Source organism: Scyliorhinus torazame, chromosome 3 (assembly GCF_047496885.1).
Source record: "Scyliorhinus torazame isolate Kashiwa2021f chromosome 3, sScyTor2.1, whole genome shotgun sequence".
Classification (NCBI taxonomy): Eukaryota; Metazoa; Chordata; class Chondrichthyes; order Carcharhiniformes; family Scyliorhinidae; genus Scyliorhinus; species Scyliorhinus torazame.
Genome location: NC_092709.1, coordinates 239,043,602 through 239,331,959, shown reverse-complemented (window position 1 = coordinate 239,331,959; position 288,358 = coordinate 239,043,602). Strand labels below are relative to the sequence as shown.

The following is a 288,358-nucleotide window of genomic DNA, read 5'->3' as shown; positions in this document are numbered from 1 at the left end:
ACAATTCATGGGTGTCATTCACAGTACTCTTTTGGGGATTGGATGGCTTTGAATATTGGGGGGGGGGGGGGTTGGGAGGGGTGGGCGGGGTGGACTATATATGTTAATGGTGACCATAGGCGATTCCTGATTCCTTTTTCTTTTTTTTCTTGGGAGGTTTCTTTTATTTGATGCTTATATTGTCATGCGGGCCGTTGTTTGGGGGTTGGTGGGAAGATGGGATCGTTGTTGTTAATAAGAGAATTAACATTGTATTCGTTACCGCTTACTGTTTGTTGGTGGGGTGTAAATTCTGAAGAAAATGTGAAAAAGGAGAATAAAAATATTTTTTTAAAAAAGGATATCACCGGATGCCTGCAGGACATTCTTCTGGAGGAGGGTGAACAGCCAGAGGTTGTGGTTCGCATTGGCAATAATGACTTAGGTAAGAAGGGAGATGTGGTCCTGCGATCAGAATTTAGGAGCTAGGTAGAATATTAGCAACCAGTACCTCAAATGTAGTAATCTCCAATTACTCCCAATGTCATGTACAGGTGAGTACATAAATAGGAGGATAAGGCATTTAGATGTGTGGGTCAAAAGAGGACCCGGAGGCAGTGTCTAGAATGAATAGCTGGAAAGGTGGTGTAGGAGGGAAAACTTTCAATTCCTGGGACACTAGGACTGGCTCTGGGGAGGATGGCACCTACACAAGCCATCTGGACAGAGCTGGGATTGAGTTCCTTGTGGGATGGTTTGCTGTCGGGAGGGCTTTAAACTAACTTGGCAGGGGTTTGTGAACCACGAGGAAATAATAGAGAGGAATACCAGGGTACACAAGATACTGATGTGTTGGGTAGGCTGGGTCGAGGTGAACTGTACTTGATGCAGTGTAGCGAGAGACAGACCTCCAACACTTGATAAAAGCAACACAATTTTATTCAACATCCAAACTATTATACATGTTCAACTGTGGGTCGATACTATGCTGACTTGACTGGAGACCTGACACTAGCCTGACCAGACTAACCTAGCTACCACATGGTGTAGGCACTGGCTAGCTCACGAGCTCGGACTGTCTCAGAGGCTGGGTCCCGAGAGAGAGAGAGTGGGAAAACTGGTGCCCTCTGGCTTTATAGTGGTCGTGTCCTGTCTAGTGATTGGCTGCTCTGTTCTGTGTGCTTACTGGTCATCCTGTGTGTTAATCGCTGCCTGTCTGCACTCCATTGTATACATAGATGTATATTATGACATCTCCCCCCTTTTTTTTATTTTGTGTGTGTTGAGATAATAAATATCAAGGTGCATGTGCGTGTGGATGTGTATATGTGCGTGGCTATGTACAGAATGTGCTAAAATGACCTTATGTACACAGGAAGGTGTCGCTAGTGCAGAGATAGGGCAGATGAAACGGTAACAACGATATTTACAGAGGTCAAAACGATAAGGTAACACAGTTGTTCAAAAGTTCAGTCTATACGTTTAGTCTCTGTGGTGGGCGACAAATTCTGGTTGACCGCCTCAAGGGTGGGTCAGGGGCTATCTGCACTTGGATAGGCGAGACCGCCGCCAATGCGGTGGTCGTAGAGGTTGGCAGGATTGCTGGTAGATCGGTGGCCTCGTGGTAGGGCACGTCCGGAGGAAGCATTGTATGACGCGGGACATCATGGTTAGGTGGCGGGCGTGGAACTCTGCACAGCGCCCGTCTGTTGCGTCGTAGGAAGGAGCCATCAGCCATGCGGACAAGGAACGATCTCGGGGCCACTTGCTTGACCACCACAGCTGTGGCGGACCACCCGAACACGATCAGTTGGGACCAGCTTGGGGAGATCCGTGGCATACTCCAGCTGATCCGGTCCCACCGCCAGTCAACGGTGTACCACGGCCAAAGCATCTGTGTCACCCGCCGCCTGGTGGGGCTATGTCGATTTCTTCTGAGTCTCCCTCTTTGTCAGTGTTTTAACTTCCTCATCTCTGTCTGCTTCTCGTCTTTATCGTTCTCATCGTTCCCTGGGGGGGGCTTCGGACTTTAGTGGGGGGGGGGGGGGGGGGGGGAGTGTAAAACCTGCATGGAACACAGGGGGCTGGCTTGATTGTTTTCCCCGTGTGGCTCGCGGAGGATGACCTCCCCAGCAAACTACGGGGCTGATACCATGTGTTTATCAGGTCAGCCAGATAGGAACCGACCGATGGAGAGAGAGGACCCGGTGTAATCTAACCGGGCCCCATTGTAAATACTACATATTTTAAATAAACATCTTCTTTCTGTTACTTGTCAGACTCCCTTCGCCTTTATTAAAATAGGAAAAAACTGTTCCCGATCATAAATGGATCAAGAACAAGACGGCACAGATTTAAAGTGATTTCTAAAGGAAACAATTGTGAAGTTAGAAAAAAAACTATTTTACACAGCGAGTGGTTCGGGTCTGGAATGCTCTGTCTGGAAGTGTGGTGGGAGCAGGTTCAATCGAGGTATTCAAATAGATGATTATTTGAATAGATGAACGTATAGAGGTAAGGAGGAAAAGTCTGGGGAATGGCACTAAGTCATAATGCTCATTTGGCGAGCTGGTGAAGATACGATGGGCCGAATGGCCTCCTTCTTCACTAACAATTCTGTGTCACACGGGCTGGATGATAATGGCTCAAGTTACTTTCTGTTCAATTTACATTTTCTTCTTTCAATGGGCTTAAATTGTCTTCCGGACAGCTGCAAATTTCAAAGGTTCCAATGTGAAAGATAAGGCACCAGTTGAAGGGAAGTGGGCTTTATTTGTCACTTTGAAAGAAACAACAAACAGCCAAAGCACACTAATCCTAAAACTCACTATTAATTAGGCCTTCTGCTTTTTCGCCGATTTGCATTTACTCCAGATAGATTTTCCTGTTCTCTCTGCTTTCCGGATAGTTACTCACTCTCTTGTTTTCAGGAGTGAAACCTAAAGACAAAATCGTTGTGAGCAACCTGTGCAAAAAGCATCGGGGCAAAGTGTAAGGTTCTCCAGGATTATCGAGAGGGTTGATTATTTAATCTTGAATTTTGTTTAAGATGCCTGAAATTTGTGTTTGCACTGAAAGTTTGAAAAGAGGCGAGGTTAACCATTAAGCCGTGATTTGGTGACATCAAGCTTGAGTTTATAAAGCACTGCAGCCTCACATCAGGGACCAGGTTCAATTCCGGCCTTAGGTGACTGTCTGTGTGGAGTTTGCACTTTCTCCTAATGTCTGCGTGGGTTTCCACCGGGTGCTCCGGTTTCCTCCCACAGTCCAAGGATGTATAGGTTAGGTGGATTGGCCATGATAAATTACCCCTTAGTGTCCAGTGATGAACAGATTAGGTGGGGTGACAGGGTTATGGGTATGGGGAGGGGGAGTGGGATAGATAGGGTGCTCTTTCGGACTCGATGGGCCAAATGGCCTCTTTCTGCATTGTAGGGATTCTATGGATTCTAAAGAGATAACGTAATGCTCAAAACAGTTGTAAGCGAGACCAAGAAAGTAAGGTAGGACAGCAAAACAATGTCTGAAAATCATCACAAGATAGTTCTGGGAGATTTAACACTGTCAATGAGAGATGAATGAAATGAATGAAAATCGCTTATTGTCACAAGTAGGCTTCAATGAAGTTACTGTGAAAAGTCCCTAGTCGCCACATTCCAGCGCCTGTTCGGGGAGGCTGGTACGGGAATTGAACCGTGCTGCTGGCCTGCTTTAAAAGCCAGCGATTTAGCCCAGTGTGCTGAACCAGCCCCAGATAAGAGTGGTGCAGTGTTTCTTGTTGGCAGTGCGCTATCAAAACAACCACTGGAGGAGGTGATAAAATCTAGCATTTCAAACACATATGTGTGGTTTTTGGTTCTCTTGGCTTAAAACTCCCTGTGGTGATGAGCAGTAAAGCATGACTAATTGTGGTGAAGACTTTCCTGAACTATTCACTGCTACAGAGGGTGATTGAAGAGATGTAATTACCAACCAGAGCAAAGCAATCTAAAACAAAAGTTTGTTTCAGAATCTTAATTTCAGTTGGGATCTCTATTTGCCTTCTTTAGTAAGATAAAAGTTCACACTGCTAAGGAATTAAAACAATTTTCCTCTTTGTATGAGAACTTGCTTGGCTATGTTTGATAAAGGTCATTCAGGATCTACTGCACCAAAAACATATCTTAGAATTCTGACCACAAAACAGAAACACTTGGTGCAACCGTCTGACAATTTCCAATTGCAGCAAAAAACCCCAATAAAAATATACGTCATACTGGAATATGTATGACTCGTGAACTGACCATAACCCATCCATGTGGTGGAGCTGATATTCTGTGGGAAACCTTGGTTCAAGTGGAGAGCGTTTGCGAGTGGCTTTTTAGACCCAGTCATGGTGTTACTCTCTCATTTCCAGATTACTTGAGCAATTAATGTGATCGGGCATGATGGCAACCAACATGAGGGGCGGGATTCTCCGACCCTCTGCCGGGTCGGAGAATCGCCGGGGGAGGGTGTGAATCCCACCCCCGCCGGTTGACAAATTCTCCGGCACCAGCTATTCGGTGGAAGCGGTGTTGCTCTTTTTAGCCTTAGTTTTATTACCTCTGATTATGTCACCTTTGCTCACAAGTCGCCAGGTAACGTTCTGATGCCGCCACGTGGTTCAAGCTCGAGTTATGATTAATAAGTCAGCACACCGCTTAGTAAGATTGAAATCAACGGTCATTTATTATATACAACAATTAATGCTTACACAATAATCCTACTATCTATATAGAAACCTATCACTACTAGGACAGCACGGTAGCATTGTGGATAGCACAATTTCTTCACAGCTCCAGGGTCCCAGGTTCGATTCCGGCTTGGGTCACTGTCTGTGCGGAGTCTGCACATCCTCCCCGTGTGTGCGTGGGTTTCCTCCGGGTGCTCCGGTTTCCTCCCACAGGCCAAAGATGTGCAGGTTAGGTGGATTGGCCATGATAAATTGCCCTTAGTGTCCAAAATTGCCCTTAGTGTTGGGTGGGGTTACTGGGTTATGGGGATAGGGTGGAGGTGTTGACCTTGGGTAGGGTGCTCTTTCCAAGAGCCGGTGCAGACTCGATAGGCCGAATGGCCTCCTTATGCACTGTAAATTCTATGATTCTATGACTACTGGCCAATACTTAACTTTAGGAAGGGCCCACCAGGTCAGGGAAACGAATGGCTTATCGAATCGGATCTGGCCCGCGGGATTCAAAAAGGCTGATACGGGTCGATGGCTAGGAGTCTTTATCGGGTAGCGATCGCTGGAGTCAAACTTACTGTTTCTGGTCGATGTTCTTGCGAAGGTCTCGAGCAGGTGAAGAAGGGAGAGAGAGAGAGAGATCTGAACTTGGCCCCTCACTTTATAGGGCCCAGGGGCTTCCTGCCTCTCGGGGCGGCCCTTGACCCTGAGTCCCAAGTGATTGGACTTGTTCCCAATCACTGGGTTCGATATGTCCAATAACGGGGCGATTCCTCGATCGGGGGGTGGTCGTTCACCTGTCTTTGTTTCGGCCACTGCAGGCACCGACAGGTCTGGCCCGGCATTCAATTGCTAATATGTTGCAATTGTTCCCGGGGATAGCCAATTAAACTGCAGATGTCTGGGTTGATGTGCTGCTAATAGTCTTGAGTATCGATCTGGGCCGACTTCCCCAGAGCCGAATACGCTATTCTGTCTGCAGCTGTCCGTTTGTGTCCTGTTGGTTGCTTTTCCCATTAGCCTTTTCGGTTAGCCATTTTAAATCGGGTTTTGGCCAAATTAATAGGGAATCAGCCATTTTAGGTGGCTACAGCGGGAATCGCGCTGCACCGGTCAGCGGGCACCCCCAGGCGATTCTCCAGCCTGCGATGGGCCGAAGTCCCGCTGCTGGAATGACTGTCCCGCCGGCGAGAATCAAACCACCTCTCTTACCGGCGGGACTAGGCGGCGCGGGCGGGCTCCGGGTTCCTGGGGGGCGCGGGGCAATCTGGCCCTGGGGGGTGCACTCTTTTCCCTCTGCCTCAGCCACAGCGTTCACCATGGCCGACGCGGAAGAGACACACCCCCTGCACATGCGCGGGGATGACGTCAGCAGCCGCTGACGCGCCCACACAAGTGCGGACTTCCGCCGGCCGGCGAAGTCCTTTCGGCCCCGGCTGGCGTGGCGCCAAAGGCCTTTCCCGCCGGCCGGCATCGTGCCAACCACTCCGGTGTGGGGCTAGCCCATCAAGGTGAGGGCTTGGCCTCTAAAGGTGTAGAGAAATCCGCACCTTTGGGCGGCCCGAGTGGTTCCCGCCACTCTATCCCGCCGGGACCCCCCGCCCCGCCGGGTAGGGGAGAATCCCGGCCTAGATGTTTTCAACACCAGTATTTAAAGTGATAATCCAAACATGAAATTTGATGGCTTTTGGAGTTGGGAACATTGCAGAAGTGGTTGCCAGAAAGAAATTGAAAGACTATGCCTCGTTTTAGTCATGTCTGGGTCTACAGGAATGATACTCTTCTCTACTGTCAGGAGAAAGAAGGCTGCCAATAAAATAAAGGAGCCCTAGTTGGATGTTGCCCATGAGATCAGCGGTAAGAGTATGGTGCCACACTCATGGATTCAATGCCAAAAGCAATCCAATGATCTAAGCAGGACTGGAAAGGCGAGAACTCAACCATGCCCCTTAATAACCTGAAAGCGGCTGGTTGCGGCGATGCACTGCTAAGCCGCACGTTTCGGCAGCTCCCGTTCTAACAGACTTTTGGGCTCTTTTTGGGAGCCCCAACGGAATTTTTTTTTGACCAAACCCAGTGTGGGGTGACGAAGGAAGGAGTCCCCCCGGGTGTGTATGGAAAGGATCGGTGGTAGTGGCCAGATTGCGAAGGATCCTTTGGAGCAGCGGCAGCGAAGAGAAGGAAGAAGCAAGATGGCGACGGATGGAGCCCAGACGACATGGGGCCCGGACCAGCAGGAATTCCTCTGACGGTGTGTGGAGGAATTAAAGAAGGAGGTGCTGGCGCCGATGTTATTGGCAATCGAAGGGCTAAAAGAAACGCAAAAGGGCCAGGCGATAGAGCTCCGTGGGGTGAAGGCGAAGGCATCGGAGAACGAGGATGAGATTCTGGGCCTAGCGGTAAAAATGGAGACGCACGAGGCGCTACATAAGAGGCGTATCGAAAGGCTCAAAGTCCTGGAGAACAGCTCGAGGAGAAAGAACCTCCTGATTCTGGATCTCCCCGAGGGAGTGGAGGGAGCTGACGCTGGGGCTTATGTGAGCACGATGCTCCATTCGCTGATGGGAGCTGAGGCCCCCTCGGGCCCCCTGGAGGTGGAAGGGGCTCACCGGGTCCTTGCGAGGAGACCAAAAGCTGGAGAACCACCAAGGGCGATAGTGGTGAGATTTCACCGATTCACCGACAGAGAGGCGGTTTTGAGCTGGGCCAAGAAGGTACGGAGTAGCAGGTGGGAGAATGCGGTGATACGAGTGTATCAGGACTGGAGCGCGGAGGTGGCGAGAAGGAGGGTGAGCTTTAATCGGGCCAAGGCGGTGCTTCACAAGAAGAAAATAAAGTTTGGGATGCTGCAGCCGGCACGATTGTGGATCACGCACCAAGACATACATTACTACTTTGAAACGTCGGAGGAGGCATGGACCTTCATCCAAGAAGAGAAATTGGACCAGAACTGAGGGACTGATGCTGTGGGGGAGACGACGATGTTGATGTATAGAAATGTAAATTGGGGAATGGGAGGTTCACAGTATCGGGACGATAGCCGGGTTTTTTTCTCTCTTCTTGACGGGGGGACACTGAGAAATGTGGGCGCCGGTGGAAAAAGGGACTGAGGGGGGGGGATGGGGAATGGTGGAGCTGCGCCATGGGGGGCGAGGCCGATCCAGGAAAGCGTGAGTTTTTTCCCACGCTAGGGAGATGATGGGGGGAGGATAGGCGCAAGGAGGATGAGAGTTCCACACACGGGGGGGTCAAGGAGAGAGCGGGGTAAGCCGGGGTCAGTTGGAGTCAGCTGACCTTCGGAAGCATCATGGGGGGAGTAACCATGCTAGATGGGGATCAAGCGGGGGGCGGGGGGGTCAACTGGGTTGCTGCTGCTGGGAGCGAGAGGGAGCTGGCAAGGGAAGAGGTGGTCGGGACGGGAGTGCGCCACCTGGGGGACGGGTGGGTGCGCGGGACCTGAACGGGGGACTGGCCTTGAATAGAGATGGCTAGTTGGCAGGGAGGGGGGCGGGGACCGGGTGGCCCCCCAATCCGGCTGATCACGTGGAATGTAAGAGGCCTAAATGGGCCGATCAAGAGTGTTCGCGCACTTAAAAGGACTGAAGGCAGGCATGGTCATGCTTCAGGAGACGCATCTGAAGGTGGCGGATCAGGTTAGGTTAAGGAAAGGATGGGTGGGGCAGGTGTTCCACTCAGGGTTGGACGCGAAAAATAGAGGGGTGGCGATATTGGTGGGGAAACGGGTGTCGTTCGAGGCTAGGAATATAGTGGTGGATAATGGTGGTAGATATGTGATGGTGAGTGGTAGATTGCAGGGAAAGGAGGTTGTGCTGGTAAATGTATATGCCCCGAACTGGGACGACGCGGGATTTATTAAGCGGATGCTGGGACGTATCCCGGACCTGGAGGTGGGAAGCCTGGTAATGGGTGGGGATTTCAATACTGTGCTGGATCCAGGGTTAGATCGGTCTAGATCCAGGACCGGAAGAAGGCCAGCAGCGGCCAAGGTCCTCAGGGGGTTTATGGAGCAAATAGGGGGAGTGGATCCGTGGAGATTTGCCAGGCCGTTGGCCAAAGAGTTCTCCTTTTTCTCCCATGTCCATAAGGTATACTCCCGGATAGATTTCTTTGTTTTGAGCAGGGCACTGATTTCGGGGGTGGCAGGAACGGAGTATTCAGCCATAGCCGTTTCAGACCATGCCCCGCACTGGGTGGATCTGGAACTAGGAGAGGAGAGGGAACAGCGCCCACTCTGGCGACTGGATGTGGGACTATTGGCGGATGAGGGAGTCTACGGAAGGGTGCGGGGATGTATCAAAAGGTACCTGGAGGCCAATGATGATGGTGAGGTCTGGGTGGGGGTAGTATGGGAAGCGCTGAAGGCAGTGGTTAGGGGAGAGATGATCTCCATTAGGGCTTACAAGGAGAAAAAAGAGGGCAAAGAAAGGGAGAGATTAGCGGGGGGAGATTTTGAGTGTGGATAAAAGGTATGCGGAGACCTCGGACGAAGGACTATATAGAGAGACGCGAAGACTTCAGACGGAGTTTGACCTGCTGACCACAGGGAAGGCAGAGGCACAGTGGAGGAAGGCACAGGGGATGAGATACGAATAGGGGGAAAAGGCGAGCCGGCTGCTGGCCCACCAGCTTCGTAAGAGGATAGCGGCGAGGGAAATAGGGGGAGTTAGGGATGCCACGGGAACTACGGAGCGGAGAGCAGGGAAGGTAAATGAGGTGTTTAAGACCTTTTATGAGAGGCTATATAGGTCCCAACCCCCGGAGGGAAAAGAGGGAATGCAACAGTTTCTGGACCAACTAAGGTTCCCGAGGGTGGAGGAGCAGGAGGTGGCAGGTCTGGGGGGCGCCAATTGGGGTGGATGAGGTGACTAAAGGGCTGGGGAACATGCAGGCAGGGAAGGCCCCGGGACCAGACGGGTTCCCGGTGGAATTTTACAGGAAATATGTGGACTTGTTGGCCCCGCTGCTGGCGAGAACCTTTAACGAGGCCAGAGAAGGGGGGATTCTACCCCCGACAGAGGCGACGATATCACTAATCCTGAAGCGGGATAAAGATCCGCTGCAATGCGGGTCATGTAGGCCCATCTCGCTCCTGAATGTAGATGCCAAGTTGCTGGCAAAAGTTGCTAGCGACGAGGATCGAGGATTGTGTCACGGGGTGGTGCATGAAGACCAGACAGGGTTTGTAAAGGGGAGACAATTGAATGTCAACGTGCGACGGCTGTTGGGGTGATAATGATGCCCCCAGCGGAGGGGGAGGCAAAGATAGTGGTGGCGATGGATGCAGAGAAGGCATTCGATAGGGTAGAGTGGGAGTATTTATGGGAGGTGTTGAGGAGGATTGGGTTCGGGGAGGGGTTTGTCAGTTGGGTCAAGCTCCTCTATGGGCCACCACACACATATATTCTGGTCGTGTCCAGCATTGGAGGGAAGTGGCAAGTGATTTCAAAGGTGGTGAGGGTCCGGGTCAAGCCAGGCTGGGGGTTAGCTATATTTGGGGTAGCGGAAGAGCCGGGATTGCAGGAGGCGAAAGAGGCCGATATTCTGGCCTTTGCGTCCCTGGTAGCCCGGCGAAGGATCCTACTTATGTGGAAGGAAGCGAAACCCCCCGGCGTGGAGGCCTGGATAAACGATATGGCAGGGTTCATAAAACTGGAACGGTTGAAGTTTGCGTTGAGAGGATCGGTTCAGGGGTTCTCCAGGCGGTGGCCTATCTCGCGGAACGTTAAGGGAAAATAGATCGGCAGCAGCAGCGGCCCAGAGCGGGGAGGGGAGGGGGGGGGGCACAATTTTTTGTTACTTTGCTAGTTCACTATTTTATTTAAATAATGTTACTTATTAGTTATTGTGTTATCTCTTATGTTGGTTTGTAAAGTGGAAAAATTATGTTTGAACATCTTTAATAAAATATATTTAAAAAAATAAATAACCTGAAAGCAAAACCAAAATATTGTGGATGCTGGAAATCTGAAATCAAAATAGAAAACGCTGGAAGAACACAGCAGGCCTGGCCGCATCGGTGGTATGAGAAACATAGTTACCGTTTCAAGTCCATTTGACTTCTTCAGAGCCCCTTGGAGCTTTGTCAGAGCTCTAAAGAAGAGCCATATGGACTCAAAACATTAACTCTGTTTCTCTCTTCACAGATGCTGCTAGACCTGCTGGGTTTTTCCACCATTTTCTGTTTTCATTAATATCCTGAAGTATACAATATCCAACCTCCTCTCTCCCTTCTCAAGCCTATTCCAACCCATCACTTCCCACGCCAATTAACCTTGCAGCTGTACTCATGTCTATGTACTTCCTCATGTCCCTGTCTGTCTATCCACTACTGACACACGCACTCATCTTCATGCAATGTCACACCTCTCCCTCATAAATCACCCTCAACAAATATTCTCGACCCACACTTTCAACACAGATCATTACTCTCACTTTTCTTTTCTCCTTTGCAGAAGAGAGCATGGACCATAAGGGAAAGGCAGAGAACCAGAGGTGGTCCTTCAGACATTGGTCTTGGCATATTTCACTGTTCGAGGTGAGTGTTTCCCAGATACCCGGTGACAGAATGAAATATCAGACAACTGAAAGGCATAGCGTGCTCAGTCTCGGTAGGGTGTTGTCAGCAGTGGATGAAATATTATGACAGTTCTAATTCACGTCTGTGGTGAATGTATTGCTGTAACAATTCACCATGTGCATATCTGTATTACGCTGTTGCCCATGTGGGCTCCACCTATGGACCATTGTAAGATATTACCTATGATGTAGCGTGTTGGGGCCTGCGTGGGTTACGCCCCTGGCTACACCCCTTGAGGGGAGGTATAAAGAGCAGTCGCCCTGTAGGGGCTCCCACTAACAGATCAGTCGCAGGCAGGCACTGTTCTAGTTGATTAAAGCCACAGTTTACTTCTACTCCTGGTTTTGTGTGAATTGATGGTCGCATCAATTTAATCAACTACAACGCCACTATGGAATCGGCTCTCAAACCTGATCGACTGGAACTCGATCCGCAGGCCGCGAAGGCGAAAGAGATTTTTTTGCACTGGCTCCGCTCTTTCAAGGCCTACCTCGCCGCCTTCTCGCCTTCCGTCACCGACGAACAGAAGCTGAGTCTCCTCCACGCCCGGGTGAGCCATCGAATCTCTGTTCAACTCGAGGAACCCTCCACCTACGCAGACCCCCTCGCGATGCTAGACCGCCTCTACGTAAGGCCCGTGAATGAGGTATACGCGCGGCATCTCCTCACCACTCGCCGCCAGCGTCCCGGGGAATCGCTGGAAGAGTACCTACGCAACCTCAAAGTCCTTGCACGAAGCTGCAATTACCAGGCCGTTATGGCCACTCAACATATGGACCTCGCCATCCGGGACACCTACGTGGCTGGAGTCAGGTCCAACTACGTGAGACAGCGCCTACTCGAAAAAGGTGCCCTAGACCTGGAAGAGACGGTAAAATTAGCCTCCTCTCTGGAAGTACATTCCAAAGCCTTAACGCATTCCCGTCCGATCACGCGACCCCCTCGTGAGCCCAGGCCTGTGCCGCGCGGCTGCCCGCCCACCATGGGGGGCTACCCTGGTATTTCTGCGGCCAGCCTCAACACCCCCGGCAGCGCTGCCCTGCCCGGAACGTGAACTGCAGCGACTGCGGAAGAAAAGGACATTTTGCTAAAGATTGCCTGGCCAGGTCCAAAAACTCTAAATCGCAGGCCCGACCCTCAGACTCACTGGCCCGCAGATCCCGCAGTGTGGCAGCGTGTCTGCCGGCTACGCCCCCCCCGGACGCATCATCGGCCTTGTGTTGTCCATGGGGGCAGCCATCTTCCAGCCCGCACAGCATGTGCGACTCACGGGGGCTGCCATCTTGGCCATCCTCACCCACGCAGCCCGCCACGTGCGACCGACAGGGGCCGCCATCTGCAATGCTGCCCGACATGTGCGACCAACGGGGGCAGCCATCTTGGAACTGCCCCAGCACTCCGACCACGCCGGCTACCCGCAACTCAGCGCGGTCACCCTTGACCAGTCGCGACACAAACACATCCGGAGCTCTCTGATGACCGTCCGGGTAAACGGACACAAAACGCCCTGCCTCTTTGACTCTGGGAGCACAGAGAGCTTCATTCATCCAGTCCTGGTAAGACGCTGCTCGCTCCCAATCTTCCCGGCGCATCAAACGATCTCCCTCGCCTCCGGGTCGCACAGGGCGCCGTGTATGCCAGTTTTAAATTATATGTACTCCCCGACCGCTGCGCTCCTCTTCTATTGGGACTGGATTTTCAATGTAACCTCAGGAGCCTAACCCTGAAGTTCGGCGGGCCCCTACCCCCTCTCACTGTATGTAGCCTTGCGACCTTAATGGTTGACCCTCCCCCGCTCTTCGCAAATTTCACCGCCGACTGCAAGCCAGTCGCCACCAGAAGCAGGCGGTACAGCATCCAGGATAGGACTTTTATCAGGTCCGAGGTCCAGCGACTCTTGCGGGAGGGAAACATCGAGGCCAGCAATAGCCCCTGGAGAGCCCAGGTGGTGGTCGTCAGGGCCGGGGAAAAGAACCGGATGGTTGTAGATTACAGCCAAACCATAAACCGGTACACACACCTTGATGCGTACCCCCTTCCCCGGATTGCAGACATGGTAAATCAGATCGCGCACTACCGGGTGTTCTCCACGGTGGATCTGAAGTCTGCGTACCACTAGCTCCCAATCCGCCCGGGGGACCGCCACTACACGGCTTTTGAGGCAGATGGCCGCCTCTTCCACTTCCTCCGGGTCCCCTTCGGCGTCACGAGCGGGGCCTTGGTCTTCCAAAGAACGATGGACCGAATGGTGGACCAGTACGGACTGCGGGCCACATTTCCGTACTTGGACAACGTCACCATCTGCGGCCATGATCAGCAGGACCACGATGCCAACCTCCAGAGATTTCTCCAAACCGCTCGAACTCTTAACCTCATTTACAACAAGGAGAAATGCGTTTTCCGCACAACCAGACTAACCATCCTCTGCTACATCGTGGAAAACGGGGTTCTAGGACCCGACCCTGACCGCATGCGCCCCCTCCTGCAACTCCCCCTTTCCCACTGCCTCAAGGCCCTGAAAAGGTGCCTCGGGTTCTTTTCATATTACGCCCAGTGGGTCCCCAACTTTGCGGACAAAGCCCACCCACTAATCAAGGCCACCATCTTCCCACTGGCGGCTGAGACCTGCCAGGCCTTCAGCTGCATCAAGGCAGATATCACCAAAGCCGTGATGCGTGCAGTGGATGAGTCCGTCCCCTTCCAGGTGGAGAGCGACACATCGGAGGTCGCCCTCGCCGCTACTCTCTAACAGGCAGGCAGACCAGTAGCGTTTTTTTCACGAACCCTCACTACCTCAGAAATGCGACACTCCTCAGTCGAATAGGAAGCCCAAGCCATCGTGGAAGCCGTGCGGCACTGGAGGCACTACCTCGCTGGTAGGAGGTTTACCCTCGTCACCGACCAACGATCGGTAGCCTTCATGCAGCGGGGCAAGATCAAGAATGCTAAGATCTTGAGGTGGAGGATCGAACCTTCCATCTATAATTATGATATAGTATACCGTCCTGGGAAGCTCAACGAACCCCTAGATGCTCTGTCCCGTGTCACATGCGCCAGGTGCTATCCACGATGACCTCGGCCACTCGGGGGGCACCCGGCTTCTCCACTACATCAAGGCCCGCAACCTGCCCTACTCCACCGAGGAGGTCAGAGATATAACCAGAGACTGCCAAATCTGTGCAGAGTGTAAGCCGCACTTCTATCGACTGGATAAGGCCCACCTGGTAAAGGCATCCCGGCCCTTTGAGCGCCTCAGTATCGATTTCAAAGGGCCCCTCCCCTGCAACAACCGCAACACATATTTCCTCAACATCATCGATGAGTTCTCCCGCTTCCCCTTTGCAATCCCTTGCCCCGACATGAGCGCGGACACCGGCATTAAAGCCCAACATAGTGTCTTCACTCTGTTTGGTTTCCCCACGTACGTTCACAGTGACCGGGGCTCATCATTCATGAGCGACGAACTGCATCAGTACCTGGTCAGTAAGGGCATCGCCTCGAGCAGGACTACCAGTTATATTCCCAGGGGAAACGGGCAGGTGGAGAGGGAGAACGTGACGGTCTGGAAGACCGTCCTCCTGACCCTATGGTATAGGAATCTCCCAGTTCCCCACTGGCATGGGGTCCTCCCCGACGCGCTCCACTCTATTAGGTCCCTACTTTGCACGGCCACAAGTGAGACCCCTCATGACCGCCTATTTGTTTTCCTCAGGAAATCCACCTCCAGGGCCTCGCTTCCATCCTGGCTGAAGACACCGGGGCCCGTCCTGCTCCGCAAACATGTCAGGAGCCATAAGTCAGACCCCCTGGTCGAGAGGGTCCAGCACCCTCTTGGTGGTCCGACACTCCAACACCCAGTACGCATACATCGAACACCCTGACGGCCGACAGGATACGGTCTCCCTCCGGTACCTGGCACCCGCAGGTTACACTGTCACTGCCACCCCATCTTACCCCACCCAACCTACGCTGACCACGCCCCGCCCCTACATGGCACCCGCACCCCCTCCCGCCTGCCATTCCCCCTTCACCGACCCACAGGAATGAAGCCCCAGAAGACACACTCCTGGAGTCCACATCTGTGCCCGCACCGGCGGCTTCACTACCGATGCCAGCACGGCTGAGTTCGACGCCCGGGCCAGCTGCGATACCAGAGCTTCGGCGATCACAGCGCACAATCTGTGTGCCGGACAGGCTGAACTTATGAACCCTTCACCCCCGCCGGACTTCATTTTTTTGACAAAGAATGAATGTGGTGAATGTATTGCTGTAACAATTCACCATGTGCTTATCTGTATTACGCTGTTGCCCATGTGGGCTCCACCTATGGACCATTGTAAGGTATTATCTATGATGTAGCATGTTGGGACCTGTGTGGGCTCCGCCCCTGGCTCCACCCCTTGAGGGGAGGTATAAAGAGCAGTCGCCCTGTAGGCGGCTCCCACTAACAGATCAGTCGCAGGCAGGCACTGTTCTAGTTGATTAAAGCCACAGTTTACTTCTACTCCTGGTTTCGTGTGAATTGATGGTCGCATCAATGTCCTTAATCTTCTGTAGTGCCTTCAAGTGTCCCATACACGGTTGTCCAGGAGGATGATGATGATTCCTCAAAGGAGATGGGGCAGCACGCTGGTGCAGTGGTTAGCACTGCTGCCTCATGGCGCTGAGGACCCGGGTTTGATCCCGCCCCGGGTCACTGTCCATGTGGAGTTTGCATATTCTTCCCGTGACTGCGTGGGTCTCACCCCTACAACCCAAAGATGTGCAGGGTGGATTGGGCATGCTACATTGCCCCTTAATTGGCTAAAAAATTAATTGGGTACTCTAAATATTAAAAAAAAATTATAGAAACAGTGAGAAGACTGGAAAATAAATGAGTTTGTAGGTTGTCAGTGAACAGAACAAAGCACTGAAGAAAATCAGGGGCTGGATTCTCGTTCCCGCAGCCAGCCAATGGGGTTTCCTATTATGGATATATTTTTTAAGGGCGGCACGGTGGGACCGTGGTTGGCACTGCTGCCTCAGCTCCAGGGACCCAGGTTCAGTTCCCTCCTCGGGTGATTAAGTCTGTGTGGAGTTTGTACTTTCTCTCCCTGTCTGCATGCTCTGGTTTCCTCCCACAGATCAAAGATGTGCAGGTTAGGTGGATTGGCCATGTTAAATTGCACTTAGTGTCCAAACAGTTTAAGTGGGGTAACTGGGTTACAGGGATAGGGTGGAGATGTGGCGCTTAAGTAGGGTGCTCTTTCCAAGGGCTAGTGCAGACTCGATGGGCTGAATGGCCTCCATCTGCACTGTAAATTCTATGATTCTACGAGATCGCTCTGAGGATGAATTTTCACACAGCTCATACAGAGTGTGGTCCAGATACTTATACTTTGATGGTACCAGTTACAGAGCTCACTTTTCACATAGTGACTTAGATATCATACAGGAGCAGGAAAGATAGGACAGCAGTGAAGCATCTACATTGGAGGCTGTAGCACACTTGAAGGTCTGCTCAGCTGGACTCAAATGCTGAATATTGGGCACCACTGCTGAAGAGGATATTCTGGAGCAGCAGTAAAGAATAGGTATTATGCTGGCACTCAGAATTGTTCAACAAGTACTGCACAATCACAGGTATCATATCCAACTGTAGATGTTTTGTTTTGGGGCTTTCAAGTGAGGGCAGGTTGAGGATAGTCTGTACTTTGCCTATTACGAGCAACCAAAGGAACATACTGTTTTATTTGATCAGCCAATTGCTGAGTTGTTGAGATCCTGATTGTGTTTACAGCTACACCAATAAAGTCAGACTGAACATAACTCATTTACACTTGCTGGAAGCGACCTATATTAATAAGTAGGGACCATTCTCTGCAAACGTATCTTCAAGCCTTGCATTTTTAAAATTACCATGGAGCTTGGTGAACCTATAGTTTCTCATTGCATTCTCCATGGCAACCCATCAGCCAATCAGAGTCGACTCGCCAGCCAATCAGCACTCTTTTCTCCTTTGGTATAAGTTGTTGTGATCATTTAAAATTTTGCATTTTGCATTTGTCCTGATGTGTGCAAGAAAAACTTTGACAATATGTTTCTCTTTTCAGCAATATTCATATTCTGTACAATTCTCTTTTATGCAAATTGCCAGCCCCTTCTAGTACCCTTGCTTCTCATTCCGTTTGCACTTCCCATCTGAACTTGCTATATTCAGCCTGATTCTATATTATATTGCTTATCTGACATCTGTCATAGGCACACCCTTTTGCTGGTTCATCTCATTCTTAATCTCTTGGGATCTCTGGCTTTGTTTGTCCAACCTTTCTCTCACATGGGAAAGTAAGATGACTATATACCGGAACTATTTCCTCTTTAAGGGCTGGTTTAGCACACTGGGCTAAATAGCTGGCTTTTAAAGTAGACCCAGGCAGGCCAATAGCAGGTTCAATTCCCGTACCAGCCTCCCTGAACAGGTGCCAGAATGTGGCGACTAGGGGCTTTTCACAGTAACTTCATTTGAAGCATACTTGTGACAATAAGCGATTTTCATTTCATTAAAGACAGCCTATTGTATGTATTCAGTAGATCAGCACAGCAACGTAGGCCAATATTCAACAGAGAGTTGAGCATCTTGTTCAATAGTTTTGGTTTGTGAAAATGTTCATTTGTGGCTTTAAAAAGTTGAGATCACAAAGCAACTCAGCAAGGCCAAGCTTTTTCATTTACAACCTCTTTGGTCCTGGTCCATGGTCATTTATATAAGTGATTTGGACTTGGTATAAGAGGAATGATATCAACATTTGCTTAAACATAAAATGGAGGAATACTGTACATCATGAAGAAGATTCTGTAAGATTGTAGGACATAAACCAGAGAGTGGAATATGAACTTAGATTGCAGGTGCAGTTGAATGCACAGAAACATGTGGGCGGGATTGTCCAGCCGCTCTCGCCCGACGACCAGAAATTCCCGCCTGAGGTCAATGGACCTTTATATCGTCTGCATCCTGCCCTTGATACCCTTGCGGCGGGCGGGGCGGAAGAATCCAGCTCAGAAAGTAGTACATTTGGGAAAATTAACAGCAAAAGAGAGTAGATGCAAATTATAAGATTCTCAAGAGTTGAGTAACAGAGAGATCCAGGGGTGTGGCTATTTAGATCTTCAAAGGTGAGGATGGAAGTCCAGAAAGGCAATAAAAAGAGACACGATCAAAATGTACACCATTGCCACGATTAATATATGTGATTATTGCACAATCACAAGGTATTGGTGTCTTCTCAAACTTTGCTGGTCTGCCTGCCTGTGATCTCTGTAGTAACCTCCTCGTCATGGGTAAGGAGTTTCATTTCCTGTGTGCAGTCCCCAGTTACATCCATTGAAGATAATTTTCTTCTGCAAGAAGAACAGCCTGATTTGCTTGCAGTCTAAACCTTACAAAAGCACACATATATATATATTGCTATTAAACAGGGCTGCCTTTTCTAGTCAGTTGTAACACTTCTCTCTGCCTTCATCAGTTCAAGCTTACTTGCAACAGGTTACTGGATAAATTCAGATGAACAATTTTCTTCAATGAAACTATTCAGGACAACATAGCTGGCATTTAGAAAATTTGTGAACAGTCTTGCCCATTAATGTCAGAGAATCAGCATTCATTCCCAAATTTGGGAAAAGTTAGATGTTTGACAGTCATAACTATGTATAGCAGTGTGAGGGCATTGACTGTGACCCTTATTGCTTACCGTGGCACATTTTTTCGGGTCAGAAAAGCTCTTCTGTTCCAAACTTTGTGGGCTGATATTTATGGACTGGACCTTCTGTTTTGTCCTTGGATTCTTGAAGGCTGTTTTGCTGCCTGCCTTTACCATCCATTATCAATTGTGTTGTAAGCTGTGAGGTAGTCCCCTTGAGTCTTTACTCCCTGCACCAATATTTCCATTTGTAAACTTCAGTGCCAAATAAATGCCTTTCAGAAAGGTTAACTGGTGATCAGTCGCAGTACCACAGATTGGCTGCTCATTGTGGGCTTATTATAATGGACTCAACCTCCCAAAAAAGCGCTCTGAGTAAACATTTCACAAAATAAGGAGTAACTAAATTAACTCTAATTTGGTGCTCAAACTAAGGAATAAGTGTAAATTGGGATCTGTGGATGTTGGGAGATCTGAATCACATCTGCTTTATGTTATATTTTGACTGGTTTCAATAATCTGCATCAGCAAAAATGTTAAGAATCTGATATAATTAAAATTAATTCTAACCATATTTGAACTTCTGTGGAAAATATGCTGATCACAATCGGTAAGCTGAAATGGCTAGCTCTGTACTTGTATGATTTATATTTTAACAAGTTAAATTTACATGCTTGAAGTTGAAAAATTGGATAAAAATACAATCAGACAGGAGCTGCCTATTTCCTCGAATGTTTTCAAGATGTTGTTGAAATGTGTGTGTTTACTTTTAATCTGTTCTCACTTACTAAATTGCATGTATAATTAACATCAAACACGTGCACATGTTTTGTATGGCAGTGTAGTGGTTATGTTACTGGACATGTAATTCAGAAACCTAGACCAATGTAGAGCATAAGTTCAAAGCCACTATGAGAGAAGGGAAATTGAAATTCAGTATAAAAGATTTGTAACTAAAAAGTTGGTACCAGTAACAATGACCATGAAACTGTCAAATTGTCAAACAAAACCCTTTACCAATTCCCTTTCGAGAAGGAACCTCAGGGTGGGAAATAAATACTGGCCTTGCCTGTTATGTCCACATTCCAGGAATGAATAATAGTTTTTAAAAATAAATTTAGAGTACCCAATTATTTTGTTCCAATTAAGGGGAAATTTAGCGAGGCCAATCCACCTACCATGCACATCTTTTGGATTGTGGGGGCGAAACTCACGCAGACAGGGGAGAATGTGCAAACTCCATTCGGACAGTGACCCAGGGCCTCGTAGAAGGATGAATAATAGTAATAAAAAGATATACCATTTATTTTAATAGGCTAATAGAAATTATATTAACATAGAACATAGAGTGCAGAAAGAGGCCATTTGGCCCATTGAGTCTGCACCGACCCACTTAAGCCCTCACTTCCACCCTATCTCCGTAACCCAATAACCCCATCTAACCTTTTTGGATACTAAGGGCAATTTACCATGGCAAATCTACCAACCTGCACGTGTTTGGAATGTGGGAGGAAACCGGAGCACCCGGAGGAAACCCACGCAGACACAGGGAGAACGTGCAGACTTCAGACAGACAGTGACCCAGCAGAGAATCAAACCTGGGACCCTGGCACTGTGAAGCCACAGTGCTATCCACTTGTGCTACCGTGCTGCCTGGAGTAAATGTTATTGGGGTGATGTTAATTCTACCTGGCCAGTGAGAATCTGATGGGCAGGCAGTTAAAATACCCCATGTGACGTAGCAACTGATTTCCCACCAGTTTTGTGCTGATCTGATTTTAATTAGCATTTCGGAGCTGGTGATGAAAGCCTGAAGTCGATGGGATCCTTCTTCAGCTGCGCAGATTGCAGTTTGAAATTGGATGACAGTACTTTTAACTCTGGCCTGAGCAGGGAAGCCCCTCTGACTCTCCTGCCAGGTGAAAACAGTGAGAAGAAAATCAAGGGCCATTTAAGGTAGGCTTTGAACAAACATGTCTTAATGAGACCAATAGGCCGGGGCCCTCAATGACATGTTAGGTCTGTAATGCTCCAGACTCTCTCCTTAACCCTTCCACAATAGTCTACTGAAATTCGCTCCTCGCACCATTACTCCTCTTGAGAGACAGTCATCCTTTGTTACCGGTTCAGCTCAGTTGGCTGGGCAGCTGGTCCCTGATGCTGAGTAAAGCCAACAGCGTGGGTTCAATTCGTGTACCGGCTGAGGTTATTCATGAAAGCCCGTCTTCTCAACCGTGCCTCTTGTCTGAGTTGTGGTGATCCTCAGGTTAAATCACCACCAGTCAGCTCGGCCCCTCAAAGGGGAAAGCAGCCTATGGTCACCTGGGACTAAATCAACGTTACTTTTACTTCCTGTTACCGGCGTGTGACCTCCTGTTGCCTGAACCTCTGATCCTGCTTACCAGCCACTCCTGCTTTCCACCCATTTTGGGTGGTCAGCTGATTGGTTTGAACTCAAATCACCCAGTCCACTTGCTGATAAGATCTGGCGTGTTTAGCATTCACTAAATCTCCGCATAATTGAGTTTGCTCCCAGTTAAAATTCCCTTTATTTTCATGAAACGATGACAGAATCTTGTATCAATGTTGTCAGTGGAAAACACAATGATAATAATAATCTTTATTAGTGTCACAAGTAGGCTTACATTAACACGGCAATGAAGTTACTGTGAAAAGCCCCTAGTCGCCACACTCCGGAGCCTGTTCGGATACACAGAGGGAGAATTCAGAATGTCCAATTCACCTAACAGCACGTCTTTCAGGACTTGTGGGAGGAAACTGGAGCACCCGGAGGAAACCCATGCCGACATGGGGAGAATGTGCAGATTCTGCACAGACAGTGACCCAAGCCGTCAATCGAACCTGGGACCATGGCGTTGTGAAGCAACAGTGCTAACCACTGTGCTATCGTGCCACCCATGCACTGGTATTTACCAGTCAAACTACAAAAAATCTCAGAGCTACACTCTTGTCTCTCGCTTTTTCTATAATTCTGTTGGTTCAAATGTTAAAAAAAGAAGTGACTTCGAAACTTGCAACTGCAAAGCTGTTGTGCCTTCAGCATCTCAATGGATAAATGTATTACCCAGATTGCTAATGCATTACAGGTCAATGATTTTTCAAGGTTTGATTCCAGAGGATGATCGGAAGTTAGCTTTTACCTGGGGCAGCAGCTGAAAGGTTACACTTGGTTTTCTTAACCTTGAGAGAGAGTATGGGAAAATCGGCAAGTTTTCCATTTCTGACCACAACTGAAACGCGTATGCCTGTGTCGATATCAGATGAAGATAGGTTTGAACTTGGCTGTGATGCTTGAACAACCATCCCCAAAGTCCAGTCTGTCATGATATCCACATCAGTATATCATGGTGCAATCACACACACACTGATGGACAGGCAGTTGGACCAACCAACACACATAACATCGCAGCCAATCACCAGTGAGAGCACACGCACTATAAAACAGGGAACACCACAGTTCCCGCTCAGTCTACCAGGAGATAGCTCAGAGCACAGAGCTCACAGCGTGCCACTCAGACATAGACCATGTGCTGAGTGCCTCACCTAAGATAGTGATAGGGCTGGGTCCACAGGTTAGCTGGTGAAGCACGAACCCAAGCCAGCAGTTAGTTGTTAACGTTGTTTCGGCAATAAAACAGAGTTGTACCATCTACAGCCATGTTGGATCATTTGTGCATCAGAACACCCAACACGACATGATACCAGTAGTGGACGCAAACCAGCGACTGAGACCTACCTGCACCCTTTCAGAAACCCGCCATCCTGCTCCATGGAAAACATCAGCCGCCGCAGCTGCTCCAAATCGCTGGTAATCTTGGCGTAAACTGGAAGCTGTTTAAACAGCGCTTCCAGCTCTTCCTAGAAGCCACAGACAGGGAGAATGCATCGGACACCAGGAAGATCGCCCTCCTCCTCTCCACAGCAGGGCAACACAGCATCCACATCTATAACTCCCTGGCATTCGCGGAAGGCGAGGACAAAACTAAATATAAGACAGTGCTTCAGAAGTTCGAGGAGCACTTCAGCGTGGAAGTCAATGAGAGCTTCGAGAGGTACCTCTTCCAGCAGCGCCTGCAGGGTAAGGATTAACCTTTCCAATCTTACTTGACACACCTCCGTATCCTTGCGCAGTCCTGCGGCTATGAGGCCACCTCCGACTCCATGATACGGGATCAGAAACATAACAAAAAGATCTGAAAGTGGTATGTGCTGTTTTTCAGGTGAGGTGAGTTGCAATTGGCAGCCTGTCCACACCAGTAATAAAAAAAAAAATATATATTTAGAGTACCCAATTAAGGGGCAATTTAGCGCCGCCAATCCACCTAGCCTGCACATCTTTCGGGTTGTGGGAGTGAAACCCACGCAAACACGGGGAGAATGTGCAAACTCCACACGGACAGTGACCCAGAGCCGGGATTGAACCTGGGACCTCGGCGTCGTGAGGCAGCATTGCTAACCATTGTGCCACCGTGCTGCCCTTACATCTGTAATGAAGGAGATAGATGAAGGGCTCCAGAGTTACAGATTTGGTGCAGGAGGTCTTAGCAATAGAGTTGGACAGGGAGGGATGCCATGCTTCCACAGGGTCCAGAAGGTTCTCAAAGGCCATCCTCAGCAGGAATTGGGAACAGGTGGCTAAGGTATAGTGTCTGGATTCGAGGACTGGGTAGCAGTGACAAAGTCCTATGACTTCATATGAGTGACACCACCTACACACCACTTCACCCATCTCTCACTGCTCAGGCCACCACATCACTCACTCAGTAGCACTTCCTGGCACTCAGAATTCACTTCTAACATCAAGAAGGTCCACCTTATCCACTTACCAATGATGCCAGACCCACACCTCACAGCTATTCACCTATGGCATTCACCTATTGCAGGCACATTCGCCTCAAAATAGATTTGAAAAAAAAGAGGGGAATGAAAAAATCTGGGCATTGCTTTGCAGGGACTTAATTCACAAGGCCATGATAATTGTTTGGGTTACCAAACACGATGGGCAAAATGGCCTCCTTCTGCACCATTATGATTCTATGATTCTGTAGATCAGCGATCATGGAGGGTTCTTAATGCTGACTTCTTTGAACAATCCTTTTGTCACTTGTCCTCATGTTCCCTCTCCTGACTTGGTGTCAAATCCTGTGAAGTGTCTTGCGAAGTTTTGCAACATTATAGGAATGATATAAATGTAAGTTATTTTTGTAGTCAGGGGAGTACTCCAGCTTGTTCTGGCATCATGGGAAAGTTTGTCAAAATGATATTTTTAGGGCAGCACGGTGGCACAGTGGGTTAGCCCTGCTGCCTCACGGCGCCGAGGTCCCAGGCTCGATCCCGGCTCTGGGTCACTGTCCGTGTGGAGTTTGCACATTCTCCCCGTGTTTGCATGGATTTCGCCCCCACAACCCAAAGATGTGCAAGCTAGGTGGATTGGCCATGCTAAATTGCCCCTTAATTAGAAAAAATGAATTGGGTACTCTAAATTTATTAAAAAAAAATTTTTTTTTAAACTTACCTTCAGTTCGTGGTAACAGGAGCTGTTGAAAACTCCTGAACAAAGCAGGCCGGATGTCCACCCCACTCATCAGAAACAGAAAATGGGCCCGATGAAATTAGCAGTGAGCTGAGCATCTGTGTAGATTTAGTGCAAGCTGTCACAGCTAAATTCATCAACTTTGCACTTCTTTGTTGGTGCAAAATGAACACAACGGGTGGGATTCTCCGGCTGTTGCTGGTGGCAGGATTCTCTGGTCCTGCCAGTAGCGCACCCCTGCCTGCGTGTTTCCTGGTGGCATGAGGTGGTTTCGATGGGAAATCTGATTGACAAATGGCGGGAGTAGAGAATCCCGCTGCCTACGATTGCTGCACCAAATTCTCCGTCCTCGATAGCAGCAGTCACGGAGCGGACTCACAATGGAGAATTCCAGCTAAAATGTACCAATTTCTAGTCCAAGTTTATTGATCCTGGGAAAGAATGTTCTAGCAGGAGGTGGTGCAATTTGGCTTACAAAGTAATGACATTGTAGAGAGGTTGGAGGGCTGCATGGCTGTGCTTACAATTCAGAAAATTTTGGGCGTGAAAGTTCAGGGGCGTCATTCTCCGACCCCCCGCCGGGTCGGAGAATGGCCGTTGGCCGCCGTGAATCCCGCCCCCGCCCCCGCCGAAGTCTCCGCTCCCGGAGATTGGGCGGGGGCGGGAATCCAGCCGCGCCGGTTGGCGGGACCCCCCGCTGGATTCTCCGGCCCGGATGGGCCGAAGTCCCGCCCAGAAACTGCCTGTCCCGCCGGCGTAAATCAAACCTGGTATTTACCGGCGGGACCAGGCGGCGTGGGCGGGCTCCGGGGTCCTGGGGGGGGGCGCGGGGCGATCTGACCCCGGGGGGTGCCCCCACGGTGGCCTGGCCCGCGATCGGGGCCCACCGATCCGCGGGCGGGCCTGTGCCGTGGGGGCACTCTTTCCCTTCCGCCTCCGCTACGGCCTCCACCATGGCGGAGGCGGAAGAGACTCTCCCCACTGCGCATGCGCGGGAAACTTTCGGCGGCCGCTGACGCTCCCGCGCATGCGCCGCATTTCCGCGCCAGCTGGCGGGGCAACAAACGCCATTTCCGCCAGCTGGCGGGGCGGAAATCCCTCCGGCGTCGGCCTAGCCCCTCAATGTTGGGGCTAGGCCGCCAAAGATGCGGAGACTTCCGCACCTTTTTGCCGGCGCGATGCCCGTCTGATTTGCGCCAGCTTTGGCGCCAGTCGGCGGGCATCCCGCCGTTGGGGGAGAATTTCGCCCCAGATGAGCATTGACTTCAGTCGAGACAATAAGAGTAAAGTTGATTTTGGCCATTGCAAGCTCGAAGTGAGGAAAATAATTGACTATCAGGTAACCAGTTCAATCTGGACTGATTCAATGCTGATGTTTGGTGAAAATTGGTAGCTGAGCCCAGCACTCCCTTCCCTTACTTTGAACTCGACAAACTTCACTGTTCTCAAATTTGGCTGGGGGGTGGGGGGAAATCATGTGATGTAGGCACAGGAACGGTTGCATTTTTGTGAGCTCCGACTCTGTTCATCTTTTAATCCTTTTCATCCTAGTGCAAATTTAGTATTTGTTTTTTCTTGGTCTACATGGTTTGTGCTGTGTCCCGAGAAATGTTTGGCGGATGTCTCTACATGAAAGAGTTGAGATAAAATGCTTAAATCCACTTTTGTTCCTGGCGGCTGGGGTGGGGCACTGCTTTCAGTGGTGCAGTTGCTATTCAACGGGCTCCTGCCTTGGCGGCGCTGTTGCATCGACGGATGATGGCTGCCAGCAAGGATGTTGCTCTGGCTGAAAATCTCAGATCTGAGGTACAGGTCAGCAGGACTCAATTCCAAGAGTTGCAGGGTACATTGTGGAGGCGATGGAAGCGCATGGAGAGTTTCTTGCAATAGAGAAAGCCTTGTCCCTGGTGAAGGCCCGCCTTCGCAATATTGAGATCCTGCCAATGGCCTGAGAGGAATGCTAGGAGAGATACACTGTTCAGCCTGGTCTTCAAAGTGAGGGGTGAAAGATTCCCCGAGTGAGTTTGAGAATTGGCTGCCATGTTTTGGGAATCTTGATTTGGAGGATGGGCGTATCAGATTTGCTGGAGCACAATATATCCTGTCTTCAAGGCCAGGGCCCAGTTTGGCCTGCTGATCACTGGTCCTGTTTTGTCCTGTTCCTGATGCTAGTTGTGAGAAGTTGGAGATGGCCGAACCTGCCGGGTCCTCCCCTCTAGCCGGAGTTAGGCTGCTGACCGCCTGGGTGTTGGTGAAACATCATGGTAGAAATATTGGTGCCTTTTGCTTTGATTGTTGGACTCCTTGGAAGATCCTCAGGAATGCTCGTCGATCCTGTTTTATCCTAGGCCTCTGCTTTCTTTGTGTGTCTGTGAAGAAGTCTTTCTAGAAATCATAGAATCCCTACAGTGCAGAAGGAGGTCATTTGGCCCATCAAGTCTGCCGGACTCTCTGATACAGCATCGTACCCAGGCCCACGCCCCCGCCCTACAATTCCACCTAACCTTTTGGACACTAAAGGGCAATTGTAGCATGACCAATCCACCGGGGATCATCCTGCAACCCGTTATCCTGGACATTGTTCCCTGTTGATGATGTTGTTATTGGCTTGATGTTGTCATTTTCTTTTTCTTCCCCACAGGGAAATGTATAATCTGGGTGTGGTGGCCTGTACCATTGGTCATCCTTATTTAGCAAATTCATGTCATGTTGAGATGAATGTTGAATGCGGGATTTGAGCACAGTTTCAATCCTAAACATTCTGGCCGGGATTCTCCGAATTCCCGGACAAGTGTTGACGCCGGCGTAAACACTGGAGTGGCGTACGCTGGCGTCATCGGGCCTCCTGGCCCAGTTATTCTCCGGATTTCAGGGGGCTAGAATGGCGCGGGAGTGCTGTGCGCTGCTCCGGCACTGAAAGCCGGCCCTGCACAGGACCGCACATGCGCGCGACGGACGGCGCGGGTCCGTGCATGCATGCGGTGGCCGCCTCCGCACCAGCGCATGTGCGTGGTTGCCGTCTCCGCGCTGGCCCCCGTACAACATGACGGAACCCTTCAGGGACCCGACGCGGAGGAACAAAGACCCCCCCCGGAATGAGCGCCCCCGCCGATCGGTAGCCCCCGATCGTGGGCCTGCCCACCGTAGAGGCCCCCCCCCGGGAGTTGGATTCCCCTGCCCCCCCACCGGGACGGCCCCCACAGTCAGAACGGCGAGGTCCCGCCGGCTGGGACCATATGTGAACCATGCCGCCGGGACCGACGGAACTCGGCGAGCATTCAGCCCGTCGAGTGCTTTCAAATGGTCCCCGACTGGTGCCACGGCGACCGCGCGGGCGCTAACCTCTGTGCCGCCCCACTAGACTAGAAAGGTAACTGTGGCCAAACCATGGCTTACAAGGGAAATTAGAGATAGTATTAGGTTCAAAGAGGAGGCATACAAATTAGTTAGAAAAAGCAATAGACCTGAGGATTGGGAACAGTTTAAAATTCAACAAAGGCAGACCAAGCGTTGAGAAGGGGAAAATAAAATTTGAAAGTAAACTAGCAGGAAACATAAAACCGGACTGTAAAAGTTTCTATAGGTACGTAAAAAGAAAAAGATTGATAAAAACTAACGTAGGCACCTTACAGTCAGAAACGGGGGAATTCATAACAGGGAACAAAGAAATGGCTGAGGAACTAAATTCATACTTTGCATCTGTCTTCACAAAGGACGACATGAATAATGTACAGGAAGTTCTGAGAAACACAAGTTTTAGTGAGGAGCTGAAGGAAATTAGTATTCGTAAAGAAATCATTTGGGGGAAATTAAAGGGATTGAAGGCAGACAAATCTCTAGGGCTGATAATCTTCATCCCAGAGCCATTAAGAAGTGGCCCTAAAAATAGTAGATCCATTGGTGGTTATTTTTGAAATTCTTCAGACTCTCGAATGGTTCCTACAGATTGGAGAGTAGCTAATATAACCCCACTATTGAAGAAGGAAGGTGGAGAGAAAGCAGGGAACAGGAACCAGTGAGCTTAATGTCGGTAGTAGGGAAGTTGCCTACTATCAAGGATTTCATAGCACAGCATTTGGGAAGCAGTGATGTAATCAGACAAAGTCAGCATGGATTTACAAAAGAAAAATCATGCTTGACAAATCTACTAGAATTCTTAGAAGATGTAACTAGTAGAATTGACGAGGGAGAACTGGTGGATGCGGTTTATTTAAACTTTCAGAAGGCTATCGACAATGTTTCACCTAACAGATTAATACATCAAGTTAAAGCGTATGGGATTGCGGGTAGTGTCTTGAGATGGATAGAAAGCTGGATAACAGACAGGAAGCAAAAAGTTGGAATAAGTGGATCTTTTTCTGATTGGCAGGCAGTGACTAGTCGGGTACCGCAGGAAACTGTGATAGGACCCCAACAGTACACATTATATATTAATGATTTGCACGAGGGAAATAAATGTATTATCTCCAAGTGTGCAGATGATACAAAGTTGGGTGGGAGGGTGAGTTGTGAGGAGGATCCATAGATGCTTCAGTGGGATTTGGACAGGCTGAGTGAGTGGGCATATGCATGGCAGATGCAGTATAATGTGGATAAATGTGATTATTATTTGAATGGCTGTAAATTGAGAGAGGTGGATACAAGACATTGGTGTCCTTGTGCATCAGTCGCTGAAAGTAGCATGCAGGTACAGCAGGCAGTAAAGAAGGCAAATGGCACGTTGGCCTTCATAGCAAAGGATTTGAGTACAGGAATGGTGATGTTTTTCTGAAATTGTCTTGGGCATTGGTGAGGCCACATCTGGAGTATTTTGTGCAGTTTTGGTGTCCTTATCTGAGGAAGGATGTTCTTGCTATGGAGGGAGTGCAGCGAAGGTTTACCAGGCTGATTCCTGGGACGGCAGAGCAGGTGTATGAGGAGAGAAAAAGTCAGTTAGGATTATATTCATTGGAGTTTTAAAAGAGTGAGAGGGGATCTCATGGAAACTTAATTTAAAAAAAAAAAACATGATTATGCAGGGTAGCTTCAGAGACAATGATGCTGATGGTGGGGGAGTCCAGAACTAGGGGTCATAATTTGAGGTTAAGGGGTAAACCTTTTAGGACTGAGGTGAGAAGAAATTTCTTCAACTAGCGAGTGGTACATTTGTGGAATTAACTGGCACAGAAAGTAGTTGAGGCCAAAATGTTGTGTGATATCAAGAAGGAATTAGATATAGCTCTTGGGGCTAAAGAGATCAAGGGATATGGGGGAAGGCGGAATAAGAGTGCTCAACTTGATGATCAGCCATGATCATAATGAATGGTGTAGGAGGAGGCTCAACGGACCGAATGGCCTCCTACTGCTTCTATTTTCTATGTTTCTATATCTTATGAAAAAAGAATTAGAAGTTTTAACAAGTTCTGCAAAGAAGAACAGAGAACATAGAACATAGAAAATACAGCACAGAACAGGCCCTTCGGCCCACGATGTTGTGCCGAACCTTTGTCCTAGATTAATCATAGATTATCATTGAATTTACAGTGCAGAAGGAGGCCATTCGGCCCTTTGAGTCTGCACCGGCTCTTGGAAAGAGCACCCTACCCAAACTCAACACCTCCACCCAACACCAAGGGCAATTTGGACATTAAGGGCAATTTATCATTGGCCAATTCACCTAACCCGCACATCTTTGGACTGTGGGAGGAAACCGGAGCACCCGGAGGAAACCCACGCAGACACGGGGAGGACGTGCAGACTCCGCACAGACAATGACCCAAGCCGGAATCGAACCTGGGACCATGGAGCTGTGAAGCAATTGTGCTATCCACAATGCTACCGTGCTGCCCTTAAGAACAAATAAATCTACACTATATCATTTTACCGTAATCCATGTACCTATCCAATAGCTGCTTGAAGGTCCCTAATGTTTCCGACTCAACTACTTCCACAGGCAGTGCATTCCATGCCCCCACTACTCTCTGGGTAAAGAGCCTACCTCTGATATCCCTTCTATATCTTCCACCTTTCACCTTAAATTTATGTCCCCTTGTAATGGTGTGTTCCACCCGGGGAAAAAGTCTCTGACTGGCTACTCTATCTATTCCCCTGATCATCTTATAAACCTCTATCAAGTCGCCCCTCATCCTTCTCCGCTCTAATGAGAAAAGGCCTAGCACCCTCAACCTTTCTTCGTAAGACCTACTCTCCATTCCAGGCAACATCCTGGTAAATCTTCTTTGCACCTTTTCCAGAGCTTCCACATCCTTCCTAAAATGAGGCGACCAGAACTGTACACAGTACTCCAAATGTGGCCTTACCAAAGTTTTGTACAGCTGCATCATCACCTCACGGCTCTTAAATTCAATCCCTCTGTTAATGAACGCGAGCACACCATAGGCCTTCTTCACAGCTCTATCCACTTGAGTGGCAACTTTCAAAGATGTATGAACATAGACCCCAAGATCTCTCTGCTCCTCCACATTGCCAAGAACTCTACCGTTAACCCTGTATTCCGCATTCATATTTGTCCTTCCAAAATGGACAACCTCACACTTTTCAGGGTTAAACTCCATCTGCCACTTCTCAGCCCAGCTCTGCATCCTATCTATGTCTCTTTGCAGCCGACAACAGCCCTCCTCACTATCCACAACTCCACCAATCTTCGTATCGTCTGCAAATTTACTGACCCACCCTTCAACTCCCTCATCCAAGTCATTAATGAAAATCACAAACAGCAGAGGACCCAGAACTGATCCCTGCGGCACGCCACTGGTAACTGGGATCCAGGCTGAATATTTGCCATCCACCACCACTCTCTGACTTCTATCGGTTAGCCAGTTTGTTATCCAACTGGCCAAATTTCCCACTATCCCATGCCTCCTTACTTTCTGCATAAGCCTACCATGGGGAACTTTATCAAATGCCTTACTAAAATCCATGTACACTACATCCACTGCTTTACCTTCATCCACATGCTTGGTCACCTCCTCAAAGAATTCAATAAGATTTGTTAGGCAAGACCTACCGCTCACAAATCAGTGCTGACTATCCCTAATCAAGCAGTGTCTTTCCAGATGCTCAGAAATCCTATCCTTCAGTACCCTTTCCATTACTTTGCCTACCACCGAAGTAAGACTGACTGGCCTGTAATTCCCAGGGTTATCCCTAGTTCCTTTTTTGAACAGGGGCACGACATTCGCCACTCTCCAATCCCCTGGTACCACCCCTGTTGACAGTGAGGATGAAAAGATAATTGCCAACGGCTCTGCAATTTCATCTCTTGCTTCCCATAGAATCCTTGGATATATCCCGTCAGGCCCGGGGGACTTGTCTATCCTCAAGTTTTTCAAAATGCCCAACACATCTTCCTTCCTAACAAGTATTTCCTCGAGCTTACCAATCTGTTTCACACTGTCCTCTCCAACAATATCGCCCCTCTCATTTGTAAATACAGAAGAAAAGTACTCATTCAAGACCTCTCCTATCTCTTCAGACTCAATACACAATCTCCCGCTACTGTCCTTGATTGGACCTACCCTCGCTCTAGTCATTCTCATATTTCTCACATATGTGTAAAAGGCCTTGGGGTTTTCCTTGATCCTACCCGCCAAAGATTGTTCATGCCCTCTCTTAGCTCTCCTAATCCCTTTCTTCAGTTCCCTCCTGGCTATCTTGTATCCCTCCAATGCCCTGTCTGAACCTTGTTTCCTCAGCCTTACATAAGTCACCTTTTTCCTCTTAACAAGACATTCAACCTCTCTTGTCAACCATGGTTCCCTCACTCGACCATCTCTTCCCTGCCTGACAGGGACATACATATCAAGGACACGTAGCACCTATTCCTTGAACAAGTTCCACATTTCACTTGTGTCCTTCCCTGCCAGCCTATGTTCCCAACTTATGCACTTCAATTCTTGTCTGACAACATCATATTTACCCTTCCCCCAATTGTAAACCTTACCCTGTTGCACGTACCTATCCCTCTCCATTACTAAAGTGAAAGTCACAGAATTGTGGTCACTATCTCCAAAATGCTCCCCCACTAACAAATCTATCACTTGCCCTGGTTCATTACCAAGTACTAAATCCAATATTGCCCCTCCTCTGGTCGGACAATCTACATACTGTGTTAGAAAAGCTTCCTGGACACACTGCACAAACACCACCCCATCCAAACTATTTGATCTAAAGAGTTTCCACTCAATATTTGGGAAGTTAAAGTCACCCATGACTACTACCCTGTGACTTCTGCACCTTTCCAAAATCTGTTTCCCAATCTGTTCCTCCACATTTCTGCTACTATTGGGGGGCCTATAGAAAACTCCTAACAAGGTGACTGCTCCTTTCCTATTTCTGACTTCAACCCATACTACCTCAATAGGGTGATACTCCTCGAACTGCCTTTCTGCAGCTGTTATACTATCTCTAATTAATAATGCCACCCCCCACCTCTTTTACCACCCTCCCTAATCTTATTGAAACATCTATAACCAGGGACCTCCAACAACCATTTCTGCCCCTCTTCTATCCAAGTTTCCGTGATGGCTACCACATCGTAGTCCCAAGTACCGATCCATGCCTTAAGTTCACCCACCTTATTCCTGATGCTTCTTGCGTTGAAGTATACACACTTCAACCCATCTCCGTGCCTGCAAATACTCTCCTTTGTCAGTGTTCCCTTCCCCACTGCCTCATTACACGCTTTGGCGTCCTGAATATCGGCTACCTTAGTTGCTGGACTACAAATCCGGTTCCCATTCCCCTGCCAAATTAGTTTAAACCCTCCCGAAGAGTACTAGCAAACCTCCCTCCCAGGATATTGGTGCCCCTCTGGTTCAGATGCAACCCGTCCTGCTTGTACAGGTCCCACCTTCCCCAGAATGCGCTCCAATTATCCAAATACCTGAAGCCCTCCCTCCTACACCATTCCTGCAACCACGTGTTCAACTGCACTCTCTCCCTATTCCTAGCCTCGCTATCACGTGGCACCGGCAACAAACCAGAGATGACAACTCTGTCTGTCCTGGCTTTCAACTTCCAGCCTAACTCCCTAAACTTGTTTATTACCTCCACACCCCTTTTCCTACCTATGTCGTTGGTACCAATGTGCACCACGACTTCTGGCTGCTCACCCTCCCCCTTAAGGATCCTGAAGACACGATCCGAGACATCCCTGGCCCTGGCACCCGGGAGGCAACATACCTTCCGGGAGTCTCGCTCGCGACCACAGAATCTCCTATCTATTCCCCTAACCATTGAATCTCCTACAACTATTGCTTTTCTATTCTCCCCCCTTCCCTTCTGAGCCCCAGAGCCAGACTCCGTGCCAGAGACCTGACCGCTAGGGCCTTCCCCCGGTAGGTCATCCCCCCCCAACAGCATCCAAAACGGTATACTTGTTTTGAAGGGGAACGGCCACGAGGGATCCCTGCACTGTCTGCCTGTTTGTTTTTTTCCCCCTGACTGTAACCCAGCTATTCTTGTCCTGTACCTTGGGTGTGGTTACCTCCCTGTAACTCTTCTCAATCACCCCCTCTGCCTCCCGGATGATCCGAAGTTCATCCAGCTTCAGCTCCAGTTCCCTAACACGGTCTTTGAGGAGCTGAAGTTGGGTGCACTTCCCGCAGGTATAGTCAGCGGGGACCCACATCCTACAGGAGGAGCATGCAACTGGCCTAGCCTCCATCCCCTCTTACCTGACAGAATATAGCTGCCCTGTGGACTAACTAGATCTCCGCCCTCTGACTCTGCTCCCAGTCAGCTACACTTTCTGTAAACTCCTGGCTCTCTTCTCACTCTTTGCGGAAATGTCGGAAACAAAATGAAAGGAGCACCTTACTCCCTCCTCACCTAACTCCCTCGGTCACCAAACTCTCACTATCGCACTCAAAAAGCACCAAATTCAGCACTCCCTCGGTCACCAAACTCTCACTATCGCACTCAAAAAGCACCAAATTCAGCACTCCCTCGGTCACCAAACTCTCACTATCGCACTCAAAAAGCACCAAATTCAGCACTCCCTCGGTCACCAAACTCTCACTATCGCACTCAAAAAGCACCAAATTCAGCACTCAGTGCAAACAAAGTCTGCACTGTAGGGGATCACTTTTATCCTGTGAATCTAGCCTCTGAAAAACTGGCCTAATCCAATTAACTAATTAACAAGCTCCAGCTGCAAGTGCCTAGAAGTAGAAGCATGTTTAAAGCTGATTGAAAATTCACCTTCTTCTAAACCAAACAGCAACTTTTAAGTTAATTAACTAAATAAAAGAAAGACTAAACTTTAGATAAAAATGAAGCCTTATACTCCCTCGGTCACCAAACTCTCACTATCGCACTCAAAAAGCACCAAATTCAGCACTCAGTGCAAACAAAGTCTGCACTGTAGGGGATCACTTTTATACTGTGAATCTAGCCTCTGAAAAACTGGCCTAATCCAATTAACTAATTAACAAGCTCCAGCTGCAAGTGCCTAGAAGTAGAAGCCTGTTTAAAGCTGATTGAAAATTCACCTTCTTCTAAACCAAACAGCAACTTTTAAGTTAATTAACTAAATAAAAGAAAGACTAAACTTTAGATAAAAATGAAGCCTTATACTCCCTCGGTCACCAAACTCTCACTATCGCACTCAAAAAGCACCAAATTCAGCACTCAGTGCAAAACTATTATTCTGTCTCAGAATAATAAACTCTTGCCACGATCTAGTAGCCTCCTTAGCCATAGGCAAAAATCTCATAGGGGCGGCACGGTGGTTAGCACTGCTGCCTAACAGCACCAGGGACTCGGGTTCGATTCTGACGTAGGGTAACTGCCTGTGTGGAGTCTGTACGTTCTCCCTGTGTCTGCGTGGGTTTCCTCCAGGTGCTCCGGTTTCCTCCCACAGTTAGTGGATTGGCCATGATCAATTGCCCCTCAGGGTGGAGTTGCAGGACTAGGGTGGGGAATAGGCCCAGGTAGGGTGGTCTTTTGAAGGGTCGGTGTAGACTTGATGGGCCGAATGGCCTCCTTATGTACTGTAGGAATTCAATAACTGCTAAATTCAGTGAGCAGCTAAAAACTGGATTAGCGCTGGCAAGATCTCAGTCTGAGATCCCCCACCACCCCGTTGATGTAATCAGCTTTGTGCCTGATTTTCAAAAATGTTAAATTATCATGTACTTTCTGGGCTTGATGTTGCAGCATCCATCCCCAATGTTTTCTCCATTGGGGTGAGGGGTATAGGCAGGCAGGAGGTTGTGAAGGAGGGGAGCAATGCCAATGATGAGAGCGATGAGGAGCGGGTGGCACCCTGATGCCAGTAGATGGAGGGAATCAGGTTACCCCAATGGTTGGTGTGGGCAGGAATGCCCTGATCTTTGCGGCGTGGAGGGGGTTCCCCTTCTGCACGTGGAGTTTGTGGGGGTTTTTGCCTTGTCCACTGGGGTCCCAATGTTCATGGGAGTGGTAAGCCTTAAATTTCACTTTAAGATCGGGGTACCCTGCTGGCTTTTTTAGGCCCCGCCCCTCCAGCTGTCCGTGTGATCCTTGCCAGCACTCTGAAATTGCACAATGTGCCATTAAATTAGTCTAGAAAAGGCATCTGTGGAGCTAGCGAGTTTCACAATTCTTTTCTCTCCTGATCCAACACTTTGTGCAGTTTGAGGAAAGTTGCATCCTGTGTATATTATTCATAGGTCTCCTGCGTCTGTCTCATTTGTCTGTTTCAGTTTTGATCACTGGAAAAAGACCAAACCTGGAATTTAACACTAAAGTGAAAGAGAACTGACTACCAAGGTATGTCTGCATTGCGATTATTTTCTTGGAGCGGTTTATTTATTTTTTCATTCACGACAGGACAGTTGATTGACCAACATGACTGGCGATGTAGCATTCCTGCACCTTCGATTTCATATTTGTAAGGGGGTTCTATTGTATTTCAATTTTGCTGAGATGTACCTCGGCTGGGCTCCAGCTAAAAAGGAACAATAAACCATATGGACTAGTCCCATACCACTGAGCACCATTTCCTGAACAGCTGACGGAGATTTGCTCTGACAGCAAACTGTAATCCAGTCTGTGCCAGCTCATGTGGCAAACCTAAAGAGGCAACAGTGGGAGCAGCAGCAGAGATCTCCCCAACGAGCTGGCAAAGGAAAGATCATCATGTATATCGAGCATTTGACGCCAAATCACTACAAAGTTGAAGTTCACTGAACAGATTCATGCAATTCCTTTATTTAAAATCATAGAAAAGATAATATTATAACCGGATGTTAAAAGAAGTTACAGTGTCAGATAAACCCCCTTACACAGTCGCGTATTAGGACACATTCCAAACAACAAATGTAAATTAATCTGACTAAATATTTTGAAAGAGAACATGAAGAAGAGCAAAAGTGCATTTGTCTTGTAGACATCGCAAAAAATTGTAAATAATGGTGACCTTTATTTAAGGCTTTTTGGATGCAAAAGCAAAAGGAGAATACTGGTGAGGTAATAATTCTTTAGATTAATTTCCAGCTGGTAAATCGATATGGTGTTTACAATTTATACAAGTTCTGTTTTGTAAGAAATCTCATATATTTGAGTGCCAATTCCATAAGCTTCAATGACCCATATGATTGAAAGCACCCGATGAACCAGGTAAATTACTAGTAAGTCACTGCCCACCATTCAGGCTAGTTTAAAGACAGTTATAATCTATTAGGATTTCAGAAAGGTAAATAAGATTTTTAGATAACATTTTTAAAAATAGACTGTGTGCTGCATTATTTATACAGTTAAGGATTACAAAACATTTAACGTGTTGGTTTTAATAGAGGTTCAACAAATCTAGTTCTGGAATCTTCAGCCATCAGATGCAACATCTTAAGCTAATAATGTTTGGTGATCAATCTGCTGCTATTTATATTTTGCTTTCCATAATTATGCTTTTTACTGCTGCCCATTTTGTGTACACTGGTGAATTTATAGCAATGATACAGAAAGGATTAACTGGCAATTTTCTTTTTTCAAGCAGCATGGATTGTGCAGCAGAGACAGTCCTGTGGATTCCAATTCCATTAATATTCCCAGGTTTGTGCAATGTACAGCCTGTGGGCCGGAAGCGGCCAGCAAAGCCCCAGTATGTAGGGGCAGCACGGTAGCCTTGTGGATAGCACAATTGCTTCACAGCTCCAGGGTCCCAGGTTCGATTCCAGATTGGGTCACTGTCTGTGCGGAGTATGCACATCCTCCCCGTGTGTGCGTGGGTTTCCTCCGGGTGCTCCGGTTTCCTCCCACAGTCCAAAGATGTGCAGGTTAGGTGGATTGGCCATGATAAATTGCCCTGAGTGTCCAAAATTGCCCTTAGTGTTGGGTGGGGTTGCTGGGTTATGGGGATAGGGTGGCGGTGTTGACCTTGGGTGGGGTGCTCTTTCCAAGAGCCAGTGCAGACTCGATGGGCCGAATGGCCTCCTTCTGCACTGTAAATTCTATGATAAAAATTCTATGTGGCCCTGGAGCCAGTTTTGAAAATACAGGTCAAACAGGTAAATTGCATTGGACGATTGTTCAGAAGGAAGCTCCTCAAACCACAAGTTGTTTCTCCCCAGGGTTTGTTCAACAGCCTATCAGCAGCAAATTAGGGAAACAATCAGTGATTGGTGGAGCGCAAACACCAACAGCAGGGTGTTCGGGCCCAGGGAAACAGTGTGCTGGGAGCAAGCCCAGAGGAAACAGTGTGCTGGGAGCAAGTCCTGGGGAAACAGTGTGCCGGGGAGCAAGCCCAGGGAAAACAGTCTGCCAGGGTGCTACCCAGAGGAAACAGTGTGTAGGGGAGCAAGTCCAGGGGAAACAGTGTGCCGGGGATCAAGTCCAGGGGAAACCATGTGCCAGGGAGAAATCCTAGGGGAAACAGTCTGCCAGGGAGCTAGCCCAATGGAAACAGTGTGCCGGGGAGCAAGCCCAGAGGACACAGTGTGCCGGGGATCAAGTCCAGGGGAAACAGTGTGTAGGGGATCAAGTCCAGGGGAAACAGTGTGCCGGGGGGCAAGTCCAGGGGAAACAGTGTGCCGGGGATCAAGTCCAGGGGAAACCATGTGCCAGGGAGAAATCCCAGGGGAAACAGTGTGCCAGGGAACAAGTTCGGGGAAACAGTGTGCCGGAGAGCAAGTCCAGGGGAAACAGTGTGCCGGAGAGCAAGTCCAGGGGAAACAGTGTGCCGGGGGGCAAGTCCAGGGGAAACAGTGTGCCGGGGATCAAGTCCAGGGGAAACCATGTGCCAGGGAGAAATCCCAGGGGAAACAGTGTGCCAGGGAACAAGTCCAGGGGAAACAGTGTGCCGGGGGGCAAGTCCAGGGGAAACAGTGTGCCGGGGATCAAGTCCAGGGGAAACCATGTGCCAGGGAGAAATCCCAGGGGAAACAGTGTGCCAGGGAACAAGTTCAGGGGAAACAGTGTGCCGGAGAGCAAGTCCAGGGGAAACAGTGTGCCGGAGAGCAAGTCCAGGGGAAACAGTGTGCCGGGGGGCAAGTCCAGGGGAAACAGTGTGCCGGGGATCAAGTCCAGGGGAAACCATGTGCCAGGGAGAAATCCCAGGGAAAACAATGTGCCAGGGAACAAGTCCAGGGGAAACAGTGTGCCGGAGAGCAAGTCCAGGGGAAACAGTGTGCCGGAGAGCAAGTCCAGGGGAAACAGTGTGCCGGGGATCAAGTCCAGGGGAAACAGTGTGCCGGGGATCAAGTCCAGGGGAAACAGTGTGCCGGAGAGCAAGTCCAGGGGAAACAGTGTGCCGGGGATCAAGTCCAGGGGAAACAGTGTGCCGGGGAGCAAGTCCAGGGGAAACAGTCTGCCAGGGAACAAGTCCAGGGGAAACAGTGTGCCGGAGAGCAAGTCCAGGGGAAACAGTGAGTAGGGGAGCAAGTCCAGGGGAAACCATGTGCCAGGGAGAAATCCCAGGGGAAACAGTGTGCCGGGGAGCAAGTCCAGGGGACACAGTCTGCCAGGGAACAAGTCCAGGGGAAACAGTGTGCCGGAGAGCAAGTCCAGGGGAACCCATGTGCCAGGGAGAAATCCCAGGGGAAACAGTGTGCCGGGGAGCAAGTCCAGGGGAAACCATGTGCCAGGGAGAATCCCAGGGGAAACAGTATGCCGGGGAGCAAGTCCGGGGGAAACAGTCTGCCAGGGAGCTAGCCCAGTTGAAACAGTGTGCCGGGGAGCAAGCCCAGAGGAAACAGTGTGCCAGGGAGCAAGTCCAGGGGAAACAGTGTGTCAGGGAGTAAGTCCAGGGGAAACAGTCTGCCAGGGAGCAAGCCCAGTCGAAACAGTGTGCCGGGGAGCACGTCCAGGGGAAACCATGTGCCAGGAGAAATCCCAGGTGAAACAGAGTGCCGGGGAGCAAGTCCAGGGGAAACCGTGTGCCAGGGAGCAAGTCCAGGGGAAACAGTGTGCCGGGGAGCAAGTCCTGGGGAAACAGTGTACCGGGGAGCAAGTCCTGGGGAAACATTGTGCCGGGGAGCAAGTCCTGGGGAAACAGTGTGCCGGGGAGCAAGTCCTGGGGAAACAGTGTGCCGGGGAGCAGGTACAGGGGAAATAGTGTGCCGGGGAGCAAGTCCAGGGGAAACAGTGTGCCGGGGATCAAGTCCAGGGGAAACAGTGTGCCGGGGATCAAGTCCAGGGGAAACAGTGTGCCGGGGAGAAAACCCAGGGGAAACAGTGTGCCGGGGAGCAAGTCCAGGGGAAACAGTCTGCCAGGGAACAAGTTCAGGGGAAACAGTGTGCCGGAGAGCAAGTCCAGGGGAAACAGTGTGCCGGGGAGAAAGTCCAGGGGAAACAGTGTTCCGGGGAGCAAGTCCAGGGGAAACAGTGTGTAGGGGAGCAAGTCCAGGGGAAACAGTGAGTAGGGGAGCAAGTCCAGGGGAAACCATGTGCCAGGGAGAAATCCCAGGGGAAACAGTGTGCCGGGGAGCAAGTCCAGGGGACACAGTCTGCCAGGGAACAAGTCCAGGGGAAACAGTGTGCCGGGGAGCAAGTCCAGGGGAAACCATGTGCCAGGGAGAATCCCAGGGGAAACAGTGTGCCGGGGAGCAAGTCCAGGGGAAACAGTCTGCCAGGGAGCTCGCCCAGTCGAAACAGTGTGCCGGGGAGCAAGTCCAGGGGACACAGTCTGCCAGGGAACAAGTCCAGGGGAAACAGTGTGCCGGGGAGCAAGTCCAGGGGAAACCATGTGCCAGGGAGAATCCCATGGAAACAGTGTGCTGGGGAGCAAGTCCAGGGGAAACAGTCTGCCAGGGAGCTAGCCCAGTCGAAACAGTGTGCCGGGGAGGAAGCCCAGAGGAAAGAGTGTGCCAGGGAGCAGGTCCAGGGGAAACAGTGTTTCAGGGAGCAGGTCCAGTGGAAACAGTGTGTCAGGGAGCAAGTCCTGGGGAAACAGTGTGCCGGGGAGTAGGTCCAGGGGAAATAGTGTGCCGGGGAGCAAGCCCAGGGGAAACAGTGTGCCGGGGAGCAGGTCCAGGGGAAATAGTGTGCCGGGGAGCAAGCCCAGAGGAAACAGTGTGCCGGGGAGCAAGTCCTGGGGAAACAGTGTGCCGGGGAGCAAGCCCAGGGGAAACAGTGTGCCAGGGAACAAGTCCAGGGGAAACAGTGCGCCAGGGAGCAAGTCCAGGGGAAACAGTGTGCCGGGGAGCACGTCCAGGGGAAACAGTGTGCCGGGGAGCAAGCCCAGGGGAAATGGTGGACGCGATTCTCCACTCCCACGCCGAAGTGGCCGCGCAGTCGTGAACGCCGTCGAGGTTCATGACAACGCGGAACGGCCCCGGTCCCGACCGATTCAAGCCCCGACAATGGGCCAGGATCGGGGCCGCGTCTTCTACACGCGGGCACCGATCGCGGGCCACCCCACATTTCAGGTAAAGCCCGGTGCAGGATCCCCCCCCCCCCCCCCCCCCCCAGCGTTCACGCACCGCCCACGACTGCAGTGACCAGGGGCGTCATTCTCCGACCCCCCGCCGGGTTGGAACATCGCCGGGGGCTGCCGTTTATCCCGTCCCCGCCGGTATCCGAAGTCTCCGGCACCGGTTATTCGGCGGGGGCGGGAATCGGGCCGCGCCGGTTGGCGGGCCCCCCCGCTCGATTCTCCGGCCCGAATGGGCCGAAGTCCCGCTGATAAATTGCCTGTCCCGCCGGCGTGGATTAAACCACCTTTTGAACGGCGGTACAAGGCGGCGCGGGCGGGCTCCGCGGTCTTGGGGGGGGGCGCGCGGGGCGATCTGGCCCCGGGGGGTGCCCCCACGGTGGCCTGGCCCGCGATCGGGGCCCACCGATCCGCGGGCGGGCCTGTGCCGTGGGGGCACTCTTTCCCTTCCGCCTCCACCACGGTCTCCACCATGGCGGGGGAGACCTCCTCCATTGCGCATGCGCGGGAAACTGTCAGCAGCCGCTGACGCTCCTGCGCATGCGCCGCCCGGAGATGTCATTTCCGCGCCACCTGGCGGGGCAATAAAGGCCGTTTCCACCAGCTGGCGGGGCGGAAATTCCTCCGGCGCCGGCCTAGCCCCTCAATGTTGGGGCTCGGCCCCCAAAGATGCGGAGCATTCCGCACCTTTGGGGTGGCGCGATGCCCGTCTGATTGGCGCCGTTTTGGGCGCCAGTCAGTGGACATCGCGCCGTTTCGGGAGAATTTCACCCCAGGTGTGGACGGTGCCGGGGGAACCTGCCGTTATGGCCTGGCCGCTCGGCCCATCTGGGCCTCAGAATAGCGGAGGTGCCGGAGAATCGCCATTTTCGGTGTCTCCAGCGATTCTCCGGCCTCCTGCCCGTGAAACTCGACCGGCCCGTTCCCGCCACTTGGGAGAATCGCGGGAGGGCGTCGGACCGGTGTCCCCGGAAATTTTGGCGGCCCAGGCGATTCTCGCAACCGGCGTGGGAGTGGAGAATCGCGCCCAGTGTGCCGGGGAGCAAGTCCAGGGGAAACTGGGCCGGGGAGCAAGTCCAGGGGAAATAGTGTGCCGGGGAGAATCCCAGGGGAAACAGTGTGCCGGGGAGCAAGTCCAGGGGAAACAGTCTGCCAGGCAGCTAGCCCAGTCGAAACAGTGTGCCGGGGAGCAAGCCCAGAGGAAAGAGTGTGCCAGGGAGCAGGTCCAGGGGAAACAGTGTGTCAGGGAGTAAGTCCAGGGGAAACAGTCTGCCAGGGAGCTAGCCCAGTCGAAACAGTGTGCCGGGGAGCAAGTCCAGAGGAAACCGTGTGCCAGGGAGCAAGTCCAGGGGAAACAGTGTGCCGGGGAGCAAGTCCTGGGGAAACAGTGTGCCGGGGAGCAAGTCCTGGGGAAACAGTGTGCCGGGGTGCAAGTCCAGGGGAAACAGTGTGCCGGGGAGCAAGTCCTGGGGAAACAGTGTGCCGGGGAGCAAGTCCAGGGGAAACAGTGTGCCGGGGAGCAAGTCCTGGGGAAACAGTGTGCTGGGGAGCAGGTCCAGGGGAAATAATGTGCCGGGGAGCAAGTCCAGGGGAAACAGTGTGCCGGGGATCAAGTCCAGGGGAAACAGTGTGCCGGGGATCAAGTCCAGGGGAAACAGTGTGCCGGGGAGAAAACCCAGGGGAAACAGTGTGCCGGGGAGCAAGTCCAGGGGAAACAGTCTGCCAGGGAACAAGTCCAGGGGAAACAGTGTGCCGGAGAGCAAGTCCAGGGGAAACAGTGTGTAGGGGAGCAAGTCCAGGGGAAACAGTGAGTAGGGGAGCAAGTCCAGGGGAAACAGTGTGCCGGGGAACAAGTTCAGGGGAAACAGTGTGCCGGAGAGCAAGTCCAGGGGAAACAGTGTGCCGGGGAGAAAGTCCAGGGGAAACAGTGTGCCGGGGAGCAAGTCCAGGGGAAACAGTGTGCCAGGGAGAAATCCCAGGGGAAACAGTGTGCCAGGGAGCAAGTCCAGGGGAAACAGTGTGCCGGGGAACAAGTTCAGGGGAAACAGTGTGCCGGAGAGCAAGTCCAGGGGAAACAGTGTGCCGGGGAGAAAGTCCAGGGGAAACAGTGTGCCGGGGAGCAAGTCCAGGGGAAACAGTGTGCCAGGGAGAAATCCCAGGGGAAACAGTGTGCCAGGGAGCACGTCCAGGGGAAACCATGTGCCAGGGAGAAATCCCAGGGGAAACAGTGTGCCAAGGAGCAAGTCCAGGGGAAACCGTGTGCCAGGGAGCAAGTCCAGGGGAAACAGTGTGCCGGGGAGCAAGTCCTGGGGAAACAGTGTGCCGGGGAGCAAGTCCAGGGGAAACAGTGTGCCGGGGAGCAAGTCCTGGGGAAACAGTGTGCCGGGGAGCAGGTCCAGGGGAAATAGTGTGCCGGGGAGCAAGTCCTGGGGAAACAGTGTGCCGGGGAGCAAGCCCAGGGGAAACAGTGTGCCGGGGAGCAGGTGCAGGGGAAATAGTGTGCCGGGGAGCAAGCCCAGGGTAAACAGTGTGCCGCGGAGCAAGTCCTGGGGAAACAGTGTGCCGGGGAGCAAGCCCAGGGGAAACAGTGTGCCAGGGAACAAGTTCAGGGGAAATGGTGGACGCGATTCTCCACCCCACGCCGAATTGGCCGCGCAGTCGTGAACGCCGTCGAGGTTCATACCGGCGCGGAACGGCCCCGGTCCCGACCGATTCAGGCCCTGACAATGGGCCAGGATCGGGGCCGCGTCTTCTACATGCGGGCACCGATCGCGGGCCACCCCACATTTCAGGTAAAGCCCGGTGCAGGATCCCCCCCCCCCCCCCCCCCAGCGTTCACGCACCGCCCACGACTGCAGTGACCAGGGGCGTCATTCTCCAACCCCCCGCCGGGTTGGAACATCACCGGGGGCTGCCGTGAATCCCGTCCCCGCCGGTTGCCGAAGTCTCCGGCACCGGATATTCGGCAGGGGCGGGAATCGGGCCGCGCCGGTTGGCGGGCCCCCCCGCTCGATTCTCCGGCCCGGATGGGCCGAAGTCCCGCTGATAAATTGCCTGTCCCGCCGGCGTGGATTAAACCACCTTTTGAACGCCGGTACAAGGCGGCGCGGGCGGGCTCCGCGGTCTTGGGGGGGGGCGCGGGGCGATCTGGCCCCGGGGTGTGCCCCCACGGTGGCCTGGCCCGCGATCGGGGCCCACCGATCCGCGGGCGGGCCTGTGCCGTGGGGGCACTCTTTCCCTTCCGGCTCCGCCACGGTCTCCGCCATGGCGGAGGAGACCTCCTCCATTGCGCATGCGTGGGAAACTGTCAGCAGCCGCTGACGCTCCTGCGCATGCGCCGCCCGGAGATGTCATTTCCGCGCCAGCTGGCGGGGCAATAAAGGCCGTTTCCACCAGCTGGCGGGGCGGAAATTCCTCCGGCGCCGGCCTAGCCCCTCAATGTTGGGGCTCGGCCCCCAAAGATGCGGAGCATTCCGCACCTTTGGGGTGGCGCGATGCCCGTCTGATTGGCGCCGTTTTGGGCGCCAGTCAGTGGACATCGCGCCGTTTCGGGAGAATTTCACCCCAGGTGTGGACGGTGCCGGGGGAACCTGCCGTTTTGGCCTGGCCGCTCGGCCCATCTGGGCCTCAGAATAGCGGAGGTGCCGGAGAATCGCCATTTTCGGTGTCTCCAGCGATTCTCCGGCCTCCGGCCCGTGAAATTCGACCGGCCCGTTCCCGCCACTTGGGAGAATCGCGGGAGGGCGTCGGACCGGTGTCCCCGGAAATTTTGGCGGCCCAGGCGATTCTCGCAACCGGCGTGGGAGTGGAGAATCGCGCCCAGTGTGCCGGGGAGCAAGTCCAGGGGAAACAGTGGGCCGGGGAGCAAGTCCAGGGGAAATAGTGTGCCGGGGAGAATCCCAGGGGAAACAGTCTGCCAGGGAGCTCGCCCAGTCGAAACAGTGTGCCGGGGAGCAAGTCCAGGGGACACAGTCTGCCAGGGAACAAGTCCAGGGGAAACAGTGTGCCGGGGAGCAAGTCCAGGGGAAACCATGTGCCAGGGAGAATCCCATGGAAACAGTGTGCTGGGGAGCAAGTCCAGGGGAAACAGTCTGCCAGGGAGCTAGCCCAGTCGAAACAGTGTGCCGGGGAGGAAGCCCAGAGGAAAGAGTGTGCCAGGGAGCAGGTCCAGGGGAAACAGTGTTTCAGGGAGCAGGTCCAGTGGAAACAGTGTGTCAGGGAGCAAGTCCTGGGGAAACAGTGTGCCGGGGAGTAGGTCCAGGGGAAATAGTGTGCCGGGGAGCAAGCCCAGGGGAAACAGTGTGCCGGGGAGCAGGTCCAGGGGAAATAGTGTGCCGGGGAGCAAGCCCAGAGGAAACAGTGTGCCGGGGAGCAAGTCCTGGGGAAACAGTGTGCCGGGGAGCAAGCCCAGGGGAAACAGTGTGCCAGGGAACAAGTCCAGGGGAAACAGTGCGCCAGGGAGCAAGTCCAGGGGAAACAGTGTGCCGGGGAGCACGTCCAGGGGAAACAGTGTGCCGGGGAGCAAGCCCAGGGGAAATGGTGGACGCGATTCTCCACTCCCACGCCGAAGTGGCCGCGCAGTCGTGAACGCCGTCGAGGTTCATGACAACGCGGAACGGCCCCGGTCCCGACCGATTCAAGCCCCGACAATGGGCCAGGATCGGGGCCGCGTCTTCTACACGCGGGCACCGATCGCGGGCCACCCCACATTTCAGGTAAAGCCCGGTGCAGGATCCCCCCCCCCCCCCAGCGTTCACGCACCGCCCACGACTGCAGTGACCAGGGGCGTCATTCTCCGACCCCCCGCCGGGTTGGAACATCGCCGGGGGCTGCCGTGAATCCCGTCCCCGCCGGTATCCGAAGTCTCCGGCACCGGTTATTCGGCGGGGGCGGGAATCGGGCCGCGCCGGTTGGCGGGCCCCCCCGCTCGATTCTCCGGCCCGAATGGGCCGAAGTCCCGCTGATAAATTGCCTGTCCCGCCGGCGTGGATTAAACCACCTTTTGAACGGCGGTACAAGGCGGCGCGGGCGGGCTCCGCGGTCTTGGGGGGGGGCGCGCGGGGCGATCTGGCCCCGGGGGGTGCCCCCACGGTGGCCTGGCCCGCGATCGGGGCCCACCGATCCGCGGGCGGGCCTGTGCCGTGGGGGCACTCTTTCCCTTCCGCCTCCACCACGGTCTCCACCATGGCGGGGGAGACCTCCTCCATTGCGCATGCGCGGGAAACTGTCAGCAGCCGCTGACGCTCCTGCGCATGCGCCGCCCGGAGATGTCATTTCCGCGCCACCTGGCGGGGCAATAAAGGCCGTTTCCACCAGCTGGCGGGGCGGAAATTCCTCCGGCGCCGGCCTAGCCCCTCAATGTTGGGGCTCGGCCCCCAAAGATGCGGAGCATTCCGCACCTTTGGGGTGGCGCGATGCCCGTCTGATTGGCGCCGTTTTGGGCGCCAGTCAGTGGACATCGCGCCGTTTCGGGAGAATTTCACCCCAGGTGTGGACGGTGCCGGGGGAACCTGCCGTTATGGCCTGGCCGCTCGGCCCATCTGGGCCTCAGAATAGCGGAGGTGCCGGAGAATCGCCATTTTCGGTGTCTCCAGCGATTCTCCGGCCTCCTGCCCGTGAAACTCGACCGGCCCGTTCCCGCCACTTGGGAGAATCGCGGGAGGGCGTCGGACCGGTGTCCCCGGAAATTTTGGCGGCCCAGGCGATTCTCGCAACCGGCGTGGGAGTGGAGAATCGCGCCCAGTGTGCCGGGGAGCAAGTCCAGGGGAAACTGGGCCGGGGAGCAAGTCCAGGGGAAATAGTGTGCCGGGGAGAATCCCAGGGGAAACAGTGTGCCGGGGAGCAAGTCCAGGGGAAACAGTCTGCCAGGCAGCTAGCCCAGTCGAAACAGTGTGCCGGGGAGCAAGCCCAGAGGAAAGAGTGTGCCAGGGAGCAGGTCCAGGGGAAACAGTGTGTCAGGGAGTAAGTCCAGGGGAAACAGTCTGCCAGGGAGCTAGCCCAGTCGAAACAGTGTGCCGGGGAGCAAGTCCAGAGGAAACCGTGTGCCAGGGAGCAAGTCCAGGGGAAACAGTGTGCCGGGGAGCAAGTCCTGGGGAAACAGTGTGCCGGGGAGCAAGTCCTGGGGAAACAGTGTGCCGGGGTGCAAGTCCAGGGGAAACAGTGTGCCGGGGAGCAAGTCCTGGGGAAACAGTGTGCCGGGGAGCAAGTCCAGGGGAAACAGTGTGCCGGGGAGCAAGTCCTGGGGAAACAGTGTGCTGGGGAGCAGGTCCAGGGGAAATAATGTGCCGGGGAGCAAGTCCAGGGGAAACAGTGTGCCGGGGATCAAGTCCAGGGGAAACAGTGTGCCGGGGATCAAGTCCAGGGGAAACAGTGTGCCGGGGAGAAAACCCAGGGGAAACAGTGTGCCGGGGAGCAAGTCCAGGGGAAACAGTCTGCCAGGGAACAAGTCCAGGGGAAACAGTGTGCCGGAGAGCAAGCCCAGGGGAAACAGTGTGTAGGGGAGCAAGTCCAGGGGAAACAGTGAGTCGGGGAGCAAGTCCAGGGGAAACAGTGTGCCGGGGAACAAGTTCAGGGGAAACAGTGTGCCGGAGAGCAAGTCCAGGGGAAACAGTGTGCCGGGGAGAAAGTCCAGGGGAAACAGTGTGCCGGGGAGCAAGTCCAGGGGAAACAGTGTGCCAGGGAGAAATCCCAGGGGAAACAGTGTGCCAGGGAGCACGTCCAGGGGAAACCATGTGCCAGGGAGAAATCCCAGGGGAAACAGTGTGCCAAGGAGCAAGTCCAGGGGAAACCGTGTGCCAGGGAGCAAGTCCAGGGGAAACAGTGTGCCGGGGAGCAAGTCCTGGGGAAACAGTGTGCCGGGGAGCAAGTCCAGGGGAAACAGTGTGCCGGGGAGCAAGTCCTGGGGAAACAGTGTGCCGGGGAGCAGGTCCAGGGGAAATAGTGTGCCGGGGAGCAAGTCCTGGGGAAACAGTGTGCCGGGGAGCAAGCCCAGGGGAAACAGTGTGCCGGGGAGCAGGTGCAGGGGAAATAGTGTGCCGGGGAGCAAGCCCAGGGTAAACAGTGTGCCGCGGAGCAAGTCCTGGGGAAACAGTGTGCCGGGGAGCAAGTCCAGGGGAAACAGTGTGCCGGGGTGCAAGTCCAGGGGAAACAGTGTGCCGGGGAGCAAGCCCTGGGGAAACAGTGTGCCGGGGAGCAAGCCCAGGGGAAACAGTGTGCCAGGGAACAAGTTCAGGGGAAATGGTGGACGCGATTCTCCACTCCCACGCCAAAGTGGCCGCGCAGTCGTGAACGCCGTCGAGGTTCATGCCGGCGCGGAACGGCCCCGGTCCCGACCGATTCAGGCCCTGACAATGGGCCAGGATCGGGGCCGCGTCTTCTACATGCGGGCACCGATCGCGGGCCACCCCACATTTCAGGTAAAGCCCGGTGCAGGATCCCCCCCCCCCCCCCAGCGTTCACGCACCGCCCACGACTGCAGTGACCAGGGGCGTCATTCTCCGACCCCCCGCCGGGTTGGAACATCACCGGGGGCTGCCGTGAATCCCGTCCCCGCCGGTTGCCGAAGTCTCCGGCACCGGATATTCGGCAGGGGCGGGAATCGGGCCGCGCCGGTTGGCGGGCCCCCCCGCTCGATTCTCCGGCCCGGATGGGCCGAAGTCCTGCTGATAAATTGCCTGTCCCGCCGGCGTGGATTAAACCACCTTTTGAACGCCGGTACAAGGCGGCGCGGGCGGGCTCCGCGGTCTTGGGGGGGGGCGCGGGGCGATCTGGCCCCGGGGTGTGCCCCCACGGTGGCCTGGCCCGCGATCGGGGCCCACCGATCCGCGGGCGGGCCTGTGCCGTGGGGGCACTCTTTCCCTTCCGCCTCCGCCACGGTCTCCGCCATGGCGGAGGAGACCTCCTCCATTGCGCATGCGTGGGAAACTGTCAGCAGCCGCTGACGCTCCTGCGCATGCGCCGCCCGGAGATGTCATTTCCGCGCCAGCTGGCGGGGCAATAAAGGCCGTTTCCACCAGCTGGCGGGGCGGAAATTCCTCCGGCGCCGGCCTAGCCCCTCAATGTTGGGGCTCGGCCCCCAAAGATGCAGAGCATTCCGCACCTTTGGGGTGGCGCGATGCCCGTCTGATTGGCGCCGTTTTGGGCGCCAGTCAGTGGACATCGCGCCGTTTCGGGAGAATTTCACCCCAGGTGTGGACGGTGCCGGGGGAACCTGCCGTTTTGGCCTGGCCGCTCGGCCCATCTGGGCCTCAGAATAGCGGAGGTGCCGGAGAATCGCCATTTTCGGTGTCTCCAGCGATTCTCCGGCCTCCGGCCCGTGAAACTCGACCGGCCCGTTCCCGCCACTTGGGAGAATCGCGGGAGGGCGTCGGACCGGTGTCCCCGGAAATTTTGGCGGCCCAGGCGATTCTCGCAACCGGCGTGGGAGTGGAGAATCGCGCCCAGTGTGCCGGGGAGCAAGTCCAGGGGAAACAGTGGGCCGGGGAGCAAGTCCAGGGGAAATAGTGTGCCGGGGAGAATCCCAGGGGAAACAGTCTGCCAGGGAGCTCGCCCAGTCGAAACAGTGTGCCGGGGAGCAAGTCCAGGGGACACAGTCTGCCAGGGAACAAGTCCAGGGGAAACAGTGTGCCGGGGAGCAAGTCCAGGGGAAACCATGTGCCAGGGAGAATCCCATGGAAACAGTGTGCTGGGGAGCAAGTCCAGGGGAAACAGTCTGCCAGGGAGCTAGCCCAGTCGAAACAGTGTGCCGGGGAGGAAGCCCAGAGGAAAGAGTGTGCCAGGGAGCAGGTCCAGGGGAAACAGTGTTTCAGGGAGCAGGTCCAGTGGAAACAGTGTGTCAGGGAGCAAGTCCTGGGGAAACAGTGTGCCGGGGAGTAGGTCCAGGGGAAATAGTGTGCCGGGGAGCAAGCCCAGGGGAAACAGTGTGCCGGGGAGCAGGTCCAGGGGAAATAGTGTGCCGGGGAGCAAGCCCAGAGGAAACAGTGTGCCGGGGAGCAAGTCCTGGGGAAACAGTGTGCCGGGGAGCAAGCCCAGGGGAAACAGTGTGCCAGGGAACAAGTCCAGGGGAAACAGTGCGCCAGGGAGCAAGTCCAGGGGAAACAGTGTGCCGGGGAGCACGTCCAGGGGAAACAGTGTGCCGGGGAGCAAGCCCAGGGGAAATGGTGGACGCGATTCTCCACTCCCACGCCGAAGTGGCCGCGCAGTCGTGAACGCCGTCGAGGTTCATGACAACGCGGAACGGCCCCGGTCCCGACCGATTCAAGCCCCGACAATGGGCCAGGATCGGGGCCGCGTCTTCTACACGCGGGCACCGATCGCGGGCCACCCCACATTTCAGGTAAAGCCCGGTGCAGGATCCCCCCCCCCCCCCCCCCCCCCAGCCTTCACGCACCGCCCACGACTGCAGTGACCAGGGGCGTCATTCTCCGACCCCCCGCCGGGTTGGAACATCGCCGGGGGCTGCCGTGAATCCCGTCCCCGCGGTATCCGAAGTCTCCGGCACCGGTTATTCGGCGGGGGCGGGAATCGGGCCGCGCCGGTTGGCGGGCCCCCCCGCTCGATTCTCCGGCCCGAATGGGCCGAAGTCCCGCTGATAAATTGCCTGTCCCGCCGGCGTGGATTAAACCACCTTTTGAACGGCGGTACAAGGCGGCGCGGGCGGGCTCCGCGGTCTTGGGGGGGGGCGCGCGGGGCGATCTGGCCCCGGGGGGTGCCCCCACGGTGGCCTGGCCCGCGATCGGGGCCCACCGATCCGCGGGCGGGCCTGTGCCGTGGGGGCACTCTTTCCCTTCCGCCTCCACCACGGTCTCCACCATGGCGGGGGAGACCTCCTCCATTGCGCATGCGCGGGAAACTGTCAGCAGCCGCTGACGCTCCTGCGCATGCGCCGCCCGGAGATGTCATTTCCGCGCCACCTGGCGGGGCAATAAAGGCCGTTTCCACCAGCTGGCGGGGCGGAAATTCCTCCGGCGCCGGCCTAGCCCCTCAATGTTGGGGCTCGGCCCCCAAAGATGCGGAGCATTCCGCACCTTTGGGGTGGCGCGATGCCCGTCTGATTGGCGCCGTTTTGGGCGCCAGTCAGTGGACATCGCGCCGTTTCGGGAGAATTTCACCCCAGGTGTGGACGGTGCCGGGGGAACCTGCCGTTATGGCCTGGCCGCTCGGCCCATCTGGGCCTCAGAATAGCGGAGGTGCCGGAGAATCGCCATTTTCGGTGTCTCCAGCGATTCTCCGGCCTCCTGCCCGTGAAACTCGACCGGCCCGTTCCCGCCACTTGGGAGAATCGCGGGAGGGCGTCGGACCGGTGTCCCCGGAAATTTTGGCGGCCCAGGCGATTCTCGCAACCGGCGTGGGAGTGGAGAATCGCGCCCAGTGTGCCGGGGAGCAAGTCCAGGGGAAACTGGGCCGGGGAGCAAGTCCAGGGGAAATAGTGTGCCGGGGAGAATCCCAGGGGAAACAGTGTGCCGGGGAGCAAGTCCAGGGGAAACAGTCTGCCAGGCAGCTAGCCCAGTCGAAACAGTGTGCCGGGGAGCAAGCCCAGAGGAAAGAGTGTGCCAGGGAGCAAGTCCAGGGGAAACAGTGTGTCAGGGAGTAAGTCCAGGGGAAACAGTCTGCCAGGGAGCTAGCCCAGTCGAAACAGTGCGCCGGGGAGCAAGTCCAGAGGAAACCGTGTGCCAGGGAGCAAGTCCAGGGGAAACAGTGTGCCGGGGAGCAAGTCCTGGGGAAACAGTGTGCCGGGGAGCAAGTCCTGGGGAAACAGTGTGCCGGGGTGCAAGTCCAGGGGAAACAGTGTGCCGGGGAGCAAGTCCTGGGGAAACAGTGTGCCGGGGAGCAAGTCCAGGGGAAACAGTGTGCCGGGGAGCAAGTCCTGGGGAAACAGTGTGCTGGGGAGCAGGTCCAGGGGAAATAATGTGCCGGGGAGCAAGTCCAGGGGAAACAGTGTGCCGGGGATCAAGTCCAGGGGAAACAGTGTGCCGGGGATCAAGTCCAGGGGAAACAGTGTGCCGGGGAGAAAACCCAGGGGAAACAGTGTGCCGGGGAGCAAGTCCAGGGGAAACAGTCTGCCAGCGAACAAGTCCAGGGGAAACAGTGTGCCGGAGAGCAAGTCCAGGGGAAACAGTGTGTAGGGGAGCAAGTCCAGGGGAAACAGTGAGTAGGGGAGCAAGTCCAGGGGAAACAGTGTGCCGGGGAACAAGTTCAGGGGAAACAGTGTGCCGGAGAGCAAGTCCAGGGGAAACAGTGTGCCGGGGAGAAAGTCCAGGGGAAACAGTGTGCCGGGGAGCAAGTCCAGGGGAAACAGTGTGCCAGGGAGAAATCCCAGGGGAAACAGTGTGCCAGGGAGCACGTCCAGGGGAAACCATGTGCCAGGGAGAAATCCCAGGGGAAACAGTGTGCCAAGGAGCAAGTCCAGGGGAAACCGTGTGCCAGGGAGCAAGTCCAGGGGAAACAGTGTGCCGGGGAGCAAGTCCTGGGGAAACAGTGTGCCGGGGAGCAAGTCCAGGGGAAACAGTGTGCCGGGGAGCAAGTCCTGGGGAAACAGTGTGCCGGGGAGCAGGTCCAGGGGAAATAGTGTGCCGGGGAGCAAGTCCTGGGGAAACAGTGTGCCGGGGAGCAAGCCCAGGGGAAACAGTGTGCCGGGGAGCAGGTGCAGGGGAAATAGTGTGCCGGGGAGCAAGCCCAGGGTAAACAGTGTGCCGCGGAGCAAGTCCTGGGGAAACAGTGTGCCGGGGAGCAAGCCCAGGGGAAACAGTGTGCCAGGGAACAAGTTCAGGGGAAATGGTGGACGCGATTCTCCACTCCCACGCCGAAGTGGCCGCGCAGTCGTGAACGCCGTCGAGTTTCATGCCGGCGCGGAACGGCCCCGGTCCCGACCGATTCAGGCCCTGACAATGGGCCAGGATCGGGGCCGCGTCTTCTACATGCGGGCACCGATCGCGGGCCACCCCACATTTCAGGTAAAGCCCGGTGCAGGATCCCCCCCCCCCCCCAGCGTTCACGCACCGCCCACGACTGCAGTGACCAGGGGCGTCATTCTCCGACCCCCCGCCGGGTTGGAACATCACCGGGGGCTGCCGTGAATCCCGTCCCCGCCGGTTGCCGAAGTCTCCGGCACCGGATATTCGGCAGGGGCGGGAATCGGGCCGCGCCGGTTGGCGGGCCCCCCCGCTCGATTCTCCGGCCCGGATGGGCCGAAGTCCCGCTGATAAATTGCCTGTCCCGCCGGCGTGGATTAAACCACCTTTTGAACGCCGGTACAAGGCGGCGCGGGCGGGCTCCGCGGTCTTGGGGGGGGGGCGCGGGGCGATCTGGCCCCGGGGTGTGCCCCCACGGTGGCCTGGCCCGCGATCGGGGCCCACCGATCCGCGGGCGGGCCTGTGCCGTGGGGGCACTCTTTCCCTTCCGCCTCCTCCATTGCGCATGCGTGGGAAACTGTCAGCAGCCGCTGACGCTCCTGCGCATGCGCCGCCCGGAGATGTCATTTCCGCGCCAGCTGGCGGGGCAATAAAGGCCGTTTCCACCAGCTGGCGGGGCGGAAATTCCTCCGGCGCCGGCCTAGCCCCTCAATGTTGGGGCTCGGCCCCCAAAGATGCGGAGCATTCCGCACCTTTGGGGTGGCGCGATGCCCGTCTGATTGGCGCCGTTTTGGGCGCCAGTCAGTGGACATCGCGCCGTTTCGGGAGAATTTCACCCCAGGTGTGGACGGTGCCGGGGGAACCTGCCGTTTTGGCCTGGCCGCTCGGCCCATCTGGGCCTCAGAATAGCGGAGGTGCCGGAGAATCGCCATTTTCGGTGTCTCCAGCGATTCTCCGGCCTCCGGCCCGTGAAACTCGACCGGCCCGTTCCCGCCACTTGGGAGAATCGCGGGAGGGCGTCGGACCGGTGTCCCCGGAAATTTTGGCGGCCCAGGCGATTCTCGCAACCGGCGTGGGAGTGGAGAATCGCGCCCAGTGTGCCGGGGAGCAAGTCCAGGGGAAACAGTGGGCCGGGGAGCAAGTCCAGGGGAAATAGTGTGCCGGGGAGAATCCCAGGGGAAACAGTGTGCCGGGGAGCAAGTCCAGGGGAAACAGTCTGCCAGGCAGCTAGCCCAGTCGAAACAGTGTGCCGGGGAGCAAGCCCAGAGGAAAGAGTGTGCCAGGGAGCAAGTCCAGGGGAAACAGTGTGTCAGGGAGTAAGTCCAGGGGAAACAGTCTGCCAGGGAGCTAGCCCAGTCGAAACAGTGTGCCGGGGAGCACGTCCAGGGGAAACCATGTGCCAGGGAGAAATCCCAGGGGAAACAGAGTGCCGGGGAGCAAGTCCAGAGGAAACCGTGTGCCAGGGAGCAAGTCCAGGGGAAACAGTGTGCCAGGGAGCAAGTCCTGGGGAAACAGTGTGCCGGGGAGCAAGTCCTGGGGAAACAGTGTGCCGGGGTGCAAGTCCAGGGGAAACAGTGTGCCGGGGAGCAAGTCCTGGGGAAACAGTGTGCCGGGGAGCAAGTCCAGGGGAAACAGTGTGCCGGGGAGCAAGTCCTGGGGAAACAGTGTGCTGGGGAGCAGGTCCAGGGGAAATAATGTGCCGGGGAGCAAGTCCAGGGGAAACAGTGTGCCGGGGATCAAGTCCAGGGGAAACAGTGTGCCGGGGATCAAGTCCAGGGGAAACAGTGTGCCGGGGAGAAAACCCAGGGGAAACAGTGTGCCGGGGAGCAAGTCCAGGGGAAACAGTCTGCCAGGGAACAAGTCCAGGGGAAACAGTGTGCCGGAGAGCAAGTCCAGGGGAAACAGTGTGTAGGGGAGCAAGTCCAGGGGAAACAGTGAGTAGGGGAGCAAGTCCAGGGGAAACAGTGTGCCGGGGAACAAGTTCAGGGGAAACAGTGTGCCGGAGAGCAAGTCCAGGGGAAACAGTGTGCCGGGGAGAAAGTCCAGGGGAAACAGTGTGCCGGGGAGCAAGTCCAGGGGAAACAGTGTGCCAGGGAGAAATCCCAGGGGAAACAGTGTGCCAGGGAGCACGTCCAGGGGAAACCATGTGCCAGGGAGAAATCCCAGGGGAAACAGTGTGCCAAGGAGCAAGTCCAGGGGAAACCGTGTGCCAGGGAGCAAGTCCAGGGGAAACAGTGTGCCGGGGAGCAAGTCCTGGGGAAACAGTGTGCCGGGGAGCAAGTCCAGGGGAAACAGTGTGCCGGGGAGCAAGTCCTGGGGAAACAGTGTGCCGGGGAGCAGGTCCAGGGGAAATAGTGTGCCGGGGAGCAAGTCCTGGGGAAACAGTGTGCCGGGGAGCAAGCCCAGGGGAAACAGTGTGCCGGGGAGCAGGTGCAGGGGAAATAGTGTGCCGGGGAGCAAGCCCAGGGTAAACAGTGTGCCGCGGAGCAAGTCCTGGGGAAACAGTGTGCCGGGGAGCAAGCCCAGGGGAAACAGTGTGCCAGGGAACAAGTTCAGGGGAAACAGTGCGCCAGGGAGCAAGTCCAGGGGAAACAGTGAGCCGGGGAGCAAGCCCAGGGGAAATGGTGGACGCGATTCTCCACTCCCACGCCGAAGTGGCCGCGCAGTCGTGAACGCCGTCGAGGTTCATGCCGGCGCGGAACGGCCCCGATCCCGACCGATTCAGGCCCTGACAATGGGCCAGGATCGGGGCCGCGTCTTCTACACGCGGGCACCGATCGCGGGCCACCCCACATTTCAGGTAAAGCCCGGTGCAGGATCCCCCACACCCCCAGCGTTCACGCACCGCCCACGACTGCAGTGACCAGGGGCGTCATTCTCCGACCCCCCGCCGGGTTGGAACATCACCGGGGGCTGCCGTGAATCCCGTCCCCGCCGGTTGCCGAAGTCTCCGGCACCGGATATTCGGCGGGGGCGGGAATCGGGCCGCGCCGGTTGGCGGGCCCCCCCGCTCGATTCTCCGGCCCGGATGGGCCGAAGTCCCGCTGATAAATTGCCTGTCCCGCCGGCGTGGATTAAACCACCTTTTGAACGCCGGTACAAGGCGGCGCGGGCGGGCTCCGCGGTCTTGGGGGAGGGGCGCGGGGCGATCTGGCCCCGGGGTGTGCCCCCACGGTGGCCTGGCCCGCGATCGGGGCCCACCGATCCGCGGGCGGGCCTGTGCCGTGGGGGCACTCTTTCCCTTCCGCCTCCGCCACGGTCTCCGCCATGGCGGAGGAGACCTCCTCCATTGCGCATGCGTGGGAAACTGTCAGCAGCCGCTGACGCTCCTGCGCATGCGCCGCCCGGAGATGTCATTTCCGCGCCAGCTGGCGGGGCAATAAAGGCCGTTTCCACCAGCTGGCGGGGCGGAAATTCCTCCGGCGCCGGCCTAGCCCCTCAATGTTGGGGCTCGGCCCCCAAAGATGCGGAGCATTCCGCACCTTTGGGGTGGCGCGATGCCCGTCTGATTGGCGCCGTTTTGGGCGCCAGTCAGTGGACATCGCGCCGTTTCGGGAGAATTTCACCCCAGGTGTGGACGGTGCCGGGGGAACCTGCCGTTTTGGCCTGGCCGCTCGGCCCATCTGGGCCTCAGAATAGCGGAGGTGCCGGAGAATCGCCATTTTCGGTGTCTCCAGCGATTCTCCGGCCTGCGGCCCGCGAAACTCGACCGGCCCGTTCCCGCCGCTTGGGAGAATCGCGGGAGGGCGTCGGACCGGTGTCCCCGGAAATTTTGGCGGCCCAGGCGATTCTCCCAACCGGCGTGGGAGTGGAGAATCGCGCCCAGTGTTCCGGGGAGCAAGTCCAGGGGAAACAGTGGGCCGGGGAGCAAGTCCAGGGGAAATAGTGTGCCGGGGAGCAAGTCCAGGGGAAACAGTGTGCCGGGGAGCAAGCCCTGGGGAAACAGTGTGCCGGGGAGCAAGTCCAGGGGAAACAGTGTGCCGGGGAGCAAGCCCTGGGGAAACAGTGTGCTGGGGAGTGGGCCCTGTGAGACAATGTGCTGGAGGTGGATCCAGTTTTGACAGCTCAGAATACACTTTCTAGTTGATGAGGATGCATCACCACCCACCCTGCCACCCCTGTGAAATGCTGTAAGTTGCGGGATCTCACAAAATCCCCAGAGTAACTCTCGTACCAACTATTATCGGATAGTTACACCGTGGACGGATTGATCAGATTGTCTGTGAATCCTTCCTCTACTTCATGTTCCCCTTGAGAAGCAGAGTGTGGAGATATGAGAACTTACATAATAACATGATTCTGGTGCCATTGGAGGGTTCTCCAGCTAGGTGGGTTAGTCAGTCTCACACACGTCACTATCATGGCAGTGAAACTACTATGGTCACATTCCTTGGGGACTACCAAAGCAAGGTTGGCGCAGCTATGTGTAGACGTAGGTGCAAAGGTACTTGTAGATGGGCACAAACACTATGGTGTTCCGGAAATCAGTTGGTATTTTTCCTTTGCTCTTTGTATTTCAGCAATACTGATTTTATTGGGACACAGTTGAATGGATGGCAGTTATACTCCAAAACCTCATGGGCGGGATTCTCCATTTCTGAGACTTAGTGTTGACGCCAATGCAGAATTTGTGGACTTTCTCGACAGCAAAACTGGCACTGCACCTGGACCATTCCGCTACTGTTAAGGGGCTAGCACCGGTGCCACGTGGAACACAATTGATTCCAATGGAAAATGGTGCGGGATTCACCAGGTCCGTGATTGACACTCAGGAGGCTGACAAGCTGCAGTCACATATACACATTACAGTCCCACACACACTCATCCCAACCAACAATATGGCACTGGTTTGTGCTGTAGCGCATCCATACAGCTGATTGTGTTGGCTAGGGCCGGAGGGCACCCTGGAGGGTGGGTGGCCTGGGGGAACAGGTAAATGACCTGTGGCCCTAAGTTCACAGTGGGCAGTCAGCAGCACACGCAGCTGCATCGATGGCTTCTGGCACAACTGTCAGCAAACTATGGCGATGTTGGACACTTTCCGTCCCTCCTCTCTCTCCTTCAGCAGCCACCACGCCGTTTTCATGATTTCTAGGCCGGCTAATGATATGCAAACAGTGTCCACTGTGTGTACGTTGTGGTACGCATTGACTCCGCTGTCGAGGTGACGGACCAATCGATTATATAATCCAATTAAAAGCACTGAATGGGTTTCATGATTTTTTTTAACCATCAAGTGTGTAGCAGTAATGCTGTATTGGATTGTTTTATTCCATTTCCACATGGTTCCTGAAGTTTGCCCGCTGTGGAAGGGTGAGTGCCTATGGAGGTGGCATGGGGAATTTGAGAGTGCATAAGCTGGCACGGTGGCATGAGGTGTAGTTTGGCAGGGGTGATAGGGTGAGGGCTAGAAAATCTAGCAGCTTCTAAATTGCTGTGATGATGTTCCACAGAACCAAGGTGGGCCTTCAAACCAGTCTACCAGCATTCGTCCACCCTCAAGGCTACATAAAATCCGCTTCAGGGGTCTGTGGGTCTGACATGATTCTGCCCTTAACTCCCTGGAGTGGAAATTGGGTCTAATGGAGCCCATTAATCCATGGAGGAGTTTCTCAAGTTGGGAATTTTCCTAACTCAAGTTACCTGCTTTGGTAGTGAAAGTTCAGCCCATTCTCTTCCAAGGTCACATTCTATCAAGACCTCATTTGAACTCCTTACTTCCATTATATATTTGGATGTCAAAAACCATGTTTACTGTCTGCTAGCCACTGGTCTGAGTTACTTTGTCTTCCTATCTACTCCTTTTAACTTTGTGGTGCCCTGAAATACAGTCCTTGTTTTGCATCTTATCTGACAGGCCATTAGACTGAAACAAATTGTATACTCAATAAGCACATAAATAGTCAAATGTTAATAACTGAGGGAGTGGAGTCAATTAGGAACCAAAAAAGGATCTACTGATTGAGGCAAAATGCATGGTTCAGGCAATGAGGAATACAAATAGAAAATATTGGAAATACTCAATAGGTCAGGCAGAATTTGTGGAGAGGGAGAAACAGAGTTAATGTTTCAAGGCATGCTGTCCTTAAATTTAAAAATATTTTTTTTTAGAGTACCCAATTATTTTCCTTTTCCAATTAAGGGGCAATTTAACGTGGCCAATCCACCTACCCTGCACATCTTTGGGTTGGGGGGTAAAACCCACACAGACACGGGGAGAATGTGCAAACTCCACACGGACAGTGACCCAGGGCCGGGGTCCGAACCCGGGTCCTCAGCGCCGTAGGCAGCAGTGCTAACCACTGAGCCACGTGCCGCCCTTATGCTGACCTTAAATGAGTAATTTGCACATGTGATTACCAAGGAAGGAGATGCTGTCCAAGTCATAGTGAAAGAGGATGTAGTTGAGCGACATGATGGACTACGAATTGATAAATAGGAGATAGTAGATAGGCTGGCTGTACCTAAAGGATGCTGAGGGAAGTAAGGGTAGAAATTATGGAGATATGGACCATAATCGTCCAATAAGTACAGAAGTGCCAGAGGACTGGAGAATTGGAAAATTACACCCATGTTTGAAAAAGGTAATCGGATAAACCAAACAAATACATGCCAGTCAGTTTAACCTCAGTGCTGAGAAAGCTTGAATAATAATCCAGGGACAAAACTAACAGTCATTAGGCAAAGTATGGACTAATTAAGGAAAGCCAGCACGGATTTGTTAAAGGCAAATGCTTAACTAACTTGATTGAGATTATTTGATGAGGTAAAAGAGAGGGTTGATCATGGTAACATGGTTGATGTGGCTTACCAAAAAGCATTTTATAAAGTGCCACCTTGTCGGAAAAGTTGACAATGGCAGCATGGATGTGAAGTTATCTGAATGACAGGAAACACAGTAGTGGTAAATGGCTGATGTTCGGATTGGAAATCTATACATTAGGGTTCTGCAGATCCAGTGCTTTTGTTGGTTTATGTTAATGACCTAGACCTGGGTGTACTGGGCACAATTTGCAGATGACACAAAACTGTGAAGTATTGTGAACTGTTGGGAGAATAGTGAGAGACTATCACGAGGACAAAGAGAGGCTGCTGGAATGGGCAGACACGTGGCAAATGAAATTCAATACAGCAAAGTGTGAAGTGATCTATTTTGGAAGAATGAGGAAAGGCAATATAAAATAAAGAATACAAATATAAAGGGGAGCAGCACAGGAGCAGCTGGAGGTATAGGTACACATGTCATTGAATGTGGCAGAGTGGTTGGAAAAGTGGTCAGAAAGGCAAATGAGGTCCTCGGCTTCAGTCACATAGATAGATAGGAAAAGCTATGGTTGTTGTCCTTGGAGAAGAGGTTAGGATGCAAAGGTGTTCAAAGTCATGAATGGAGAAAAATTGATAGAGAGAAACTGATCCCAATGGCAGAAGGGCTGAGAGCCAATGAACAGCAATTTAAGGTGGTTAGCAAAAGAACAAATGGCAACATGAGGAAAGATTTATTTTTACGCAGCAAGTGTTTATGTCTGGAATGAGGTGTCCTAGAGCATTAGCCTGGGCCTATAGATTACTAGGTCAGTGACAGTACAACTGTGCCACCATCTTCCCCCATTTACAATTATTCCTCCAACACCACTGGATCAAAATCCTATTATTTCTGACCAAAGATCATTATAATAGCACAACCAGCAGACAAACCACAGTGTTTGTAGGAAGGTCACTGATACCTTCTCACAGCAACCATGGAGAATTCAAACACTCACTTTTTCAGTGCTACCACACCTGGTGACAAATTAAATAAAACCCCATTACGAATGCAAGAAATTCAGTATTGAATAAAATTGAAAAACAAATGAACAAGTAAATCAATTTTCTTCGGCAATGTGAAATGAAGGTTACTCAGTACTCATTAAATCATGTTAAAATATTTTGGCATGCTTTTACCTTATCACATGGGAGGAATGGTCTCATGTAGCATTTGAAATTGAAAGACTCATCAGAAGAGCATTACCAAATAACATTTGACATGGAGATATTCAAGGAGGTAGATTTTAAGGAGCTTCTTTAAGGAGGAAAGGGAGGTATGGAGGTAGAAAGGTTTAGAGAGGGTTTTCCAGAACTTAGGGCCCAGACAGCTGAAAGAACGGCCTCTAATAGTGGATTGATTAAATTTTGGATGCTTCAAAGTCCAGAATTGGGGGATTAGAAAAGGTTCAATCCTCCTTGAAACGTAATTCAGAGTTTTAAAGAGTGGATATATAGAAGTAATCTTTTTATATTAACTCAAAATTACACAGGGTGGCACAACACTGACTAATATCCTCTGGAACCTAGTGAGTCATAGAATCATAGAATTTGCAGTGCAGAAGGAGGCCATTCAGCCCATCGAGTCTGCACCGGCTCCTGGAAAGAGCACCCTACCCAAGGTCAACACCTCCGCCCTATCCCCATAACCCAGCAACCCCACCCAACACTAAGGGCATATAAACAGGTTTATGATTCACTGGCATCATTTTCTTTAGTGCATATATAAGACTTCTCAAGCTCATGTAGTCTCTATTGCGTGACATCATAAAATCCACTCCTAATTTCTGGGGAGTGAAATAGGTGTAAAAATATTGCATATGCCACAGAAGTATTATTTTCCAACAGGGTCATTCACAACCGCTGTACAAGAACAGCACAGATAAAGGCACTTCAAATACTTACATGCAGTGCTATGTTTAATAAAATTAATTCCAGTCCACCATTTTGACTTATTAAAATATGTGTCCATGGGAAAAATGATATTTTTTTCAATCTGTAACTTGAAACAAGTTGAGAAGAGTAACTCCTGTGTTTGCCAACACTCGCAAAAAATGTGTATCTGTAAAGGCAATGCTGTCGCTTTATACATACACTTAATTTCTCCATCAAACTTGATGAAGACAGAAATTATATCCTGATAATTGATAAAAGTAACAAACTCATTCTTTAAATACAGCCTGAAGTAAGTTGCCCTCATATATTATTCATTTCTCACTGTCAAGACTTAAGAATGCCTCTTGCATACTTTTAATCTGAAAGTGAAAAATGTCATGCTGGTGTGAAGTGAATGTTACTTTTGGTTAATGCACATTGATGAATTGGACTAGTGGGAGCTTTGCACTGGATCTAACCTTACCTAGACTTGTACCATGGGGCTGAATTTCATGGGGGCAGGTGCATTGCTTGCCACTTTTTACAAACTTTGGTTGCTTTAAAAAAAGTGCTCTACAATGACATCACACAACAGGCGGCTAAAGATGCAAAGGGTGGGACTTTGCTCCCCCCAGTGGGAGAATGTTCTGGCCTTGAGAGCTACTGGACAATCAGGCCATCCAGGCATTGGATAGTGCTGGTACTGCAAGCAAACTCAAGAAGAAGAGCACTGCATCCCGGACAAAAGTGAGTCTCGGATTTTTAGGAAAGGAAGGGATCAGGCACCCGAGGGAGGAGATGAGAGGTGGGGGGTGGGGGGAGGGGAATGGGATTAGAGCAGGGTAGTTGGGATTAGGAGGCCAGGCGGGGAGATACAAATTGGGGTATCATTTTAGGACTATTGTCCCTGATACGGGTAGGGCATCCCCTGGAGGACAACCCTGCTCTTCCATCTTTGCACCTCAGATAGTTAAGAAACTCACTTGCCCATTAATGAGTTTTTCAAAATGGCGCACAGGCTGCTGATTTTGATGCCTGCTTGCCTACTGTATTATGGGGATCTTGTCAGGGGTGGGCAGGAAGTCAGTGGGCTAGCCACCTGTCATATTGTATTTGCCCCTTCTCCCACTAAAAACATGAATGATGGGGTGCCGTAACGTAGACCTTTGAGTACTTGATAGTGCCACGTAATGACCAAAAGCGAGAAAATATTTCATCTCCATATCCCTCACCTTTAAGCACATTACACAAATTCACTCCTTATAAGAATGAAGGCACCAAACTTTGCTTATATTTCAATGTTGCATAGTTACTACGGATACCACCTTGCATAATTTACAAAATGTAAGCCAACTAATTTTAAATGTTTGGCTGATTCTTCAAAGTCTTTAAAATCAAGTTAACTTAGCCTTAAAATCATTATTCTTTTCATTCTCAGCTAATTATTTACAGGGATCTCAGAAAACTATCAAGTGTAATTAAATTAAACAAATCTAGATTTTGAAAAGGAATCACATATCATTTCATTGCTGACAGATCTACTAAAAAGATATTGAGTCTAACGGCCACGTTTTTGTGGAGTTAGGAAGACTCCATGGACTTTTAAAAATCGTGGGGGATCCAGATGGCGAAGTCTCATACCTATTTCCGACAGCTCCAATTTTTGCTGGGGTGGGACTCACACTTGAGGGGAAACCAAATTCAGCAGGATCATTTGAACCTAGAGCGGTGTTCAAGAGATGCCAATTTGGCTGTGCCAAGAGCTTTCACTCGCAATGTGAGACGCACACGTTTTACGCAAAGCTGCAAATGCACTTGAAGAGTGGATAAGGTCAGTTTAAATGTCATGATCTAAAGTGTTTTTTAAATCCCTGCTCTTTAAACATGATAAAAGAGGCTGAATCTGTCAGTGAGAGTTAATAACAAACCCTCAATGCACTGCTTTGCTTGACAGGTCATTTGGTATAGGTTAGGAAAAAGCATCACCACAACCGACCATACAGTTACAAAAGAGTTCTTTGTTGACATTGCCACGAGGGTTATTATGTCATAATGAATGCTTAGCTGAGTTTCAAAAGTTTAATTATCTCAGCAGGGGGTTCTGAGTTCATAGTTTGATGGGTGGTTTAAAGAGGCTATTAAAGGATTAGCTGTCTTTGATGTGTGATCTGAATCAAAGTTTGTTCTTATAAGACATTAAATCACTTGAGATTTAAAAGAGTTTCATGAATGGGTGTTTTTCTCACTATCAAGTGTGTATGAGTGAGAGCTGTATTAGAGAGCAAAAAAAAATATCTAAATGGTTTTTAGGTCTGCCCACTATGGATCCTAGGGAGTGGCTATGGAGGTGGCATGGGCAGGCTATGAGCCTCCATATGGTTGTGGGTAGGTGGATGAGGCAGCATGAGGAGCAGAGGCTCTAACAGCTTCTAAAACTGGGACGACGTTCCAGAAAATCTATGATCGGCCTTCTAACCCTAACCCTATTGTTGTCCTTGATCTGCTTCAAGGATTGGTGGGCCCGATATGATCCCACCATTCTTCCCAGAGGGAAATTTGCATCTAATGGGGCCCTCTAACCCAAAGCAGCTCTGCCAGGTCAGGAAATCTCCAGACTTAAATTACCCAACATGGCAGCAAAAATCCCCCCCTAAATTAAGAAGCATCTGATTTCAAAGCATCATGGCAACCTGTTTAAAATACGGATTTGAAAAGTCATGGTGTCTACTTGCTTTGTAAAAAATAGTTTTCCGAACTCACTTTAGTAATGAAACTTTCAAAGATGCTGTGTAGTCAGTAATTTTCAGGTTCTGAACATTTGTTGCAGGAATGAACACTGAATTATGATTCTGGAAGCAATTTGTCTCCTGCACTGTCTATCCAGCAGGGTTTCTTTTTGGGTAAATCTCTTGTTTTGTTATACCCAGTACTGATTATGCCTCAAGGTTGGATGGGTTGTGCGACAATGCTGAACCATTTCTGCGTCGATTTGATTCGAATTATAAAGTAGTGTTGAGGTTTCTTTTGAACTGGTGCTGGTTTTGACCATTTGATTATGTCTTTCTATCGTTGAAGGACTAGAAGGGCCACCTGTATTAAGACGGGTGACTGTGACAGCTGGAACAATTGGACTCCTCTCCACTGGCCGAAATGTTGGACTGTTTGTTCCTCCATTATTGGGGCAATTACTAATTAGAGGTTTGTGCTTCGGTTTATTCTTCCGTTTCATCAGGACTACAACAATGATTATGCTGATAAGCAAAAGTGCGAGGAAAGCCAAGGGTAAAATTATCTGAAGAGAGTTAGGATCCTGAATGGGTTGAGCAATTGGCTTTCCATTGAGTGGTTGCATTGTAGTCTGTTGTGCAAAACTTGCCAGTGTCAGATCCGGGACAAAAGCAGAAGTATTGCTTTTCTGATTCCCCCAGTGAGATTTGTTTCGCCACCGTGGCACAATTTTTGTAGGCGTCAGAGTGTACACTTCTGTTTGAGTTCCCAGAGGTAACTGTCCTGAAGTAGTTGACATACGTGAATTAAAAAGTGAAGAATTTTCATTTGATGTGATGTTTTGTACTTTGGAACCATTAAATGGAATAATGCTGTATAGGAAGGTACCTTCAGCTGGTTGCACATTATTTGCCGTCAAAACAAATGTGAAAGAGTCATTCAATAAATCCAATCCAGTCATATTGGCCTCAATCTCAAGCAGCAAAAGACCAAGTTCGATGTCTTTCTGAGTAAATATCTTTGCAACTTCTCTGCGACCTCTGAATGTGTGGCTTGGTATCACAAGACTGCCATAGAATGGAAATCGTTTTACTTCAAACTTGGGAATACTTGACGTCTGGTTGGCCAGCTTACTGGCATCCAATATAGTTGTTCCAAGTTGACAAGTAGTTCCAGTGGGAATCTTGAAGTCTTTTGCCATTTTCAGCAAGGGTCTGACTGTAATGTTAACCACCTGCTCAGAAACATTACTTTCAGAAGTCAGCACTGTGAACTCAAAGCTATCTTGTGATGCAGAGAGGTTGGTCATATGATAAGTCAAATGCCTTTTCACAAGGTCTTCCTGCTGAAAGGAAATCACACTTTTGTTTCCAATCATTAAATGTCCAAATTTCGGAGGGCTAGTAATTTCATAATTTATCACCGTAATCTTTCCATTCGTTTCTGCAGCCAAGTGTTCACTGGTGATGGTAGAAATATTTTGTCCCTGTTGAATCTCCAGTTGACTGTTGTTTATAAGCGTGATTGTAATAGGTATAACCTCCAGATTAAATAATTTGTATAATGGCCGGTGTTCACCATCAGTGACACTAAAGTAAAAAACACCAGATGATGAGCTTCCATCTTGAACAAACCAAATGTTACCATTATTGATGTCAGCCTGTGTGAAATGCTTGATAGACAAATTCAGGTTCTCTGCTGTGGCCACATAGCCATTATTGGGTCCACTGATAATGTTGTATTGGATTTCTTCTGGTCGATTATCTAAATCCACAACACTTATATGGTCCGAATTAAGTGCAGCATTGTAACCCTGCAGTACCCTCAAATTAGGGGCTTTGGTTCTCAGTTCTGGAGGCTGATCATTAACAGGAGTAATGGTAATATTGAACATCTCTTGTACCACTTCAGTGTCATTCAATGGCCTTGATGCAGCTTTGCTTTTTAGGTTTAACCATGCAGCAAAGGTAAAGTTATCCTGAAGACTTTCTGAGTTATCGTGAAAGTAGGTTATTCCATATTTATTCACAATAAACTGAGAAAAATAGGGTTTCTGCTCAGTGATGTTACGCTCACCAACAATTATCACACCATGATTAGGCAAAGCTATTACTTGATACCATACTTCATACAGTGAGTGTTTGGACTCTGGAAGCTTGACCATTAGGTTTGATGCATCCAGCTTAAATTTGTCAATTAGTATCCTTTCACCTTCTGTAGCAACAGCACCTGTTGAGGAAAACAAAAATTGTCTTAAGTAAAACCAACTATGCTAAGTTATGCTGCATTTACATGGTACCTTTCACATTTTAAGAATATTCTAGCATGCTTCATACCATTGATAATATTTTTGAAGTAGAGTCACTCTTGTTTTGTAGCCAAATCTGACAGCCAATTTGCACACAGCAAGGTCCCATAAACAGCAATAGATAAATGATTCCGTTTTAGTGAAGTTAAATATTGATCAGGATACTGGAAGAGCCTCTCTGCTTTTCTTTGAATGGTACCATAGAATCTTTTACATCCAATTGAGGCAGCAGACATGGTTTACTGTCTCATTCGAAAGATTATAATGCAGCAATTCTTCAGTAATGCATAGAGATGTCTGCCTAGATTATGGGCCTTGGTCCTTGAGTGAGTCTTGAGCCACAATCTATTGGCTTGGGGGAGACTATTAACACAAGCTAATGATGAATCTAAATTGAGTCAAACTCATACTTGGGAAGATAAAAATCCCAATTATTGTTTACAGCTTATTGTTTAACGTGGGCGGGCGCGCAGCCGATCGGGAATCATGTGAAATCGCAAGAGAAGGTGTCGGACACGCATCCTGATGTCATCACACACTTGCGTGAGACTCGGGCCGCGCGGGATTCGGAATGCGCCCGCCGACAATCAAGCAGGCAATTTAGCCTATTAAGGGGCCAATTGAATGTCATTTTTACCTGGCCTGTCTGCTTTTACGGTTGGCGGGTGGGCTGATAGGTAAGGTGGCATTTATATTATCGCTGCAACCTCGATCCAGGGCGGGATGAAATGTCTGGCTGAAATAAAATTTTAAAGGTGTCTGGGTACCAAGTGTTTGAGTGTGCTGTCTAGACACGCTTTGGAGCGTTTTTCCATCAGGATTGATTTTGTACAGGTTTGCAAAATCCTGGGACAGCTCCGCTGAGGATGTTCCCTTGAGGGGACCTATTAGAAGCATCACCACGCACTCTCCCTTTACTTGGTACTCTCCCTTTACTTGGTGCCCTCCCTCCTGCTGCCCTCCCCTGACTGGCTCCCTGTTAATTAGCCAACCAGCGTGAAATCGTGTTCCGGAGCCGATTGTGGCCAGCACATTTTCCACTTGCTTCTGGGCCCATCGAGTGCGCACGTTTCAACAGGCACAAAATTCAAGCCAAGGAGTTAGGATTTTAACTGCCCAAGAAGGAGCAGAAGCTATTTCTTTGCTGCTGTGTACAAAAAACATTCAAACAATTGAATCCTGCAGCATAAGAATAGCATTATTAGCACTAGGGGCTTTTCACAGTGACTTCATTGCAGTGTTAATGTAAACCTACTTGTGACAATAAAAGATTTTTTATTTTATTTTATTTTTATTTTAACCATTCATATCCAGGTCCCATATCAATTACAGTTTGCAGTGACCAAGGACTTGATTTTCGATTGTCAGTGGTGGTGAGGTCAGGTTTGGGCTGCTTTTGAAGACAGTACTCCTGGATGTTGTGTCAATCTTTCGACATGCACTGTTATTTTCAAAGAAAGGGTTGAGGGATGGGCAACCCATTTGCCTCCAATTAGCTACCCATTATGCTTACAGAAGAGTTGTTAATGGGCTGGAGAGAGCCAGAAGACAGTTTTATATCACAGATTGGGAGAAGCGAACAATCTGGTGCACATTAGTGCACTGCAGTTGGTACAATGCGGGAAGCAATTCAATGATATTTCTGCTATAGAAATACATTTGGAAAAAAAGGGTTATTTACACAGAGCAGTCTAATCCCTTTTCATTGAACATTTGGTCACGAGTCTGCACTATGAGACTGCTGCCCTCTGACCCTTCTCCCTCCTGCAACGGAATGGCAAACCCAGTAATGGATGCCATCTGCCTTTGAGCATTGCCACCTGGGTTCAGGTCCTGCCTCCTGGCAGCAGATGGTGCCACTAACAAGGTGGCAACCTCACCAGTGTAGAATCAGGGTCTGGTACATACAGCGTGAACGTGGGACTGAACACAGTACTACCGACACAGTGATGTAGAAGAACACATGACCCACATCTGGGGTTCAGTTGAATGTTAGATCGAGTTGTGTGCACAAGCAATCATGGAGACAGCTCCATGCTTAAATCCTTAACTGTATATTTATATGTATATACATTGTTAATAACACATCTAGTTAACCTACTTAAGACTATGAAGACTTCATTAAGACCTACTGAATGATATCCAACACCCTACAATAACCTCGGCCCAATTAAGAGATCCGTTTATTAAAATATTGTCTTGCCAGCAGGTTCCTGACCCCATGTAAAATCAAGTCTAGAGTGAGTGGAATTACAGACATGTAGTCTAAGGATCAGAGAACACATTGTTCCAGACAAATCTCCCAAGAAATTAATTGCTTTTGGGACTTGGGCTGTTCTGCTTCTCTCAGTTGATATAAAAATCAAAATCTCCCATTTTAACCACTGTTTTTTCACAAGAATCTCTGATCTCCACACTTATGCATCCTGCTTTTTGTTACTGTTATCTGGAGGTCGATACACAACTTCTATCAAAGTATTTCACCGTTTCTATTTATCTATTCTGCCTGTTTCTACTACCTACTCAATAATGAACTAAAATTCAATGTAGATTTGTGCTAGGAACAGGGGTTCAGATAAAAAAAATACACATTATCTAAAAAAAGAATGTTTTCAATTAACTGAGAGAAGCCAATGGTGGGGAGACAACATCAATCAGATTGGCGGATTGCATTCCTTGCTACTGGCTGAAATGACACAGAAATCGAGGATGTAAAATTATAAGCGAGTATTGTAGAAATTTGGGGGAAAAAAGTCAGCAGAGTGAGGGGCAGGTGAGAAAGAAACAGGGGCGTCATTCTCCGACCCCCCGCCGGGTCGGAGAATCGCCGGGGGCTGGGGTGAATCCCGCCCCCGCCAGTTGCCGAAGTCTCCGGCACCGGAGATTCGGCGGGGGAGGGAATCGCGCCGCGCCAGTAGGCAGGCCCCCCGCTCGATTCTCCGGCCCAGATGGGCCGAAGTCCCGCCGGCGTGGATTAAACCACCTTTTGAACGGCGGGACAAGGCGGCGTGGGCGTGCTCCGTGGTCCTGGGGGGGGCGCGGGGCGATCTGGCCCCGGGTGGTGCCCCCACGGTGGCCTGGCCCGCGATCGGGGCCCACCGATCCGCGGGCGGGCCTGTGCCGTGGGGGCACTCTTTCCCTTCCGCCTCCGCCACGGTCTCCACCATGGCGGAGGCGGAAGAGACTCCCTCCACTGCGCATGCGTGGGAAACTGTCAGCGGCCGCTGACGCTCCCGCGCATGCGCCGCCCGGGGATGTCATTTCCGCGCCAGCTGGCGGGGCAACAAAGGCCGTTTCCGCCAGCTGGCGGGGCGGAAATTCCTCCGGCGCCGGCCTAGCCCCTCAATGTTGGGGCTCGGCCCCCTAAGATGCGGAGCATTCCGCACCTTTGGGGCGGCGCGATGCCCGTCTGATTGGCGCCGTTTTGGGCGCCAGTCGGCGGACATCGCGCCGTTTCGGGAGAATTTCGCCCCAGATATTCCAATCACAGATGGAAAGTTGTTTAGATAAATGATCTGCAAACTGTTTAACTGAAATATATTGGATGACATAAAAAGTTCTCTCTGTCAGGTAAAAAAGGTAATTTCAATGCTCCGAGATATTTTCTATGATCAATAGCCAAGGAGGGAGGAAGGTTGTACACGGGCATCAAATTGCTGCAAAAATGTTATGTCCCTTTTGATCAATGAACTGTAAAGTTATTTGGGTAAAACCTGAGCTTTTCCATTCAATTTACCCTGGTGTGCAACTGGAGAACTGTTGCTATTGATGGGGAAAATATAGATGACAATCAAAAGCTTTACATTCAGGAGGATGCAACATGGAAACGTAGTCTTAAAATAAATAGCAGGGGGATTTGCGGGCCGCAAATCACTTTATGGCTGTTAGCTCTCGCGAGAGGGTCCTAATGTGATTTGCACCAGGGAGATCTGAGAATGAGATCTCCCTCATCCCTCGCCTGTGACGTAATCAGGTTCACGTCTAAAAGTCTAAAAGTGCTAAAGAGGATCATACAGAAAACATTTGGCAGGCTCCAGTATTATCATACTCTAAAGATGTACTGTGTGTATCTCACCTGTATTTGCAAGTAGACAACTGGATCGTCCCGTGTTGTCATATGAGATGGTGACGTGAAAGTCTTGAGGTTCCAACGAGGCTGGTGGGGAAAACACTATAAACTGAAACGAGTCTTCAGCACTCCAGCTTATGGTGTCAGTGTGCGTGTGCTGATATGCAATCAAACCTTCATTTATCTGCAAGAAACAATGCAAACAAAATGGTACTTCTAAACAAAAACCAGGTTTAATTTTGATAACTGAAAAGGATTGGCATACAAAGTGCAATACTGTAGACATTTTCTATTTGACAGGTTTTCCCTAATTTTCTGTCTCTATTTTAATTTTACCTTTTTTATTAAATAATTTTACCCATTAATCCCCATTTAAAAATGGATCAATACCCAAGATATATTTTGTTATTAAAAGTTCATGAAGATACGTAAACCTAATTAAAGCTTGGCAAATTTACAGACTTTGATGCACCTTTATTAGGACTTTTGGAGGAAGAACCAATCACTTCTACTGTGGGATAGCTAGGTGAGTGAGTATCTGACAAGCAAAGTGTGACATCCCAGGCACCATACATTCTGAATACAGCTTCACTTACATGCATAACTGGTAGCAAAGGCTGTGCAATGCCCATTAGTAACAAAAGCACCAAACGTTTCAATGAACATTGCCTCATGAAGTGAAATCAATACAGAATAGATGTAAAACATCGTTATCATGGATTTTGATATATATCTTTCTGAGCTAATTAATGGCATTAGGTTGAATTAATTTTGATTATCAATTTAATTTTGCTTCTTTGTCAATTCTCTATATCCCCATTTGCTTGAATTTAAATAAAATTAGATGCTTGGACTTAAAATCTCTGCAAGTTTATGTTTTCTGGATACATACATTTATCCTTTTTAAAATGAAAAAATACAGCGGGCGCGATTCTCGGCCCCCGCACCGAAGTGCCCACGCCGTCGAGGTTCACAACGGCGCGAAACGGCCCCGATCCCGACCGATTCAGGGCCCGAAAATGGGCTACGATCGGGGCCGCGAGAAACTCGGGGGGGCGTGTCGCGAAGGCCGCGTCGTCACCGCGCGACGCCCGAATAACGTGGCGTTGCGTCATAAATGGCGTGATCCGCGCACAGAGGACCCGGAGGAGAAGAGAGGAGATGGCTGAGCCCCGAAGAGCCGCACCGAGGTTCCGGGACACGGATCTGGGCACACTGGTGGATGAGGTTGAACAGAGAAGGGACACCCTCTGCCCAAGACGTGGGCATCGCCAGCCATCCAGCGCGGTGAGGCGCGGTTGGCGTGAGGTTGGGTGGGGGGGAGTCAGGGGGTGTTGGGGGGGATTGGGGCATCAGGGGCGGTGGTGGTGGGGGGTTGGGGGGGGTCACGGTGCCCAACTATCTACTCGACCCACATGAGCCCCGGGACCCCCCTGGACAGAAGCCATGGCGTGCTGTCTCCTGAACCAGCAACAATGTAGTCTATATCTGCATGCCCTGATGATACCCGCCTAATAGTGATGCTTTATCCAACCCCCCCCCCCCCAGGACAAGACAGCTCACAACCAGCGTGAGCGCATGAGAACCAGAGGGGGTTCTCCTGTCCTGCACTCCCTAACCGTTCACAAGCAGAGGGCCCTGGACCTCGCTGGGGGATCCGCCACCCGGGAGGTCGCGCCATGCCAGGTCGGAGGTGCAGAAGCAAGTGAGAGAACCCTGCATGTCCTCCCCACCCCCAATCCGTCATCGCCACCCTCACACTCTGGCCACTGCACCCTCGATCCCATCCCCCTCACACTCTGGCCACTGCACCCTCGATCCCATCCCCCCTCACACTCTGGCCACTGCACCCTCGATCCCATCCCCCCTCACACTCTGGCCATTGCATCCCCGATCCCATCCCCCCTCACACTCTGGCCACTGCACCCTCGATCCCATCCCCCCTCACACTCTGGCCATTGCATCCCCGATCCCATCCCCCCTCACACTCTGGCAATTGCACCCCCGATCCCCTCCCCCCTCACACTGTGCACCCACCACCACCATACACCCGGGCCACCGTGTCTAACGAACCCCAAATCTGTATGTTCCCCATGGCCACCCGCCGAACCTTCAGGGACGTCTCGCCCAGGAAACAGTGGAACATCGCCAACCGCAACTGCACCCAGGGACGCACGCCAGAGGTTGGCAGTCGGTCGGACAGGAGGGCAGACCTCTCAGTCTGGGACGCAGGACCGGGACGCTGAGACCACCGAGACAGACATTAGTGAGGGGCACAGCGTGGACAGTCATGTCGAAGCGCACATCACGGCCACACACCCGCTGGATCCACCTGGAGGTCAAGACGACATGGCCCGCATGGAGGGGGACCAGTACACACCAGTACACACCAGACTTCCTGACGAATGATGACCACGAGCTTGCGGCACTGCTGTCTCCCACACCATTCACCATCACATTGAAAACAGCGCGGGAGGAGAGAGAGCCGGGACATTGAAAACAGCGCGAGAGGAGAGAGAGCCGGGACAGTGAAAACAGCGCGGGAGGAGAGAGAGCCGGGACATTGAAAACAGCGCGGGAGGAGAGAGAGCCGGGAAATTTAAAACAGCGCGGGAGCTGCGAGTCGGAGCGGAGATTTAAAAAGCGCGGGAGCTGCGAGTCGGAGCGGAGATTTAAAAAGCACGGGAGCTGCGAGTCGGAGCGGAGATTTATAAAGCGCGGGAGCTGCGAGTCGGAGCGGAGATTTAAAAAGCGCGGGAGCTGCGAGTCGGAGCGGAGATTTAAAAAGCGCGGGAGCTGAGAGTCGGAGCGGAGATTTAAAAAGCGCGGGAGCTGCGAGTCGGAGCGGAGATTTAAAAAGCGCGGGAGCTGCGAGTCTGAGCGGAGATTTAAAAAGCGCGGGAGCTGCGAGTCGGAGCGGAGATTTAAAAAGCGCGGGAGCTGCGAGTCGGAGCGGAGATTTAAAAAGATCGTGGCCTAGTTTCGGGAGCCGTTCGGAGGAGGAGGAGCAGTCTCTGTCAGGGAGAGAACCTGAGAACATCTAAGACCCTCAGAAGGTAAGAAGGTAAGTAAGTGATGTTTACTCATTTTTACTTTTATTACCTTTTCAAATTGTGTGTGGGGGGGGGGGAGAAACTGAAATGACATCACAGAAAAGCTGTGACCTGAGTGGCTGGTTGGGAATCTACACTAAATTAAAAAAATTAAGCATTGGTAACTAATTAAACATAATTACGTAATTATTATTTAGAGGGGTATCTAAGCCAGAGATCGGAGAGTACTATATTTAGCTTTCACATTTATAGTAGAAATCTAGTGCTAGGAAACAGATAGTTAACTAACTTAAATTTTTTTTTTAAAAAAACTTTTAATTTTAATTTACTAATTAATTGATGCAATGTCAGTTAGAGGGGTGCAGTGCTCTGACTGTGAGATGTGGCAGGTCTGGGAGGCTTCCAGCGTCCCGGATGGCTTCATCTGCAGAAAGTGCACCCAACTGGAGCTCCTCACAGACCGCATGGTTCGGTTGGAGCAGCAATTGGATGCACTTAGGAGCATGCAGGTGGCGGAAAGCGTCATAGATCGCAGTTATATAAATGTGGTCACACCCAAGGTGCAGGCAGAGAAATAGGTGACCACCAGAAAGGGCAGGCAGTCAGTGCAGGAATCCCCTGTGGTTGTCCCCCTCTCGAACAGGTATACCCCTTTGGATACTGTCGGGGGGATAGCCTATCAGGGGAAAACAGCAGCAGCCAGAGCAGTGGCATCACGGCTGGCTCTGATGTTCAGAAGGGAGGGTCAAAGCGCAGAAGAGCAATAGTAATAGGGGACTCTATAGTCAGGGGCACAGATAGGCGCTTCTGTGGACGTGAAAGAGACTCCAGGATGGTATCTTGCCTCCTTGGTGCCAGGGTCCAGGATGTCTCCGAACGGGTAGAGGGCATCCTGAAGGGGGAGGGCAAACAGGCAGAGGTCGTTGTACATATTGGTACTAACGATATATGCAGGAAGGGGCATGAGGTCCTGCAGCAGGAGGTCAGGGAGCTAGGCAGAAAATTAAAAGACAGGACCTCTAGGGTTGTAATCTCGGGATTACTCCCTGTGCCACGTGCCAGTGAGGCTAGAAATAGGAAGATAGAGCAGCTAAACACGTGGCTGAACAGCTGGTGTAGGAGGGAGGGTTTCCGTTATCTGGACCACTGGGAGCGATTCCGGGGCAGGTGTGACCTATATGAGAAGGACGGGTTGCATCTAAACTGGAGAGGCATAAATATCCTGGCCGCGAGGTTTGCTAGTGTCACACGGGAGGGTTTGAACTAGTATGGCAGGGGGGTGGGCACGGGAGCAATAGGTCAGAAGGTGAGAGCATTGAGGGAGAACTAGGGAATAGAGACAGTGTGGCTCTGAGGCAGAGCAGACAGGGAGAAGTTGCTGAACACAGCGGGTCTGGTGGCCTGAAGTGCATATGTTTCAATGCAAGAAGTATTACGGGTAAGGCAGATGAACTTAGAGCTTGGATTAGTCCTTGGATGTTGTTGCCATTACAGAGACCTGGTTGAGGGAAGGGCAGGATTGGCAGCTAAACGTTCCAGGATTTAGATGTTTCAGGCGGGATAGAGGGGGATGTAAAAGGGGTGGCGGAGTTGCGCTACTGGTCAGGGAGAATATCACAGCTGTACTACGGGAGGACACCTCAGAGGGCAGTGAGGCTATATGGGTAGAGATCAGGAATAAGAAGGGTGCAGTCACAATGATGGGGGTTTGCTACAGGCCTCCCAACAGCCAGCGGGAGATAGAGGAGCAGATAGGTAGACAGATTTTGGAAAAGAGTAAAAACAACAGGGTTGTGGTGATGGGAGACTTCAATATTGACTGGGACTCACTTAGTGCCAGGGGCTTAGGCGGGGCAGAGTTTGTAAGGAGCATCCAGGAGGGCTTCTTAAAACAATATGTAGACAGTCCAACTAGGGAGGGGGCGGTACTGGACCTGGTATTGGGGAATGAGCCCGGCCAGGTGGTAGAAGTTTCAGTAGGGGAGCATTTCGGGAACAGTGACCACAATTCAGTAAGTTTTAAAGTGCTGGTGGACAAGGATAAGAGTGGTCCTAGGATGAATGTACTAAATTGGGGGAAGGCTAAATATAACAATATTAGGCGGGAACTGAAGAACCTAGATTGGGGGCGGATGTTTGAGGGCAAATCAACATCTGACATGTGGGAGGCTTTCAAGTGTCAGTTGAAAGGAATTCAGAACCGGCATATTCCTGTGAGGAAGAAGGATAAATACGGCAATTTTCGGGAACCTTGGATAACGAGAGATATTGTAGGCCTCGTCAAAAAGAAAAAGGAGGCATTTGTCAGGGCTAAAAGGCTGGGAACAGACGAAGCCTGCGTGGAATATAAGGAAAGTAGGAAGGAACTTAAGCAAGGAGTCAGGAGGGCTAGAAGGGGTCACAAAAAGTCATTGGCAAATAGGGTTAAGGAAAATCCCAAGGCTTTTTACCCGTACATAAAAAGCAAGAGGGTAGCCAGGGAAAGGGTTGGCCCACTGAAGGATAGGCAAGGGAATCTATGTGTGGAGCCAGAGGAAATGGGCGAGGTACTAAATGAATACTTTGCATCAGTATTCACCAAAGAGAAGGAATTGGTAAATGTTGAGTCTGGAGAAGGGTGTGTAGATAGCCTGGGTCACATTGAGATCCAAAAAGACGAGGTGTTGGGTGTCTTAAAAAATATGGGCGTCTTAAAAAATATTAAGGTAGATAAGTCCCCAGGGCCTGATGGGATCTACCCCAGAATACTGAAGGAGGCTGGAGAGGAAATTGCTGAGGCCTTGACAGAAATCTTTGGATCCTCACTGTCTTCAGGTGATGTCCCGGAGGACTGGAGAGTAGCCAATGTTGTTCCTCTGTTTAAGAAGGGTAGCAAGGATAATCCAGGGAACTACAGGCCGGTGAGCCTTACTTCAGTTGTAGGGAAATTACTGGAAAGAATTCTTCGAGACAGGATCTACTCCCATTTGGAAGCAAATGGACATATTAGTGAGAGGCAGCACGGTTTTGTGAAGGGGAGGTCGTGTCTCACTAACTTGATAGAGTTTTTCGAGGGGGTCACAAAGATGATTGATGCAGGTAGGGCAGTGGATGTTGTCTATATGGACTTCAGTAAGGCCTTTGACAAGGTCCCTCATGGTAGACTAGTACAAAAGGTGAAGTCACACGGGATCAGGGGTGAGCTGGCAAGGTGGATACAGAACTGGCTAGGTCAGAGAAGGCAGAGAGTAGCAATGGAAGGATGCTTTTCTAAATGGAGGGCTGTGACCAGTGATGTTCCGCAGGGATCAGTGCTGGGACCTTTGCTGTTTGTAGTATATATAAATGATTTGGAGGAAAATGTAACTGGTCTGATTAGTAAGTTTGCAGACGACACAAAGGTTGGTGGAATTGCGGATAGCGATGAGGACTGTCAGAGGATACAGCAGGATTTAGATCGTTTGGAGACTTGGGCGGAGAGATGGCAGATGGAGTTTAATCCGGACAAATGTGAGCTAATGCATTTTGGAAGGTCTAATACAGGTAGGGAATATACAGTGAATGGTAGAACCCTCAAGAGTATTGACAGTCAGAGAGATCTAGGTGTACAGGGCCACAGGTCACTAAAAGGTGGCAACACAGGTGGAGAAGGTAGTCAAGAAGGCATACGGCATGTTTGCCTTCATTGGCCGGGGCATTGAGTATAAGAATTGGCAAGTCATGTTGCAGCTGTATAGAACCCTAGTTAGGTCACACTTGGAGTATAGTGTTCAATTCTGGTCGCCACACTACCAGAAGGATGTGGAGGCTTTAGAGAGGGTGCAGAAGAGATTTACCAGAATGTTGCCTGGTATGGAGGGCATTAGCTATGAGGAGTGGTTGAATAAACTCGGTTTGTTCTCACTGGAACGACGGAGGTTGAGGGGCGACCTGATAGAGGTCTACAAAATTATGAGGGGCATAGACAGAGTGGATAGTCAGAGGCTTTTCCCCAGGGTAGAGGGGTCAATTACTAGGGGGCATAGGTTTAAGGTGAGAGGGGCAAGGTTTAGAGTAGATGTACGAGGCAAGTTTTTTACACAGAGGGTAGTGGGTGCCTGGAACTCGCTACCGGAGGAGGTAGTGGAAGCAGGGATGATAGTGACATTTAAGGGGCATCTTGACAAATACATGAATAGGATGGGAATAGAGCGATACGGACCCAGGAAGTGTAGAAGATTGTAGTTTAGTCAGACAGCATGGTCGGCACGGGCTTGGAGGGCCGAAGGGCCTGTTCCTGTGCTGTACATTTCTTTGTTCTTTGTTCTATCACAGAGACACTCACCTCGGTTGGGCATACAAGTGATGAGGCTCCCGTGTCACTGTCTGGTGCGCACCCCACAGCCGAGCCGGTACAGCAGGTGGAGTTTGGAGCAGCCGAGGGGCTGGATGGTCGGAGGGCAACCAAGGCCCAGCAACCAGCTGCCACCCAGACGGTTCCCGGGTTCCTGGCTGTAATTGACTCACCCGGACAACCGATGCATGTGGACACCCAGGGACTGAATAACGGGATGAGGGCCATCTTCCAGGACCTGCATACTCAGTTGGAGGAGTCTATCCACGTCCAGGAGCAGGGAGTGGTGCCGCTCATCGCAGCCACCCAGGCCGACACCGCACGGGTGGTGTCCGCGGTGGAGGCAATGGGTGAAAGGGTTTCGGCCATGGGTCAGGTTCTGCAAGGCATTGGGCTTAACGTGCACGCGTCATCCATGGCCCAGGAGAGGGCTGCCCTCTCACAGGCAGCCATCTCACAGAGCCAACAGGACATTGCCGCCACTCTCCGGGCCCTGGCCGAGTCTCACCATGCCATGGCCCGGTCTCAGCAAGCGATGGCACAGTCCCAGCAGTTAGTCGCGGAGAGCATTGGCGCACGTGATGGATGGCCTCGCGCACTCACAGGTTGAGATAGCACAGTCCATGGCAGGAATGTCGCACTCCCTGGGCTCCGTCTCGGCGAACATTCGGACCGTGGTCGATACCGCTGCAGGCCTCCAGGACTGGCAGCGCCAGGTGTCGGTGGTGCGACGGGGCATGTCTCCGAGCGCATCTCCGTCCCACAGTGAGGCCCGGGGGCCACCGGGCTCCCCGAGGGAGGAGAAGGTTCTGGGGCCCGTCCCGGTAGCTCCATCAAGGGACGTCCCGGTACACTCGGCCTCCCCACGTTCCGTCCCTCGCGCATCTGGTGGGGAGCGGGCAGGTCAGGGTGGCACCACGCCATCCAGCACACCCGCCGGGCAGCCTGGCCCATCGAAGCCGGGCCGCCCCAGGAAACGTGTGCCGACGGGGAGCCATGTCGAAGGGCGTGATTCTCAGCAGTCCACCTCCACACCTGCTGTACCATCTGGGAACACACCTAGACGTAGTGGTAGGGCTCGTAAGGCAAAGACGTTAGGCACGTAAGAAGTTGGCACGGGTGCAGGGTACAGTCTAGTTGTAGTGGGTAGGGCACCTATGTTAACCACACAAATAAACGCACTGTTAAATTTGACTTGTAAGGCTGTGTGCTATGTCTGGTGCCAGGGGGCTCATGAGGGTGCCCGATTGGCGTAGTGGTATACGAGCCGTTCAAGGTCTGTTCCATATGTGCTGACCCTTTCCCCCCCGCCCCCCATAATCGGACACCGTTGTCCTCGGTACACCGACGCCAGCCACCCCACGGGCATGTGGTGAAATACCCGTCACGAAGGCTGTGACCACCGGAGTGCATGGTTCAGCTATAGCGAGTCAAACCTCGGCTGGCGAATCTCAGCTCACAGCTCATCGCAGAGCGGGCTGTCATCATTCAACATGGCACTGATCACACCCGCTTACCCAATCATCAATGTTGTGCAATCCCGTAGTGCCGCAGTGGTAAGGTGATGTGGAATTGGTGCCGTGAACGCGGTGTGGGGGTGCGGGGTGGGGGGAGGTGGTGGGCGCTGTGTGGTGCCCGTGTGCAGGAGTGACGGTGCAAGTGGCAGTGTTCAGCGAATCCCACCCCCACAGTGCGTGAACCATGCGGCCACCAACGTGTCGCGTGCCCGCTGTCCGCGGCAGTGCCGTCGCGCAGCCTCCCGGACGTAACGAGCAGCCTAACACCTGGTCACTGTCTGCGCCCAACGGTCAGTTCACACCGTACTGCTCACCAGTGTGCCACTCGCCTGTGCCCATCAGCCACACGCAACCTGCGGCCGTGTCCTCGTCACCGTCCTGCCATATCAGGGCGGCTGACATGTGGCATCCGCGGATGGACGATACCATCCACACTCTCCCTCACCCCCCTCCCACCCGCACGCCGCTCCCTCATCCCCCCTCCCACCTGCACGCCGCTCCCTCACCCCCCCTCCCACCTGCACACTCTCCCTCATCCCCCCTCCCACCTGCACACTCTCCCTCACCCCCCCTCCCACCTGCACACTCTCCCTCATCACCCCCCTCCCACCTGCACAATCTCCCTCACCCCCCCCTCCCACCTACACACTCTCCCTCACCCCCCCCCCCCTCCCACCTGCACACCCTCCCACACAACCCTCCCCTCCCACCTGCACACTCTCCCACACCCCCCCTTTGGCCGCAGCCTTCTCGGGTAAGCCGACCCGGTCTCCAGGAGCTGCGCAACAGTCCGCTCACCTCCTCACTGCTCAGCACCAGCCAGCACGACTGGCTGACGACTTTAAATAGCAGGTGTGAACGGCGACGGCGTGAACTGGGGTCACGCCGTCGGGACTTCGGCCCATCCGGGCCTGAGAATAGCAGGGGTGCCGGAGAATCGCCATTTTGGGTGTCTCGGGCGATTCTCCGGCCTGTGCAGCGCGGAACTTGACGGGGCCGTTCTCGCCACTTGGGAGAATCGCGGGAGGGCGTCGGACCGGAGTCTCGGGAAAATTTGGCGGCCCAGGTGATTCTCCCAACCGGCGCGGGAGTGGAGAATCGCGCCCAGCATTTCAAGAAAATGTAATGTTTAAATTAAAATCCCTGTCAAGAGATTTCTTCTCTCCAACATCCAATAAAAACATAAATGTATTCCTCAAAAACAAGTTTACAATTTTGTTATACATAGATGAAATGTTATTTCGCTGAAAGGCATAATGTAAAAATCAGCCAGACAAATGGCTTTAGAGGGTTTATTGACCTATGTTGGTACTTAACGTGGGCAAATAACACAGGAACAATAGACCCTAATCATTTGCTCCCATTTTGCACAAGCGTTGAGTACTTCCAAATTTGCTGTGTGGCTTTTCAGGTGGTTGTATCTGCCGACGAACCAAAAGGGTGAAGATTGTAGTGAAATGAAATGAAAATGAAAATCGCTTATTGTCACAAGTAGGCCTCAATGAAGTTACTGCGAAAAGCCCCTAGTTGCCACATTCCGGCGCCTGTTCGGGGAGGCTGGTACGGGAATCGAACCGTGCTGCTGGCCTGCCTTGGTCTGCTTTAAAAGCCAGCGATTTAGCCCAGTGTATGTGAACGCCTGATGGTTCTCGACCTGTATGGATGGTGGGGGTGTAAATTGTGGAGGTGGAGGGAGCAGGTGATGGGGTGGGGAGACTGCCCTCATTTAGATCTGCGAATACCGCTTCCAAAGATGTTGTGAGAAATCTTCAATGCTGGAACGCCACAAATCATGCATTGAAAACAACTTCTGGGAATGTTTATGGCGGGGAAATAGCTATTGGCAATGCTGAAGAGAAAATTGTTCTTTAGTAATGGAGTAACTCAGAAAGCTGAAATCATTATCAACAGCATCTATCCAACATGGTGCAGACTATAATCTATTGTAATTTTTTGTTTAACTATCTAGGCATCATAATACATTTATTTGTTTGAGGGTTCCCCCTGAACCATTCCTTTCCATTTGTGCTCCTAAATCCCCAGCAGTGCACGGACTGCTTTAGTGCTTGGGTTGGAAAATGTTGCATCATGTGCCCAAGCATGCACCTGATGCGATTAACAGGAACAATGCAGGCAAATTTGACTTTGGTTGTTTCTGGTGCACAGGAAACAAAACGCAAATACCTTTTTTTAATACATTTAAAGTACCCAATTATTTTTTTTCCAATAAAGGGGCAATTTAGTGTGGCCAATCCACCTAACCTGCACATCTTTGGGTTGTGGGGCCGAAACTCACGCAAACACGGGGAGAATGTGCAAACTCCACACGGGCAGTGACCTAGAGCTGGGATCGAACCTGGGACCTCGGCGGCGTGAGGCAGCAGTGCTAACCACTGCACCACCGTGCTGCCCTTCGAAATGTGAATACGGAGTGGAGATGCTGTTAAGGAATACAAATACTTACCTTAATTTTAAATTGTCAGTCAGAGGTCGGGAATTCAGGTCTCCTGCATATGTACTGGCTGGGAAATGGTGGCACATGCGCAGAGGTCTTTTACCATCTTTAGGCCATGAACCAGCCCAGCGCTCCTGTGCAGAAGGCGGCAAACGGCATGAAAAGCAGGTCAGGTGGCCTGATCAGCCTTGAACATATTTAACAACCCAGCCTCTATGGCTCTCTGTGGTAAAGAATTACACAGATTCAGTGCCCTCTGAAAGAAGAAATTCCTCATCTGTCTTAAATGTTAAATGGGTGACCCCCTTACTCTGAGATTGGGTCCTCTGGTCCTAGACTCTCCCACAAGGGAAACAATCTCTCAGCATCTAACCCTGTCAAGCCCCCCGAGAATCCATTTTGTTTCAATAAGGTCACCTCTCTTTCTTCTAAACTCCAAAGAGTTACAGGCCTAACCTCTCCTCATAACAAAATTCTTCAAGGTGGCACTGTGGCGCATTGGTTGGCACTGCTGCCTCACGCCGCCGAGGTCCCAGGTTCGATCCCGGCCCCGGGTTACTGTCCGTGTGAAGTTAGCACATTTTCCCCGTGTTTTGGTGGGTCTCACCCGACAACCCAAAGATGTGCAGGCTAAGTGGATTGGCCACGCTAAATTGCCCCTTAATTGGAAAAAATTGGGTACTCTAAATTTATTAAAAAGAAAATTCCTCCATACCCAGGATCAACCTCGTGACCCTAACCCTTCCCCATACTGCCTCCAATGCCAGTATATCTTTCCTTAGATAAGGGGACCAAAACTATTCACAGTATTCCAGGTGCGGTCTGACTAGTGCCTTGCCAAGTTTTAGCAAGACTTTTCAATTTTTATACTCCTTTCCCTTTGAAGTTACTGGATTGCTCTTCCAAAAGGATGACACAAACTTGATAGTTTAAATAATATAACACAAATATATGAATTCTACGATTAAACATTCCAAAAACCCCCAACTCATTTCCCTTTGTCTAGGTGCCTCACATCTCAGTCTGAACATTCACACTCACCCTCAGGCTATTGCACTCTCGTACCCATGCTTCAGAGTCTCCCTCCATAAATGTTGTCCTTCCTTCCTATTCACATGAGTCCTCTGCTTTCTCCTTGCAGAAGTGAGTGGAGGAGATCATGGAGGAGAGTGACAGGCACCTTGTCGGTGTTGCTAACTTTTGGTTGGTTCAATTGCTCTGTTTTATAACCTTTGCTCTCAAGAAGCCAGGTATCTTTATGATACCACCACGAGGTTCAAGTTCAAGTAATGATCAATAATTCAATACACCAATTAGTAAGATTCAAATCAAAGCACATTTATTATACACAGTAATCGCTACTCATGCATAAATTCTACTTCTAAGCTACTTCTATAACTAACAGGCCTATACTTAGCTTCGGACTGTCCCACCAGGTCAGGGGAACAAATGGCCTTTCGTTCGGGCTCTGAGTCTGCGGGATTCGAAGTTGGTACGGATTGGTAGCTAGGAGCGCCTATCTCATAGCGAGCGTTGACTTAAGACTTACTGGCTTTTGCCGGCAGAGCTATGCAAAAATTTTTTAACTGACAATTCTGAGGGGCGCTATGTCAAACAGGGACATGCATTACAAAACAAGAAAATCGGATCCTCTAACTATCCTTAATAAACTACACTCACTCAAACATTTCATCACACTAACTTCCTAAACCATTCAAACAAATCATAGCAGTATTATACACATTTTTCTGGCTTGGCAGTCAAGCTCAGGATTGTACAATTGCTCATGAACATTTCTTTATTTACAACAAATCGCAAACGAATGCTCTTTATTATAGATCGTGGGGGTCGGGGGTCTGGTCATATCCGAAAATAGGGGATCTGATCCTATATACCGGGGTTCGAGCGCGGTAGGCTCTCCTTCTCCATTTCCTCAGACAAATAGTCTGCACGATGCAGCAGAGTATCGCCAATACCAGCAAGGATTCTATTACATAGGACAGGGAGTACCAGGTTATAAACCTGTCACGCCAAGATGGTGTGGTGTTGCTTGTGACTGGGCTCTGGGTACTGTGGGGAAGTGAATCATTAACGGCTGGGGGTGTTGAGCAACCAAATGTCCATTAGGGTTATGAGCCACGCGGAGGATGTCCTCATGGTTCTTCTTCTGTCACTTCTCTTCTCTGGTCCTGGAGCTTCTGGAGTTCTGTGGGATCAAGCATAGTGTCTGTTAGTATCTTGGTTTAACATCTCGTATGATAGCCTGTCTGTCCTTCAGTGCCAATTACTCCCTTTATGTAGAATGCCGTGTGTGCCCTACCCGAGATTAGCTGACCAGAGGGGGATTCCCAGGCAGGGCGGGTCCCAATGCCGTTTCTCCACTGCCTGAGCAACCGACAAGAACGGGCAAGAAATGTAGTCATCGTGGGGGGCTGCCGTATTGGTTCTACCTTCGAACCAGAAGGGCAGTTATGAACGGGGGTCTGTGTATCTGTCAACAGACGAGTTCCGCTGAACTGGCGTCTGGGACATTAACAAGTCTCTGCGGACAAGTTCTCAGAGGTTTCGGCTGAAAAGGCGTGGGGCTGTGGGGAAAAAAAATTCCGGTCTAACATACAACATTTAACAAAACACTACAAACAACATAAAACATGCTGCAGGTTCCATCAGAAAGGACACCGTTTTCTCCCAAGCGATTCCTTTTAAAACATCATCTGGACACCTCAGTTCTCGGTTGCGAACAGGGTCGCAAAGGGGTTCTCGTTTTGAAAGTCAAACTCAAAGTTGTCATCTTCTCCCGGATGCCAAACTCTCGAGTGTATCAGGGCTGATAGGGCTGCATGGTGTGATTTGGGATCGCTCTCGTCATTCCGGACGAGTCTATACGAATTATCTCGGTGCCAAAAGATGGTGTCTAGTTCTGTGGGGATGGAATCGGGGTCGTCATTGTAGGTCGGTGGTCAGTGGTGGGGTTTGTTTAGGAAAGTGGTCATGAAGGGATCATTCGAATCGTGCTCAGATTCGCTGGGTGTGGGTCCTGTTGCATGGGGATAGTAGGGAGGCGTGCTGTGGTTATTGTCCGAGTCACAGTCGCTGTCGTTGCTGCTGCTGTCTGTGGCCGTTCCATGGCGGAGTGTATATTTCGGGGGTGGAGTCGAGGTTGAGTCCGTGGCTGGGCTGAACATGTTGGGGGAGGGTAGGATTACATTGGCTGTGGGCGGGGCGTGGTCTGCTGCGTCGAGCATGACGTGGTGTGCGTGGTTAGACTGTGTTCCATATGCCTTCAGCTGGTTGATATGGAACCACGCAGTCTTTCCATTTGGTTACTTTATTTTGTAGACGGAAGGGCTTACTTTGTCTGCAACGGAGTACGGACCCGAATACTTTGGTGACAGGAATGTGCTGGGGTTGTATACGGAGAGCATGACTTGCTGTCCTACACTGAACTCAGTCGCATGCACTGTCTTATCGAAACAGGCCTTGCTCTGTTTCTTTCTTGTGCCCAATTTCACTGTGGCTGCTAGCTGAGCTATTTTTACGTTCGCCACTAATTGTTCTACTGCTTTCTCGTGTGTGAGGGCCGTCACTTCGGGGCTGGTGAAATTTAATCTTAATAAAAATTCTGTGCCTTTCATTGGACATCCGGTCATGAGAGTGTGTGGCGTGTAACCTGTGGAAGTTGAAACTGTATTTCGCAAAAACATCAGCGCAAAAGGGAGGACTGAGTCCCAAGTGGTGTTGTTTTGCTGGACCATTTTTCTGAGGGTGGATTTTAGGGTCCGATTCATGCGCTCCACGATACCACTCGACTGGGGGTGGTATGCTATGTGGAATTTTTGGGTGATGCCAAATATCGTGAGGACGTTCTTCATGACACGTACCGTAAAATGGGAACCTTGGTCGGATTCAATGCTGCAGGGGAGTCCCCATCTCGTAAAGATGTGGTGGGTTAAAATCTTGGCTGTGGTCTTTGCTGTGTTAGTTCTGGATGGGAATGCTTGCACCCATTTTGTTAACGTGACTATCACCACGAGTACATATTTATAACCATTCCTGCAAGGGGGCAATGGTCCAAAATAATCAATCTGGAGGTTAGTCCAGGGGCCATTAACAGGTCGGGTGTGACTGAGCTGAGCCTTTTTAAGGCGTATCTGTCCGGGTTGTTCTGGGCACAGATAAGGCAATTCTCAATGTAGTGATTTACATCGTCCTTTAAACTCGGCCACCAACAGAGCTGCCTGAGGTGGGCTCTAGTGGGATTGATTCCCTGATGTCCATGACTGTCATGGAATAAACAAATCAGTTGATTCCTGTCCTGTTCAGGAACTACATAAAGGGTGTCTTTTAACACCACACCGTCATGTGTGGTCAGAGCATTTTTAAACCTATCATAGGGTGCTGGATAGTTTCCGTTTAAAATCTCCCTGAGATTGCTGTCCTGCTTCTGGGCCTGCACTAAATCCTCGATATTAGTCTGCGAGACCTGAACTGCATTCACTGGTGCGCTTTCGGGGGGTGTCCAAAAATATCCATGCCTGGAACCTGCTTTAGCCAGTGCGTCAGCTTTTACATTTCCAGGGGGGGTGGGGGAGGAACGATGGTGACTTCAAACTTTGACTATTCCAAAAGACCTGTTCTGTGCTCGCTCTAATATGTGACGGAGCAATGGGGCTGAGGGGAGGGGTTTTCCATCTGCGGAAACAAATCCTCTTGCTTTCCACAGGGGTAGGAATTCCGTAAGGCTGTTGCAGACATAGAGGCTGTCCGAATATATGTCTGCTTGGATGGGGAAGGAATCTGGGTGTTCCACTATGTATGCGATGGCCGTAAGTTCTGCTGCCTGCGCGCCTAAGTGTCCTGGAAGTTTTATTGCTATTTCTTCTAGGGCGCGTCCCTGCGCGTCCTCAATCTAAATGCCGCATCCTGTTATGCGCTTCCCTTCTAATATTGTGGAAGATCCATCCACATATATCCTTATGGGTTCGCACGTGTCTGTGTGCTTGGGGCTCTGGGTTGAACTACCTATCTTTCTGGGGGTTTTAGCAATAAAGGGGCCTGTGTTGTGGTGTGGAGAGATAATTTCACATTCATGGCGGGTTCCGGGGTACTGTAAGTTGTCGGCTAAAAAAGAGTGGGTCTTTGTCCTTTTAACAGTGATGTCCCGTCCCTGCAAAAGAAGGGTCCATCTAGCTGCTCTTATCTGACTAACTGTACCGTCCTTGAGTCGTCCGTCCAGTAAAAGTTGGGTGGGGGTGTGTTCCGTCAGGTTTGTGATGGGGTTCAGTCGGTAATGTAAGAAAAATACTGTACTGCCCAAAAAACTGCGAGCAGGTGCCTTTCACAGGCTGAAAATCCCTGCTCCACAGCAGCTAAAACTCTGGAGGCGTAAGCCACGGGCCTTAACTGTTCGTGCCGTTCCTGAAGGTGCACGGTCTGTGCTTGCATAGGGGTGCGATCTATCGCATAAGGGGAAAGCGGGTCTGGAACTTGTGGTGCAGGGGCTGCTATGAGTGCTCTTTTCAACGAGTCCACAGCATCCGTATGCTGCAGAAGCCATTCCCAGGGAGCTCCTTTCTTTAGGAGGTCTGACAGGGGTGCTGCCTTGCTGGCGAAACCGTCAATGTGGTTTCGGCAGTAGCCAACCAGTCCTAAAAACGACCGGAGGGCTGAAACGTTCTGGGGAAGGGGCAATTTGACAATTGAGTCAATCCTTTTATACTTGATCTCGCGTTTACCGTGCGTGATAATTGTACCCAAATATATCACTCTGTTTTCCAAAATCTGGGCCTTTTTGGGGTTAACTTTACATCCAATTGCTTGTAGGAGTTCCAGAAGTTCGGACAGAAGCTCAATGTGCTCTTCCTTGGTGTCTGTCTGCAGTAGTAAGTCGTCTACGTACTGGACCAGACATTCGGGGCGAGAAAACTTTGATAAACCATTTGCCAGCTGTCGGTGGAAAATGGAGGGGGAGTTGTGGAATCCTTGTGGAAGGCATGTCCACGTATACTGTTGGTTTTTAAAGGTGAAGGCAAATTTGTACTGGCACGCCTTTGCCAATGGAATAGACCAGAATCCATTACTGATATCCAAAACCGTAAAGTATCGGGAATTGAGTCCCTGCTTGAGCATGGTCTCGGGACTTGTTGCTACTGTGGGGGCTGCTGTGGGGGTACTTTTGTTGAGTTCCCGGTAATCGATGGTCAGTCACCATGATCCATCGGGCTTTCTCCCTGGCCAAATCGGGGCATTATTAGTGGAGGCTATTATCTAAATACGCCCTGCTCTAATAAGCTTTTGATTACTTTTGCGATTTCTCCCTCTGCCTCTTGGGGAACTCCATATTGCTTTTGGGGTCTAGGGTCAGGTCCTGTGATGTGTACTGAACCAGTCATCCGGCCACAGTCGTGTTTGTGGGTCGGGGATGCTGTCCTGTTCTTTTGTAACACTGCCCTAACCTGCTTGTCCGTGCTAATTGTCGTCGGGTTAAACCAAAATTCGCCTACTGCGCTAATTTTGTTGCCGTATTCGCCTGTTGTGAGCGTTACGGGGGCTCTTGCAGATTTTGCCATTTTCCAGACACATTGGTTGACTAGATCAAATGAAAGGTGGTGGGAATTCATAAAGTCTATGCTCAAAATGTGCTCTGCTGTGTGGGGTAGATCGACTAAAACTATGGAGTGCTTGGTGGTGGTGTTGCCGATTTGAATGGGTACAGGGGCTGTGATGTGTCCCTGCTGTGAGTGGCCTGTAAAGCCGCTGAGGGTGATAGTGGCTGTAGTGGGCCACGTGTCTTTTTGAAACAGGGTGGAGGAATTTATTGTGCTGCGGGACCCTCCTGCGTCCCATAGAAATTCGATGGGCTGTCCCCGAATTTTCGCTGCAACTACCGGTCGTCCGGACCTATCCCAAAGGGTGTCGCAGACCCAACTGGGGGAGCCCGAACACCGTCAGTCCGTTCCGTTCAGGTCCGTCTGATCTGAACGGGTGCTCACACTATGTATAGGCTCTGTCTTATTCTTACTTAGAGTGACCGTCTGCTGGACTCGCTGTGGCTTTCGTGGGGCATTGCATTCTCTTGCAAAGTGTCCTAAATGGCCACAGTTGAAACACTCCTGTGACTTTTGTGGGGGGCTGTTCTTGCCTTCATTTACCCATGCGGGGTTCTGGTGTGTTCTAACTGCTTGTATGTCTGCTTCTGCCTGCTTTTCTTCGTGATTTTTAACTGCGGGTTTGTTTTGTACAGACTGCTCCCAGGCGCGGGACAATCTTTTTACGACCCATTTCTCATTATGAGCCTCCTCGGAGGGATCATAATTGGCGCAAGCTTTCTGTCCTGTTTCTGTGGCATGGGAGATAAGGGTGCGGGTCCATTTGGCCATGTTGTCTGGGGACAAATGGGCGCGGTCTAAGTCTCCAAAAACTGCTGCAAAATGGATCCACAGGCATCCAGCAAATGCTGTGGGGTGCTCGGTTTTCTTTTGCCTGCATTTATTGAGGCCATCTACGGGGTTATACCCCTGTTATACCCGATCGCATCTAGGACCGCGGTATGTATTTCTGCAAGGGTGCCTCCTCCTACATTCTGTGGGTCGGGAAGGGCTGCTACGACCGAAGGGTCTAGACTCAAAACTGTGAGCTTTACATGCTCTCGTTCATCCAGGCCGTACATGGTCGCCTGCTGCTTTACTCTGGCAAAGAAGTGGTGGGGGTCTGAGGTGGGGAGGAACGTGGTGATTTTCTCGCACGCGTCCCGTAATTGGGTCACTGTTAAGGGGGTGGTGTACAGAAATTCCGCATCGTCCGATGTGGCTGTGCGGTGGGTGGTGACTGGGTTCATTGGAGCCTGAACTATCTGCTCTTTGGGGGGTTGGGGCGCTTTCCTCTTTTGGGGATTTCTCTGCGCACATGTTCCCTGAACATATCTCTGCGCTGTCTCATTCAACTCTTCCCAATCAGGGCCGTCTTCCTCATCTAACTTTGCTCCAAAGGTTTCCTGGAATCCTTTTTGAACTGAAAGCAGAGATTGCAGCTCTGCAATCTGCTTCCGGCACTTTGCGTGGTCTAGTGAGCTTTGTCTTTGCTCCGTGGTGCCTTCAGGTCACTACACTGCCTCTGCAATGCCTCTACCTGCTTCTCGGTTTCTTCTCGTATCAGGACTGCACGTTGCGTGTCCTCATAGGCCTTTTCATACTGGGAGTGGAAGCTGCTTAAATGCGCCAGACAAGACTGGTGTGCCCCCTTGGCATCATCCACCTCTCCGTCTTTTGCTGCCAACTTCCTCCTTAACTCTAAGTTCTCTCTTTCTACCTCACTGACATCGACCTTGCTCATTCGATGTATGCCTTCTACATCTTTCCGGAGCGTCCCAATGACCTCCTCTGTGCCTCGCAATTGTGCCAAGCAGGACACGATTGCCATCGGCTTGCGAGCTTTTCCTAAGCTCTTCTTGTGAATCTGGCTCAGGTACTCCCACCAAGTATGTCCTATACTCCCGGGATCTGTTTCCTCGTTGTTACAGAATTCGCTCCAAAGGGGCCATCCTTTCCCTTTGAGGTACTTCCTGATTTCTTCTTCCCATACGGGACATTGTCCTACTCTACTGCTGCTGGTCGCTGCAACCGCAAATTCTTCTGGGTTCATGAGGCGTTGCATTGCCTGCATTGCCATCTTTCCTCTCAGAATGCTTTAAAAAAATTTGGAACAGGGGGACTAAGGCGGTGCTGTAATTACGGGTACGGCTTTCGCTAATTTCCGAAATACAAACTCCCGACAGTTTTGTCGCAACAAAAAAATCTATCAGTTTACCTTATAGCCCTGTTAGTTATGCATGCATACACACACTTCCGAATTATGAGGATTGATCAGAACTGCTTGAACACTTGTTGTTTTCTGTTCCCAATTGGATCTCTAATTCAAATTTTTGGGTTCTCCCGGAGTGGTTAAGCCACTTCTAGTTTGGGTCCCGTCAGATGTCGCCAGTAATATATTGCTTACTTTTGGTTGGTTCAATTGATTCTGTTTTATAACCTTTGCTCTCAAGTCGCCAGGTATCTTTATGATACCGCCACGAGGTTCAAGTTCAAGTAATGATCAATAACTCAATACACCGATTAGTAAGATTCAAATCAAAGCACATTTATTATACACAGTAATCGCTACTCATGCACAAATTCTACGTCTAAGCTACTTCTATAACTAACAGGCCTATACTTATCTTCGGACTGGCCCACCAGGTCAGGGGAACAAATGGCCTTTCGTTCGGGTTCTGAGTCTGCGGGATTCGAAGTTGATACGGATTAGTAGCTAGGAGCACCTATCTCGTAGCGAGCGTTGACTTAAGACTTACTGGCTTTTGGCGGCAGCTGCACCGGTCACTGTCAGGGGTTGGTTCGCGTTGCTGAGTGACCCGGTCAAGAAGAACGATTCAAACTTTGGGGCTTAACTTTATAGTCCCCGGGGGCTTCCCGCCTTTCGGGGCAGACCCTGTACCTGGTTCTAAGTGATTGGACTTCGTTCCAATCGCTTGGTTCGATTTCTCCAATACTGGAGCGGTTCCCTGATCGATGGGCGGTCTTGAGGTGTCCGTTAACCTCTTTTGTGTTGGCTCCTGCTGGCGCCGGGGAGTCTGGCTTGGCTTTGTTTATCCCAAATGTTTTGATTTTTCCCGGGGATCGTGCATTGGTATGTAGATGGCTGCTACATTATTATGCAGATGGCTGCTTGTATCGATGCTGTCTGGGCTTTTGCAGAGTTTAATACACAGTCAACTTGCACCTGCTAGTTTCTGCCTGTGTTGGCTGAATTTCCCTGCAGCCTTTGCTGTTCTCCATTTTACGTCGGGAGTTGGCCAACCCAGGTGGCTACATCGGCCACTGGCAATGCATACTCACCTGACGCACTGAGAAGGAGGTCTTGGTCCAGGAGGCTGTGGATGTCAGCACCAATCTGCAATGAAAATCTGAACTCCCTGAAGCCTGGCATTCAGACCCGTCGAGAGAGCTGATCTACTTCCTGTAGATCCTGTGTGTGGAGTCACCTCCTTCGAGCTAGATCTCTGTGTTCATCCTGTGTATCCTGCGGAGAGGCATGTGATTGAGACGTCAGCTGTGATTGAGGTGCTCCTGCTGCTGGTGTTGTTTCTTCTCTTGTTCTTCGTCAAAGGTGCATGGTGGAGCTGAGTCAGCTGCTCACATGTCATGGTGAAGGCTTGATGTGGAGATGCCGGCGTTGGACTGGGGTGAGCACAGTACGAAGTCTTACAACACCAGGTTAAAAATAGCCAAGTTCCGCACACATGAGTGCGGCCTCAACCGGGACCTGGGATTCATGTCACATTACATTCATCTCCCACCATCTGGCCTGCGAAATCCTACCAACTGTCCTGGCTTGAGACAATTCACACCTCTTTATCCTGGGGTTACCCCATCTCTGGATCTGTAAAGATTTAATCACCTGCAAATGCTCGCATTCCAAGCATTGTCTGGCATCTTTGAATCTGTCTATATATATGTTTCTGGAACATACCTCTTCATTCACCTGAGGAAGGAGCAGCGCTCCGAAAGCTAGTGATAGCAGCATGGAAGTGCGGCTGATGATGAGTAAGTGTAAGACGGGTGAAATGGCTGTCAAGATGTCAAAAGCACTGAAAGTACACTTTGGGAAGGAGTGCTGTGATCAGCGGCCTCTCACCTAGCCATGGCTGGAGTTCTTCAATTTTACTGATAAAAGATTTAAGAGCCTGTCAGCACTCGCCTTGGTGACACTGGTGAGTTGCTGACAGTTTGGGAAGCTCGTGCTGTTAAAGCAGAAATGAATGACCTCTTAGAATATTTCAATACATTACCCGACAGCGGCATAGGGGTTTATTGCTCACCTTAAAAACCATCGGGGTGAAGTCTGGACGGATGATGGTGGGATCCCAAACTAATCTCACTTTTAGGGAATTAAAGGCCCCGCAAGCACACAAACTCAAATCCTAACCTAATCCCTTTAAATGTTCTTCCAATGTCTCATTAACAGATGCCACCTCTGACACTGCAGCATTCGTTCATTGCTGCACTGGAGTGGTTGGAGGTTTCTGAGGTGGTATTGAACCCAGGAGCAATGGACTCAGGTAAGAATGTTAACATAGAGACATAAGAGCCAGGAGCAGGAGTAGCCAATTTAGCCCATCGAGCCTGCTCCACCATTCAGTATGAACTTGACTTCATCTTGATCTTAACTCCAATTTCCTGCCCATTCTCCATAACCCTTCAACCCCCAATTTCAACCCATTACTAATTAAAAATCTGTCTATCTCTTCCTTAAATTTACTCAATGTCTCGGCATCCACCACACTCTGGGGTAGTGAATTCCAGATTCACGATCCTTTGAGAGAATTAATTTCTCCTCATCTCCGTTTTAAATCTGCTACCCCTTATCCTCAAATTCTGACCTCTCGTTCTCGATTGTCTCACAAGAGGAAACATCCTCTCTGTGTCTACTTTGTCAATCCCTTTTATCATCTTATATACCACAATTAGATCTCCTCTTATTCTTCTAAACTCTAGAGAGTATAGGCCTAAACTGCTCAATCTCTCTTCATAATACATACGCTTCATCTCAGGAATCAATCTAGTGAACCATCTCTGAACTGCCTCCAATGCATCTATATCCCTCCTCAAATAAAGGGACCAAAACTGTACACTGTACTCCAGGTACGGTCTCACCAATGGCGTATACAGTCATAGAAACACTTCCCTACTTTTAAACTCTGTTCCTTTAACAATAAATGCCAACATTCCATTGCCTTCCTTATTATCTGCTGTACCTGCATATTAGTTTTCTCTGATTCATGCAAGAGGACACCCAGATCACTCTGCACTGAAGCTTCCCTCCATTTAGATAATAAGTTTTCCGACCAAAATAGATAACCTCTCACTTACACACTAAACTCCATCTGCAAAGTTTTGGCTCACTCATTAACGTATCCCTTACCATTTGTAAATGTCTTATTTCTTTATTACAACTTACTATCCCACCTGTTTTAGTATCATCTGCAAATTTGGCTATAGTATCTTCTATCATTGCATCTAAGCCATTAATATAGATCTGTCCTGGTCCACCCACGTCGACGCTATGCCCATGAAAGCACAACAGCGCCTATACTTCCTCAGGAAACTGAGGAAATTCGGCATATCCAAATCGATTCTTACCAATTTTTACTGAAAGCATCCTATCTGTCGGCATCACAGCCTGGTATGCAGCTTCTCGGCCCAAGACCGTAAGAAACTACAGAGAGTCACGAACACAGCCCAGTCCATCACACAAACCCACCTCCCATCCATTGATTCCATCTACACCTCCCACTGCCTTGGGAAAGCGGGCAGCACAATCAAGATTCAAAAACAGCTTCTCCTCCACTGTTACCAGACTCCTAAATGACCTTCTTATGGACTTATCTGTTCTCTTCACACATCTACTGAGTAGTACTATACTCCTGTATGCTTCGCCGGATTCTTGTGTCTGTATTTATGTTATGTATTTAAGGGCAGCACGGTAGCATTGTGGATAGCACAATTGCTTCACAGCTCCAGGGTCCCAGGTTCGATTCCGGCTTGGGTCACTGTCTGTGCGGAGTCTGCACATCCTCCCAGTGTGTGCATGGGTTTCCTCCGGGTGCTCTGGTTTCCTCCCACAGTCCAAAGATGTGCAAAGGTGGACTGGCCGTGATAAATTGCCCTTAGTGTCCAAAATTGTCCTTAGTATTGGGTGGGGTTACTGGGTTAAAGGGATAGGGTGGAGGTGTTGACCTTGGATAGGGTGCTCTTTCCAAGAGCCGGTGCAGACTCGATGGGCCGAATGGCCTCCTTCTGCACTGTAAATTCAATGATAATCTATGATAATTCTATGATAATCTATGTTGCGTATTTATGCATGTCCTATGTTTTTTCATGGATGGATGGAACGATCTGTCTGGACTGTACTTTTCACTGTACCTCGGCATACGTGGCATTACATCAAATCCAACATGGCGGCTCATTTGGTCACTTACACTGGTGACTGAATATTGTGGGGACGACACATACTCTGGTGGTTTATGGGCATCAATTGGTTTGCCTTCTCCTCATTGTTGTGCAAAGGAGTGGCCCTAGCCTGTTGGGCCGCCATTAGCTACACCAGCTGCAATTGGATTGGCAGCATATCCTCCAAGTGGAATCTAGCCGTGTGTGTGAGGTTGTGAGCAAGTCCCCTGGTGTTTTCCAGCCTTGGTTTGGGTACAATTAAAGGGGCCGTAGCCAAGATCCAGGTGGACCCGGAACCCTAGCCCCGATATTTTCGTACCTGCCCGTTTCCCTACACCTTAGTGGAGAAAGTTGAGACCGAACTTCGTTGCTTGGAGAGTTTGAGCTGTGTGATTTGCTGATTGGGTGGCACTGGTGGTCCCCATCATGAAGCCGGATAAGACAGTCGTCTCTGCGAACACTATAAATTGACGGTGAACATGGCTTTATGCTACACTAGCCAGTGGCTGCGCATTCATGGCATGTGCCATGCTTATCTACAGCTGGAGCTCAATAAATCCTTATGGAAGTATGTCACAATTAATACGCACAAGAGTCTCTAACACCCGACTGCCCTGCGGAGTATCCTCGGTGTGTGGTCTTTCAACGCGTAATCGAGAACATCCTGTGCGGATTGCCGCGCGCTGTGGTTTGCGTGGATGATGTGTTAGTCACGGGGGCCATGGACAAGGAGCATTTACAGAACCTTGAAGTGGTGTTGCAGCACTTTTGTGAGTATGGGGTCCAGCTGCGCCGCGCGAAGTGCGTGTTTCACACAAAATAAATCGTCTACTTGGGGTATTGGATAGACCGAGATGGCCTTCACCTGTTGCTGAAAAAGTGGGAGCCATCCAACTGGCCCCTACGCTGAGTGATGCCACAGAGCTTTGCTCTTTTCTTGGATTGGCCAATTATCATGGCAGATTCATTCCGATTTTGGCAACTACTTGGCCCCCTGTCAAGAAGCATCATCCTTGGGTGTGGAGCAAGGCCCAGGCAGGATGAGGCGTTTAAAAAAAGTGAAATGGTGGTTGTCCTCTTCAGGGTTGTTGATGCATTTCGATCCATTGAAACCATTATTTGTCACAAGTAATGCATCGGCATATGGGATTGGGGCAGTCCTGTCTCTCCGTGAACGTCCGATTGCCTTTGCCTCCTGGATGCTGGCTGTGGCTGAGCATAAGTATCCTCAAAGAGAAAAGGAATGTCTGATGGTCGATTTGGGGTGAAGACATTTTTTCAGTCTATGGCTGCCATTTTTTTTATCATCGGGGGTCACAAGCCGTTGCTGGACCTCTTCTGCGAGGACAAGGCGATCCCACTAATTTCTTCCGTAAGATTTCAGCATTGGACTTTGTTATTAAATGCTTTCGAGCACTGCCCAGAGACCCAGATTGCACATGCTGATGCGTGGAGCCATCTTCCTCTGCAGATCGAGTTCGCAAACCCCCCGATAGCAGACAGTCACTGACCTGAATTTATGGATTCCTTGCCCGTCACTATATCATGTATTCGTGACTGGATGCAAATGACCCTTGTCCTTGCCAAGGTGTGGCATCTGCTGCTGTACAGTAGTCGGCATCGGCGGCTACCAGGCAAGTTGAAGGCTTTCTTCTCAAAGTTCTCAGACCTGACCGGAGAAGACGGTATCCTCCTGTAGGCATGAGGGTTGTTGTTCCAGCGAAGGGCCTGGAAATCATGTCAAAGGACCTTGGAATTTCCCCTACTCCTGAACATACCAGTACGGGACTCCCCCTTGTTCCTGTCCCCCACAGCAGCCGTGACTTTCATCCCTGACCTGACCCCCAGATCCGACTGGACTTCCCCTTGAACAGACCCCCGACCCAGCTGATTTCCCTCGACTCGACCCTCCGATCAGACCCAAGCCCTCTGACCTGGCTGGACCAGCTGATATGACCCTCCCAACCCAAGTCCCTCTATCCCCTGACTTCAAATCCCCGGACATATGACCTCTGATCCTCCCATATCCCCGTGACCTCCAATCTCCACCCCCCACCCACGATCTCCGACACTCCCCCACCCTTCTGGCCCCCTGACCGCCCACCTCCAACCCTCTCAACCACCCAAATTGGACACTTACCGTCTCCCTGTCCTGTCAATTCCACTGGGGCTCTTATGCATACCTTCCTTACAGCAGCTAGTGCAGTAAAAATAGGGACGCGGTCTCCCTCAATATGCCTGAGCTGGACTGCACTGGTCTCTGTGGGAGCTCGATGCAGGCCCCAAACAGCTCTGACCATCAGAGGTTTCAGTCTAGTTTTCAAAAGCAGCTAAGTGCACATTATAGTCTTGCAATGCCAGCAGGCCTAAAGCTTGTTGGAAGCTATGGGCCATTGTTTTCTTTTTGAACTCTACATCATTTATGTTTGTACTAAAATATTCACAATGTTTGGGTTACTGCCTAATGAAATATATAACTTTATAAAAATCTGACTGTCTTGATCCTATGTGACTCAGTAAATGATTTCACTTTGTTACTAGTAGAACATCTGTGTACTTTAGTACATTAAAAAACATTCATGGCCCAAGGTCAAAACATAAGGATGGGAAATCCAAAGATAAAAATTAAATGGCATAAATGCTGAAGACTCAAAAAAACAAGCGGCTCTCATTTTAAACTTCTGAATAATTGATCAAATAAAAATAAGTGAATTATTCCAGGTTGTGAAAATAGAGTATTTATCATGTCTGGTCTGACTGATCCCTCTTTATTTTTATATAACAGGTCCCCTTGGCAAAGCTCAAACTTACTGGTTGAATATTTCATTAGCTCTTAATGCTTTCTGCATGAATTATTTACAGTACTTAAAGTTAATGGAATCATTCTTCATCCCATTTATTCTCTCTACCCGTTACTTTCTGTCATTCCACCAATACCTGCCCAATTTTACAACAAAAATCATGATGCTGTACATAAAAACAGTTTTGGTCAATTATTTGAATACTGCTTCATGAATCCAAGATCATGCTCAGTATATTACACTGCATTAAACAAAATAGCTGGAAAGTAGGCAATGATTAAGGACAACTGTATAGAGAGCTTTTTAGAATATATATGGGTTATCAAACACTCTTCAGAATAAATAGCTGTATTCAACTATATAATGCTGGCTGAACAATAGAATTGTTATCTGAGGAAAGACTTTACAGTATTTCCCTCTGTTTCTCCAAAAAGGTAAAATCAACAATCCCATTGAATGATAAATCAAGAAAAATGTTCTGTAGAACAAATGAATGAAACTTGAAGCATGAATCAAGTTCAGGTAAACACAAGATTCCGGCTGTATCTAGTTTATGGATTTAACTTTTACGGGGTTTGGAGGGGGGGGGGGGGGGGGAAGGGGGGTGTTATAGAACAGATTACCAGGTTCCCGACCTAAAAGTAAGTTTAGATTATCATAGAATTTACAGTGCAGAAGGAGGCCCTTCGGCCCATCGAGTCTGTACCGGCCCTTGGAAAGAGCACCCTACCCAAGGTCAACACCTCCACCCTATCCCCATTACCCAGTAACCCCACCCAACACTAAGGGCAATTTTGGACACTAAGGGCAATTTATCATGGCCAATCCACCTAACCTGCACATCTTTGGACTGTGGGAGGAAACCGGAGCACCCGGAGGAAACCCACGCACACACGGGGAGGATGTGCAGACTCCGCACAGACAGTGACCCAAGCCGGAATCGAACCTGGGACCTTGGAGCTGTGAAGCAATTGTGCTAACCACTATGCTACCGTGCTGCCCCCGTTGGCATCTTTCCAATCGGAAACCTGGCTTCCCCACAGCCTTAGGCAGCCATAATTCGTGCAGAGTGGGAATTCTGTCCATCAGAGACAGGGAGACCCTTCCATGAGAACTGCAGGCCAATATGATTGTCCAGAGCACATGTATTCCCAGCAGCGTCACAAAACAGTAGTGGCCACTGTTGGGTCTACGACCATTCCTTTTTTAAAAAAATACTTTTATTAGAGTCATTTTCAATTATGTACAGAAAAAGAGAAAAACAACACCAATAAACATCCTTCACAAACCACACTCCAGATACCCAAACCCGTCCATCCCAGCCCACTCCCTCTGCCCCGTTTTCTAACTATAGTAACAAAAGAAATCCCCCATACATCCCCCTCCGCTGACATTTTACCACTCTTTAAAGAAGTCGATGAACTACCACCACCTTGAGAAGAATTCTTCATTTGTGCCTCTGATATCAAACTTTATCCTTTCCAGGTGCAGAAACTTCACCAAGTCATTCACCCACACCGTCACTTATAATAATAATAATAATCTTTATTGTCACAAGTAGGATTACATTAACTCTGCAATGAAGTTACTGTGAAAAGCCTCTAGTCACCACATTCCGGCGCCTGTTCGGGTACACTGAGGGAGAATTCAGAATGTCCAATTTACCTAACAGCACGTCTTTCGGGACTTGTGGGAAGAAACCAGAGCACCCGGAGGAAACCCACGCAGACACAGGGAGAATGTGCAGATTCCGCACAGACAGTGACCCAAGCCAGGAATCGAACCTGGGACCCTGGCACTGTGAAGCTACAGTGCTAACCACTGTGCTACCGTGCTGCCCATGGAACACTTGAGGTAGTTCCGGGTCCCGCCATCCTAATTGTATCCACCTCTGGGCTATCAGTGAGGCAAAGGCCAACATGTCAGCCTCTCTCCCCATCTGCATTCCTTGTTCTTCTGAATCTCCAAATATTGCCACCCACGGGTTCAGAGCCGTTACACCTACCTTCCTTACAGCAGCTAGTGCAGTAAACAAGGGGACACGGTCTCCCTCAATATGCCGGAGCTGGACTGCACTGGTCTCTGTGGGAGTTCGATGCAGGCCCCAAGCAGAACCAGAACCGTTGGCTATTATTATTACATAGTTCCCGCAAAGGCCTCCCAGAACTCCTCCAACTTTGGGCATGCCCAAAACATGTGGACATCATTCACCGGTTCCCTTACGCACTGCCCGCATCTATCCTCTACTCCCGGAAAGAAAGGACTCACTGTCATGTGTGCCCTATGCACCATTTTAAACTGGAAGAGGCTCAGTCACGCACATGAGGAGAATGAGTTTACCCTTTGCAGGGCCTCACTCCATAGCCCAGCCTCCAAGGACCCGCCCCCCTTCTTCTCTTCCCATTTCAATTTTATTTCCTCTCTCTCTCCATCAACTCCCCATATATGTCTGAGATCCTACCCTCCCCTATCTCGCCGTTGGTCAAAATATCATCTTGTAGCGCCAGGTGTGGTAATTTTGAGAACGTTGCCACTCCTTCCTGACAAAATGTCTGACTTGCAGATACCAAAACCCATTCCCCCTCAGTAGTTGGAAGTCTGCCATTAGCTCTCCCAACTCTGAAAACTGTTTCACCCCCCCCCACCCCGCCCGCTTCCATGCCCTAAACGTAGAAACTAAGCCCGCAGGAATAATCCAGTGATTGCCACAGATCAGTGCCCACAGTGACTTACTTTCCATCTTTGCTGCTGGAATTGATTCCATACCCTTAACGCTGATACCACTACCGGGCTGGTGGAGTACTTGGTGGCGAGAACAAAAGAGGTGCCAATAACAGTGCTCTCAAACTTGTCCCTCTACTCGAGGCTTCCTCCATCCGATGCCACAACAATGCCACTGCCCACTTCTGGACCGTCTTAACGTTTCCCGTCCAGTAATAATTCAGCAGGTTCAACAGCGCTAACCACCTTCTCCGCCTGTCTCTCTCCAAAAACGCCCTCCTAATCCAGGCTACCTTACCCACCCACATAAAATCTGAGGTCACCTGTTTGATCCTTCAAAAAAAGATTTGGGCACAAAATCAGGAGATTTAAGATGAGCAGAAACTTCAGCAGCATTGTCATTTTAACTCTCTGGACTCTTTCAGCTAATGACAACAAAACAGCCCACCTCTTAAAATCCTCCTTCGTCCCCACCACCAAATTCAGCAAGTGCAACTGGGCCCAACTATGATGCTCCACCCCCCCCTCACAATACCCCCACCCCCCCCAGGCTCTAAGTGTCATTGCCAGATGCTTGACTGCCAAAGCGAAAAGCAAAAGAGCGATGGACATCCCTGCCTCGTTCCCCGATGCAGACCAAAATACCCCGAACTGACATTGTCCGTACGAACATTCACTGTGGAGGCTCGAACAGCAACCTAACTCAATCTACGAACCCCTGCCCAAACCCAAACCGTCCCAACACCTCAAGCAAATATGCTCAACTCAACACAAAAAATGCCATAGACACTATCATCTCCATTCCTGGCCCCCTCAGGCATCATGGCCACATTCAACAGCCTTCTAATGAGAGCCAACAGCTACTGCCCTTTCGCGAACCCCGTTTTGTCCTTGCCTATCACCTACTGGCACACAGTCCTTCATATGCGCTGCCAGCACCTACGCCAACAGCTTCGCATCCATCTTTAGCAGCGCTATCAGGTGGTACGATCCACATTCCTAGCTGCATACTTTGTGCCCTGCACTCCCTTGATCCCTTCAGACAGCACCACGATCTTCAGATTCTGCCTCGTTGAGTGATTCTCCAGGTCGACTACCTTCTCCATGTCTTCTGGCCCTCCGCCATCAACAGCATTTCCTCAACGAGGGTAAATGATCCTCATGGCCCTCAACCTTCTGGAGCGATGCGCTTTGCACTCCGGGCACTGCTCCACTAACTCTAGGGCAGCCCAAATTGGCTCTGTCACCTTAGCCAAGTCTTCTGAGGCCGCCTTCCTCTGCTGCTGGAATTCCGCCATCAAAAATGCCACTCGTTGCTCCGTTGATCATTGTGTGGGCAACAACGACACAGGTCTCTCTGCCATCTTTTTCTCTGACGCATCGCGAGAGTTCTCCTGGTCTGACTTTTGCTCCTAGTTTGTTGCACTCCTCATTTAGTAGACATTAGACATTACCCACTAAAGGAGAATCATTAGTTCTCAATGTTCCTACAATTTCCACCTGTGTAACACCCTGCAAAATGGGCAAAAAGAACCAAAAAATCTAATCTTGAGCAGGAGCCACTTAATGTGCAGCCACTCACTCCATGGCTGCCCCGGAAATCCCCAGACTACAACCATTCCTGACGAAGAAGTGAAGATGTCTACTGGGCTTCAGATGAGTCTGGGGATTTTGGGTGGGCATGGTTGGGAGACTTCCGTGAGAGGGTGCAGTGGGGGGGGGGTTAGACTGGCTAGTTGAGGACGGACAACGGTGGTACCGTATTCGGATGGTGCCCCCGATGGATACACTGGACTCCCTCAAAGGAGGTCTCTCTCCCTTTCTGCCCAGAGCAGCTCACACCGTCAAAGCTGCCAGGCTGTTCGCCTTCCCCCTGCAAACAGATAACTTGTGTTGCAGATGGAATAAGGCCTTAATTGCCCACTTAAGATCCTCAATAGGCCTCAGGCAGGCAGGATGCCTGACGCCTTACCGGCCCCCATAATATGGGGGATAGATCGAGAGGTGGGTGAGACACAGACAAGCTGACATCTCGGAAAATACAGAAAACCATTGCAGAAATTCTAGCTCCTAATGTATTTTGACTAGATTTAAAGGGACAACCAAGAAGCCAATACTTTGCTTTAGCCAAAGGACAGATACAAAAATCATTGCTTTTCTGACTAAAGTCTGCTTTTAAATATTTTATTTTATGAAGTGAAAAAGGTGATTTTAATTACTAAATATCAAAACAATTGTCTCCTTGGGTCAGTGGTAGCACCGTGACTTCTGACTCAGAGGATTGTGGGTTCAAGGCCCACTCCAGGACTTCAATGCAATATTAAGTGGATGTCGCATTGTCGTAGGCGATAACTTTTGGATGAGACTAATGCCCCAGTTTCCATCGAATCTCAAAGAGCTCATGACACTATCTAAAGAGGAACAGGAGAGCAACTGTGTTGGGTAAACTGAACTTCCAAAGTATAACTATTGTCGGTGATGCATGCGATGGTGTCCTGAAGATTTGAAATGCAATTCCTTCTTCTTACAAATGATTATTAGATGTTGCATAAAAATGACAATTTTATCAATACATGTTTATTTATTGTTGAGCGTATAGGATACAGACCAAAACAAAGGTACCGACTAACACTTACCATGTTTTGGGTGAAGTTGGTCGCTTCAGTTGTCATGTTGTCAGTCTCAACTTTTACCACTTTACCAAGTTTTGGAAAATTAACCAGAGTGTATATTATGGTTCGATTTCCAGTGTTCACATCATTGGTTGCAGCTTTCAAATGTTTGGGTTGAATACGTTTAACTGTTCCTGGGAGAATAAAATTCAGTGAATGAGATTACAGTTCAAATTCTGGCTGCGCATAGAAAGAATAAAGTTTAGCTCACTAGCTCCAGTGAGTTGTTATAAATATATAAAGAGTAAGAAGGTAGGCAGGGAAAGGTTTGGCCCACTCAAGGACAGGGGAGGGAATCTATGCTTGGAGCCAGAGGAAATGGCCGAGATATCAAATGTGTACTGTGCATCAGTGTTCACCAAAGAGAAGGACTTGGCGGATGATGAGTCTGGGAATAGTATGTAGATAGTTTGGGTCATGTGGAGATCAAAAAAGAGGGAGTATTGGGGTGGACAAGTCTGGGCCTGATGGGATATACCCCAGAATACTGAGAGAGGCAAGGGAGGAAATTGCTGGGGCCTAGAGAGAAATCTTTGTTACCTCACTGGCTACAGAGGAGGTCCCAGAGGGTGGTTAATAACCAATGTTGTTCGTTTGTTTAAGAAGGGTAGCAAGGATAATCCAGGTATTTAAAAGTTGGTGAGCCTTCCGTCAGTCATGGGGAAATTATTGGAAAGGATTCTTCGAGACTGGATGTACACCCACTTGGAAATACGTGGACGTATCAGCGACAGGCAACATTGTTTAGTGAAGGAGAGGTTGTGTCTCACTAACATGATTGTGTTTTTCAAGGAAGTGACGAGGATGATTCATGAAGGTAGGGCAGTGGATGTTGTCCACATGACGTCAGTAAGGCCTTTGACAAGGTCCCTCATGGCAGACTGTTACTGAAGGTGAAGTCATATGGGATCAGAGGTGAGCTGGCAAGATGAATACAGAACTGGCTAGGTCATAGAAGGCAGAGAGTAGCAATGGAAGGGTGCTTTTCTGATTGGAGGGCTGTGACTAGTGGTGTTCCGCAGGGATCAGTGCTGGGATCTTTGCTACTCGTAGTATATATAAATGATTTGGATGAAAACGTAACTGGTTTGATTAATAAGTTTACGGACAACACGAAGGTTGGTGGAATTGCGGATAGTGATGAGGACTGTCAGAGGATACAGCACGATATAGATCGGTTGGCAACTTGGGAGGAGAGATGCAGATGGAGTTTAACCCGGGCAAATGTGAGGTAATGCATTTTGCAAGGTCTAATACACTAAATGGCAGAACCCGTAAGAGTATCGATAGGCAGAGGGAACTGGGTGCAAAGGTACACAGGTCACTGAAAGTGGCAATGCAGGTGGAGAAGATAATCAAGAAGGCATACAGCATAGAAACATAGCATTTACAGTGCAGAAGGAGGCCATTCGGCCCATCGAGTCTACACCTGCTCTTGGAAAGAGCACCCTACCCAGGTCCATGCCTCCACCCTATCCCCGTAACCCAGTAACCCCACCTAACCTTTTTGGACACTAAGGGCAATTTACCATGGTCAATCCAACTAACCTGCACATCTTTGGAACCGTAGCACCCGGAGGAAACCCACGCAGACACGGGGAGAACATGCAGACTCCGCACAGGCAGAGCCCCAAGCCGGGAATCGAACCTGGGACCCTCGAGCTGTGAAGCAACTATGCTAACCACTGTGCTACCGTGCTTGCCTTCATTGGCCGGAGCATTTGAGTATAAAAATTGGCAAATCATGTTGCAGCTTTGTAGAACCTTAGTTATGCTGCACGTAGAAAATAGTGTTCCATTCTGGTCACCACACTACCAGAAGGATGTGGAGGCTTTGGAGAGGGTACAGAAAAGATTTACCAGGATGTTGCCTGGTATGGAGGGCATTGGTATGAGGAGAGATTGGGGAAACTTGCTTTGTTCTTACTGGAACGATGGAGATTGAGGGGCGACCTGATAGAAGTCTACAAGATTAAGATGTGCATGGACAGAGTGGATAGTCAGAAGCTTTTTCTCAGGGTGGAAGAGTCAATTATTCAAGGGCATAGCTTTAAGGTGCATGGGGCAAGGTTTAAAGGAGATGTACAAGGCAAATTTTTTACACAGAGGGTGGTGGGAGCCTGGAACACACGGTAGGGTGAGGTAGTGGAAGCAGATACTTTAGTGACTTTTAAGGGGCGTGTTGACAAATACATGAATCTAATTTTTTTATTATTGTCACAAGTACCTTGGTACACGTGACAAATAAACAAAATCTAAAGTAGGCTTAAACACTGCAATGAAGTTACTGTGAAAAGCCCCTAGTACCCCATTCCGGCACCTGTTCGGGTACACAGAGGGAAAATTCAGAATTTCCAATTTATCTAACAAGCGCATATGTTTTGGGACTTGTGGGAGGAAACCGGAGCACCTGGAGGAAATCCATGCAGACATGGGGAGAACATTCAGACTCCGCACAGACACTGACCCAAGCGGGTATTGAACCTGGGACCCTGGCGCTGTGAACCAACAATGATAACCACTGTGTGCACTATGAATAAAATGGTCCCCGGAAGGGTAGGGGCTTTTAGTTCAGATGGGCAGCATAGTCGGTGGAAGCTTGGAGGGCCAAAGGGCCTGTTCCTGTGCTGTCATTTTTTTTGTTCTTTCTTCCTCCCTTCCAATTTTTATGGAAGGTATGACACAAACTATCCCATTTGCTGACCGTTCCCCAAGAGTAGTGACACATGCAGAGTCGGCAGACTTGGAAACCTCCATTTCCTGAAGCCCATCTAGCTTCACCACAGGTCCCCGCAGCGCAGACCCCACTCCGTTCAACACAAGGAGGTTTCCTCGACTGTTGGGCTTCTTACTCACAGTTAGAACATAGAATCCCTACAGTGCAGGAGGTGGCGATTCAGCCCTTGAACCAGTACCAACCCCCTGAAAGAGCACTCTACCCAAGCTCACTCAGTTGCCCTATCCCAATAACGCCATAACTTAACCTCCTTAACTCTGGACACTGAGGGGCAATTTATCATGGCCAATCCACCTAACCTGCACATCTTCGGATTGTGGGGAGAAAACCGGAGCACCCGGAAGTAAACTCACACAGTCATGGGGAGAATGTGCAAACACCACACAGGCAGTCACCAAAGGCTGGAATTGAACCCAGGGCCCTGGTGTTGTGAGGCAGCAGTGCTAACCACAGTGCCGCCCATTAGCGGCAGTGCTTTGTCCAGCGTCTGTGTGAGAGAGACCAATTCCAGAACTCTTCTGTTGCGCCCGATGCCTTCTCCACTGCTCAGGCGACTAACTTCTTTTTCAGCGATTTTTTTTCTTGCCTCAATCCTCATCACCAGTTTTCTCTTGTGTTATGTTTCTTTGTCATCGCAAAGAGAAAAGGTAATGAAAAAAAAAAAATGAAAATCGCTTATTGTCACAAGTAGGCTTCAAATGAAGTTACTGTGAAAAGCCCCTAGTCGCCACATTCCGGCGCCTGTTCGGGAAGGCCGGTACGGGAATAGAACCGTGCTGCTGGCCTGCCTTGGTCTGCTTTCAAAGCCAGCGATTTAGCCCAGTGTGCTAAACCAGCCCCTAATGAGGTGCTCAGACTCTGGATTCTTCAAAATCACGATGAGAGGTTTATTAAAGGTGTTGTTCATATAATCAAAGAAGGTGAACTGACTAAAGCCCGCGCAAGCTCTCTGTCACAAGTAGGTTTACATTAACACTGCAAGGAAGTTACTGTGAAAAGCCCCTAGTCACCACATTCCGACGCCTGTTCGGGTACACTGAGGGAGAATTCAGAATGTCCAAATGTCACGCCGGTTGGGAGAATCGCCTGGCGCGCCATTTTTCCACGCGACGCCAGTCCGACACCCTCCCGCGATTCACCCAAGCGGCGAGATCGGCCCTGTCGAGTTCTGCGTGGCGCAGGCCGGAGAATCGCCCGAGACACCCAAAATGGCGATTCTCCGCTACCCCCGCTATTCTCCGGCCCAGATGGGCCGAAGTCCCGACGGCGTGACCCCAGTTGGTACAGCAAGAGTGGAGGCTCCCCGTCGGCACGCGTTTCCTGTGGCGGCCCGACTTCGATGGGCCAGGCTGCTCGGCGGGCGTGCTGGATGGCGTGGTGCCACCCTGTCCTGCCCGCTGCCCACCAGATGCGCCAGGGACGGAACGGGGAGGCCGAGTGTTCCGGGACGGGCCCCAGAACCTCCTCCTCCCTCGGGGAGCCCGGTGATCGGAGACATGCCCCGTCGCACCACCGACACCTGGCGCTACCAGTCCTGGAGGCCTGTAGCGGTATCGACCACGGTCCAAATGCTCGCAGAGACGGAGCCCAGGGAGTGCGACATTCCTGCCAGGGACTGTGCTATCTCTACCTGTGGGTGTGCTACGCCATCCATCATGTGTACCAGGCGGTCTATGCTCTCCGCAACTGAATGCTGGGACTGTGCCACGCCTGCTGAGACCGGGCCATGGCATGGTGAGACTCGGCCAGGGCCCGGAGAGTGGCGGCAATGTCCTGTTGGCTCTGTGAGATGGCTGCCTGTGAGAGGGCAGCCCTCTCCTGGGCCATGGATGACGCGTGCACGTGAAGCCCAACGCCTTGCAGAACCTGACCAATTGTCGAAACCGTTTCACCCATTGCCTCCACCGCGGACGCCACCCGTGCAGTGTCGGCCTGGGTGGCTGCGATGAGCAGCACCACTCCCTGCTCCTGGATGCGAATGGACTCCTCCAACTGCGTGTGCAGGTCCTGGAAGATGGCCCTCATCCCGTTATTCAGTCCCTGGGTGTCCACATGCATCGGTTGTCCGGGTGGGTCAAGTACATCCAGGAACCTGGGAACCGTCTGGGCGGCAGCTGTTTGCTGGGCCTGGGCTGCCCTCCGACCGTCCAGCGCCTCGGCTGCTCCAAACTCCACCTGCTGTACCGGCTCGGCTGTGGGGTGCGCACCAGACTGTGACCCGGGAGCCTCATCACTTATCTGCCCAACCAAGGCGAGTGTCTCTGCGATGGTGGATGGTGTGGGAGACAGCAGTGCCGCTAGCTCGAGGTTATCGTCCGTTAGGAAGTCTGGTGTGTACTGGTCCCCCTCATGGCCCGGCGTAAGCTGCATGTGGCCCATGTCATGTTGCCCTCCAGGTGAATCCGTGGACTGTGTGGCCGTTCTCCGTGCGTCAGCGTCACAGTCCGTCCTGTGCCCCTCAGTATTTTCTCTGTCCATCGTATTTGCGTCCCCGTCCAGCGTCCCAGACTGAGAGGATAGCCCTCCTGTCCGACTGACTGCCACCCTCTGACGTGCATCCCTGGGTGCGCTTAAGGTTGGAGATGGTCAGCTTTGTCTTGGCCGAGACGGCCCTGGACGTTCGCCGGCTGGCCCTGGGAAACACAACTGGGTTTGTTAGACACGCGGGGCCGGGTGTATGGTGGTGGTGGGGGCAGTGTGTGGGGGGGGGGGGGGGGGGGGGGGGGGAGGGGATTGAGGGTGCAGTGGCATGAGTGTGAGGGGGGGAGGGGATTGAGGGTGCAGTGGCCAGAGTGTGAGGATACAGTTGGAGCCACGCAAGACAATTAGGTGGGTATCATCAGGAGGGCATGCAGATATAAGCTTTATTAATGCTGAGTGAGGATACAGTTGGAGCCACGCCATAGCATCTCGCCAGGGGGCGGTCCCGGTGCTCATGTGGGTCGAGTACAACGTGAACCCTGAACGCCCCCCCCCACACTTCCCCCCCCCTCGTGCACAGGGGGTGGGGGGAGGTTGGTTGTGACCCGGGGGCACCCTCATGGCACTTAACCTGGCAGCCCGAGTGAGGTCGTGCAGCGTCTCCGACACTGCTCCCCTGACCGGGAGGTGTGCCCCACAGCACTCACAGCGGTGCCAATTTCACGCCAACCGCGCCTCACCATGCTCGACGGCTGGCGATGCCCACGTCTTGGGCAGATGGTGGCCCTTCGGCTTTCAACCTCATCGAGGAGGGTGTCCAAGTCCGTGTCCTGGAACCTCAGTGCGGCTCAGCCATCTCTCCTCATTCTCCTCCTCCTGGGTCCTTCCGTGTGCGGTTCGTGCCATTTATTGCGCAGCGCCGTGTCATTCGGGTGTCGCGCGCTTATGATGCTGCTTTTGCACCACGCCCACCGAGTTCCTCGCGGCTCTGCTCCTAGCCCATTTTCGGGACCTGAATCGATCGCAATCGGGGCCGTTCGCGCCATCGTGAAACTCAACGGCGTTCACGACGGCGTGGGCACTTAGTCGCGGGAGCGGAGAATTGCACCCCACGTCTTTCGGGACTTGTGGGAGGAAACCGGAGCACCCGGAGGAAACGCACGCAGACACAGGGAGAACATGCAGACTCTGCACAGACAGTGACCCAAGCCGGGAATCGAACCTGGGACCCTTACACTGTGAAGCAACAGTGCTAACCACTGTGTGACCGTGCCGCTTTACTATAAAGACCTTTTTGGAAATGCCTTTAATGAACACAATGATAAGGGCTCTTTGCTGAAACTGTGTAAAGGTTTCCTTGCCCAAAACTGCCAAAAGGCAAAATCCTTTCATCGCAGCAGAGAAAAGTAATAATTTTTCGTCAAAATAGATGGGGGCTGACTGCAGTAGATGGGTGGTGTAGGGGTAACCTGTAGTAACCTGTACAGGACTCATCCAGCTGGGGATGCTTGTTCCCCGTGCTCAATTGGGCTGAGTTAACCCAGCACTAGCATAAAAGGCCGGCAGCTGTAGAGCCAGCTAAATGAGGAAACGAGGACCTGGTGAAAGGTAACCGGGTCCTGTGAATGTATGATGCTGTTGCTGAAATAAAGCACTTTTAAGAAGCTTGTTGGACTCCCCTGGGTTTATCACAGGTTGGGGGTGTTAACTCCCCCAAAAAAGGATGAGATTGGGACAAGTGGAATGGAAAGAAGTTTAAATATTTGAACCCTGACACTCAATACACCCACTTCTCGTTTTAACGGAGGAGGGAGGGAGCAGGCAACCAACCAGCTCACAGGAGGTGGGGTGATCCTGTATCTATTATAATAAAGATATGCGCTCAGAATTAACCACCATTTTCAAGTGAACATGTTCTGGAACAGCTTTTAATGGCTGCATTAAATACGGCAACTACAGGGATGAGTATTGTTGGAATCAGGAGAAAAGTTAATTTCCCCTCACCTGCTGGATCCAGTTTATCTGCTTCCCCTATGCCTACAATTGGACACCTCCCTGACTCTTCCAATTTACTCCCCCATGAACCTTCGGAGTTCTCCTCCCCCCCCCCCCCCACCCACCCTTCCAATGCACTGTCTCTGTGAAAAGCCCCTAGTCACCACATTCCGACGCCTGTTCGGGTACACTGAGGGAGAATTCAGAATGTCCAAATGTCACGCCGGTTGGGAGAATCGCCTGGCGCGCCATTTTTCCACGCGACGCCAGTCCGACACCCTCCCGCGATTCACCCAAGCGGCGAGATCGGCCCTGTCACCACCGTCCTTCACCCCTCTTGAGATCAGATCAGGGTTGACTTAAATATTCAAAGCCTGCGAACTCAACTACTACTTTGTTTGACATTTTGTTTTAAAATGCACACAACTCTTGTGTGTGTAACAGTAGGAATTTCTGGGAGAGCAACTTTTATCTCATTATCCTGTTATTTACATAAATGCTAAATTTTGGACCAAGCACATCTTTTGCCAGAAGCCAATTCTATTGAAATATGATGTGTTATTTTGGAATGGGTGTAACTCTGGTATATTTGACTTCCAATCCAAATTCCGAGCCGCGATGTCAGAACTACACAATTATTTGATTAAAAATATTGAAATTTTAGGCCCGTGTGGTGTTTTACTATGGTTCGGGTTTCACTCACATTCATAATGTGACCAAACAGATCAATTATCAACCTGCAAATCCTTGCAATACACCTATGGCAAGCACGAGAGTCTCCGGGTCAGCCCAAACCTGCAGATGGTAATGACAAACCACTGCAGTACAGTGCCAGGCATAACCAGGGCACAACACATGGAAGTCTATGGTCACCAATGCCTTCTTAGGGCATTCGAGCATGGTACCTGGAGTGAGAGCACGCGAGAGAGAGAGCAGGAGAGTGTTTGTGATTCACATAAATATAGCTTGGAGATATGGGGATGTTGGGTTGGAGATGCGTTTTACCCCTTGGGGCAGGAAAGGCTTAAACTTTCAATCCCCATCACAACTCGCCTTCAACTTTTAATGGAGAAGCCTTGGGACAAACAGCAATCTGCTCTCAAGGTAATAAGTTATTTATTTAAATATGACGGTGAAGGTACCTGTCTCACATTTGACCTTACTTTTACATTTCATTGCCGTAGGGAACGATTCCCAAGGTTCAGGAAACCCAGCAGCTGGAGGGAGGTTAGAACGATTTAATCCAGAGAACTGCTGGCCCAGGAGTCAGGCCCTCTCAGGAGATCCAGAGAGGCCCTGGCTTTTGAGGTTCCCAGCCATAATAAACAAAATGAAGATACATGAAAACAAAATAGGGCATTATTCAGGAAACCTGAGGAGGTGAATCGAAATGGCAGTTTATTTTCAGTCAAAATAAAAAGCTGCAATGAGCCATATAGCAGATAGGTCCCAAACAATGGTACAGATTCGTGCTAGTCCCAATCCGGGCCGGCTTTTAAGGGTTGATTCCATGAGTCACAGCTGATGGGCTTCCGCCCATCAGCGGGAAAGCTAGTATTCCAGGAGTCATGGGTCTCATTAGGGTTAATACATTTTCCCCCACCTCCTGAAGACCGAAGGCCGCTGGATGGAGAGGGAGTCTACCTTGCCGCTTTTCCCACAGTTGTGCTTCCGACAGCTGTGAGGATGGGTTGGTGGTGTGTAACATGGGAGGGTCATTTTCGCGCTGACCGGCAGATGGGTCCTGTCGGAGGTCTGTCTCTGACCATGCTGTCCTCCGAAAGTATTGAGGATTCCGTATCCATATCTGATGCGGAGTCCTCTGTCTCATGCTGACCTGGGCCCTGGAGAGTTGTCCTCCCTGGTTAAAGGATGGTAGGCAGGGGGTACAAGGGACCAAGTTCCCATCTTTGAGATGGTCTACATGCTTGCATATAGTCCGTTCTCTAGTTTTGAATGTATAGGAGACTGGTCCTGTCTTTTCCACTATACTCTCCAGTATCCACCAGGCACCTCCCCAAAATTCTATGTACACTGCTTTCCCGCTACCGGTGTCATGATATCCGTCCTTGAGGTCTTCTTTATTTTACATCTTCCTGCCAAGGTTGGTAAATGTCAAACTTAAACAGACTCAAAGCCGTCGACCCATCAGTACCTCTGCCGGCGCTACCCCGGTCATAACTTGCGGTGCGGTCTGATAATTAAATTAAAAACTGACCTCGTAGTTTGTTTTTTATGCTTCTCTTAAAGGTTTGCACTGCAAATCGATGGAGGACTTCTTCTAGGTTGACCACGTGTTCCTTCTTGGGGGTCCTATGATAAGCACATTGTCCAGGTCGACAGCCATATTGGGAAGCCCTTGGAGAATGCCTTTCAATACCCGCTGGAAAATGGCACATGCCACCCCAAATGGGAGCCGGGTGTACTCATACAATCCTCTGTGGCTGTTAATGGTGACATATTTTCTGAGCACCACGTCTAACTCCAGCTGGAGGTATGCATGCTTCATGTCCAGCTTCATGAAAGAATGGTCCCCAGCCAACTTTGCGTATAGGTCTTCCAGGCTTCAGCACAAGGGCCACTGGTGCTGCCTACTCTGTGAACTCGAACAGGAATATAATCCCCAAGTTCTCCAGCCAGCTCAGCTCATTGTTCACCTTTGACAGCAGGGCGTATGGGACTGGTTGAGCCATGAAATATTTGGGTTGGGCATCCGATCTCCGTGGCCCCTTTTATTTTCCCTGGGACTTCCTGGAATACTTACAGGTACTTTTCCATGACCTCATACAATCCACCTGTACCCCATTCTACCTGTACCCATTCTAAAGATGTGTTGCCAATCTAGGCAGAGTTTCTATAACCAGTGGTGGCCCAGCAGGCTGGGTCCAGGCCTCTGCACCACTACCAGTGATAGTCGGACTGATTGTTGTCCATGGGTAACAGGGGTCATCGTAGTCCCAATAATTGTTAATGGCTCTCCGGCATATGCCACCAGCCGGGCCTTAGTTTTGTTTAGACCCAGACCCAATCAAATTTTCTGGCCTGTCTGTTGTCTTATGAGGGAGACAGCAGCTCTTGTATCAATTTCCATATCCAAGGGGTGGCCGTTCATTTGGAGGGTCATCTTAATTAGGGCTTCTTTGGTGCTGTAATGCAATTTAGTTGCATACAATCATCCTCTTCGGGATGGGCAATATGTAGAACCCTAGCTTGGGGTGCCTATGTTACCCGACCTAGGCGACGTGCCCACTGTCGATTCTGGTGCCCCTGGCACCACAGTTCCCACGACCGCATGTGCAGCACTTTTGAGAGTACTCTTCCTAGTCCTCCGGTGGTGACTGGGTCCCATAGGCCCTGCTCTTGGGGATATTACTCGTCAGAATAGGGGAGCAGCCAACACGGTGTACACGTAGTCTATGGGGCCCTGGACCCTCCTTTTCCATGATTTCACGTGAAAAGTGATAACTCTATGGTGTTTTTAGGCCCAAGGCAGGTTCTGCCAACAGTTTCAGTTGGGTCACCATGTTATTAATGCCACACACTAGGGGGTCTCGCAACGTCTCGGGGAGGGATGGGCCGTAGTCACAATGCTCAGCCAGCTTGCAAAGGTGGGTCAGGAATTCCAGCACCATTTCCCCCAGCGTTCGCCTAGTCGTGTTGAGCCGGTATCTCATCACTGATGGTTTAGGATCGTAAGGAGCTCTCTGAATTCATTAAAGGTCTTTGAATCTGGGGCAGCTTGGTAAGTCATCACACTGGAACTTGGGGCTCCGCAGATGGTCAGGAGTATTACCTTTTCCGGATCACTGTCTGTGTGGTGTTTACACATTCTCCTCACGTCTGCGTGGGTCTCATCCCCACAACCAAAGATGTGCAGGGTAGGTGGATTGGCCACGCTAAGATGTTCCTTAATTGGAAAAAATAATTGGGTTTTCTAAATTTATTTAATAAAAAGGAGTATTACTGTTTGCCAGTCGTCTGCAACAATGGGCTGGTTTTGCACAGTGGGCTAAACAGCTGGCTTGTAATGTACAACAAGGACAGTAGCGCGGGTTCAATTCCCAACCGACCTCCCCAAACAGGCGCCGGAATGTGGCGACTAGAGGCTTTTCACAGTAACTTCATTGAAGCCTACGTGTGACATAAGCTATTATATATTATATACCATTCGCCTGGAAGAAATGCCGCCTCCATTCGGTATGCTGGGCCCAATTTTCCACATCTGCGTCAAAGGCCTCGAACCTTCCAAAAATGTGCATTTTTAAAATCTCGCCGACCTTGCTCTTGTGCTGAGAAATTCAAGTGCAGTCCAGACGTCCAGAATCGCAGACGTAATTTTTCCTCATCGCCAGTATAAAAGCCCAGGCGATCCGAGAAGATGATTTAAAGCGGCAGTTTATTTTTCAGCCAAAAGGCCTTGACACAGCATACAATACATAGGTCCTAACCAGGACTACCGATCATGCTGGTCCCAATCCGGGTTGGCTTTTGAGGGTTGATTCCATGAGTCCCAGCTGATGGGCCTCCGTCCTTTAGATGGGAAACGAGTATTACACAATAGGGGAGACCTATTGGGTCATCCCAATGGGTCTCGTGAGGGTTATTACAGGCACCAAAATTAAATGAGACATAATTTGATTTTTAAAATTAGATTTTTTACAAATTTAACCAGTAATTTTCTATCCATTTTTGTGCACTAATTATTGAGGAAAAATCTCGCTTTTGTGCAATGTCACAGTTGATATTAAGCATGGTGAGAACATTCAAACTCTCCTGTCCTAAGTTAAACAGTGATAGTTCTTTAAAACACCTTAGAGAGTCCCAGTTTGAGTATTTCTTGAAGCAATTCCTCTGGCTTCCAATCCAAAGAAGAGTGTTTTCATTCTTAGGACTTTATGTTGAAAAACTATCCATTATAAAAGGTTACTGTAAATGAATAGTACGACAACTTCAACCGTATGCTAGCTCTGCTGCCTAAACATATATACACACTTACACCCTCCTTCACCCACCAGTAGGATAGGCTGTGCAGACTCTGCCTTAAGTACAATACGGAGCAGCAACATTTACTTTCTTTTCGTATATTATTTCCTTATAATGCATAAAAAAAGAAATGTAACAAGTGCCAAAAAATGAACAAGTGTCTAAATTTGAGGCCCCGGCCAAATGGCCCTCCTGGTCCCCCCCCTCAGATTGGCCCTGCCAGGAGGGGCAGTAGCCCTGCAAAGCTGCTTCTCTCCCTGTGATCTACCTATTCTCTTCCCAATATCACTGATTCCAGTTTGTTGATAGAACCTGTCCAATTCCCTTTTTAAACCCTTGTTCCAGCACATATGTCTGGCCATGTACTTATGATCATCAAACACCTTATGCAACTTAATCATTTCTGTGCTGATTAGAAGAAATACTATGGGTGAAATTTAGTGGCAGCAATTTGGGTCCCACCCACCGGTTGCAGAACTAGTCGGAGCTCCGCATTGCCTTTCCATGGGAGGCCTGATGCTACTCCGAGGTAATCAGGCACTTACATGGACAGTCAAGCCTCCCAGTGAATTAAGTCCCAAGTAGGGCAGAAATGCTGGTCCTGAGGACTACTGGACAATCAGAGGTCAGCAGCTCTCCAGCAGTAACAGCAGCATCTCCTGGAGCGATGGCTACTGAGAGCCTCGCACTGAGGCCTACCCAGAGGATTGGAATTGGATCCCTGGAGACAGGTAAGTGGGTTGAATGGTGTTCCCACAGAAGGGAGTGCTGGCCGGGGGTGGGGAGATAGTGATCCACAAAGAGTGGCGTGTGGCTTCCTGCAGGCCCCCTTCCCGACCCAATGCCAGGCCCCTTGATTAGGCACAGAGTGCATGAATCAGGGACTTCCCCAGAAGATTGAAGGCAAATCTTCCAACCTCCTCGGATGGTGAGTCTCCCCTGCCTACTGCTGGTTAAATATGAAGAACAGTGAGTTCTTCCAAACTCCTAGCTAACATTTATCCCTCAAATAACATTGCTATTAATGTTTTCTGGTCATTCATTTCACTTGTTTGACGGTCTGTGTGAATTACTGCTTGCTGAATTTTATACACTGCAATAATGACTACACTTCAAAAGTACAGCAGTGATCTTAAAAGTGCTATGGGATGTAGTGAGATCATGAGTGGTTTAAAATAATGCACATTCTTTCATTTCTTCAATAAACCACAAATACAATACTTCCTTTTGCATCCTCAGTGTTAAAGTGCAGACAACAAGGACAGTGCAGTTATAGATGGTGGATGAAGGAAAACAAAAGACATTTACATTTAAACATAAAAACTTTATTTTGAACAGAGTGCAACAAACAGTGCTCAAGAAGATGAAAGGTAGGGTCCTTGGATTCCTACTTTAGTGTAGTTACAGTAGAATGTTCACCCTGACTCCAAACCAGAGGTTTTACCCTATTCCTAGATGCAGTAATTTACGTGGTTGGGTGACCACTGATGATACAAGTGTGTTTTTGCACTGCGGAGTTCCAATCTTGAGCTCCCACTGAAGCCAATCATGCTGAAGATTTTATTTTCATTTGCATTTGTTTGGCTTCTAGTGGAACCCAATTACACCCAATGTTCTACAGCCCCCTCACCAGATCAATGCCAGAGATGTTGGGGCCGAGTTTCATAAAAGCAACAGATGCTTGCATTTAGATAGAAGAATATGCTGAAGTGCTTAAAGAAGGTAGTAATGGGATAGATATAAATAGATACAGTAACAAAGAATGCGCTAATGGGAAGTTAAGAGCTTGTTTTTAAGGAAGAAAGGAAACAATATGGTGAGGTTAAGGTAAGGCTCAAAGCACGGCTACCAGCTGTGATCTGAAGGGAGTGTACAACAAGCTGAGCTGGAGGAACAGCGGAACGGGTCTGGGGGAGTTGGAGGAACAGCGGGTTTGGGAGGAGTTGGAGGAACAGCGAGTTTGGGGGAATTGGAGGAACAGCGGGTTTGGGGGAGTTGGAGGAACAGCGAGTTTGGGGGAATTGGAGGAACAGCGAGTTTGGGGGCAGTTGGAGGAACAGTGAGTTTGGGGGAGTTGGAGGAACAGCGAGTTTGGAGAGTTGGAGGAACAGCGAGTTTGGAGGAGTTGGAGGAACAGCGAGTCTGGGGGAGTTGGAGGAACAGTGAGTTTGGGGGAGTTGGAGGAACAGCGAGTTTGGAGGAGTTGGAGGAACAGCGAGTTTGGGGGAGTTGGAGGAACAGCGAGTTTTGGGGAGTTGGAGGAACAGTGAGTTTGGGGGAGTTGGAGGAGCAGTGAGTTTGGAGGAATTGGAGGAACAGCGAGTCTGGGGGAGTTGGAGGAACAGTGAGTTTGGAGGAGTTGGAGGAACAGCGAGTCTTGGGGAGTTGGAGGAACAACGAGTTTGGGGGAGTTGGAGGAACTGTGAGTTTGGAGGAGTTGGAGGAACAGCGAGTTTGGGGTAGTTGGAGGAACAGTGAGTTTGGGGGAGTTGGAGGAACAGCGAGTTTGGGGGGAGTTGGAGGAACAGCGAGTTTGGGGGAGTTGGAGGAGCAGCGAGTTTGGAGGAGTTGGAGGAACAGCGAGTTTGGGGGAGTTGGAGGAACAGCGAGATTGGAGGAGTTGGAGGAACAGCGAGTTTGGGGAGTTGGAGGAACAGCGAGTTTGGGGGAGTTGGAGGAACAGCGAGTTTGGGGGAGTTGGAGGAACAGCGAGATTGGAGGGAGTTGGAGGAACAGTGAGTCGGGGGAGTTGGAGGAACAGCGAGTGGAGGGAGTTGGAGGAACAGTGAGATTGGAGGGAGTTGGAGGAACAGCGAGATTGGAGGGAGTTGGAGGAACAGCGAGATTGGAGGGTGTTGGAGGAACAGCGAGTCTGGGGGAGTTGGAGGAACAGCGAGTTTGGGGGAGTTGGAGGAACAGCGAGTTTGGGGGAGATGGAGGAACAGCGAGTTTGGGGGAGTTGGAGGAACAGCGAGTCTGGGGGAGTTGGAGGGACAGCGAGTTTGGGGGAGTTGGAGGAACAGCGAGTTTGGGGGGAGTTGGAGGAACAGCGAGTTTGGGGGAGTTGGAGGAACAGCGAGTTTGGGGGAGTTGGAGGAACAGCGAGTCTGGGGGAGTTGGAGGAACAGCGAGTCTGGGGGAGTTGGAGGAACAGCGAGTTTGGGGGAGCTGGAGGAACAGCGAGTTTGGGGGAGTTGGAGGAACAGCGAGTTTGGGGGGAGTTGGAGGAACAGCGAGTTTGGGGGAGTTGGAGTAACAGCGAGTTTGGGGAGTTGGAGGAACAGCGAGTTTGGGGGAGTTGGAGGAACAGCCGGTTTGGGGGAGTTGAAGGAACAGCGAGTTTGGGGGAGTTGGAGGAACAGCGAGTTTGGGGGAGTTGGAGGAACAGCGAGTTTGGAGGAGTTGGAGGAACAGCGAGTTTTGGGGAGTTGGAGGAACAGTGAGTTTGGGGGAGTTGGAGGAACAGTGAGTTTGGAGGAGTTGGAGGAACAGCGAGTCTTGGGGAGTTGGAGGAACAGCGAGTTTGGGGGAGTTGGAGGAACTGTGAGTTTGGAGGAGTTGGAGGAACAGCGAGTTTGGGGTAGTTGGAGGAACAGTGAGTTTGGGGGAGTTGGAGGAACAGCGAGTTTGGGGGAGTTGGAGGAACAGCGAGTTTGGGGGAGTTGGAGGAGCAGCGAGTTTGGAGGAGTTGGAGGAACAGCGAGTTTGGGGGAGTTGGAGGAACAGCGAGATTGGAGGAGTTGGAGGAACAGCGAGTTTGGGGGAGTTGGAGGAACAGCGAGTTTGGGGGAGTTGGAGGAACAGCGAGATTGGAGGGAGTTGGAGGAACAGCGAGATTGGAGGGAGTTGGAGGAACAGCGAGTCTGGGGGAGTTGGAGGAACAGCGAGTTTGGGGGAGTTGGAGGAACAGTGAGTCTGGGGGAGTTGGAGGAACAGCGAGTGGAGGGAGTTGGAGGAACGGTGAGATTGGAGGGAGTTGGAGGAACAGCGAGATTGGAGGGAGTTGGAGGAACAGCGAGATTGGAGGGAGTTGGAGGAACAGCGAGTCTGGGGGAGTTGGAGGAACAGCGAGTTTGGGGGAGTTGGAGGAACAGCGAGTTTGGGGGAGATGGAGGAACAGCGAGTTTGGGGGAGTTGGAGGAACAGCGAGTCTGGGGGAGTTGGAGGGACAGCGAGTTTGGGGGAGTTGGAGGAACAGCGAGTTTGGGGGGAGTTGGAGGAACAGCGAGTTTGGGGGAGATGGAGGAACAGCGAGTTTTGGGGAGTTGGAGGAATAGCGAGTCTGGGGGGAGTTGGACGAACAGCGCGTTTGGGGGAGTTGGAGGAACAGTGAGTTTGGGGGAGTTGGAGGAACAGCGAGTTTTGGGGAGTTGGAGGAATAGCGAGTCTGGGGGAGTTGGACGAACAGCGAGATTGGGGGAGTTGGAGGAACAGCGAGTTTGGGGGAGTTGGACGAACAGCGAGTTTGGGGGGAGTTGGAGGAACAGCGAGTTTGGCGGGAGTTGGAGGAACAGTGAGTCTGGGGGAGTTGGAGGAACAGCGAGTCTGGGGGAGTTGGAGGAACAGCGAGTCTGGGGGAGTTGGAGGAACAGCGAGTTTGGGGGAGTTGGAGGAACAGCGAGTTTGGGGGAGTTGGAGGAACAGCGAGTTTGGGGGAGTTGGAGGAACAGCGAGTTTGGGGAGTTGGAGGAACAGCAAATTTGGAGGGAGATGGAGGAACAGCGAGTTTGGGGGAGTTGGACGAACAGCGAGTTTGGGGGGAGTTGGAGGAACAGCGAGTTTGGGGGAGTTGGAGGAACAGCGAGACTGGGGGAGTTGGAGGAACAGCGAGTTTGGGGGAGTTGGAGGAACAGCGAGTCTGGGGGAGTTGGAGGAACAGCGAGTTTGGGGGAGTTGGAGGAACAGCGAGTTTGGAGGGAGTTGGAGGAACAGCGAGTTTGGGGGAGCTGGAGGAACAGCGAGTTTGGGGGAGTTGGAGGAACAGCGAGTTTGGGGGGAGTTGGAGGAACAGCGAGTTTGGGGGAGTTGGAGTAACAGCGAGTTTGGGGAGTTGGAGGAACAGCGAGTTTGGGGGAGTTGGAGGAACAGCGAGTTTGGTGGAGTTGGAGGAACAGCGAGTTTGGGGGAGTTGGAGGAACAGCGAGTTTGGGGGAGTTGGAGGAACAGCGGGTTTGGGGGAGTTGAAGGAACAGCGAGTTTGGGGGAGTTGGAGGAACAGCGAGATTGGAGGGAGTTGGAGGAACAGCGAGTTTGGGGGAGTTGGAGGAACAGCGAGTCTGGAGGAGTTGGAGGAACAGCGAGTTTGGGGGAGTTGGAGGAACAGCGAGTTTGGGGGAGTTGGAGGAACAGCGAGTTTGGGGGAGTTGGAGGAACAGCGAGTTTGGGGGAGTTGGACGAACAGCGAGTTTGGGGGAGTTGGAGGGACAGCGAGTTTGGGGGAGTTGGAGGGACAGTGAGTTTGGGGGAGTTGGAGGAACAGCGAGTCTGGGGGGAGTTGGAGGAATAGCGAGTTTGGGGGAATTGGAGGAACAGCGAGTTTGGGGGAGTTGGAGGAACAGCGAGTTTGGGGGAGTTGGAAGAACAGCGAGTTTGGGGGAGTTGGAGGAACAGCGAGTTTGGGGGAGTTGGAGGAACAGCGAGTTTGGTGGAGTTGGAGGAACAGCGAGTCTGGGGGAGTTGGACGAACAGCGAGTCTGGGGGAGTTGGAGGAACAGCGAGTCTGGAGGAGTTGGACGAACAGCGAGTTTGGGGGAGTTGGAGGAACAGCGAGTTTGGGGGAGTTGGAGGAACAGCTAGTGGAGGGAGTTGGAGGAACAGCGAGTTTGGGGGAGTTGGAGGAACAGCGAATTTGGGGGAGTTGAAGGAACAGCGAGTTTGGGGGAGTTGGAGGAACAGCGTGTCTGGGGGAGTTGGAGGAACAGCGAGTTTGGGGGAGTTGGACGAACAGCGAATTTGGGGGAGTTGGAGGAACAGCAAGTTTGGGGAGTTGGAGGAACAGCGAGTTTGGGGGAGTTGGAGGAACAGCGAGTTTGGGGGAGTTGGAGGAACAGCGAGTTTGGGGGGAGTTGGAGGAACAGCGAGTTTGGGGAAGTTGGAGGAACAGCGAGTTTGGGGGAGTTGGAGGAACAGCGAGATTGGAGGGAGTTGGAGGAACAGCAAATTTGGAGGGAGATGGAGGAACAGCGAGTTTGGGGGAGTTGGACGAACAGCGAGTTTGGGGGAGTTGGAGGAACAGCGAGTTTGCGGGGAGTTGGAGGAGCAGCCAGTTTGGGGGGAGTTGGAGGAACAGCGAGTTTGGGGGGAGTTGGAGGAACAGCGAGTTTGGGGGGAGTTGGAGGAACAGCGAGTTTGGGGGAGTTGGAGGAACAGCGAGATTGGAGGGAGTTGGAGGAACAGCGAATTTGGAGGGAGATGGAGGAACAGCGAGTCTGGAGGAGTTGGAGGAACAGCGAGTTTGGGGAGTTGGAGGAACAGCAAATTTGGAGGGAGATGGAGGAACAGCGAGTTTGGGGGAGTTGGACGAACAGCGAGTTTGGGGGGAGTTGGAGGAACAGCGAGTTTGGGGGAGTTGGAGGAACAGCGAGTCTGGGGGAGTTGGAGGAACAGCGAGTTTGGGGGAGTTGGAGGAACAGCGAGTCTGGGGGAGTTGGAGGAACAGCGAGTTTGGGGGAGTTGGAGGAACAGCGAGTTTGGAGGGAGTTGGAGGAACAGCGAGTTTGGGGGAGATGGAGGAACAGCGAGTTTGGGGGGAGTTGGAGGAACAGCGAGTTTGGGGGGAGTTGGAGGAACAGCGATATTGGAGGGAGTTGGAGGAACAGCGTGATTGGAGGGAGTTTGAGGAACAGCGAGTCAGGGAGTTGGAATAACGGGGGGGTTGGAGGAACAGCGAGATTGGAGGGGTTGGAGGAACAGCGAATTTGGGGGAGTTGGAGGAACAGCGAGGTTTGAGGGAGTTGGAGGAACAGCGAGTTTGGGGGAGTTGGAGGAACAGCGAGGTTTGAGGGAGTTGGAGGAACAGCGAGTTTGGGGGAGTTGGAGGAACAGCGAGATTGGAGGGTGTTGGAGGAACAGTGAGTCTGGGGGAGTTGGAGGAACAGCGAGATTGGAGGGAGTTGGAGGAACAGCGAGTTTGGGGGAGTTGGACGAACAGCGGGTTTGGGGAGTTGGAGGAACAGCGAGTTTGGGGGGAGTTGGAGGAACAGCGAGTTTGGGGGAGTTGGAGGAACAGCGAGTCTGGGGGAGTTGGAGGAACAGCGAGTCTGGGGGAGTTGGAGGAACAGCGAGTTTGGGGGAGTTGGAGGAACAGCGAGTCTGGGGGAGTTGGAGGAACAGCGAGTTTGGGGGAGTTGGAGGAACAGCGAGATTGGAGGGAGTTGGAGGAACAGCGAGTTTGGGGGAGTTGGAGGAACAGCGAGTCTGGAGGAGTTGGAGGAACAGCGAGTTTGGGGGAGTTGGAGGAACAGCGAGTTTGGGGGAGTTGGAGGAACAGCGAGTTTGGGGGAGTTGGAGGAACAGCGGGTTTGGGGGAGTTGAAGGAACAGCGAGTTTGGGGGAGTTGGAGGAACAGCGAGATTGGAGGGAGTTGGAGGAACAGCGAGTTTGGGGGAGTTGGAGGAACAGCGAGTCTGGAGGAGTTGGAGGAACAGCGAGTTTGTGGGAGTTGGAGGAACAGCGAGTTTGGGGGAGTTGGAGGAACAGCGAGTTTGGGGGAGTTGGAGGAACAGCGAGTTTGGGGGAGTTGGACGAACAGCGAGTTTGGGGGAGTTGGAGGGACAGCGAGTTTGGGGGAGTTGGAGGGACAGCGAGTTTGGGGGAGTTGGAGGAACAGCGAGTCTGGGGGGAGTTGGAGGAATAGCGAGTTTGGGGGAGTTGGAGGAACAGCGAGTTTGGGGGAGTTGGAGGAACAGCGAGTTTGGGGGAGTTGGAGGAACAGCGAGTTTGGGGGAGTTGGAGGAACAGCGAGTTTGGGGGAGTTGGAGGAACAGCGAGTTTGGGGGAGTTGGAGGAACAGCGAGTTTGGTGGAGTTGGAGGAACAGCGAGTCTGGGGGAGTTGGACGAACAGCGAGTCTGGGGGAGTTGGAGGAACAGCGAGTCTGGAGGAGTTGGACGAACAGCGAGTTTGGGGGAGTTGGAGGAACAGCGAGTTTGGGGGAGTTGGAGGAACAGCTAGTGGAGGGAGTTGGAGGAACAGCGAGTTTGGGGGAGTTGGAGGAACAGCGAATTTGGGGGAGTTGAAGGAACAGCGAGTTTGGGGGAGTTGGAGGAACAGCGTGTCTGGGGGAGTTGGAGGAACAGCGAGTTTGGGGGAGTTGGACGAACAGCGAATTTGGGGGAGTTGGAGGAACAGCAAGTTTGGGGAGTTGGAGGAACAGCGAGTTTGGGGGAGTTGGAGGAACAGCGAGTTTGGGGGAGTTGGAGGAACAGCGAGTTTGGGGGGAGTTGGAGGAACAGCGAGTTTGGGGAAGTTGGAGGAACAGCGAGTTTGGGGGAGTTGGAGGAACAGCGAGATTGGAGGGAGTTGGAGGAACAGCAAATTTGGAGGGAGATGGAGGAACAGCGAGTTTGGGGGAGTTGGACGAACAGCGAGTTTGGGGGAGTTGGAGGAACAGCGAGTTTGGGGGAGTTGGAGGAACAGCGAGTTTGGGGGGAGTTGGAGGAACAGCGAGTTTGGGGGAGTTGGAGGAACAGCGGGTTTGGGGGAGTTGGAGGAACAGCGAGTTTGGGGGAGTTGGAGGAACAGCGAGTTTGGGGGGAGTTGGAGGAACAGCGAGTTTGAAATGAGTTGGAGGAACAGTGAGTTTGGAGGAGTTGGAGGGACAGTGAGTTTGGGGGGAGTTGGAGGAACAGCGAGTTTGGAGGGAGTTGGAGGAACAGCGATATTGGAGGGAGTTGGAGGAACAGCGTGATTGGAGGGAGTTTTAGGAACAGCGAGTCTGGGAGTTGGAATAACGGGGGGGGTTGGAGGAACAGCGAGATTGGAGGGGTTGGAGGAACAGCGAGATTGGAGGGGTTGTAGGAACAGCGAGTTTGGGGGAGTTGGAGGAACAGCGAGGTTTGAGGGAGTTGGAGGAACAGCGAGTTTGGGGGAGTTGGAGGAACAGCGAGATTGGAGGGTGTTGGAGGAACAGTGAGTCTGGGGGAGTTGGAGGAACAGCGAGATTGGAGGGATTTGGAGGAACAGCGAGTTTGGGGGAGTTGGACGAACAGCGGGTTTGGGGGAGTTAGAGGAACAGCGAGTTTGGGGGAGTTGGACGAACAGCGGGTTTGGGGGAGTTGGACGAACAGCGGGTTTGGGGGAGTTGGACGAACAGCGAGTCTGGGGGAGTTGGAGGAACAGCGAGTTTGGGGGAGTTGGAGGAACAGCGAGTTTGGGGGAGTTGGAGGAACAGCGAGTTTGGGGGAGTTGGAGGAACAGCGGGTTTGGGGGAGTTGGAGGAACAGCGGGTTTGGGGGAGTTGGAGGAACAGCGAGTTTGGGGGAGTTGGAGGAACAGCGAGTTTGGGGGAGTTGGAGGAACAGCGAGTCTGGGGGAGTTGGAGGAACAGCGAGTTTGGGGGAGTTGGAGGAACAGCGAGTTTGGAGGGAGTTGGAGGAACAGCGAGTTTGGGGGAGTTGGAGGAACAGCGAGTTTGGGGGAGTTGGAGGAACAGCGAGTCTGGGGGAGTTGGAGGAACAGCGAGTCTGGGGGAGTTGGACAAACAGCGAGTTTGGGGGGAGTTGGAGGGACAGTGAGTTTGGGGGAGTTGGAGGAACAGCGAGTTTGGGGGAGTTGGAGGAACAGCGAGTTTGGAGGGAGTTGGAGGGACAGCGAGTTTGGGGGAGTTGGAGGAACAGTGAGTCTGGGGAGTTGGACGAACAGCGAGTTTGGGGGGAGTTGGAGGAACAGCGAGTCTGGGGGAGTTGGAGGAACAGCGAGTCTGGGGGAGTTGGACAAACAGCGAGTTTGGGGGGAGTTGGAGGAACAGCGAGTTTGGAGGAGTTGGAGGAACTGCGAGTCTGGGGGAGTTGGAGGAACAGCGAGTTTTGGGGAGTTGGAGGAACAGCGAGTTTGGGGGAGTTGGAGGAACAGCGAGTTTGGGGGAGTTGGAGGAACAGCGAGTTTGGGGGAGTTGGAGGAACAGCGAGTTTGGGGGAGTTGGAGGAACAGCGGGTTTGGGGGAGTTGGAGGAACAGCGAGTTTGGGGGAGTTGGAGGAACAGCGAGTTTGGGGGAGTTGGAGGAACAGCGAGTTTGGGGGAGTTGGAGGAACAGCGGGTTTGGGGGAGTTGGAGGAACAGCGGGTTTGGGGGAGTTGGAGGAACAGCGAGTTTGGGGGAGTTGGAGGAACAGCGAGTTTGGGGGAGTTGGAGGAACAGCGAGTCTGGGGGAGTTGGAGGAACAGCGAGTTTGGGGGAGTTGGAGGAACAGCGAGTTTGGAGGGAGTTGGAGGAACAGCGAGTTTGGGGGAGTTGGAGGAACAGCGAGTTTGGGGGAGTTGGAGGAACAGCGAGTCTGGGGGAGTTGGAGGAACAGCGAGTCTGGGGGAGTTGGACAAACAGCGAGTTTGGGGGGAGTTGGAGGGACAGTGAGTTTGGGGGAGTTGGAGGAACAGCGAGTTTGGGGGAGTTGGAGGAACAGCGAGTTTGGGGGAGTTGGAGGAACAGCGAGTTTGGAGGGAGTTGGAGGGACAGCGAGTTTGGGGGAGTTGGAGGAACAGTGAGTCTGGGGAGTTGGACGAACAGCGAGTTTGGGGGGAGTTGGAGGAACAGCGAGTCTGGGGGAGTTGGAGGAACAGCGAGTCTGGGGGAGTTGGACAAACAGCGAGTTTGGGGGGAGTTGGAGGAACAGCGAGTTTGGAGGAGTTGGAGGAACTGCGAGTCTGGGGGAGTTGGAGGAACAGCGAGTTTTGGGGAGTTGGAGGAACAGCGAGTTTGGGGGAGTTGGAGGAACAGCGAGTTTGGGGGAGTTGGACGAACAGCGAGTTTGGAGGAGTTGGAGGAACAGCGAGTCTGGGGGAGTTGGAGGAACAGCGAGTTTGGGGGAGTTGGAGGAACAGCGAGTTTGGGGGAGTTGGAGGAACAGCGAGTTTGGGGGAGTTGGAGGAACAGCGAGTTTGGGGGAGTTGGACGAACAGCGAGTTTGGGGGAGTTGGAGGAACAGCGAGTTTGGGGGTGTTGGAGGGACAGCGAGTTTGGGGGAGTTGGAGGAACAGCGAGTTTGGGGGAGTTGGAGGAACAGCGAGTTTGGAGGGAGTTGGAGGGACAGCGAGTTTGGGGGAGTTGGAGGAACAGCGAGTTTGGAGGGAGTTGAAGGAACAGCGAGTTTGGGGGAGTTGCAGGAACAGCGAGTTTGGAGGAGTTGGAGGAAGTGTTTGCGGCAGTTGGAGAAAGAGAGAGTTGGTGGCAGCGTAGGGGAAACTTTGGTTGGGGGTTGTAGCTTTTAGAGGACATTGCAGAAATTGGGAGAGGTTCGCCCAAAGAGAAATTTGATGGATTTGTTTATTGTCACTTGTACCAAGATACAGTGAAAAATATATTTCTGCATGCAGCTCAAACAGATCATTTAATGCATGAAAAGAAAATATGTAATCGGGCAAAATAGAGCCCTAATGTAAATATGTAGACACCGGCACCGGGTGAAGTATACAGGGCTGTAGTGTTAATCAGGTCAGTCCATAAGAGGGTCGTTTAAGAGTCTGGTCACAGCAGGGAATTTAAACACGAGATGCAAATTTTCTATTTTCGGTGTTGTGGTCTGCGACTGTCGGTCAGCCGGCACAGGCCCAATGGGTGATAACGCAGGGAAGGATATGGACAGCAGAGCTTTGGCTGAGCTGAATTTTATGAAGAGTGGATGAGCAGGCAGTGCACTTACATAAACCATCATGTAAACAGCACTGATGTTTAGTCTTGACACTAAATACTGGATCACTCTATTTTGCCTGCACACTATGGGCTGGGTCATTTAGTTGATGGAAAGAATGCAAAATGTGTGTGTAAGCTGTGTAATCAAGCAGTATTCTGCTGCACTTAGGTTTTATGGGTGGCTTTGGAATCAACAGCCAAAAAGAGCTTTTCTTCAGACAATGTCTACTTTGTAAAATGTCCCCACGAATTTTATCAAACAAAATTTGGCAAGAAGTCACTAAAGAGATATGTGAACAATAAAATAATAGGTGTTAGTAGCACTTTAAATCCGCAAAGGGAGATAGAGATGTGGAAAGGTTTGGATTGAGGTATGGGGGGCAGGGGGATGTGGGAGTATTCTAATGCCTGGGGCCGAGGCAGCTTAAAGCGTGGCCAGCAACAGTAGAGCAATGAAAATGGGAGGGATGTGTAAAAGACCAGAATTTGAATTTTAGAATGCAGAATTAGCAAGAGCTTCATTACCACAGGGAATTTTACTGAATATCGCAGAAAGGAGCCTTTGCTTGATTTTTTTGTTTAACAACGCAACAGGGGTGTGTGATACAGAAGAGCCCAATGCTCTTTAATGGCAGTAGTGGATCTCCATGCATGAAGGAGCTCATGAAAACCAGGGGTTGTATTCAATTGTGTTGTTTTTTTTATTTTTCTTGCTCGTTTTAGTTGTACTCTGCTGGCGTACTCCCTGCCTTCATATTTTTGTTGCTTTAGAACCCGGACGGGAGAGACAACAAGAACTCACGGGAGGGTAGAAATGAACGACTGGCTCATTACCGCATACGCAATATCACAAAACCATTACTCCTCTCCCTGAAGGGCCACCCTCCCTGACCTGCACCCAGGACAGGGTTTTTATACTGAGTAGTAAGGGGAAATCCCACCCCCAATTACCAGGGAGTTCATACTCAGCTGTGTAAGGGGGAAATCGAATGGAGGACAGTTCTTGACCCCCCAAGGGGGTCATAACCGTTGGCATTTGTTTTCTTTTCATCAAGATCGTTTTTCCCAGCCCTATTTTCTTTCTCCACTCACTTTGAAGCTGTTCCCTTTAAATAGATATTGAAGCACTCAACATATCTGCAACTTCATAAATTCTACCCCCCCACCCACCCGCCATTGGGTGAACCCTGTATTTCAGGGAGGATGCACTGAACATGAGAACAGGGTCTTGGATACAGCTGGTCATCGTTCCTAAAGTTGAACACACTACCACACACGATAAGGCATGAAGTCAAATAGTTAATTTACATGATGTACTGAAGAATCTCACCGTTTCGCCATTTTCCTTATTTATGCTCGAGTGCAACCACCACTCAATTGATAGAGAAATACAACTAAATCCATATTTCACGGTTTTAAAAAGTTGAAACCAAAGAAAAATAACAAAGCCCAAACATTTCGCTACAGGCAGTTCATTGTATGCTACAAACTTCAGGAGGACACCATGACAATTAACCATAAATATATTTTTGATAATTGGTAAACATGGTCATACGTAATTTTTGAATCACAACATAATTATGCCAAAACGCACCATCGCAGCAAAAAGTGCACAATTCACACAAACATGTTTAAGGTGTAATAGGCTACAAAGAAAGGCAGTGTGAATTGTTATTAACCGTGTCTGGTAGAGTTCAAAAGGCTACAGCAAATCAACAGCTCACTTCACATCTCTTCTGATTTTCATTTCTTTGAAATCAATTGTAATATTTACTGGGAGTTGTAAAATGGGCTGCTGGTGTGTCGCCACCTCAGTTATACCACTGGAAATCACCCCCAGTATGTCAAGCATTTTTTTTGCTGAATTAGTATGGTGATTTCACTACTTTTTTTCCCAAGTATAAAAACAAAAATGAAGTTGAAATGACCAAAGTCCCTTCACTTAAAAAAAACCGAACCACAACCATTTTAGAATTTTAAATGATATCTACATGTGGCGCCAGCAATCTTTCCGTGAGTGTCTGTGGAATTTGGGCAAAGTGGGCACTGTTGAGTTAGAGAAAGGTCACTCACTGGGAACAGGCCACATTTCTTGATGGTGCTAAGTGAAAGCTACAGATACCACTGCTGGTACATGTGGGTTGCCTGCCTGTACACACCGGGCAGCTGATTTGCAGCCTATCCTGCTGCGAGGTAGCATTCCCAGTTACAGGGCTGGGAATCATGCCAGCGTGGCTCACCTTTATTTTCCTGGCACCCTCCATTTCCCAGCCAGCCACACTAGGGCCGGGAAAATTCTACCCAATATGCCTTCCTTTTTCCTCATTCAAGGATTCCCCTCTACCGTAGCCGAGACAGTCCTCCACCCTTTCTGTTCCAATACCAGTATTTTATATCTCAGCCCTTCCTCTCCCTCCCAGATCCATAATAAACTCCCCTCTATCCTCAGACTCCACATTCAACAAATTATCCAGTCATTTCTGCCACTACCAAGTAAATCTCCCACTTCCATCCTTTTACCACATTTAAAAAGACCATTCCTCTTTCAACACATTGCTCTACTCTTCAATCACCCCTAACATGCAAGCTCAGGAGATGCAACACCTGCCCTTTACTTGCTTCCTTCCCACTATTCTTTCAGTGGGCCAGTGCAGACTCGATGGGCCGAATGGTCTCCTACGGCACTATAAATTCTACGATTCAATATTCAGGACTCCAAAGGCTACATCTCGGTGAAACAGTAATTTACATGTACCTTTTCCAACATTGTCTGATGGATCATATCTGAAGATTGCTTTATAGATGAGACCATGAGACAATATTATAACAAAGTTCTTTCAAAAGCGCCAAAGCAGTCGGCAGAATGATGTGGAAACCTTCCTCCTTCGGTAGACCCTTGGGTTAGAGGATGATTTCCTTCCTCTCAGTTCAATGGGTTCTGAAATGGCTGATAAGTTCAATGTGCAATCTATATACTCCGACACTTATGGGGAAGTGGTGTTTGAAGGCTGTCGTTTGGAGGTTTGTGTACTCTCTCTGACAAGCTAAACGTCTCTGTGTGTTCCCAACGAAGTCCCTCAAATGTGTTTGGTGCCTTCCCAAATGAACCATCTTCATTTTGGTCAGTCTTAGGCCAGGGACTGACATGATTTGGCAGGGATGTTTGTCGTCTGCAGGGATGCTTTTAGGACATCCTTGAAGCTTTTCCACGTTTTCCTGGGAGTCTCTTGCTGTGGCAGAGTCCAGAGTAGAACAGTTGAGCTGAGATTCTGGTGTCTGCCATATGAATGGCATGTCCTTCCCACTGAAGTTGGTTTTGAGTGATTAGAGCTTCAATGTTGGACATATTGGCTTGGAAGAGGAAGCTGTTGTTGACTGCTGGCAAGTAGGGCAGTTCCAAAAGGTCATGATCTCTAGATTATTACTGAGCTAAGTGCAAATTGACATAGGACAAAACTGATTGGGGAGTTGAATGTGTGGCTTAAAGGCTGCAGTGAGAGAAGTGGGTTCCAGTCATGAGAAACTGGCACCAGTACTGGGAAAAGTGGGATCTAAACCATTGGGAGTGCCTACACTGGAACTGTGCTAGGACCGGTATTCGAGTGAGCATTAGAACTAGGGAAGTTGAGGGGGTCTTCAACTAAGTAGTGGGAGTATAGATCAAATTTGGAAGATGTGGCAAATTGAAGAGTAGAGACAAGGTAAAAGAGAAGAACATTATTATGGGATCTGAAAAACAGACCAAGACAGGAAGGGATGGAGAGTACAAATCCAACAGTAAATCACCAGATAAAACTAAAAAAGAATAAAAGGATAAAACTAAAGGCTCTGTACCTGAATGCACAAAGCATTCAAAATAAAACAGCTGAGTGCACATAGAAATAAATAAGTACAATTTGATAGCCATTAAAAAGACATGACAGCAGGAGAGCATGGATTGGGATTTGAAAATTAAAGCGTACAGTACATTCTGGAAGGATAGGAAGCAACGAAAAAGTGGAGGGGTGGCTTTGTTCGTTAATAATGTTAGCACCTTTGAGGGGGTGGCCCAAGTTTAGGAAACCTGGATACAGAATTGGTTTTGGGTAGAGATGAGAAATAGTAAAGGCTAGAAGTCACTAGTGCAAGTCGTCTAGATGCCCCCTAACCCCATGGTAGGGTGGAATGTAAAGAAAGAAACAATGGAAGCTTGTCAGAAAGGCACGGTGATAATCATGGGAGAATTTCATCTACATATGGACTTGAAAAGTCAAATGGGCAAAGTTGCCTAGATGAGGAGTTCATTGAATGTTTTTGTGATAGTTTCTGAGAACAGCATGATATGGAATGAACCAGAGGGCAGATTATACTAGACCTGGTGTTATACAATGAAATGGGATTCAATAATGATCCCGTAGTGAAGGTACACCGAGGTAGCAGCAACCATCATATGATTGAATTTTACATTCAGTTTGAGGGAGTTAGGAGTGGGTCCCAGATTGTTTTTATCCTTAAGTGAGGGCTAGTATGAGGACATGAAAGCAGGAGCTGGCTAATTAATTACAAAAATTGTTTAATGGATAGGTCAATATAGATACAATTGCAAACATGGTGAAGGGGCTATTTCAGAAAACACCGAACTGATGCAGTCCAACGATTAAGAAAAAGTCCAAGGGATTGACACACAATTTGTGGTTCACTAGAAAGGTTGGGCGTCACAGTGACCCAGTGGTTAGCACTGCTGCCTACGGCTCTGGGGAACCGGACCCAGGTCACTGTCTGCGTGGAGGTTGCACATTCTCCCCATGTCTGCATGGGTTTCACCCCCGTAACCCAAAGATGTGCAGGGTAGGTGGATTGATCATGCTAAATTGCCCCTGAATTAGAAAAAAATAATTGGGTACTTTAAATTTATCTAAAATAAATAAGAAAAATAAACTTGAAAGTTTAAAGATAGTATCAAACTTAAAAAGAAAAATGATATACTTGTGCAAAGATAGGTAGAAGGTCAGAAGATTGGACAGAATATAAGGATCAGCAAAGGATGATTAACAAATTAATAAGGAGAGAAAAATTAGAGTACGAGAGAAAGTTAGCCAGAAATATAAAATCATAGTCGGAGTTGTTCTAAATCACTGAAAAAGAAATGAGTTAACTAAATGAGCGTTGGTCCTTTAGAAAGTGAGTCTGGAGAATCGATAATGGGAAACAAGGAAATGGCAGATGAATTGAGCAGATATTTTTCCATCAGCCTTCATTATAGAGGATACAAGTAACATCCCAGAAGCAGCCATAAATCAGGAAATGGAAGGGAGGAAGGAACTCAGGAAAATTAAAATTACCAGAGAAGTAGTTGATGGAGCTGCGGGCTGACGACTGTCTGGGGCCTGATGGACCTCATCCGAGGGTCTGAAAAGAAGTGGCTAGTGAGATAGCTGCTGCATTGATTTTAATTTGCCAAAACTTCCTAGATTCGGGGAAGGTGCCATTAGATTGGAAGATAGCAAATGTAACTGCTCTATTTAAAAGGGGAGGGAGACAGAAAGGGGAAACTGCAGGCCAGTTAGCTTAACATCTGTCATAGGGAAAATGTTAGAAGCTATTATTAAAGAAGCCATGGGAAGGCACTTGAATAAGTTCATGGTAATCAGGCAAAGTCAACATGGTTCTGTGAAAGGGAAATAATGTTTAATAAAATTATTGGACTTCTTCGATGAAGTAACATGTGCTGTGGATGTAGGGGAACCGGTCGATGCACTGTACATAAACATCCAGAAGGCATTTGATAAAGTGCCACATCAAAGATTATTGTGGAAAATAAAAGCTCATTGTATAGGATGTAGCATATTGGCATGGATAGAAGATTGGCTGGATAATAGGAAGCAGAGAGTTTGCCCAAATTGGTCTTTTTCAGGTAGGAAAGATGTTTGGAGTTGAATACCACAGTAATCAGTGCTGGGATTTACAATTTGTATAAAGGACGTTGGTGAAGAGATGGATGGGATGATTGCCCAATGTGCTGATGACACAAAGATAGGTAGAAAAGTAAGTTGTGAAGAGGCCATAAGAAGGTTACAAAAACAGGTGGCTAGGTTAAGTGAGTGGACAAAGATCTGGCAAATGGAGTATAATGTGGAAAAATGTGAAATGGTCCATTTTGGCAGGAAAAATGAAACAAAACATATTATTTATATGTTTTTTTAAAAAAATAATTTTTATTGAGGTTTTCACAAAATATCAACAACAGAATGAAAAAGGAACCCAATAGAATTAAATACAGAACAAAATAAATCAACCCCCATGCCCCCCTCCCCCCTATACATAAATAATAAACTAACACCCCGAATTAACACATAGTATACATAGCAAATATATACAGACCCCTCAGATCCCCCAGTGTAATCAAGCAAAAATAAAATAGAACCCCCCCCCCCCGGGTTGCTGCTGTTGCTGACCATTGTCTACCGTTCTGCCAGGAAGTCCAAGAACGGTTGCCACCACCTGAAGAACCCTTGTACCGATCCCCTTAAGGCGAATTTCACCCTCTCCAATTTAAGAAACCCCGCCATATCGTTGATCCAGGCTTCCACGCTTGGGGGCCTCGCATCTTCCACTGAAGCAGAATCCTTCGCCAGAGACGCAAAGGCCAGAATGCCGGCCTCTTTCGCCTCCTGCACTCCCAGCTCCCCTGCAACCCCAAATATTGCGAGCCCCCAGCCCGGTTTGACCCTGGATCCTACCACCCCCCGACACCGTCCTCACTATGCCCTTCCAAAATTCCTCCAGCGCTGGGCATGCCCAGAACATATGGGTGTGATTTGCTGGGCTCCTTGAGCACCTAACACACCTGTCCTCACCCCCAAAGAACCGGCTCATCCTTGTCCCGGTCATGTGTGCCCTGTGCAGCACCTTAAACTGTATGAGGCTGAGCCTCGCGCATGAAGAGGAAGAGTTCACCCTCCCAAGGGCATCTGCCCACGTCCCCTCCTCGATCTCCTCTCCCAACTCCTCCTCCCACTTACCTTTCAACTCCACCACTGAGGCCTCCTCCTCCTCCTGCAACACCTGGTAAGGTTCCGAGATCTTCCCCTCTCCAACCCACCCACCCCGAGAGCACCCTGTCCTGTACTGTGCATGGCAGCAGCCGTGGGAATTCCACCACTTGCCGCCTGGCAAACGCCCTTACCTGTAAATACCTAAAGGTGTTCTACTTCTCCTCCAGCTCACCCAGGCTCGCAAACTTCCCATTCACAAACAGGTCCCCCAACCTTCCTATCCCTGCGCCACCCCGAAAGCCCTCCATCTATTCTCCATGGGACAAACCGGTGGTTTCCCCGTATTGGGGTCCACCCCCCCCCCCCTGTGCTGCCTGCACTTCCCCCAGATTTTGAGGGTAGCCGCCACTACCGGGCTCGTGGTATACCTCATTGGAGGGAGCGGCAGTGGCGCCGTTGCCAGCGCCTCCAGACTCGTACCCTCACAAGACGCAGTCTCCAGCCTCTTCCATGCAGCTCCCTCCCCCTCCATCACGCACCATCGCCGCATTGGCGGCCCAGTAGTACCCACAGAGGTTGGGCAGTGCCAGCTCCCCCATCCCTACTCCGCTCCAGGAACACCCATCTCACCCTCGGAGTCCTATATTATCTAAATGTTGAAAGATTGCAGAGCTCTGAGACGAGAGGAATCTGAGTGTCTTAGTGCATGAATCACAAAAGGTTAGTATGTAGGCACAGCAAGTGATTCGGAAATCAAATGGAAAGTTATCATTTATTACGAGGGGAATTGAACAGGGAGGTTATACTTCGGTTATACAGAGTATTAGAGACCCCACATCTGGAGTATTGGTCACCTTACTTAAGGAAGGATGTATATGCATTGGAAGCAATTCAGGGATGGGTAGATTGTCTTATGGGGAAATGTTGGACAGGTTAGGCTTGTATCCAATGGAGCTTAGAAGACTAAGAGGCAACTGGACTCATAGAATTTACAGTGCAGAAGGAGGCCATTCGGCCCATCGAGTCTGCACCGGCTCTTGGAAAGAGCATCCTACCCAAGGTCAACACCTCCACCCTATCCCCATAACCCAGTAACCCCACCCAACACTAAGGGCAATTTTGGACACTAAGGGCAATTTATCATGGCCAATCCACCTAACCTGCACATCTTTGGACTGTGGGAGGAAACCGGAGCACCCGGAGGAAACCCACGCACACACGGGGAGGATGTGCAGACTCCGCACAGACAGTGACCCCAGCCGGAATCGAACCTGGGACCCTGGAGCTGTGAAGCAATTGTGCTATCCACAATGCTACCAATGGACTGAAACATAAAAGATCCTGAAGGGCCTTGATAGAGCAGATTGGAGATGATGTTTCATCTTGTGGGAGAATCTAGAACTAGGGGTCACTATTTAAAAATAGGGGATCATCCATTTTAAATGGAGATGAGGCAAAGTTTTTTCACTCAAAAGGTTATGCATCTTTCGAACTCTGCTTCCACTGCCTTTCAGAAAGAGAGTCATTGAATATTTTGAATATATCATTGGGTAGGGGGTAATAATAATAATCTTTATTAGTGACACAAGTGGGCTTACATTAACACTGCAATGAAGTTACTGTGAAAATCCCCTAGTCACCACACTCCGGCGCCTGTTCGGGTACATTGAGGGAGAATTCAGAATGTCCAATTCGCCTAACAGCAGGGACTTATAGGAAAAAACTGGAACACTTGGAGGAAATCCACACAGACACAGGGAGAATGTGCAGACTCGGCATAAGTTATCAGAGGTAGGTGGGATGCAGATTTGAGATTACTATCAGATTCCCACTCCACTGTCATCAGGGTCGGGGCAGGTGGGATCTTGGAGGGATTCCCATCCATGCAATGTATGCCCCACCCCCCGTACCAGATCCCATCTGGGGGTGGGGGTTTGGAATGTAAAATTCTAGCTCATGTCTGTGGCGACTCTTGGATGGCCAACCATCTGCCTGGACCTCTGCAAGGAGCTCTTTAGCCACTTGGAAGAGGCAACTGAGGAGGATCCTTGTAATGATCTTCCCTGGGTGAGCAGGGAAACTGCAATTGGACTTGTCTCCCTTCTTGAATATAATCACAATCACAGTGTCCCTGAGATTCCGCAGCATGCACTGCTCTTCCTAGATAAGGGAAAATGATGTTGTGCAGACATGCTAGGAATGTATCTCCACCATGTTTCAAATTTTCAGCAGGGGTCCCATCTGCTCCAGAGGCCTTGTTGTTTTCCAGCTGTTGAATAATTTTTTTCAACTTCACTCTGAATCGTGATGGTGCCAAGGCCGAGAAAGTTGGAGTTATGAGGAACGAAGTTGAGAGCATTCACGTCATAGACAGAATCGCAGTTGAAGAGTTCTTCAATGTATTCTATCTAGCATGTACCTGTTGTCTTCTCCTTGATCAGCTCTCCTCCATGCTTGACTCCTCGAAGGGGTAGGTCCTTGAGGGCTTTGGCTATAGATCATCCTAACAGTGCTGAATAAACTGTGCATGTTTTTGGTGCCCATGAGCTGTCAGATCCCTCACGCTCGAGATGTGGCAAATTTTCTTCTATTTATTTATGCTTTTGGATACATTTAGAACAAAATACATTAAAAAAAAATCTCACATCCTCTTTCTACCCACCATCTGTTCTTTTCTTTCTGAGTTTAATGCTGTATCACTGCTGCATTTCTCCTGAGATGTGACAAAGTCTCTCAAATGTGAAAGCTTTATGCTTACACTCGATTAGGTTCTATATCCCTCAGTTGTTTTAGTCAAATCAGTCACATTATTTCCTGGTAGAGAGACAAGGACCTCCTCACAGATACTTGTTATGGTGTATTTTAGGGTCATAGAACATAGAACAATACAGCGCAGTACAGGCCCTTTGGCCCACGATGTTGCACCGAAACAAAAGCCATCTAACCTACACTATGCCATTATCATCCATATGCTTATCCAATAAGCTTTTAAATGCCCTCAATGTTGGCGAGTTCATTACTGTTGCAGGTAGGGCATTCCACGGCCTCACCACTCTTTGCGTAAAGAACCTACCTCTGACCTCTGTCCTATATCTATTACCCCTCAGTTTAAAGCTATGTCCCCTCGTGCCAGCCATTTCCATCCACGGGAGAAGGCTCTCACTGTCCACCCTATCTAACTCCCTGATCATTTTGTATGCCTCTATTAAGTCTCCTCTTAACCTTCTTCTCTCCAACGAAAACAACCTCAAGTCCATCAGCCTTTCCTCATAAGATTTTCCTCCATACCAGGCAACATCCTGGTAAATCTCCTCTGCCCCCGCTCCAAAGCCTCCACGTCCTTCCTATAATGCGGTGACCAGAACTGTACGCAATACTCCAAATGTGGCCGTACCAGAGTTTTGTACAGCTGCAACATGACCTCCTGACTCCGGAACTCAATCCCTCTACCAATAAAGGCCAACACTCCATAGGCCTTCTCCACAACCCTATCAACCTGGGTGGCAACTTTCAGGGATCTATGTACATGGACACCTAGATCCCTCTGCTCATCCACACTTCCAAGAACTTTACCATTAGCCAAATATTCTGCATTCCTGTTATTCCTTCCAAAGTGAATCACCTCACACTTCTCTACATTAAACTCCATTTACCACCTCTCAGACCAGCTCTACAGCTTATCTATGTCCCTCTGTAACCTGCTACATCCTTCCACACTGTCGACAACACCACCGACTTTAGTGTCGTCTGCAAATTTACTCACCCACCCTTCTGCGCCTTCCTCTAGGTCATTGATAAAAATGACAAACAGCAACGGTCAACCAAGCATTATGGGTGCACTGAGGCTCCTCGTGACTGGAGGCCAACAGTGAGACACTAGATTGACCCCACTTGGTGGGACCTTTAGAACTTTTGATGTTAATTGCGGCATTGCTTCTGTTGCCTCCGTTGTTTGTAGGCCAGGCTGGTGGAAATAGCAGATCAGATCAGGGGATGTTTGGTGCTTTAAACATTTACACCTGTCATGGTGAGAGTGATGTGGACATCTCTGCAGGCTCTCGCTAAAACAATAACATAGTCGGGCAAGTGCCTGTATTCGAACCGTGGGTGTTGCCATTGTTGTCTTACTGGTAGAACAAGGAGTTGATTCATATTTTAGACATATTGTCAAGAGAAATACTCTGGCGTTTACGTTACTTACTCCTTCTTGGCCAATCACACCCTTCCAGAGCTTAGCGTCCTTCCTGACTATGGTGTTGAAATCTCCGAGGAGGATCAGTTTGTCGCCTGCTGTGACTAGAGCAAGGTATTACTCAAAGCAGAATGACAGATAAACTGTTTACCCAAGATTCTCCTCAGCATCAGTGAAGCTGCATATTCAAGTGCGGAAAGGTTTTTTTCAAACTTTATAAAAGTACAGTTAATTCCAAAGCATTTTATACTTTAGACTTTCCAGCCATATATGTATATCCATATATTTGTCTTACAAAGATGTAAAAGTTATATTGGATTCCACAAAATCCAACTATTTTCAAAGAAAGTAAGTCTTTGTAAGCAATCTGAAACTTTCAGGAATCGGTTTGTCTGCTGTGTGGCGCGACCATCAGGCTAAATGCAATAGATTTGGAACAGATCTAGCAACTCAAGACTAGGCATCCATGAGGTGCTGTGGGCCATCAGCAGCAACGAAATTGTATTCAACCACAATCTGCAACCTCATGGACTGGCATATCTCCCATTACCACCAAGACAGGAAATAAATCCTGGTTCAATGTTGAGTGCCAGGAGCAGCACCAAGCATACCTAAAATTGAGGTGTCAACCTGGTGAAGCTGCAACACAGGACTACTTACATGTCAATCAGCATAAACAGCAAGTGATGGGCAGAACTAAGAAATTCAACAACTAAACATCTAAGCTCTGCAGTCCTGCCACATCCAACTGTGAATGGTGGTAGACAATTAAACAATTCATTGGAGGCTTTATAAATATCCTCATTCTCAATGATGGAGGAGCCTAGCACATGTGTGCAAAAGATAAGGATGAAGTATTCGCAACAACCTTCAGCCAGAAGTGCCAGGTGGATGATCCATCTCTGTCTCCTCCAGACGTCCCCAGCATCAAAGATGTCAGTCTTCAGTCAATTCGATTCACCTCACATGGTATCAAGAAGTGGACAGAACATAGAACATACAGTGCAGAAGGAGGCCTTTCGGCCCATCGAATCTGCATCGACCCACTTAAGCCCTCACTTCCACCCTATCCCCGTAACCCAATAACCCCTCCTAACCTTTTTGAACACTAAGGGCAATTTAGCATGAGCAATCCACCTAACCTGCACGTCTTTGGACTGTGGGACGAAACCGGAGCAGCCGGAGGAAACCCACGCAGACACGGGAAGAACGTGCAGACTCCGCACAGACAGTGACCCAGCGGGGAATTGATCCTGGGACCCTGGTGCTGTGAGGCCACAGTGCTAGCTGGTGTGCTACCGTGCTGCCCTTTGGAACTGCAAAGGCTAGGGGCACTGATAATATTCCGAAAATAGTACCAAAGGCTTGCGCTCCAGAACTAGCCAAACCCCTAGCCAAGTTGTTCCAGTACAGCTACAAAGCTTTCATCTACCCAGCAAAGTGAACATTTCCCAGATATGTCCGGTACACAAAAAGCAGGGCAAATCCAACCTAGCCAACTACAGCCCCATCAGTCTACTCTTGATCATTAGCAAAGTGATGGAAAAGGTCATCAACAACGCTATCAAGTGACAGGTGCTTCGCAATAATCTTCTCACTGATGCTCAGTTTGGGTTCCCCCAGAGTCACTCAGCCTTGATTCAAACATGGACAAATGAACTGAACTCCAGATGAGAAGGGCTGACATTGACATCAAGGACACATTTGACTGAATGTGGCATCAAGGAGCCCGAGAAAAACTGGAATCATTGGGAATCGGAAAACTCTGCTGGTCGGATTCATACCGGACACAAAGGAAGATGGTTGTGGTGGTTGGAGGTCAATTATCTCAGCTCCAGGACAACACTGCAGGAGTTCCTCAGAGTAGCGTCCTAGGCCCAACCACCTTCAGCTGCTTCATCAATGACCTCCCTTCCATCATAAGGTCAGACGTGAGGATGTTCACTGATGACTGGACAATGTTCAGCACCATTTGCGACTCTCAGATACTGAAGCAGTCCATGTGCAAATGCAGTAAAACCTGGACAATGTTCAGGCTTGGGCTAACAAGTTGCAAGTAACATTCACGCCACACAACTGCCATGCAATTAGCATCCCCAATGTGAGAGAATCTAACCATTTCCCCATGATACTCAATGATATTACCATCGCTGAATCCCACACTATCAACATCCTAGGGGTTACCATGGACCAGTAACTGAACTCAACTAGCCATATAAATACTGTGATTACAAGAGCAGGCCAGGGGCTAGGAATCTTGTGGTGAGTAACTGACCTCTTGACTCCCCAAAGTCTGTCCACCAACTACAAGGCACAAGTCAGGAAGAAGCTTGACATCATTCAGGACAAAGCAGCCTATTTGAATGGCACCCCATCCAGAAACATTCGTTCCCTCCACCACAAACACACAGAAGCAGCAGTGTATACCATCTACATGATGCACTGCGGGAGCTCGCCAAGGCTCCTTAGACATCTCCTTCCTAACCCATGAACACTATTACCTAGAAGGACAAGGGTAGCAGACACATGCGACCACCATCAGCTGTAAGATCCCCTCCAAGTCACTCCCATCCTGACTTGGAAATATATTGCCATTCCTTCATTGTCACTAGGTCAAAATCCTGGAACTCCCTCCATAACAGTACTGTGGGTCTATCTATACCACAAGGACTGCAGCTGTTCAAGAAGGCAGCTCACCACTGATGTATTGGGTAGGCTGGGCCAAGGTGAACTGCACTTGATGCAGTGTAGCGAGAGATAGACTTCCAACACTTGATAAAATGCAACACGATTTTATTCAACATGCAAACTATTATACATGTTTAACTGTGGGTCGACACTATGCTGACTTGACTGGAGACCTGACACTAGCCTGACCAGACTAACTTGGCTTCCACATGGTGTAGGCACTGGCCAGCTCACAAGCTTGGACTGTCTCAGAGGCTGGGTCCCGAGAGAGCGGGAAAACTGGTGCCCTCTGGCTTTATAGTGGCCATGTTGTGTCTGGTGAGTGGCTGCTTTGTTCTGTGTGCTTACTGGTCATCCTGTGTGTCAATCACTGCCTGTCTGCACTCCATTGTATACATAAATGTATATTATGACATCTCCCCCCCTTCTTTTTTTTTCTCTAAATTTTGTGTGTTGAGATAATAAATATTAAGGTGCATGTGGATGTGTATATGTGCGTGACTATATACAGAATGTGCTAAAATGACCTTATGTACACAGGAAGATGACGCTAGTGCAGAGATAGGGCAGATGAAACGGTAACAATGATATTTACAGAGGTCAAAACGATAAGGTAACACAGTTGTGCAAAAGTTCAGTTTATAAGTTTAGTCTCTGCGGTGGACGACGAATTCTGGTTGACCGCCTCAAGAGTGGATCAGGGGCCGCCTGCACTTGGATAGGCCGGACTGTCGCCAATGCAGTGATCACAGAGGTCTGCAGGATTGCTGGTAGATTGGTGGCCTCGTGGTAGGGCACGTCCGGAGGAAGCATTGTGTGAGGCGGGACATCATGGTTAGGTGGCGGGCGTGGAACTCTGCGCAGCGCCCGTCTGTCGCGTCGTAGGAAGGAACCATCAGCCATGCGGACGAGGCATGATCTCGGGGCCACTTGCTTGACCACCACAGCTGTGGCGGACCAGACGCCGTCAGGCAACTGCAAATGAACACGATCAGTTGGGACCAGCTCGGGGAGATCCGTGGCATGAGCGTCGTGTGCTGATTTCTGTTGGGCCCGAGACTGCTGCATCTTTTGTATGACCGTGAGGTGGTCAAGGTCTGGAACATGGATGGCTGGAACCGTGGTTCGCAGAGTGCGGTTCATGAGCATCTGCGCGGGAGACATCCCAGTGGACAGCGGGGATGCTCTGTATGCCAGCAGCGCCAGGTTGAAGTCGGAGCATGAGTCTGCAGCCTTGCATAGTAATCTCTGACGATATGGGCCCCTTTTTCGGCCTTCCTGTTTGACTGCGGGTAGTGGGGGCTGGAGGTTACATGACGAAAGTTGTATAGGCGGGCAAAATCAGACCATTCCTGGCTGTAAAAACAGGGACCGTTGTCACTCATCACCGTGAGCGGTATCCCATGCCTGGCAAACGTTTCTTTACATGCTTTAATCACCGCCTTCGACGTGAGGTCGGACAGTTTCACCACTTCAGGATAATTGGAGAAGTAGTCGACCAGGAGGACACAGTCATGCCCCTTGGCGTGAAAAAGGTCAACACCGACTTTGGACCATGGGGAGGTCACTATCTCATGTTGCTGCAGAGTTTCTTTGGGTTGAGCTGGCTGAAATTTCTGACATGTGGGGCAGTTGAGGACCGTGTTGGCAACATCCTGGCTGATGCCCGGCCAATAGTCTGCCTCTCGAGCTCTGCGGAATCACAATCCTATCGAGCTTCATGAGGATGCCATCCACCACCGTCAGGTCGTCCTTGACGTTGTAAAACTGGGGACACTGTCCCTTCTGCCAGTCATTCGTGAGGCGCTGCATCACACGCTGTAGCAGAGAATCCTTGGCCGTTTCCTCACGAATTTGGATGACCCTCTCATCATGGCCGGAAGGTTGGAGGCACACAATTGCACCTGCGCATCGATTTGGCAGACAAAGTCAGTTTGTTCACTCGGTGTGGTGATAGACCTGGAAAGGGCATCTGCAACAATGGGTTCTTTGCCTGGCGTGTAGACAAGTTCAAAGTCATAGCGGCGTAGCTTGAGAAGGATTCGTTGTAACCGAGGCGTCATGTCATTCAAATCCTTCTGGAATATGTGGATTAGTGGCCTGTGGTCCGTCTCAACCATGAATTTTGGAGGCCATACACATAGTCGTGAAATTTGTCGATTCCCGTTAGGAGGCCCAGGCATTCCTTCTCGATCTGAGCGTACCGTTGCTCAGTGGGCGTCATGGCTCTGGAGTCATCCCGTTGGAGGAGCATTGCCCCAATACCGTCCTGGCTCGCGTCAGTGGATATTTTGGTCTCTTTGGTAGGGTTGAAGAACACCAGAACCGGGGCTGTGGTGAGTTTTGCCCTCAGCTCACGCCATTCGTTCTCATGAGCAGGCAGCCACTGGAATTCCGTGACTTTTTGACGAGATGGCGGAGGGCTGTGGTGTGTGCCGCCATGTTGGGAATGAACTTCCCGAGGAAGTTGACTATCCCTAGAAAGCGGAGGACCACCTTCTTTCCTCTGGGGTCTTCATGGCGTTGATCGCCGAGACCTTGTCAGAATCTGGTCGCACGCCTTGCTGAGAGATGTGGTCACCAAGGAATTTGATTTCTGATTGACCGAACGAGCACTTGGCTCTGTTGAGTCGGAGGCCATGCTCATGGATTCTGTGGAATACCTGCTTGAGGCGATCGATGTGTTCTTGAGGAGTTGTGGATCAGATTATGACATCATCAACATACAAGCGCACCCCCTCGATACCCTCCATCATCTGTTCCATGATGCGGTGAAATACCTCTGAGGCAGAGATGATTCAAAAGGCATCCGGTTGTAGCAGTAGCGACCGAACGGGGTGTTGAATGTGCACAGCTTGCGACTGGATGCATCCAGCTGTATTTGCCAGAACCCCTTGGAGGCGTCCAGCTTTGTAAAGAGTTTGGCATGAGCCATCTCGCTGGTCAACTCCTCCCGTTTTGGTAGCGGGTAATGTTCCCTCATGATGTTTCGGTTTAAATCCTTGGGGTCGATGCAGATTCGAAGCTCCCCTGACGGCTTCTTGACGCAGACCATGGAGCTGACCCAGTCCGTGGGTTCTGTGACCTTTGATATGATGCCCTGGTCCTGGAGGTCCTGTAACTGCTGCTTGAGGCAGTCCTTGAGGGGTGCTGGCACGTGGTGCGTGGATCACAGGGGTGGCGTTCGGTTTGAGCAGGATTTTGTATCGGTATGGGAGTGTGCCCATTCCGTCAAACACGCTGTGGTACTGCGTGATGATGTCATCAATTTCAGCCTGGAAGTTCTCATCAGGTGAGGCCGTCACCTGTGAGGATGACATGGTGTGGACTCGCTGAACCAAGTTCAGGAATTTGCAGGCCCGAGCACCTAGCTGGGATGCTCTGTCAGGTCCCACGATCTCAAATCGCTGTGTCGCTTTGAATGACTTATTGGAAACTCCGCAATGGCATGAGCCACTGGCAGCTATGGCATTGCCATTGTAGTCAAAGAGCTGGCAGGCTGGTGGAAGAATGCTTGGTCTGACGCGGATGGTGTCGAGATCGGATTTGGAGATGAGGTTCGCCAATCCGCCGGTGTCCAGTTTGAAATGGATGCGAGCCTTGTTGACTGTGAGGACAGCACACCACTTGCCGTCGGGATCCCTGGCTACCCTCTTGATGTTTATGTATGTATAAAAAGCCTTGGGATTTTCCTTAATCCTGCTGGCCATTGACTTTTCGTGACCCCTTTTAGCCCTCCAGATGTTTATTTGCCCTCAAACATCTCCCCCAATCTACATTCTTCAATCCCTACCTAATATTGTTGTAATTAGTCTTTCCCCAATTTAGCACTTTCACCTGAAGACTACACGTATCTTTATCCATCAGTACCTTAAAGCTTACTGAATTGTGGTCACTGTTCCTGAACTGCTCCCCTACGGAAACGTCGACCACCTGGTTGGGCTCATTCCCCAATACCAGGTCCAGTATGGCCACTTCCCTAGTTGGACTATCTACATACTGTTTCAAGAATCCCTCCTGAATGCTCCTTACAAACTCTGCCCCATCCACGCCCCCAGCACTAAGTGAGCCCCAGTCAATATAGGGGAAGTTAAAATCACCCACAACAACCCTGTTACTTTTACACCTTGCCAAAATCTGCCTGCAGATTTCTCTCCCGCAGACTGTTGGGAGGCCTATAATAAACCCCCAACATTGTGACTCCCACCATTCCTATTCCTGAGCTCTACCCCTATTGCCTGGCTGTATGAGCCCTCCAAGGCATCCTCCTGCAGTACAGTTGTGATATTCTCCTTGACCAGTAATGCAATTCCCCCACACCTTTTACATCCCCATCTCTACCCCGTCTGAAACATCTGTATCTTGGAATGTTAAGCTGCCAATCCTGTCCTGCCCTTAACCAAGTCTCTGTACTGGCAACAACATCGTAGTTCCCAATACTAATCCAAGCTCCAAGTTCATCTGCCTTACCTGCTACACTTCTCGCATTGAAACAAATGCACTTCAGTCCACCAGACCCTCTTTGATCAGCAAGCACACCCTGCCTGCTCTTCCTCTGAGTCTTACTGGCCCTACTCTCTCGTTCCCCTTCAGTTAATTCAACTTTCCTTTGGCTCCCACCACCCTGCCTAACTAGTTTAAATCCTCCCGGGTGACACTAGCAAACGTTCTGGCCAAAATATTTATGCCCCTCCAGTTTAGATGCAACCCGTCCTTCTTGTACAGGAAGATGGAATTCAGAAGTCCTGCTCCCATTTCCAATAGATACCGGGCGGGATTTACCAACCATCCTCCGCCTCATGCAGAGGTGGCCTCCTGACGGAATCTACCGATTCCACTACTGTCAACGGAATTTTTCGGTGACAGCACCCTCATCGCTGGGAAACCTGTGCGCCAGCATAGGACCGGAATTTCCCGCCGACGTGAACAGCCGGTAAATCCCGCCCAGTGTTTTCGTTGTTAATAATAATCTTTTATTTGATCGAGTTTTTGGAGGAAGTGACGAAGATGATTGATGAGGGTAGGTCCGTGGATGTTGTCTACATGGACCTCAGTAAGGCCTTTGACAAGGTCCCTCATGGCAGACTGTACAGAAGGTGACGTCACATGGGATGAGAGGTGCTGCCTATGGCGCTGAGGATCCAGAAGGAGGCCATTTGGCCCATCGAGTCTACACCGACCCACTTAAGCCCTCACTTCCACTCTATCCCTGTAACCCCTCCTAACCATTTTGGACACTAAGGGAAATTTAGCATGGCCAATCCATCTAACCTGCACGTCTTTGGACTGCGCTACCATGTTGCCCACTGTGGCTTCACAGCGCCAGCGTCCCAGGTTTGATTCCCCGCTGGGTCACTGGCTGTGCGGAGACTGCACGTTCGCCCGTGTCTGCGTGGATTTCCTCCGGGTGCTCCAGTTTCCTCCCACAGTCCAAAGGTGTGCAGGTTAGGTGGCTTGACCACGCTAAATTGCCCCTTAGTGTCCAAAAGGTTAGGTGGGGTGACTGGCTTATGAGGATAGGGTGGAGGCATGGGCTTAAGTAGGGTGCTCTTTCCAAGGGCCAGTGCAGACTTTTTTTTAAAATAATATTTTATTGAAAATTTTTGGTCAACCAACACAGTACATTGTGCATCCTTTACACAACATTGTAACAATACAGATAATAATGACCTTTTTTTAAATTTAAACAAAAACAACAACAAATAAATAAATATTAAATAACAAAAAATAAAAACTAGCCCTAATTGGCAACTGCCTTGTCTCAGGCCACCCCCCCCCCCATCCCTCCCCCCCCCCCCCCCCCAAGTCCTGGGCCGCTGCTGCTGCCTTCTTTGTTCTCCCCTATCTATCTTTCCGCAAGATATTCGACGAACGGTTGCCACCGCCTAGTAAACCCTTGAGCCGACCCCCTTAGGACGAACTTAATCCGCTCTAACTTTATGAACCCCGCCATATCATTTATCCAGGTCTCCACCCCCGGGGGCTTGGCTTCTTTCCACATTAGCAATATTCTGCGCCGGGCTACTAGGGACGCAAAGGCCAAAACATCAGCCTCTTTCGCCTCCTGCACTCCCGGCTCTTGTGCAACCCCAAATATAGCCAACCCCCAGCTTGGTTCGACCCGGACTCCTACTACTTTCGAAAGCACCTTTGTCACCCCCATCCAAAACCCCTGTAGTGCCGGGCATGACCAAAACATATGGGTATGATTCGCTGGGCTTCTCGAGCACCTCGCACACCTATCCTCCACCCCAAAAAATTTACTGAGCCGTGTTCCAGTCATATGTGCCCTGTGTAATACCTTAAACTGAATCAGGCTTAGCCTGGCGCACGAGGACGACGAGTTTACCCTGTTTAGGGCATCTGCCCACATCCCCTCCTCAATCTCCTCCCCTAGCTCTTCTTCCCATTTCCCTTTTAGTCCGTCCATCATAGTCTCCCCTTCGTCTCTCATTTCCCTATATATATCCGACACCTTACCGTCCCCCACCCATTTCTTTGAGATGACTCTATCCTGCACCTCTTGTGTCGGGAGCTGCGGGAATTCCCTCACCTGCTGCCTCGCAAAAGCCCTCAATTGCATGTACCTGAATGCATTCCCTTGGGGCAACCCATATTTCTCGGTCAGCGCACCCAGACTCGCAAACTTCCCATCCACAAATAGATCTTTCAATTGCGTTATACCTGCTCTTTGCCACATTCCATATCCCCCATCCATTCCCCCCGGGGCAAACCTATGATTGTTTCTTATCGGGGACCCCCCCCAGTGCTCCGGTCTTTCCCCTATGTCGTCTCCACTGTCCCCAAATCTTCAGTGTAGCTACCACCACCGGACTCGTGGTATAGTTCCTTGGTGAGAACGGCAGTGGGGCTGTCACCATAGCCTGCAGGCTGGTCCCCCTACAGGACGCCCTCTCTAATCTCTTCCACGCCGCTCCTTCCTCCTCTCCCATCCACTTACTCACCATTGAAATATTAGCGGCCCAATAATACTCACTTAGGCTCGGTAGTGCCAGCCCCCCCCTATCCCTACTACGCTGTATGAATCCCTTCCTCACTCTCGGAGTCTTCCCGGCCCAAACAAAACCCATGATACTCTTTTCTATCCTTTTGAAAAAAGCCTTCGTGATCACCACCGGGAGACACTGAAACACAAAAAGGAATCTCGGGAGGACCACCATCTTAACTGCCTGCACCCTCCCTGCCATTGACAATGCTACCATATCCCATCTCTTGAAATCTTCCTCCATCTGTTCCACCAACCGCGTCAAATTTAGCCTGTGCAATGTGCCCCAATTCTTAGCTATCTGGATCCCCAGGTAACGAAAGTCTCTTGTTACCTTCCTCAACGGTAGGTCTTCTATTTCTCTACTCTGCTCCCCTGGATGCACCACAAACAGCTCACTCTTTCCCATGTTCAATTTATACCCTGAAAAATCCCCAAACTCCCCAAGTATCCGCATTATTTCTGGCATCCCCTCCGCTGGATCCGCCACATATAGTAGCAGATCATCCGCATATAAAGATACCCGGTGTTCTTCTCCTCCCCTAAGTATTCCCCTCCATCCCTTGGAACCTCTCAGCGCTATCGCCAGGGGCTCAATCGCCAGTGCAAACAGTAATGGGGACAGAGGACATCCCTGCCTTGTCCCTCTATGGAGCCGAAAATATGCCGATCCCCGTCCATTCGTGACCACACTCGCCACTGGGGCCCTATACAACAGCTGCACCCATCTAACATACCCCTCTCCGAACCCAAATCTCCTCAACACCTCCCACAGATAATCCCACTCCACTCTATCAAATGCTTTCTCGGCATCCATCGCCACTACTATCTCCGTTTCACCCTCTGGTGGGGCCATCATCATTACCCCTAACAACCTCCGTATGTTCGTGTTCAGCTGTCTCCCCTTCACAAACCCAGTTTGGTCCTCATGAACCACCCCCGGGACACATTCCTCTATTCTCATTGCCATTACCTTGGCCAAGACCTTGGCATCTACATTGAGGAGGGAGATTGGTCTGTAGGACCCGCATTGTAGCGGATCCTTTTCCTTCTTTAAAAGAAGCGATATCGTTGCTTCTGACATAGTCGGGGGCAGTTGTCCCCTTTCCTTTGCCTCGTTGAAGGTCCTCGTCAGTAGCGGGGCGAGCAAGTCCAAATATTTTCTGTAAAATTCAACTGGGAATCCGTCCGGTCCCGGGGCCTTTCCCATCTGCATGTTCCTAATTCCTTTCACCACTTCTTCTACCGTGATCTGTGCTCCCAATCCCATCCTTTCCTGCTCTTCCACCTTGGGAATTTCCAGCCGATCCAAAAACTCCATCATTCTCTCCCTCCCATCCGGGGGTTGAGCTTCATACAATTTTTTATAAAATGTCTTAAACACTTCATTCACTCTCTCCGCTCTCCGCTCCGTCTCTCCATCTTCGTCTCTCACCCCCCCTATTTCCCTCGCTGCTCCCCTTTTCCTCAATTGGTGTGCCAGCAATCTGCTCGCCTTCTCTCCATATTCATACTGTACACCCTGCGCCTTCCTCCATTGTGCCTCTGCAGTGCCTGTGGTCAGCAAGTCAAATTCCACATGCAGCCTTTGCCTTTCCCTATACAGTCCCTCCTCCGGTGCTTCCGCATACTGTCTGTCCACCCTCAAAGGTTCTTGCAACAACCGCTCCCGTTCCTTACTCTCCTGCTTCCCTTTATGTGTCCTTATTGATATCAGCTCCCCCCTAACCACCGCCTTCAACGCCTCCCAGACCACTCCCACCTGAACCTCCCCATTGTCATTGAGTTCCAAGTACTTTTCAATGCATCCCCTCACCCTTAAGCACACCCCCTCATCCGCCATTAGTCCCATATCCATTCTCCAGGGTGGACGCCCTCTTGTTTCCTCCCCTATCTCCAAGTCTACCCAGTGTGGGGCATGATCCGAAATGGCTATAGCCGTATATTCCGTTCCCCTCACCCTCGGGATCAATGCCCTACCCAACACAAAAAAGTCTATGCGTGAATAGACTTTATGGACATAGGAGAAAAACGAGAACTCCTTACTCCTAGGTCTACTGAATCTCCACGGGTCCACCCCTCCCATCTGCTCCATAAAATCCTTAAGCACCTTGGCTGCTGCCGGCCTCCTACCAGTCCTGGACTTCGACCTATCCAGCCTTGGTTCCAACACCGTGTTAAAGTCTCCCCCCATTATCAGCTTTCCGGTCTCTAGGTCTGGGATGCGTCCTAGCATTCGCCTCATAAAATTGGCATCGTCCCAATTCGGGGCATACACGTTTACCAACACCACCATCTCTCCCTGTAATTTGCCACTCACCATCACGTATCTGCCCCCGTTATCCGCCACTATAGTCTTTGCCTCGAACATTACCCGCTTCCCCACTAATATAGCCACCCCCCTGTTTTTCGCATCCAGCCCCGAATGGAACACCTGCCCTACCCATCCTTTGCGCAACCTAACCTGATCTATCAGTTTCAGGTGCGTTTCCTGTAACATGACCACATCTGCTTTAAGTTTCCTAAGGTGTGCGAGTACTCGTGCCCTCTTTATCGGCCCGTTAAGGGCCAGTGCAGACTTGATGGGCCGAATGGCCTCCTTCTGAGGGCTTAAGTGGGTCGGTGGGTCTATGTTCTATGGAGGCACCCCCAGCTCTCGAGGGTGGCGAAGGCCCCTCTACAGAGTAGCCTGTGGACATTACAGCATTCAGGCAGGCAGCGAAGGCCTCGAGGCCTGCCTTTAGCTCTAGTCTTCTGCTCTACAGCTGTGAGACTGCCTCCAAGCACCTAAACTGGCCCAAGCTGCCTGTTTGAACCTGGGGCGAACTGGAAAATCCCAGTTAGTCTCTTTTGGCCTTGTGGCCCTTTATAAGTTGTGTTGTGTGGCTAGTGCAGCTAACCCCTCCTCCCCTTCATTAAAAATGACCCAGGGCGGAATACACTGTGGAACCGGCATGCTAGCCAGCCAGCGAGGAAATTTTAATCTCCCAATGCCTCTCCTGCAGCCTGTGGCTGGAGCTCAATCCTTCCCTGGAATCAACATTTGAGTTCAAGCACGTTAGATTATAACTTCTTATCATGTGTTTCCAGATAGATGCTGGTAATGATTCTAGAGCCCCCCCCCCCGGCGGCGATTCACTGAGGGTAACTGGCCGAGTTCCCGACGGCGTGGTTCTAACCACATTTTGCCTGCCGGGAACCGCTGGTGGCGGCTGCGGACTCTTCACCGAGGGAGGCCTCATGGACGGCCAAGCAAGCGATCGGGCAGGACCGATCCGCGGGCGTGATCTCGTGGGGACCTACTTCTTGCATCAGGGTCCGCAGTGCGAGTCCACCATGTCGCAGACCGCCGCCGAGTGCATGCGCGGACTCCCAACTGGAGGCGCAGGGACCCGTATCTGCAGCCACAGCTGCGAGAAGCACTCCAGGGCCCTTCTAGCCCCCTGCGGGTTGGAAAGTCGAGAGTGAAACACCCACGTTTTGCCGCTGGCGTGGGGTCATAGCCCCTTTATTGGAGCATCCTGCCCAGGTTTCCTGAATGGCATGGGCATCCCCCTGCCATGGTAAAATACAGATGCATGTGGGCTGAGGCATTTAAGTGGACATCAATTGGCACTTAAGTACTATAATAGTCCACAGATGGGCAGGCTGTCTGGTGCACAGTGAGAGATTGTGTGACACACAAGACCTGATTAGGTAGGGGTGGTAACTTCTCTGTGTTAATTACGTTAGTGATCCAGTGCGCTTTTTAGTGGTAATTTCTTCCCTGGTGCCAGCCCACAAATTTCTAAATTTTACCAAATTTAATTCACAACTTAAACATGATCACATTCTGCAACAATTGCACAAATCAACTTTTGTATTTTTGCCCAGTGTTTCAAGTATTTGGCAAATATTGTGGGGCTTTATGCAAGATGGGACCAACAGACTACATTCAGCATACAATCTCCCTCACAAAATTATTCTGTTTGTTCCAAGCATGTGGCTTCTCCAGAACCATGCAAGCTAGGCTCAACTCCAACACTGGATGCAGGATGCTTAAAGAAGCAATTTGCTTTCTCTATAAAATCTAGTTTATGGTTTTACAAGAAGCCTTCCCCTGTAATTAGGGATCTACAGCACAGTAAATGCTTCTTCGAGAGGTGTATAATTTTTCTGTTGTTTGAGGTCTGTGTATTGTTGTAAAGCACACACAAGGCAGCTTGAGGCTGGGGAATCTTTCTGAAAAGAAAAATCTGGGCTGGAAAATCCTGAAAATTGCACCATAGTAATAGAACTTCTACAATGTAACCTATTATCGGAGCAAAAAAGGTTCCAAAGGATTCTGCTGCAAGTGAATTACGCCATGCCAAAGTTTTATGGACTACTTGGTGGCTTTGCAAAATCTCCCGCTGAGAAAGTTAAAACTTAATTTTAATCACCCTGTCCTCATTCGAAATATTATTGACTTGTGTCAGTATTTTGTTTACAAGTTGCATGCATGCTAATTAGAAAAGGTGCGAGAACATGTTTCCCTCTTATCAGACAGTTAAATACATTGTGCCATTTCTTCCCACATATCCTTTGATTTTCTTTCTACAACATGATGCTTTTGATTTGTGAAGTTCATTTGGTATCTTCGAGGGCTAAGAGTCACAACGTACAAAATACAAATTTCGGCACTCACGAACCATGATCCAAATTCATATTTATATGGGTTTGCTGTCTATAAATACTCAACTGATGCCATAAGGTTATAAAATCAGCCTTTTTTGTATACGTGATTTAGCAAAAACAAACTTTCAAATGTTGAGGCTACTTTTCCCCTGTAAAGTTGTTCCAAAGTTATATGTGAAGCTTAAACTGTAGCATGGCAATGCACTTATAAGTCAATATTTGAAATTGTTAACAACCAAGGCATATACTGAACAAAAATGGGTGGTTAATTCATCGGCCCGATGTGGCGCAGCGAATAGCATTGGGACTGCGGCGCTGAGGACCCAGGTTTGATTCCCGGCCCTGGGTCACTGTCAGTGTGGAGTTTGCACATTCTCCTCCATGTCTGCATGGGTTTCACCCCCAGAACCCAAAGATGTGCAGGTTAGGTGGATTGGCCACGTTAAATTGCTCCTTAATTGGAAAAAAAAATAATTGGTACAATAAATTTTTAATTTTTTTTTAAATTCATCGGCCTGTAACTCCCAAGCTCCCCAGTTTTGGATTGGGGTGCTCTCCCAAAGATGCGCTGGGGAATCCCTCTCTATACTTTATAGGCAAGAGTTTGCATGGCAATCACCTATGAGTATGAACTTCTTTTGGGCAACTGTCTTGCCCTGGGAATCGTCCGGAAATGCAATTTAAATCGCAAACTTTTAGATGATTCCAGCAGACTTAGGTAAATAGTTACTCCAAAAAAGTTAGAAGGATATCTGGGTGCGATCTAACCAAATTGGAACAGTGGCCAGTGACGAGCGCGGATAGACGTGTGTTTCCTGGTGCTCGCAGCGCCGAGAAACACCATGTTATGTATTGGGACTCTTGCAATTCGGGGCCTCAGTGGGGAACTCACCGCCAAGGCCGCACTTAGTCCCGTTAACTGCACTGAGGAGCTCCACTCACCGGAACTCAGTGCAGGAAGGCATCGGGATGCCATTTAAAAATGCTCTGCCACCTTGCCCAGACTCAAGGGCCAGTTTGTTTCTGGGATTACAAAAGTAAAATACAGTGGATGCTGCAAATCTGAAATAATAACAGAAAATGCTGGTGGGTCAGGCAGCATCTGTGGAGAGAGCAGAGTTAACCTTCCAGATCGATGATCCTTTTAGGACATTGAGCTGAAACATTTGTTTTTCTCTCTCTCTAGGTCTGGCAGCACCTGTGGAGTGTACTTAACAATTTTTGTTTTGAGAACCGCCCACCATAAAAGTTCAGCTTTCGTATCATCGATAATGACAACTACAGCGTTGTTTCTGTTACAGGAGACATTTGCTGAGGCAAAATTATATTTTCATCAGTCTCGGCTGTCGGTATTACATCAGATGAATAGTATCAGGAAATGTCTCTCTTGTTGGCTATAATTTTTGGGGGAAACTTCTGCCTTTCATTTGCTACAAGATCCTAGATATACAGGGTTTCAGAGTCAAAATTGAAGTAATCTCTCCCCATCACAATTCAAAGTGTAGAGTGGAACCCAGTTTGCAACTCAGACGTTAGTTCACTGATCACTAGATATTCCATGCAAATGCTTGGGGCTTGACATTCATCAATTTGTTGGTGCATTGAAAGAAAGGCAATATTTTTAATTTGTTGATTTTAATTCATGCCAGTTTATAGACACACGCTTAGAAACGTCTACACAGCGAGTATACAAATAAAATTATATCCTAAATTGCCAAACCATTAAAAGACGTAAGCTGAAAGAGGCTGAAAATGTATATTGTTCAAATACACTGGCAAATTAACAGTAAGTATAGCAGTTGTTTTCATAATCGATAGCTCAAGAAAAAAAGTGCATTTAAAACTCCTGTAAACCCTTTATGCTACATTTACCAAGTATCATAAACTATTTACAGCACAGAAGCACACTATTCAGTCCAACAAATTTGTACCAGTGTTTCTGCTTCACATGAATCTCCTCCTACCCTTCTGCACCTGCAACCGCCCCTCCCCCCCCTCCCCAACAACTTCAAATCCCTTCTATTCCTGTCTCTTTTATTTGCCAATCTAGCTTCCTCTTAAATGCATCTTTGCTATTCACTTCAGTAGACCTTATGATGGTGAGTTCCATATTCTAACCATTTTTTCCACTAAGGAAGTTTCTCCCAAAGCTCCTCTTGAATTTACTCATGGTCATCTTATATTTATGGTCTTGCCTGAAAATGGAAACATCTTCTCCATCTCTACTCCATCAAATCCATTCATAATTGCAAAGATCTCTATCGGATCAGCCCCCAGTCTTCACTTTTCAAGAACCCCAGGCTATTTTTTCTCATGTACAAGCTCAGTTCTCGCATAATTATAGTAAATTATTTTTGTATCTTCTCCAGTGCCCCATTATATCCTTTTTGTAAAGCAGAGAGGAAGTCTGTTTTTCAAACCAATCCCTTTAAAAATGAATGTGAATGCTATATTTTAAACGATAAGGCCACCAAAGGGCAAGGTAGGATTTCACTTGTTGCCAGGTACTGCTTCTCATGTTCTCAGCCAAGGACTTATTTTGAAGTGTCAAACATCCCAGCACATGGCTTGGAAACTGCAGCTCCCATTGTATCTATTTGTTAGAAATAGTTCACATCAGAACTGCCTGACAACTAATTTGACCAAATAAGCGAGCTATAAGTAAGTAAAGGTGGACATTTATTAAGGAACAACATTATGGTCACCAGTTTTTTGTTTTGCACTGCCTATGGTAGTTAAGAAGTCACCTCTACATAACCTGCCATTTGAAACGCAATCAAACTTGACTGAAAAGAATTACAACGATTTTGGACACTTTTTTCTTTCTACTCAGTTTACAGATTCTGTAAGGTAAGTTGTGTATTCTTGCGTGTTCAGCATTCTGGAAGGAAACCTTTAGCTTTAGTCAGAATGCAGTACGATGACAATGCAGCATAAATTGCCCCTTGGGGCAGATATGAGTGTGTGGTGGGTATCTCAAGTGGTTTCTGGTACATTATACTGTCAAAAGGGGCAACTCTTAATCCCTTATCAGGCTCTCTGGCTCAAAAGCTACACTTCATAGAGTTGACACGCTTATGGAAACGCCCTCTTTTCTTTGACTGCAAAGTATCAAGAGATTTTTATTAAAAGAACAGTTCCGGCCGACAGGCTTAGTTGCTAAACATTACTGATTGTTCAAAATAGATTTGCTTTAAGCTCAAAAAGACCAGAATATAAACATAGAGGACGTGACCGTTTTCCATTTTGAAGATAGCTACACAAAAAATAACCACAATTAATTTGAAAATTCTGCACTTACTGAAAATACCAAATGGCATATTCTAAAGTCTGTTCAGAGAACTGAGATGACCGAACACAAAGAGAAAAATCAATGAAAGGAGGGCAACTCATTTCACTGGAGCTTAATGCTCACAGAGTGGGAGCTTGTGGGTTTGTATTCCTAGTTCCCCAGGGGATAAGGCACCCAACCCCCAAATAATTTATTTTGAATTTATGGTTCTCTGGGAAAATCTATACAGTCTTGCCCTATTGCTTAGCACTATCCCTGCAATCTGTGGCCTGAGAGCAGCATAGTAACAGATACAGGCGTGCTGTTGCTGCTATCATCATTTCACAACATCTGCTGCTCCCACGATTACAATATTGTTTTATGGATTTTTAAAGCTTACTCTTCCAGACTTTTAGAAATTTTAGTGTCATTAGTATCATCAGTCAGGAAGTTATTTAAGAAGAGAGTTATGCTTATTTAATTGCAGCTGACCAAAAATCGGCATATCACCATCTGTACACTGTGCTAGAAACATTGTTAATTTTGTTTAAAGTGACAAGTGTTGTTGACATTATCAGGGCTTGTCAGGTTTGCTAAGCCTGAAACTGTAGGGGAGATTAAAAAACATGCAAGAGAAGATGCTCCATTAACAAAAATTGCACCAAACGTGTTTTGAGATAAATCTTGCAATTATTGCTGATGGCACAGCTCCCTTTGTGGACTAAAAATATTATTGCAACATTCGTCCTTAATTTTTGACCCTCCACCAAGGTAATTTATTTAAATGATATTCCTGTCACCAAGTTAACTTGTTTTAAGTGTTTGTACCTGAAGGATAGCCCAGACATTGGATCAGAGCTTGACTCTGTCACTGTAATGCTGGAACTGTATTGCCCACTGTATTGCCCAATCTTTTGGCGAACAGGCCTCTGCAATTACTTTCTGCTGCAGTGGCAGTGCCACCTCAAATGAGAGAAAATTCACTGCAAACATTCAAAAGGGGGCTGGATGAGTTCGGAGTTGGCCATATACCTGCTTATATGGGCATTGGTGTGGGGGTGGAGAAATCAACCTTCCAGGTCTCATTTTCTCTCTGGCAGATCTATGTTTTAGTTTCTTCATTTATTTTGTTATTCTTGGAATTGGTATAGCTGATGGTGGAGGGGAGAGATGAGGATGATGTGTCAAAATTACACAATGATATTGGGGAGTTGGGGCGAAGGTCAATGGATCAGTCTGTTTGTTCCTGACGTTCATTTTCATATGATCAAACTTAAACTGAAAGATTGCCATACCAGACCAAAGTATTATTTGTTAAAATATATTAGTTCAAGGACCCAAAGAAACCTTGATTACTACATAGGACGATGTAGTACTCACAATGGTGGCACTATGATACTCAAATCCATTATTGTTAACATAGAGTTTTCGCTGCTTGCTGAATATATTCACAACTTCCAATGCAGTGGCTCTTACATATATATTTTATAGCTTTTTTCTGTTCTAGAAGAGAAGTGACAAATGGGGAGGAGTTGGCCAACAACTGCATGGACAATGTAATTTATAGAAAAATTCAAGCTTTTCTGTCATGATGATGTGCCTTTAGCATGTATGCTATTAATCTTTAACTCCATTGGCTGATCAAGCATTACTGAACTCTTTAAGAAGGATTTTTTTTTAATGAAAAGCCACTGTCTTAAGATGGCAACCACAATTCACCTGACACCTAAATTGCAAGTTGACCAGTTCTGAATGTTCTAATGCGAATTACAATTCAGACATGGCACAATGTCCTTCTAAGGAATTTCACATTTGCTGATGTCAAGAATTACTTCAGAAGATTTATTGAAACTTCTGGACCTCACATTTGTACTTCTTTCGGGTTACCTCTCAAGTAGAGACAGAAAGTATACTAGAGGAATAGTTATATGAAAGGAGTTTCTGTATCTCATCAAGATGGATAACAAATCATTCAGAAGCTAATGGCTAGTGCAAATAGACAATGGAATAATATCCGCAGATGGTTCAGACATCAGCTAAGCAAATGTATTCTGAAATCATTATGGGGAGAGAGGTCACATGACTAGGGTAACCATTTTTTAAATCTCATTTAATACAGTATGCAAGCTGCTAAAACTGGGAGTAGTCTGGGAAAGCAGTAACAAGCTCCCTAACAAGTTAAGGCTATAATTCCTACAATTTAAAAATCCAGCACATAGATGGTGAATTTCCATCGAAAGGAACCCTAGTTGCAAAAATCATCAACTTCTGGAAAAAACATTACATTTTTAAAAATAAATTTACCTGGGTAGGTTCTTAACTCAACAACTCGTTTTAAACTCAAGAGAGCTTGCCAGGCTAGTATCTTTGCAAGCAACGTGGAAATGGTTAAGCCCAAACAGCGAGTAAACTCCTTCATCCTTACAAATTAACATTTAAAAAAACAAACTCTGCTATAGTTAGACTTGGAGTGCTGGATGGGGTGTCATTTTTTACCCCTCCTCACAAAGCTGTAACATTTTATGTATAAATATTTGAAAATAAATCTGTATTTGTTTAGTGGCGGACAAATTTATCATATGCAGCAAAATATAAAACAGATCAAAAACATACTGAAGAGCTGAGAGATTACCTGGAAAGATTCTTAAACCATTATTTTCTTCCATGTTAATGACCAGTGCTCCAGCAGTAATGCTAAAGATCTGCCGTGGAGCAAAATTCAATCCATCCGTAACCTGGAAGTTAAATCCGCCTGACATGGCTCCTGCAAAAACACAATGACAGACTGAATATATTCAAAACTTCCCAGACTCACAAGAAAAAAACCACCTTATTTAATCAAGAAGTCCCTAAAATATATTTGGCTCAGCACGGACACTCTCCCAAATTTCAAGGTCAAGGGCACTTACATCAAGTGGGGGAGGGGGGTGCTACGTACTCCATTTAAGATGCTTTTTAAGTGTTCGCAATATTAGGCTAAGTTTCAGAACAGCATCAACTCAGGTCAACTGATAGTCGGAACAGCTTCAAAACAATCCCAAGAAATGACACCAATGCCCCTAGGGTCGGGCACTGGAGCTCTACTTCCACAGTCACGTAGAAATACTTAATACTGACTCCAAAAGCAAAGCTGGTGGAATTTACGGTTTTGGATAATGTCACCCTGCGTTTCCTGCCTCTTTCAGCAACTAGGCAGAAGGCAGCTGATGCAAAAAGCTGCTTCCCCCTCCTGTTGGAAATACCACTTGTTAATATCCCAGACCAGATCCCGACATTTGTTAGGATTCCGGACAAGACTGCCAAAAATCTTTTTTTTTAACATTTGTAAAACTGTGAGGTAAAGATATATCACTCTAGGAGTGATGTCTCTGACCAAGGGGTATCTTTTATTTCAAAAGAAACTTTAATTTAAGCACAGAATTGACCACATTAACATCAAAGAAAATTGCTCGACAATTATCACTTAAACGAGTTCTTAAACACGGAAAATCGCAAACCTCTGCCTCTCATTTGCACAATAAATATTCATATTCCAACCAAGCAACCCCAATACTGTGCAAATGCCACTTATAAATAAAGATAACAAGATAACAGAACAGGTTACTTGCTTATCTGTGTAGAGATTTTTTGGAGAGGGAACCTTTCAAGAGCAACCTAAAAACTCTTCTGTTTTGTCAGAAGATCCTGCTCACCTGACAGCATTTGGCAAAACAGCTGTTCAAATTAAAATCCTGTAACAGGCTGCAAAATTACAGACAGATCTGGCTCCATAGAACCATAGAATCCTTACTGTGCAGAAGGAGGCGATTTGGCCCTTCGAGTCTGCACTAACCCTCTAAAAGAGCACCCTAACTAGGGCAGCTCTACCCATAACTCCATCACCTGCATGTCCTTAGACACTAAGGGACAATTTAGCACTGCCAATCCATCAAACCTGCACATCTTTGGGCTGTGGGAGGAAACCGGAGCACCGGGAGGAAACCCACGCAGACACGGGGAGAATGCGCAAAGTCCACATAGTTGGCCAAGGCCGGAATTGAATACGGGTCCCTGGTGCTGTGAGGAAGCAGTGCTAACCACTGTACCATTATGGCTCCTCCCATTAATTACATAATCTGTATTCCACTAAGCTCCAGGACCTATTTAGCTAGGACTAAGCACCACTCCCCCATAAATAGTCTACACTCCAGGGAATCTCCAGAAATCATAACAATGTTGCATTAGACATCTCTAGTGAACAAGTAAATGGTTAAAATAAATCATGACCACACCTTTTATGACTTAATTACAGTTTTAGCAGATACAGTCTGGAGACCTTAACCTAGGTTACTTAATAATATTACCGCAACAAATATGTACCTTGATCCAGCCTTTTAAAAACATTGCTGCAACAGACATGAAATACAATATATATAGACCTATTTCTTACATTCATCGAGCTTCTTGAGTGTGGGGATTAAGAGTTGGGGACACATTGCAATCAGATCCTGCCCCAAAATTCAACCCAGAAAATGCAGGTATGCTCTCCAATACAATCCATCAGGAACTCCCAGAGTGATTTTATATATTTAAGATTTTAAAACAATGAAAGCACATAGGATTCTTTTAGTTGTATTTGCTATTTGTCTGTCATTCTATTAATTGTTTAAGTCTGCTCTCGAACATAGTGGTGTTCAATATCAGACGGATCAATTTTTAAAATTTCAGTTTTATGGGATGTGGGCATGACTGGCTAGGCCAGCATTTATTGCCCATCCCTAGTTGGCCTTTCAGAAGGTAGTGGTGAGCTTCCTTGTTGAACCGCTGCAGTCCTTGAGGTGTAGGTATACCAACTGTGCGGTTAAGGAGGAAGTTCCAGGATTTGACCAAGCGACAGGGAAGGAATGGCGATATATTTCCATGTTGGGATAGTGAGTGACCAGAGAACCTCCAGGTAGTGGGGTTCCCAGGTATCCACTGCTTTTGTCCTTCTAGGTGGTGGTGGGTTTGGAAGGTGCTGCCTAAGGAACTTTGGTTAATTCATGCAGTGCACCTTGTAGATGGTACACACAGCTGCCACTGTTCGTCGGTGGTGGAGGGTTTGAATGTTTGTGGAAGGGGTGCCAATCAAGTGGGCTGCTTTGTCCTGGATGGGGTCGAGCTTCTTTTTTTAAAATAAATTTAGAGTATCCAATTTATTTTTTCCAATTAAGGGGCAATTTACCTTGGCCAATCCACATACACTGCACATCTTTTGGGTTGTGGGGGCGAAACCCACGCAAACACAGGGAGAATGTGCAAACTCCACACGGACAGTGGCCCAGAGACGGGATCGAACCTGGGACCTCGGCGCCCTGAGGCAAATGTGCTAACCACTTGCGCCACCGTGCTGCCCGGGGTCGAGCTTCTTGAGTGTTGTTGGAGCTGCACTCATTCAGGCAAATGGAGAGTATTCCATCACACTGCCGACTTGTGCCTTGTAGGTGGTGGACAGACATGGGGGGTCAGGAGGTGAGTTATTCACCACAGAATTAGAACATAGAACATTTCAGCGCAGTACAGGCCCTCTGGCCCTCGATGTTGCGCCGACCTGTGAAACCACTCTAAAGCCCATTTACACTATTCCCTTATTGTCCATATGTCGATCCAATGACCATTTGAATGTCTTTAGTGTTGGCGAGTCCACTACTGTTGCAGGCAGGGCATTCCACGCCCTTACTACTCTCTGAGTAAAGAACCTACCTCTGACATCTGTCTTATATCTATCTCCCCTCAATTTAAAGCTATGTCCCCTCATGCTAGACATCACCATTCGAGGAAAAAAGGCTCTCACTGTCCACCCTATCCAATCCTCTGATCATCTTGTATGCCTCAATTAAGTCACCTCTTAACCTTCTTCTCTCTAATGAAAACAGCCTCAAGTCCCTCAGCCTTTCCTCATAAGATCTTCCCTCCATACCAGGCAACATTCTGGTAAATCTCCTCTGCACCCTTTCCAATGCTTCCACAACCTTCCCATAATGCGGCGACCAGAATTGCACGCAATACTCCAAATGCGGCCGCACCAGAGTGTTGTACAGCTGTAACATGACCTCATGGCTCCTAAACTCAATCCCTCTACCAATAAAAGCTAACACACCGTACACCTTTTTAACAACCCTCTCAACCTGGGTGGCAACTTTCAGGGATCTATGTACATGGACACCGAGATCTCTCTGCTCATCCACACTGCCAAGAATCTTACCATTAGCCCAGTACTCAGTCTTCCTGTTATTCCTTCCAAAATGAATCACCTCACACTTTTCTGCATTAAACTCCATTTGCCACCTCTCAGCCCAGCGCTGCAGCTTATCTATGTCCCTCTGTAACTTGTAACATCCTTCCGCACTGTCCACATCTCCACCGACTTTAGTGTCATCTGCAAATTTACTCACCCATCCTTTTACGCCCTCCTCCAGGTCATTTATAAAAATGACAAACAGCAGTGGCCCCAAAACACATCCTTGCGGTACACCACTAGTAACTGGACTCCAGTCTGAACATTTCCCATCAACCACCACCCTTTGTCTTCTTCCAGCTAGCCAATTTTTGATCCAAACTGCTAAATCACCCTGAATCCCATGCCTCCGTATTTTCTGCAGTAGCCTACCATGGGGAACCTTATCAAACGCTATAGTGAAATCCATATACATCACATCAACTGCTTTACCCTCATCCACCTGTTTGGTCACCTTCTCAAAGAACTCTATAAGGTTTGTGAGGCACGACCTACCCTTCACAAAACCGTGTTGACTATCTCTAATCAAATTATTCCTTTCCAGGTGATTATACACCCTCACTTATAAACCTTTCCAAGATTTTTCCCACAACAGAAGTAAGGCTCACTGGTCTATAGTTACCGGGGTTATCTCTACTCCCCTTCTTGAACAAGGGGACAACATTTGCTATCCTCCAGTCTTCTGGCACTATTCCTGTAGACAAAGATGGCTTAAAGATCAAGGCCAAAGGCTCAGCAATCTCCTCCCTAGCTTCCCAGAGAATCCTCGGATAAATCCCATCCGGCCCAAGTGACTTATCTATTTTCACACTTTCCAGAATTGCTAACACCTCCTCCTTATGAACCTCAAGCCCTTCTAGTCTAGTAGCCTGAATCTCAGTATTCTCCTCGACAACATTGTCTTTTTCCTTTTTCCTGTGTGAATACTGACGAAAAATATTCATTTAGCACCTCTCCTATCGCCTCTGACTCCACGCACAACTTCCCACTACTATCCTTGACTGGCCCTACTCTTACCCTAGTCATTCTTTTATTCCTGACATATCTAGAGAAAGCTTTAGGGTTATCCTTGATCCTACCTGCCAAAGACTTCTCATGTCCCCTCCTGGCTCTTCTTAGCTCTCTCTTTAGGTCCTTCCTAGCTAACTTATAACTCTCGAGTGCCCGAACTGAACCTTCATGTCTCATCTTTACATAAGTCTCCTTCTTCCTCTTGACAAGTGTTTCGACTGCTTTAGTAAACCACAGTTCCCTCACTCGACCACTTCCTCCCTGCCTGACAGGTACATTCTTATCAAGGATAGTCAGAGGCTTTTCCCTAGGGTAGAGGGGTCAATTACTAGGGGGCATAGGTTTAAGGTGACAGGGGCAAGGTTTAGAGTAGATGTACGAGGCAAGTTTTTTACGCAGAGGGTAGTGGGTGCCTGGAACTCGCTACCGGAGGAGGTGGTGGAAGCAGGGACGGTAGTGACATTTAAGGGGCATCTTGACAAATACATGAATAGGATGGGAATAGAAGGATATGGACCCAGGAAGTGTAGAAGATTGTAGTTTAGTCGGGCAGCATGGTCGGCACGGGCTTGGAGGGCCGAAGGGCCTGTTCCTGTGCTGTACATTTCTTTGTTCTTTGTTCTTTGTTTGACACGCAGTAGCTGTTCCTTGAACAAGCTCCACATTTCCGTTGTGCCCATCCCCTGCAGTTTTCCTCTCCATCCGATGAATCCTAAGTCTTGCCTCATCGCATCATAATTGCCTTTCCCCCAGATATAACTCTTGCCCTGCGGTATATACCTATCCCTTTCCATCACTAAAGTAAACGTAATCGAATTGTGGTCACCAAAGTGCTCACCTACCTCCAAATCTAACACCTGTCTTGGTTCATTACCCAGTACCAAATCCAATATGGCCTCGCCTCTCGTTGGCCTATCTACATATTGTGTCAGGAAACCCTCCTGCACACATTGGACAAAAACAGACCCATCTAATGTAATTTGTAGCCTTTAACCTGCTCTGGTAACTACAGTATTTAAATAGCTAATCCAGTTGAGTTTCTGGTCAATGTTAATCCCCAGGAAGTTGATTGTGGGGGATTCAGCGATGGTAATGCCACTGAATTTCAAGAGGTGATGGTTAGATCCTCTCTTGTTGGAAATGGTCATTGCCTGGCACGTATGTGGCACAAATGTAACTTACCACTTGTCAGCCCAAGCCTGGATTTTGGCTGGGTCTTACTGCATTTGGACATGGACTGCTTCAGAATCTGAGGACTCACGAATGATGCTGAACATTATGCAATCATCAGTGAACATCCCCACTTCTGTACATCCTCTAGCCTGCACATCTTTGGATGTGGGCGGAAACTGAAGCACCCAGCGGAAACCCACGCAGACACGGGGAGAACATGTAAATGCCACACAGACAGTTACCCAAGGTTGGAATTGAACCCTGATCCTTGACACTGTGAGGCAGCAGTTCTAATCACTGTGCCACCCTGGCTGAAGACTGACATCTGTGGCAGAGGCCGAGATGGATCATCCACTCGGCACTTTTGGCTGAAGATTATTGCGAATGCTTCTTTTGCACAGATGTGCGAGGTTTCTCCATCATTGAGGATGGTGATATTTATGGAGCCTCCTCCTCCAGTGAGTTGTTTTAACTATCCATCACAATTCACAACTGGATGTGGCAGGACTGTGGCGTTTATACCTGATCCATTGGTTGTGGAATTGCTTAGCTCTATTATTTGAATGTAACACAGCAGCAGATCATTACGGAAGGGCAAGATAAGAGTATGGAAAGATCTGAAAGTGTTAAGACTTTTGAAGCTGGCACAGGTTCCAGGTGAAATTTCAGACAATGGGGTCAGTGCGAATGCAGGACATTGTCCACTTGAAGACGTGGGCTGCAGCACTCTTGGTGATGACTAATTTTTTCCCCAAAATGTACCCAATTCTTTTTTCCAATTAAGGGGCAAGTTAGTGTGGCCAATACACCTACCCTGCACATTTTTGGGTTGGAGGAGGCTGAGACCCACGCAGACATGGGGAGAATGTGCAAACTCCACGCAGGCCGTGACCCAGGGCCGGGATCGAACCCGGATCCTCAGCGCCGTGAGGCAGCAGTGCTACTCACTGCGCCACCATGCAGCTCTGGTGATGACTAATTAATGAGTAATTGAATGTTGAGCTTTGAGATGACAAACGCATGGCCGAGCATGGCCTGGTGGCACAGTGGGGAGCCCTGCTGCCTCACAGTGCTGATACCTGGGTTCGATGCCGGCTCCAGGTCAATGTCTGTGTGGGGTTAGCACATTCTCCCCGTGTCTGCGTGGGTCTCCCCCTCCACATCCCAAAGATGTGTAGGGTAGATGGATTGGCCATGTTAAATTGCCCCTTAATTGAATTTTTTTTTTAAAAGCATGGTCGAGAATGGTTACTATGATGTGTGTGGAGGCAGAGGAGGATCATCAAATTAGATCCTGCTTTATGAGGACCATGAAACAAATCCAGTGCAGGAGATAATTTGCTAAATAGGATCACAGTGATAGATATTTCTTGCCTGTAAAATTGGGGATTGAGGCTAGAGATGGGGGAGGGGCACATTAGGGCGGTTTCCCAAGGTATTCCTGCCTTCAATAGAGAACAAGGTCGGCAGCCCATTCCATGGAGTTCCACAGCCAAGTAATTCAATTAAGGGCCCAGTTGGGGACCATTCGGCTCTGGTATTTTCATACACCTGAGCAGCCCCCCACCGTGTATTGAGGCTGTCAGCTCAATTGAGGTGGCCACCGGGCGGCCGGCCGGTAGCAATTAGAGTCAGGTGTTCCATGCCTAAATTATGGCATCACGAGGGATGAAAGGCAATTTTTTTCTATTTAGATAACTATGCACACTCTCAAGCAGAACATTCCAGATTCTAACCACTTATATAGCATGAATGTTTTTTCTTCATGTGTCCATTGCTTCTTTTGTCAATCACCCTAAATCAGTGTCACCTGAATCTCAACTCTTCCGCCCATTTAGGATTTCTTCATTTCCACGCACATGAATTTCAGAATTTCAACCATGTATTTTTTGGGATTCTTTGCACGTCTGCCATCACATACTTAGTGATCCCCTTTAAATAAAAAATGTAGGCGTTGATATTCTTCAGAAAATTAAGTGGAAACTACAACCTTTCCAAAGGCAATGCTTACAGTGAGTTGGAGCAAGTGCTCATTTATAATTACAGAAGCATTACACCATGGAACACACAATGTATTATAAATGATTGATAGCCTGTGGCATTCTCACAGACAAGAAGAGTATACATTTTAACCACCTGTCTCTCTCTCTTTTTCACTTACATTGTTTGCACTGAATATCCGTTATTTGTCTTGTCTTTTCTCCCTCTCTGTCTTTTCTCTATGTGGTATCTTTGTCACTCTGACCAGATTTATTGTTGTTTTCTTCTCCCTGTTCCACTCTTGTCCCCCTCTCTTTAACATGTGTGTGAGACTTCCTCCCACTTACCTGTGCACTTAATAACCATATATGTATTTATAAGGATGAGAAGTAGGCAGTACAATAGATTGGAGGGAGAGTAAGCGAATATATCAACATAATTTCCTCAATCTCAAATTGATGAAACGTCAGGGGCACAGCATTTCCCATAATTTAGTAAAATAACTTTTACCCAGAGAAACAGCTGGGTTTGAGAAATGAAAATTCACTCTGTGCCATTTGGGAGTGGGCCCCTTACATTAAGGCACACTTTTGGAGCTGGACAAAAAGATTTACTCTGAATTTGGCTGTGCTATTACTATTCTGACAATGAATACCAAGAGATTCCTGACAGGACTGTTCCCGTGGGGGCAGCACAGTAGCATAGTGGTTAGCACAGTTGCTTCACAACTCCAGGGTCCCAGGTTCGATTCCCGGCTTGGGTCACTGTCTGTGTGAAGTCTGCACGTTCTCCCCATGTGTGCGTGGGTTTCCTCCGGGTGCTCCGGTTTCCTCCCACAGTCCAAAGATGTGCGGTTTAGGTGGACTGGCCATGATAAATTGCCCTTAGTGTCCAAAAAAGTTAATTGTGTTACTGGGTTAAGGGGGATGGGATGGAGGAGGCGTGTGCTTGAGTGGGGTGCTCTTTCCAAGAGCCGGTGCAGTCTCAATGGGCCAAATGGCCTCCTTCTGAACTGTAAATTCTATGATTCTCACCCTGATCAGGGTAAAATTTCAAATTAACATTATAATTACCTGGAGGTTGTCCCCTCCGAGGACAAGTTTCTTCAAAATGATCCAAGTGTCACGATTCTAGGCCTACGCCACTCAACCATCATCTTACTATGACTCGTACTCCCTTTAGCTGTGCTGAATCCACACTCTTTTTGTATTTTTGCCTAAATGCTGTTGTCAAATTAATTTTTATTGTGTAAACAGAATACATCGTGAAAACCCACAGGATATCATATATTTCTGTTAAGTGGGTGAAAATAACTCACCCAGCAGTCAGCCCACTTGTGGAACATAAATCATCTCCCACTGGTTTTCATAAACGTGTCATCTATTCTATTTAGGATCAGGATTTCCCCTAATTAAAAGGCAAGATTCTCTATTGCAACAGTCACAGGACAAAAGGAACACTCCAATGGATAGTAAGTAACACAATCTAATTACTTAAGACTTCTGAACTTACGGTAGGCCGTCACAATAATTAAAATATTGAAACAACGGCTTTCATTTTATTTGTTAAAGATATTTACACCATAAATCTAGAAAATTCGAGATTGCTTCAATTATTTGAATCAAGCTACGATGTAAATAAAATCCCTCCACCCAAAGTGCCCCAGAGTAAAAAACTCGATTTGCCAAGTAAATAAGTAACCATTTTGTTGGTGGAAAGCATTTTGTGGAAAGTTATTGCTGCATTTATTTTCTACGCTTGGTATTTTTAAACTAATGGAGAGAATAATGTTAGAATAGTCATCCCCTCTAAGAGTACCTGGAAATTCAAAACTGGTGGTATATGAATCCAAACACTCCAATGCAAAGTAATATGAAAGTTAAAGACAAAAAAGACTAATGTTGGATATCTGAAACAAGAGGAATATACAGCAGGCGCTAAACCTATTCATTCATCTCTACCCTCATCATTCGCCAAAGTCCCACATCTACGTGTACTCCCTACAATCTAGTATATTGTTCAGCACTGCGACCTTCTCTCTAAATGCAGGGGGCTAGATGCAGATTACTCGATCAGCTTTCACTACTAAACACCTTTGTTTCATTTGCAAATGCAATTTTTTTCTTTTTTTATAAATTTAGCGTACCCAATTATTTTTTTTTCCAATTAAGGGCCAATTTAGCGTGGCCTATCCACCTAACCTGCACATCTTTGGCTTGTGGGGGTGAAACCCACACAGACACGGGGAGAATGTGCAAACTCCACACAGACAGTGACCCAGGCCGGGATTTGAACCCGGGTCCTTAGAGCTGCAGTCCCAGTTCTATCCACTGCACCACATGCCGCCCCTGCAAATGCAATTTAACCTTTCTGCCACTTGAACTTTCTCTTTGATGTCTCCATGTCTGGCCTCCAACCAAGCTTCAAGAACAGCGTTGTATTTTCTTCCAAGGTACTTTGCGCCTTTTCTTTTAGACACTAACATAAGCAATTTCCTATTTAGTGCCCATTTTCTTGAGCTAGGGGATGGGTTTGTGGAAGGAGGCAATGTGACATGCCAGATATAGAACCTTCATCATAACAGAGGTCTGACACAAAGGCGGGCACCGAAGGAGGGTGGGACGGTGGCTAGCTCTGTTGCCCCACAGCTTCAGGGACCTGGGTGAGTGCCTAGCTGGTGTCTGCACATTCTCCCAGTATCTGCGTGGCTTTCCTCCGGGTGCTTCGGTTCCCTCCCAAAGATGTCCAGGTTAGGTTGATTGGCCACGCTAAATTGCCCCTTAGTGTCAAAAGGTTAATTGCGGTTGCAGGGTTACTGGTATGGGTTGGAAGAGTGGACCTGGGTAGGGTGCTCTTTAGGAGGATTGGTGCAGACTCAATGGGCCGAATGGCCTCCTTCTGTACTGTAGGTATTCTATGATTCTATGAACTGTGTGGCTGCAGAGGCAGTTAAACACAAGTCACCCACTTACTTGTTCCCATAGGATTTTAACATTGCTATTCTGGCAAAAGAAATGTCACACATTTATGCAATTCATGATCCTACCAGGTGGCCTGCTTGGGTGCCTGACTCAACACCCACTCAGTGAAAAATGCAGTGAGGGCTGAAGTAGGATTAAACTTTCCTTGTGGGATCCAGAAAGGCAGAGGTCTCAGTTTCTTCTGCCCTGGGGTTGCCCTCAATTTTCCATCTCTGAGACACACCTTCCAGCCTTCAGGTCACACTATTTTAATCATTGATATTTCATATATAGAACTTCACCATAACATAGTGCTGACGCAAAGGAGGGTAATCGTGTGGCTGCGGGGGCAGTTAAACATAAATGGCCCGGTCTGCTATGCCTTACCGCATATGCTTTGGGAGGCCAGCGAGTTGATGAGATGTAAATAAACCAAGAAGTTAAATTAGGGAAGACCTTAAACTGATGAAAATGGGTGGGTTTAATGCCATCCTGACCCTCACCCAGAGATTGTACCCTGTTAAAATGTTCCCTGACAGTGGTGCTTATTAGGTGTTTCAGCTTGTAGAACTTTTTTAGATTTGCCTGTGCAGATTTACAGGGGGTTGGTGTTCTGGGGCCACTTCACCTTCAGCAGAAATCCCATTGTGGCCACTATCTCTTGCGAGAGGGTCATAGGGGATTTGCACCGGCAAGAGCTCAGACCGTGATGTTCCCAGGCCTTCCCTGCTGACGTAATCAGGTTGGGCATGAACCTGATCATCATGTGTTTAAACTCATCTAAATTTGCTTAAAAGGCTTAATGCCATTGCTTCTGGGGATGTCAGATGTTCTGAGGGGGCAGGGCCTCCAAGAAACACTATGGGACGGCGGGATGGATGGTAGGGGGATGCTGGCGACGCTTGGTGGGGGGGGGGGGGGCTTTACTTTCACTTTGAGCTTGAGGCGCCCTTTAAAAAGGGCACCCTGATCTCTGTAGAGTTGGGTTTACTGGCTCTATGAGGTCCCCCCTCCCCACTGTCAAAGTGACAATGCAAAACACACCCCCTACTTTTTTTGACAAAGTGTCAGAAGATCTGGTGAGAAAACCTACTGTTTCTCGGGGAGAAACACACTGGTTTTCAGTCAGAACCTAACACTTCACTGTTTTGGGGGAAAATTCCACCCACTTTCTTTTCTCCTCCTTCAATTTCCACTCTCTCATTTTTTCCATAGTTACCCTATTATCTTATTTGCATGTTATTTTTATTTAAGTTTTTGAATTGACTTATCATTTATATTGAAACAAAATTGCCTCCTTTATTTTCAGTACGTTGACGTTCGCTGACCACTAACCTCCTTTCTGAATGGAGTACATCTGGTGAATTTGAGAATCTTGCTTTGTGGTGTGCTTTAGATTTTGGTGAGGTTATTGAGCCAGTTAAGTTTTGACCTCTTGGGGGTACTAATTGGTTAATTAATATTGCAATATTTGAGATACCTGCGGCAAGGGGTATTTTCCTCTTTTGAACATATAATTTCTCGTCCCATTCACACCTATAGAACCCAGAATCCCGCAGAGGCCATTTGTGAATACTCCAACTTCCTTTCCACATCCAATCCCTTTACTTCCATCTCTTTTTATTTGCCCACTTGGCCCATTTTGGCTTTTCATTTCATTTCTCCCATTAAATTATACCCTAACCCATCATTACTCCTTTGCCTTTCCACTCACAGTTTACCATCTCAGCCTCAAATTCCCCTTAGTACCTCTCTTGTCATCCTGTTGTTATGGACAGGGGAGGAGAGACAAAGTGAAACCTCGTACGCTTTTCCCCACCCTCCGCAATCGGTGTGGTTTTTGGCCGAGGAAGGCATATGTGTTTCCTAGCCCCTAGAGTGTGTGGTCAATTTAAATAATAGCAGCTTTCCTGGATTTAAATGAAGAGGACTGTCTAGTCACACACATCTGGAAAATCTATTTGCTACATCATTCACATTCCACAAACTCGAGAACAGTTCATGTGTTTAGCTTATTGTAGGGGAACTATCGTGGCAAGCCTGGTAAAGCATGGGAGTCTTTTGCACTTAAATTGTGGTTCAGATGGGTTCCAATAGCTGAAGTCCGATATACAGATTGCTGTGTGATTCCCTTAAAGAGATGAATGTTCAGCAGGTCAAAAAACTGGGCACTTTGCATTTTTATATCAGGAGATCAAATTCCTTTACAGATGGACTTGGAGTTTCGGACTCCGGCTGGGAGGCTCTTTTAAGATGTGTAGCCTTCAGGTCCTTAAAGGCTAAAGATGACAGTGGGTTGAATTCTCCAGCTCCCCTCCGCGGGGAGATGGCTCACCAATGGCCGCTAGCGGGATCTTTCGATCCTGCTGAAGTTGATGACAATTTACATTCTTCACCCATGGGGGTTCATTTCGACAGGACCGGAAAATCCCGTCAGAGGGAAGGACTGGTGAATTCCGTCCATAGTCTTTTGCTGCAGCCTCTTTCAGTGTTCTTCAGCAGACCTCCCAGGTTTTAGGGATCCCCATATTTTCAGCTGGTTGTGGTCATATAACTAATACTGATCTTGTCCACCCAGAATAATTTAGCTGCAAGCTCCAACCAGAATGACTTAGCTGCAAGCTATAGATATACAAATGTCAGCACAGTAGCACAGTGGTTAACACAGTTGCTTCACAGCTCCAGGGTCCCAGTTTTGATTCCTGGCTTGGGTCACGGTCTGTGCGGAGTCTGCACGTTCTCCCCGTGTCTGCATGGGTTTCCTCCGGGTGCTCTGGTTTCCTCCCACAATCTAAAAGATGTGCAGGTTAGGTGGATTAGCCACGCTAAATTGCCCTTAGCGTCCAAAAAATGTTAAGTGGGGTTACTGGGTTACGGGGATAGGGCGAAGGCGTGGGCTTATGTAGGGTGCTCTTCGCAAGGGCCGGTGCAGACTCGATAGGCTGAATGGCCTCCTTCTGCACTGTAAATTCTATGATTCTATGATAATGAAGATTCTTCACACTTACTCAAGATGAACTGGTTTCAGCTCAGCCCTCATTTGTTAGGGATCCACCCAGAACATCCCACCCCTCCTCCCCTGCCACCCTGGGTCTAGCTTTCGGAGGGGGAGACTACATAAAACAGAACCAGTGGTTCATCCACAGTCTTCACACCCACCTCCAAAGTGCCATCCATAGAACATGATTTGGGCAGGCACCAAAATCTGCTATGTATGTTAATAAATACGAAAGGGACAGTTCGGCTTGTTAAGAAGCCTATTGACTGAATAATATGCTGCACATGCCATAATACAGTTGGTCGGGCAGTCAGGCGGGACACTTTCTCAAGTCCTGCATGAATAAAGGCAGGCACTTCATTCAGAGGGTGACCAAAATGCATTGTAGGAATTCCCAACCCTCTTCCTTCCACATCGCCTGCTTGACACAGCTCCACACACTCCCTCTCCCCCCTCCCTGGGATTGGAGAGCCCTCTCCACACTAAATCCCTCGAGTTTACCTTCTCAGGGCAACCATATTCCCCTTCAATGTTCTCTCTGCAGTCCTGGCAGTGCCCATTACTTAGTTCACTTTAGCCAATTCAGTCTTCATACCCTCATTTAAATTTATGCAGTATCCTCATTTAAATTTAAAACTTTAGTCTTAGACCCATTCTCCCTCAAACTGAATAGGAAATTCAATCTGATTATTATCATTGCTACCTAGGTACGTCTTTAACATGAGCTCATGAATTAATCTTGTTGCACACTACCAGATCTAGAATAGCCTGCTCTTTGGTTGGCTCTAGAATGTGCTGCTCCAAAAACTATCCCAAAATCACTATAAACTCACATTCCCCCCAAATCTCTTGCCCAAAACCTGAACAACCCATGTCCCCTAGTCCTTGGACCATCTTCCAGTGAGAGCGGTTTCTCTGTGTCCACCTTATACAAACCTATAACAATTGTGTACACCACTACCAAATTCTATCTACCTTGCTTCAAGGAGAACAATTTTGGCTTCTCCAACGTAACCTCATCCCTGGGACCATTCTTCTAAATCTCTTCCACGCCCCATCCTTCATGAAGCATATCGACCCGAACTGGACTAGTTGTGGCCAAAACCAGAGCTTCATAAAGGTTCAGCATAATTTCTCTCTTTCTGTACTCAACTACTCTATTTATGAAGCCCAGGATACCATATGCTATGGTAACTAACTCTCTCAAACTATCTTGCCACCTTCAACGATCTATGCACATGAATCCCCAGATCCCTTTGTCTGTGCACAGTCTTTGGAACTTTGCCATTAAGTCTTTATTGCCTCTACGTATCCCTCTGCCATTTCCTGCCCATTCTACTAACCTATCTATGTCCTGTTGTACTGTCAATTAGTGTCAACCTCACTGTTTGCCTCACTTCATGCCCCTTTAGAGGACTAAAGGCTCGAATTCATGCCTAACAGATCACCATTAGCTGATCAGCTGTGAAACTAATGACTTCAGTCCTTTGGGACTAGATCAGATCATTAACACACAAACCAGACAGGTGGTAATGAAAATCTATTCAAATTTAACTAGCTACATTTTACTGGTTTCTGCATTATTTAAGGGACAAGAGTGGAACACGTTTTGGCTATTCCCTAGTCACGCATCTTTACATTTTCAGGTATTTTCGTAGGTTTTGTCTAACTGCAAAACTGATCGTCATCAGTCACTCAGTTCAGTAAACTGTGCAAACCAATGCCATCTGGTGGCAGAAAAAACATGTACTGTGACCGTTGAACTTTTTGCAGAAATAGATCTCTCATGTTTTTCCAATTTGGTAACTTTTACTGCACACACACACATACTGTGGGAGTAAATGGCCACTGAAACAGGTATAAATACCTTAAAGAAACTAATAATGGGTGACTTAAATCTTCACATCAATTGGACAAATCATATTGACAAAGGTAGCATGGAGGACGAGTTCATAGAGTGTGTATGTGACTGTTTCTTAGAACAATACATTTTGGAACCTATCAGGGAACAGGCTATTTTGGACCTGGTCAATGGATAATGAGATAGGTTTCATTAAAGACTTCATAATAAAGGATCATCTTGACAAGAGTGATCATAACATGGTAGAATTTTACATTCAGTTTCAGCGTGAGAAATGTGAATCCATAACTAGCGTCTTAAACTTAAATGAAGTCAGTTACAAGGGAATGAAGACAGAGTTGGCTAAAGTGGAATGGGGAAAATAGATTAAAAGCAAGACAGTAGTGAAGCAGTGGTTGCTATTTAAGTAGAAATTTCATAACTTTTAACAAAGATACAGTCCATTGAGAAAGAAAGACTCAATGAGAAGGATGCACTGCCCATGGCTAACTAAGGAAGTTAAGGATGGTATCAAATGGAATGAAAAGATGTACAATTTTACAGGCCAGATGATTGGGAAAACTTTGAAAACCAGCAAACAATGAGCAAAAAATAATAAGGGGAAGAATAGTATGAGAGAAAATTAGCAATAAATTTTTTTAAATAATAAAAGCTTCTACAAGTACAGTAAGTTCTTACTTAAATTTAAGGTTGTGATTTTCAGGAGCGCAACCACAAGTGAAATGACTAAGTGCTGGGGCTGATGTTCTAGTGAGCCGCGTAGCGAGGAAAGTAAAGAGAGTACAAATCTAAGAGCAAACCAGCAGATAAGGCAAGAAGCTACAAAAATAATAAAAGGCAAAAACGTAAGGCTCTGTTTCGGAATGCACGTAGCATACAAAACAAAACATGCAAATAGAAATTAATAAGTACAGTCTGACAGCCATTCCAGAGATATGGCTACAGGATGACATAGATTTGGACATGAATATTGAAGGATATGTGACATTTAGGAAGGACAGGAAGTTGAGAACAGGTGAAGGGATGGCTCTATTTGCACATTAGAGAGGGCTGACCTAGTTTTAGGAAGCCAGGATATAGAAGCAGTTTGGGCTGAGATGAGAAATTATAATGGCAAGAAGTCACTCATGGGTGTGGTGTACAGGCCCACTACGTGTAATTACATAGTATGTCAGAGTATAAAAAAAGATAATCGGAGCTTGTCAGAAAGGTTCTGCATAATCTTGGGAGATTTTACTCTATATATAGGTTGGAAAAATCAAATGGGAAAAGGTAGCTTTTATGAAGAATTCGCAGAATGTTTTCAGGATACTTTCTTCTCACTTCTTGTTCTGGAGGCTACATTAGACCTAGTGTTGTGAAATGAGATAGGATTAATTGATAACCTCATAGTGAAGACACATATGGTAGCAGTGATCATAATATGATTGAATTTTATATTCAGTTTGAGGGAGAGAAGACTGCGTCCAAGACCAGTATTTTAAAGTTAAATAATGGCGACTATGAGGGCACGAAAATGGAGCTTGCTAAAATGAATTGGCAAATATGTTTAAGTGATAGATCAACATTTAAAGGGATATTTCAGAATATACAGAACAGACACATTCCAATGAGAAAGAAAAATTCCAAGAGAAGGACCCATCATCTGTAGTTAACCAAAAAAGTTAAAGACAGTTTTAAACTGAAAGAAAAAGCATTTTTTGCACAAAGCCAATTGGCAAGTCAGAAGCTTCAAAAAGAGTGGGGGGGGGCGGAAGAGACAGACTGGCACAGTGGTTAGCACTGCTGCCTCATAGCTCCAGGGACAAGGGCTCAATTCCAGCCTTGAGTGACTGTCTGAGTTTGTGCATTCTCCCAGTGTTTCCTCCGGGCGCTCTGGTTTCCTCCCACAGTCCAAAGATGGGAAGGTTAGGTGGATTGGCTATGCTAAATTGCCCCTTAGTGTCCAAATGTTAGGTGGGGTTACTAGGTTTAGGAATAGGATGGAGGTGTGGGCTTAACTATGGTGCTCTTTATGGGCCGGTGCGGACTCAATAGGCTGAATGGCCTCCTTCTGCACTGTAGGGATTCTATGATTCTATGACCTCGGAACATCAAATAATGACAAAAGGATTGATAAGGAATGGAAAACTAGACAATGAGGGAAAGCTAGCTAGTAATATAAAAGGTAGAAAGTAACAGTTTCTATAGATATTTAAATAAGAAGAGTTAACAAAGCGAGCATTGGTCCTACAGAAAGAGTGTCTAGTGAATTGATAATGGAAAGTTGGACTATGGCGATGAATTAAATAGGTACCTTGTATCAGTCTTCACTACAGAGGACAACAGTAACATCCTAGAATTAGCTATAAATTATTTAATGGAAGCGAGGAAGTATCTCAGGAAAATTGCAATCACCAGGGAAGTGGTATTGAACAAATTGTTGGGTCTGGGGGCTGATAAATTCCCTAGTCCATAAGGATTTCATCCAAAGGTCTTGAAAGAAGTGCCTAATGAGAAAGTTGGCGCATTGCTTTTAATTTTCCAAAATTTGTTAGATTCGGGGAAGGTTCCATTAAATTGGAAGATTGCAAATGTAACTCCTCTATTCAAAAAGGCAAGGAGATAGAAAGCAGGAAACTACAGGCCAATTAATCCATCATCTGTCATAGGAAAAATGTTAGAAACCATTATTAAAGGGTTATAGCAGGCACTTAGAAAAATTCTAAGCAATCAGGCAGGGCCAACATGGTTTTGTGAAAGGAAAATCATGTTTAACCAATTTATTGAAGGTTTTTGAAGGAGTCACGTGCTGTGGATCAAAGGGAACTGGTGGATGTTCTGTACTTAGATTTCCAGAATGCATTTGATAAGGTGAGGTTATTGCCTAAAGAAGCTCTTGGTGTCAGGGGTAACAAATTTGCATGGATTGAAGATTAGCTTGCTAACAGGAAAAAGAGTTGGCGTAAATGATTGAGGCCCCAGCACTGATCCCTGTGGCACGCCTCTCGTCACACCCTGCCAACTAGAAAAAGGGAATAAATGGATGAAGGTTCTGAAGTATGGTGCTAAATTTGCTGATGGCACAAAGATAGGTAGGAAAGCAAGTTGTGAAGAGAATGGAAGGAGACTACAAAAGGACACAAACAGGTTAAATGAGTGGGCAGAAATCTGGCACATGGAGTATAATGTGGGCAACAGGGAAATTGTCCATTTTGATAGAAAGAATAAAAAAAGCTTATTATCTGAATGGTGAGAGATTACAGAGCTCTGAGATGCCAACACATCTGGGTGTCCTAGTGCACGAACCACAAAAGGCTGGCAATATAGGTGCAGCAAGTAATTAGGGAAGATAATAAAATGTTATTGTTTATTGTGAGGGGAATTGATTACAAAAATAGGGAGGTTATGCTTCAGCTGTAGAGGACATTGATGAAACCACATCTGGAACATTTTGGACCGTAATGGTCATTTAAAGAAAGATGTAAACGTATTAGAAGCAATTCAGAGAGGATTTACTAGACCAATACCAGGAATGGATGAGTTACCTTATGAGGAAAGGTTGGTGATGTTAGTTTGTACCAGCTAGAGTTTAGAAGAGTACGAGGCACTTGATCAAAACCTTTAAGATCCTGAGGTGTATTGACAGGGTGGATGTGGAGAGGATGTTTCTTCTGGTCAGTGAGTCTAGAACTAGGGGTCAATACTTAAAAATAAGAGGCGCAATTTTACGACCATGTCGCACTTAAGCGAGAACTTGACACAGTCGTTAGATTGCAGGAGAGGGCAAGATCGAGAACCGCATTGGACGCCAAACGGTTTGCGATCTAACCGGCCCACTCCGGTTGCCAAAATCAGGATCCCACTGTGGCATGGTGAGAAACCAATAAACACCAATAAAAGCTAATCTCCGTACAATTACTGGGAATGACCCCCCCCCCGATCTAACGGCCTCCTGAGCGAGTGGTCACGCGGGTGCCGATTAGTACACCTTTTTAAAAATGTGGAAGTTGGTGGACTGGCTGCTGTGGGGATCCGAGGAGGTGTGTTGCCATTTTTATTCCCGGGCAATGAGCCTGGGGGCACTGGGATTGCTGCTCCCGTGGGGGGCGTCCTCAGTCGGAGGGTAGGTGTCTCAGTGCCCGCGGGTCCACCATGCAACCCCTGTGTCATGTGTACCCGCTATGGGGGCAACCCCAGCCCATGCCTGTCTGGCCCACCAACCACCCACAACTCCCACTGACCGTGGAGACCTCTGGCCATCTGGCAGAAGGCAATTGGTAATAAAGAATTGGCAATCGTAGATAAGTGAGCACTTCCCACAGCCCAAGTGGATTACCGTGGGCAAGCGTGCCGTGTAGCATATGGGGATTATTGTCTAGCTTCCCAATCAGATTGTGATGCATGGACACTGTGCCTGAACATTGCAGGAAGCAACACCATGGATGCAGCAGCCAACATCCGAACACCCAGAGGCTGGGCCCAAGTGCCGAGGATATTTCTGTGACCAGAGGGTGGGTGTGTGCACTGGGGAGGGAACTAGCGTCCGGTCCAGGTAACGTTACCTGCGGGTGTCTGGTGTACAGGATTTGGGGTCCGGTGACCAGCGGCCTCTGCTGCGGCCAGGAATGTGGAAGGGGGAGCAATAGGTGAATGGCGGGACCCAGGGTGGAAGACACCGCTGGTTGTCAATATCTTACCCTCTCTAATTTCTTCCTTCCAGATAATACACGGGATGGATGATATCTTGGACCCCGTCGAAGTTGCCCTCGTGGTGCTGCTGGCAGGCCAGGTGGCCAGACGCTGGAGGCGGCGGCAGTAGCAGTGTCGACAGAGACTTGAGGTGTGGTCCCATGTGCAAGGCCCCGCCCCACACCCGGAGGACCAACTGGCCATTAGGACAGGGAGGGACGCAGAGGGGGAGGCTGGAGACAGCCCAAGTGTTCAGGCATCGCTGGTCTTTTGAACAGATAACGGACAGCGTGTGTCACAGCAGGCTCCGCCTCAACAAGAGGATGGTGTAACACCTGGACCATGTCCTTGCAGACTTGGCACCACGTGGAAGAGAAGGGTACCCAGTCCCGTTGGTGATCAAGGTCACCACAGTCCTCATCTTCTGTGCCTCAGGATCATTCCAGGGTTCGATCGGGGACTTGTGCGGCACCTCACAAGCTACACCCCACAGGTGCATGCGTGAGGTCATGGACGCTCTGTTTGCCCGGCTACATTAACCTTGACATGGATCAGGCCCAACAGGATACCCGGGCAGCAGGATTCCCCGCCATCGACGGGATGGCCCAGCTCCAGGGGGCAATAGATGGCACGCATGTCGCCTTGCGCTCACCGAGTGGTCAGGGAGGGCCCTCCATCAACAGAAAGGGGTTCCACTCCCTGAACATCCATCTCGTGTGCAACCACCACATGAAGATCATGCACGCGTGTGCACACTTCCCAGGGAGTGCGCACGACAACTACATCCTGGGGCAGTCGGCCATCCCCGGCTACTTCAAGGACCACTCCAAGATGGCCGGGAGTACCTTGGGGGATAAAGGGTACCCGCTGAGGACTTGGCTAATGACACCAGTACGGAGGCTGCTGACCGATGTGGAAACCCGATACAACGAGGCCCATGTGGCCACTCGGTCTGTCATTGAGCGGTGCATCGGACTGCTCAAAGTGCGACTAGGGGCTTTTCACAGTAACTTCATTGAAGCTTACTTGTGACAATAAGTGATTATTATTAATTATTATTATAAAATGCGGTTCCGATGCCTCTTCTGGGACGTGCGAGTTCCTCGGTAATGCCCACCTGAGACTGAGACATGCTCTGCAACACCTCTTAAAGGTCCACCTGGGACTGAGACATGTTGCAACCCAGCAACTGGGACTTGCTGTCAAGGCGCTCAGCCATGGATGTCAGACCGAGCCACGCCTTGTACACCACCACTCATGCTGCGGACGCTGTGCACCAGGCTCTCCACTGCGGTCGCCACCCTAGCAGTGTTGGCCTCAGTGCCACACATTGCCGGTGCCATTTCCTGCACCCATAACCTCTAGGACGCCTTTAATAAGCTGGATCCCCCTCTGAATATCACAGCTGCATCCTCTCAACTGCATCAGCTCCGGGTAACCCTGGTCCAGAGGCTCAGCATCTGACTGGGACCCAGCTGGATCCTGGGATCCAGCAGACCTCGGACTGCTGTCTTGCCTGGGGGTTCCTGCCTCCACCTGATGTGCATCAACAACTGTGTGCTGCTCACCAGAATGTGCCCTAGAAGCCTGACCATTACTGTCGGCAACTGAGGGGTGTGCCTCTGCACTGGTGCAAGGTGAGGATGACAGCTGTGCCGTGAATACGGTGGTCTCCTCAGAAACCCCTCCACGGTGTTGTCTTGACAGGCAGTGTCCTGCGGGGACACAGAAGTGGCATCGTGAGCCGCATGTGCCGTTCACCGTGGAGGGAGGCGAGGCTGGTGGGTGAAGATGGGGGCGGGGATGAGGGGCCGACGTGGTGACACTGCTGGTTAAGGATGGGCAGAGGTATATGGTGCTGGGCAGGGGTGCTGCCAGGCGCATGGTCATCAGGACGGGTGTGACAACCGACCCGTGTGGCCTGGTGGAGCTCATTAATCTTATGGCACTGGGTGCCGGTCCTCCTGGTCACACTCCCCAAGCTGACAGCCACTGCCACCTCCTCCCAGGTGACACTGGCTGTCCTATGGCTGACCCTCCGAGCCCCTCGAGTGAACAGGGAATCCCGTCTGGACTCGACCACAGCCAACAATCTGGCGAAGTCGGCATCCCCAAATCTTGGGGCCAGTCTCCTCAGTGGCATGGCTGCGAGCTGTGTGGGGTTTGCTCTGCAGGATTGGTTTAAGTGCTGCTCTCCCTTGTTAGCGGGAGGCTGGTGAGCGCAGTCCTGGCGAATCAGCCGGTGGGACCCTTTCGGCATGAAGCCCACGGGGACTCGTAAAGTGGACCAATTAAAATTTGATACTGGTGCCGGGTCGAGCATCAGGAAGCTCACGGCAGTCTCGTTCATTCCCACAGTTACAAACTTATCCATTAAATCCCGCCCCATGGGCTCTCTCATTTAGGACACAGAGGAGTAGAATTTCTTTCTCTCAGAGGGTCAGGAGTCTCTGGAACTCTTCCCCAAAAGGCAGTGGAGGCAGAATCTTTGAATATTTTAAAGGCAGAGCTGGATAGATTCTTTATTAACAAGGTGGTGAAAGGTTATCGGGGGTAGACAGGAATGTGGGGTTGTAGTTACAATCAGATTAGCCCTGATCTTATTAAATGGCAGAGCAGGCTCGAGGAACCTCCTCCTGCTCGTAACATTGGTTTCCATAAGAATCAATGTTAAAAATGTAGTTCGGTTCTATAGGACCTTCCTTATCAGAAAAAATATACATCCTCTAAGTTGAAATACTTTATATTGCTAAATTCCCACAAATAGCTTTTAAAATAAAACATGTTTAAAAACCTTTCTACTTAACAGTATCTCATGCATGTCATAGACTCTGCTTCCTGAACCGCCCACTCTCTGATCCTCCTAGTTGCTGCAAATCCTCCTCCTCCCCAACCCTTCAAGTTACTGCCTCTCCTCTCCCTGACCTTCAAGTTCTGGCCTCCACAGTTCCTATTGTTGCTAACTTTTGGTTGGTTCAATTGGCTCTGTTTTATAACCTTTGCTCTAGAGTCGCCAGGTATCTTTATGATACCGCCACGAGGTTCAAGTTCAAGTAATGATCAATAACTCAACACACCAATTAGTAAGATTCAAATCAAAGCACATTTATTATACACAGTAAATCGCTACTCATGCATAAACTCTACTTTCTTAGCTATTTCTATCACTAACAGGCCAATACTTAGCTTCGGACTGGCCCACCAGGTCAGGGGAACAAATGGCCTTTCGTTCGGGTTCTGAGTCTGCGGGATTCAAAAGCTGGTATGGACTGGTAGCTAGGAGCGCCTATCTCGTAGCGAGCGTTGACTTGAGACTTACGTTCTTTGGAGGCAGCTGGACAGGTCACTGTCAAGGGTTGGCTCGCGTTGCTGAGTGACTCTGTCAAGAGGACAATTTGAACCTTGGGGCTTTACTTTATAGTCCCCAGGGGCTTCCCGCCCTTCGGGGCGGACCCCGTACCTGGTTTCAAGTGATTGGACTTTGTTCCAATCGCTTGGTTCGATTCCTCCAATGCTGGAGCGGTTCCCTGATCGTTGGGCGGTCTTTAGGTGTCCGTTAATCTCTTTTGTGTTGGCTCCTGCTGGCGCCGAGGAGTCTGGCTTGGCCTTGTTTACCTTAAATGTTTTGATTGTTCCCAAGGATCGCTCATTAGTATGCAGATGGCTGCTACATTATTATGCAGATGGTTGCTGGTAGTGATGCTGTCTGGGTTTTTGCAGAGTCTAATACGCAGTAAACTTGCACCTGCTAGTTTTTGCCTGTGTTGGCCGAATTTCCCTTCAGCCTTTGCTGTTCTCCATCTTACGTCGGGAATTGGCCAACTCAGGTGGCTACACTATATCCATCTTCTCACCAAATCTTCCACTTCCTGACTCACCATCTCGCTGTTTGCCATCCTGGATCTGTGCTCCCTTTGAAGATGCAGATCCAATCTGAAGCCAGAGCTACATAGATTACATAGATTACATAGAACATACAGTGCAGAAGGAGGCCATTCGGCCCATCGAGTCTGCACCGACCCACATTAATCCCTCACTTCCACCTTATCCCCGCAACCCAATAACCCCTCCCAACCCTTATGGACACTACGGGTAATTTAGCATGGCCAATCCACCTAACCTGCACGTCTTTGGACTGTGGGAGGAAACCGGAGCACCCGGAGGAAACCCACGCACACACGGGGAGAACGTGCAAACTCCGCACAGACAGTGACCCAGCGGGGAATCGAACCTGGGGCCCTGGCGCTGTGAAGCCACAGTGCTAATCACTTGTGCTACCGTGCTGCCCCTGTTGTGTTGCTCTAATGTTGTGGAAGTGTGTGTCCCCATGGTGCAAAACTGCTGATATGGAACTGCTAAAATCCATGTTTTCTTTAACTGCTCCTGCCTCTGGATACAAGTGCTGCTCTCCCTTGTTAGCGGGAGGGTGGTGAGCGCAGCTCTGCCGAATCAGTCGGTGGGACTCTCATTTTCGGCATGATGCACATAGGAACTCGTAAAGTGGACCAATTAACATCCAGTTGGTCCAATAGTGGACCAATTAATCTGGGGCAGCACGGTAGCATAGTGCTTAGCACAGTTGTTTCACAGCTCCAGGGCCCCAGGTTCGATTCCCGGCTTGGGTCACTGTCTGTGCGGAGTCTGCACGTTCTCCCCGTGTCTGTGTGGGTTTCCTCCGGGTGCTCCAGTTTCCTCCCACAGTCCAAAGATGTGCGAGTTAGGTGGATTGGCCATGCTAAATTGGCCGGAGGTGGTGGTGGAAGCAGGGACGATAGTGACATTTAAGGGGCATCTTGACAAATACATGAATAGGTTGGGAATAGAGGGATACGGACCCAGGAAGTGTAGAAGATTGTAGTTTAGTCGGGCAGCATGGTCGGCATGGGCTTGGAGGGCCGAAGGGCCTGTTCCTGTGCTGTACTTTTCTTTGTTCTTTGTTCTTTGTAAATTGCCCTTCGCGTCCAAAAAGGTTAAGTGAGGTTACTGGGTTACGGGGATAGGGTAGAGAAGTGGGCTCGAGTAGGGTGCTCTTTGTAAGGGCCGGTGCAGACTCGATGGGTCGAATGGCCTCCTTCTGCACTGAAAATTCTATGATTCAATGAAACCAGCAAACCAACCCCACCCCACACTCTCCATCTATGCCAACCGAGCCAACTCATGCCCTCCACCCCTCATGACTCCTCATACCCTCCATGCTAATCTATGTTCCTCTATTCCACTCCCCTATGGCCATTTATAACCATCCTGACAATTTATGCCACTCTCCCTTACCCCATTGCCCTTTATAGTCTCAATGCCAACTTAGTGCCAACTTAAGCCAACATTTGCCCCCAATGACCATCCTTTGTCCTTCCACCTACCATGCCAATTTACCCAGTATCCACCATGGACAGGCCTCAGGACAAATGCTGAGATTTTAAAAAGCTAAATGTCTATGAATTCACTTTTAAAATAAACCCACCCATTGATGAAAATCCATTCATTACATTTAATTTCCTTTAATCCCTTATCAAAAAAACAAGCATTAGAATTCATAATCCCACTTCAGAGTGTATAACTACTTAGAGCGGTCACTCAAACTGAACTGACAGGAACCCACTATAATAATAGAAGATTGTGAAATCAGTCATGCAGCACTGATCCAGTAATCTGGTCAGATTCATCTACTTCAGCAGGAAGAACAGACAAGCAGAAAATTATTTAAATGGAGAGAGACAGCAGAATGTTGCAGTAGAGTGGGGTCTGTGTGTCTATGTACATGTATCACAAAAAGTCAGCATGCAGATACAGCAAAATTAGGAAGACAAATGGAATGATGACTTTTATTGCAAGGAGGATGGAGTATAAAAGTAGGGAAATGTTGCTACAGTTGTACAAGGAATTGGTGAGACCACACTTAGAGCACTGCGCACAGTTTTGGTCACCTGTTTTAATGCAGACTACTTAAGACCATAAGACCATAAGACATAGGAGCGGAAGTAAGGCCATTCAGCCCATCGAGTCCACTCCACCATTCAATCATGGCTGATTTCAACTCCATTTACCCGCTCTCTCGCCATAGCCCTTAATTCCTCGAGAAATCAAGAATTTATCAACTTCTGTCTTAAAGACACTCAACGTCCCGGCCTCCACCGCCCTCTGTGGCAATGAATTCCACAGACCCACCACTCTCTGGCTGAAGAAATTTCTCCTCATCTCTGTTCTAAAGTGACTCCCTTTTATTCTAAGGCTGTGCCCCCGGGTCCTAGTCTCCCCTGCTAATGGAAACAACTTCCCTACGTCCACCCTATCTAAGCCACTCATTATCTTGTAAGTTTCTATTAGATCTCCCCTCAACCTCCTAAACTCCAATGAATATAATCCCAGGATCCTCAGACGTTCATCGTATGTTAGGCCTACCATTCCTGGGATCATCCGTGTGAATCTCCGCTGGACCCGCTCCAGTGCCAGTATGTCCTTCCTGAGGTGTGGGGCCCAAAATTGCTCACAGTATTCTAAATGGGGCCTAACTAATGCTTTATAAAGCTTCAGAAGTACATCCCTGCTTTTATATTCCAAGCCTCTTGAGATGAATGACAACATTGCATTTGCTGTCTTAATTACGGACTCAACCTGCAAGTTTACCTTTAGAGAATACTGGACTAGGACTCCCAAGTCCCTTTGCACTTCAGCATTATGAATTTTGTCACCGTTTAGAAAATAGTCCATGCCTCTATTCTTTTTTCCAAAGTGCAAGACCTCGCACTTGCCCACATTGAATTTCATTAGCCATTTCTTGGACCACTCTCCTAAACTGTCTAAATCTTTCTGCAGCCTCCCCACCTCCTCCATACTACCTGCCCCTCCACCTATCTTTGTATCATCGGCAAACTTAGCCAGAATGCCCTCAGTCCCATCATCTAGATCGTTAATAGAGAACAGCTGTGGCCCCAACACTGAACCCTGCGGGACACCACTCGTCACCGGTTGCCATTCCGAAAAATAACCTTTTATCCCAACTCTCTGCCTTCTGCCTGACAGCCAATCGTCAATCCATGTTAGTACCTTGCCTCGAATACCATGGGCCCTTATTTTACTCAGTAGTCTCCCGTGAGGCACCTTATCAAAGGCCTTTTGGAAGTCAAGATAGATAACATCCATTGGCTCTCCTTGGTCTAACCTATTTGTTTTCAAGAAGAACATTCTAAAATGCAGTCCAATTGTGCTGGCTCATGGAAAGATTTACATTCAGTGATATGCAAATGTGTTTGAGCAGATACCCGACAGAAAATGCTATTCAGAAAATTAAAGCAATTTTGAACGCCCAAAGTGATAACTCTATCCCCAGTTTTCATGAGGAGTCATCTTCCACTGGTTTGCCTTTCTTTCTATGGCATTCTACCGTTCTGTCACCTCAGAGTCTAGTACAAGAACATAAAATGTGCAATGGCAAAAAAAATGTAATTGGCCCAGTATTGTAAAATCTACTCTATTGTGCAGCTTATCACACTCATTATCATTTGAAACCAGCCAATATTTCTGGTGTGGATTAGCACTGACACAAGCACAATGAACTGAGTAACCTCCTTCATTGCTGATAATTCTCAGATACTAAATGTACAAAAAAAAGAAGTAATAATTATACATATGAAATATCCACCCTCGTGAACCAAGCTTTTCTATTCTGTTCCTGTGTTTTAAATTAAAGTTACGCACCCTTGCGAACCAAGCTTTTCTATTCTATTCTGTGTTTTAATTTAAAGTTATGCTCCCTTGCGAACCAAGCTTTTCTATTCTGTTCCTGTGTTTTAACTTAAAGTTATACATGCTAAAATTAGTCTGCTCTTTAGCTTATTTGCTTAATCAGCACAGATTAAAATGCCATCAGTGTGCTTTACACTAAAATGGATGGAAGGGTTTAACCCATTCGCAAATTATGGATTACAAAATACAACATTGGTTGTGTCAACAGTTTAGACAGCAAGGAGCACAAACATTGTGCATCTCTAGCATGCTGTTTTCAGTCACGCAGTGACTCAGAACTTCCCAGCTTCCGAGCGCCATAAATAATAATAATAATCTTTATTATTGTCACAAGTAAGCTTACATAATAATAATCTTTATTGTCACAAATAGGTTTACATTAACACTGCAGTGAAGTTACTGTGAAAAGCCCCTAGTCGCCGCATTCAGCCACCTGTTCTGGTACAGAGAGGGAGAATGCAGGATGTCCAAATTACCTAACAGCACATCTTTTGGGACATGTGGGAGGAAACCGGAGCACCCAGAGGAAACCCACGCAGACACAGGGAGAACTTGCAGACTCCACTCAGACAGTAACCCGAGGCCAGAATTGAACCTGGGACCCTGGAGCTGTGAGCCAGCAGTGCTAACCACTGGGCAGCCACCGTTGTTTTAGACGGGGCAGAAGGTTAAACAAAAAAGAGGTGGGGGAGTTGCATTGCTCATTAGGGAGCAGATCACAGCTGTGTTGAGTGAGGACACATTGGAAGGATCTTGTAGTAAGGCATTATGTGTGGAGGTCAGGAGTAAGAGGGTGAAATCACAATGTTGGCAGTGTACTATAGACCTCCCAACAGCCCACAGAAGACAGAGAATCAGTTGTGTCATCAGATAATAAAATGGTGTGAAAAAAAGCAGGGTAGTTGTGATGGGTGACTTTAACTTCCCCCATATTGACTGGGAATACCTTACAGCTAGGAGCTCTGATGGAGAGCAATTTGTTAGATGTGTCCAAGAGGGCTTTTCGTTACAGTATGACAATCTAACCAGGGAGGGGGCCATACTAGACTTGGTATTGGGGAATGAGCCAGGCCAGGTGATTGATGTTTCAGTGGTGAAGCATTTTGGGCTTAGCGACCATAATTCCGTAAGATTTCGGGTAGTCATGGATGAGGACAAGAGTGGCCCACGGGTGAGGGTGCTTAATTGGGTGAGGCACTATTACATCCAAATTAGACAGGAACTGGGGAATGTGGATTGGGAGCGGCTATTTGAGGGCAAATCCACATCTGACATGTGGGAGACTTTTGAAGGCTAGTTGATTGAAGTGCAGGACAGGTATGTACCCACAAAAATGAAGGATAGAAATGGCAGTATTCAGGAACCATGGATGATAAGGCAAATTGTAAGCTTAGTCAAAAGGGAAAAGGAAGCATATGATAGGTCTGGGCATCCAAAAGCTGATAAAGCCCTTTAGGAGTCCAGTGATAGTAGGAAGGAATTTAAATGTAGAAATGGAAGGGCTAAAAGGGGCCATGAAAGGTCTTTAGCAAACATGGTCAGGGAGAGCTTGTTAGGTGAATTGGACATTCTGTATTCTCCCTCAAGTGTACCCGAACAGGCACAGAGTGTGGCGACTAGGAGATTTTCAGTAACTTCACTGTGGTGTTAATGTAAGCCTACTTGTGACACTAGTAAAGATTATTATTGTTTTGCATATATTCGGAGCAAGAAGGTAGCAAGAGAAAGAGTAGGCCCACTCAAGGACAATGGAGGGAAGTTGTGCGTGGAACCACAGAAAGTGGGTGAGATCCTTAATGAGTACTTTGTATCGGTTTCCACCAGGGCGAAGGACATGGTGGATAACGGAGCTCAGGAATAGGTGATAAGTGTGTGAATGCTCTTGAGAACCTTAATATATCAAAGGAGGAAGTGTTGAGTATCCTAAATTGCATTAATGTAGACAAGTCCCCATAATCGGATGGGAGTTAGCCCAGTTTACTGCAGAAGGCAACGGGCGAGATAGCTGGGGGCTTAACAGATATCTTCACATCCTCTTTGACCACAGGCGCGATTTCAGTGGACTGGAGAATAGCCAAAGATATTCTTTTGTTTAAGAAAGGAAGCAGGGATAATCCACCAAATTAAAGGCCAGTGAGCCTGACATCAGAGGTGGGCAGCTTTTGGAAAAGATACTGAGGGGCAGGAGGAAAATGGACTAGTTAGTGACAGGCAGTTTGGCTTTGTACTCATGGCTCACTTGAGTTTTTTGAAGAGGTGACAAAGAAAATTGATGAGGGGAAGACTGTGGATGTAGTTTATATGGACTTTAGTAAGGCGTTTGACAAGATTCCACATGGCAGACTGGTACAAAAACTAAAATCACATGGGATTCAGGGTGGGCTGGCTAGATGGATACAGAATTTGCTTGGTTATAGAAGACAGAGAGTAGCGGTGGAAGGGAGTTTTTCAGACTGGAAATCTGTAGCTAGTGGTGTTCCACAGGGATCAGTGCTGTTATAGTGTGGGACGCAGTGGTTGCTGAGTGTTTGCTGGGACGGTGAGTGAATTTAAAAATCTTATCGTTGGGGGTTTCCAACTGAATCCTGTCGGAGTGAGGACAGAGTGACTGCTGGGTAAGTAGTACAGATTTAAATTGTTCGCGCGGGCCCATAACAGCTGATTGCTGTTATAGTGCAGGACGCAGTGGATTAACATCTCGAAAACAAACTTGAAAGGTGAACCAACAGATTACTTACCATTATGGACAAACACAAGTTGACCATTATTTATATGATGTTGGGTGAAGTTGAGGATGTGTTTATTTGGAGAAGACTTTAGAGCAAGGTGACCATTGCTAGGAGGAGTGACAGAGTAGACGAGTTCTCCTGGGGAAGAGTCTTTATCTTCTGCATTCAGATCGTTTTTTGTTATCTCTGTAACTGAGCCCACCCAAACCTAAATGGGCAAAAAAAAAAGCAATAGTGAAATCATCATTTGCACCCATTTTTAATTAGTCGCCACAGAGTAAAATAACCTAATATTGTTAAATTGATTAAAGTAGTTACTGAGAAATGTAGCTGATTAGCACTCACAGTCATAAGTCAGACCACTTTAGTTGAAAGTGACACAATTGAACTATGGTTTATATTTTCTTTCTATCCTGAGCATAAAAATCATGGTTGTTTACATCGAGCTAAATACAGTGGCTGAATCATTATGACCACTGGCCAATGTTATTTCCTATTTGAGGAATTGTTTTAGTTGCGACTTTATGGTGAACTGAAATTTTCCAAGACATTTTAGGGACAATGAAATTGCAAGACCAAATTCCTCTCCATCTTATTGCTCTTGAGATGTTCCATGTAACAAAACATCTATCCCAATGAATATAGCAGAAAGGTGAAACCAAGTTGACACTGCCTATATGGTTTCTATCAAATCTGCATTATTGTGGATTCTGGTGCATTCTCTGAATTACACGGGGGTCTTTATATACGACATTCAAACTTGCATCCAGAAATACTAAGACTTAAATGTTGAAACATATTAACACTTTCCTCAAAGAATTCTGCTGGCCCGTGCTAAGGCTCTTCTGAAGGAAGTTGCACATGATAGTGGTTGATCGTGATTTCTGAATAGTGCTTCTATTCACAGAATTGTTACAGCACAGAAGGAGGCCATTCACCATGTCAAGTTTGCACCAGCTCTCAATTGAAGTGATTTACCTAATGCCACTTCACCCTGTAACCCTGCACATTCTTCCTTTACAGGTGACAACCCAATTCCCTCTTGAATGCTTCGATTGAGCCTCTCTTCACCACACTCTCAGTGAATTCCAGATCCAGATGGCTTGGTAACACCACTACTAACCAAGCTGGCCAAGTCCTAATGTACATAGCAGCTAGACTGCGGCAGGTGGTGAAGGAACCAACAGGAGGGGAAAAACATACTTGACCTCATCCTCACCAATCCATCTCTATCCAAGACAGTATCAGTATGAGTGACCACGGCACAGCCATTGTGGTGATCAAGTCCCGACGTCACATTGATGACACCTATTATGTTGTGTAGCACTACCACCTTGCTGAATGGAATAGATTTCAAACAGATCCAGCATCTCAAAACTGGGCATCGATCAGCAGCAGCACAATTGTAGACGACAACACGCAACTGCATGGCCCGGCATATACCCCACTTTAACATCATCAAACCAGTGGACAAGCCCTAGTTCAATGAAGAGCAAGACCGGAGCAAAATTAGGTGTCAGTTTGTTGAAGCTACAAGACAGGACTACTTGTGTGCCAAACAGTGAAAGCAAAATACAATAGACAGAGCTAAATGTTCCCGCAACCAACGGATAATTTCTAAGCTTTGCAGTCCTGTCGCATCCAGTCATGAATGGGGGTGAACAATTAAAAAACTAAAAGGAGGCAGCGACTCCACAAATACCTCCATCTTCAAAGATGGGGAGCCCAGCACATCAGTGTAAAAGGTATGGATTGAAGCATTTGGAACGTTCTTCAGCCACACGTGTGGGCAGCACAATTGCTTCACAGCTCCAGGGTCCCAGGTTCGATTCCCGTTTAGGTCACTGTCTGCGTGGAGTCTGCACGTTCTCCCAGTGTCTGCGTGGGTTTACTCCGGGTGCTCCGGTTTCCTCCCACAGTCCAAAGATGTGCAGGTTAGGTGTATTGGCCATGGTAAATTGCCCTTAGTGTCCAAAATTGCCCTTAGTGTTGGGTGGGATTACTGGGTTATGGGGTAGGGTGGGGGTGTGGGCTTGGGTAGGGTGCTCTTTCCATGAGCCGGTGCAGACTCGGTGGGCCGAGTGGCCTCCTTCTGCACTGTATATTCTATCTGTGAAGTGCTGAGTGGATGATCCACTCGGTCTCCTCCGGAGCTCCCGGGGATCACAAATGCCAGTCCTTCAGCCAATTCGATTCACTACACGTGATATGAAGAAATGGCTGAAGGCACTGGATACTGCTACGGCCATGTGCCCTGACAATATTCCGGCTATAGTACTGAAGACTTGTGCTTCAGAACCAGCTGTTCCCTTAGCCAAGCTGTTCCAGTAGAACCACAATGCTGGCATCTACCCGGCAATGTGGAAATTTGCCAAGGTATATCCTGCACACAAAAGCATCTGAAATCCAACCCAACCAACTACCGCTGTACGGCATTAAGGAGCCCAACAGAACTGGAGTCAATGGGAATCGGGGGACAACTCTGCACACAACAGAAAGTGGCTTTGATGGTTGGAGGTCAATTATCTCAGTTCCAGGACATCACTGCAGAGTTCCTCAGGTTGTGTCCTAGGCCCGACCACCTTCAGCTGCTTCATCAATGACCTCCCTTCCATCATAAGGTCAGAAGTGGGGATGTTGACGGATGATTGGACGATGTTCAGCACCATTCCCGACTTCTCAGACACTGAGGCATCCATGTGCAAATGCACAAGGACTGTATTATACCCAGGTTTGCGCTGACAAGTGGCAAATGACATTCACGCCACACAAGTGCCATGCAATGATCATCTACTACAAGAGAGAATTTAATCATCAATCCATGACATTCAATGGCATTACCATTGCTAAATCCCCCACCAATCTCCTGAGGGATACCATTGAGCAGAAACTGACCTGGACTTGCCATACAAGTGCAAAAGCAGGTCAGAGGCTAAATATTTGCAGTGAGTAAGTCACCTCCTGACTCCCTAAAACCTGCCCATCATCTATAGGGCAATGGTCAGGATTGTGATGGCCCATTGCTAATTGCCCTTGGCCTAACGACTATTTATATCGCTGTTCCTTCACTATGGCTGGGTCAAAATCCTAAAACTCCTTCCCGAATAGCACGGTGGGCAATAAATGCTGGTCCAGCTAGTGATGCCCATGTCCTATCAATAAACATTTTTAAAAATCGCATGGGCACATCAGGCCCGTGCTAAGGCCTCTGGTGTCTCAACTTCCATGTCCTCATCGCGCTCACCCCTCTCACCATCCTCTTCACATGGCCACATGCAGTTCCTCCATCTCTCATTGTGTCAGGTCCCTCCTTAGAGTCAGGTTGTATAGAACACAGCAAACCATGATGATGCAGGAGAACTGCTAGGAGGGTTGGGGGGGGGGGGGGGGGGGGGGAAAGAGTACTGGAGTGCAGCATCTTACTGGTCCAAACATCCGAACTGCAGGTTCAGCATGCCAATTGTCTGCTTGACCAAGGAGTGTGTTGCAGAATGAGCAGCCTTGTGTCTCGCCTCTGAAGCCCTTTGTGGCCATGGAACAGGCGTCATTAGTCATGTATGTCTTTTGCAGGTAACCTCTGTCTCCAAGGATGCAGCCCTCGATGTGGTACCTATGGGTGACTCAAGATGTAAGCGTCTTGGAAGCTCCCAAGCTATGTTGGCCCGCATAATCTGCATTTTGTGGTTACAGATCAGCGACACATCGAGAGTAATCCGTTTCTGTTAATGAATCGTTGTGGATGTTGCCAAGGAGCTCTTATAGGCGCATGTGTGCAGCCTGAGGCACCCTGTACCTGTGGGAATCCAGAGATCACTGAAAATCCCACTGCTCTGGACAGGCCGGCTGGCTTCATCCAGGGAGAACTTCTCGTAATTGTGTGCTGTCATGAGAAAGGAGTCGGTCACTTTTCGGGTGAATTCATGAGCAGATGCTCAAGATATTCAACAGAGGTACGCAGTAGAGCCCTGGAATAAGCTACTCACAAAAACCTTCAGTGCGACTGTCACCATTAGAGCCATTGGCAAAGGATGGCCTCCCAGTCCCTGTGGAGTCAGATCGTCCCAAAGAATGTGGCTGATGTGAGCCCCTACATGCCTTGTCACGTCAAGGTGCCTATGGCACTGTCTCTCGCTCATCTGTAGCTATTAGAAGCATCCTTTTTACACCCTTGGTCATGGAATGGGTCTGTGAGCCTCAGCTTCAGGGTCTTGAGGGGCTCAGCTGGAGCATGTTATTCATGGTGAGGCTCTTCTCTTTGCCCAGCCTGACCGTGACGGGCCCGGTTTCTCTTCCTCAGTTTCCTGATAGCCAGAAAAAGGCAGCATTACCTTTCCATCCATTATCCACACCTGCTCGTCTCCGCGGAAATGCTGAACAAATACATGAGCGAACATAACTCAGCAACAGTCACCTTAATTTCACAATATAAAGAGTAATTGTGAAGCTCTTGGATTCTCCTCATTCCAGCCAATCCATCCCCAGATCATCCCTTGCAGCTACAGCACTACCTTACGGATCACGGTAGGGTTGCCCCTTCCCCCAGCCCAACAACGCCCCAGGCATAACAGTGCTTTCACAAAGGATCTGAATGAGTGCAAGAAGGCGATATCAGCCCCAGTCTGGGCACTGACAGACTAAATTAGAGCACATCCCGAGCATGCACTACTTCGAATGTTAATCAAGGATGCATGCAAAACCTGAACCTGCCGCCTGTGACATCTAGAGGTCTTTGGGTATTAGGGATATACACTTTGGGCGTGGACCATTTACAGTTGGATCTTTGCACTTTCCTAAGAAAGGGACAAAGGCTCACTGGAACCCAATTCAATAATGGCACCAATCCTAATTTGATTCTCACAAGATGGTGCACAAAGCCCTTGAATTGGCAGCAGAGCCATCCGAACATTTCTCAGCTGAGCCATGCTCTACATTAGCTGAAGCAGGGATCAGTCGGAAGCCCCTTCAATCAGCCCAAACATGCAATCGTCGACTCCTCCCACAAGCCTTTTGAGCCTTCCCCCGGTAATTTCTTTCATATCTGATTTTTAAACTGCGTTACTGGATCAGGTTGTGAAATGGTACTACTCAGATTTTACTGTGAGACCAGCTTCCAACACACCCCAGTAATGTGCAAGTCCCTCCCAGTGTGCTGCAGGATCATAAAGTGCAGGCTGCCTTTATCCAATCACTCTCCTTTCACCCCCCTCTAATCCTTGGTGTTGCTGTTGATATCCTTCTTTCCCCCGCCCCTGTGAACCATTTGATGTGTATGTGCTGATGCCCCAAGTAGACCTGATCCCTCTCCCATCTCAAGGCCCATTACATTGTGACTGTCTCTACAGAGACACGCCCCATGATACCATTGAGTGCCACCTCCTGCACCTCCCCCCCCCCCCCCCCCATTGCTTCGTCATCTGCTCCCTACCTTCAGGCTGCAGATGCCTCCTTTGACTGTGTCCTCGTGGCCCAGTTTGAAGCCACCAGCCCCAGGACTGACATGTGTGAGGGACTGGGCCAACTTGCACACTATGCTGGGCATGACGGAGACACGACAGACAGGCCTTTTCCCCCTGCCTGCACTGTGACCAAGACAGGCATGACAAGCACATCCTTCTAAATTGTGGTGCATTGCCCAGGACTATGTATGTCTTCTGGCCCCGACTACTTGACCACACCACAACTAACCCCCCCCCACCCCGCCAAGTCACATGTCTCTGTGCACTCTTTCCCCAGTCACACCCCCCCGCAACCCCAAGTAATATATCTCTGTGCACCCTTTGACCCAGTCACACCCCTCCAAATCCCAAGTCATATATCTCTGTGGATCCTTTCACTCTTTGTTGCAATCCACAATCTCCCCCACAAACATGGCTGTGCTTTCCAGCATCTTCATTTGCCTCTGTTTTGGCTCCAACCCCTCCTGCCCCCAATCAAGCCTTCCTTTGCTTTCAACCACACCACCCCCACCCTTGCCTTCCCGTCAATCTTGCCTGGGTAAGTTCTGTGAAAGTTGATAAGGTTGCCAATGACATGCATTTTGCCAGGTTCATGTCAGTTATATCCAGTCGTGATTTGCGCCAGTCTAATTACCCACTGATGTGGTGGTTTAATCTGAGTGTGTGTGTGGGGGGGGGGGGGGGGGGGGGGGCGCATGATTCCTGCCAGCTGGGTTTTTAATAAGTATTCATGAGAGTCAAAGACATGTAGATGCAGTTCCCAAGTAGAGGGCAAGTCAGGAGCAGAACATTTCTAATTATTTTCATGCTGGCGAGAAACTGATTTTTGCCGCACTCCAAATTGTCTGGTCCCATCTTCCATGATGCTCCTCCTTAGAGATTGGAAAATCCCACCCAAAAGGCCAGACAGTGGCACAGTGGTTAGCACTGCTGCCTCACGGCGCCAGGGACCTGGATTCAATTCTGACCTCGGTTGACTCTCTGTGTGGAGTTTGCATTTTCTCCCCGTGTCTGTGTGTGGGTTTCCTCCGGGTGCTCCGGTTTCATCCCACATTCCAAAGATGTGCTTGTCGGGATGGATTGGCCATGCTAAATTGCCCCTAGGTAGGATTTTGGGATAGAGTGGGGGATTGGGCCTACGCAGGGTGCTCTTTCAGAGGGTCAATACAGACTTGATGGGCCAAATGGCCTGCTTCTGCACTGTTGGGTTTCTATGATTTCCATACCGTTCTGATGAACAGGCATCCATCTGAAACTTGCACTATGTTTCGCTCCACATATGTTGGCTGATTTAGAGTATTTCCAGCATTTGTGTTTTTATGTCAGGTTTCCAGCATCAGCAGCGTTTTTGCTTTTGTATCTCAATCTTGTCATGCTGGCAAGTTTCCCTACATACGTAGTTTACCATGGAATGTTCTGATAAAAAGCTGCAATATAAATGAAAATTCTTGAATTTTAATGAGGAATGCATAATCTGTTCCTCTTTTATAATGTATAATGAGCCCCCTGCTTTTTATACATGTGTGCTTGCACCTATTTCTTAAATATTTGTCGAGATATGTTATTCTGCTTTTCCGCAAGGCTTTTAATATACAGATTTAGATTGCTATAATGAAATAAACAACCCAGACCCATAATTGTCCCAGTCTCAGCATTACGCAGAATTTATATTTGGTAATGCACTGAGTCAGCACAGACAGCAGATATAAATGTACTTTAAATGCCTGTGGTCATTATTGTACTTCCTAACATAACTATAGAAAAAGGCTGTGGTACTACACCAAAGTGAAATACTGTAGATACTGGACATCTGAAAAAGGGACCGAAAATGCTGGAAATACTCAGCAGCATATGTGGAGTAGAGCTGTGTGAACATTTAAGGTCGATGACCTTTCATCAAAACTTTCTGATGAAGGGTCATCACAGCCTGAAACTTAATGCTTTCTTTCCACCAATGCTGTCTGACCTGCTGACTGGCATTTTATGCTTCTATCGCACTAAATACCGTCACATGGTTCTAATTTCCTACAAACAGTAGTCCTAGAGAACTCCAACTCACAACCTCTTTAGCCCTTCCAACTTTGGTTGAACCCTACTTATGCTCAACAGACAGTGGAAATTTTCTTTCAAGGCAATTCTAATCATTTTTTCAAAAGCTGCCTAACCATACAGAAAGTAATTTTGGGAAGTATTTACATAGAAACATACATAGAAAATAGGAGGAGGCCGTTCAGCCCTTTGAGTCAGCTCAACCATTCATTATGACTGATCATCAAGTTCCACACCCTGATCAGCCTTCCCCCCCATATCCCTTCACCATTTAGCCCCAAGAGCTATAACTAATTCCTTCTTGAAATTACACAACGTTTTGGCTTCAACGACTTTGTGGTCGTGAATTCCACAGATTCACCACTCTCTGGGTAAATAAATCTCTCCTCACCTCAGTCCTAAAAAGTTTACCCCTTATCCTCAAACTATGAACCCTAGTTCTCGACTCGCCCACCATTGGGAACATTCTTTCTGTTAGAATTTTGTAGGTTTCTATGAGATCCCCTCTCATTCTTCTAAATTCCAATTAATATAATCCTAACCGATTTACGTCTCTCTTCATATGACAGTCCCACCATCCTAGTAATCAGCCTGGTAAACCTTTGCTGCACTCCCTCCATAGCAAGAACATCCTTCCTCAGACAAGGACACCAAAACTACACACATGGCCTCACCAATGACCTAAACAATTGCAGTAAGAGATCCCTATTCCTATACTCAAATCCTCTCGCTATGAAGGCCAACCTACCATTTTCCTTCTTTACTGCCTGCTGTATCTGCGTGGTTACTTTCGGCGACTGATGATCAAGGACACCAAGGGCTCGTTAGGTATCCACCACTCTCAATTTACACCCATTCAAATAATAATCTGCCTTCCTATCTTTGCTACCAAAGTGGATAACCTCACATTATCCACGTCATACTGCATCTCCCATGCATATGTCCACAGCACAATGGGTGTACCTATAACTCAAAGACTGCAGCAGTTCAAGAAGGCAACTCCCCACCACCTTCTGAAGGGCGACTAGTGATGGGCAATAAATGCTGGCCTAACCAGCGACACACACATCCCGTAAATTAATTTTTTTTAAATCCTCACTCAGCCTGACCAAATTCTGCTGAAGAATCTCTGCATCCTCCTCACAGTTCACCCTTCCACCCAACTTTATCATCTGCAAATTTGAAAATACTACATTTATTTCCCTCATCCAAATCATTAAATATGTGAAAAGTTGGGGTCCTAGCATAGATCAGTGGTACTAGCATAGATCCCGGTGGTACTCCATTAGTCACTGCCAGCCAATCAGAAAAAGACCCATTTATTCCAACTGTTTTGCTTCCTGTTTGCTAACCAGCTTTCTATCCATCGCTAGACCCTACCTGTAATCCCATGCACTTTAACTTTACATAGTAATCTGCTATGTGAGACCTTGTCGAAAACCTTCTGAAAGTCTAAATAAACCACATCCAGTGGTTCGCCCTGCTCAACACTACGAGTTACAGCTTCAAAGAATTCTAGTAGATTTGTAAAGCATGATTTGCCCTTCGTAAATCCATGATACTTTGTCCTATTACGCCACTGTTTTCCAAATGCTGTGCTATTAAATTGTTGATAATGGACTCCAGCAACTTCCCTACTACCGACGTTAAGCTCACTGATCTAGAGTTCCCTGTTTTCTCTCCACCTTCCTTTTTGAATAGCAGGGTTATGTTAGCTACTCTCCAATCTGTAGAAACCATTCCAGAGTCCAAAGAATTTTAGAAAATGACCACCAATAGATCTATTATTTCTAGGGCCACTTTCTTATGCACTCTGGGATGAAGATTATCAGGCCTTGGAGATTTAGCCACCTTCAATCCCATTAATTTCGCAAAAAACATTTCTTTGCTAATACTAATTTCCTTCAGCTCCTCACTAAAACTTGTGTTTCTCAGAACTTCCTGTACATTATTCATGTATTCCTTTGTCAAGACAGAAGCAAAGTACGAATTTAGTTCCTCAGCCATTTTTTGGTTCCCTGTAATGAATTCCCCTGTGTTTGACTTTAAGGGGCCTACATTACTTTTTATCAATCTTTTTCTCTTTGGATACATATATAAACTTTTACAGTCAGTTTTTTATGTTCTCCGCCAGCTTACTTTCAAATTGTATTTCCCTTTCTTAATCAATCTCTTTAGCCTTAGCGGAATTTTAAACTGTTCACAGTCCTCAGGTCTATGCTTTTTCTTGCTAATTTGTATGCCTCTTCTTTGAATCTAATACTATGTCTAATTTCCCTTGCAAGCCATGGTTTGGCCACATGTCCCTTTCTACTCTTGTGCCAAATATGAACGAAAAACTTTTGGAGTTCACCTATTCATTCCTTGAATGCCTGCCATTGCCTGTCCACTGTCCTTCCCTTCAGTAATGTTTCCCAGTCCATCATAGCCAACATGCCACATACCATCATAGTTACCTTTATTGAGATTCATTAGCTAACTCACGATCCACCTTGATAAAGAATTCTATCATATTGTGGTCACTCATCCTAAGGGTTCTCCCACAATTAGATTGCCAAATAATCCTTTTTCATTGCACAGACCAAGATGGCCTGTTCCCTTGTTAGTTCCTCAATTTATTGGTCCAGAAAACCATCCCATATACACTCCAGAAATTCACTGTGACTAATTTGACTCACCCAATCTATTTGCAGATTAAAGTCACCCACAATCACAATTGTTCCTTTATCACATGCATCTCTGATTTCCTGTCTAGTGCCATTCCCAACATTACCACTGCAGTTTGGTGGTCGTATATCGCCCATACAAATGTTTTTTGCCCCTTGATGTTTCTTAACTCTATTCAAGACAAATTCAACATCATCTGTACTACTATCTTTCCTCAATATTCTATCAATATCTTCTTTAATCAACAAAGCAACTCCACCACCTTTTTCTTTCTGTTTGTCCTTCCTAAAAACTGAATAGCTCTCAATGTTTAGTTCCCATCCTTGGTCACCTTGGAGCCACGTCTCTGTAATCCTAATTATATCATATCCTTTTACATCTATCTGTGCAACTAATTCCCTGAATGTGGAGCCAATCGGAAGCGAGTGTGTAACTCTCAATTCCACTGCAGTTATGAATACTGTTGCTGGCACCTGCTTGATCGCTTCTCCTCTGAATTTATCGGATGGCAGTGGATGGAGCTAGTTGCAGGTCCCTGTAAAACTGGTGAGCTGTCGCGGATTGCCTGACTGACATGGCAGCTTGCTGGCAATGAAGTCTAATTTTGGATGAGCTTCAGGTCCCTTTCAAGTGTTCCACCCGGTCGTCTATTTTAGACACCTAAACAAGGCAAATTTCCACCCCACACAGTCTATTATTAGCATCGAACAAATCAAAATTTCACAATGGATTGATCTATCTACATGATTATGATTCTAGTGTTGGTGTACACATGCACTCAGTTGAACAAAAATGTCACAAATGTTCCAGTTAGCTCAGGCCGAGGGGAGCGGGCCCGACCACGGTTAATCCCCTTGCTTTTCTTAAGCTCTTCAACAATAAAAACCAGAATGAAGTCATGCAAAATTCAAATGTTTGAAGAACAATTGCAAAGCCGACCAATTCTGTTACCTATAACTCACCTTAGATTCAGTAACTTTTGGCTTAATATCCATATCTTTTTTCAAGCAACCATCAGCCTTGCCTTCTGTTGCTGTTTCGAGCAGTTCCTATATTTCTCCTTGCATTTCTTTATTGCACTAATTCCGTGCTCCGTAAGGTTACTTCCACGATCTTCCCATGTGTGATTTTCCACCCCACGCTCATACCTTTTGAACCTGTGGAACAGCTAACCCTCTGTGCTCTCCCACCATCTTTAGCCACTTTAAAGCAAGATATGGGGAATCAGCTCGTAAACTGTTGATTTTTTTTGTATTCATTTGGTGTTTTTGTGCACGTATTCATCTTATTTACAATATCAAAACACAATTAACTTACTTTGAATATTTTGTTTGCAACGATGGTGGGGAGCTCGTCATTCACTGATGTAATATTAATAAAAATTGTCCAAAGCAAACTTTCTTTTCTCAGTTGGGTATCATTGATCATTATAGAGAAGTTGTCCTGGAGACTCTCGCTGTCATCATGAATGTAATAAATAAATTCCTGTTCAACCTAAAGATCAAGTCGTAGAAAGAAACAAATCAGTGTTATTATCAATATACACAGATTCATGTATACAACGCTACATTGACTTTCCAAAACAAAAATTTAAACATTTTCACACTACCTGTTGTCTGGTAAATGACAGAAGTGGTTGACCAGGGAAACGGGAGTTCTCTATATGTCCGCGTTTTGGTTTTTCTGTTACTGAATATTCAAAATTAAGCTCTGCAAAGTGTGAACTTGTAACTTGGATAAAGTCCTCGGTCAGTGCCTTTGATGCACCTTCCCTGATTGTAAAGTTATGTACTTCCACCGGGATCAGCTTTGGAATAATATCAATCAGGATTAGAATTCCAGGCAGCTCTACCACTCCATTAGAAATATCCACAGTAAAGCTGTCCCTCAACTGATTTGCTCTCACTTGCACATACTGAATGCTGCCATCATTCAGATCTTGTTGTGTGAAGTATTGAACTGGTTTATGTTCTGTTCCAACATAATACCCTTTTGCTTCAGCAAAGCGCCGAAGGTAGCCATGAGCTGGTGCAATTTTCACTTTGTAAATGATTTCAGACGGCAGATTGTCTTCATGCGTCACCTGAAAGAAAACAAAACAGAGTCAGAGGTGAACGTGTTCCGATCAGCAGCATATTTTTTCAAGGGAAACAACTCCCATGTCAGAATTTCTGCAGCTGTTCTCCCAATCATCCAATGTAAATTCAACATAGACCCTGGTGAACTGGCTTTAAATTACAGCAGGAGATCTGAACACCCCATGCAAGTCTCAAAAACAACAAACTCACTTGCCACTATTTTCATTGAACAAAGCTAAGCAGGGAAAGATTATTTCCTCCAACTGGCCGGTAAACTTTGAGGGATTATAGATTTAAAATTGCGAGATGAAGTTCCTTTATTTCCAGCATTGTTAAGAGTGTGGATTTCTTTATTGTAGGAAGTTGTTAAGAAAAAGACAATTGTTTCTTTCAACCAAAGTTTTCAAGTAAAGTTCTCTGGCAAAAGCGGAACAGTGAAATGAATTTTAGGTAGGTCTAACAAAACACTGACATAGATATAATGAAATGACAAATGATTTTCTGTGGCCTTATGTGGTCCCAATGCACTCCATTTTAAATGTACTAATGAGGTTGGAAGCAGAAAACCTGAAATCAGCAGATATTTGCGAAGAATTTAGCTTGCAAATTGACCTCTACAAGCTCAGCAGTGAAACTGGACATTCGCAAAGTAACAGTTGAGACGGGATCTTAAGGATATTATGCTAATAAAAGTAGGAAACAGAACTTCCAAATTTATTCTACCATTTATTTGTCTTTCTCTTGTGGAACTCTTCAAGTAACAGCAGATGTTCATTGGCCTTGGCTCCCAGTGTTATGAAGCCCTCCCGGTTTATAATGCAAGACACAATCTACAGCATTGCCAAAACAAACAACTCTGCACGCAATTTATGACTTTATTTTCTGTCCATGAGACCTTCTCCACTAGATGGGGAGTTTCAGTGCAGGGCAGACATTGCAAAGCCACATGCTAGCTGCCAGCAGGGCAAAGAATAAAGAACAGTACAGCACAGGAACAGGCCCTTCGGCTCTCCAAGCCTGCGCCGACCATGCTGCCCGTCTAAACTAAAATATTCTATTTCAGGAAAAGATGGCAGTTAGCACTAATGGAGGCTACAGGTACACTGCTGCAAGCCGATAGATTTTTAGTCAATAAAGCAATCAAGGGTTATGGCGATAAAGGCAGGAAAGTGGAGTTGAGGATTATCAGGTCAGATCAGTCATTATCTTATTGAATGCCAGAGCTGACTCGATGGGCTGAATGAAGTACTTCTGCTCCTACATCTTCGAGGTCTGATAGTCTTTATAGCACAGTGGTTAGCACTGTTGCTTCACAGCTCCAGCGTCCTAGGTTTGATTCCTGCTTGGGTCATTGTCTGTGCGGAAGTCTGCACGTTCTCCCCGTGTCTGCGTACGTTTCCTCCGGGTGCTCCAGTTTCCTCCCATCTCCCGAAAGACGTGCTGTTAGGTGAATTGGACATTCTGAATTCTCCCTCAGTGTACCCGAACAGGCGCCGGAATGTGGCGACTAGGGACTTTTCACAGTAACTTCATTGCAGTGTTAATGTAAGCCTATTTGCGACAATAAAGATTATTCCTATACCCTGGGAAATTCACTTCTTCAGATGGGTTTCATTATTTAGTAAATGTCTGGAACACCTTCATTCATTGCTGCCAGATTAACCAAGGTTCTCCCCTTGAGCAGCACTACTACTGAAAGACTGCATCGTTGGTTCTGCTGATGAGCTCTCGCACACACTGAACAGGCTGGGGATTTTCTCTCTAAAAATGAGGAGGCCGAGGGACGACCTTCATTTTAGAGGGCTCTAAAATCTTGGAGTTTTGGGGTTTGAGAGGGCAGACATTGAAAAGGTGGTTCCATTTGCACAGGAGTCAATAGTAGAGGACAGAAAACTAAGTCGAGATAGTCACTAAGAAATTCAGTACTGAATTGGGAAACCATTTTACCCAGAGAGTAACTAAAATGTGGAACTAGACACCAGCATGGTAGCAACTACCGGGAATTGGCAAGTAGTTTGGGTGAGCGGCAGAGAAGCATTTAAAGGGATGTTCAATAATTACATGAGTGAAAAGGGAAAAGAAGGGTTGAAAATGTGAGAAGTAGGAAAGTGGAAGAGGTTTCGAATAGAGTATAAATACCAGATAGATCTCCTGTTTCTAGGAGGTAAATTTTACACGGAGCAAATTTTTCGTTGTCTACAGGACCTTAACCTTTAATAACACCGGAAAATTCACAGCAGCATAGCTTGAAGCACCTCACAGTCGCAGGTTTAATGAAAACAATGAATAAGACTAATGATCCACTGTACAAGTAAAAAGTGACGCAGATCCCCATGAAAAGCCATATTCTTTAAAACACAAAAAAAACCACACACTATAAGAATAGAGTAGCTTGGAAGAAGGAAGGAGAGTAAATTAGTGAAACTCAATTTTGAAACATGATTTGGTTCTACATTTTAGAACAGCATGTGGTTGATGCCAGTAACGCTTTTTTTTTTTAAAGTCACTGGCTGCAGAGCCGATATTTAACGTTGAGTAATTAAGTCCTGATCAACACAGAGTGGAATGAAATATTTATGATTTGTCAAAATAGTTAATGGAAAAATATATAGCAGATTGCATTTCTGATTTTTACTATGTTGGATTAGAGCTTTACAAATTTATTGAAATTTGTAGAATTTCTAATTTAAATCGCCCACAATTTGCCTATAATAAATGAATAGCAAAAAAATAAACAAGGCCAGCAGAGAGCGGTGACTGCTTTTACTAACGGGCCATGGGCTTTTCGACCTGGAAAGGAATCTAAGCATCGATGAGAAGAATTTACAGTGATGTATAAAGATAGTAAATAGTATAAAATGTTACTCCAAATATTGCTTTCTATTTGTTACTATCTCCGTAGAGATCAAGAACTCCCAACTAACAGCTGAGAGGCTGACACAAGATTTCACATCTTAAGGCTTCTAATGTAACACAAGGCTAAGGCCACTATTTATGAAACATCTTTAAAACTCAAATCAGAACATTTCTCCTTTTGTTTTAGCACACATTTCACAGATCTACCTTACATTGTCATTTAAATAGATATTCGATTTTTCCCAAACAGGTGCAACCAAGGTGGTAATTCTGTGCTTTCCTTTTCTCAACCTTGGAAATTTTAATCTCAGAATTGTCTATCACAATGAAGATTTTCCCCCTAGCACAAGTTAGGTGAATCTTCCATGCTCATTTTAACTCCTCATGAATTTGGTCTTTTCAATCCCATCATGAACTCCCACTCACATTCCTGTGTGGTGAATCACAGTGCCTTGCTGCCTGTAGATGCTCGCCCTCTCCTGTATCCTTGCAGACTAACCCCATCTGTGAGTTTCCAGCGATATCTTAGTAACCTTTCCCCTTTCAAAGCCCCATCTCCATGGCAGTGAATCACATGTACCTAGTATACAGATAGAATTCCGATTGGCTATCCTTGAGATCCCAACTTTCTTTTATCTTGGAACTGAATGGACAGTTAAAGCATAACTATTTACAATCTGAGGTTCTCAGCATTTATCGGAGGCTTTTGAGACTCAAGGCCTATCCACTGATGGAAAAGAAATCTGGGCCATTTTAATCTCTACCAATCAAACCATCCAGGCTCGCTGTCAGGCAGACTTTAGAACAAGTCACAAGACCCCCTTCGTTTTACCTTAAAAAGACAGTCTCAAAACGTAATCTTATAAACCACTTAACTGTAACACATTAAATTGACTGAGTAGGACAAGGAGAACACAGCTAGTAATTGGTAAATTCAAGACCGATGTCAAGAAATTCTTCTCCACCTAAAGGGTGATCAAAATATGGACTCGACTTCCTGTGCAGTGCTGGACACAAAGTTCCTAGAATTAGCTAAGAGACAACTGGATGCTGCGTTAGGGGAACTTGAGTCAGCCAGCCAGAAAGAGACTTAGGATTAATCGAATGGTCTTTGTCATTCAAAATAATCTTTTCTGGTGCAGGTGAGCCTACTATCGACCCAATCTAGATTAATAAATGAGCATCGTTCATTATAAATCAATCAAACAGGGCAGCAAAATTCAGCAGCCTTGCGCAAGATGCGTTCACACAGAATAATGGATTGCCAGAATGAGAATTGTTTGGGAGAATTAGTTTCCTGAAAAACGGGATTAGAATAGATAGATGCTTGATGACTGGTGCAGACATGTTGGGCCGAAGGGTCTCATTCTGTGCTGTAAAGCTCTCGAGACTGAGGAGCGAAGGTGGGATGATGGCCTTCTCACGATGTAATAATCAGTACTATATTGGGAACTGCATTTTATCAGGGGAACGTTTTACCAACTGAACAGCTTGGGGCACTTGGCAGGATCTCACACTAAACACATTGTCATTTTAAGAATGCTAAAGATCCATATTCATAAGAGTTGCGCTGTCTTCCACAAACGTAGCCTGGTCCAAATATTTCCCACCATTATCTGTTTTCATTTCACATCTGTAGTATTCACAGTATTTTGCACCAGGAATAAATACATTTTACAGTGCTCTCACACAAATCTCCACATGTACGAGCCAGGAACATGGGATTTAAGGACCTCCGACTGTATTTTAGGTGGAAACCAGAAAAACAGAATGAAATGAAAATCGCTTATTGTCACAAGTAGGCTTCAAATGAAGTTACTGTGAAAAGCCCCTAGTCGCCACACTCCGGCACTTGTTCGGGGAGGCTGTTACAGGAATCGAACTGTGCTACTGGCCTGCCTTGGTCTGCTTTCAAAGCCCGCGATTTAGCCCTGTGCTAAACAGCCCCTGAATAGCTATTTATGCTATTCCTCTGGGAGTTTTCATGAATGTGCCACCAAAATGACATTGGCAGATAGAGGAACACAATACTGAAATTCTACCCTATAATTTGAACTAGCTTGAACCAGTGTCCTCGGGCTGAATTTTATTGGCCACTTGCGCATGGGAGCACAGGTTGGTGGACCGATAAATGAGGGCGCCATTGTTAATGTTCCTGCCACCCTCACACTGCTACAATTTTACAGGTGCCAGTAAGGCATCGGGGTGAGTCATCCACCCTTGACCCAATTGAGGCTCTTAAGTGGGCAATTAAAGCCCAACTAAGGGCCTCATCCTTCCGCTGTTCCAACAATCAGGTGGCAGGAGAGATTTGCGAACAACCTACAATCCAGCAGATTTAACACAATGGGCTGCTGCTCTGTGAAAAGAGTCCTCCTTCCCAGGTCACTCTCTGTCAATTTGAGGCTCCCCACACCGCAACAGCTTTGCCACCCCGTGTGTTTCCCCCCCCCCCCCCCCCCCCCCCCCCCCCCCCCATGCCCTGTCCAACATGATTCCCCCAATTCCTTGCACCGGCTAGCTAACCCCACCCCGGTGAGTGCCCAGACTTACCTGGGCTTCAGCATCCATGTTTCCTCTTCCTCCTGGGCCCCTGCAGTGCCCACAGATCTCACAAGAGCTGCTAGCCTTCAATTGGCCAGCACTCTACGAGATGGGTCACCCTTCTGAAGATCGATTGAAGTCCAGGCTCACAATTAATGGTCTGATGCCCGAAAAGTAAAACTGGGGTGAGCCAGCATCCTCAGAGTATAATTTGGCTGTTCCTCTCTCAATTTAATGTAAAACAATGTTCCAGAATAATCTTTCCTCATGCCATTCACTTATATATTGCTATAAAGTAATGTGGCTATCATGACAGAAGTTATTTATATATGGCCGACAGTAAAGAACACCATACGTTACCACATTAAAACTGCGCTAATACCTATGCAAAATCTAAAAAAAAATCTAAATTGTGAACTTATTGCCCCATTCTTAAATTCACAATATTTTTCCAAGTTGTACTTGTTCTGATATGGCCCACAGACCATATCACATCAGTGCACAAAACATAGCAACTGCAGACAGCAATTAACAAAATACATACAAAGGATTAGATGACATCTGGTGGACAGAAAATGTTATGCCATGCAGATAAAAATGAGGAAGAACAAAACAAACTTTAGGTTAAAACTCTTGAATTTTGCATTAACAAAATACAGTTTGAGGATCAGATTAACTCTCAGTATGACCATGTCAAATTTTCATGAGCTAGGCAGGGCTTTGGGCAGTCAATAATCCATTTAGTAATTGGGTTGCAGAAGGTGCAGGGATTCCAGTCACATCATTGTATGGATGGGACAATTCAATATTTTGAGTATGTTTTTTCTTCTTCTTTCATGAGATGTGGGTGGCATGGACTACAGTGCTCATCCCTAATTTACCTTGAGAACATGTCTTCTTTAACTGCATGTGGTGTAGGTACACCCACAGTGCTGTTAGGGAAAGAATTCCAATATTTTGACCTAGTGACAGTGAAGGAACGACAATACATTTTTAGTCATGATGGTGAGTGACTTGAAGGGGAACTTCCAGATGGCGGTGTTCCCAAGCAGCTGATGCTCTTGTCCTTCTAGGCTGGTAGAGGTCACATGTTTGGAAGGTTAGAGTCCCTGTACTGGATCGTGTGGATAAACTGTTGCCACTGTGTCGGTAATGGGGGCAGTGAATGTTCAAAGTGGTGGATGGGGTGCCAATCAATTGGGCTGCATTTTCCTGGATGGTATTAAGCTTCAGGTTGTGAGTGCTGTACTCATCCAAGCAATGGAAAAGATTACATCACACTCCCAACTTGTGCCTTGTAGATGATGGACAGACTTTGGGGTTGTCAGGAGGGGAGTTACCCGCCGCAGGATTCCCAGCCTCTGACCTGCTATTGTAGCCAGTCCAGTTCAGGTTTTGACCAATGGTAACCCACAGGATGTTGATAGTCATGGATTCAGTGATGGTAATGCCATTGGGATGTCAAAGGGAGATTGTTGTTTTCTGTCTTGTTGGACATGAATGAAAATGAAAATGAAAAGAAAATTGCTTATTGTCACAAGTAGGCTTCAGATGAAGTTACTGTGAAAAGCCCCTAGTCGCCACATTCCGGCGCCTGTTCGGGGAGGCTGTTACGGCTGTTACCTGGCACTTGTGTGGCACAAATGTTATTTGCCACTTATCAGCCCAAGCCCAAATGTTGTTCAGGCACATAGGCATGGACTGTATCTGAGGAGTCACATTGTGCAATCATCAGCACAAAACTAATTTGATGGAAGGAAGGTCATTGATGAAGCAACTGAAGATGTTAGGGGCAGCACGGTAACATTGTGGATAGCACAATTGCTTCACAGCTCCAGGGTCCCAGGTTCAATTCCCGCTTGGGTCACTGTCTGTGCGAAGTCTGCACATCCTCCCAGTGTGTGCGTGGGTTTCCTCCGGGTGCTCCAGTTTCCTCCCACAGTCCAAAGATGTGCAGGTTAGGTGGATTGGCCATGATAAATTGCCTGTAGTGTTCAAAATTGCCCTTAGTATTGGGTGGGGTTACTGGATTATGGGGATCGGGTGGAGGTGTTGACCTGGGGTAGGGTGCTCTTTCCAAGAGCCGGTGCAGTCTCGATGGGCCGAATGGCCTCCTTCTGCACTGCAAATTCTATGTTAATCTATGTTTGGGCCTAAGGAACCCCTGCAGTGATGTCCTGGGTGTGAGATAATTGACATTCAGCAACCACAACCTTCTTCCTTTGTGCTAGTACTTGGTACTTTTGGCTGAAGATTATTGAAAATGCTTCAGCCTTGTCTTTTGCACTGATGTACTGAGCTCTTCTGTAATTGAGGATAGGGTTATTTGTGGAGCCTCCTTCTCCAGTGAATTGTTTAATTGTCCACCAACATTCACGACTGGATATGGCAGAATTACAAAGCTTAGATCTGATCCGTTGGTTGTGGAATTGCTTAACTTTGTCTATCACTTGCTGCTTTTCTGTGTTGTAGTTTCACCAGATTGGTGCCTCATTCTTAGGTATGCCTGGTGCTGCTCCTGACAAGCCCTCCCATGCTCTCATTGAATCGGTGTTGAAACCCCCAGCTTAGTTGTAATGGTAGAGTGGGAGATATGCTGGGCCGAGAGGTTACAGATTGTGGTTTGAGTACAATTCTGCTGCTGCTGAAGGCCCACAGCACCTCATTGATGCCCATTTCCAGTTGCCAGGTCTATTGAAATCTGTCCCATTTAGCATGGTGATAGTGCCACACAACATGATAGTGGGTATTCTCAATGTGAAGATGGGACTTTTGGCTCATTGACTGTGCAGTGGTCACTCCGACCAACATTGACAGGTGAAGATGAGGTAAAGTAGCCTTTTCCTCTCGTTGGTTTCTTCACCATCTGCATGGACATCCAATCTAGCAGCTATGTCATTTCGGACTCGCCCAGCTTGGTCAGCAGTGGTGCTACCAAGCTATTCTTGGTGATAGACAGAGAAAATATATGCAGGAGGAGGCCATTCGGCTCTTTGAGCCTTCTCCGCCATCATTAAGATCATGGCTGATCATCAGGCTCAATACCCTATCCTTGAGCCCCAAGAGCTATATCAAATCCTTCTTGAAATTATACATTTTAGTCTCAACTTTCTGTGGTAGAGCGGGACTTTGTACGCAGACAGGTCCCATCCTTCCCACGCCTCCTGCCAATAGGGATCCAGGACAGAATAGTCTCTAGAGGAGAAGAAGGAGAGGGTAGAGTCTCGGATATCTACAAGGTGCTCATGAAGGGGGAAAGAGTCCCAAACGGAGGAACTGAAAGTCAAATGGGAGGAGGAGTTTGGCGGGGAGATGGAGGATGGACTGTGGGCGGAAGCTCTGAGTAGGGTAAACTCAACCGCAACATGTGCCAGGCTCGGCCTGATTCAATTTAAGGTCGTTCACTGGGCCCACATGACGGTAGCTCGGATGAGCAAATTCTTTGGGGTAGAGGACAAGTGCGCTAGATGCGCGGGAGGACCAACGAACCACGTTCACATGTTTTAGGCATGTCCTAAGCTTAGGGGGTACTGGGAGGAATTTGCTGGGGTCATGTCCCAGGTGCTGAAAACAAGGGTGGTGATGAGTCCGGGGTGGCAATTTTCGGGGTTTCGGAAGACCCGGGAGTCAAGGGGAGAAAGAGGCACATGTTCTGGCCTATGCTTCCCTAATAGCCCGGCGGCGAATACTGCTGGCATAGAGGGACTCAAAACTCCCGAAGACCAAACTATGGCTTTCGGACATGTCAAGTTTTCTGGGTATGGAAAAAATTAAGTTCGCCTTGAGGGATCTGTCCTGGGGTTCGCCCGAAGGTGGCAACCATTCATCGACTTCTTTGCCGGAGAGTGAACATCAGCAGGGGTGGGGGGGGGGAGATTAGAGTAGAGTAGGAGGGATAAATAGGCGGGTAGTGTCTCGGGGAGAGGAGCGGGCATGTGCAGTATGGTTTGATTGAAGTATTGGTTTTATATTGATATTTGCACATTTCTGTTATCTGTAACTGTTTACAATGCCAAAAAATACCTCAATAAAATTGTTTGTTAAAAAAAACAACCTTCTGTGGTAGCGAATTCCCCAGATTCACCGCTCTCTGGGTGAAAAAATGTCTCCTCACCTCAGTCCTAAAAGGTTTACCCTTTATCCTCAAACTATGACCCTTAGTTCGGAGCTCCTCCACCATCGGGAACATTCTTTCTGAATATAACCTGTCTAATCCGGTTAGAATTTTGTAAGTTTCTATGCGATTCCCTCTCACTCTTCTGATTTAGTTTCTCCTCATATGACAGTCCCGCCACCCCACAAATCAGCCTGGTAAACCTTTGCTGCACTCCCTCCATAGCAAGAACATCCTTCCTCAGATAAGGACACAAAAACTGCACACAATACGCCAGGTGTGGCCTCACCAATGCCCTATGCAATTGCAGTAAAACATCTCTATTCCTATACTCAAATCCTCTTGCTATGAAGGCCAATATAACATTTGCCTTCTTTACTGCCTGCTGTACCTGTGGGCTTACTTGAAATGAAATGAAATGAATGAAAATCGCTTATTGTCACAAGTAGGCTTCAAATGAAGTTACTGTGAAAAGCCCCTAGTCGCCACATTCCGGCGCCTGTTCGGGGAGGCTGGTACTTTCAGCGACTGATGCACAAGGGCACCAAGGTCTTTCTGAGTTTCCATCTCTCTCAATTTACACCTATTCAAATAATGATCTGCTTTCTTATTTTTGCTACCGAAGCGGATAACCTCACATTTATCCACATTATACTGCATCTACCATGCATGCGCCCACTCACTCAGCCTGTCCAAATCCCACTGAAGCATCCTCCTCACAGCTCAAACTCCCACTCAACTTTGTATCATCTGCAAATTTTGAGATACATTTCGTTCCCTCGTCCAAATCATTAATATTCCCTCGTCCAAATCATTAATAATATGTGAACAGTTAGGGTCCTAGCACAGATCCCTGCAGTACTCCATTAGTCGCTGCCTGCCAATCAGAAAAAGGCCCATTTATTCACACTTTTTGTTTTCTGTCTGCTAACCAGCTTTCTATCCATAATCTCATGCGCTTTAACTTTACATAGTAATCTGCAATATGAGACCTTGTCAAAAGCCTTCTGAAAGTCTAAATAAACTACATCCACCAGTTCTCCCTGGTCAACTCTACTTGTTATATCTTCAAAGAATTCTAGTAGACCTCCCAAACATGATTTTTCTTTCGTAAATCCATGCTGACTTTGTCTGATTACACCACTGATTTTCAAATGCTGTGCTACGAAATCCTTGATAATGGACTCCAGGCACTTCTCTACTACTGATGTTAGGCTCACTGGTCTGTAGTTACATTTTCACTCTACCTCCCTTTTTGAAGTCCCCCACCCAGGATACATTCCTCGTGGTCTTCAGCGTGAGGAATGATCAGCTTGGGGGGGGGGGGGGGGGGGGGGGGACTCTGTCTTTACCTCTGGCGTGCCCCAGATGTTAGTCCAGAGGACTTTGCAGGGACGAACGGGCTGGGTTTACCATAGTCATGTCCAATGTCAGGTGGTCCTTCTAGCTTTATTCCTTTTAGACTTTATAGCGGCTTGAGACAACTGAGTGGCTTGCTAGCCATTTCTGAGTCAGCCACATTGCTGTGGGTCTGAGGTCACATGTAGGCCAAAGGGGCTTTTCTAGATTTATTAACTCAATTTAATAAACCCATGTCGCCAGAACATTATCCTGGGCCTCTGGATTACTAATCCAGTGATATTACCACTCTGCCACCACTTCCTCATGAGTTTGGAATCAGTATGGAAAATAGTTGGTGGGAAAAGTGTCAAAGGAGTTAAGAAATGGTCATTTTGATTATCACCAAACTGCTACAACTTACACTGAGGCTATTACAGTGTACATTTTGTCTTTGTATTATTGTACTGGTGCTTCACTGCTGGTAGCAATCTTAAACCAGCAGATTATAGGAATAGTTAAAGTAACCTATACATGGCACATATAAAATATAAATAAAACATTACATCGTTTGTTAGCTTACGAAATAAATGTGTTAATTTGACGCAAAAAAACCCATTGTACTACTATAATTGTGTTAATAGATAAAAAATTATGTTTTTGTTTAAAAATAGTTGAGCAGTAAGCTGCTGCCCAGTTAGCGCCACACAATTTACCATGTCATTTTGTTTTTTTTCCAATTTACATGGAAGTAAAAGTTAGATCAATATCATGACAACTACAATTTGCAATTTAACCAGTCACCCAGAACTAGGGAATAAATACAGTGTTAATGAGGAACCAGGCTTTATATTTTATCACATCACATCACTACACATCACACTTCAATGCCTTGGCGTACTGAAAAATGTGAGGGGGTTTGATTATTCAATGACAAACTGTGTGGGCAGTCAAAGCTTCTGATTGTCATAAGAACAATGTCAAAGTTTTGAATCAACTTCCAAAATTAATTCTGTAAATTTAAAAGATGTTTTGTTTTTTGGAAAGGAAACCATCAGATAAGCAAAGTTAAACAAGATAACGGCACACATACAAGGACAAATTATGCATCCTGTAACCATCTCACCTGAAGAGATTTTTTGCTGATTTTCACAGGCTTCCCTTCATCAACCAACAGATTGCTGTTGTGAATGACTGTTGGAGCACGCTGGTGACTTTCTAGGTATATACGTACAATCGCCCCTCCATCCAGCAGTACATGTTTCACCTTTATTGTGAAATTGAACTTATCCACAAGGTTGTTGCTGTTGTCATGGCGATACACAACATGACCATTCTTCAAGTCATTCTGAGTGAAAGATTCCGCCTGAATGCCATTCAAGTACAGTGCTCCATGCTTTGGTGGCAAAAATACTCTGTAACTAATCTCACTTTCATCTGCAATAAAAAGGTTTGTGTTAACACTTAAATTAGCCGTAGTTAGAGACTTCTCTTGTCCTTTCTGCACCAGAAGCCCTGTATTGTTCGCAATTCGCACATAAGGATCTGAGGCACTGACCTCAAGTAATGAAGAAGTGTAGTGTTTGCCATCGGTTACAAACAGGACAAACCTGCCGCTGTCAGCACCATGATGTACAAACAGAACCCGCTTCTGCTCAAGATCTGCTTGAGAGAATTGGAAAAGCTTTTCCGAGGTGTCATTTACGAGAACCAGGTCACCGTTTTGAATACCACGCCGTGTGTACAAAAGCTGTGCATCATTGAAGTCGGAATCAGGATCATGATAGCGCAGATCTTCAGTGGTCACCAGGCGTTGACCATTCCTAACCACATGAAAAACGTGATCTACCACACGGACTGGCTTCTCATCATTTCTTAGCTGAATATTTATGGTAAACGTTCCCGCAACAGACACAGAGTTCAAGTCTGCTTTTGAATTATCTGGGGCCCCTCCAGTAGCAGCTGCAACAAACATAAACTCATCATGTGTTGACTCAGAATCGTCATGCATGTACATAAGACGTTGTCCAATAATATCTTCATTCGTAAAGGTCGTTATATTGTCATTACTGTCAGTTGAATCAGAGCGGTTGATCCGCTTCAACTTGCCAAATCGTGGACTCTGCGTAATCGTGTACAAGAAACTTTTGGTGTTCAAGGTTTCTGCATATAACTCTGCCTGAGTTATTAACTCTCCTTCTCCTTCAATCAAGGTGAGACCGTTATTTGTTAAATTAATGGTGTTAACATCAGCTTTAATAAGTACATGGAAATTATGGATCCTGGATACTGCTTGCTTGGAGAAAAGCTGAAAGCTGAAGACATCCTCAATATCTTCATGAGGTTTTCCGATTAACTCATATTCCACCTTCCGTGCGGATATGTCTTTCTGACTGAAAGAAGAATTTTGTTTTAGAATCTCACCATTCAGCAAAAGCTGTCCTCTTTTAGGTACAATCACCGACCGATAGTACAGCCCACTTTCAGAGATTCTTGCACCTTCCAACACAGCATAGAGATTTTCAGAAGTCAGAGCTTGTTTCTTCCCTTTATCAATCTCCAAAGGATTATTCTTTAGGAGTTTGAACTTAACCCATTCCACGACAATGGGGAAAACTAGCTCCTCGCTGGTCATGCTCCCTATATTTACTGTAAACATGAACACTTCAGTTACATTAGCAGACTGAAGTTCGTGGAAAGTGCCAAAGTAGCGGATGCGGCCCCGCTCCACTGACCGTTGAGAAAATGAAGTGATTTTCTTCCACCCGGTACTGGAATGAAGTCGTTGAATTTCACCATACATGGGAGCTTTAGCAATGTGATAACGGATTTCTACTTCCTGATTGACAGCATTAGTTTCGACTGACAGATTATAGCTAGTGATCAAGGCCGCATCACTTTGTCCCACTACTAGACCTGTATTATTGACCACTTTATAATCCACAGGTACAGCCATTATTCGTAAAACTACAGTGTTGCTCACTTTTTCACCATCACTGACACGTAACACAATCCTTGAGGTACGAACACCTTGGTGAACATAATACACGTTTCCTTCTTCCAAGTCAGTGTTGGAGAATGTAGTTATAGTCATACCAGGGTTCATGGCATTTTCCAAAAATCCAGCATCTACATTAAGATTACCTAAAATGGAGAACTGAAGCCGTGTGGAGTTTGTGTCAATATCAGTAGCTTTAACCACTTTACTTGTAAGACATTTCTTGGAGTTCTCCAGCAAAGTGAACAAATTACCATCAGGAAGGAGGAGTTCAGGTGCATCATTGGTTGGTGTAACAGTAATATTAAATAGGTACTGTTTATCTCCTTTCAGGTAATCTGGGACCACCTTCTTACTGCTCGTAAAAACAGAAAATGAGAACTGATCATGGGAATACTCAGATCCATCATGAACATATAATACTCTCCCAGACCAGAGATCCAATGTGGTAAAAGAATTCTCTTCACTCTCTGGGCCAGTGTTAAATTTTAGATGTCCATGGCTTGGTTGCTTTGTTACTTTGAATATTATTTGTGACTGACGTACTCGCAATTTCTTGGAATCTAGGTTCAACTTTAGGTGTTTCGACTCCAGTGTTGTCTGCCCATTTTCTGCAACCACTAGATTACTGAGAGCCAGGAATTTTGTCCTCTGTGCTTTTGCAGTGGGTTTCACCGTCACTTGAGGAGTGGATGTTGTCGGAACGACAAGCATTTGAGCTGTTGTTGTTTTAACAGTTGGAGAACTTGTATTCACTGCGGCGCAGCCAGCCGAAATGTCTTTTGTAACTAGCACATTCTTCAAACTCTTCTTTTGAGAGTTAGCTTTCACATCCTTTAGGCAACCCCGGAAGGATCCTCCTCTTGCTTTTCTTCCAGCAAGGGATAGAAGGCCAATCTTTAAGACTTCAACACGAGTGCTGTCATCTATACCGCCAATAAACAGAGGGCCCCTCAACTTAATATTTTTGCTGCGAGAGCTCAGAGTAACCTTTACAGTCTCCTCGTCCACTGTAAGGTGAAGATGCTTGGGTGTAAATCGCAGCTTAATGTCATGCCAATTATTGTCATTAACCTTACTCAGCGAAGAAAGATGTGTTTTTTTCCCAGATTTCCCAATAACTACTCGAATTAATCCTTCTGCAATTTCCATCGCAACAAAATCACCTTGTCGACCAGCATTGTACAGCAGCAGACCCAATGGTTGAGTGGTGCGCACAGTACACTCAAGCACTGCCTCCTCTTCAGCATTCCATGAGGCAAATTCAAGATAAGATTTGGAACTAAATAAGCTGATTGGCTCACCGTCTTCAGCGAAAAATTCATCACTGCAGCCTGCCGAGACCTCATGTACATTTTTAAAACCAGAATATGTCCTCAAAGATGACAAGATGTCATGCTGGTTGAATACCACCTCATCGATGCATCCGCGGAAGTTACTCGCTGCACCTTCCATATAAGGTTTGTCAAACAGACCAGTGCCACCTACGAAAATGCCATGTTGGACATCGAGCTCGTGAAGCGGTCCTGGCATCCTCACAGTAGTTCGGAAGTGTTTGTCCACTGTCAAGGTAACTTCATCACCTTCATGGTATAGGTCCAATGTATGCAATGCCAAATCATTTAGCTTCACTCCTCTTTCAGACCGAAGAAACTTTTCACCAGAACCAAGCTCCATCTTCACCTAAGAACAACAAAGTCAGAATTTAAGCAAACAAGTAAATGAGCATAATTTCAAAACACTTCTCCAGTTTTCTAACTGGTGTACCTGTACACGCCCAGACTGCAGCTCCACCAACCAGTAATCATCTTCCCCTGCTGCGAGGAAAAGCAGGCCACTTGACTTTGAGGTGTGAAATTGTAAACTTAATGAGGTCTTGCTGGAGGTCTCCTTTACTTTAAGCTGCACGTAGCTGCTTCCAAAAAATGATGCTGAAATAGATTTTAAAAATATTATGAGAGCCACTATGCACAACAACAGACATTATCTGAGGTAACAGACAGACTATCTGTCACACAAATCACAATAATAGAAGATTTTGAGAATGAATATTACTATTTACACTCCTGTTCCACTGTAGGGGACTTTGGTGGCAGCACCTTTTCGAACACGAAAGAGATGGCAATACTGCCGACCAAATTTTCTAGACACAGAAAACACAACACCACCTGCTCAGGTCAGAAACATAGTTTGACATTTTGCGGCTGCACCAAACTCTAACCTTCTCAAGGTGCAGAGAGAGAAAAGAATCGGGATTTAATACTGCCAAACACCACACGCACAAAAGTTACTTGATTGGCACAAAGTCAAAATCCTAAAAAACACCCGCTCACCACCCCATGTCGTGAGGTGTAGCTTCTGAGGCTGCATTGGTTCAAAGTTCATCTTCAGCTTCTCAAGGGGATCTAGAGGATGGGCAATAAATGCTGGCCTTGCCAGTGACACCACATTCTGAGAATTAACTCTACATTTATGTTGCTGAAACTGACTTTGTGGGAAGAAAATCAAAGTCAATACGCAAATGAAACCTCAAACTATTTTTAACAGGTCAAATGGTGGATTACGCTTTAAAGAATTATTTTATTCTGAGGGCACTTAACCCTCGTTAGCCAAAAGCTACAAAATTGGAATGGCCAGGATGAAGAAGCATGGAGTAGGATTTTTGAAGTCCGATGGGAGTGGGTCCAGAGGCAGGCAGGCAGAAGAAAAATAGCCACAGAAAAGTAACGTGCGAGTTTGCTGGCAGCTTCCCATCTCGAGTCCATTTTCAAAGAGGTTGGGTCGGAGGGGCAACGGCAACTAGTTGAAAGTGAATGAGGGCAATTAGAGGCCTATTATGCCCCTCTTCCACACTGATCAGAATTTTCCACTCAGTAGGTGGGTATCCAGTTATCAAAAGGAGACAGCTTTCTGGTGCCACACCAAGCGACCAGCATTCCACATCACTTCTTTTGACGAATGTGATATAAAATAGTTACTTTAGAGATATTAGTTAATGTAATGTAGAAATAAGCCACTTTGATTCTGGCAAGTAGAGACAAAGAATTTTAGACCGCATGGGAAAAAGCAGGAAGAGGTGTGTCTATGAGAGTGATGCTGAATTGATAGGGGCCAGAGAAAGGGATTGGAAGTGAGCCAATCAAAATAGGTCAAACAAGTCAGGAGGGACATAGGATGACCTATGGGTGTCGAGTATGTGAAACTTGATGCCATTTGAATGTATCAGTACTGATCTCTTTGTCTGGGACATTCACTTAGTTCCCGGGGCTGCAGAAAGCAACATGTTATCTGTATCACTGTGGACTAGGTAGCTTGCAAGCTGAATAAAATAACTTTTGTTATACTTGCAAATCCATCTCGACTTTTATGGAGGCCAGACTGACGGATAAAGAAATTTGGGAATCAGCATTTGGTGCCGAAAACCGGGATTTCTCAGGGCGATCCTGGTCCAACTGCGAAATCAGAATTAGACTGATTATGAACAGGAGGATGGGGAACGAGGGCCCTCTTCTTATCGTCTGATTAGTCTGGTCACTCGCGGTTGGCACAGAAAGACCGCCTCGACGAAATCACAGGTCAGTCTGGGGATTAGCAATTTAATTGATGGGATTTCATATTGTTGTTTCGGCTTGGGTTAGGGTTTTGGGTTGATGTGACATCTCAAATGATGATTCAATTCCAAGTATAAGGGTTCAGAGGCTGATGGGACTTCAGTAATGAAGGTTCAGTCTATTATATGGGTTCAGGGGCTGATGGGACTTCAGTACTGAAGGTTCAGTCCAGTATAACTGTTTTTAAATCTGAAGATGGTTCAACTCTATGTGTGAGTGTTTTAAATATATAGTTGATTAAGCTAAAATTGTCTCCTTGGACTGTATTGGCGAAAAACGCAGTTCCGAGGACTAGTTGAGATTGTGGGGAATGCTGCATATTGGTTGAAGCAGAAGTCTCTCAAAGGGTTAACAGCAGCAGGCAAAGTTAAAGACAGACAGTGCTTCTCACTCAGGCCTTGAGATAACAGCACCAGTCTGTAGTGTAATCGGATACCTTTCCTTTGAGTCAGTGAACACCAGCAAAGTTACGTTTTGAATTAATTAAAGGAAACCAGTGGGTTTCTCCACCTCTTTGATAAAAGTTATTATTTTCGAAAGCAATTGATTGAAATTGCCAGAATCTTAAGTTTTACTTACTTGAAATAAGGTTTATCTCATTTTATCTGGAGATTAATAGAAACTTAAAGAAGATCATGGACACCATTTTAAAAAGTGTAAATCTGGAGATGATAGTTGATTTTGCTAATACTTGTGTATGTAAAAGAAAAAAAAACTTGTTAAAAGAAAAATTGTTAAGATAAAGAAATAATTAAGTTATAAATGTTATACACGTTTGTGTTAAGCAAATTGTAAATTTAGTTCTGAGTTGAGATCAGAGCTAAGCTTGCAAGTTGCAGTAATTCAATTTGAATTTTCAAACATTTTTAAGTTTTTTTAAAAAGCGCAAGTAGAGGAAAGACGTGGGTCAAACAAGAGATGAGCTACGTAGTTCAATGGCTGGCCTTGAATTGACAGAAAAAGAAAAATTCAATAATTTGGAAAAGTAAGCATATCACCTAAGTCTCTCCAAACTAAGCAGAAACCACAAGGTTCGGGAACAAAGGAAGCTGAAACAGATTCTTTTGAAGAGAAAGAACTCCCCCTAGTGACAGGGAGAGATGTTGAAGTCCTGGAACAACCAGGGGAAATAGCTAGAGTGCCCCCTGGTGACATTCGGAGACAGTTACCGATTAGGAAGATGCGAAACCCCGTTGCAGTGACTGTGGGAGCGAACCCCACGATAGACGTTTACTTCCCATGGACACCCAGTGAGATGATGGCTATTATGTCTACAATCCCAGATAGAAAAAAAATCTCCTGCTGCCTTCATGGATTCCTTGAGAACTACCATCTCAATTTATCAAGCTGATTTAAGGGACCTCTGGGCCCTAGTCCAGCAGATTTTAACCCCAGCAGAGTACCGCAATTATCTTAACCACCTGAATTATGCTAGTCATGCCGCACTTCAGCAGGCCTATGCGTTAGACGACGATAGAAGGACACAGATCTTGAATGCATTGAATAGCACATTTCAAAGGCCCATAAATCTTTCTGTTATCTTAGACCTAAAACCTAAGAAGACTGAAGAGCCAGAGGAATTTCTGGAGCGTTTTAATGAAATCTACCGGGGGCAGTCAGGCGATTTGCTGTATCAAAATGGTCAGAATTCCCCTCAATATTGTGCTATGTTAATGCATTGCCTACCACCTTCTGTGGTTACTGCTGTGAAATGTAATAACATGAATTGGACAGAGAACGACCCTTCCCAGATGGCAAGGGCAGTCAGATTTTATTGGAAGGAGGGTGTAGGCCAAGAAGGAGGCTCAGTTACAAAGGTTAAGACTGAGTATGTAATGAAAAAGGATGATCTGCGACCCCAACAAGCGGCAGAAATGGTAGTTTACCAGCAGGAGCCCCAATATAGTGACTTTGGGTGGGTGGATCAGCGAAGAGGAGGATACCAAACCCACCCACAGGGACCCTCACCCCCTTTTTATGGCCCACCGAACGAATCAATAGCTCTACAACCGCAGCCCCCTCTGAGGGGCCATTGGTCTACTGGAAGACGAGGACGGGGCAGAAATAGAGGGAGCAATGCATGTTTTAATTGCGGCCGTGTAGATCACTGGCAACAGGAATGCCTCTTTAAAAGACAGGCAGTAGAAGGAGATTATCTGACCCACAGGAGAGGGTACCCACCAAGGGGAGGACAGACGAGATACACTGACTTCTCCCAGGAAAACCCTTTCCCAACACAGGATTGACTAGCTAATTTAGCCACAAGGACTCTCCAATCGGACAGGGAACCTATTATCTCTCTGCAGATAGGAGATCAACATCGCTCATTTGTAATCGACACCGGGGCAGCCATGTCTTCTGTGCAATCAGCACTTAAATTACCATTATCCGACCACACGCAGCAATTCTCAGGGTTCCAAGGGCAGGTGTGTGAGTATCCTATTTCTCAACCTGTGACAGTCACTTACGAGAATAAGTCTGCAGAGCATCAGGTTGTAGTGACTACTGGATTGGACTGTAACTTGTTGGCCCGAGATTTACTGTGTATCTTCCAGCTACAGCTAGAATGCGGAGATGAGGGGGTAACGGTTACATCATGGAGGATGAGACAACAGTGCTATATTTCTATCACCCCCCAGTGGTGGACGTTAGACGTTGAACAGTCACTGCATCACGTTACCCTGGCCTATGACAGAACTGGACGAAACAGGGAGTTGGAGGACAAATACCGGCCATTACTTGAGACCGAATGGCCAGTCAAGGTTACAGCCACAGTCACGGGAAATGAAGGTACAGCCGATTTTGTTACAATATCACCATATTTATGGCCACAGTCAGCTTCGGTAAGCCCTCATATTACACGTCAGGTCCATGACCAGTACCATGCCAGGGATATGGGGCGAATGGTCAGGAGGGCAGTGGATCATTCGGATCCAACAGACTACGCACTTCAAGTCATGCCGGACGGCACTACCATAAAATATTTTGAGGTCCCTGAAACGATTAACACTCGACTGCAGCATCACAGGGGACATGATGTGTTGGAATATGTCAATCCACAGGTCTGGGCGGAATACCCATCACAAGTGGGAAAGACAAATGTTACACCTATTAAGGTGATGATTAAGGATCATGTAAAGCTACCTTCCATTCGGCAATACCCCCTGAAATCTCAAGCTGCTCCATCAATAGATAAATTAATTCAAGAGCTGTTGAAACAGGGTATTTTGGTCCCTTGCCAATCAGAATGTAACACCCCCATACTTGCTGTGCCTAAACCAGCCAAACCAGACCAGTACCGATTAGTACAGGATTTACGTTCAATCAATGCCATCGCATAGCCGTCACATGCTCTCACCCTCCAACAGGATATTACGGTGTATAGCTCCCACTCGGTCATCGCACTACTGAGGCAACTGCAGACTCAGCATCATACCGCAGCTCGTCAGAATAGGTATGAGATATACCTTTTGAACAATCCACGTCTGACATTTAAATACTGTACCACTATCAATCCAGCCTGTTTTCTTAGTGGTCCCCCTGTCCATGAAGACGCACCTGGCCACGACTGTTTAGCCTTGATTCAGGAAACTACCACAATAAGGGGCGATTTGAGTGACATTTCGTCAGAACAACCTGACATGATTATGTGTGGTCAAATATCCCACCGGGGTTTAGTTAATGACCTACTGCAGGCCCTCCTTATGCCCGCGCAGATTTCCGTTATTAAATGCGCTGCCCACACGAATGGTACAACCCCAGTTGACGTTGGTAATGAACGAGCAGATTGTGCAGCGCGAACAGCCGCGCAAATTCAGCAAGTGATGGTGCCTAAGATGTTAAGTCAGACTAAACGATCTACTATAAATATGTCTGCTTCTGACAAGTCAATGCCAACCATCCAAGATGTCATAGGTTTACAGGAGGACGCTCCTGAGAGTGATAAACAAATGTGGAAACGGTTAGGTTGTACATATGATTCTGTTTCCTCTTTATGGACCACGCCAGCACATCAGACTTGTATGTCTGATGTGCTGGCTTTATGGGTCATTGAATGTGTACACTTTGCAACTCATTGTGGGGCTCGAGGGACTAGTGATTTGTTGCTGGACACTTGGTGGCACCCTAAAATGCAGGGGTTGGCCCAAAGTATCAGTAATCGGTGTTTGATTTGTCAGCAATATAACACCGGAAAAGGTATCCCTTGTGGGATGGGGCAAACCCCGTTGCCCAGTGGTCCCTTTGAGACGCTCCAAATGGATTACATTGAGTTGGCAAGGTGTCAATGTTATAAATATGTTTTGGTCATTGTGGATGTGTTCAGCAGATGGGTTGAGGCGTATCCGACTATCGATAATAAAGCTGCTACTGTGGTTAAAGTCTTGATGAGGGAAATCATTCCCCGGTACGGTATACCAGCTCAGTTAAGTTCTGATAATGGGCCTCATTTTATTGGACAAATTAACAAGGAGTTTTGCTCCCAGTTGGGCATACGCCAGCAGTTACACTGTGCTTATAGACCGCAGGCGGTCGGGTTGGTTGAGAGACACAATCAGACCCTCAAAACTAAATTGGCTAAATTAAGAGCAGACACAGGACTGACATGGCTTAAGTTGCTCCCCGTTGCCCTCTTCCAGCTGCGGGTTACACCTGCGGGACCGGCCCGGCTCTCTCCCGCCGAGATTCTTTATGGCAGGCCTCTTAGAACTCCCTGGAGCCTGCAGGTTCCCAGACTGGTTCAGTTTCATCAGATGACTGAAGAGATGACCACCTATGTTCTAGCCCTCACGCAAGTGCTCAAGGAACTCCATGGCCAGGTCCGCGCGGCTCACCAGCCATCGCCCCCAGTACCTAACTCACTTTCAGTCCAGCCCGGTAGTTATGTCATGGTCAAAACTTGGACTAGGAAGGGGTCGGAGCCGCGATGGGACGGGCCCTTCCAAGTTCTCCTTACCACCCCCACAGCAGTTAAAGTGGAGGGGCGAAGTGCTTGGGTCCACCTACATCACTGTAAATTGAGTCCATCTCCACTACTGTAAAAGGTCGGATACTAACCTGCCTCCCTTCTCCAGTGCTATTTTACAGGTGTGGAGCATGATGGAGTGGCTACGCATCGTCTGTATGATATTTGGCCTCACTTCGCTTGGCGTGTTATTGGCGATGGACATGGAAAAGGGGAATATTATGTATCTGTGTAGCCCCAACCAATCTACAAGGTTACATCACCTCTGCAAAGGTGATGTTCTTCGCTGCCCCCATATACGAGGACATGGTATCGACTCATGGAAGGTCATCAAAGTTAAGGAGAATGCAGGAGTCATGAAGCAGTTGCACCGGTCCCGGCGATGGGAAGGGAACATTATATGGACATTGCCTTGTTTTTGGAATACATGTAAATTCGATTTTGGATGTGTTAAGAGTGGTGCAATAAAGGTAATATCAGGCTGTCAGAAGAGCGTAGGAAGAGGCTATGAGGAAGAGAAAGGGACTAGAGAGAGGATGGGGCGTATGAGAAGGGAAGTACAGCTAGAACGTAGGTTACCGGGAGATTAACTAACTTAAGTGTAAGGGCAAACTGAGGAAAACCCGGGTAGTAAACCTTGGGAGCCCTCGGGGCAATAACCAAGGAATTGTCTCAGCTACGGTTGTTTGCAATGCAGAACCGGTATGCTCTTGACTATCTTCTAGCCCGTGAGGGTGGGGTATGCGCCATAGTGCAGGGCAAGTGTATCATGGGAGTTCAGGATAACATCACTAAATTTATGGATCACATACGGGATCACCTGGATAGAATGCAGGATCCTGGCTCTTGGGGTAACTGGGGATTTGGAGGTTGGAAGGACTGGTTGATAAATATGGCCATGTATCTAGTGGTAGCTATCGGCTGCATCTTTGTGGGCCTGGCCATCCTTAAATGTGTGATGGGTAAAATTTAACCAAAAAAAAAAATTTAACTGTTAAAATCCATGAGGGTGAAGCAGATGAAGGGGGGCTAAGACAGGAATTGGAAATGCAGCGACGGATCTTTTTAGATGAGGAACCGTAGCTATGGATTGGATAGTTCGGTTATCATGGAATGATAAAAGGAGGGAATGACGAATGTGATATAAAATAGTTACTTTCGAGATATTAGTTAATGTAATGTAGAAATAAGCCACTTTGATTCTGGCAAGTAGAGACAAAGGATTTTAGACCGCATGGGAAAAAGCAGGAAGAGGTGTGTCTATGAGAGTGATGCTGAATTGATAGGGGCCGGAGAAAGGGATTGGAAGTGAGCCAATCAAAATAGATCAAACAAGTCAGGAGGGACATATGATGACCTATGGGTGTCGAGTATGTGAAACTTGATGCCATTTGAATGTATCAGTACTGATCTCTTTGTCTGGGACATTCACTTAGTTCCCGGGGCTGCAGAAAGCAACATGTTATCTGTATCACTGTGGACTTGCAAGCTGAATAAAATAACTTTTGTTATACTTGCAAATCCATCTCGACTTTTATTGAGGCCAGACTGACGGGTAAAGAAATTTGGGAATCAACACTTTCATACTCCTCTCCTCAACCTGGCAGTGCTCCAAGTGGCCCTCCAACATCAAGAGCCTACCTGATATCCTTAATTGGATAGCAAGCAAGCCTACTGGTTATTAATTGGCCAATCTGGCAAAAATCACATCAGATAACCATTCCTGATATGGTGTGGGGTTGGGACCCACATTTGGGTGGCACGGTAGCATAGTGGTGAGCACAGTTGCTTCACAGCTACAGGGTCCTAGGTTCGATCCCCGACTTGGGTCACTGTCTGTGCGGAGTCTGCACGTTCTCCCCGTATCTGCGTGGGTTTCCTCCGGGTTCTCCGGTTTCCTCCCACAGTCCAAACATGTACAGGTTAGGTGGGTTGGCCATGCTAATTGCCCTTAGCGTCCAAAAAGAGTGGGTGGTGGTATGGGCTTAGGTAGGGTGCTGTTTCCAGGGGCCGGTGCAGAGTCGATGGCCAGAATCGCCTCCTTCAGCACTGTGGATTCTATAACTATGATTCTATGATACGATGGTTCTGGTCCCAAATGACTTCCATTGTTGACCATTAACCCGAGTCCATCTACCAGTTACAGGAATTAGATCCATTGAGATAGGACTGACATATTTCATTAAATAAATGGCAATAAATCATTGAGAACTGATGAAACATATACTTATTTTTCACCAATAAAGACCAAATGAAAGCAATTAAAAAAGTTGAGGGGACAAATACTGAATAATATGAATAATACCTTGTAATACCTAGGGCTGGTTTAGCACAGTAGGGGTTGGTTTAGCACAGTAGGGGCTGGTTTAGCACAGTGGGCTAAATAGTTGGCTTGTAATGCAGAACAAGACCAGCAGCACGGATTCAATTCCCGTACCGGCCTCCCCGAACAGTCGCCGGAATGTGGTGACTAGGGGCTTTTCACAGTAACTTCAATGAAGCCTGCTCGTGACTATAAGCAATTATTATTATTATTGAAATGAGATATTCTGCAACAGAATGCAATGAAATATGGGCCGTTTCAAAGATTTTGTTGATACACAAGTGGAAAACAGAATGATGAATGCACTCATTGTATGTCAGAAATGAGCACTGGATTTTCTATGTTGGTGCTCTTAGGAAGTCAAGTGATACACGTGGATTCATAAGGAAAGTTCTTCTTTATAAAGTACAATGTATAATCTTACTGACAATGTCTTACAAAAGAGCCTCATTTAGGACAAAAAAAATGACAGGTTCAGCCAGAGTTTAATTGCTGCTTTGAGGGATTTTTATTAATCTGCACCTTCCACTTTCCCCCCCCCCCGATAGTCGGAACAGTAGAACAAAAAGTGTTCAATTTCATCAGTATGATTTTCCCCATTTAAAAAAAAAAATAATCCTTTCTCTAGCTCCCCAGTGTGCATCAAGGAAGGGCTCAATAACACATGCACATTGAATTTAGGAGCTACAACAACAGATAATTCCAACCCATCAAATTTGGTTACATTAAAATCCAGCTCTAGAGGTGATGGTGTAGTCAAGGATCCATTGTACCGCTGAAAGGTGGGAAAATGGGGCAGAAAGAGTAATGGCAGGAAGGAAATAGAATGATCATCAGCAGGTTGCAGCAGACAAGACGAGAATGAGGTTTGAAGCTTCCAATCAAAGCTTGATGTTTATAAGCATTATGGTTACACCACTTCAGAGTTACCCCACCATGAAGGAAGATGAATGGAGCAATGCTGACAGCTGGGTGTGTGTGTGTGGAAGCTGTCAATCACAGCCTAGTAAAATCAATATCAAAGCAAAATTAATGAATGGCTTGCAGATCAAAGATCTGAGGGGGTTTAAACCCAGCTCACTGGTTTTCACTTTCCAGGAATTGACAGGTGCTGCTTCCTGTGTCTGAACCAGCAGGTGTATTGCACAGTGAGTGTTAAAGCAGTGATTTGTTTCACTGCCTCTGGCTGGACTGCTCTCTGCTTCCTGACTTAGAACCCCTACAGTGAAAAGGGAGGCCCATCAAGTCTGCACCGATCCTACGTACCGAGGCCCACCTAATCCTTGGACACTAAGGGGCAATTTAGCATGGCCAATCCATCTAACTTGCACATTTTTGGCCGGTGGGAAGAAACTGGAGCACCTGGAGGAAATGTACGCAGACCCGGGGAGAATGTACAAACTCCAGACAGTCACCCAATGTAGTAATTGAACCCAGGTCCCTGGTGCTGTGAGGTAGCAGTGATGCCTACTGTGCCACCATGCCATCCTGGGGGGGGGGTTCCTGACAGGGATCTCGCTTCTGAGCAGTCTGTGGGGTGTCTCTATGTTTAGGGGTCTCTGGTGGGGGTGGTGTTGGAGAGGTGGCGGTGGGTCTGATGCAGGTGGGCTGGACAGGTCTTGTGGAGAGGGGGGGGTGTGGGGGTGTCCTTCAGGTGGATTTTGGGGCCAATTCCCTTAAACGTTGCCCCCTTGGCCCACCGTGTCAGGCCCAGTGGTAATTCTCGCCACATGATTTCCGGCCGAGAGGACCAGAGAATCAGGCGGACCCGGAGAATATGGTGCCCAGCCCGTTAAATGGATACAAATGGATCTTAATGATCATTCGCATCCTCCCGCTGGCGCGATGCATGAACCTCAATCCCGACGCCAGCGGGGAGTTGGTGCATCAGAAACGGATCGCGCCTTGATCACGACTCTGGATTCTCTGCCGCACTGGGAACTCTGCTACCAAGGTGCATGGCGGAGAATTCTGCCCAAAGGTTAATGTGGGTTACGTACGGTACTATCCTTGCAGTGATTTAAGAAAGCATGTGATCCAGACGCAGGTATCACTGTGGTGTTGAACAGCGATGTGTGTAAACTCGCTTGTACCCTTTACTGTACACGTGTTGGCAGTAGGCGAGTAACATGGGTGAGTGCCCAGGGCGCAGTGGTCAACAGCAAGCAGAGGCTGGCTGCAGCAGTGGAGTAGAGCCACCTCTTGTGCAGTGCAAAGTGGGCTAGTTCTCTTAACTGGGAGAGGAGTGTGCACGGAGGAATGCTAAGAGTGGCAGGTAGATCACCAGGAAGATCCACAAGGCCAGTGGTGGACACTAAGTTCAAGTCTAGTTCAAGTCAGCAAAGCTTTTTTTTGAATATTTAAGTACTACAAACGTTTTGGACTAGATTTTCCGGAAAGATTCCAGAGTGTGGTAGCGAGTGAGCTCCCCGGCGCTCGGCCCAGCGAGGCTGGCAACACTATTAAAGGGTCCACATAACGAGGCTCCAGGGGCTTCTTGCCACAAATGAAGGCTCGCCAGCTGATTCGCCGGCACCGCACTGACCAGCCCCCCACGGTAGCACAGTGGTTAGCACTGCTGCCTCACAGCGCCAGGGACATAGGATCGATTCCAACCTTGGGCAACTGTTTCTGTGGAGTTTGCACATTTTCCCCGTGTCTGCGTGGGTTTCCTCCGGGTGCTCCAGTTTCCTCCCACAGTCCAAGAAAAAAATGTGCAACTTACATGAATTGAACATGCTAAATTGCACATTAGGATAGGGTTGCAGGAATAGGGGGCGGGATTCTCCCAGCCCTGGGCCTGGCCGGAGAATACCCGGGTAGAGCGGCCCGCGACCGGCTCCGCGGCAAACACTCCGGCGCCGATTCTCCCTTCCGCGTGCCGGCGTCGGGGCGGCGTGGCCCGGTCGCGGGCCGCTCTACGCAGCCGGTCCGCCGATTCTCGGCCCGGGATGAGCCACACCTGCGTGCAAGGGTCAGGTGGCGGCCTGTGGGGGGGGGGGGCACCGACCCCGAGGTGGGCCTCCGATGCGGCCTGGCCCACGATCGGGGCCCACCGATCGACGGGCCGGCCACTATGGCCCCCGGCCTCTTTTCCTACGCGCCGGCCCCTGTACTCCTGCGCCATGTTACGTCGGGGCTAGGGCGTTAAAGAAGGCCACCGCGCATGCGCGGATCCCGCGGTGCACAGTTCGCGCCGGGGGAGCGGCGTGGACCGCTCCAGCGCCATGCTGGCCCTACTCCTGGAAGTGGCCCGTTCACGCCGGCATAAAACGCGACGGCGTTTACGACGGCGTGGACACTCTGCCGCGGGATGGGAGAATCCCGCCCAGGACGAGGTGTTGGGCCTAGGTTGTGTGGTTGCTCAAAACGGTCAGTGCATGGGCTGAATGGCCTCCTCCTGCACTGTAGGGATTGAACAAGGTCGAGCAGCACTTCAGCAGCACTTGCTCAGCCAACCCCAGCCAGCTCGCAACAATGGCGCTCAGGAGACCTGCCCCATGATTCGGGGACACTGACCTGGGGAGGCCCCTAGACGTCGTGGAGGCCAGGAGAGATGCCCTGTTCAACTAAGTGTCCCAAAGGCTCAGCCACAGGGCAGCCAGTGCTGCCTCTGACGAGGTAATGGCGGCTGTGAGCGCCATGAGTGTGACCAGGGGGATGGGCTGGCCTTCATTGCTAGAAAAAGGTCAACGATCTACACTGGTCAGCACAAGTGAGTGGGCACCAATGCTCCCCCCACCCCCCGCCAACTCCCACGCGAGCATCCACCCCCCCCCCCAACACTCCAGGTGATCCCCAACCCTCCCTCCACACCCCTCATTCACCTTCCCCTCTCCCTTCAACCGCCCCCAACCCTTCCTTCACACCCCCGCCCCCATCCCACAACTGTGAACCACATGTGTGGCTAATGATGTCCTCTCTGTGTCTCCTCAGGAAAATGACTCCCACAAGCGCCAGGAGAGGGCCCAGACTGGCGGTGGTGTGCCGGACATAAGAATCCTCAGGTCCTTCGAGAAGAAGGCCCTGAAGATGACTGGCGTGGCCGAGGACAGAGCGGTCACCAACGCGGAGGCTGGTGGAATCCGCTGAGGTGAGAAAACCCCAGGCTCCATCCGGAGCACCTATCAAACATGAGTTTTTATTGGCCAGCCAATCCTGGGTGGCCCCCTCTCCAGCATCCCATGAGACCACCTTGGGGGGGCATCTTTGAGGAAGACACGGTCGAGGCGTCACAGCTGTCATCCCCACTCTCCATTGCGCAGATACACGTAACTCGATGGGTAATGTTAGTGGACAGGCTTTGGGGGCACAATCTGGTGAGCGCCACACAGCTGCTGATGTACATCAGATGGAGGCAGGAACCCCCAGGCAAGACAGCAGTCGGAGGTCTGCTGGATCCCAGGACCCAGCTGGTCCCAGCCTGATGCGGAGCCTATGGAAGAGCTACTCCAGGAGCTGATGGAGACCATAGGGAGCGGTCAGGACATTCAGAGGGAGATGTCAGCAAAACTCCAGCAGATCCATGGCCGAGTGGAGGAGTCCCAGAGGCTATGGCTGCAACAGATGGCAACGGTGATGCGTGGCATTGAAGCCAACAATGCGAGGGTGGCGACCGCAGTGGACAGCCTGGTGCACAATGACTGCACCATTAGTGAAGGTATCCAAGGCATTGCGCAGTCTGTGACAGCCATGGCTGAGGGCCTTTGTAGAATGTCTGACTCGATGGGGGATTTGACCCAGTATCAGTCTGACCTTGAAGAGGTGCTGTGGAACATGTCCCATTCTCAGATGGGAATGAGGTGCTGCGGAGCTTGTGCCAGTCACAGGTCGGTGAGTGGGGAATTGTTAAACACAATAGACACCCTTGTGCACAACCATTATGCCACCTCTGTCACTTTTGTCTGCAATGTGGGCTGATCTCCAAACCCTTGACCCATCTCTCCAGGCATACCCCCTCTCTTCCCCGTGGCGCTCACCCACCCTCCAGCCGTGGACATGTCCCCGGAGTTGTGTTCCATCCCCTGGGTGTTCGGATGTTGGCTGCTGTGTGTGTGGTGTTGTCTCCAGCAGTGTTCAAGCACAGTGTCCAGGCATCACGGTTTGATTGGGATGCTAGGCAATGACTCCCACATGTTACATTGCCCAAGCACCCACGGGAATCCACTTGGGATGTGTGAAGTGCTCACTTAACCACAACTGACAAATCCCTATTAGCAATAGCCTTCAGCCGCACGGCCAGAGGCCTCGGTAGTTGGTGGGGGTTATTGGTGGCCGGTGGGGCAGACGGGCAGGGACAAGGATTGCCACCGGAAAGCGTACACACGATCCAGGGGTTGGCATGGTGGTGTCACGTGTGGTTGCCCCCCGCCCCCCCCCCCCCCCCGCCCTCCAGCACCTCCCCCCCCACCCTCCCATTGCAGCCCACCCCTCGGAGGGTCCACCACCCCCAGTTGAGTGTTCCCCACCCCCGCCGAGCACTGGGGTGGCAAGCCCAGCACCCCCGGGCTCTTTGCCTGCGACCAAAGATGACCACTCACCTCCTCGGCTCCTCGCAGAAGCCCTTCCACCAGGTTCACGTTTTTCAAAAGGAGTACTAATCGGCGCCAGCGTAAGCACTTGCTGGGGAGGCCGCTCAATGACATGAGGCCGTTGGATATGGGATGGCTCCCGTTATTTGTATAGAAATAGTGCTTGAGTGGTGATAATTGGTTTTTCACGACACTATGACGAGATCCCGATTTAGCCTACGGGAGCGGGCCAGTTGCATCGCAAACTGTTTGGCGCCTAGCGAGGTCCTAGTTTTCGGTCTCTCCCGCTATTCATGGCCTAGTTTCGCTCCAGTGAGAGCCCAACAAGGCAGGAGAATTGCGCCCATTCTCCTTAAATGCAGCACTTTCATATCGTAATCATCATATTTTATTAGAATTTGGATTGGAGATGTCTAACCCATTTGAAAAGGGGTCATCGCATGTCTATAGTGCAGAAGGAGGACATTCGGCCCATCGAGTCTGCGCTGACCCTCCAAAAGAGCACCCTACCTCGGCCCACGCCCCCACCTCACCGTAACCTCTCCTAATCTTTTGGACACTAAGGACAATTTAGCATAGTCAATCCACCTAAGCTTCACGTCTTTGCACAGTGGGAGGAAACTAAAGTACCTGGAGGAATTCCATGATCACACGACTGGAACTGAACCCAGGTCCCCGGTGCTGTGAGACAGCAGTGCTAACCACTGTGCCACCCAAAAGTCAAAATGCCCCTTCAACCAAACGCTCGAGAACCACTAATTTATCATTAGTATTCATGCTGCACGACAGGGAGATGAAATTATAAAGAATAAGGTTTAAAAGATTTATTTTGATAAATTAAATAAATGAAGCACATCAAAACCTCAGATAAGCGACTGGAGAGCGTTGAAACAGGATTTTCTTCTTCTTTTAACAGATAGGTATCAGAGACTCCAAATCATCCAAAATAGTTGTTACACTTCTGTTTTTAATGGTATCTATAGAGTTTTTCATTAACAAGCACATTATCACAGTTACCTATATCTACCAATCACCGTTTCTTTAAAAAAAAGTAATACTCAACATTGAGCTATATCGGCCAAATCATGTGCGCAATCTTGAGGGACCCCACGACAGCAGCAAATCAACTTCAGTACTGGGCACCAACTTAAGGGTCACTCAAATGTTCTTCATTTACCATTTAACTCTTAACTAGCTTGTCTTCCGATGGCCACATTTGAGAGTAGATGTGAAACCAGCATTCCATTTAATCCACTGGTTCCCCACCCAACGAGGTAGATTAAAATTGTCCCCAATGTGTCTGGCAGCTGTTTGGTAATTTTAAAAATCCAGCTTTGATATCTCGCTACAAATGTACACACCACAGCTAATTGTTGGTTTCCACAGATACTGTACTCTCAGAATCTCCTAAATGATCCTTATATTAAAAAGGCAGAACAAAAGCCATAATTTCTTCCGTTAACTACTGGGTAGGCTTTGAATTATTAAGTATAACATAACACAGCTGCTTGCTTCACATAGCAGTTATCACTTTTAATAATAATATGGAGGCAGTCTGGGTTTGGTTTAATCGTTTTTTTCCCCTGGCTCTTTACATCTCTATGACATTATATAATACAATGTATTATATCACAGTACAAAAGCAAATTTTAACACTGATTTCAGACTAGAACTTTAGCACTACTGCAACAGTGAAGTAGTTGTAAAAAGTTAGAATCAAGACTCAGCCAGATTCTGGAAATAAATGATGGTGGAAACTTCTTGCGGGTAAAATGCAGCTCCAAAGAGGTATCAGCTGAGGTTTAATAAAGTGCTTATGTTGTTCTTTACGCATCTTGGACACTTAAGCTGTCAGAAATTATATTCAATATGTCATAACATCCCCCTCCTTTCTTCGCACCATTTATGATCACAACTTCATTCATCTGGGCCCTAGCCTCTTGGATTGCCTCCCTAAACCTCTGTCTCTCCATATTTCTCTTTCCCCCTTCAAAGACATTTCTTAAAACCTACCTCTGTAACCAAGCTTTTAATTGTCTCTTCTAATATCTCCTCCTTTGGCTCAGTCAATGCTCGTCTGATTACACCCCTATGTAGAACATTTTCCAACATTGAAAGCAAGCATTTAAATGCTTGTTGTTGGTGGAATTAATTGTCATCTTCAACAAACAAGGTCGCTTCCTTTAAGAATGTCTTAGTGCTTTTAGTTTGTAATAAAATCACATTTGACGTTTCTACAGAAGACAAAATTCTTTAGCAGGATACATTTTTAAAATAAATGCTCCAACAAAATCACGGGTGCAAATTAAACATGCTGGGACAGTGCTGGTGGCTCTCAATGAGAGGGTGGGGGGAGGGGAGGAGTGCAGACTGATACCCGACAGCTGTTCTGCCCAGTTAAGACCCATGGTGTTGTGAACTCCGTGGACAAGTCACACCAAGAGAATGGTAGAACTGCTGGGAGTGTCAGACTGGTATCAGCCTGCTGCACTGAGACAGCCAACAGGGCATTTGTCTGTTTAATGCTCTGTTTCATTCTGCAATTATCCAGTCATTCATCTCCCGGCTCTGCGAAGCTTGCTGCCAACAAACACTGACCATCTATCGAAGGGCCAAATGACCTACTCCTGCTCCTATTTTTTTTATGTTCTACGTTCAAAGCAATTGAGTTTTTGTGAAATGCAAAAATGTTTGAGTCGCATGTGCGACACTAACACAAGTCTTTATCATACTCAGTTATTTAATTAAAATTGTAACTCTTGTATTTTCCATCTAGTCAGTTTGAAAGAGAAGAGTGTGCATTTATATAGTGCTTCTTCATTCATTCATGGGCTGTGAACGTCGCTGGCTAGGCCAGCATTTATTGTCCATCCCTAATTGCTCGAGAAGGTGGTGGCGAGTTGCCTTCTTGAACTGCTGCAGTCCGTAAGGTGTAGTTACACCCACTGTGCTGTTAGGGAGGATTTTGACCCAGTGACCGTGAAGGAAAAGTGATATATTTCCAAGTTAGGATGGTGAGTGGCTTGGAGGGAAACTTCCAAGTGGTGGTGTTCCCATGTATCTGCTGTCCTTGTCCTTCTACATGAAAGCAGTCATTGCTTTGGAAGGTGTCGTCTCAGGAACCTTGGTGAATTAATTTAACAACCTCAAGACTAAACCAAAGCACTTTATAGCCAATGGAATGCTTTAGGAAGCCTGGTGACTACTGTAGGGAGTCAACATGGCAAATTTTGCACTCACATGCATTTAGCGGGTATTAGAACATTGCTATACTGACATTGTGCAGATCAGTCAGGAGGCTAATGCTGAAAAATTGAATGCAGTATTAATCACTATCTCATACAAGATATTGATACATTGGAAAATATTCAGAACAAAGTGACCAAAATGATTCCAGGCTTCTACATGCACATCTTTAAAACCAATCAAGACAATAGATAAGTTTAGTTAATTTAACTCCTTCGATGAGCGTAATACTAAATGCCACATGTGACCAGCCAAGTTAGATTCAGGGATCGATTAAAACAATTTTAAGAAGCTGAATGCATACCCTTAAAAGAAAGGGGATTGAAGGTTATAGGGGTATTTAAAACACAGCTTGTTTTTTTTTATCTGGGAAGGCACAATAACGAACTTGGTACTTCTCCAAATTAGCAAACCAAAATAAAGATACATGAATGTAGTAGGCAAGTTGCACTGAACAACTTTTTACCACTCAGCATTTTATGATCTCTGAGAAATGAAGAAAGCAGTCATGTGACAGTCATCACCCTCTCTTTCTCACCTCTAAAAAGTGCTGGTATTGCTATGGAATGACTTCACAGGCACCAATAGCCTCCTGATGCCTTGGCCAAATGGCCAATTTGCATATGAGCTTGAGCAATGAATAGTGACAGTTGGTCAACTGCAGAGGGCATCTCAACATAGCAAGATAGTGTCTTCTCCTGATGTCCACAGATACACATATTCCACCAGGAGCTCACTGACTAGCAATCCAGAGCAGAACTCTGCCTCTTGGCCTAGGAACACAGAATCATAAAAAGTTTATGACACAAGCTTGGCCGATCGTGTCTGTGCCAGCTGAAAACAAGCCACCCAGCCAAATCCCACTTTCTAGCATGTGGGCTGTAGCCCTCAGGTTACAGTGCTTGAGGTCCATATGCAGACACTTTTTAAATGAAGCGAGGGTTTCTGCCTCTACCACTTTTTCAGGCAGTGAGTTCCAGACCACCTGAACCTGCTGGGTGAAAACATTTTTCCTCATTCCCCTCTAATCTTTCTACCAATCACTTTACGTCTATGCCCCCTTAGCTCTGACCTCTTTCTCAGGTAATTAAGCCCTTCCTATCAACTCTATCCATGCCCCTCACAATTTTGTACATCACAATCAAATTTCCCCTCAGCCTCCTTTGTTCCAAGAGGAATAACCCAATCCAACCCAATAATTCTATCCAATCTTTCCTCAGAGCTGCAATTTTCCAGTCCTGGCAACATTCTCGTGAATCTCCTCTATCCTTATTAATGTAACTACACCCTTTCTGTAATGAAACTGCATGCAGTACAGTACTCAAGTTGTGGCCTTTATATAATTCCAGCATTACCTCTCTGCTCTTATATGCTTCAGCTAATAAACTAAAGGATTCCATATATCTTCACCACCTTATTGTCTTGCTACCTACAGCGATCTGTGGATAGTCATTCCAGGGTCACTCACCTCCTCTAACTCCCATTTATTGTGGAACTCTTTGTCTTGGTTGTATGTCCCCAAAAGTATCACCTCGCATTTCTCTGGGTTGAATTCCTTTTTCCACTTTTCTGCTACCTGACAAGTCCATTAATATCTTGCTGCAGTCTACAGCAATCCTCCTCGCTATCTACTGTGTGGCCAATTTTTATATAATCTGCAAATTTTGTGATCATCCCCGCTGCATGTGGCCAGCTGCAGCAACTGCTGTCCTAGCTGAGTTTCAGCTACTTTCAAATAGGTTCCAATCTACTCCAAACCAAATACAAGATAATCGGATTTCCAGAGAGTACTAAAATAGAGTTGTTGTACTTTTATTGGGGGGGGGGGGGGGGGGGGAAAGAGAGAGAGAGAGAGAGAGACAGCAGACATAGGATATGGCTAAAGATCTACTTACATATTTTGATCATTTCTGCAAATTGGCAAAGAAATTATAAATTTAATTTAATATGGACCAATGTGAATCATCACACAACCATGCACAACATGAGGACAAATTGAACAAAACTGGCACAAGGATGGCATGGTGGCGCAGTGGTTAGCACTGCTGCCTCACAGCGCCAGGGACCCGGGTTCAATTTCAACCTTGGGCCACTATCTGTGTGGAGTTTGTACGTTCTTCCCGTGTCGGCGTGGGTTTCCTCCGGGTGTTCTGGTTTCCTCCCACAGTCTAAAGATGTGCAGGTTAGATGGATTGGCCATGCTAAATTGCCCCTTAATGTCCAATAAGTTAGGTGAGGTTACAGAGATATGTTAGGGGCATGGGCCAAGGTAGGATGCTCTTCTAGAGGGTTGGTGCAGACTCGATGGGCTGAATGACCTCCTTCTGCACTATAGGGCTTCTAGGAGTTAGACAGAGGAAGCATCTGGAGCAACAGTGTCTACACAATGTGGTGAGGCAACATAAAAAAAAGAGTTCACAAAATGTGGGACAGCACAACATTATGCTGAAGCTGTAAAACAGCTGATCAAACGACACAGAGAACGAGTGTGCAGTTCTGTTCACCACACCACATGTGACTTGAAGAGAGTGATTCCACATGAAAAGTGTATGTACAGTGATGAAAAGTTTTAAAAGGTTCAATTTTACTGCATATTGTTTAAAAATGTAAATTACTAAAAATGGCTCAGGTTGGGCAAACCTTACTTCACAAAAAAGATAAAATAGACCATTGGTCACAAGCATAAACTCGTAAAAAATAAACTTGCACAAACGGGATAAGTTCAAAGCTGGATAAGTTCCATGCTAGAATTAGGGTACGAGAGAGATGAGATTCAGTGGGCTTTACTTGTACAAAAAACTGTTTCAAACAGATCAGCATTATCTCAGATCTCATATTCATTGTCTATTTTCATTCAAGCTTTACTAGAATTGTGGAGCACAGCGTCCCTCGGAGAGCTTCATCACAGCGGCGTACAGTCAGATGAAGTCAAAACATGTCCCCTTTCTGTGGCACTAGCTGCTGTATAGCAAGTTTTAATATTTAGTGTAAATGTTGCAAATGGAAGTTTTGGCTCGGTGAATGGGCGAGTGAATTAATGATTGTATGACATCAAGTCAACTACACCGCCTTCATCTACACACCTAGTCACCTCCTCGGAAAATCCAATCAAATTTGTAAGACATGATTTCAGCCGAATGCTAAATCAAGCAGGCTGCTTTGTCCTGGATGGTGTTAAGCTGGAGTGTTGTTGGAGCTGCACTCATCCAGGCAAGGGAGAGTATTCCATCACACTCCTGACTTGTGCCTTGTAGATGGTGGACAGGCTTTGGCAAGACAGGAGATGAGTTACTCGCCGCAGGATTCCGAACCTCAGATGCTCTTGTAGCCACAATATTAACATGGCTAGTCCAGTTTAGTTTCTGATCAATGGTAACCGTGAGGGTGTTGACAGTGAGGGGTTTAGCAATGGCAATGCCATTGAATGTCATGGGGTGATGGTTTGATTCTCTCTTATTGGAGATAATCATTGCCTGCCACTTGTGTGGTGCGGATGTTACTTGCCACTTCAGGCAGTGCTGCATTTGGACATAGATTGCTTCATTATCTGACGAGTCGCAAATGGTACTGGACATTGTGCAGCGAAGCAATTCCTGGGTAAGTCCCACATAAGTCAGCCAATCAGGACTTCAACAGAGTCCCAACACACATATTTGTTCCCATGTCCGATCTCTGATGATCCAGAGACCGGAAGACTTGGGCCACAGACTTCAACTCAATCTGTGGATGCTAATAAATTGCATTGTGGAACTGATATTGTAAAAGTAAATGTACCATATGTTTCAGAAAAAAACCAGTTGGGAGTTGATGGTAAATGATGATTATTCACACAATTATTGCCACTTCTTTTTGCAAGAGTGCATTTGTTTATTTTTTTCTGGATACAAGGGAAAATGAATTTGTAGCCCTTGGTGCGTTAATCCGGTATTTTTCATCGCTAAGTCTTTTCACTGTGGAGCTTAACCTACTAATATTTTCTTAACTGGGATTTTCCTGTTGTCTTCGCTGCATTTTTCTGATGCTAGTATACCCTCTTTTGACAAAGAGGGTATACTAGTCATCCCTTGTGTGACTTAATGTTGAACCTTGCTTCTAACACTCCTGTGACGTGGTATAAGTCCTCTTATTAAGTCAAAATAATACACTGTACTCCAAGATAGGTTGGACCACACAAAGACCACCATAATATAATAATAATCTTTATTGTCACAAGTAGGCTTACAATAACACTACAATAAAGTTACTGTGAAAATCCCCTAGTCACCACATTCCGGCACCTGTTCGGGTATACAGAGGGAGAATTCAGAATCGCCAAATTACCTAACAGCACGTCTTTCAGGACTTGTGGGAGTAAACCGGAGCACCCAGAGGAAACCCACCCAGACACAGGGAAAACGTGCAGACTCCACAGACAGTGACCCAAGCCAGGAATCGAACCTGCGACCCTGGAGCCGCAAAGCAACAATACCTCGAACACCTTCTGCTTCTGATCCTGCCTTAGCCTCCTGTGAAGTGCCTTGGAACGTTTGCTTATGTTCAAGAAACTGTATGAATAGGTTGTTGTTATCCACGACAAACTCTCATCTAAGACTGTGACCTCCAGACTCGGCCTTTTGGATGCCCTTGTCGATGACCTCTAATCCTCTGCTCGTTATAAATATTAAATAATCTAAAACTCTACTTCAGCTACCAGCCTGCACCCAGATTCATCTTTTCAATCCATGTTGAAGTACACTGCCTCCCTTCATGGCTTTGACCGTCAACATCTCTACAACCTCCTGCAGCCCCACCAGCCCCAAATTCTTTCTCTGATGCTAGTCTCTTGTGCATTCCTCTTCGGCCCACCATTGGCTGAAATTACCCCCATTGAAGCTACATACTCTTCCCTAAATCCCTCCTTAAAACCTGCCCCTTTAACAAACGCTTTGTTCAACCCCTCCTAATATCTCTTTTGATTGATGCCCATTTTTGCTGATTATATCGCAGAATAATCACTTCAATAGGCATTATACAAATGCAAGTTTTTGCTACGATATTCATTCTCTACCTTTTCCATCTTGAAAATGTTAAGGATCCAACAACATCCTCAAGTCTGCCAGACTTGCATCACCATAAACAAAGACTGGTACCGTAATGTATAGCAATACCCATAAATGGCTGATCTATCCAAACTTTATCAGATGATGTCTAGACATAATAGTTTATATTCCAACAAAATTACCAAAAAATCAAAGAGAAAATCAAAGCTTAAGTTTTTTTCTTACTGGAATGTAAACAACCTGAAACATGTTTAGGCAAGACACATGCTCCTTGAGTTTACAGGCAATAAAGTACAGTTTTACTTGAAATTTGTGATTAAGTAGGCAGGAGTGGTAAGAGCATAAGAACACAAGAATTAGGTGCAGGAATAGGCCATTTGGCTCCTTGAGCCTGGTCCTCTATTCGATAAGGTCAAGCCTGATCTGATTATGGCCTCAGCTCCACTGTCCTGCCTACCCCCCACCCCCATAACCCTCGACTCTCTTGCTGATCAAAAAATCTATCGAACACAGCTTTGAAAATATTCCACGACACTGCCTCCACTACTCCCCAAGGAAGAGAATTCCACAGATTAATGACCCTTGGAGAGAAAAAAATATGTAACCCTTCAAATAGTTAGTGCAGCCTTTCAGCATAAAATAATGTGCTTTATGATCTGATCAACATTACAACCATAGTTTATAAATTCTAAATGCCATACTCTCAACATTTTGAGAACAATTCCAGTGTTTGATGTTACCATCAGTAGTTTTCAGAAAGGAGTGGTGTACAGATTGAGTAAGTCTGTAAGACACTGCGATGGACAGATCCTGGACCAATGCTAATAGAGGTTCAGTAGAAACACCTCAATTCATCTATATTAATCTAATCTCTCTATTTGGTGCAATCTACTTCATCATTGTATAGTTTTAGAGATATTTTTCAAAATGCACTGCAGGTCACAGCTCTATTTTCTTGCATTTTTGTTCAGCTCGATTATATTTTTCATTGTTGAACAGCAGCCAAATCAATAGAATACAGGATCAAAGAAAGTGGAGACTAAACTGCAAAGCACCCTGATCAGAACACATTTCAAGTGTTGTGTCGAGTCCTGTTGACCTTGCTGAGACACAAGTGAAGCACTTGGTACACATTTCAGGGAAGATTTACAAGACTGATCTCTAGTGCCATAGATCTGAGTTACGAAGTACATTGGAATACAATAATACAAGATAGTTAGGGGATAGAAAATATAAATCGGAGCATCATTAATTAAATAATAGGTTTTTTTATTCGTCCATGGGATGTGGGAGTCACTGGCTGGGTCAGCACTTATTGCCCATCCCTGAGGGCATTTAAGGGTCAATCACATTGCTGTGGATCTGGAGTCAAATGTAGGCCAGACCAGGTAAGGCAGACAGATTTCCTTCCCGAAAGGACATTAGTGAACGTGATGGGTTTTTACGACAATCGACAAGGGGTTTATGGTTACCCTATAGGCTTTTAATTCCAGATTTGTATTGATTTCACCATCTGCGGGATTTGAATCCGGGTCCCCAGAACAAGACTCTGGGGGCGTCATTCTCCGACCCCCCGCCGGGTTGGAGAATCGCCGGGGGCTGCCGTGAATCCCGCCCCCGCCGGTTGCCGAAGTCTCCGGCACCGGATACTCGGCGGGGGCGGGAATCGGGCCGCGCCGGTTGGCAGGCACCCCCACTCGATTCTCCGGCCCGGATGGGCCGAAGTCCCGCCGATAAATTGCCTGTCCCGCCGGTGTGGATTAAACCACCTTTTGAACGGCGGGACAAGGTGGCGTGGGCGGGCTCCGGGGTCCTGGGGGGGGGCGCGGGGCGATCTGGCCCCGGGGGGTGCCCCCACGGTGGCCTGGCCCGCGATCGGGGCCCACAGTTTCCACCATGGCGGAGGTGGAAGAGACTCCCTCCACTGCGCATGCGTGGGAAACTGTCAGCGGTCGCTGACGCTCCCGCGCATGCGCCGCCCGGGGATGTCATTTCCGCGCCAGCTGGCGGGGCAACAAAGGCCGTTTCCGCCAGCTGGCGGGGCGGAAATTCCTCCGGCGTCGGCCTAGCCCCTCAATGTTGGGGCTCGGCCCCCAAAGATGCGGAGCATTCCGCACCTTTGGGGCGGCGCGATGCCCGTCTGATTGGCGCCGTTTTGGGCGCCAGTCGGCGGACATCGCGCCGTTTCGGGAGAATTTCGCCCTGGGTCTCTAGATTACTAGTCCAGCGACAATATCACTTTGTCACTGCCTCCACTCAGTACAGAGAACATGGATGCAAACCATAAAAGGTAAATCTTGGATTAATAGCCAGGAATTGATCTTAAAAAGAGTGATCAACATATGAAATAGATTTCTTGAAACAGTCGAGGCAAAACGTCCTGGGATTGTTTAAGAGTTGGGAGCTAAAAACTGGGGGCCTTCAGGAACTTTTTGGATTGATGAATTGCCTCCTTCGTCTGCAAGTACCTTATCTACACTCAACTAAGGCTGGGTGAAAATCTGATGAAGGATGTTATCAGGATTTATAATAATGAAGTACTAGCAGAGATAATAAAATGCTCAACGGAACACTTGGCTTGTATTGTTGGGATAACAGTATCTGATGAATGCAAATTCTAAGTTGAGTAACATTCTTTGAAATGTTATGCTATCTTTATATTAGAGGACTGCCTGACTTTAGGGGCAATATTGCACTGTTTATAGTGGTCTTCCAGCCACTGACATCATGGGGGAGCTCATGGAGAATGTATCAGTTGATCATGACTGACAGATAGCTGCCAAGCATTATTTGAAATTTAGACACAGCTTGTCCTGGGAAATGAATCAGCAAATGGCTGTTACTTAGGTTTTTAAAAGAGTCTAACAAGTCACTATTGCTCTTCTCTTTCACGATGGAAGCTGGAAATATTGAAGGTCTGACGATTTCACAGAATCACAGAAAAATGCTGCTCAAGGTGTACAAAATAAATTGGTTTTAATCACAGACTGGTTTCTATTAGCTGACCATAGTATCATTCTTCCTGCTGTCCACACAGTTGGGCCCTGACAGCATTAGCATTGACACATAATGGGGTTTGCATCTCAGCCACTTTCATCTGTTTGTGATCAAAGGTTTTTTCTTCACACCCATTGTGTGGAGTTTCATTTTGCAGCACTAAGTCTGTATGGTCACTGTGTATCGAGTTCTGTAGACATTTAGATGATTGTAACTGTTACGTCCATATAATATACCTGTTGCAATTTTAATATCTTGTTGAAGGAATGTTTTAAAAGATAATTTACATTTTGAGCAGAAAAGCAGGTTATTCTCATTCTTGGGCAGTTTCATGTCTACTTGCAGATATGGAGGGAGGCCTCCTGCTTCCCACCTCAACCCTCCTCACCTCACATCAACTTTCCACTTCTGAATTCCTGCTTTCTGCTATTCAAGAACTGCCACCAATCCAGCCACTACAAAACAAGGAGAAAGGGAGCGAGCAACAGCACAGCGTTAATGAAGAGGGCCTGTCACTTAGTCTGACACTCAAGGCACTGCTACTGCATTTACCTCGAAAGTTGGCACAGAGTTTGGATTAGCACATGGTCAGTTACCCGGAACAAGTAGCCTGAAACTTACACAGGAGATAAAGGATGATTCATTTGCCAGCCCACCATAGGACGAGGTGGTAGACAAGGACGGCTGCAAGTACTCAAATGAGATTTGAGGTCCTCGATGAGATGACAAACTGGAGATCACTCATGGACACGCAGGCCGAAATATTAGGTGTATTGACTGGACTGTCAGTTTCCTGTCACTACCAAGGAGCCTGGTCAAATCCGGCTGCAACTCATGTGGTGCTTGCTCTCTCTGCTCCATCTTCCTATCACCATGTAGAACCAGAAGCTAAGCAATTGCCACCCTCGTAACCTGTTGCTGACTTTTTGTAGACAGATCAACTATTCCTCTGCCAACCCATGTGAGGATACAATACACTCTGGCAAATGAACCAAAACACCTGTAAAAATACTTGAGAACTTTCAGACATTTTTCAACAGGTAAAGTTGGATAAGTTTTATTTACCTGCAAGCTGAATGCCTGGCCCTTTAATTAACACTACTGCAGGTCCCACCTTGCTGCATAAACATTATTTTCTCAGGAATGGGCTTTTTCTCAGGGCCCGCTTTGTTCAAATTAGGAATCCTGGCAAATTTGGAATCTTACAGCCGGCTAGGCCCTGCAACATCAGGATAGATCCAATTCATTATTGTCGACACACATAAGGGAACAAGCTGCGTGCGCCTTTAGCCATGGAGAATAGTGTGCAGGTGGCACAGTTCGCAACTCGCTGAGCATCCATAGCTCTGCTGTATATGAATTTTACACCCGTAATGGGGCCAACCATTACTCAGTTGCTCGTATTCTCATCTTTGAGTCAGAAGGATATGGGGCCATGTTGCTCTCCAGAGACCCCAGCACAAATTACAGGCTGACAATTCAGTTTTGTAAAATTCATTCGTGGGACGGCATCGCAGGCTAGACTAACATTTATTGCCCATCCCTAATTGCCCCTGAAAAGGGGGTGGTGAGCTGCCTTTATGAACTGCTGCAGGTACACCCAGTGCTGTTAGGGAGGAAGTTCCAGGGTTTTCACCCAGCGATGGCGAAGGAACAACGATGTATTTCCAAGTCAGGATGGTAAATGCCTTGGAGGGAAACTTTCAGATGGTGGTGTTCCCAGATATCTGCTCACCATAGATGGTAGCAGTCCTAAGTTTGTAAAGTACTGCCTAAGGAGTCTTGGTGAGTTCCTGCAGTGCACCTTGTAGAGGGTACACATGGCTGCCACTCTGCATCAGTGCTGGAGGGAGTGAATGTTTGTGGAAGGAGCAGCAATCAAATGGGCTATGTCCTGGATGGTGTTGAGCTTCTTGAGCGTTGTTGGAGCTGCACTCATCCAGGCAAAGGGAGAGTATTCCATTACACTCCCGACTTGTGTCTTGTAGATAATGGACAGGCTTTGGCGAGTTGTTTACCGCAGGACTCCTAGCCACTGACCTACTCTTGTAGACGTAGTATTTAAATGGTCAACAGTGACCTCCAGGAAGTTGATATTGGGAGATTCGATGATGGTAATGCCATCAAACGTTAAGGTACAACGGTTAGGTCCTTTTTGTTTGGCGATGGTCATTGCCTGGCACTTGTGTGGCATGAATGTTATTTGGTGCTTTTCAACCCAAGCCTGAATATTTTCCAAGTCTTGTTGCATTTGGACATGGACTGCATCAGTATCGGAGGAGTCACGATGATACTGGACATTTGCAGTCATCAGCAAACATCCCCATCATTGATGAAGCAACTGGAGGTGTGACATGCAAGAGAGAGGTCGCGTTTCTGGGAGCTCTGATTGGGATCCACTTTTTTGGATGATACTTACCAGAAAAAGTAATAGACCGGCAGAATAGGTACCCCTCGTGCTGATCCCGTGCCCAAACGAAAAGGAAGAGAAACCAGGAAAGGAAGCCCAAAATTGATCTGCCCTTGACAGACTTGGGAGCTAATAGAATGTCTCGGCACCCAAGATGGTGACCGCAGACAGCCCCAATCACTATAGACACACTTTTGGATGCCCCAGCCAAGGAATTCAACAATCAATTTAATTTGCACTTCGAGAGGCAGTGGATGCTAATATCAGACAGAATATGTAAGCCGATAGAAGAGGCGCTGGGCCCAGAGTGGGTGGAGCTCGACAAAGCCGCCGGAACGGTAAAAAAACATGGTGAGACACTGAAGGGTGTCGAGGAGGCATTTAAAAGACAGGAGCATCAGCTTGTGTCGCTAGAGGCCGAGGTTGCGGTGGTGGCCAAATAAAAGGTTGACGGCGAAGATCGACAACCTGGAAAATCTGTCACGGTGGATTTCCTCCAAGTTCTGGGATTGCCGGAGGGAATGCAGATTCCAAACCCCTCCAAGTATCTAGCACGGACGATCTGGAAGATGGTGGGTGACAGTGATTTCTCCTCCCCCTCGGTACTCAGCAGGGCACATCGGACGCTCAGGAAGAAGCCTCGACTGAACGAGCCACCTCGTGCGTTGATCATTTGGTTTCACAGTTTCCAAGATAAGGAGACGCCCAAGGAGCACCGCAATGTAAAATGGGGAGGAAGCATTATACAAATGTATCAAGATGTGGGTGCAGAGCTAGCGAGGAAGCAGGCAGTCTTTAACAAGATGAAGGCAATGCTCGAGAAGAAAGGTGTTTGTTTTGGAATAGTGTACCCTGCGAGGCTGCTGGTCACACACCAGGCCAAGGACTCCTTTTTCGAGACACCTGAAGAGGTGGAAGACTTTATCAACAAACATGGACTGAGGTCCAATTAAACAAAAGGGGTTGTGTGGGGGATTTCTATATTAGCGGTTTCTTGTAAAAGTTGTGGGCTGAAGGGGCTGGTGGGTTTTACTGAATATAGTTTTAGATTCGGTCGTTGAAGTTTGTTTTCTCTAGTTGAAGGGATAATGGAGGAATTTATATGTTGTATGGTTGATGGATTCTTATCTTTTCTGAAAAATAGTTTATCCACATGTTAGACAATGATCTTGTCCCCTTCAATGTCCTGGTGGGAGCTACCGTGCTAGCAGTGTATAATGCTGGTGGACGGGAATAAGATGGGGGGGTTTTGCAGGAGACACATTTGTGGATGGGGGATCAGACCAGACACCGGAAGGAATGGGCAGGGCACGTGCTCCACTCAGGTATCGATGGTAGAGCCCGAGGCGCAGCAATTGTGATTAATATGCGAGTGCCGCTTTTGACCACTGGGGTTGTGGCTGATCCTAACGGTAGTTTTGTGAGGGCCACGAAGAATCCAGCATGGGTTTGTAGAGTCAGACAGAAAGTAACTTTATTTACGACAATATGTACACAGTACCAGTGGTTCACTACTGGTCCTCTCTCTAGCCGGTACCACACTGGCCAACTCTATTTATACAGTTGCACTGTTAATGATTGCCCCACTCTCCTGTATTCCCCTCCCCCTCCAACCTATTGTCCGCAGTCAATAGGATACGGGCAAGTTATAATAGGTAAGTATGTAATAGTGAGTGGTGTTGCTCTTTTTAGCCTTAGTTTATTAGCTCTGATTATGTCACCTTTGCTCACGAGTCACCAGGTATCTTTCTGATGCCGCCACGTGGTTCAAGCTCGAGTTATGATTAATAAGTCAGCACACCGCTTAGTAAGATTGAAATCAACGGTCATTTATTATATACAACAAGTAATGTTTACACAAGAATCCTACTATCTATATAGAAACCTATCACGACTGGCCAATACTTAACTTTAGGAAGAGCCTACCAGGTCAGGAAAACGAATGGCTTATCGAATCGGATCTGGCCCGCGGGATTCAAAAGGCTGATACAGGTCGATGGCTAGGAGTCCCTATCGGGTAGCGATCGCTGGAGTCAAACTTACAGTTGCTGGTTGATGTTCTTGCAAAGGTCTCGAGCAGGCGAAGAAGGGAGAGAGAGAGCGATCTGAACTTGGCCCCTTACTTTATAGGGCCCAGGGGCTTCCCGCCTCTCGGGGCGGCCCTTGACCCGGAGTCCCAAGTGATTGGACTTGTTCCCAATCACTGGGTTTGATACGTCCAATAACGGGCCGATTCCTCGATCGGGGGGTGGTGGTTCACCTGTCTTTGTTTCGGCCACTGCAGGCGCCGACAGGTCTGGCCCGGTATTCAATTGCTAATATGTTGCAATTGTTCCCGGGGATAGCCGATTAAACTGCAGATGTCTGGGTTGATGGGCTGTTAATAGTCCCGAGTATCGATCTGGGCCGACTTCCCCAGAGCCGAATATGATATTCTGCCTGCAGCTGTCCGTTTGTGTCCTGGTGCCTGCTTTTCCCATCAGCCTTTTTGGTTAGCCATTTTAAATCGGGTTTTGGCCAAATTAATAGGGAATCAGCCATTTTAGGTGGCTACAGTGGGTCCTTGGCAGGGACTCTGTAGTTATGGTAAATATTATATGGCCCAAACTGGGATGATGTAGCATTTATCAAAGGTTTGCTCGCTTCCATCCCTTATTTGGAACTCAAAATGGACCGATCAAGGCCGAAGACTCTAGCTCTCTTGTGGATGGTGACAGAGCTTTGAATTTTCATGGAGTAGACGGGGGAGGGGGTGCGCGGTGTAGTATACGAGCACAGGGAGAAGGCAGATCATCTGTTCGTGTACCAACTGAGGCGGCCAGCAGCCTCTCGGGAGATCATGAGGGTCAGGAACTCGAGGGGTGGTTTAGTCACAGCACCGAGGGAAGTCAATGTAGTATTTGAGGCTTTTTACAGGGATCGGTATAGGTTGGAGCCTCTGGAAGGGGTATCAGATATGACGGAGTTCCTCGACAAGTTGTCATTCCCGAGAGTAGTGGAGGAGTATAGGGAGGAGTTGAAGGCCCCGCTAGGCTCGGATGAGGTACTGAGGGTGGTTGTGGTTTGACGCAGACGAACAAGGCTCTGAACCTTAATGGGTATCCTGTTGAGTTACTATATGTTCAACGACTCTTTAGCTGGAGGTTCCCTGCTGGATATGCTTTCACAGGCCTCCATCAGATAAGGACCCCGCCATAATACCAGTACCAAAGAAGAACCAGGCAGCCTGCCTCAACAGCTACCAACTTGTGGCCCTGACATCTGTTATCATGAAATGCTTCGAGCGGCTAGTCATGAGATGGATCAACACCAGCTTCCCAGACGGTCTCGATCCATTGCAGTTCGCCTACCGTGGCAACCGATCCACAGCAGATGATATCTCTCTGGCTACAATCAACACTCTAACATCTCAACAACAAGGACACCCATGTCAGGCTGCTGTCATTGACTACAGCTCCACCTTCAACACCATTTCCCAACGAGACTAACAACCAAACTCTGCAACCTTGGACTTGACCGCTCCCTGTGCAGCTGGATCCTCGACTTCCTCACCAACAGACCGCAATCTGTCAGGATAGGCAACAGCACCTCCTTCACAATAGTCCTCAACACCGGGGCCCCGCAAGGATGTGTGCCTAGTCCTCTACTGTACCCCGTATACACACATGGCTGTGTGGCAAGATTTAACTCCAACTCAATCGATAAGTTTGCGGATGATATGACTGTGGTGGGTCATATCTCAAACAACGACGAATCAGACTACAGAAGGGAGATAGATCACTTGGTTGCATAGTGTACAGAAAACAACCTCTCTCTAAATGTTGGAAAGACCAAGGAACTGATCATTGACTTCAGGAAGCGTAGCACGACCCCCCCGCCACACCCCCCCCCCCCCCCCCCCCCGCCACCCCCATCTGCATCAATGGCTCCAAAGTGGAGATGGTCGATAGCTTTAAGTTCCTGAGGGTCACCATCACCAACAGTCTGTCCTGGTCCACTAATGTTGATGCAACAGTCAAGAAAGCCCAACAACATCTCTACTTCCTATGGAATTCGGCATGTCTGCATCGACTCTCACAAACTTCTACAGATGTGCCATAGAGAGCATCCTATCAGCTGCATCACAGCTTGGTATGGCAACTGCTCGGCCCAAGATCGCAAGAAACTGCAGAGTGTGGTGAACTCAGCCCAATGCATCGCACAAGCTTGCCACCCCCACATTGATTCTGTCTACACCTCCCGCTGCCTCAGGAAGGCAGACAGCATTATCAGACCCAGGCTTTGTCCTCTTCCAAACCCTTCCATCAGGCAGAAGATACAGAAGTCTGAAGACCTGCATATCCAGACATAGGAACAGCTTCTTCCCCACAGCTACTAGACTCCTTAACGACTCTCCCTCGGACTGATCGGTTCCCTGTAAGAACACTATTCACGACGCCCTATGCTGCTCTTGCTTATGTATTGCTGGTTTGGTCCTTGTCCGAGGGCACTGTGACCAATCACTATTTGTTGATGTACCATTTGTCAATGTACTCTGTCGATTATTCTTTTGTCTACTATGTACATACTGTGTACGTTCCCTTAGCCACAGGAAAATACTTTTCACTGTACTTCGGTACATGTGACAATAAAATATCAATCAATCAATATCAATCTTACAGGCCCATTTCACTGCTAAATGTGGATGCCAAGGTACGGGCTAAGATGCGGGCTTTGCGGTTAGAGCCATATCAGATATAGTGGCAGAATACCAGGCAGGATTTGTGAAGGGAAGGCATTTGTCCTCTAATATTCGGCTGGTTCTAAATGTTGTCCCCTCGCCGTGGTTGGCCGAGATCCCGAGGTGATTATATTTATGGATGCAGAAAAAGCATTCGATAGGGTGGAGTGGAAGTACCTCATTGCGGTACTTGGGAGGTTTGGGTTCGGGCAGAAATTTATTTCATGGCAGCAGTACAAGAACACCATTGATAGCGTTCGCACTAATGTGATGCTCCCCTCTGAACAGAGGCGCAAGACAGAGGTGCCCATTGTCACTGCTCCTTTTTGCTCTAGCAATAGAACCTCTGGCGATAGCATGGAGGGTTTATGGTGGATAGAGAGGGTTTGATCGGGGGGAGGGGGTCGCTTTATGCCGATGGACTGCTCCTATATGTAACAGATACAATCTCCTCTGTCGACCAGATTATGAGACTGCTGAAGGGCTTTGGCACCTTCTCAGGCTATAAATTAAACCTGGAGAAAAGTGAGTATTTTCCAGTTAATTCCCCAGGGAGAGGAGCCAATCTGGGAGAATTACCAATATCTTGGTATCCATGTGACATATGATTGGCATAGATTCCATAAGTTAAACTTCATAAGTTATTTAGATAGGGTGAGACTTGATTTGCAGAGATGGGGTAGACTCCCATTATCCCTGGTGGGCAGAGTTCAAACAATGGAGATTAATTTTATTTTACTCTTGTTTCAATGCCTTCCTGTTCTTGCTAAATCATTCTTTGCTAGGGTGAACAAGTTAATGAATCCTTTAATATAGGCGGGTAGGGTGCTGAGAATTTGCAGGGTGTACCTCCAGAGGGGCCGACAGTTGAGTGGTCTAGCACTACCCAATTTCCTCATGTATTACTGGGCAGCCAACGTGGAGAAGGTTTTGGGGTGGGACAGAGAATCGTGCACCATATGGGGAGATTGGAGGCAAGTTTGCTTAAAGGGTCGAGCCTCTGGGCCCTAGTAAGGGCACCACACCCACTCTCTCCAATGAAGTATACCTCAAACCAAGTGGTGATCTCCACTTTGAAGAAATGGAGACAGCTCAGACAACATTACAAGCGGAGTGTCATGCCATTGTTGGCCCCTATAAGTGTTAACCATTTGTTTGCACCATCGGGTTTGGATTCAACTTTTAAGGCATGGAAAGGGAAGGGGCTAGAGTGCTTTAGAGACATGTTTATGGATGGACGGTTCGCCAGTTGCGAGGTGCTCTCGGCAAATTTACAATTATCAAGGTCACATCTATTTCAATATTTTCAACTGCGCGACTTAGTTTGCAGGGTTTGTGCTGCGTTGCCCTTGGCGCCACAGCCTTCCCTCGCGTTCGAAGTCTATCCCATTTCGCATGGTGTTAGTGACACACAATACAGTGGAGGGTATCCTCAAAGTGAAGACGGGATTTTGTCTCCACAAGGACTGTACAGTAGTCACTCCCACTGATATGGCATGGACAGATGCATCTGCGGCAGGAAGGATGGTGATGATGACGTCTAGTATGTTTTTCCACCTTGTCATTTCCCACATCACCTGCCGAAAACCCAGACTAGCAACTATGCCCGATAGCACCCGGCCCGTTCAATCTGTGATGGTGCTACTAAGCAACTATTGGTGATGAATATTGAAGTCCCCCACATTCTACGCCCTTGCTACCCTCAGTGCTTCCTCCAAGTGGTACTCAACATGGAGGACTACTGATTCATCAGCTGAGGGGCTACGATACGTGATAATCAGCAGGACATTTCGCTGCCCATATTTGACCCGATACCACAACACTTCATGGGGTCCAGAGTCGATGTCGAGGACTCCCAGAGCAATTCCCTCCCAACCATACCACTGTGCTGCCACTTCTGCTGGGTCTATGCTGCCGGGGAGACAAGACATATCCAGGGATGGTGATGGTAGTGTCTGGGAAATTATCTCATATTTCCGATAAGATGTTGAAACCAAAGTCCCATCTGTTGTCAAAGATCCCATGGCATTACTTTGAAGAAGAACTTGGAATTCTCCTTGGAGCACTGGCAAATGTTTATCCCACAATCAAGAACACAAAAACAGATTATCGGGTAATTACCACATTGTGTATGTGGGACGTGCTGCCATGATTCAGACGCTGCAATAATCATTGCACTTCAAAAAGTACTTAACCAGATGTAAAGCACATGGAGACACCCAGAGATGTGAAACAGGTGAAATGTAAATTGCATGTTCCTCCTTGCATTCTCCTCTTCAGCAGAGTAGGTTTTACCTCACAACTTTTAAAAACCTTAAATGCTGACTTGCGCCCATCTATTTTTTAAAACCTCCTGGTGTTTGCAATAATCTCAGATGGCCCCTGCCAAATGCCTGGGACCAAAGACCCCCTGATGCAACAGGTGCGAGGCTTGTTAATGACCTAGACAGGCTAATGGGTTGCTTATTGATTAGCCTTCAGGGAAACAACTTCAAAAGCCAGAAAGTATTTTAATCACTTTCTGTCTCACTGCACTCCCGCAACCCCCACCCCACCCCATCCCCAAAACAAAATCGGTGCAAAATCAAAACAATCTAAAAAAAAAAAAACCAATATTATCCTTCCAAAACATTTATGTGGAAATATATTCCCAAACAATCCTGGAATGTGAAACTTATTATCGAGAATTTAAATCACAGAGATGTTGAAAATTTCTATTCTGCATTTTCAAAGGTAAGCTCACATTTGTGGGTCAAGCACCTCCTTCAATGATATTTAAGGAATTCCAAAATGTTGCAATAGATTTGATAAGTGACAAGACCTGAAAGGGTGTCAGGATCAGAATCAGCAATGGCAATCCAATCCAGTCAGCCGTGGAAGACTGGAAAGACAGCAAATTACTGGGAATGCACTTTGACAAGAATCCATTTGACAAGGATCCTGATGTTATTTGACACCTTTATATGCACTATTAAGGCAGATTTTAAAAACTGAACTTTGTTCTTTCATTACGCCACAGGATTCTCAATATCATGAAGGAATAGTAAAAAAATATAGCAATTCCTGTTGGAAGGCAACACTGCACTGACAGCTGCTGAAACTACAGCTGACTGGAGGGCAAATACTGTAGGATCCATATAGTGGGTTTGAGTGGCTCATTTACTGGAGTCGAACTGATATCTTATCAATTTGCATATACACATGATCACATATACACATCTGCATTAAAAATCCAGCTTTTAAAAATTCTTGTACATTGATTAAACTGATCTGGACCAGCAACGATAATGTATTTATGACCATATTGTCCATTTCTCCTCACATTTTCTAGAGTTTTTAAACATTGTTAAGCACAGGTAAATACCATTCTAACGTCAATACATTAACCCCATGCTGCCCAAATCCTTTTAAGGTAAGGGATAATAACAATGATGTTGGGTCGATTTGTTAACCGTCAGGACAAGGGAATTTGTCACAATGTAGAAACTATCACTCAAATTCGAAGGTTAACAAGTAGGTTTAGGGAGGAGAAAGGTGGCACAGCAGACATTAATTCATTTGGTGGAAACCTCTGCTTTCTGGGACTAAGCCTGCACTATTCCCCGACGAGTACTGCTTGACTGACTTTACAATACAAGAACTGCAAGTACTTACCTCCATAGGCAAGTCCAGCCGCAGACACACATGCCCCCAAGAAGAAAAGGACGTTTCCTAATTTCCCGAAGAAGCCCATGCTTGGACGGCGGAGTTCCTTCCAACTTGCTTTGTTACATTTTTTTGATCAAAGTTTGTGTCAATCAAAGCACAGTCTCGGCGCCCGCTCCGTACCTGCTCCGTCTCCGGCGACGCACAGCGTCAAAGCACGTCCCGCAAGTCCGCTCCAGCAACACCGCCCCTCAGCTGTGCCCGTCTGTCAATCCTGTGCCTTCTCTCAGCAGAGCTGTTTGCTGCTTCAATACCCACACCAAAAATGCCCAGGATCAAGTGCTAAGACTGCTCTGGTCTTTTATAAACTGCTGAAGTCTCGCCTCCCTAAACCTACTTGTTAACCTTCGAATTTGAGTTATAGTTTCTATATTGTTGCCAAATTCCCTTGTCAATGGCATGGGAGGTGAGGAGTTGCAGAAATGACAGGGTAGATAAATCAAGGGGACAAATTAGGGGGTTTGGGCTGGGATTCCTTCCCCTCCTTCCATCTCTGGTGCACACTTAGCAAACATCAAAGAAGCAGTCTTAACTGGATATTCATAAACTCAGGGGAGTGGCACTAAATATATTCTTTCAAAAAAGGCAGTTGGGAGAATACGGTACAGAAAACCTATATCGCTTTAAGCACACGGAGATAACACGGGCTGCAACTGGGTGCAGCTTTAACTGAAAGATACTCCAGACCTTGAAGTTAGTTCAATCTGACTTATTGAACCTGTCACACAGTTAGCACAGTTCTCTGTGAGTTTGACTCTCTGCTAACCTAAGTGTGATTACTCTGTCTGACTGAACCAGACTAGCCATGTGCTGGAGGTGTTATGTGATTATATATACCCTGACTCTCTCTGTAGATGTCCCCAGTGGAAAGGGGTAGAATGTGAGTGCCTCATGCCTTTTATAGTGGGAAACCACCCCAAGTGTTCTGCCTGCTGATTGGTTATGCCCTGTTCTCTGTATTCATTAGCTGCCTGTCTGTATCTCATCATGTATATGTCTGCATATCATGTCATCTCCCCTTTTGAAATGTTTTTCTGTAGCATATGTGAAAGTATTTACATGTGTAGGCCGAAAAACTAACTTATTTCCATACTATGGCAGACGGGAACATATGTACATGTGAAAACAGGTGTCTAATGTGCGAAAACAGAACATAGCAAACAAAACAAATGTTCATAAGCCCAGTCTCTGGGGCTTGCGTCTGATCCTGGTCGACCGCCGGAGAGGTGGTGGTGGGGACAACGGCATCTTGATAGGCAGGATTGAAGCCTGACTGGTGGCCTCGTGGTTCGAGGTATCAGGAGGTGGCACAATGACAGACGGTAACAACAAAGAATGTGGTTGTGGGCAGGCAACCGTGCGCAGCGCCCGTCTGTTTCGCTGCACAACAGAGCCATCAGCCATACGCACAACGTACGATTGAGGAGCAGCCTGTCGAAGAACAACAGCTGGAGCTGACCAGCCTCCATCAGGCAGCTGAATCCAAACAGCATCCGCCGGGGATAGCACAGGCAAATCGGTGGCATGAGCATCATAGCCCTGCTTTTGCTGGTCCCTGAGTTTCTGCACCTTCTGCAGCACTGGGAGGTGATCCAGGTCAGGCAAGTGTATGGCTGGAAGACTCGTCCGTAGGTCCCTGTCCATCAGGGGTTGAGCCGGTGACATGCCGGTAGACAGAGGGGTTGCCCTGTACACAAGGTTGACGTCAGAAGCAGAATCTGCGGCCTTGCAGATGAGCTGCTTCACTATGTGCACTCCTTTCTCAACCTTCCCATTGGACTGTGGGTAATGTGGGCTAGAAGTGACGTGGTTAAACTGATATGACTGGGCAAATCTTGACCACACTTGGCTGTTGAAGCGAGGACCATTGTCACTCATGACAGTGAGTGGAATACCATGCCTGGAGAACGTCTCCTTACAGGCCTTGATGACGGTCTTGGATGTGAGGTCCGAGAGCTTCATGACTTCTGGGTAGTTGGAAAAATAATCAATGATTAACACATAATCATGACCATTGGCATGAAAGAGGTCGATGCCCACCTTAGACCACAGAGAGGTCACGATTTTGTGCTGCTGAAGCGTCTCCATGCTCTGTGCTGGCTGGAAGCGTTGACAAGGTCGGACAGTTGAGGACCATATTCGAGGTCTCCTGACTAATCCCAGGCCAGTAGACAGCTTGCCTGGCTCTGCGCCTGCACTTCTTGACACCCAGATATCCCTCGTGTATTTGCCGGAGCACCAAGTTCTGGAGACTGCGTGGAATGACAATGCGGTCCAGCTTGAGGAGGATACCATCAACCACTGTCAGGTCGTCCTTCACATTGAAGAATTGAGGGCACTGCCCTTTTTGCCAGCCATTGGCGAGGTGGTGCATGACACGCTGCAGAAGAGGGTCTTTGGCTGTCTCGTCGTGAATGAGAATCACCTTTTCATCCGACGCCGGGAGGTTGCTGGCCCACAGCTGCACCTGTGATTCAATTTGTTGGATGATTGCCGACGGTTCACTGGGCAAGATTATGGAGCGGAACAAGGCATCCGCAATAATGAGCTCCTTGCCAGGCGTGTACACTAGTTCAAAGTCGTACCTTCTGAATCTGAGGAGGATGCGCTGCAGTCGGCGCATCAGGTCGTTCAGGTCCTTGTAGATAATGTGGACCAGAGGCCTGTGGTCCGTCTCGACGGTGAACAGGCCGTAGACATAATCGTGGAACTTGGTAATTCCAGTGAGAAGGCTTAGGCATTCCTTTTCAATTTGGGCATACCGCTGCTTGGTGGGTATCATCGCCCGTGACACGTAGGCAGCGGGGCCCAGGATGAGGTGTCATCGCGCTGGAGCAACACTGCGCCGATGCCGTCCTGGCTCGCATCCATCGAGATTTTAGTTTCCCTGTCAGGGTCAAAAAATGCCAATACAGGTGCAGTGGTGAGCTTGGCTTTCAGCTCCAACCACTCTGCTTGATGAGCTGCCTGCCACTCAAAGGCAGTAGACTTTTTCACCAGGTGTCTGAGGGGCGTGGTGTGTGAGGCCAGGTTTGGGATAAACTTGCCCAAAAAGTTTACCATGCCTAGAAAGCGCAGCACCACCTTCTTGTCTTCAGGGGTCTCCATGGCTTTGATGGCCTTGACCTAGTCTGTGTCCGGGCGCACACCCTGCTGAGATATCTGGTCACCAAAGAACTTAAGTGTCGACATGACAAAGCAACACTTGGCCCTATTCAGCTTGATGCCATTGGCATGGACACGGCGGAATACCTATGGAGACGAGAGATGTGCTCTTCGGGGGTCGTGGACCATATGATAACATCATCCACATACACACGAACCCCTTCAATGCCCTCCATCATCTGCTCCATGATTCTATGGAAGATTTCCGAGGCTGAGACAATGCCGAACGGCATACGATTATAGCAGTACCTGCCAAACGGCGTGTTGAAGGTGCAGAGCCTTCTGCTGGACTCATCCAGTTGGATTTGCCAGAATCCATGTGACGCATCTAACTTTGTGAAAAACCGGGCGTGTGCCATCTCACTTGTGAGTTCCTCCCGCTTCGGGATGGGGTCGTGTTCCCGCATTATATTCTGGTTGAGATCCTTGGGATCAATGCAGATGCGCAGCTCCCCGAAGGCTTTTTTACACATACCATCGAGCTGACCCAGGCAGTCGGTTCTGTAACTTTGGAAATGATGCCCTGGTCCTGAAGATCCTTGAGCTGTGCCTTCAGGCGCTCCTTCAGTGGAGCCGGGACCCGGCGTGGTGCCTGGACCACAGGCGTGCCATCAGGCTGTAGCAGGATCTTGTACCGATATGGCAGACTGCCCATCCCATCAAACACATCCGGATACTGAGTGAGGATGTTGTCAATGCCACGTTGGGGGAGGTCATTGTGTAGACCCGCTGCACAAGGTTTAGCTGCTTGCATGCATGTGCGCCGAGCAGGGAGGCCCTGGCTGGCTTGACGATTTCAAACCTTAGCCTTGCGTGAATGCCCTTGTTGGAGACTAGCAGATGGCAGGATCCCAGTGCTGTGATGGCATTGCTGTTATAATCCAGGAGCTGGCAGGCTGCTAGTGGGAGCTTGGGTGGCTTCTTGATGCTGTTGAAATCTGCCTGTGAAAGGAGATTGGCAGAAGCACCTGTGTCCAGCTTGAACTGGATAGAGCATTGATTTACTTGCATCGCCGCACGCCATTCGTCAGGAGATTCCACAGTGAGGATGGGCAGGTTCCGTGATGATGTCGGTGAGGCATGTTCACGTGTGGTAATGATGCCCACATGGTAGGAAGCATCCGGGCAATCGTCCTCTGGATCCGTTGTCCTGCCAGGAACGGAATCCTGTAAACCTTGTTGTGCACTCCGAACGCGCCTGCGTTGGAATTGGGAGCGCTGGCCCTTGACTGGTGATGCAGACCTGCACAAGGCTGCATAGTGTCCAGGCTTCCCGCAATTTAAACAGCGCCTGCCTCTTGCAGGGCAGTGTTTCTTTAAGTGGGCGGTGCTGCAGCACGGGCACGTCATGACGTCATTACGCTCCGTGAATCGTCACACATGCGCAGTACGGTTGGCAGACGTTCGCACCTGTGCAGTGTGGTGATCGGCTGCTTCATTATCCCATTCGCATCGCGCATGCGCGGGGCTCCGGGAAGAGCGCACGAAATGGCCGCTTTCATCAAGGCTGAGGCGCTGCATCCGGGCGATGGCCTGCACACTCTCTGCCTCGTGGGAGGCAAGTTTCTCAGTTTCAGTCGATTTATATTGGGAATACGATTTTTGGCGTGTTCATGCACTGTACATGTTTCAATCGCGACTGGCAGGGTCATATGCTTGATTTTTAAAAGCTGCTCTCAGAGGATCAGAGCGCACTCCAAAAATGATTGATCTCTGATCATGGAGTCAGCAACATCACCAAAGTTGCAGGACAGTGCTAGTAGACGGAGATTAGTTGAGAAGGAGTTGAAAGATTCATCTTTACCTTGTAGGCGTTGTTTGAATATAAAGCGCTCAAAGATTTCTTTGGTGTCCACTTCACAATGACTGTCAAACTTGTCCAGGATGATCTGAAACTTTGTCTTGTCCTGGCCTTCGGTGAAGTTAAATGATTTGAAGAGTTGGATGGCTTGATCCCCCGCAGTTGAGAGGAGAAGCGTGATCTTCCTGGCATCAGACGCACCCACGAGTTCTGAAGCTTCAATGTACAGCAGAAACCTTCGCTTGAAAGTCCGCCAGTTGGCACTGAGATCACCGGAGGTCCGCAGTTGTCGAGGAGCTTGGATCTTCTCCATGGTGCCGGGATACATATGCTGGTCGCCACGGAACAGATTGAGGTAAACCACCTCGGGATAGCAGTCTTCTGGTACCATGTCGGGTTAAGCACACTGAGATAACACAGTCTGCAACTGGATGCAGCTTTAACTGAAAGATACTCCAGACCTTGAAGTTAGTTCAATCTGATTTATTGAACCTATCACACAGCTAGCACAGTTCTCTGTGAGTTCGACTCTCTGCTAACCTAAGTGTGATTACTCTGTCTGACTGAACCAGACTAGCTCTTAGCCACGTGCTGGAGGTGTGATACTGTACATACACCCTGACTCACTCTGTAGATGTCCCCAGTGGAAAGAGGCAGAGTGTGAGTGCCTCCTGCCTTTTATAGTGGGAAACCACCCCCAAGTGTTCTGCCTGCTGAGTGATTATGTCCTGTTCTCTGTGTTCATTAGCTGCCTGTCTGTATCTCATTATGTGCATGTCTGCATATCATGACAACCTACAGACAATGATAATAATAATTTATAATAATCTCTATTGTCACAAGTAAGCTTACATTGGAATGAAGTTACTGATCGGACATGTTTTTTAGGGTTCACATTTATACAGCACATTTCACAAATTCTCAAAGCACTTTTTACAACCAGCGATCCACTTTTGAAGCGCAGCAATTGTTATAAATTATTTAAGGGAATGGAGTTGCTAGAGGAATGCTTCTGCTTTGGAATGCAGAAGAGAGTGAAGGACGTGTCCAATGGCTGGGGGAGGGGAAATCTAAGGGCAGCTAATAGTACATGGAAATCATTCTTAAAAAACTGAAGTGCTAAATTTGATGTGCCGAGGATGAATTGGCGTGCACCCCAGAACACCAAAGGATGTTAGGAAGAAAGTAGAGGAGACAGGGAATAACTATGGTTTTTGAAATTTCATTAGAAATGGGAGCTGAGCCAAAAGGCCGGTATGTGATAAACCTCAGAGCCTTTCATCTCTACCCCCTAGTTCACTTGCCTTTATTGACACTTATTTTTTTTTCCAAACACATTTTATTCAAACTTGTATCAATGTAGGTGTATCAACACCACGGGAAACATTCTTCCCAACAATCAACAGTTTGTACAGATTTTTCTCCCTTTTCACCCCCCCCCCCTTCCCCATCACCACCCCCCCCCACCACCCCTGCGATGAACAGCTCCTCAAACACGGTCACAAACATCCCCCACCTTTTCTCAAACTCCCCTGCTGAGCCCCTTAACTCATACTTTATCTTCTCTAACCGCAGGAAGTCATACAGGTCACCCAACCATGCTGCTACCCCCGGTGGCGATACCGACCGCCACTCCAGCATAATTCTTCGCCTTGCAATCAGAGGGGCGAAGGCCAAGACATCGGCCTTCCTCCTCTCCATGAGCTCCGGCTTCTCTGAAACCCCAAATATCGCCACCAAAGGGACCGGGTCCACCTCCTCCTCCACTATCCTGGCTGAGACCGCGAACACTCCCGCCCAGAATCTTCCCAATTGTTCACAACCCCAAAACATGTGCTCGTGATTCGCTGGCCCCCACCCACACCTCTCACACTCATCTGCTACCCCCTGAAAGAACCCACTCATTCTCGCCCGAGTCATATGCACCATGTGCACCACCTTAAACTGTATCAGGCTCATCCTAGCATAAGAGAGGTCCCGTTTACCCTTCGCAGTGCCTCACTCCATACTCCCCAATTTATCTCCATTCCCAACTCCGCTTCCCATTTCTCCTTGATCCTCACCACCCACTCGCCGCCCTGCTTCCCCAGCCACTTATATATATCCCCAATTCTTCCCTCCCCTTCCACATCCGGAAACAACAGTCGCTCCATCAGGGTGTATCCCGGCAACCTAGGGAACCCCTTCCAGACCTTTCGTGCAAAGTCCCTAACCTGTAGATACATGAACTCACTACCCCTCGGCAGCTCTACCCTCTCCCTTAGCTCCACCAGACTGGCGGACCCTTCCTCCAAGTACAAATCCCTCACCTTGACCAGCCCCACTTCCCTCCACCTCCTATACACTATCCATCCCCCCCGACTCAAACCCATGATTCTCACACAGCGGCGTTAGCACCGACATCCCTGCCACCCTAAAATGCCTCCTCATTTGATTCCATATCTTCAACGTGGACTGCACCACTGGGCTCCCTGAATATCTACTCGGAGCCATTGGCAATGCTACCGTCACCATAGCCCTCAAACTAGACCCCTTACAACATTCCTCCTCCATCCTAAGCCACTCTACCCCTTCTCCTTCCCACCACCGCCGCACCTTGTCCACATTCGCCGCCCAATAATAATGAAGCAAATTTGGCAAAGCCAACCCCCCCTGCTGCCTCTGCCTCTGTAGCAGGGTCCTCCCCACCCTCGGCACCTTACCCGTCCATACAAAGTCAGAGATGATTGTGTCCACTTTCCGAAAAAAGGCCTTTGGTATAAAGATTGGGAGAGCCTGAAAGATAAACAAGAACTCGGCAGAATATTCATTTTCACCACTTGGACCCTCCCCGCCAACGTTAAGTGCAGTGTATCCCACCTCTTAAGATTCTCCCTGGCCTCCTCCACCAGCTTCGTTAAGTTCCACTTATGGAGCCCCGTCCATTCCCTTGCTATCTGAATCCCCAAGTGCCTAAACCTACCCCTCGCTACCGTAAATAGCATCCCCCCTAAATTAGCCTGATGTGCCAGCTCATTCTTTATTGACCCTTATTGTGCTCTGTGATCTTGTCTTATAATGATTCTACAGAACTGCTGGTGACTTAACCAGAACAATGATTTATTAATGTACACGTGGTAAGGTAACGATCAGAATCTTATACAGACCAAGTTATTACAGAGTTACTTTAGACTATCTTGGAACCACCCTTATCTGCGACTGTCCTCGTGTACGTCTTACAACCTTCTGCTGCTTGCCAGATCTCACCTGACTGATATCTGATGCCATCTGCAGGTGGGAGGTCACACTGCTGAATACATGTAATATTATCTACAGGCACATCACCACATCCCTCTTCCTTAGGAGATATTAATATTTATGTACAAACATGATCAATACATTCACTTTACACATTTGTTTTATGCATAAACATTTGGTATATGCATATGTGGTTAGCACTGTTGCTTCACAGCTCCAGGGTCCCAGGTTCGATTCCTGGCTTGGGTCATTGTCTGTGCGGAGTCTGCACGTTCTCCCCGTGTCTGCGTGGGTTTCTTCCGGGTGCTCCGGTTTCCTCCCACCGTCCAACAATGTGCAGGTTAGGTGGATTGGCCATGCTAAATTGCCCTTTGTGTCTAAAAAAGGATAGGTGAGGTTACTGGGTTACGGAGATAGGGTGGAGATTTGGGCTGAAGTGGGGTGCTCGTTCCAAGGGCTGGTGTATGTTCGAAGTGCCGAATGTCCTCCTTCTGCACTGTAATTTCTATGATAAACAATATAAACATATTTAACTAGTGTGTCCATTGACATGATATGCCTGTACAGATCGTCCTTATGATCCCTTGGACTGTTGCCAGCCTTCTTTTTTTTTTGTTGCCAGCCTTCTTGAAGACTTGTTTGTGTGCTGGTCTCTTGTCCTGTATTCTTTTGACATAATGTCCCTTGAAGGCATGTATCTTTGATGGCCATGCACGCATCACCAGCTTTTTCTTTTTTTGCTTCTTCCCACTACACTGTTTGTTGCTTCGTTGCCTGTTCTCTGTGTGTGGCTCGTCAGTCACAACATTGACATCTTCTCTTTTGTTTTCATAAGTGAGATGTGCTAGCTCTCCCACTCTTCTTCTCTTCCTCTTTTTTGTTTTAATTATCATCTGATGACTACTTTTCTTTTTGCATTTGGGCTTGGTAACCCAGGCTTTGGTGCTGGACTGCACTATGTGCATAGAAGTGTGCGGATCCTCAGTTGGAATCTGGGCGCCGGCGTGATATCAAAGGATTGTGCAGCCATGCTCAATTCTGTGCCCTCCACTGGAGGTTGGAGAGCCTCGCTCTATGGTGCCTGGGTGGAAGTCATATCTAGAATACCAGGTGCTATCCCTTCTTGGCTTGTTCGAACAATGATTAATGGCTCCTCATCACTGGAAATTACGATACAAACGTTCTCTGTCCCTAATGATTCAGGTGATGGGTCAGTCATCCTGGCCTGGTGCTAGTCTGTATGTGTGATCCATTGAGCTACATAGCGATATAGTCATCAGCTCCTCCAATTCATCTACCGACGGAATAGCCTTGAGGATCAGGGAGTCGACTACCGGAGGATTGAGACGATTCACCATGTGCTTCTGGAGCAAGCTTCTCTAAAATCAGAACGATATCTGCTGTTACCAGTTCTTCCGAGATGTCGGCCACTGCAATCTCACTTCTCATTTTGGAGTGTGCCATCTCAGAGCTCTCGCATTCCTTGGCGTCCTGCGCAGTCTGGACATCCCTTGTGACTACCTCGCCATTCCTACCAAGCCATCGGTGCAGTGCTTCAAGGGCTCCTTCATCGAGCTTGCCATTACTGCTGCGAAATAGATTTACGAACATTTCATATTCATCTTCAGCAGGCTCACCTTCCACATCTTTACGTTCCGCATCATCTTCGTAGTCACCATATATGTCTTTGTAGTATTCACCATCAGAGTCAGTACCTTCTGAAAAATTTCCCCTATAAAATACAATATTGCTCACGGAATTATGTGTTAACGCAGGAAGCAGCCAATTTCAAAGTCATCCTCAGGTTTCGCTGCCGTGCTCTTATTCCATGCTGTGGAACTTCAGGAGGACTGAAGAAATTAAAGAATGAGTCATTTGGTACAGTTTTCATAACTGTTCTGCGAGTACTTCGACCTTTGTGCTTTGACTTGGTTTCAATTGTTCTCAACGTGACATTTTCTTCCTTTCTTCCAGTCGATCTGGCAGCCTATGCACTCTGTTATTCTAGTTCGCCAAAGAATGAAGATTCAAGCTTGTCAGGCTGCGATTGCAGCTGGTACACTTTTGTAAGTACCTCATTAGGCTCGAACTTAAACTTCAGAGTGAAGCTCCTCGGCTTTTCTCGCTCTGAACATTCAACGACTCTGAACATCATGTAGATGCTTTAATACGGGCTCATCATGCTCCTGTATCATGCCACTGAGTACATAAAGCTTCTTGAAGACTGTTAACCAGAAATTTGGAATGTTCTTTGGCTCTTCCGTCTCTTTGTCTGATTTGTTGTCTGCTGATTTCTGCTGAATCCTCATTGAATGATTACATTAAGATATCTTGTAGGGATTTGTCATAATCGGCTGGCCACCCATCTTCTGGAATGTACAGCCACTCAACTTAGTTCAGGGACTCGCATGCATCCGCTCCGATGATGGATACCATTTTCATGTCCACAATATGAAACGGTAGCACGTATGTTGTGTCGTAGACACCTAGCTCAAGTTCATATTCACCCAACGTCTCAATCATTTTGTTACAGTGGCATATGGGCTGTCCCAGTCTATCAACGACTTTTGGCTGCGGGTTCAGGTTATGCAAAGCAGACCGACTAAGGAGGTTAGCCCTCTTTCCAATGTCAAGATTGCAGTGCAGTAATGAGTCGTTCAAGAACACCATTGTTTCCCATCTGGTTTTAATGGCATCCAGTTTGTTCTTACCAACGTTGTTATTTTTTGAGATTATCCTCATCTTTCTGGGTCGGACACTTCTGGTCCTTGGTTGCAATTAGATTGATGAAGAACTGTACGTCTGGAGACATCTCATCAATCCTATCGACTGATCTGATTCGGTCCATTGTTGGACACGGAAAACACTGTTTCACAAAATGACCAACACGGCCACACCTGGAACAGACTTTTCCAAAGGCCGGACACTGCCGTGGGCCATGCCGATTGCCACATTTCTGGCACAAGATGGCGGCTCCTGTTGGCCGCTTAAAATGGCTGTCCGCACTGAGACCACGTTTCTTTGTGACGTGCGTCACAGCACTAATTGCGCTGGCGTCTTCCTCTATGTTGCCGCTAAAATGTTTCGAGCTGAATGTGCTGCTTTGTTGTGCAGCTAACTCACTCATATGGCAAATCTTTATTGCTTGTTTCAGTATCAAATCTTCTTCCCGCAGCAACCTCTCACGGAGCTTATCATTTAATAGACCAAACACAATTTGGTCGCGGATCATTGAAGATTTCAGACTACCGAAATTGCAGGACTGGTCCTTCAGCCTCAAGTCAGTGACAAAACAGTCAAAAGATTTGCCTGGTTTCTGGGAATGCGTACTAAAAATGTATCTCTCAAATGTTTCATTCTTTTTGGGGGAGCTATTCCAATCAAAGTACCCAATGACTTCATCGTATCTCTTGCTCTCTTCCTCACTCTCAAAAGCAAAGTGTTATATATTTCAATTATATGTGGACCGACCACCGTGAGCAGCAACACAATTTGCCTCCCAACAGGCTGCGCCTGCAGGCCAAGGGCTGATACATAGAGTTGAAACTGCTGTTTTAAGACATGGCAGCTTTCTTCTATATTACCTGATACATAAAGCTGGTGGGGTGCCATCAAACCTTCCATTTCAAACTTCGGTGTCTTTTACTGCGTTGAGTCACCAATGGTCGCAGTTCACCAGGTCGGTTCTTCAGCCGATTTAACTTCGCCTTTTCCGACGTTATCCTCAAATCTTCAGCACTTCTCGTACCATGTTGTGTTCTGATCTTGTATTGCAACTACCCTTATGTGTGCCTAATCTCGTGTGCGACTATTCTGCTGCTCGCCAGATCTCACTTGACTGATATATGATGCCACCTGCTGGTGGGAGGTCACACTGTTGAATACGTGTAACATCTACTGGTCTGATTAGTAAGTTTGTGGACGACACAAAGGTTGGTGGGATTGCAGATAGCGATGAGGACTGTCAGAGGATGCAGCAGGATTTAAATTGTTTGGAGACTTGGGCGGAGAGATGGCAGATGGAGTTTAATCCGGACAAATGTGAGGTAATGCATTTTGGAAGGTCTAATACAGGTAGGGCATATACAGTGAATGGTAGAACCCTCAAGAGTATTGACAGTCAGAGAGATCTAGGTGTACAGGTCCACAGGTCACAGAAAGGAGCAACACAGGTGGAGAAGGTAGTCAAGAAGGCATACGGCATGCTTGCCTTCATTGTCCGGGGCATTGAGTATAAGAATTGGCAAGTCATGTTGTAGCTGTATAGAACCTTAGTTAGGCCACACTTGGAGTATAGTGTTTAATTCTGGTTGCCACACTACCAGAAGGATATGGAAGCTTTAGAGAGGGTGCAGAAGAGATTTACCAGGATGTTGCCTGCTATGGAGGGTATGAGCTATGGAGAGAGGTTGAATAAACCTGGTTTGTTCTCACTGGAACGACGGAGGTTGAGGGGTGACCTGACAGCGGTCTACAAAATTAGGAGGGGAATAGATAGAGTGGATGGTCAGAGACTTTTTCCCAGGGTAGAGGGGTCAATTACTAGGGGGCATAGGTTTAAGATGCGAGGGGCAAGGCTTAGAGGAGATGTACGAGGCAAGTTTTTTACGCAGAGGGTAGTGGGTGCCTGGAACTCGCTACCGGAGGAGGTGGTGGAAGCAGGGACGATTGTGACATTTAAGGGGCATCTTGACAAATACATGAAAAGGATGGGAATAGAAGGATATGGACCCCGGAAGTGTAGATGATTTTAGTTTAGTCGGGCAGCATGGTCGGCACGGGCTTGGAGGGCCGAAGGGCCTGTTCCTGTGCTGTACATTTCTTTGTTCTTTGTTTTTTGTCCAGGCATATCACCACAACACTCATCCTTATATGTGTTGCAATTTATCCAGCTAAACATTGAAAGAATGGAGACTCTGTTTTTGGTCCCTACCTCAAGTTATGTGCTCTTGCTACTGATTCCACCCCACCCCTACTGCATCTCTTTTTCAGGCTGAACCAGACTATTCATAGCCTTTGTGTCCTATTCAACATAGGAACAGGAGTAGAGCATTTAACTCTGTTCTGCAAACTAACTCAATATACCACCTTTGCCCAACAACCATTGATACCTCTGGTTGGAAAAAAATCTTATCAATCTCAGTGTTAAAATGAACAGTTATTTTTTCAGAAGAGTTCCACATTTCTACTGCCCTTCACAGGAAGGAGTGTTTTCCTAGTTTCACTCTTGACTCTAGTTTTTAGACTATGCCCTCATGTCCCAGACTCCCCAACCAGAAGAAACACTTTCTCCCAATCTACCCACCTGTTCTCTTCCTATCTTGTAAATTTTGATCAAATCATCTAAAAATCATCTAAATTCCAGGGCAAGCAACCCTAACTCAACCTCTCCTTACAATGTAACCAGATATCATTCTAGTATATCTATGCTGCACTTCCTGCAAGAAACAGTCGATCTATCTGACCCCCAGACCTGGAATACCTGACTGAGAAGTGCCGCCCATACTATCTTCCATGGGAGTTCACTTCTGTCATCATCATAGCGGCTGGCAGAGTCAGATGCTGCAGGGGCAGTCAAGGTTCGAACCAGCTGCCCCTCCGTCCCATTGAGTGGCGACGGTGGCCACCAGATCCCCCGAGTTCCCCCCCTCTGATGAGGCCGCGTTTCACAGTCAGCACACGGGACAGGATGGCACGGCTGTGTATGTGCCATCAACAAGTGACCCAGGGCCCCCAGAGGAAAGCCCACCAGGGGCATCGAAGACCACGGGACGAAGTAAGCACCTGGCTGCCTCCACCTCAGATGTGCATCCTGGGGAAACACCAAGATATAGTGGTAGAGCTAGGAGGGCCAGGCAGATTGTGTTTCCCCAGGATGCACATCTTCGATGCCCCTGGTGGGCTTTCCTCTGGGGGCCCTGGGTCACTTGTTGATGGCACATACACAGCCGTGCCATCCTGTCCCGTGTGCTGACTGTGAAACGCGGCCTCATCAGAGGGGGGGAACTCGGGGGATCTGGTGGCCACCGTCGCCACTCAATGGGACGGGTCCGGTTGGCACACACCGCCCCCCCCTCCTGGTCGGTGCCCATAGGGCCCTGGGATGGAGGGGCAGCTGGTTCGAACCTTGACTGCCCCTGCAGCATCTGACTCTGCCAGCCGTTGTTGTACCCCATAGTTCGCACCATCGCGCCGATGCCCACGGCGATGCTCCTCAGTGACTGGGACACGTCCCCCAATGACCAGGCCATGTTCTGCAGTGCCTCAGCCATGCCCGTCTGAGAACGGGACATGTCCCGCAGAACCCCATTAAGGTCGGCCTGGTACTGGGTGACATCCCCAGCGAGGCAGAGATACTGCCGAGACACTCAGCCATGGTTGTCACCGACTGCATGATGCCTTGGACACCTTCACTCATGATGCCGATGTCGTGCACCAGGCTCTCCACTGCGGTTGCCGCTCTGGCAGTGTTTGCCTCGGTGCCACTCATTGCCGATGCCATCAACTGCGGCCATAGCCTCTGGGATTCCTCCAATTGGCTATGGATCTGCGGGAGTGACGCTGACATCTCCCTCTGAACGTCCCGGCTGCTCCCTAACGTCTCTATCAGCTCCAGGAAACTCTGTTCCAGAGGCTCAGCATCAGGCTGGGACCCAGCTGAGTCCAGGGATCCAGCAGACCCCCAACTGCTGCTTCGCCTGGGGGTTCCTGCCTCCACCAGATGTGCATCATCAGCGGTGTGGTGCTTGCCAGATTGTGCCCCAGAAGCCTGACCACTAACGTTTCCCACCGAGGTGCATGTATCTGCACTGGTGGAGGGTGGAAATGACTGCTGTGCCGCGACTATAACAGTTGTATCCTTGGAGCTCTCCTCTAAGGTTTTCTCCCCGGTGTCAGGAGAGGGGGCCACCCGGGATGGGCCGGTGCCATTGGCTGCAGGACCTGTGGGAGAATGGACATGTGGTCAGTAGGAGAGTTGGGTCAGTCAGGAAGGCAATAACAACTCACGTTTGACAGGTTCTCTGTGTGGAGATGGTGGTTCCTCACCTCAGCACCATCCGCCATCCTCCACGCGGATGACCGGCCTGTCCTCAGCCATCCCAGTCACCTCCAGGGCCCACCCCTTGAAGGAGGTGAGGAATCGCAATTCCGGCACCCCACCACCAGTCTGGGCCCGCTCCCGCCGATTATGGGGCAGCTTTTCCTGAGGGGACACAAGGAGGGCATCGTTAGCAACACACGTGGTTCACAGTTGTGGAGGTGGGGTGTGAAAGGAGGTTTGGGGTGTAAGGAGGGCTGGTGGGTGGGTGGAGGGAGAATTGAAGAGGTGGGTGGAGGGAAGATTGAAGGAAGAGGGGGTGGAGGGAGGGTTGGGGTGGTGGAGGGAGTTCTGAAGGGGGAGGGGGATGAAGGGAGGGTTGGGGGTCACCTCGGGGGATGTTCCCTTGGGGGGTTGGGGGATGGGGGGGGGGTCCACTCACTCGTGCTGCCCAGTGTTGGTCATTGAATCGTGCCCTATACTTCCGCCACTGGATTTCCCATTGTAGCCACCCCACTCCGCCGGGGAAAAGTGATTTGTAACGACCTGAGAATTTTGGCCATGATTTAATGTCATAAATGGAGTTCCAATTGAAAAGAAGCATGAGCAGGTGTGTTTTAGTGCTGTCAATTTTAGAATATTTTCTACCCATGAGAATTTCTCTTTTAGTTTCTATTAGATATTAGTGCTTGAGTCTTTGATGTTGTGGGCCTTATTCTTCGGAAATAAACATTCTCAGTTACGTTGCACAAAGTGTAATTGCATTTGGTAATGCTTAATTCTTTTGATAGTTTAACACAAAGGGTTACCTATTTTGAGTTGAATTTGAAACATATTGCCCCATAGAATAATAAATCCAAAAAGTGATAGATCACCAGCAGAGGGAGACATAATATTTGTTGTCAATTTCAACAGATCTTCCAAAAGGAAATCTGTACATTTGAACACTGGCCTGAATTTTCGCTCCCTTGCTGGTTCCACAAACCCAACCTGGGAGAAAGCCCCGTAGGAAGTTTTAAGTTTTGTTCCTGGGAGTGCACTCGTGAAATTGGGTGTCCTGACTGACAGCAATGGAAAGAGTTAGGAGGATGCTGACTGCCGAGGGAGTCTGGTCACGAAAGGCATCATCAGTGTTCCCACACTTTATGAAGATATGAAAAAAAGGAATAAAGCAAAATAGCAAACCCTCACCCCTCCATTCACGCCAAACGTTTCATCCTTGCCAACCCATCCCACCTCACGCCCGCCCCATGGCCCTTCATAACCTCCATGCCAACCTATGCCCCCATACTGACCCCCATGAACCTTGTACCCTCCATGCCAACCCATGCCTCCCCACTCATCCCCATTGCCCTATTTAACCGCTATAGCATCATAGTGCCAACTCATGACAACCCATGCTTCCCACCCACCAACTCTTGCCCTTATACTCCCCATTCCAACTCACCCAGTATTCACATTGTGCAGACCGCAGGACCTATTGAGAGATTAATGTATTTCTTAATGCCTACTGATGAATTCACTATTTAAATAAAAACTCTCATTGATAAAGACCCAATTCACTCCATTTAACTGTTACAATGACAGTGATAACTTATGGAATCAGTCATGCAGCATTCATCCTTGTCATGTGAGAGAACCTTTAAGAAATGGATGTTTAAGCAATGTACCTTTAAGGAATGAAGTTGATCATATTACCGAAGTGATGTCAGAGGTTGGGGGGAGCTGAGCTCACTTCTGCTTTTGGTTTCAGTTTTGCTGAGAGCAGCTTAAAAGTGCCTGGCTGTTTTGCTGTGAGCTGCTTAAAAGGAGAAAGCCAGTTTGAGACAGCAGCTTGAGAAGTTCTGGTTTGCTGTGAGCTGCTTGAAGGGAGAAAGCCAGTTTGAAAAAGCAGCTTGTGTGTGTCTGTGTGTTTCCCGAGAGCTGCAGGAAGAAAAGCAAGGTGCTGGAGCTGAAGTCAACCAAGCTAATATATCTTTGCCATCCAACAGAAAATATATATTTTCTGTGACCTGGTATGTTACTGTTTGAAGGTTTGAAGCCTTTTGGATGTTTGAAGGAACATTTTGAGGGATTATTTAGTGTTGTATTACTTTCAGGGTTATCTTTGAAGTAAGGGGTGTTAAGGGATCCAATGTTTATTTAGCAGGTTAAGTTGAGTTCATAGAATAAACATTGTTTTGTGTTAAAAATCACGGGCGAAATTCCCCGACCCCCCGCCGGGTCGGAGAATCGCCGGGGGCTGGCATGTATCCCGCCCCCGGCGGTTGCTGAATTCTCCAGCACGGAGATTCGGCGGGGGCGGGAATCGCGCCGCGCCAGTTGGCGGCCCCCTCCCCAGCGATTCTCCGGCCCGGATGGGCCGAAGTCCCGCTGCTGGAATGCCTGTCCCGCCGGCGTGGATTAAACCACCTCTCTTACCGGCGGGACAAGGCGGCGAGGGCGGGCTCTGGGGTCCTGGGGGGGGCGCGGGTCGATCTGGCCCCAGGGGGTGCCCCCACGGTGGCCTGGCCAGCGATCGGGGCCCACCGATCCGCGGACGGGCCTGTGCTGTGGGGGCACTCTTTTCCTTCCGCCTTCGCCATGGTCTCCACCATGGCGGAGGCGGAAGAGACCCCCTCCATTGCGCATGCGCGGGGATGCCGTGAGCAGCCACTAACACTCCCGCGCATGCGCCGCCCAGCAATGTAATTTCCGCACCAGTTGGCGGGGCACCAAAGGCCTTTCTCGCCAGCTGGCGGAGCGGAAATCAGTCCGGCGCGTGCCTAGCCCCTCAAGGTTAGGGCTCGGCCCCCCAAGATGCGGAGGATTCCGCACCTTTGGGGCGGCGCGATGCAGGACTGATTTGCGTCGTTTTGGGCGCCGGTCGGCGGACATCGCGCCGATACCGGAGAATTTCGCCCCACGTGTCCATAATTGTAATATCACACCTGGGGAACAAGCCGCGTGCTTGAAAAGCAACAAACCATTACAGGGAGAGGTTGGTTGAACTCCATGATACATTTTGGCATTCTGAAAACACCGCTCCCATAACAATTTGGGGCTTGTACCTAACGCAGTATCTGCGCATTTACGTTTGCCTGTGATACATTCTGACTCATTAGATATGGCAAAGCTCCAGTTGTAGATTAAGCAAGTTGAACATGAAAAAGAATTAAAGCAAGTTGAACATGAAAAAGAATTAAAGCAGCTTGAATATGCAATGAAAGAAAAAGAAAGAGATAGAGAGGAAAAAGAAAAGGAGAGAGAAGAAAGAAGCAAAGAAAGAGATAGAGAGGGAAAGGAAAAAGAGTGAGTGTTTGAACTTCGGAAAATTGCTCTGAAACATGAAAATCAGTTAAAATTGGCAGACGCAAAGGGACACGCACAGTTGGAGGAGATGGATGAGGATAATGAGACAGAGCGTCATAGTCAAAGACGTGGTGGGGATCTATTTAAATATGTCCAAGCATTGCCAAGGTTTGACGAGAAGGAGGTAGAAGCCTTTTTCATTTCATTTGAGAAGATAGCTAAACAAATGCAATGGCCACAGGATATGTGGGTATTACTGATTCAAACAAAACTGGTAGGTAGGGCTAGTGAAGTGTTTGCATCACTACCGGAGGAGGTATCTGGAATGTATGAGGAGGTGAAGAAATCCATCTTAAATGCATATGAGCTAGTGCCTGAAGCTTACAGACAAAGGTTTAGAAATTTAAGGAAAGAATTGGGTCAAACATACATGGAGTTTGAAAGGCTCAAACAGAGTAATTTTGATAGGTGGATAAGGGCTTTGAAAATAGACCAAACGTATGAAGTTCTCAGAGAAATTATACTTTTGGAGGAATTTAAAAATGCAATTCCTGATGTAGTGAGAACTCATGTGGAAGAACAGAGGGTTAAAGCTGTGAGATTAACAGCAGAAATGGCAGCTGATTATGAATTAGTTCTTAAATCAAAGATTGGTTTCCGACATCAGTTTCAGCCGGTGAGGGATAGAAACTGGGGACATGAGAAATACTCAAGTGGTAAAGGTAAAGGTGATCTGATGGGAGACAATAAAGAGAGTGCACCTCAGATTAAAAAAGAAATCCAGGAGGGTGGAAAATAAATGAAAAGTTTCAAATGTTTTCACTGTAATAAACTAGGCCATGTAAAGTCAGTGTTGGTGGTTGAAGAAAAGCACTGGGAAGGCTGATGTGGTAAAACAGGATAAGACAGTGGGATTTGTTAAAATGGTAAAGGAAAGCCCAAGGGAAGCGAAGGAGGTGCAAAAGATTGTACAGCCTAATCAAGAGGTGCTTGTTAAGAAGGTGCCAGATGTCTTTAAAGAATTTACTTGTGTGGGTAAAGTTTACTCATGTGTATCAGGAGGATCAGGTAAAGAAGTCACAATTTTAAGAGATACAGGGGCTAGTCAATCTTTAATGGTAAGAGATGAGGAATTATGTAGTTTGGGAAGAATGTTGACAGAAAAGGTGGTGATATGTGGAACTCAGGGTGAGAGGAGAGGTGTTCCATTATATAAGGTAAGGTTGGAAAGTCCAGTGAAGAGTGGTGAAGTGGTATGTGGAGTAATAGATAAACTATCTTGTCCAGGAATACAGTTTATCTTGGGTAATGATATAGCTGGATTGCAGGTGGGAGAGATGCCTACTGTGGTTGATAAGCCACAGTGGAAAATCAGACAACTGGAGGGTTGAAGGACGAATATCCTGGGATTTTTCCGGATTGTGTAGTAACAAGGTCGTAAAGTCACAGGTTAAGGCAAGAGAAGAAATCAAAGAGTGAAGATGAAGTTGAAGTGCAATTATGAGAAATGATTTTTGATCTGATGGTTGAAAAAGAACAAGAACAGGTGGAGGATGAGGCAGATATTTTTAGTTCAGGAAAATTGGCGGAGTTACAACGGAAAGATATAGAAAAAAACGGATATATCAGAAAGCATAGACGGAAGAGGAATCTGAGAGTATACCAGAGTGTTATTACTGTAAAAGTGATGTCTTGATGAGAAAATGGAGACCTGTACATGTGCAGGCGGATGAAAAGTGGGCAGACGTTCATCAAGTAGTATTGTCGGTAGGGTATAGAAAGGAGGTGTTGCGAGTTGCACATGAGGTACCAGTTGGAGGTCATTTGGGAATAAGGAAAACTCAAGCTAAAATCCAGAAACATTTTTATTGGCCTGGACTACATAAAGATGTAATTAAATTTTGTCAATCATGTCACACATGTCAAGTGATAGGGAAACCTCAAGTAGTGATAAAACCAGCGCCCTTAATACCCATTCCAGTATTTGAGGAACCATTTACGAGGGTCCTAATTGATTGTGTAGGACCGCTTCCTAAAACAAAAAGTGGGAATCAATATCTTTTGACTATAATGGATGTGTCTACGAGGTTTCCAGAGGCCATTCCAGTATGTAATATTACAGCTAAAAGGATGGTGGAGGAGTTACTTAAATTCTTTACTAGATATGGACTACCCACAGAAATTCAATCGGATCAAGGATCAAATTTTACTTCAAAGTTATTCAAAGAAGTTATGGATAGCTTAAGAGTAAAACAATTTAAATCAACTGCGTACCATCCAGAATTGCAGGGAGCGTTAGAAAGGTGGCATCAGACATTAAAGACAATGGTGAGGGCGTATTGTCAATAATATCCAGAAGATTGGGATAAAGGAATCCCATTCGTATTGTTTGCAATTAGGGATGCACCTAATGAGTCTACCAAATTTAGTCCTTTTGAACTAATTTTTGGTCATGAGGTAAGAGGACCACTTAAATTGATTAAGGAAAAATTGGTGGGTGAGAAATCGGAAATTATACTATTGGATTACGTGTCAAATTTTAGGAAATGATTAAATAGAGCAGGTGAATTGGCTAGACAACATTTAAAAGTTGTACAAAATGTGATGAAACGGGTAGCGGACAAGAAATCCAAAGTTCGTAGTTTTGCCAGTGTGGATAAAGTTTTAGTATTGTTACCAGTGGTAGGTGAGCCTTTAAAAGCTAGGTTTTGTGGACCGTACCAGATTGAAAGGAAATTAAGTGAGGTGAATTATGTGGTAAAAACACCAGATAGAAGGAAGACTCACCGAGTGTGTCATATGAATATGCTTAAAAGGTACTTTGAAAGGGAAGGAGAGAAAAAGGAGGTTTTAATGATTCTAACTCAAAGTGACGAACCAAATCCAGATGACTGTGAATTTGACATACCTCAAATTAAATTGGAAAATGATGATGTTCTTAAAAGTTGGAATGAATTGTTAAGTTACCTTCCAAGAAAAACGAACTGACCTGAAAGAGTTATTGATATCATGTGGGCAAGTTTGTAGAGATAAATTGGGAAGTACTAAAATGGCTATACATGATGTAGATGTGGGAAATGCTGTTCCTATCAAACAACATCCATGTAGACTTAACCCTTTAAAATTGGCACAGGTTAACAGAGAGATTGAGAGTATGCTTAAAAATGGTATTATTGAAGTGGGTTGCAGCCAATGGAGCTCACCGATAGTGATGGTACCTAAACCAGACGGTACCCAATGGTTGTGTGTGGACTATAGAAAGGTGAATGCAGCTATAAGAATGGACTCTTACCCTATCCCACTTGAAGGATTGCATTGAGAAAGTGGGACAATCTGCTTTTATTTTCAACTTCCAGACATGGAAAGAACATTTTAAACATCGTATGGAGTTCTTTGATCGACTTCAGGCGGCGGGTTTGGTGATGAACCTAGCCGAAAGTGAATTTGGAGAAGCCCAAATCACTTTCCTTGCGGAGTTTCCGATACCCTCAAGACGAAGGGAAATATTGCGACTTCTTAGCATGAGTGGATTTGATCGAACATTTGTGCAAACGTTTTGTGGCGTGATTACTCCACTGATGGACTTGCGAAAGAAGTGTCAAAAATTTCAATGGACAGCGGACTTTCAACAGGCATTAGACTGCCTGAAAGCTGTGGTAACCAATGCTCCTGTATTGGAGAATTGCAAGGGAACTTGTGGTCAGATTGAACTAAAATGTCTGAATCTAAAGAGCAATGCCGAGGCGTAGAGGAATGGATGGATCGTGCAGAGACTTTGTTCAAAGAGACTGTCAATCGAGAAGGATTTCAGTTGGAGGAAGAAGAATAAAGAAAAATTGACTATATTATTATACCTGTTTGTGTGTGGTTTTTTTTAAAACAAAAAGGTATATTTACTGTGTACATTTCTTAGTGGATGGTGCAAAAGTGAAAAATGAAACCATCTTGAAGTTGATGGGGGGGGGGGGTTCTTGGAGGGAGGTGTCATGTGAGAATACCTTTAAGAAATGGATGTTTAAGCAATGTACCTTTAAGGAATGAAGTTGATCATATTACTGAAGTGATGTCAGAGGTTGGGAGGAGCTGAGCTCACTTCTGCTTTTGGTTTCAGTTTTGCTGAGAGCAGCTGAAAAGTGCCTGGCTGGTTTTGCTGAGAGCAGCTTAAAAGTGCCTGGCTGTTTTGCTGTGAGCTGCTTAAAAGGAGAAAGCCAGTTTGAGACAGCAGCTTGAGAAGTTCTGGTTTGCTGTGAGATGCTTGAAGGGAGAAAGCCAGTTTGAAAAAGCAACTTGTGTGTGTCTGTGTGTTTCCAGAGAGCTGCAGGAAGAAAAGCAAAGTGCTGGAGCTGAAGTCAACCAAGCTAATATATCTTTGCCATCCAACAGAAAATATATATATTCTGTGACCTGGTGTGTTACTGTTTTGAAGGTTTGAACCCTTTTGGATGTTTGAAGAAACATTTTGAGGGATTATTTAGTGTTGTATTATTTTCGGGGTTACCTTTGAAGTAAGGGGTGTTAAGGGATCCAATGTTTATTTAACAGGTTAAGTTGAGCTCATAGAATAAACATTGTTTTGTGTTTAAAAACACATGTCCATAATTGTAATATCACACCTGGGGAACAAGCCGCGTGCTTCAAAAGCAACAATCCATTAAAGGGAGAGGTTGGTTGAACTCCATGATACATTTTGGGGTTCTGAAAACACCTCGCCCATAACACCCTTTATTGATAATCCTCAGCCTTATGTTAACAGACAGAGTGGAATAGCAAGCACTGTATTTTTAACACTGTAGACAATTAAAAAAAATATCGGAAGGGCAACAGATTAAAATCTCTTGACAGCTCCCTTTGACAGTTCTCTTGACAGCTCTCTTTACAGTTCCAAACAAATTGACAGCTCCAATGTGATTATGCACTTTTTGCACATAATCCTTTCTACGATTAACCATCCCACAGGGCATCTTACCTCACCCAAAGGCACATTACCTCTCCCAAATGGCACATGATCTTTCCAAAAGGTGTCTGAAGATCATATCAAAAATCTTACTTATTCAAAAGGGTACCTGACCTCTTCAAAGAGCTCCTGGTTAGTTTAGACCTTCTCCTACCATGTCTAAAGTGCACAAGTCATGTTTTGGATATTCCACTAGTGAAAATGAGATCTGACTGAGGCATATTCACTCTAACATGTGCAATTTTGTTTAGAACATAGAACACACAGTGCAGAAGGAGGCGATTAGGCCCATCGAGTCTGCACCGACCCACTTAAGCCCTCACTTCCACCCCACCCCCCTAACCCAACAACCTCACCTAACGTTTTTGGACACTAAGGGCAATTTGGCATGGCCAATCCACCTAACCTGCACATCTTTGGACTGTGGGAGGAAATTGGAGCTCCCAGAGGAAACCCACACAGACACGGGGAGAACGTGCAGACTCCGCACAAACAGTGACCCAGCGGGGAATCGAACTTCAGGGATCTGTGACTCTCAGCTGTTTTCACTAAGACCAAGAGTCTCTTAATGCCCATTCTTAATTGCCCTTGAAAAGGTGGTATATTGAACCACTACAGTCCATATAATATAAGTTCTAGAATTTTGACCCAGCAACAATGAAGAAATGCAAATCAGGATGATATGTGAGATTGAGGGATACTTGGAAGTGGTGCTGGTCCCATATACTGACTACTTTTCTTCTAGCTGATAGAGGTTGTAAGTTTGGAAGATGCACCAGTGGTTTTACCAGAGGGAGTGAATGTTAAGAGATGGATGGGGTATCAGTCTGGTCGGCTTCTTTGTCCTGAATGGTATTGACGTTGACTCTTTTTATTCATTGTACGTCGCTCGCTGGACTGGCATTTATTGCACATACCTAAATATCCTGGGTGGTTTGCTTGGCCATTCAGAGTCACATGTAGGCCATCAGTGAGCCAGATAGGTTTTTACAATAATGGTTTCATGGTCATCATTAAACTTTTTAATTCCAGATTTTTGTTGAATTCAAATTTCACCATCTGTCGTGGTGGGATTCGAACCCAGGTCCCCGGAGCATTAGCCTGGGTTCCTGGATTAATGAAAGTCATCATAGTCCCCAAGGACCAGAGGCTGCTCTCCCCTATTTGAGATGGAGCTCGACTGGTGGTAATTTATTCCAAGAGTCACCGCAGGTGAGGGGCATGGTTGAGAATGCAGGGCCTTCATGCATAACATCAGCCGGTATGGGAATTGAATCCGCGTCGTTGGCATTTCTCCAAATCAATGAACCATCCATCACAAACCAGTCAACTGAGCTAACAGACCCCCACCCCCCATCAGGATTAATAGGCCAGTGATAATACCACTACTCCACTGCCTCCCCTTGTGCCTTGTAAATGGTCGCCAGGCTTTGCGAGTTGGATGTTGAGTTACCTGCTGCAAAATTCCCAGCCTCTGACTTGCCCTTATGAATTACCCATAACCATATAACCATTAAAAAGAATGCAGTAATTGCTTTCCGGACAGAAACAAAATCCTCTTACTATCTTTAGTAATAAAGTAAAAAATCATATGTAAAAATATTTAGATAAGATATATACAGTCAAATGTAATAATTGTAATTCAAGCTAAAGCCATTTAAATTCAGCATTTTATACAAATATTTAGTTTTTGTTGTGACATAGAAGTCTGCTAAACCTTAGACAAATACCAGTAAGATTCCCATGTTTCTGTAACCTGTATGCTCCCGGAGCATTGGGGCAGTAGCTATGTGTAGGATGCTGGGCAGGATTCGTGCAATTTGTTTACTGTCTGCCCCAAAAGAACATGAGTGCGGTGAATGTATTACTGCTACCATTCACCATTGTATTACATCACATTGTATTGTATTATGTTGATGTCCTTGTGGGCTCCGCCTATGGCCCATCATTGTATTACATTACATTACATTATATTATGTTGGTGCCCTTGTGGGCTCCGCTTCTAGTTCCGCCCCCTCAGAGGAGGTATATAGATCTGCAGCCTGTAGGCGGCACTCAGTACAGAGCAGTCGCAGGTAGGCACAGTTCTAGCTGATTAAAACCACTGTCCTTGGGGGCAGCCATCTTTAACCCTACCCAACATGTGCGACTCATGGGGGCCGCCATCTTGGCTGCCATCTTCAACGCCGCCCGAAACGTGCGACCGACGGGGCCGCCATCTCCAACGCCGCCCAACACGTGCGACCAACGGGGGCAGCCATCTTGGAACCACTCCACCACCTCCGACCACGCTGGCTACACGCAGCTCGCCGCTTTCATCCTCGACCAGTCACGGCCCAAGCATCTCAGGAACTCAATGATGACCGTCTGGGTCAATGGGCACGAAACGCCTCGCCTGTTTGACTCTGGGAGCATGAAGAGCTTTGTACATCCAGACACGGTAAGGCACTGTTCTCTCCAAATTTTCCCCGCATTCCAAACAATCTCTCTCGCTTCCGGATCACATTCGGTGCAGATCCGGGGGTACTGTGTTGCGAACCTCATGATACAGGGCGCCGAGTACACCGATTTCAAACTATATGTCCTCCCCGACATCTGCGCTCCTCTCCTGTTGGGACTTGACTTCCAGTTGTGGTAGTCACCACTGATGTATATATTGTATATATAGGATGTTGATATAGGTGCTTTACAGTAAGGCCCTGGGCGTAGATCCCTGCCTGCTGGTTCTGCCCAGTAGGCGGAGTATAAATATGTGTGCTCCCAGTGCAGCAGCCATTTCGTCAGCTGCTGTAGGAGGCCACACATATCAGTGTAATAAAGCCTCGATTACATCCTACTCTCGTCTTTGTGTAATTGATCGTGCATCATCAGTGCAACCTCAGGAGCCTGACCCTGAAGTTCGGCGGGCCCCTACCCCCTCTCACCGTATGTAGCCTCGCGACTCTTAAGGTCGCTCCTCCCCCGCTCTTCGCGAACCTTACCGCCGACTGTAAACCCGTCGCCACCAGGAGCAGGCGGTACAGTGCCCAGGACAGGACTTTTATCAAGTCAGATGTCCAGCGGCTGTTGAGGGAGGGGGTCATTGAGGCCAGTAATAGCCCCTGGAGAGCTCGGGTGGTGGTCGTCAGGACCAGGGAAAAGAACCGGATGGTTGTAGACTACAGCCAAACCATAAACCGGTACACGCAACTCAACGCATATCCCCTTCCCCGGATAGTGGACATGGTGTATCAGATTGCACACGACCGGGTGTTCTCCACGGTAGATCTGAAGTCCGCATACCACCAGATTCCAATCCGCCCGGAAGATCGCCACTACACGGCCTTTGAAGCAGACGGCCGCCTCTTCCACTTCCTCCGGGTCCCCTTCGGCGTCACCAATGGGGTCTCGGTCTTCTAAAGAACGATGGACCGAATGGTGGACCAGCACGGGCTGCGGGCCACGTTCCCGAATTTGGACACCGTCACCATCTGCGGCCACGATCAGCAGGACCACAATGCCAACCTTCAGAAGTTTCTCCAAACCGCCCAAGCCCTCAGTCTCACTTACAACAAGGAGAAGTACGTTTTCCGCACAACCCGACTGGCTATCCTCGGCTATGTCGTGGAAAATGGGGTCCTCGGGCCCGACCCCGACCGCATGCGCCCCCTCCTGCAACTCCCCCTCCCCCACTGCCCCTGAAAAGATGCCTCGGGTTATTTTCCTATTATGCCCAGTGGCTCCCCAACTATGCGGACAAAGCCCGCCCACTGATTAAAGCTACCATCTTCCCCCTGAGGGCTGAAGCCCGCCAGGCCTTCAGCTGCATCAAGGCAGACATTACCTAAGCCGCGATGCGCGCGGTGGACGAGTCCATCCTCTTCCAGGTGGAGAGCGACGCGTCAGAGTTCGCCCTGGCCGCTACCCTTAACCCAGCAGTCAGGCCCATGGCCTTTTTTTCCCGTACCCTCAACGCCTCTGAGATTCGACACTCCTCAGTCGAAAAAGAAGCTCAAGCCATTGTGGAAGCTGTGCGGCATTGGAGGCACTGCCTAGCTGATAAGAGGTTCACCCTCGTCACCAACCAACGGTCAGTAGCCTTCTTGTTCAACAATACACAGCGGGGCAAGATCAAGAATGATAAAATCTTGAGGTGGAGGATCAAACTCGCCACCTATAACTACGATATTGTATATCGTCCAGGGAAGCTCAACGAGCCCCCTGATGCCCTGTCCCGCGGCACATGCACCAGCGTGCAAGATGACCGACTCCGGGCCATCCACAATGACCTCTGTCACCTGGGGGTCACCCGGCTTCTCCACTTCACCAAGGCCCGCAACCTGCCCTACTCCACCGAGGAGGTCAGGGCCATGACCAGGGACTGCCAAATCTGCGCGGAGTGTAAGCCACACTTTTATCGACCAGATACGGCCCACCTTGTGAAGGAATCTCGCCCCTTTGAGCGCCTCAGCATCGATTTCAAAGGGCCCGTCCCCTCCACTGACCGCAATGCGTATTTTCGTAATGTCGTTGACGAGTATTCCCATTTCCCCTTTGCAATCCCATGCCCCGACATGATCGCGGCCACTGTTATTAAGGCCCTGCATAGTATCTTCACCCTGTTCGGTTTCCCCACTTACATCCACAGTGACCGGGGCTCCTCATTTGTGAGTGCCGAACTGCGTCAGTACCTGCTCGGTAAGGGCATCGCCTCGAGCAGGACTACCAGTTACAACCCCCGGGGAAACGGACGGGTGGAGAGGGAGAATGCGACGGTATGGGAGGCCGTCCTTCTGGCCCTACGGTCTAGGAGTCTCCAAGTTTCCCGCTGGCAGAAGGTCCTCCCGACAAGCTCCACTCCATTAGGTCACTCCTTTGCACAGCCACGAGCGAGACCCCTCATGACCGCCTATTTTTCTCCCCAGGAAATCCACCTCCGGGGTCTCGTTTCCATCCTGGCTGACGACACCGGGGCCTGTCCTCCTCCGAAAGCACATGAGGAGCCATAATCGAGGAGCCCTGGTCGAGAGGGTCCAGCTCCTTCATGCCAACCCCCATTACTGATGAACATACTTGACGTTTGTTGATAGACCTTTAGAACACTTCAGCCAAATGTTCACTAAAGCCGCATATTCCTCTCATGGGTCAAACCAGCTCTTAATGAAAGAAAAAAGAGCGAGAGAGAGAGAGCACCCACATAAGAGGAGGGATGCCTTCACTGAGAAATCCCTGGTTTCCAAATCATTTTCTCTATTACCTATTTCCAAGATCATCTGATGTCTTAAGCCTATTGACAGTTGTGAGGGAAAGTGGGGGGGGGGCTTGAAACTGAAGATGTATTGTCATTCCTGCACTCACAAACATCAGTATAGAAATTGGGACCCACACCCATTAAGTCACACAGATGGGTTATTCAGCAAGCGCATGTGGTTCAGGAGGAAGGAATGGCTCAGGTCACTGTTTAGCAGAAGACAAACGCATACCCTTGCTCTGCTACAGAGTGCAGGGATGATCATTTCTGGGGGCAGTTTTTAACAGAGCTATCAATAATAATAATAATTGCTTATTGTCACAAGTAGGCTTCAATGAAGTTACTGTGAAAAGCCCCTAGTCGCCACATTCCGGCGCCTGTTCGGGGAGGCCGTTACCTGGAAGTGGCAGATGTAATGATACTGCTACTTGGCATTGCTGTGTAATATGGTGGAGGCATCTATTTCCAACTTGTTTTAGCATCCATTCATGGCATTGAGTCTCTACCATAGACCATACATACTGCATTATGTTTCCATACTCAGTACAGACTGCAGTTGGGCCTGCTTTCCAAGATATGGCACCAGTTGTAGAATCTCCCAGGGGCCAACATAGTGAAGCTATATAGTCTCTGGGTTCCACCATTTCACTAAGCAGGAAGGAAAGCACTGAAAGGGGCATCCAAGATGTCAAAACAGCCCTAAATTCTGCTGTCCCATAGCAGGTGGGCTCTACTCCATGCAAGTTGCAGTGGCACCATGGAAGAGATGTGTGTTTTGTCCTCCACCAGTATTTGCATATTTGCTTCCCTGCCACCCTTTTACCAATCCTGGTTTCACACTATGAATCTTGACATTTTCAGGTTGCTAGCTAGCTCATGTTCCTTTTCAGCAGCCTTCTCTGTCCCAAGCTGAAGCTCCTCAGCGAGCACTTTGTAGAATAGAATCATAGAATAATACAGAACAGAAGGATGCCTTTTGTATATAGTCTGCTACTCTTATCCCATAGTGCTGTAAATAATTTTTCTTTGTATTTATCCAGTTCCTTTTGAACGTTGCTCGTGAATCTGCTTTAAAACCTTTTCAAGCCTCCGGATAACTTTAAAATGTTGCGTGTTTCTAATATTAGAGAATAATTGTTCCTACTTGCTCTGACCTTCCCTTCATAATGGAAAATACCTCTTCAAAATCCCCTTGATCTCTGTTAAAATGAAAATTCAAATCTTTCTTTCCATTGTTATTTTCTCATGCCAGATAGCACTCGTGTCTCAACTTCTCCCCTATAATGTAGAACTCAGAAAAGCACACCGTTTTTCAGTCGTGGTCTTACTAAAGTCTTATGGCGATCCACCGATATAATTAAAAAAAATTTTTTAGAGTACCTAATTCATTTTTTCCAATTATGGGGCAATTTAGCGAGGCCAATCCACTTACCCTGCACATCTTTGGGTTGTGGGGGCAAGACCCACACAAACACGGGGAGAATGTGCAAACTCCACACGGACAGTGACCTGAGCCGGGATCGAAGCTGGGACCTTGGAGCCGTGAGGCAGCAGGGCTAATCCACTGCGCCACCGTGCTGCCTAATTCACCGATATAATAACCTATTAATTTAATTATCTTTCCTATTACATGTCAAATTTTATATGTTGAAATACAGACGACAAGCTTAACATTTCTGAAGCTTTTTTTACACTGGATGATTTTAGAGAAAGAAGTAATTTCTCCCTCATTCCATTATATTATATTTGACAAAGTTTCATAATCCAAATCTTTCATAAAATCGAGCTTTAGTAGGCTCATCAAGGTGAGCATTCCTGATTTCAATGTATTTGGGATTTCAGGACTCATTCTTAAATTAATGATGGAAGTTTCTCTCCCAAAATTAGCGGTGAAGAGATTATAAAATGCTAAATTTTGCATGCAGCAAATGTTTGCAGACTGCATATTGCAATCAACAGACACTAGTGGTAGACTTGCAGTTCCAATCTTGACTTAAATCACCTCAGACTGTTTAAAAAAAATAGTTCTGAATGTTGTAAATCAAATTCATTATTTTTAGATTTTTATTTTGTTGGTGTATAAGCAACTAGGTCAATGCTGGCTCATTCTTCATAAGTTGACAAAACAATTGCCCTTTTTTCCAATATCCCTTTGTGAACTGTAAATAGTTGCTTACAAGAAGTAATTACTTTATTTAGAGCTAAACACTTGTTTTCTGCGAAAGAGCCAGACATAGCATAATTTCCTGTTATGTGGATGTGTGAAGTTAACAATTCCTTTTTGTTATGTTGCTGTAAACATTATTGCATGTTCTCCTATGAAATCCTGATTATTTACCCTGGTGTTCCCACATTTCAGTCTCCGAGGACGGTGGTGACGCGAGTTTGCAGGAAGATAAAGGGTATTTCTCACCAACAGTTTCCTGTTTTTGATTTGCTATTGTTTAGATGTAAACTCCTGACATTTAGGTTCTCTAGAGAAATGTCAACAATTCAGTAATATGAACCGTACATGTGAACTATCTTTTTCCATAATCTAACCAATTAAGTATACAACATAAACTATTGAAAGAGAATAAACTTCCATCATTTACTTAAGAAAGAGTACTAAAATCCTGAATAAATTGAAATCACGAATGCTCACCTCAATGGGCATATGAAAGCTCGCTTTTATGAAAGACTTGGATTATGAAAAATATTTTGTCAAATATAATATAATAGAATAAGGAAGAAATGACTTAAGTGTAAAAGAGTTTCATAAATGTTACGTTTGTCATCCGAATTTCAACATATAAAATTTGACATGTAATAAATGAATCCACATAAAACCTTAGCAAACACCGCAGCTGGAGAATTGTGTCTTTTTGAGTTCTATATTACAGTGGGATGCGACCTGATATGAGGGAATACCAATAGAAAGAGAGATTTTAAAAACTGACCTTTTTCATTTTAACAAAGGAAAGCAATGGGATTTGAAAGAGGTATTTAAAATTATAAAAGGATGGGACAAAATAGATAGTCACCGTATGGAAGGAATTTGTGTGTACAGCACCATGTCTAATAGTGCTACAGAGATTAACGTTAATTCATCAGGGCCAAGCAGCAATGCGGGCCACTATCAACACAATTTACCTCATTGATATCATTGAATGCTGTGCAGGTAGAGGTCCGCACTACTGCCTGCTGCTGGGAATTGATGTCAGTACGAAGTCTTACAACACCAGGTTAAAGTCCAACAGGTTTGTTTCGATGTCACTAGCTTTCGGAGCGCTGCTCCTTCCTCAGGTGAATGAAGAAGTATGTTCCAGAAACACATATATAGACAGATTCAAAGATGCCAAACAATGCTTGGAATGCGACCATTAGCAGGTGATTAAATCGTAGTCTGTGTTGTAGGTCGACTTGAGTGGGTTTGTGATCTGTAGCCCTTTCGGGATCTTGTCTGCTTTCTTGCATCTTTGTAGAAACTTAATGTCAGTGTCTATATGCGCGATCTTCCTGGAGATCCTCTCCACTTTGAGCCGGCAGTTGATGTAGTCAGTGTAGCGGTGGTTAAACATTTTAGAACGAAGACATATGGATATAAAATAAATGTAAGCAATCAAGAGAACCTTTTGTACACAGAGGTTTATGTGACTATGGAATATAGTACTGGACTTTGTACAGCAGAAACCATGGGCGTGATTGAAACATTGCATTGCGCCCGACACAGAGCCTGGTGCGGCGGGCACATCAAGGGAAAGGCCCAATTAGGGCTTTGCAGCAGGTGCGAAATCTTGTGCGAGTCCGCTGACTCGTGGCACCTGGCGCGATCGGGATCATGCCCTCGCTGGGTCATTTGGCTCATTTAAATATGAATGGCCATCTTGACACCACATTCACCCAGCATCCAGGAGTCACTGGCTGCACCGGCAAGGGCACCGATTAGTGCTGGCCTCCACAAGCGGACCCATGTGGCATTTCCCAAGCTACAGCTCGCAAGTGCATCCATGAGGTCAAGTATGCCCTTACGCCCGGAAAGCAGATTAGATCAACTTTGAGCTGGACCAGGCCCAACAATTGTCCAAGCTCCAGGATTCTCTGCCATCGCCAGGATGCCCCAGGTCCAGGACATAATTGATGGCATGCATGTCGCCTTGCGCCCATCGGGACATCAGGGACTGCTCTTCATTAACACGTGGGGCTTCCAATCCCTGAATGTTCAACTCATGTGCGACCATCACCTCTGGGTCATGCATGTGTGTGCATGCTTCCCAGTGACCGTGCATGACAGCTATACCCTGTAACACTCAGAAAACCCCAGTATCTTCGAGGATCACCCCAAGATGACAGGTTGGCTCTTGTGGAATTAAGGAACCTGGCTGATGTGGCCAGTGTGGAGGCCGAAGACTGAGGCAGAGAACCGATATAACAAGGCCCATGTTTGTCATGATATGCAGACACACACATAATGATATACAGGCAGGCATAGACAAGCAGCTAATGGACACAGAGAACAGGACATGATCAATAAGCAGGCAGGACACTCAGGGGTGGGATCTGACTATAAAAGACACAAGGCACTCACACTCCGCCTCTTTCCACTGATGAACATCTAGAGAGTCAGTCAAGGGTGTTGTTACAATCTCACACCCCCACGTGGCTAAGAGCTAGTCTGGCTCAGTCAGACAGAGTAACCACACTTAAGTTAGCAGAGAGTCGAACTCACAGAGTACTGTGCTATTAGTTCAATAAACCTGATTGAACTAACTTCAAGGTCTGGAGTATCTTTTTGATCTAAGCTGCATCCTGTTGCAGCCAGTGTTAGACCAGTGTACCTAACACGACAATGCTGCCATCCGGGCTGTCATTGAACACAGCATTGGATGACTCAAAATATGATTCTGATGCCTGGATTGCTCTGGTGGTGCACTGCAGTACACCCCACAAAGGGTCTCCTGCTTTGTGGTGGTCTGCTGTGCCCTCTACAACCTGGCACAGCAGTGGAGCAACAAGCTGGAGGAGGTGGAGGAGGGGCAGGTGGCTTTGTCTGAGGAGGAGGGAGAGGCGGACCAGGTGGAGTTGGAGGATGAGCAAGGGGACGACCTGCAGGACGACCCAGAGGAAGGACGTTAGGCAACAGCAAGGGTCTGGCATGCCCAAAAGACCAGGCAGACCCTCATCCCCACCCACTTCTCAGTAGGTGAGGCTTTGTCCATCAACCTTGTCCGTGCCCTGGACTACCCCGTTCTACACTCCAAGCATCTGTATAACATTACCCAAGATGGTGGACCTGTTGTTGGCACTGTCAGCAGGTCAGTACACAAGGCAGGAGAGTGT

At 48.2% G+C, this 288,358-nt stretch overlaps 1 protein-coding gene across 2 annotated transcripts; it reads right to left on the bottom strand.

The window, feature by feature from the left end:
* Positions 1–61,915: 61,915 nt before the first annotated feature.
* Positions 61,916–254,454, bottom strand: LOC140409020 (chondroitin sulfate proteoglycan 4-like). Of its 2 annotated transcripts, XM_072497047.1 has the most exons (10): positions 254,272–254,454; positions 217,545–217,708; positions 213,906–217,460; positions 201,459–201,932; positions 201,167–201,343; positions 189,687–189,885; positions 158,928–159,059; positions 103,493–103,662; positions 71,000–71,177; positions 61,916–66,845 (listed from the first exon to the last, which is right to left on the bottom strand). In XM_072497047.1, the coding sequence occupies exons 1-10, from the start codon at positions 254,348–254,350 to the stop codon at positions 64,807–64,809; spliced, it is 7,167 nt and encodes a 2,388-aa protein (XP_072353148.1). In that variant the 5' UTR covers positions 254,351–254,454; the 3' UTR covers positions 61,916–64,806. The 2 variants fall into 2 exon arrangements, with proteins under 2 accessions (XP_072353148.1, XP_072353149.1); XM_072497048.1 differs by lacking the exon at positions 217,545–217,708 and having other exon boundaries at positions 254,272–254,419.
* Positions 254,455–288,358: the final 33,904 nt, after the last annotated feature.

Bases quoted from the DNA above. Each gene is read 5' to 3' on its own strand.
- LOC140409020 (XM_072497047.1), bottom strand. From the start codon at position 254,350: ATGGGCTTCTTCGGGAAATTAGGAAACGTCCTTTTCTTCTTGGGGGCA. The intron at 217,461-217,544 runs GTACACCAGTTA...TGTTGTTCTTAG, and splicing joins TGCAGTCTGGGCGTGTACAG to GTGAAGATGGAGCTTGGTTC. The intron at 66,846-70,999 runs GTGAGATACACA...TTTCCTCAACAG, and splicing joins TTGTCTACTTGCAAATACAG to GTGCTGTTGCTACAGAAGGT.